The following is a 288358-nucleotide window of genomic DNA, read 5'->3' as shown; positions in this document are numbered from 1 at the left end:
TAAGATCACCTGCTAGAATATACCCTTTCCTTGTGCATATTGCCAAAATGAACCCCTTTGGCTGGACTAATTACGAAAAGGTACCCCTTCCTCTGGGTTGGGCTAAGGCAGCTCTGTGTAGACTGGATCTCAACCCCACTTGTCTTTCCTTGTGTGTGATGCCCTGTTCTTATGTATAGTCTGTACTATATTACTGATATTTGTTTTATCATTCATTTAATCAACAAATGTTTAATAAGCACCTGTTATGAACCAGGCACTGGTTATGCTCCGGAGAATACGACAATGAATAAGACATAGACCTGCCCCCAAGGAACTCCTAGTTTAGTGCATAAGAAAGATGCTTGTGGCAGTCAGTGTCACAGCAGCAAACAGATGGTGTGTCCGTAGGGTAAAGAGACTATTCACAGGTCAGGGTGTAGGGATCTCACAAGAGATAGTTCAGGATCTAGGGGCAGGTTATGTAGAGCTTCAGAGAAGTTGGCAGGAGGAAACTGTTACTGGCTGGAGCTGAAATCTAGATGGTGGGGGGGGGTATACAAGCAGGAAGTCTACTTGCTCTAATTCTGTCCTCTGATCTCCTGATTTTTCTCAACCAGAGGTTAGGTGGCAAGGGAGTTTACTGCTGAGGTCCTTAGAGGTCAGCCTTCTGGGAGCAGAGAATGGGGTGGAAGGAAGTAGAGAATAGATCTGGAAGGGGAAAAGAAGATATCCAATACAGTCCATTCCTTCTATCCCTCTATATCCACTCCTGTCCTCCCCTCCAGTAAATTTTTGTGTCCTAACACAGCACAATCCCATCAGTTACTCACTGATATTGATGTCATCAATCTGGTCATACTCCAAGCTGAAAATGAAAATATTAGTAATTACCAGTGTTCTTCATTTGAAGTCATGAGCATATGAGGGAGGAAGGGGGAAAATTTAATGCAAAATACAGCTGCTACATTTTGTACTTCTGTAGCTCATCACAAGACTTAATGGATAATCATAGTTGCCTTTGTTCAGTAGCCATTCCATGTTTCCTGTTAACATCTCACCTGGATAAAGCACTTTACTTAATGAGGTGGCTCAAACTTTCATTCCTATGGGATCTAAATCCTTAGATGTTTGTCTTGAGTTGCTGCAATTTCCTAGTGGCCAGAGCTATTGGGCAAGAGAGTACCAAGAGATGCCCTAGTGGATCTCTGCATTTCGAACATTATTCTTCATGCCTCCATTAGGTAGCAGCAGTCCAATTTCCTCGCGGTAAATGGGATCAATCATCCTAGCCAATAGAGTGACCTTCTGTTTGTTGACTCAGAGGCATGAGAATTTTAAAAAGGCCAGAGGACAGCCCCAGAATTCATCATAATGTGATTGTGCTTCTTGGGAGAAGCATGCTTCCCCTGGGCACTAAGACATCTAAGTCCAAAAAGCTCACAGTCAGGTTGACAAGACACATAATTTCCTTGAGTTGTGGGGACAAGAGGAAAAAGCTCACTAGATATTACAGGGGGAGAGAGAGTCCTTCTGGTTCCTGGACCCATGCATTTTACCTCTGGAGGAAGAAACTGCGTTTTAGGCATACGCTGTATCCTGTAGGATAGCGTCCTGACCTCACAGTGCGTTATCAGGGGTTTGGTGTTGGCCTCTCCTGTTGGCAAGTTGGGCACTCAGCAGGTGTCGTAGCCCATGCATAGTCTTCATCCCTGCTACCCGGTGACTTTTTATGTGGGCCCGTTGAGCAAACACTGAGGAAGCTAAGGAAAGAGGCTGCTTGGCAGAAACGGAAGGAATAGGTCATTTCTGTCTACCCGATTATTGCGAGCCTCCTCCAAAGTGATCCTTCTGGTGAACACTTTTCATATGACTTCATATATATTCTAAGTGTCCGTCCACGTATCTCTCCCCTCTTACCTTTGTCACCAATTTCCCAATTTTATTCTTTTCAATTTTGTTCTTCTCAAGTCATTGACCAGCTAACCAACTATGTTAGCTCCTGCCCATGAGTTAGTGTAGATCTAGACTTCAACAATTTTTCCCTTCTCCTAAAGCAGACAACCAGATGTGTCTCCCAAAGTTCTGCCCAAGGTGTGGATATACATTAACCATAATCGTTCAGGGATGGCCTGAGAGACAGACTGTGCAGATTTCTCTGTTACCAAGCTCAAGCATTTTTCTCCTCTCTTACCTGATCACAGGGAACTCCCAGTGACACCATAGGTGGACTGAGGGAGAGCTGTGCCTTCCAAACACGCCGAGGCTGCTCTGTAGTGTACCATTTCTAATGTATAACGGAACATTGCTCTGCACAGTCAGTTCTGTGATTTGGCGCATCAGATAAACACCCAGTTCATGATAGTTCAAATTGCAATGCCACTTGATGCCCCGTGGCCTGGCACTCTCTCTCCCAGGGCTTGGGAATGAGCCAGAAGCTACGTTTCAAATGGAGCATCATTGTTGGCAAAAGAGAGTATGGTCTGTTGAAGGCTCATCTGTGGCACCCACCTGGAGATAACAGCTGGAAGAGGAGATAACTGAGTCAAGTTTTGAAGGATAATACTTCATGTGTAAAGATATGCAAAAGTGAAATAATAGAAATGCTAATATGGTTTGGCATTACTGAATTGTGGGGTATAAGGAGATATGCTCAGGGACTTGGTCATGGGGGCCCCCTGAACCCAGCAAGGGAAGTTACTTAATTCTTTTAAGCAGAGGAGTTATCCCTTTATAGAAATGGACTATTTGTTTCTCTTCTGGTGCCTTGCACAGTCCCTTATAATAATTGATCATACAAATTGTTTTGGTTTGAATTTTAATTGGAAATGTGGTTCAGGTTACATATTGTGTTCTTTATTACAGTAAGTTCACAACATGTTTCTATCAGGCCTCTATCTCATTACCAGCAAACTAAAATGTTTTCTTAGACCAGGCATCCTCTTCAATAAATTTCACATACTTGTTTAGGTGTCTCCCTTCCTCCCGCTTCTCCTTCCTCCCTTTCCCCCAAGTAAATGAGACTACATGGGGGCACTTAAATGAGAATTGGTTTCTATTCTGCTATTGGATTTTCATCGTTAAAATTGCTAATCTATTTAGGTTCTTTGCCACATAACTTTCTAAGAAAAAAGTTTTCACCTCCTCATTTCTATGAGTAAGATACTAATGCAAATATATCCCATCTGTTAACCTTTTTGTATTCCCTTACTACATGTAAGAGTATCTTGCCTAAGCTACGTGAAATATTCTGTGGATAGGAGCCTTGTGTTTTGTTAGTGCATAATGTCTTTAAAACATGAATGAACCCATTGCTAAAATATTTATAGTTTAGTCAACGTACACAAACTTGAAGAATGATCAGTTGTGGTAACAGATACCCAAATCTTTGAAACATCTTGAGAAATATATTACCTCACATAGAATATCATCAGTTCTGAAACGTCGCTCCCATATTTGGCAATTAAACCTTTTGTTGTTCTATGACTGGAGCAGGGCACAGCACCAATGAAAAGTGCCATCTGGGCCAGGATCCCAGGAGACAAGGGAATAGGGAACAAATGGCAGATCAAAAGTTTGGCTCAGAAACTCATGCAGCATTTAGAGTAGGTCTGAGCATAGTGTGCCTTTGATTGATTTCAAAGACAGCTCCGTGCCTGGATAAGTAGACTGTGGAATGAGATAACTGACCCTAGGGAACACACAGAACACCAGGTTACCAGAAGAGAAGATGAAGATCAAGTTTGTAAAGGAAGTGTGAAGGAAACTTTGACCAGTGCCCCAGAATCTGAATTTCCTTCACCAAGCATTCTGAGAAAATGCAGATGATATTCAAACATTACACAGAGTTTCAATTTTTTTGGAATTGGAGTTGAGTCTCTGGAGAGCTGGGTGTTGATAATACAGTCTGTCAATAAGAAAGAGGTGGAGAATGAATTACTTTGCCCCTCAACCTTCATTTTATCCCTTCCCCCTCTAGAGAATGGTATGGCTGTAATATGCAAAGGTTCTTAGCTGCACTAAGCTTGTCCAGACTTGGGTATTGTTCTTAAAAATGTCAATGCAGGGTGCCTGGCTCAGGCAGTTAAGCATCTACCTTCGGCTCAGGTCATGATCCCGGAGTCTCAGATCGAGTCCTGCATTGGGCTCCCTGCTCAGCAGGGAGTCTGCTTTGCCCTCTGCCCTTCACCCCACATGTGCTCTCTCTTCCTCTGTCTCAAATAAATAAAATCTTTTAAAAAAAAAAAAGTCAATGCAATGACCACCATTTTATGTTTAAAGCAAGAGGCTAATTTAAAAGTTAAAAAATCCACTAGAAACATAAATCAGAATTTCTGTTTTGAAAACTAAATGAGATAGTGATAGTGACCAAATATACATTATAAATGGGATAGTGATCACACATGTGTTAGTTACTTTAAGCATCATCCAGAAATATTTAGTAAGCCTGAAATTACAAATGCCCTTAATAGGTGCTGTGCAAAGAAATCTACACAGATTCCGTCCCTCTCTTCTCATGTCTTACAAAACCGCTAGGGATGCCATGAATACTTAGTCATAAGATAGAGAGGGAAAGAAAAGAATCATCATCTTGAACTAAAAGATGGTTATCCCAGTCAAAGGGAACAACAGAATTCAACATTGTCATTCTCCCCATTGCAAAATTTTTATTTTTATTTTATTGACTAGAAAGGCAATTTTAGTTACTGTATCAACTCATTATCTAGTTATAGATTTTTAAACTTTTAAATTGTTTCAAGGATTATATTTGGAGCTCTATCGTGCTACATATAGCTATAACTAAATAAAAACTTAGTTTTACATTAAGGTGTTTACATGTCTAGTCTAAGGGTCTTTTCAGGATGAAAAGAAAACTTACTGAATGGAAATTGTGAGACTTTTGGGGAAGAATGAACAAAGGAATCTTACTGTCATTTATAGTTTCCAGATAATGAAAATAATTAAATATTTTTTAAGCTTCTTGAATGATTCCAGATGTCTATAAGGGTTTGTGGAATGAGCAGCTAAAAAGTTCTACAGAGAGTTTGTAGTAGGACTTGTTAAAGACTACTTTACTGCACTTCTCTCCAATAATTACAATGTTTACTGGAACGTACGCTGTAAAACCAAAGCCTCTAGGAAAGGAAATTTTATTTCATTACTGGAATTAAAGGAAATGTTCTTGAGTGTACTGCAGCTTTCCAACAGTTTAGATACCAAATATTTAATATCTGAGCATGTAGGTAATTAAGAAACCAAAATTTAAATCTCTGAAGGCTTCTGATTGATTTTTAACAGGTAAAGAATGACACATTTATCGTTGAGGCAAATTCACCACCAAAGAATCTAGAACTTCTAAATACTTGACATTATATTTATAGATAACAATAAAAATTATTTTGGGTCAATTACCTCCTGGCATTTATGAAATAATGCTTGTGTGTCTGAACTGGGAAAAGATCCTTCAGGCTCTTTAGTGTAAAAGGGGAATCAGGATTCTGAATAAGATATTGCTTTGTAGGTGCTAAAACTGGTAAAATATTTCTGTTCCTTAGTAGACTATTTTTTTATAGCAATAAATGCAATTTATTATTTTTTTTATTTTAGAGAGAGTGAACAGAAGCTGGGGGAGGGGCAGAGGGAGAAGCAGACTCCCTGCTGAGCAGGGAGCTGGATCTCAGAACTCTGGGATCATGACCCAGGCTGAAGGGAGACCCTTAACTGACTAAGCCACCCAGGCGCCCCAGTAAATACAATTTTTGAAGAGTTTTTAGTTGAATGATTTGTGTGCAAATTGACAGTCCATTGTCTATTGTGTACCATTAGAAGTTACCAGAAATTCAGAGAAGTAAAAAAAAAAAAAGTAAAACAATTAAAAACTTTTTATAAGACTTTGTTTTGTGTCTACACGGATCATGTATGGGGTATACCTCAAGATCTCAGAACTCAACAAAATAATGTTATTCTGTGGGATCCTGTCTCCAGAGGAATTAGAAACCTCTCTGGGTATGTCATTATAGCTTGTTTTTTTTTTCTTTTTCATCTGCAAATCTATCTTCATGCTGTAAAAAAACAGTTTCTTACCACATGAAAGATTTGCTCTCTTAAGCATGGCAAGTAAATCATTAACTGATTTTTCTTGATTTACATCACAGCATGTAGTATTGCCTTGTATATATTGCTTGATGAAATGATGCAATTCTAAAAATGTCTAAAAGCAATTATTTGGTGATTAATCCGTTAATACTGATGATTGATTAATTCCTGAAACTGCATTATTTAAATTATAGTTCACCATAACCATAAGATACAACGTAGCCATTAAAAACTATGTTCTGGAGAACTTTTAATGAAGATAATAAACTTGTTATATTACTAAATGAAAATTTTAGGTTATTACTTGGTACAAACTGTATATTAGTTTGGGGGGAAAAACTGGGTACATCTGTATCTTAAAGGATATATTCCAATTTGCTAACAGTATTTTCTCTGGTTTCCAAATTTTCTATGATGTAGTCTTACTTTTTTCTCCCCTACTTAATGCTTAAAAAAGATTTTTTATTACAGTTTTACATACTGAAGAGAAGAACCAATATAGTAAATCCTCATGCACCTCTCCTCTGGCTTCCACAATTAGCAACATTTTGCTTTTTTTTTTTTTCAGTTATTCCCTAATTTTGGGAGGGAAAATTCTGTAAATTTTGTTTTAAAACAAATTTCTGACATTATGTGTTCTTATGCAAAAATATCTTCCTTGCTTTATGTTTTCTCCCCCTCCCCCTCCTCCTTCTTCTTCTCCTTCTCCTCTTCCTCCTCCTCCTCCTTCTTCTTTTCTTTTCTTTTCTTCTTCTTCTCCTTCTCCTTCTTCTCCTTCTTCTCCTTCTTCTTTTTCTTCTTCTTCCCCAAACACTATTCTTTCTGGGTATAGAATTCTGAGTTAACAGTTTTTCTTTTAGGCTGTCACTTTATTGCCTTCTGGCTTGCATCATTTCTGATGAGAGGTCTGCTGTATTTTTTTGTCTTGGTTCCTCTATTAGTGTTGTTTCTCTTCTCTGGCTGGCTTCAAGATTTACTCTTTACCTTTTGTTGTCAGCAGTTGACTGTGACTTGTAAAGATGCAGGTGCATATTTGTTTGAGGTTTGTCTCTGACCTCCCTGCAGCTGCAGATCACCCTCTTACACCTGCAGGAGGACTCCCTCTGATCTCCTGCCCTGCCCTTAATCATTCTTGTGAGCCCCCAGTAGAGGTTCATGGAGAAAAGTTTGGGAGTAAGTTCAAATTCCCATTGTGTCTTGGGCCCCATCTATTCCAAACTGCCACACTAGCCCACATTTCACCTGTAACATTTCATTAAAAGTTTAGCCGATTTTTCTTACCTACTTGTGGGGTGGCTACCTCTTTCTCTTACGCTTTGCCAGTGGTGAGACAGTTCACGTATGCTGTCTTTCCTTGGAGGGTCTTGTCTCTCCTTAGCATTTTGTTTACTTGGTTACTTTGTGATCTTGGCTTGTGATGAACTCAAGAAAGCTATGATTTTGTAGATTTCCTGGCCATTTCTACTTCTTAGAGTAGGAGTGACATTTTTTTTTCAACTTCTACATCCTAAGCAAAGCAGGAATCTGCTTATATTTCTAATTTTTTAAAAAAGATTTTATTAATTTATTTATTTGACGGAGAGAGAGACAGCCAGCGAGAGAGGGAACACAGGCAGGGGGAGTGGGAGAGGAAGAAGCAGGCTCATAGCGGAGGAGCCTGATGTGGGGCTCGATCCCAGGACCCTGGGATCACACCCTGAGCCGAAGGCAGACGCTTAATGACTGAGCCACCCAGGCGCCCCTGCTTATATTTCTATACCTAATCAGAACTCTTGACTTTTCCCCTGCAATCTGGTCTCCTTCTTGGCTCCTCTATCACAGTAGATGGCAGCACCATCCAGGTGGTCAGGAGTTTCCTTGATTTTGCTCTTTTCTCTCATCTTCTTCCCCCTGCCCTTGTCCAATTCATTCTCAGTCTATACTAACTTCACTTAAAAATCATATCCCAAAAGAATCCACTCCCAAACTATTAGAAGTTATAGAGCAATTCAGTAATGTGGCGGGATACAAAATCAATGCTTAGAAATCAGTTGCATTTCTATACACAAATAATGAGACTGAAGAAAGAGAAATTAGGGAATCCATCCCATTTACAATAGCACCAAAACCCATACATTACCTTGGAATTAACTTAACCAGAGACGTAAAGGATCTGTATTCTAGAAACTATAAATCACTCTTGAAAGACATTGAGGAAGACACAAAAAGATGGAAAAATATTCTATGCTCATGGATCAGAAGAATTAACATAGTTAAAATGTCCATGCTACCCAGAGCAATCTACACTTTCAATGCTATCCGATCAAAATACCGATGACATTTTTCAAAGAACTGGAACAAACAGCCCTTAAATTTGTATGGAACCAGAAAAGGCCCTGAATCGCCAAGGAACTGTTGAAAAGGAAAAACAAAGCTGGGGGCATCACAATGCCGGATTTCAAGCTGTACTACAAAGCTGTGATCACAAAGACAGCATGGTACTGACACAAAAACAGACACATAGACCAATGGAATAGAATAGAGAACCCAGAAATGGACCCTCAGCTTTTTGGGCAACTAATCTTTGATAAAGCAGGAAAAAACATCTGGTGGAAAAAAGTCTCTTCAATAAATGGTGCTGGGAAAATTGGACAGCTACATGCAAAAGAATGAAACTTGACCACTCTCTCACACCATACACAAAGATAAACTCCAAATGGACGAAAGATCTCAATGTGAGACAGGAATCCATCAAAATCCTAGAGGAGAACATAGGCAGCAACCTCTATGACATTGGCCACAGCAACCTTTTCCATGACACATCCCCAAAGGCAAGAGAAACAAGAGATAAAATGAACCTGTGGGACTTCATCAAGATAAAAAGCTTCTGCACAGCCAAGGAAACAGTCAAAAAAACTAAGAGGCAGCCCACGGAATGGGAGAATATATTTGCAAATGATGCTACAGATAAAAGACTGGTATCCAAGATCTACAAAGAACTTTTCAAACTCAATACACGAGAAACAAATAAACAAATCATAAAATGGGCAGAAGATATGAACAGACACTTTTCCAATGAAGACATACAAATGGCTAACAGACACATGAAAAAATGTTCAAAATCATTAGCCATCAGGGAAATTCAAATCAAAACCACACTAAGATACCACCTTATGCCAGTTAGAATGGCAAAAATTGACAAGGCAAGAAACAACAATTGCTGGAGAGGATGTGGAGAAAGGGGATCCCTCCTACATTGTTGGTGGGAATGCAAGTTGGTACAGCCACTCTGGAAAACAGCATGGAGGTCCCTTAAAAAGTTAAAAATTGAGCTACCCTATGACCTAGCCATTGCACTACTGGGTATTTACCCCAAAGATACAGACGTAGTGAAGAGAAGGGCCATATTCACCCCAATGTTCATAGCAGCATTGTCCACAATAGCTAAATCGTGGAAGGAGCCAAGATGCCCTTCAACAGATGACTGGATTAAGAAGTTGTGGTCCATATATACAATGGAATATTACTTAGCTATCAGAAAGAACAATTTCTCAACATTTGCTGCAACATGGACGGTACTGGAGGAGATAATGCTAAGTGAAATAAGTCAAGCAGAGAAAGACAGTTATATAATTTCTCTCATCTATGGAACATAAGAACTAGGAAGATCGGTAGGGGAAGAAAGAGATAAAGAAGGGGGGGGTAATCAGAAGAGGGAATGAAGCATGAGAGACTATGGACTCTGAGAAACAAACTGAGGGCTTCGGAGGGGAGGGGGGTGGGGGAATGGGATAGGCTGGTGATGGGTAGTAAGGAGGGCACTTATTGCATGGTGTATTGGGTGTTATACGCAACTAATGAATCATCGAACTTTATATCAGAAACCAGGGATGTACTGTATGGTGACTAACATAATAAAAAAATTAAAAAAAATTAAAAAAAAACATATCCCAAATCTGTCCATTTCCTTTACTACTTCATTTACCACTACTGTTCTATCCAAGTCATAATCACCTCACACCGGGGCTACCACTGTGGCCTCTTAACTGGTCTTTCTTCATTTTTGCCTTTCCCCCATGTCACCCAGCAGCGAGAGTCACCTTTAAAATATATAAATTCAATTGTTCTCTGCTCAAAATTTTCTAATAACTTCCTTTCCCACAGAGAATAATATCCAAACACCTTATTTTTGCTTACAAAACTTTACATGATCTGGCTTGTACTGACCTTGCTGAACTCATCTGCCACTCTCCTCCTTCCCTGCTGTGCTTGGGACTCTTTTCAGTTCTTGAAACATACCAAGCTTGTTTCTGCCTTAGGGAATGTGTCTTAGCTATTAGTCTTCTGTTCGGAATGTTCTTCCCTCTGACTTAAATGTCCAGCTTTCTTTCTTTTCTTTTCTTTTTTTTTTAATTCAGATATCGGCTTACATAACTGTCCCTTCCTTAGAGAAGCCTTTCCTGACTATTTTATCAAAAAAGCCACCCAGTCACTGGTTTTTCTACCACTCTGTTTTCAATTTTTGCATAACACTTAGCACTATTGGAGATTTTGACCTTTAGTGGTTGTTCTATGTTTATTGTTAGCAGTAATGCTTTAAATCTGGGCAGGAGGTGCCCTTGTCTTGAGCTCTTTGCTATAAGGATCCCACTCTGGCCCTCCTAGAGCTGTACCCCATCCCATATACCCAGAGATCCATGAAGACAAAAATACATGTTCTCTTGGAGTCTACACCACCTTTTCCCCAGTTATAAGACCATACTAGGGGTAACTGGCACTCTAGAATTCTCCGTGTAAACTGCTTTGTGTCAGATTTTGAGACCTGCATAGATCTTATTCCTGGACACCTTTTCCTAAGAATGAACTGTATTGCCTGTGTATACATTTAAGGCCTGAGGTATGGCCAGCCAAGGTGTGTGAGCAGCAAATGTGCATAAGACTTCACATACTATCTAGGGAGTCCAAACATGTGTGCTCAAGGTCCCCCGTAACATGGTCAGAGTTGGGGATAGAAGAGACAGGGGATATGAGCTAAGGGCTGGATTCCTACAAACTGAGGAATCAAAAAATTCCAAATTTGAATATAGACAGCTAAGTTGTTATGAAGGAATATTTATCAAGGTAGGAGCATAGAAAATATTTCATCTAACAATTAGTCAATTGTTATAACTTGCTTGAATTATGATTTTTAATTATTTAGGCATACGGTATGTATGCTTGCATATGTACTCTTGCCCTGAGTACTACAAATGCTAAGGGGTAGGACTGAAAATCTGTATCTCACTAGATTCCACTAGAAATGGATCTCGTCTGTTTTGCCTCCTTGTGGTAGGTGTGCAAAAGATACTCATTGAAGAAAAAGGAGATCACCCTCCCATGTGTCTTTTCTCTTGAAAAGAGTTTTATCTCTTGAAGTTTCTTTGGTCTGAAATTAATATTGCTACTCCTGCTTTGTTTTTGTTAATATCTGCCTCATGCCTTTTCCATTCCTTTTAGTCCCAAGACATGTTATTTTAGGTTCCTTTATTATAACAGCATTTGGCTGGATTAGAAAAAAAAAAAGTAATGAGTCTCTGTCTTTTAATAAGTATTTAATCCTTTCACGTTGATTGTGATTGTGTATATGTTTGGATTTATTCTGCCATTCTTAATTTCTACTTCTCTTTAGTTTCTTTCTCTCTCCTCCCCTGGCCTTTTCCTTATATTTCATTCTTGACTTTTGGGTGAAGATTGAGTTTTCTAGGTCCCATTCCTCTATTTCCATTGGTTTGGAAGTGAACTATTATCTGTCTTCTAGTGATTAATTTAAGATTGTTATCACTTACATATAAGCATGTTTTTGTATGGACATCTGGAATTAATTAATATCTATAATCTTTTCCTAAACCAGATAAAAACCAGAGCCCACTTTTACTTCTTTTCTCCTGTCCCAGATATTCCTGCCACAGTCTCACTCTTCTCTCTTTCCCCAGCCACTAATTTCCATGCCAAGTTCATTTGGAATTGTCATTTAACAGAAAATGTCTTTAGCGTTTCACCACCATTTTGAATACGTCACTTCTTTCTCTTGGATTAGATTTTGGTCAGGGCTGATTTTCTGGTATTCTTTCAGATAATAAAACGTGGATGGAAAGCTTCCTAAATCCTTGAATGTCTGTAATATCTTATTAATGATAATGTGAGTGGATATAGAATTTCAAAATCATAATTATTTTACTACATAAAATTGAAAATACTGCTTCAGTGTATTTTCATATGCATTATTGTCTAGAAGAAAACTAATGACAATCTTGTTTTTATTTTTTTGTAGATAATCTCCACCCCAGCCTCTGAATTTCATTTTTGTCTATGAGTTTTTCTATTTTCACTCATCTTGATAGACATTTATTGAACCCATTTACTCTGAGAATTTTTATCTTTCCTGGAAATCTTTTTTTCTGTTATTTCTGTATGTCTTTATTCTTTCTTTTTAGAATTCCTATTAGGCGGATGCTGGAACTTTTTAACCTTTTTTTTCCACATTCATAATTTTTCCTTTTGAGCTGTGTTTTATATCAGTTGTATCTTCTAAGTAACCATTTTTAGTTATATCTTTCCTGTTATTCAGCATATTTACTGAGTTAAAAATTTTTAGTAATCATAGTCTTCCTTTCCAAGGTTCCTAGTTCTTGCTAAAAAGATAACCTGTTTTAGTTTAAAAAAGCCATTTCCCTCTCTTAGTCCTCTGAGAATTGTTAACTATATGTATCATATGAGCTTTTGTTAAAGTCTCATTTCTTTGTTCCATTACCTTTGTTTCTTTGGGTGTTTATCCATATGATGACTGTGGTGCCTTTCATTCAGAAGATTACTGTTCCTTAAATATTTGCTGAGTTTGCATGCTCATCTGGAATCTGAGCTCCTATGTTAGTCTGTCTCTCTAATATCTGATTACCTGGCCTGTTTCCAGAATTCCAGGCAGAGATGTAGCCTGTGACCTCTTGGGTGATGGAAGCTTCCCCTTCCTTCTTGGTGACAGTGAAGACTGTCTTAAGTCCCCAGTACAAGGAATTACATCTTCCTGGTTGTGCACTGCTCTTATATTGGGGCAGAAGCCTTTACTGAACCTGCATGGCAGAAGGAGAGTGACGAAGTATTAAAATTTCTTGGGTGCCTTTACCCTAACCAATCAACCTTTGGTTGACCCTGGATCTTCTCTTGCTTTATTCATCTATTGTCTCTCAGCATGCAGCCCAAAGACCCTCTCACTATCTTCATCAGTTCTTTAATGTCTATTTTGGCTATTACTTCTTCCTTTAATATAAATTCATCTCCCTTTAATTTTTGAGGAATTTCTATAATTTCTGGTTTATTGAGGGCATCAAGTCTTTTCTTTCTCCTTTTTTAAAAACTGAGGTACAGCTAACACACAGCATTACACTCGTTTCAGTTGTACAACATAGTGATTGGACAAGTCTGTACATTATGCTATGCTCACCACAAGCGTAGCTACCATCTGTCACCATGTGACACTATCATAATACCATTGACTATATTCCCTACGTTGTTCCTTTTATCACCATGACTTATTCATTCCATAATTGTATCTCCCACTCTCCTTCACCTATTTTGCCCATCTCCCCCCTTCCCATCTGTCAACCATCAGTTCTCTGTACTTGTGAGTCTGTTTCTGCTTTTTGTTTGATTATTCATTTTTTTTTTTTAGATTTCACATATAGGTGAAATCATATGGTATCTGTCTTTCTATGTCTGATTTGTTTTACTTCACATAATACCCTCTGTCCATCTATGTTAATGCAAATGGCAAGGTTTCATCCTTTTTCATGGCTGAGTAATACTGCACTATGTATATCTCACGTCTTCTTTATCTATTTATCAATGGACACTTGGGCTGCTTTCATTTCTTGGGTGTTGTAAATTATGTTGCTACAAACATAGGGCTGCATATATCTTTTTGAATTAGTGTTTTTGTTTTCTTTGGTTAAATAGCCAGAGGGCAATTACTAGATCATATGATACTTCTATTTTTAATTTTTTGAAGAACCCCCCCATACTGTTTTCCACAGCGCTATACCAATTTACATTCCCACAACCAGTGCACGAGAGTTGCCTTTTCTCCACATCCTTGCCAACACTTGTTATTTATTTTTTCACTTCTAGTCATTCTAATGGGTGGTCAGGTGATCTCATTCTGATTTGGATTTGCATTTCCCTGATCATCAATGATGTTGAGCACCTTCTTAATGTGTCTGTTGGACAACTGTATGTCTTTTTTTGGGAAAATGTCTATTCAGGTCTTCTGCCCATTTTTAAATCAAATTGTTTTTCTTTCATGTTGAATTGTATGTGTTCCTTGTATATTTTGATATTAACCCCTTATCAGATATATTACTTGTGAATATTTCCTCCCGTTCAGTAGGTTGCCTTTCACTTTGTTGATGGTTTCCTTCACTGTACAAAGACTTTTTTCTAGTGCTGTTTTTAATCACAAATCTTTTCATGTCATTTGTGGGGATTTGAAATGGGAGAAGGGTTTTTAGCATGTTCTTAGTTTGCGCTCTTTGGTCTCTGATTTGCTCTCTTGGTCTGTTATGAAGTATGTTAGCCTAATTTAAAGGAAGTATATGGCAAGTCATATTTATTCCTACCACTGAATTCTAGCAGAAATTCATAGTCAGTGTATGTTAAATATATTGTTTATTAAATTTCTGCTTGTTGATGCCTTTAGTTTGGCCATCTCAAAAAATCCTGAGATATATCAGCTCTGAGATAGGGAAATGAGGATTGAGAGAGGTAAAATAATTTACCAAAGTCTAACAGAAGAGACAGAGCCAGGATTCATACCTATGTCTTGCCATGACAATAGCTGTCTTTCATTAAAAGACATGAAGTAAAAATAATGAACAATGTCCTTACTGTGAGATACAAACAAAATACATTTAGTACTCACCAGAGTGGGTTCTGTTAGAAATCATGAAATTAGGAATTAATGATTATCATGGATAATTTGTCAACAAATCACTGAGCTGACAGCATTTTTCAATTCCATTTTGTTGTCAATAAGATTTATTCTTGGAGCAATTTGTGAACTGTTAGTGTTTTTTTTCCCCCCAGTGGGCAGTATTCATAAATGGTGTGTGCATATTGGTAAACATCTCCCCAGTGTTGGCAAGTTAGAGATTCTCTTTTGAATTGATTTTTTTCATAGCTTTCAGTGGAGGTTTATTTTCATATAAGCAGTAATTACAGAAAACAAGTGCCTGTAAGGGTAAATGTTACGCTAGCGAAAGAGCATTGTATGTATTATGCAGCATGCTGTAATTATTTGAGTTTTTTTACAGAAAGAAAGAAGTCTTTCTCAGCAATTGTGATATATAGGATTCAAGGTCAATAAAGGCAGAGAGTGTAGATGGTTTAGGCTTTTGTAAAGTCCATGTTGTTTTGTTCAAGAAGCATTTTTGGAAAATATTCCATAATAAACACTTGGGAAACTGAAAGAGACACAGAAATAAAAATACAAAGTATTTTAGTTGAGTTTTAAGTACACAAGTGCCCGAGGACTTAAAAATGTTGTCAGAGTGCAGTGGGGTCCATCAGAAAAGGTGGGCAGCATGCAGTTGTGATGTGAATTCCAGTTGAACAACTTTTTCTGCTATTCAGTTTTATTGATGTGGAGTGAAGTAAATACTACCTCCCTCAAAAAGTTGAGGGTGATGGATACAAGTTTCTCAGCATTCACTTTGGACCAATCATTTTAGACAAGTTTCTTAAACTAAACCTAACCCCTTTCTCACATCTCTTTCTAGTTTTCTCCCTGCCCCAGTGTCAGCCTGAGTGGCCAGTGTCCGAGAGTGGACCAGAGGAGATGAACCTGAGGAATTGGCTCAGAGGGACCTGGAGTCAGTTGTTGTTTCCTTTGAGGGCTTTGGTCCAGATGACACGGGACTCACGCAGATGACTTTGTGCCTAAAATTCTAAGTTCTGAAGTAGGGATCATGTGTCATGACTGTTCATCTTTAGGTGGCCTTTCTATATTAAGGATAATCTCTTTTACAATGAATTTTTACCTCCCCAATGTAACAGACTCAAATCCCAAATCCTTTTGCAGCAAGGATGCAAGGATGGGAACTCAGACCCTGCCAATCAGATGCATTTGCATGAGTCTGCAATTGAAGTGTGAAGAACATGAGAAAATAAGCTGGAAATGGAGCCTCCATTTTTGGTTGCCCTGATGGCAATGGCAGCACCTTCTCCAGTGCTCAGTGTGGTGGTGGTTTTCTTATTGGGTCAGTTCTGTGGTTTAAAATTGGGCTTGTTTTGCGAAGGTAAGCCTTCTCAAAAGTGACTGGTTCTCCACCCCCTCATCAATTTATGTGCTGCCCAATATCTTTTAAATAAAATCCTTTTCTAATGAATCAATCAGGGTTAATATTCTGCTGTTTGCATCTAAGAACTGCCCTTGACAGACAAATAATCTGGTGCGTTTAGAATCTCTGGTATGGCTCATCTTTAAAGAACAACTCTGTTTTCTCATATAAATTAAAGGAGACTTTGAGGTTGAATTCATTCACATATTCAATCAGCAAACAATATTAGGTGTCTTCAATGTGTAAGATGCTGCATTAGGTACTGAATGTTCATTGAAAAAGACTGTTATTAGTCTCTAAGGACTTGAAACCTTGTAGAGCAGACACATACTAGCATATAAACCAAATGTGCTGTGATGGAGGACTGAGCCAGATGAGACCTGTGAACGTGATTACACTTGATAAAATGCTGGGAATCGTTCCCAGTCATTTGGCAGAAGATGAGGACAAAACAGCTGGGGATAATTTATTAAAATGACCTAATACATAAAAGGAATTGTCTTTAAAGTAGGAAGAAGGGAAGCCATATTCATTGATCACTTTGCTTCCTTTTTCTTCACACTTGCTTTGGGGACTGGTATGGATGCCTGGACAGGTTTTATTTCAAGGTGATGGACCATTTGCTATTGAGGAGGTGGTGGTGGAGACTGCTGGCACTCGTTTAATGTTATTATGGTAATGATGATTTGACTGAAGCATAAAAGAGGCACAGGAAGCTTAAATTTAGGTTCCACCATTGCTTAGTGGGTGCCCACTCAATACCAGAGTACTAGACATCCTACTAGGGGTTTTCTATATGTTATCTCAACCAGTTTTTCTTTCTCCTTCCCTACCTGTGTGTGGGGGGGCCTCTTTAAATTAATGCCACTCAAACTAGGAAGAGCAAAAAAAGGAATATTTTGGTTCATATAGCTGAAAAATTGGGGAGTAACTTCATGGAAAACTGGATGTAGGTGCTCAAACAATGTCATTAGGAATCTTTGTATCACCCTCTCTAGGCGACGCTTCCCTCTCTGCTGACTATATTCTCTGACTGTCGCCTTCCTGTGGAGGCTGGTGAGAGTTTCAGGGTCACATTATACCTGAGAGTCACATCAATGGAAGAAAAACTTCTGTCCAAGAGTAGCAGCAAAAGTTGCATGTTTGAGCCTGAGTCAGTTTGGATGATTTTGGCTACAAGTGACAGAAAACTGGATAAAACGGGCTTACTTTTTTCACACAGCAAGAAGCCCAGAGATAGAGATCAGTTCTAGAGTTAGTAAACTCAGAGGATCAGTCATGTTAGCTTCTCTGTGGCTCTCTTGGCTTTCTCCTTATAGTCTCAGAAAGTTGGAAAAACTCCCAACGTCACATCTTCATATGACATATGTCTAAAAGCAGGAAAGTATAAGTCCCTGGTTTGTGTCTTCTTTTGAGAATGCAGAAAAACTCTCCAGAAGCCACTGGACAGACCTCTCCTTATGCCTCATGGGTCAGTTACATCACGTGCTTATGCTTTACCAGTCCTTTTCAAGGAAAATACTACCACCTTGATAGTTTTAGGCTTGTTAACCTTTATCCCTTGAGGTTAGATGGGAGCCCATGGATGTTGCTCACATCACCCAATAACCAAACAAAATCAGAGTTTTATTAGCAAGGAAGAAGGGGTGGAGTGGGCAAAGTACCCAGTGGTATCTGCCAATATCTCACTAGATTCTCAGGTTATGTATCCATTCTTCTTCTTTTCTTCCTTTTTTTTTCTTAGTTTCAAGTTTTTATTTAAATTCCATTTAGTTAACATCACAGTGTTTTTTTTTTTTTTAATATTTTATTTATTTAACAGAGAGACAGCCAGTGAGAGAGGGAACACAAGCAGGGGGAGTGGGAGAGAAAGAAGCAGGCTCCCAGTGGAGGAGCCTGATGCGGGGCTCGATCCCAGGGATCTGGGATCACATCCTGAGCTGAAGGCAGATGCTTAATGACTGAGCCACCCAGGCGCCCCAACATACAGTGTTATATTAGTTTCAGGAGTAGAATTCGGTGGTTCATCACTTACTTGTAACACCCAGTGCTCATCACAACAAGTGCCCTCCTTAATCCCTGTCACCCATTCCATCCCCCTGCCCACTTCCCCTCCAGCAACCCTCAGTTTGTTCTCTATAGTAAAGAGTCTGTTTTCTGGTTTGCCTCTCTTTCTTTTCTCCCCTTGAACCAATTACAGTGACCACCTTTAGTTACATGCCTACTTGTGGAACTGTGGAGGGGTGGCCATGGTGGTATTGTGTCAGTCTGCTTAACTCACCATGAATTGAAGGTGGAAGAGATTGGGTCCCTATTATTCAAACTATGACTCTCAACCTAATGCTCCTATCCAGAGGGAGGATGAATTCCCTTGTTAGATTTTTGCCTCAAGTTTTAGTTAAAAACCAGCAAGCTCATTAATATTTCAGAGTCATCATAGAAAGTGACCTAGGTGGTCAAAGATAAAGGAAAGCATGTGTTAAATAGGATCTTTCATTACAGAAGACACATTATAAGCTGCTCAACAAAACACTGTTATTTTGTACCATCTGCAGAACATGGAAATATTTTTCAGGCAGAGTGATTTATTATAATGATACTCGACATTGTGAAATTTCTCTGTTAGTCTGCTTCCTCAACTTGGTATATCTTTTGTAAACTTTCCTTTTTAAGAGTCCTCTCTATAAATGTAGATGATCTAAGGACTTTATTGAAGAGATAATAACTTTGTATTGGATATATAAATACCCATGGGATGAATCTTATAAATTGCTTGTGGATTGAGTGGTTTAACATTTCCATCACAAAGTTCTTCAAAAACGTGTAACAGCTTCTTCTTCTCTGTTATGATAAGACTTCATTCCTCTTCCTCTTCCTGATTTTTAGGACCCTTAGTGATCTGCTCCTCCCTTACTATTTATTCTTGATGACCATCCTTCTTAACTTAAGCTTCCACTTCTACCTTCTGACTTGGCATGTGTGTGTATTCTGATGATTGAAATTCCCTTCCTCTGCTTGTCCAAATCCTCAAGACCAAGCTTCTTTTCCCCTACTCTGCCTACTTCTTTTCCCCTACTCTGCCAGCTAGCATGGTCCTCCCTGCTCTCTGAACTCTGAACCCATGATTACTCCATACAAGGCAATTTAGCATATGAAAACATTCCATGTTTCTTTGTTCATGAATTGTTTCTGTGTGTACATATTACTTCCTTAGTTGCATCTCTTGGAGAGATAACACGTGTCTCTGACTCAGATACTTCTCTTAGCACTGCCTGGCTACTAGCAATCTGAATTTTGATGTCTCGACTTCAGCATGTCTCTAGTTGTACTTATTACCTGACCCTCCCTCTTGCTCCAACTCACTCCTGTCCCTGTAATCAGTCTCTATAAAGAAACTCCTATGCAGTTTCCCCAGCCGCTCTTGATTCTGTCCTTTCTTTTAGAAACTCATCATCCAGTGCTCAAGTTCTGTCAATTCTATTCATTAACATGTCTTATCCATCTCTGGCACCACTGGGTTAGTGCAAGCCTTTGTCATTCTTCTATTGGACTATTGCCCTGGCCTTCCAACAGATCTCCTTGGCTCCAGACTCACCTCTTTCACCTCCATCATCTTTACTGTTGCCCACAGACTATAGACTATGCCACCCATTTGCTTAAAAACCTTCAGTCATTCCCACTGCCAGAAAAAATTCAGCATAGCTTATAAAGTCATTAATAATCCAGTTCCCTGCCCAGTTTTCCAGCTTTGTGCTCTATAGTTCCTGACAATGGATCCTTTAGCCAAATTGAGCGCCTAGTGTTCACATGAATATCTGTGCTCATTCAGGTCAGCAAACGTGGACGTGGCTTCTGGAATAACCAGGTGCTGTACTAAATGCCTCATAGTATCAGTTATATGTTTATGTGTTTCTTTCCTCTTGGAACATGAGGTTTTGTCTCTTAATGCCTGGTACTCAATAGTGATAGCTGAAAATATGAATGAGGTAATGGTGATATGTAAAATCTCTGTATGAAGGGACTAAACAGCATAACTTCAGATCTCTCACAGATGAAATATAGTATTAGGGCCAACACAGGCATTCAGTATATACCCATTATTGGATGAATTATTTGCTAGTGCTCAAGTCAAGGAGTCTAGAATGTGTACTAATTAAAAAAATAAACTTAGGATCCATCCATGTCTTTACCCTTATTAAATGCATCATTATTATTTTTTAAATATTTATTTATTTATTAGAACACAAGAAGGAGGAACGGAGGGAGAAGGAGAGAGATTCCCAAGCATACTCTGCGCTGAGTGCAAAGCCCAACGTGGGGCTTAATTGCTCAATCCCATGACCCTGAGACCACGACCTGAGCTGAAACCAAGAGTTGGACGCTCAACCAACTGCACCACCCAGGCACCCCTGTTAAGTGCATTATTGACTAGGTTTTGGAACGGGTACTGGGTTTACATATATATGGTCCCTTTATGGGTAGAATTCTAAGTTTTTTAGGCAGTCATTTGCTGATGCATACTGGTTATGGAATGAAGTCTCCTTGGATTGATCCTATACTGAATCATTCAAGTAATAGGTTATCAAAGGAATAAGAGAGATACATGAATTAGAACATAATTTACAGATGAAAACCTACTCTGAACTCTCTTTTGGATTATCCATGAATATGTTTTAAGTTACATACTTTGGGTGGAGGCAGGGTTTAAACACATTAAGTGTAAATATGTAAGGCAAACTCACTAAAAGGTTTCCAGGTAAAGTCTAAATGGGGAATTCTATTTTCTAGTGATGAGTAACATCCAGGAGAGATTCCATCTATTCATAAACAAAGTTGTCACGTTGACATAAGCACAGTAGTTCCTCAAAGAGGACTCTTCTGTATGACTCAGTCTTAACTCTAAGCCCCAAAGCTCTCTTTGTTACCAGATCTCCCCTCCACTGTCACCTTTCACTGCTGGTAATTTTGGTGGTCTTGACTGCTTCTAACCTTTAAAGCTATATTTTCCATCGGTCACCTTTGCAGCTTGCCATTCTTTTCCTTTTATGTTCCGCTTTTTATTTTAATTTTGTGGTCTCTCTTTCTTGTCCCTGATATTGTTGACAGTGAGGCATATTCAGCTATTTCTAGTCAACTACACATCTCTTTCTTTATTTTTTTTACTGCTAAAGGTCCATTTGCTTCTTACCTGGAAACAGCAGTATTGCTCACGGTTTTCTGATTTATGGAGATCTGGTAAGTGGAAGAGCAAGGTACCAGAGCATAAAAAACATGAGGGTCTTCATCCATCAGACAGAGGGTTTGTACATTCTTTTCCATTCTATTAGAAATAGATTTATTTTATGTAAGGAAAAGTTACTGCCTTCATGGTCTAGTGAGGGAGAAAAAAAATGATTGTAATCACCAATTTACCTGTCTCTTCTATACTAGAGCATAAGCTCCTCAAGGGTGGGAACCATGCCATATTAATGTCTACTGTCCCCACCTCTTTTATATATAGATATATATATAAATTATATATAATTTATAATAATTATATATTATAACATATAATATAAATATTATAATATAAATATAATAATATATTATAGTATAAATATATTATAATATAAATATATATATAATCTGTACATATCTATAGAGATATCTATATATTTATATTATAAATATATATTATAGCTATATATTATAAATATCATAAATATATATTATATATACTTATAATAAATATATATTATAAATAAACATTAAAATTTATTAAATAAATATTAAAAATATAAAATATTCACTATATAGCATCTGAGGCTCATTAAGTGTTCGAGGTATGCTTCTGGAATGAAAGAAAGGATGGCTGAATGATAAGATGTGTGGCAAAGGTATTAAGGCAGTGGTTCTTATTAGAGTAACCTAAGGCTCATTTAAAACACATTGATGCCTAGGTCTTCAAACAAGGTCAACTGCTATTCCAAAATGCAATTTCCCTCATATTTTATCATCTCAGAAATCAATATTTCCTATAGATGCTTCTAATAATTGATGTGATAAGAAAGGAATTGTGCCAAAATTCAATATGAAGTGTGTTGCTTTCTTAGTTGTACATAAAATGTACTTCCAACAGCCAAAATTGTTAGACTGGATGAAAATAGTAAATCAGAGCCTCTATAAGGTGTAGCCTGGACAAAAATACTGTTTAAAGTGCCCCAAGTGAGTCTGATACATACTGAGAGTTACAGGATCTGTATTACGGGGCTTACATGAGGGAGACATTAACAAGGGATCACTTTACATCTACCTTTGAATCACATGCCATTGTACATAAGCCTCCTTTGTTGAACTGAGTGGAATTATTTGGGGCATTAGAGAAGCCATTGAAATTGTAGTATGTATACATAGTTTATACTATATATAACATATTCTCTCTCTCTACATATGCACACATACGTACATACACACATATGTTTGTACACACATATATATATATAATGCTTGTTTCAGGCTTAATTGTGTTCCTGAATTTCAGAATTACCCCTGACTTTGATAATAGTTCTCTGATTTACCATGTTCTGCTTGGCAGAATATGATGGAATTCATAGGAGGATGAAAATTAATTTGATGGACACTGTTTCCTTATATGATCAAGCATCAGCATATTTTGGAACATCTCCACTTAGAGATTACAAAATGAGATACCTAAAGCCAACCTCCAATATTGGTGGAAAGACAAACATTGACCTTTGCCCTCTTGAAATTGGGACTGTAGATCTCTGATGGACATTATGAGTTATTTTTTTATTTTATGGTAAATGGTTTAGCTTTAGGTTTGGCCTTGTTATACCAAGTACGAACTCAATGGTACTTCCATAGGTACCACATATGCAGCATTGATTTGAAGAAGGTATTAGCCCATTGTTGGGAGCTTCTTGTATCACATTAAATCCAGTCAGGTCTCTGCAGACCATGTTTTATTGGCAATTTGTTGTAAAGAGGGCTGCCTCAGATTTTGAAGTTAATATTAATTATGGAACAATGTCAGAGGGAGCACGCTGAAATGTCTTTAACCCATTTTTTAAAAGCAGGTCAAATTCAGCATCTGGAGGATAACTTGCAATTTGGTTGAAAATAATTGAACAGGTTTAACATGAAATTCAATAAAGGGGTCAGGGATATTCTAAGCTTAAAATTCTGAGATAAATTCATTTGGCCCAAGGCTCTTGTCAGCTGTCAATTATTGCCAAGTCCAAAAGGGTACCTGGATTTTCATTTTTCAAGAGTCTATCTGTCTTGTTAAAAGAAGATTTTGCTGAATCACTCTTGATATTTCTTTAGAAAACCATTTTAAAAAGTCAGTGGTCTCTGCACCATAAGAAGTGAAGGTTGCTGAACTATGGTATTAGGAATAGAGCATAGAGAAGGAGTTTGTACTCACCCCTTCTAGGAAGAAGAAAGAAGAGAGATAGAAGGAGAGTACTTAAGTCATGTTCCCCAGAAGAAGAAAGGAAGGAAGATTCTTAGGCAAGTGATGTGTTAAAGAGAGTAGTCAGGGAGACTAGGAAGGAAGCGGGGTATCAGCACATGGAAGGAGAGCCCAGAGGATAGCTTCAACCTGATCCTTCAGGGGAACTCTAGGATAGAGGTAGTGCTCTAGAATTGTCCCAACCCACAGAAGGGTTGCTGAGGCTTTCTTGTTCCTGTCCTTATCAACTATTGGTTAAGGATCATAAGGGGAGGGAGCCGGGCATGAGGGGCATACATTCTCAGACACTACCAGGTAGGTATGCAGGCAAAACTGGCTCTGGTAGCTCTTTCAGAAAAGATCTTTAGGTGCTGGCTATTAAAGGTGAAATTGAGGGAGTGCACAAAATGGTACAAAGGGACCCAGGGGAACCTGGGCAAAGCACTGACCTTGTCCACTACAGGGGAGAGAAGAAAAGGTGCTAAGACTCTTATGTTGTCTCCCTGCCTCCCCACTCCCTGAGCCAATCTTCCATGGCTGGGTGGGGACGGGGAGTTGGGCTCTAGTAACTTCCAGATATGAGGAAAACATGCAGGGTGGGGTGTACATTGCCAACCTGGGGGAGTCTGGCACAGTTAGGAATGGGGACAGAGACATTTGCTCATGGAGAGACAGGTCTTGCGGTCAGCCTTTGCCCTTCCATAGAGCAGGAAAGATGTCTGTGCATTCCCACATGTAGATGGACTGTATTGGGTTGTGGGCCAATTGGGAGTGAGTAGACCTCAGTGTACAGAGCAGAACCAGTGTCATTCAAGGTGAAAAAAACAACCTAGTCAGGGGAGAGGGATGCAAGGGGTGTAGAGATGTGGGTGAAATGGGTCTTTAGTGGAAGGCTTCAATGGAGCATAAAAGAAACAAGTTGGGGAGTCAGTCCCCTTTTCTTCCCTGTGCTATTATCTCTTTGTTTGGCTCTGTTTGGAGGGCTCCTTTCTACTCTGGACAGTGAGAAGGCTAGGGTAGGGGCTGGAGATGGGGAGGCAAGGAATCGAGTGCTTTGGCCTAGTTCTGGACTCTAAATTCAAGGGTGAGAGACAAAGGGGACTTCAGAAATCATCAGAGGAGGAAGGGAGGCAGGCAGGGGTTCTGGGCAGGTGCCCCATCTGGCCATGAAGAGTGAAAGTGCATCCCTCTGTAGGCTCCCTCCTCCTGCATGCTTTGGGAGCTGGCAGAGAGGGTAGATGACAGGAAGGTGAGGGATGGGGTTAGTGTAATGTCTCCCATGTCCATTTTTGCAAAGCCTTCCTTCTCTGGTTGACCTTGGATGCCTTAATCATAAAACTGTCCCCTCACCTAGGCCAATTTCACCTAATGCAGAACTACTCCATCCTGTCTGAGCATATCAATCATCTCATTTCCTCAGCGCTCTGATAGGAGCTGGCTGGCTTTCTAACTAATTAACAGCAAGGTATTAATACCTTCCTCTCAGGCTCATAGCTTAATGGGCTTCTTTTTCCAAGGTTATTTGTAAGGAGAAGGGTAAAATCCTTTTTTCTTTGAAAAATCATTTTAACATTTTCTTATTACAGAAATACCTCAGGCTCATCTTAGAAAATACATATGTAGAAAAAGAAAGAAAATAAATACCAATAATTATACATCCCAGAGAAAACCATTGTTTCTATTCTGGTGTGAGCCGGTTTTATCTTCTTATCAATTCATAAATATTGAAGACATATGGGATATATATAAAATATATATGCTAAGATTTTTTACATTTTAATGGAGGAGTCTTGGGTGGCAGACAAAATTCTCAGTCACAGAAATGAATGTGTAACAGTGAGATTTGTGTTCTCCTCTCTGCTTACATTGACTCTGTCCTCAATGGGGCAGGAGAGAACCTGCTTTATAGCCTGAGATTTTATCCCCTGTTGAATTGGCTTGGGGTGGAGTTTGGGAAGTTTAGGTTGTAGGTGTGGAGTCTTCAATAGCAGGCACTAAAAAAATAAAGGGAAGGCAGGTGGGAGCCAAGGTTGGAGCAACCCAAGGGTAAACTCCTAGTAGATTTTCTTGCCTGGACAGGAATCTGAATCAACTTTTGTTCACTGTCAGCTAAGTTCCTCTGAAACTTTTGTTTCCTCCTTTTGTTCATATATTAAAGTGCTCTAAATCTTAAAGGTTCAGAAACTTGTAAGGCAATGCTTGCCTCTTTTGTAAGTGTCAAAATTTAATGTGTTCAAGGAATAGGCAGGTTATGTGTCATAGGCTGGGTCCTCTAGGAAGCTGACTCTGGGATGGAGTTTAGTGAGCAAAATGTGTTTTGGGAATTGCCCTGGACAAGACCACTTGTGGACGAGAGGGAAGGAAGCAGGATTGGGCAGGAGGAGAAGTTGAGTTACAATGCACATTGACAGCCTCATCCAACCTCACTAGGGCTCTGACGTTGGAATGGCCTATTAGAGTCATTCTGTGTTAAGGCAAGATGACCCAGCCTTTATCCCCTTCTTCCCTATGATCAGCCATGGGCGTGACATGGGAGAGACAGCTCTCTAAAGCTGAGGCAAACCCTGGAGGAGCTGACAGTTGATTGGGACAAGTCCTCCCATGAAAGGTGAGCTGGACAGTTTATCTCAGTGCTATCACATCACGTAGGTAGGCACAAGATGATACGGTATGCTGGGGCTAGTGGTGAACTTGGGGAGCAGGGTGCAGGCTGTGGCCAAAGTCATTCAAATTCAATTTGTAAAGCACTGTGCTAGCCAACCAAAATGTATTTTGGGGTAGATTCTGGACTTGTCCTTCTATTTAGAACCTCTCTGCTCTAGAGAGAAGGTAGTATCTCAGCTCCAACATTTACTATAGGACCTGGGCTGATTTACATAACTTCTGTATTGTCTCAGTTGACTCATCTGGAGAATGGGGATAATAATTATATTTTTTTAAAAGAGCTGTTATGAAAATTAAATGGGGTAATCTATGTAGAGCACTAAGTGTCAGGTGCGTTGTTAGCAATAACAATAAATGTTATTTGCTTATGTAGTAATTAGGATATTGGTTTTTACCTTCAGATTATCTAGAAGCTCCTGGTGTTGATGATTCTGTGACCCTCAAGTCTTAATCTTATCACCCATCTCTCCTGGCCTCACAAATCTGGTCCCATTGGCCTGTTGGATTTTCCCACTGAATTTCAACTAACCTGAAAGTCAGAGTACCCAAATAGAGCTTAGGATCTGTAACTCCTTCCCAATCCTGGCTTTCTCTACTCACCTCCTCTCAAATCAGACTTTCCATATATTTTAGTCACCCAAACTGGGATCTTTAGAGGTATCCTTTTTTGCCTTCCTTTCTCTCCCTTTCTTCCAGATTCTAATAGTCACCAAGACCTCCCAGCCGATTCCATCTTTTCCTGCTGAGTTTCTGAAACCCTCCTCTTTTCCATGTCTTATTTTGGCTCTCATTCCTGTATCCACTCTTGACGAACTCAATTTCATTTTCCAGATGGCTTCCAAAGAGATTTTTCCAAAACTACAACTACTTTCCTCATTGCTTCCAGCAGAGGTGCTGAAGTCCTCAGGCAGCTTTTTGTGATCTAGATTTAACCTACATGCCAAGCCTCCCCTTCTACCACGTACCCATGGGAATCCTTGTTGCAGTGCCAATCTATCTGCAGTCCTGGGAATGTGCCCTGTTCTCCCACAGTTCAGTGCCTTTCTATGCATGATTGCCTTCTTCTGGAAGGCCTGCCTCTGCTCTTGCCCATCTTTCTGAACTGTTATTTATCTACAAACTCTTAATTCTTATATTGATGAATATTAATGTATTGGCTTGCGAAAGAGATACAGACCTCCTCTGTGATGTATCCCCTGGCCCAGTTCAGACTTAGGCATTCTCTTTTTCACAAATCTCTATCATCCATTTATTTGAAGTTCATTTTTTCAGCTGATAGTGAGTTCCTATCAGATGCCAAGCAATCTGATCAGTGCAGCCATTACAAGTTGTTACATGTCTAGTTAGTGAACTTGTGAGGTCTGGGGCACTGACTTTCTTAATGGTGTATTCTTAGCATCTAGCATAGTGTCTGGCATGTAGCAGGTGCTCAATTAATGCTGTTCATATAAATCAAGATATAGTTCCTAAAGAGAAAATCAGGACATATGGTCTGGCCAAGCATTTTTTCTTATTAGTAGATGTATATATGTCAAATTTTATTAAAAAGTAATTTATTCTGTTGGCTATGTTGAAAACAACAAAAAGCCATGAAATAGAACAAGTTCCCCAAAGTGGTTTACTCTGATTATAGATTCGCTTTCTTTGGGCGGAATTGGGGTTCCACTGGGAGCTTGGTATTCTATGAGTTCATAAGAATTAGGCTCCTTCCTCTTTAACACCCTATTCCTTTAAGGACTGGAGTCTGTCCTGGTCCAAAGGCAGTACAGATGCTGATTTTTCATATGGCTTTCCAAGAATCCTCATTTATGTTGCACTATTTTATGTAGGCCAATTTCATAAGAAGAAAACATTTCCCTTCCTCTTATTTCACCTTTCGTTCCCTCTGTTCTTGAACTTGTCTTTTTATGTGCGGGCTATTTCAAGATCTACTTTAATCCCAGGTTTGCTGTGGCACATATAAACTGGATAGCCATCTGAGGCAGAATGACTAGAAAAGAACAGTGATGTGCTCTCTTAACGTTCAGAATCTCTTCTGCCCCAGCCTCTGCACACAGAGCTAGAGCAAAGTGGATCCTACTGTTTATCGCTTTCAAGACAATGCCTCACTCTGCCCAGTGGTCAGAATCCCAGACTGAGGCATCGGGAGTGGTTTATTTCAACTGTGAGCCCTTGTGTTTCTGGAATGGAGGTGTGGCACGAGGCCATCATGTGGGGCAGAGGGTGGTATGCAAGTGCCCAGAAAATATCAGTGTCTTTCCTGACTTTTAGCTGGTCTTTTTTTTTTTTTCTTCTTTTCAACAGAACTATCGTTATGGAAAGATACAGAACTGAGAAGTTGCTATTAATGTGACATAACTAATTAGTGATCTAAGGAACTTTGAAAGCACAGTGAGTTCTGTAGCAAGATGACGTTTACATTAAAAATGATACTGGGCTGGGGAAATGTACTAGACATGCAGTTTATATAAGGAAAGAACATCCTTCTCTCCCTGACATAGGTTCCTGCTGCTTTCAGAAAATAGTTGGGCTTTCTTTGATGGACAGGAGACTGGTTCACACCCCAGGCATAATGCTGTAATCAAGAATTGGCGTCTCTCCCTAGTTGCTTGTTATCTAATATTTTTCATAAAATGCGCTCATCAGGGAGTTCATTTCCCACAAACTAATGCATTTATCACTCTCATTCTGGCTGAAAATGGATAGTTGTATTATGCAGTAATCTGGTCATCTTTTTTATAGACCGTGATCATTATCAATTCATTTCAGACCAAGATTTATTGACTGTCTGTGAGTTAAAAATGTCCCCTGTTTGGAAATTGTATTTATCAGCCATGATTACTAAATCTTTGTAAATTTAAATAATTAAAAAAATCTCTTCTGGACTTACACAGTCCTTCAGGAAAACTGCACATCACTTTCTTCAAGGGGAGGCAAATGGAGATAGATTCCCTTATATTGCCCTTTATGTTTTAGGGTCAAGGACGTCTGCCTTTTATTTTTGTTTGTTTTTAATACGTATTTTTAGTAGATAATACATGCATATGGTATGAAATATACAAGTTACAAAATCACATACAGTGAAAATTAAGCCTTCAAGAAAATTAAACCACCCAGTTTTTCTGTACTTACCTAGAGATATCTCCTTATTATCAATATAAACTTCCAGAAATATTCAATGCATACCAAGAATATAAAGTATATGTAATATGTTTTTAATATGAGGGATAAAGCTTCTCCTTTCACTTAATAATAATTGTTGGGGATGGTGGTAACCATTGCTGCTCATTACTATTTCCACTTCTTTTGGCTAATGCAGTAGAAGGGCACTTTTCTAACACTTTGTATTTAAATGATCATGTGACTTGCTTTATCTGATAAAACATTATCAGAAGTGACAGGTCACTTCTGGGTAGAAGGACTTAAGAGCAGGTATGTAATTCTCTTTTTCCCTCTCCCCGCTGCTGTTATGATCATGATATTCTAGATGAAGAACCCAGGTCCCTGAGTAAGGGTATTATGGAGGAGAGCAAGCCCCCTGCTCCCAGGTCATGTGTTGTATGATTTAAAAAAAAAAAAAGAGTTTTATTGCATTAAGCTACTAGAGTATTAGGTATATGTTTGTTCCTGCAATATGACCTAGGCTATCCTGGGTGATACAGAGTATAAGCTTGAGTATTTTATTAATATGTACAGAGCTACCTCAGTCTTTTAAACAGATCCACAGTAATCTACTGTTTGGAGGTATTATAATTTACCTAACTAGTTGCCTCTTGATGGACATTTAGTATGTTTCCAATCTTTTGCCATTACTATGAAAATTATGTTGTTTTAGAGCTGGGTCCTTTTTGATTCTTCTTCTTTTTTTTTCCTTTTTTTTAAAGATTTTATTTATTTATTTGACAGAGAGATAGAGACAACCAGCGAGAGAGGGAACACAGGCAGGGGGAGTGGGACAGGAAGAAGCAGGCTCCCAGCAGAGGAGCCCAATGCGGAGCTGGATCCCAGGACTCTGGGATCACGCCCTGAGCCGAAGGCAGACGGTTAACGACTGAGCCACCCAGGAGACCCTTTGATTAATCTTCTTAGAATGAGGTGAGATCTTGAACCAGTTATTTGCAGGAGGGATGTGTGTGTGTCTTGTGCACATTGGGTGGAGATTGTGGGAGTCAGGTCATATTCAGGCTAGCAAGAATTCTTCCAGTTTCACAGTAACATTCTTTTTATGAGCTGGGGTGGTTGTATATAGGCTAATGCAGACCTTTACTTCCTTTTAGCCAACAAAAATGAGCAGCTGTATCTACCCTGCCTCATAGATAGCTTCCTACAAACGTGGCATGATTATTGATTTCTCATTTAGCTTTGAACCTCCCTCCTTCTCCTTGGTGTCACTCCTGATCCACAGAGCTTGTTCTAAATCAGGAATTATTTGTTTTCTCCATCTGTACATGTCATCTACAGCATGTGGGCTCTGCTCCTTTTGCTGAGATTTGTAGTGATGGGCATTCTCTTGCAGCATCTTCCTACACCCCTGTTTGATGCTCTCTGCATTTGGCAGTTCCTCCTCATATTTTGTATTTCGGGCTATGTATATAGTCTTCTCGTTTCATTGAAGATGTGGTTTGATTTGTATTTCCTATTGTCTTTGTTTTGGTGTGAGCTGGACCCATGCCGAACCCATGATGTGGCCAGGAAAGTTCATTGTAGTGTAAGCACCTGTCAGCTAGCTTTTTTGATTGTGATGTAAGTGCCTGACGTTAAGCTTTGATTGCTGATTGCGTCTGCTTCAAAGATATCTCTCTTGAATAAACACATTGCCAGCTACTCAACTAGATAAAGAGCCAGGCCTCCCCACTCATGAAGTTCCTTTTTTGTTAGAAAGCTCTGGTCAGCTGACCACTTGCTTTTCCCTTCTACTGCTATAATTCCTGCTCTTAGGTTTTACATTCACCAATAAAGAGTGAAACTGCAAAATCCTAGGCACCCTACCTGCAAGCCCCAATAAAAGCAGAACCCCAAGTTTCTCCCTGTGCCACCCTCCCTCACTCCAACCTCGTTGTGTGGCTCTGGGGGTGTTGTGTACCCTGTAGGACTTGTGAGCAACAAACCCTGTTTTTGTAAGTTCTGTGATGATGGTTGTTGATGAAGGCATCTTGTAATCATAACAACAACCACAAGAGCTGGTCCAGCCACAGCAACGGCTCCAAAACGGTAAAGGTCTATGGGGATTTGTTTCGGGTCCATGTGAGCACCTCCAGGCATTTTTAGCTGAAAGCACCTCTAACTACAGGCTGAGACTAGGACAAAACACTCTTGTAACTCAGTTGGAGTTATTACTTTAAACAGGATGACATTTGCGATTTTTGTAATAAAAAATCATGGAAGACCAACGATTTCGTTATGGCTCAACCTATTGTTATAGGAAGAGTTTATATTCATTGCAGAAAACTTAATGCTCTCTCTCTGCTAAACACAAGAGGCAGAGTAGCTCCTTCTGGCAAGTTGTTGTCTTGCCTGGGTGCCTTTCCGTCAGGAGGATTGGCATGACAGTCTCTTATTTGAAATCCCAGTCTTTGCTCTACTTGGCATGAAGCAGAGGAAAGGACAAAAATTGTAGTTTTTCATTCCTAAGCAACTGTGTTGACACCATGGCTTATATTTTCTTTAATTTCTTTCAAGACCAACTGTAATATCTTTATAGAGAGCATGTAAATTATTTGTTTCCAAATGGCAGCATTCCCTAAGTTACACTGTGCTTCTCACTAGAAATAGTTAAATAACAAATGCTGGAATCCTGCATGGGGGTGACAAGTAAACTTTTTTCATGGTGTGACCCAAGAAATAGCAAAATAGCAAATGACTTCTTCGTGGTGGTGTTTGTTTGTTTGTTTTCGCTGGCATCCTGTCTAGCAGTTTTCTTCCACCAGCTCACATCCAGGGGAAATGCTTTTAGTGCTGTGGTAGCAGTACCGACAAGAAGACGTTTCTGAGCCACACGGCAACTAATGTTCCAGCAGACGTTGTATACTCTGTTCAGCAGCTAGAAAAGACTGCGACAACTATAAGAGAATAAATACAGTTAATTACTCTGTCCTTGAACAAGTGGCCTCTTAGTGTTCTTGACCCTGATCACTTAAGTAAAAGATCTGTTAATTGGGGACAGTGACTAAGGAAAAGTGACATCAACTTTTGTCCTACACTCCCATTTCAGAGTTTACCTCACTTCTGCCCCAACTCAAGTCCACGGTCCCTGAGTTTGTTATAGTGGGCCTGTAGCAGCTTGGGGTGTGCTCCGTCTAGAGCCCCTCAGCATCACCGTTCCTGAACTGCTTCTTACTGCAAGACCTGCAACTCCCTGTGCCGGGCTTTCTCTGGCTCCCAGGAGCATGCTTGGCCCTTACACGGGGCAGACCAGAAATGCTGGAAAATTAACACTCCTGGGAGCAGCCTACAATCAGTGACAAATGGGAGCTGGTGGCTAAATACCCCAGAGTCCTTGCCCTTGAGGTGGGCACACCCTGAGGTGAGTTCTGTGAGTTTCCCAGAGTTCCCCAGTAGGATTTAGCACTTCCTGCTCATTAACATATCTTTCTTAGCTTCCTTTCCTTCTCTTTCTCATCTCTCCAATCCCTAATGGTGCTTCCTGGGATCACTTCCCAAACTCCTTGTATTCAATCCTTGTCTCAGGCTCTCCCTCTAGGAGATTATCTTATAATTCTAGAGGCCAGAAGTCTGAAATCAGGGGTTGGTTGCTTCTTGAGGGGTCTGACGGAGAAGTTGTTCCATGCTTCTCTCCAAGCTGCTCGTTGCAATCCCTGGCATCCCTCGGTTTGTAGGTTCTTCATTCCGTTCCTAGTTTCCATCTTCAGGTGGCATTCTCCCCTCTGGATCTGTGTGTCTTCTCCTCTTCTTATACAGACACCAGTCATATTGGATCATGGCCAATCCTAGTCCAGAATGAACTCAATTTGATGACATCTGCAAAGACCTTATTTCCAAATAAGGTCACATTCACAGGCACTGAGAGTTAGAGCTCCAGCATATTTCTGAAGGGACGCAATTTGGTCTGCAACATCTGGAGACCATGTAAGAAACTAACCCAAGATGGATGTTCCCCCAGGATGATGCTTGGCCTTCTTGAGATCTGCCTCTCCTCATTGCTTCCAGAACAATCACTAGGAAGGATTACCTTTCCGCATGGCCCGAGTAGGGGCAGACTTTCTCTGTTATGAAAAGCAAAGGATTATTCATCAAAAGAGCTGTAGGGCAGGGTTCATATATAGCAGCAAGAACAAAAAGATTAAGTTTGGGAATTGATCTTGATGGTTTGGACCATAAGGCTGATATGAGACAGTGTTTGACATGGTGCAGAATTTAATAAATTGGCAAGGGTATCTTGGAGCCAGTCTTCACATGCTGATGGGATGGGCTCTTGAAGTATGGAAACTGCATCAGCATCCAGTAAATGAGTTAGACATGCTGGAACAGCCTTGTGGGTAATGAAGAAAGGGGTCAAAGGCTCAGAAAGCTGCTTCTGTTAAAATAAGAACTCTATTGTGGAAATAGAACCAGATAATTAAAGAATGAGACAATTTGGGCAAAATTGGTCAGAGACTTTTCTATTTCACTAAAGTTTCCCTCAATTCATTATTGTGGAGGATTAGAAATAGTACCAAAGACATATTGTAATTAGAGCTGTGTATTCCTCAAAACTCTATTTATAGAATCAGAAAAACCGCCCTGTATGCCCCTGCTGGTGGGGGTCTATGTCATGGCACTGAGATCTTCCAACTCTTTTAACTTTCTTAATTTTTATTTTATTAAAAAAATTTTTTTTCCTCCAACTCTTTTTAGACGATTTAGAGTCAGAGGAGTTTTGCAAAGTTCTGTCAGCCCCTGTAGCCCCTGAAATGTGAGGTGATCTCTCTTAGCTACCATCTTGGGATCAGGAGAGATGTATCTATTATCTACCTGTGCACGGCGGATCCCTAGTAGAGACCTGTGGGCAGGAGATGCCAGGTCAATCAAGTGTCCAGCTTCTTGAGCTCACAGCCACAAAATCCACTTGCCATGCACACATTTCCCTGCACACATTTCCCTGCATTTTCAGATGCTTTTCAGCTTCCTCCTAAGCCCTGAGTTGAAGGCAGCTGCTTGGCTTTCATCACACACGCAGATGCATTTATTAAAAACTTTATTCTGACCTCTATTAAGTGTTGTATTTATAATTTAGTATAGAGAATCCTATTCTCCAGGAATAAATGAATAGGAGATCATAATCTGCTTTTCAATTGTGACACGGGATCTTCAGTTACAGCACATGTGGCAGTTGTTGTGGAGGGAAAATTAGTCCCTACTGTGAGAGGAAGGAGGTTGCTGCCTGTAACAGCTGAACCACCAGGCCTGGGAAATGCAGCGACAACTTAATTGAACAATTGGTTCAGCAACTGATAGAGTTTTACATTTTCTCAACAAGACCATCAATTACCATAAAAACAGAACATACTGTTTCTCGAATCTGAAGGAATACATAGCAATTAGGGGATGGGATCTATTGTGTGCAGAGCTCAAAGGAAGATGAAACACAGATTCCGACGGACTTTATGGCAACTCAGTTCATTTTCTTGCAAGGATCCTCCTTGCAGAAATTGATCACCGCTTACTTACTGCTTTTCTGTGCCATCTAGAGAATTTGAGGTGATGCCTTTGACCCTGATACCCTCTTGCCCAGTTCCCCTCATTCAGCTTGCCACACTTATTCTTAACTAGGTGACTCCCACACGGAGGCTGCTAACCAAAGCCTCAGGCAAGATGCTGCCTGCAGAGCTCTCGTCATGAGCAAGTGGAAGCACTGAATAAGCAGCAGGCAGTGCTCTGAGACCAATGGCGCTGAAATCTCAATGGTTTCTAAGTTGTCTGGAAGGGCCAGCGCTGTCGCACCTGTCGCTGGCAGTTCAGTGAACATTTAGCACATAACTCACCTGTCAACTAAAATGTATACTAAATGTACATAATTATTTAGATTAAGATGAAGGAGGCTAAACACATAACCTTAAAAAGGACTCTGTTGAACTTGTGGATGGAGCTACAGAAGGCTGTTACGAGATAAGCAGATGTTTGGCTCTTTGTTACCATCCTCGATGACAAAACAGAATATTACCCAGGGCTTAGGCTTGTATGTATCCTCACGGCCAACTCAAATAACGATAGCCAACATTTATCAAATGCTTATTATATTCTTGGCACAGTCTGTTTTAGCAGTATCAATTTATTTAACCCTATGCCAAACCTGTAAGATAGATACGATTATTATCCACATCTCACAAATGAGAAGCTAAGTCAGGGTGGTGAAACGACATACCTGACCAAGCTATCGGTAAACAGAGAAGCTGGGATCTGAACCCAGCTCGCCAGCTCCAGGAGCTCGGGTGCATTCATTGCTACAACAATGCAGCTACCTCCTAGGTAATAGCGGTTCCTTTCGCTGTTTTTTCTGAAGTGATTTGCTCATGGTATTGTAGCACTGAGCTCAAAATACCAACGTTGTGGGGGTAATCCATCTGAGTTAGTTATTCTCTTCCAAACTTTCAACTGCACTGTTAAGGCTGGTTATCTGCTTCTTGTAAGAGCTACGGCGAGAGGGAAGGGTGGTTCAGAATGGCTCCACTTCCATTACTAGAAAAATGACTCAAATTGTATGCTCAGCGAGTGTGGGTAGGGTCAACTTTAACTTTGTATAAATCTCCTAATTCTCAAATTCAACAACTGAATGGAACCTTTCAGTTCTGTTCCTTCCATTTAATGGGAAGAGGCTGAAATCATAAAGGATCCAGTGCGAGATGAGAAAGGCATGTGAGACAAATAACAACTTCTAATTGAGAGAAGGCCTATCCCTTATTGGCTCGAGTGGAGAAAACAGCGAGACTGGATGAGGAGGGTAATAAAATTCCACGTATTAGGGTCTTAAGGGATTACAATGTAATACTCTCTTTTCCCCTACTCCAGTTCCAAATTGGGTGAAGGATCAAAGCAAGAGAAAGGCAGACGCCAGGAGCCAGTCTTGCATTAGATGAGCATTTTTACCTAGTCATTGGAACAGCAGCCCAGATGCAAGTCACCTGCACCTACAGGCTCCTTGCCGTGCTCCTAGGAGAGCAGCCCTCAAGACACCTGTCTGCAGTCCAGCAGGCTCTGAATGAGAACCCAGGAAGGGTTGAGTGGTGCATGCCCAGTTCATTTTTCCAAACGTCCCCGTCACATGGGGAGGGAGTAAGGAGCAGGATGAGTGACCAGCAGTGTTAGTGTAGCTGGTGTTCTTCTCAGTGGGCACAAAAGGAAATGAGGAGGGGACAACCACTGATGATCTTTGCTAACCCTGGTCAAGGTTTGCATATATGGTAATACGCACAGTCAAATAGTAGGGGGATGATTACACATTCAGTAAGACTATAACACAAGAATGTGTAACAGCCACAAACGTTGGAGGGCTGACAGGCCTTTTGATGTCCTCCCCAGTGGGGTCTAGCAGTGATGCTCTGAGCATTACATAAAGAGTTGTGTTAGTAGAGGGGAAGATGCAATGGTCCAAAACTATTGTTTTACAAGAGAAAAATAATATTTCACTTTTTTCCTCCTTTCCAATTTTTGGAAACTGTGGAGGCACAAGTGGAAGATTTTGAAATAAGATCATGTACCAAATGCCCAGTGGAGGACAAGCCATTTAAAAAAAAAATGTTCCCATAGGTCTTTGATGGGCTAGAGTTGATTGGCCAGTTTAGATCCTGAGGAAGATGCCCTGAGAAGGTATTTGGATTCTTCTGCCTTGTGCATGAAGTAGAGGATAGGCCCAGATTCGTTACCTGGGGAATTTGGGGTTCCTTGTGAAAATACTGTTGCAGTTTTATAATTGTTATTTCTTATTTTTTAAATACTTATTTTCCCAAAACTCTGTAGTAAGCTTGTCTGTAGATATTTTAGCTGATTCCTAGGTGTGCTACAGAAGAGTTAGTGGTGAGAATTGACATGTTCCACAAGACCAATTGTCGAGACAATACAGGGATATTGAAATTAACACGGTTCTGCACAAACTGTAGCAGATCCGTATGCTGTTTTGTTGATTACACAGAGCTGGGTTTAGAGCTACCATGGTGAGAATGGCTAAGAGAAGAGAGTACTGTCATAGCCTAACCCCTCTGTGCTTCAGGTTCCTGTTTACAAAACCAATGCCTATCTCCGCAGGTGTCTGATGTTGTTTAGAAGAAGGGAATACTATAACATGAGGCTTCCCTAAGGTAGCATAGAAAAAGACTCTATAAATTTTATTTTATTTTTAAAGATTTATTTATTTTAGAGAAAGAGAGAGAGAGAGCAGCAGCAGCACATGAGCCAGGGGAGGGGCAGAGGGAGAGAGAATTTCAAACAGACTCTGTGCTCAGTGTGGAGCCTGACTCGGGGTTCCATCTCTTGACCCTGAGATTGTGACCCGAGCTGAAATCAAGAGTCAGATGCTTAACTGACTGAGCCACCCAGGCACCCCAAGACTTTATAAAGTTTAAATGGTAATATTAAAACATTTGGCTTTGGACACTTCTTTGGGGGTGATTATCTCTTTTTGAATGTCCTATCTTACTGCTCTAGATGTGTCTTCTTCCTTAGGCCCCCCTTTTAGGCCGTATGCAAGGATACCAACCATTGTCATCCTCCACATATTTTTTTCCTCACCTCAAGAAACCATATATGACAAAGCTGTGGTTAGCAGTTCCTCAGTGAGCTAGGCAGGTTCCTATTCCTTATCGTATCACCAAGAGTATTTATTTAAAGGGATTGTCTACATTGTCATATATTGCTTCTTGTTTGGATTTGTGGGCATAGATGTACACATTACACCAGCACTCCCTTCTGCTCATCATTTTCCTTTTGGGGGAGTTGATGGAATATTGCACATTGCAAAAAGAGAACTCCCGTGTTGCAGTCTCCTGCTCACAGCATGAAACCTGCCAGAATAGGAAATGGAACGCCAGGCTGTTGTGGTCCAGGGTATGGGAGGAAGCTCACCACAGCCATCCAGCTTGGTCCCGAGACCCTGATACACAGAGCTCTCCAGCTAAGAGACTGGGCATTTTCATTACATTAGCCCTTAGGTTTATGCAGCTATGTTCTTAATCTCATTTTGACTGATAACAATTTAAAAAATGTTGGATTTACAAAAAATTTTTTTCCGTATTTTATTGGATCCCTCAATGACTCTAGGACATATTTATCATCATTTTATGGGGCTGGAGGCGGGGAGGAACAGTGTTTCAAAGAAACGAATCCAAAAACGATATAAGCCAGTGAGTGAGGAAACCAGGACTAGAATTCAAGTTTTCTGATTCCAAATTCTGCCACCTTTTTATGAAAGCCACCTCCTCCCTTAACATGATGATTTTAAGTAAACTGAAGTGTTAGGCCATGTTCAATTTCTAAGAATGGATAATGGATACTTTATTATTATTATTATTATTATTATTATTATTATTATTATTATTCCTAAGTAGGCACAACATGGGGCTGGAACTCAAGACCCTGAGATCAAGACCTGAGCTGAGATCAAAAGTCAGACACATAACTAACTGAGCCACCCAGGCACCCTGATAATGGATACTTTTTCAGCACATAGTATGTTCCAGGTGTTATGTTCAATTATTTCACTGAGTTCCCACACAAAACCTGTAAGCCATGCACCATCATCATCCCCATTTTACAGATGAAGAGATAAATAACCTAACCGAAGTCACCTGGCCTATAAATTGCAGAGCTGGGATTTAGACCCCAGTCTTGGACTCTGAAGTTCAAGCTCTTAATTACAGCATTATGTTGCCTCCCTAAGATCTGGTTTAATCTCGATGACATTGAGAGTCGCCTTTGTAGCCAGTAAGTGAGAAATTGGAGGGTGGAGTGCTCTAGGTGCCTGGAAAACACAGTAATGGATCCTTGAAGAACTGGAGAGCAGGCAAGGCTGTCTCACGCACATGTAATCTGATCTGCCGATGCAGGAAAGTATGTGATGTACTGTCCCGGGGCAAAGCCCAGGAACATTCAAAGACTTCTAGCTTTTACTGTTGGTTCTGTAAAAGGCAATTAGAAGACAGAAAAGCTGCTTAGGAAGCTATAAACTCATGAGCTGATTTTAAAATGACCAAGGACAAGTTGCCATGTCTGAAAGTAGATAGTAATTCAACACCTCTGATTAGCTATTTCTTTGTATCTTTGTAGTGCTAGAGAAAATAACAATATATATATATATATTTTAGGATTTAAAAATTTAAAGTATTGTCTTGGATTGTATTTTGTATCTGTGTGATTTTTTTTTTTTTTTAAAGTGAAGTTGCTGCTTTTACTCCCAATACAGTCTCATTATTATAGCAACAAAGAGCTTCAGCACTAAGATATTTTCTTGCTGTCTCTTAGCAATGACACTTGCTGTGGGAAAATTTCTAGGGAGCCTAAATTACAGTGAACCTGGGAAAAAACATATGATTTACAATTTTTATTTTTATTTTTTTTACCAACTTGAAAATGTTGAGAAAGTGCAAATCCCACATGTATTGGTTCAGTCTGGCCTCTGCTCTGAACTCTGCCTTGGGTTCTTGACATTAGCATGTCATGATGCACCTGTTTGATCAAAATTGGTGTTGCAATTATGTTTTCAAGTGTCCAAGAAGGTAGGAGAAGCATTTTGCTTTAGAAAATTATGAAATACACGTTTTCACTGTAGGCTGACTGTATGATTTATTGTGCAAGCTAGGATGCTTTTGCGAGCGAGAGGGCACCACGCTTAGTTCCACCAGGACAACAGCCTAGATCACAAGAGAAATGAGACACATGGTCACCCAGAGTTCCCGAGTCATGCTTTGTAAGGAAGAGGTTAGATAAGCCAAATACCATTTGTTCTCCTGGATTACCTGCCCCGCCGGCCCTGTGGTTTTTGTTTTTTCAGATGAGCCACACAGTTATCTAGGGATCATCCGGATACAGACATAACCTTGACTGTTCTGTCACCCTGACATCCTGGCCAGGTCATCCTGGCTGGGCAGTTTGCTTCATTGACACACCCTGTGGAGTAGCCGTCACCTAGAGGGTGCTGCTTAAAGAGCCAGGGCCCGTGGGCAGCACACTGTACCAGCTCAGGGAAGTCACAAGTCACAGCCTCAACCCTTGGTGCTGCTCCTTTAGAGACGTGCAGATGTAAAGAAATGACTTTCCTTCTGTGAACCTCAGTTTTCCATTCTGTGGAATGGGAATAATGATAACACTCACTCAAGCTATCTTTGGGGTTTGTTGTGAGGACCAATAAGTCGAAGTACATGGTAAGCAATAGTATTATACAGATGTTGGTTATTAATTTAGTGTTGCTTTTACTATTAACTAGCTGAGGAACATAGGGCAAGCCATTTCACCTTTCCATACCTCCTTTTTCTTTATCTGTGGAGAGAGGAGAATTATATCTATTTCTGGAAAGGATTGATTAAATATATAGAGTACTTCAAATAAACATGAATTAGCTTCTCTTTAAATTGCACTCTTTCTGGAACTTTGTACCTGAGTGATAAATGAACTCTTCTCAGTCTGGTTGTCAAGGAGATGAGCTCTTACTGTCATAAATGCCTCGCTTCGGGCAACGGAACTCCAGTCAACTGTGTGGACCACTCTGGAGGCTCCCAGGCAGGAGTGTGGATGCTGCCTGGTACAGGAGGATTCAGGGGACGGGCTCAGGAGTGGCAGACTGTGAGCCTGCCAAGAAACAGCACAGGGAGCGCCTTCCCTCACACTGCTAAAAATACTGCCGGGAAAGTAATTTCTCTGGTCCTATTTTAGAAATCAGAGACAGATCCACCATATTCATGTTTGGATCCTGGTCAGCCTTCTGGTTTGAGTTTTAAATTTCAAGAGAGGAGAGTTAAAACAATCTGTGTAGTTTCAGAATAAAAATTTGAAAATACTGTTAAAGAAGATATGTGTTGGACATTATTTATGTAATTACTAGCAATTTTTTTAAAAGATTTTATTTATGTGTTTGAGAGAGAGAAAAGTACGAGCTGGGGGATGGGGAGGGGCAGAAGGAGAGGCAGACTCCCCGCTGAGCAGGGAGCCCAAAGCAGGGCTTGATCCCAGGATCCTGAGATCATGACCTGAGCCAAAGGCAGACACTTAACCAACTGAGCCACCCAGGAGCCCCTTTATTAGCAGGTTTTTTTTTTGAAGGCTTTATTAGAGATATTCAAGATGTATTAGTGGAAAATCCTTTCAGTTGTGTACTTGTTTGTGTAAGTCATTGATTTTATAGATATCTAAATTTATTTTTTACTTTAGATTTATAGGGGTGCCTGGCTGGCTCAGTCAGTGGAGCACCTGACTCTCGATATCGGAGTTGTGAGTTCAAGCCCCATGTTGGGTGTAGCGATTACTTAGAAACAAACAAACAAACAAAATCTTTAAAAAATACATTTATAAGAGGCTGTTTTCCTCTTTGTCTTCCTTTTTTTCTTAATTATCCCTTCCCTTCTTTTTCCAACCATCCTCTTCCAAAACCTTCCTTCCATTCCCTTCTTCTCCCACCTCCTTCCTTTCTCTCAGTGACCATTTGACACTAAGATAGGAACCCTCTCTGTCCATATATGACAGTTAGTGTATCTCTGATGAGTTCGGTCTGTCTTTGCCTCAGTCTTTCCCCATGCCTTCTCTTCACTCTCATAAACATTTACTGATTAGCTACTTGTGTATAACACCATATCAGGCCCTATGAGAGGGGTGGGGAAAACACAAAGATGAACAGCACATGATTCTCCCTCTCAAAGGATCCTACAGTGTAGTGGGAAAGACATTAAGTTTGAAACCGAACCAATAAGGAAACACACTGGCAGAATGGGGGGAACATCAAGTGTGGAAGCAGGTCACTTTACCAAAAATCAACTTGCCAAAATCATTTTACCAAACGACCAATATGCTGAAAGGCCAGTGCTCTGAAAATCAATTTGCCATTGGCCTAGAGCTGCTGATTATTGCTCAGCAGAAATCATTTACCCTAAGGTTCCACAACCTTGGTGTTAGGTATTAGGAGAGGGGCCACTTTAAAGTCGAAGACTAGGGACATAGCTATGGTTGAGGGTCCCCTTGAATCTGGCCACGGGAGAGCATTTTGTATACAAAGTTGCAGTAATCAGAAGCATGGTTTGCTTAAATAACAAGGATTACTTTTCATCTCACTCTTGATGTATCAGTCGTGGTTTGAACAGGAAACAGTTGGCACCCACAAACTTGGAAATCTGAAGATAGTCCAAGAAAGAGACCTTTTTCAGGCATGGGCAGGGTTAGAGAAACCAACAAGGAATAGTGCAGTGCCCTGGGGAGTGGCAGTTAGCAAGGGAAGGGAGTCATGGCCACTGGAAGCTGGGAAGGCTGGCTATGTGGATGGGGCCACCCAACCGGAGAAGGGGTCTGTTGTGGTCACAGCTCACTTCTCATCTCTTCCAGTTGCCTTGCATGGGCCAAACCCAACTGTAAAGCGAGGAAAAGAATCTCTAGAGACAAAGATGGGGGCAGTGGGGGTGGGGTGGGGGAGTGGATTGAGAGGGCATATCCAGTTATAAGTCAATAATCTGGCACCAAATTACTATTTTGTTAAGCCAAGGAAGAACATGTTTGCCATTTCAGAGTCAACGTCACTCCCTAAGTTCCTCAGTAGTACATTTATTAATTAAGCATTGAAATGCACAACAGGGTGCTGATTGGTTTTAGCAAGAGAAATTTCAGTAACTCACTGTGTAGGTGGATATGGCAAACAGTTTTTGAGTAGATCTCTGTTCAGAAAAAAGTCATTTGAGTGAAAATCTCTAGTGTGCTTACTGCAAGGCCTTTTTGAAAGGTGTCACAGAATCTTTCATTTGGCTTAATTAACAAGATAGCTCTGTAGAGCTCTCAGAGTCCGGTGGACCAGTTTGCATCAGGTGCCCTAGACTTATCACAAAGGCCCAAAGGGGTTTGGGAGAAGGCCGGGGCGCACGGTGGCTGAGGCTGGGAGCCTGCTGGCTTGATTCCGCTTTGGAGAACAGTGCCTCAGCATGTGAGTCTGAAGCAAGAGAGCTGGTTAGAAAGCAAGGTTTTAGGGAGCTAACTCAGACCATCACTTCAGCAGTAAACTGCTGTGGGCACCGGACTGTGCAGGACTCGTGTTCAACAGTGACATCGTGTGGCAGGCCGAAGCATGGTATTCGTAGAAACTATCACTTTTCTACTTAATTCACTTCCTGTGCATTAAGTAAATCCCTGAAATTCTTAGGAATCTCAGAGAAGAGGGAAATTTTAGAGTTCTTGGGAAAAAAAGATAGATGGGGTTTGAGAGGTTAATTAGAATAACAAATGACACGATTTGATTTGTATCTCAAGTTGGTCAGGTAGATCGTGCTGGCGATAAGAGACTATCCAAAGATCGAAGTTCTGTTCACCGCTGGCTAGATGTCGCAAGTGTCTTTTTTTAGGCAGAGGCAGGAGCAGTGGTTAAAGTGGGAGGAAGAAGGAATAAGATTAATTTATACTACTTATATTTTCTCTGTGTTTATGGCCTTTATCCCAACACTGCCATGGCTTTGATTTAGAAGGTTCAGAGATGAGGACAAAGGCAAAATATCATCCTGGGGTGATTTGTGACCCAAAATAAATTTGGGACTTTTAAGGAAATTCCTTGAAATTCTGTATTTCCTCCTAATCTCTCTCATACAACTTTGAGCCTGGAAAGGAGAATTGGAGAAAGGTGCTAGATTTCAGTGTGTTTAAGAGAGAATATTGAAAGTGTAACTTGTTTATTGATCCGTATGAACTTGGTAGGATATGGTTTTTTCCCCCAGTAACTGCCTTCCAGCTGTTCAATGTTGGATCTCTGCTTCTGCCTGTACAGAGCCCATGAAAACATCTTAAGCAGAGTCAATAACTTACCAATCATTTTCAGTCATTTAAACTACGGACGGCCTAATCTAATTTAAAGATGAATCTTCTAGGGCCCCTGGGTGGCTCAGTCGGTTACACATCTGCTTTCAGCTCAGGTCATGATCCCAGGGTCCTGGGATCGAGTCCTGCTTCAGGCTCCTTGCTTGGTGGGGAGTCTGCTTCTCCCTCTCCCTCTGCTGCACCCCTTGACTAGTACTCTCTCTGTCTCTCTCTCAAATAAATAAAATCTTAAAAAAAAAAAAAAGATGACTCTTCTAGTCAATTTGAATCTCTGCCCACCCAGCCAGGCTTTGGATCGGGGACTTGGAGAAGGGGGAGGGGTGGGTCTACTTTCTCATTTCTCCTCTGAATCCCACAGTGGAGGTGTGTGCACATGTGAGCCACTGGTCTGGTTCCAGGACCTCCCCTCCCTCTACTCTTTTCTAGGCTTTAGCTTCTCCCATATATTGGGGAAGAGAAATGGAGGGATGGCTGGGTTTGCCTTCCACAGCAGGAGCCTGTCTGAGGAGGGAGGCCGCCCTGGTTTTACTCTGGCTAAGTTGGCTTTCCGTGCTGCTGGTGGCTTTACTCACTAGGGTAGTCTCTGCACAGTTAAGTCACATGCCATCCCCATCCAGTGCTGAGAGGCCAGCTATGTCTCTCTGTGGTCCATGACAGTGGTCCACACCCTTAAGCATCTTTCTGGGTGGGAAATCCCTACATCCAGGTCCTTCGGGGCACATCCATGGCTTGTGCTCCCTCTCTGTCCTTTGTACTCCTTTCTGTGGGGTCCCAGGAGCTGCTGAGGTTCTTTTCCTCACCCTTCGAAGGCTACAGGGATCTGGAATAGGGGGCAGGGCTGCCCCCATCTTCTTTCCAGGCTCATTACTGTCCCCATGATTCCATCTCATCATGTTGTTGCAGGTAACACCCCCAAAACATTCATCTTTAGAAAGCTCTGGAAGAAAAGCTGGCTTTCCTTTCTAAATTAGGTGTGTTTCCAAATGCTAAGGGACTCATGTGAAGCTCTTTCTCAAATTTATCACTGTCTCCTTTGCTCTGATGGAAACATGAGGTCATCCTGCTGATTTTCCAGCTCAGCTAATGCCTACCCACTTCTCCTTCTTACCGGCACCCACAACTTCGTAGGTAATTTCACTGGATCCCCTTCCCTTGGGGATGGAGGGCCTCAGGAGGTAGGGGAACAGTTTGAGAAGAAGGGGATCTTTCCTCAGCATTCAGAACTGTCAGGGCAAATTGGAAGGAACTGAACCTCACAGAAAATAAATTATTGAAGGGAGGAGAGCTTCAAGCAGGTGCTGAGCCGGTCTTGTAGCTATGCCTCAAGCACTGACGAACAGGGACAATTTTAAGTATAGCCAGTTTCTGTCTTTCAGTCCCCTCACCCAGCTCCCAAAGGACTTGTGTCTTAATCCCTGGGTGGGGGTGGGGAGAGCTTTTTGAATAACAAAGAAAGGAGGAGCTGTTTCTACACAAACTCTCTTTGAAACATTGAGAGTACAAAGTTGCATTGTTTTGAGAGCGCGTCACAGAATGACAAAGGGGCCGAGAGGCGTCTGCACCTGGGCGCTGGGTGTGGCGTGACTGGAGTACTGCGAGCTTTGGCACTTGGGCAGCTCCTGCCCGTCAGTGGTGCCTCTGTTCTGGCAGTGGTCCCCAGCACTACTGATTCTTGAATCGCAGCAGGAGGAGATGGCCTCTCTAGTGACAAGGAGGGGCATCCAAAGCTTTGGAAGCCACGGGAAATGGTGCCCTTACCCTCAGGTGGGGGCAGAAGCAGCATCTAGTGTGAGCTGTATTGGTTGACACAACACAATGGATTTGCTCTGTAGGGGAGGAAAGCTAATTTTCCCTCTACCCTTTGGAAGGTTCTTAGCTGAGACCCCGGTAATAAAAGATTAACAAGAGAAAAACGAACTGAAGTTTACTAACATGTAATACCTCATGTATACCCGGGAGATACCCAGGGAAAGATGAGTAACTTGTGAGGTGGCTTGGAGTTCAGGATTAAAACCCATCTATTTTTAAAATTCATTTTTACTACTTTTATTTTTTCTTCCAGGTTTTATTGAGGTATAATTTGACATAAGCTGTATAAATTTAAGGTGTATGACATAATGAATTGACATATATACATTTCAAACTGATTACCACAATATAAATACCATTTTAATAGGGAAAAGGAAGGGGGGATGTAGGCCTCTTAGGGGAGACTAAATGATTTTTAGGAAAGAAACGTGGGCCCTTGGAAGAATAGATGGGCAGTATGATAGTTTGTGACGAAGTTTATGTGTGCTATCCGCATCTAGCATCCTCTCCTGTGATAGGGGTCAATCTTTCCTAGTTGGTAAAGCTCTGGGGAAGGGCATTCATGACAATTTAGTTCCTTTGGGGGGATTGGTCTTTACGGCAAAGAAGGGGGAGTTCAGAGGAAGCCCTTCCTTGCATTTGCTGGTCTTCAAGTTCTGATAGCTCAAAATAATCCACTTTATCAAAGCCACATATTCGGAGGTGGCATGTCCTGAACTTCTGTCATACTTCAGGGTGGCAGAGTCTCTATTCCTTCAGGTACATCGCACCAGCGTTGATGCAGGCCAGCGGACACCCACACAAGGGCCATCTCATGCCTGAGTGGGACACTCACATCACAAAAGCAGAGGGCCCCAATGCTGCCTGAGCAGGGGAAGGGGGATAGGTTTGTGATGAGTTGTTCTTGATAACTGCAAGGTCTAGAAATAATTGCAGGGCAGAGGACATTTTCAGGGAACTGGAGTTTCCAAGGTGTAGAGCGCTGTTAAGTGGGTCACATGTATAGGTGAAGGTGATTGACAGTGGAGTTAGCGCCACACATGAAGAGACTAGGTAGTTTTACATACATATATATAATATATATATTAAAAAATATATATATAATATATGTTATATATAATATATATTATCTATATAATATATAGATAATATATATAATATATAGATAATATACATATATTATACACAATATACATATATGTATATAATATATATACACACACATATATATGGATATGCTTATAACTTATCAAGGGAGGAGGAGACAGAATGGGGTAGTTTCTGAAAACAGTTTCTGAAAGGAGAAGTTCTGGAGATTTGTCATAGATAAATAACCCAATGGGCAGTGGTGTAGTGGGTGACAACTGTTGGTAGAAATTCAACATCTAAAACTCCTTCTGAGGTTATTTTCTGGGAGGTGTATTTTCTTAAGGCAGGGAATCAACAACCTCTTTTTAACTGGCTTTGTGCATTTGGCTCAGTAGACTTGAACAACCAAAACAAAGCAACAAACCCAGAACTCATAGCTTTGGCACGATGTCCCTTCGATTCTGTAGAGGCACCTGCTGCGGAAGTCACAGCCTGGAGCTCACACTGGCTCACAATGGTCCAACGCAACTGAAAAGGCAGGACTGGTTTGCACAGGGAAAAAAGTATCCAAGAGATACTTGTAGATACTGTCGCACAGTATCTGAGGAATTTGGGAGAAATCACATGCTGCCAGGAAGAGGGGCTAAACATGCACGTTGAAAATAGCTTGGAAACCTAAGAGGAAGAATGGTGACACTTAGAGACAGATGTGATAAAACTTCTCCACAATTATATTTTCTTTAGAACTACTGGGAAAAAATTGTATTTTAAAAATAAAATTTAAACAGGGTTAAATGAAATAAGAAAATACTAGTTTTGAGCAGTCCTGAAAAAACTTGTCCATGGGTCTGGTCTAACAGGATGGTGAAAAAAAAGCAGATGTGAAGGTAAATTCAAATTTGAATTTCCTTTAATTTGACAATAATATCAAAATCCATGGTAAAAAACAAATCAGATGCTGACTTGGGAGATCAGATTTGGATTAAGAAAAAGTATTTACTTTTTAAAAAATACATGTTTTCTATATCCTTCCCTGGTAATGAGGGTCTTAGAAACATTTTAGAAAAAGCCCGTGTGGGTGCTATTCACTACTTCGAAGTAATTTTTCTCCTTGTCTCAACACAGAATCTGCTTCTCTCTCCTCTGTTTTGTTTTTCCCACTTGTGTTTGCTCATGAAGTAAAAAACACTACCCGTAGCCTCTCAGTACTGAGCATCAGGTCATCTGGTTCCGCTTCCCCGGATTCCACCATAGCCAGATGTGGGGCTCCAGTCCTCACTCTCTCCTCCTCCCACCACCAGGAGCATCTTAGCTTTTGTTCCGTCTCTGCTCCATGTTTTCCTCACCCTGGTCCTTTCTGTTCCTTGCTGCTGGTTCATCTCTGTGTGGGGAACAGTTCATGGCACCCCTCTGCTCATAAACCTAGAGTGGCTGCTTCTATCCACGGAAAGAAACCCAACTCTTTGATCAAGAATGTAAGGTCACGGGGCGCCGGGGTGACTCAGTCGGTTAAGCATCTGCCTTCAGCTCAGGTCACGAGCCCAGGTTGGATCAAGCCCCGCATGGAGCTCCCTGCTCAGCTGGGAACCTGCTTCTCCCTCTCCCGCTCCCCCTGCATGTGCTCTCTCTCTCTTTCTGTCAAATAAATAAAATCTTAAAAAAAAAAAAAAGAACATAAGGTTCTTCCTTTCCACACTACACAGGGAGGGGTCCATGTGGTGGTCTGCATTCCTGTCATAACTTAAAGGAAAACTTTCACAATGTCCAGAGCCCTTGATGTCCTGCAAATGAAGGAGGATGTCCTCAGATTCCTTCCAGCAGGACCCACTTAGGTGGCACCAACCTTGACTTCCAAACAGAACAGTGAATCTACAGAAGGGAATGTGATGGCATCTAGATCATAAATCTGAAGAGAACCTGGAAGAGGCTTCTGCTGGCAGCTTGTACTATTGTTGCCATTGAAAACCTGGCTCCTGTCAATGTCATATATCCGGGGAGACTGGCCAACGAGCCGTGCTGAAGTGTGCTGCTGCTCCCGGAGCCACGGCTATAGCTGGCCGCTTCGTTCCTGTAGACGTCACTGCCCAGATCCAGGCAGCCTCCGGGAGCTGAGACTTCTGGTGGTTACTGATCCCAGGGCTGACCACCGGCTTCTCGCGGAGGCATCTTATGTTAACCTGCCTACCATTGCATGGGTAACACAGGCTCTCCTCTGCGTTCTGTGGACATTTCCATCCCTTTGGGCAACAAGGGAGCTCGCTCAAGGGGTCTGACGGGGTGGATGCTGGGCCCAGGAAGTTCTCCACTTGTGTGGACACCTGTGGGAGCTCACGCCTGATCTCTACTTCTACGGAGATCCTGAAGAGATTGAACAGGAAGAGCAGGCTGCTGCTGGAAGGGCTGTGACCCGGGAGGAATTTCAGGGTGAATGGACCGCTCCAGCTCCAGAGTTCAGGGCGACTCAGCCCCAAGTCGCAGACTGGTGTGAAGGCGTGCAGGCACCCTCTGTGCCCATTCAGCAGTTCCCTGCTGAAGATGGGAGCACCCAGCTGGCCACTGAAGACTGGTCTGCAGCCCCCACTGCTCAGGCCACTGAAAGGGTAGGAGCAACCACTGAGTGGCCTTACGCTGCTCTTCCACAAAGGCAAACAAAAGGGAAATAAACAGTTTCTAAAAGTTAAAAAAAAAAAGAAAAAGAGAAAGAAAGAATATAAGGTCCCCTATCGCTCCTTTAAGAATTTAAAGACCCATAAGATCCCTTTTCAGCCTCATATCCCACTGTCTTTCTTCACACAGGTTTAGCTCTGGCCCAAGCCCATCCATTTCTATGATATGCTGGCTTGAAACTTTCCCTGATTGTCACCGGGTAGAAGAAAATTCAACTTCTGAATTCTCACAGAACTTTCTTCATGCCCCTCTTCTATGGCCTTAGCCACATTTTATGTTATCTTATAATTTATAAGGAATGTGTTTGATCTCCCCTGGACAGCATCTGAGTGTGTCTATGCACCTGTGTCTGTCATCTTTGTACCCAATTCATTCATGCTTTGGACAGAGAGGTTCTTGAACAAATGTTTTAGATCAATTCTGCTGGGTGCAGCTGGGAATATTAGACCAAAACTAGGTTCACTGGTCTAACTCTGTGATAGAATTAAATCTTGGGTTAGTTTTGAACCTAATTTCTTGTTCAGATCTTTTATAAATCAGACCAAATATGGGATAGGCCTTTAGCTCTTAGAGCACCTTTGAAAGGACTGGGCTCCCTCAGGTTTTTCTTGTCCAAGCCCCAATTCAGAAAAGAGCATCAATGTCTTGACTGTGTTGGAGATCAGTCTGGGCTCTAGTGTGGGTGCCCCTTTGGATTTCACATGCCCTTTCTGAAAGCAATGCCTGTTACATATATGATGACAATGTTTGTATACTTCCTTTTAGTTTCTTTGCTACGCTGTGAGCCCAGGAATGGAAGTGAAGAGGCATGAGGAGGGGATGAGTAGGACAATAATACAAAGCCCAAACAAGTCTCACAAAAGAAATGAGAAGGGTTGGTAGATAAGCTCCAAATGGCCAGGACCATGTCATTTTCTTCAAGTGGGAAACTAGGGTCACCCTCTCTTTGGCGTGACTGATGACTTGTAGCCAATGTATTGGCAGCTTCTGGGTGCTGGGCTCATAGCTCTGTTCATCTCTCCCATTACGTGGTCAACTCCCCATTTCCAGTTTCTGCTGGTTTAGTCAGTGATCATGTATCTTTCTATCATCTAATTGATGCAAGGTACTAGAGTAGATATTGTAGGGGAATAAAGAGAAGTTTGTTATAGGCTCCGCCCTTTAGAAGTTTGTAATGTAACTGGGAAAGGAAGCATGTTTCAGGTTGAAATAGGCATGGGAAAAGTCAATAATATAAAATGACATTGAGTACATGACATAAACATAAGAGGAATCCGGCTACAAAATATTGGTGGTTCTGAGGATTAAAGTCACATACACAAAGGAACAGTATAAACATTGATTTAAGCCACTCTTCTTTAAGACATGACCCAATTCCCAGAAGTTTTTAAGCTTCTGTGAAGAACTCAGTAAATTGCAAATCGTTGATTCTAATTCATACTCTGGTATCTCTAGCCATCCAGCTCTAGGGCCTCTTTTCTAGGACTCAGTAAAATTGTTTGTAAGGCAACCCGAAGGATAAGAAATAGTAGGTCACTGAAGATTTTAAAAGTTATCTTATTTGGGTAAAAGTCTCAAAGTGTCAAAATACTAAAAATATTTTAGTGACCAAATGAACAGGTATCCATTCTTGCATATTGCAAATTAAATTAAACCTGAAACATTTACTTGTTTCTGGCCAGAAAAAGATCCATGCATGACTATTAATAGATGTAACAGTCTGGCATGAAGGCCATCCACCAAGAGGTACTAATTCTCCAGCAAGAATGTCCAAGGCGTTCAGTTGACTACCGAAATTAGAAAGGATTTTTTGAATTTAAAATGACTGGTACTTATGAAGGAGTCATAAAATCTATAAAAAGCTATCATTCATGCATCTTAATCAACAAACCAGGAAGCAGCAGCCGCAGCCTGAGTTCTAAACTTGGAAGCCCTAAGGGTTTGTGGTATGACTCTGGCTAGGATGGCTTCTCAGTATCCCAAAATCACTCTCTGAAATAGTGATACTAATATTACCTACCTCAGGAACATGGAGAACTGAGAAGAACTGAGACAAAGGGAGTGTTGTAATTATTAGTGAGTCTAATTCTGACATATTTAAAAGGAACCACAAATTTTGTTCGAAGGGAATTTGCAGACATCTGTCCTTTAGGAGTTAGGCATCCCAGTTTTGGATTGTCTAGCCCTACAATTTCACTGTGCTGAACATTTTTCTGTCTGTTTCCCTTAGTGAAATTTAGAACATGGCCTTAAGCTGAGTGCACACTTCTTTCTCTTGGAGATGGCTGTCCTGACATCTGTCCTTCCAGCTTGCCTCCAACTACCATTCTCTTCACCTGCTACTGACTTCACTTTTTTTGCTTTCCTGCCTGGATCTTCTTCCTCCTCCCACCCCTGAGTGATCCCAAGGAAAAAAGAATCCTCTGGTTTCTTGTTGTGGTCTTCTGCTACAAGCCTCATTGATCTCTTGGTCATGTTAGCTCTGCTGGGTCTCCATGGGACAACTCAGCTTTGCCTTTTCTCTCCTGACAGTTACACTAGCTGAGACCCTTTTGCTGTAGTTGAGAAAATTCAATAATTCAGAGGAACTTTCACTTAAAAAAATAAAAAGGGGGATAAGATTTTTTTAAAAAAGATAATGAATGTATAGATTCTAAAGATTTTATCTGAGAGAGTGAGAGAGAGAGTATGTGTGAGTGGGGTAAGGGGTAGAGGAAGAGGGAGAGGATCTCCAGCAGATTCCATGCGGAGTATGGAGCCCAACATGGTGCTCATTCTCATGACCCTGAGATCATGACCTGAGCTGAAATCAAGAGTCAGATACATAACCCGCTGAGACATCCAGGTGCCCCTCTATTTATAGATTCTAGAATTCAATCTTCACTTAACCACAGATTTGCTTAGTTGGCACAATTTCTGGATTTTCTTTTTGGATCCTTTTTCTTTGTGCAGGTCAGCCTGGGGTGGATGCTAGTCTTATCTGCCTGGCTTTTTGTCTCTTATGGATTCTGTTCTTAATCTTTTCTTTGTGAAGTCCCTCAGCTTAATTCTCTGATTTGTGGTTCTCAAGAGCTCAAGAAGTTCTCTTTTTTAAACAAAATAAACAAAACAAATAACAACCCAACACTTTTCTTGATTACTTACTTTAATCCAGGGCTGTGGTACCTGGTTTGAGCTTTGCAAAGAAAAGCAAGATAATTGGTGTAGTACCTCACAGTTTAGTGAGAAAGAGAGGGAGTACCTATAGAGTTGCAGTAGAATGGGGCAAAAACTTTTGGCAGGCATTTGACTTTATTTGGATTATCCAACATCCAGACCTCCTTCTGTTTTTGAGAATCTGCAATAGATTGCACCTTCATGCCAGGCAAGACCTTCCTTCACCTCACATAAACTATAGAAATTCTTTCCTGTCCCCAGCAGGAAAGATGCAGGCATGTGGCCATGCTCAGGCAATCTAATGCTCCTGCCTAGAATTTGGAATAGTAGTGGAAAGAGATAAAGATACAGGAACTGAGAAGTGTTTTTAAGGTGGTGGCCTCAGCACGAAGTCCAGTACATGCATTTACTAGTGTTCTCTAGACTTCCAGGTGTTGACACAAAATGAGAAAACCTAGAATCTCTACAAGTAAGAGTTCTATTTGAGCCAAAGTTGGGACAGTTGCCAGGAAACACATTCTTCATAGGGAAAAAAGTGCTCTGGAGAATGAAGTTTTTAAAGGGTTATATACTTTTTTTACATCTTGTAAAAGCTCAAAAGATTATAGATTAACATATAGGCAGGAATCACAAGTTTTAATGTCAAAGAATGCAGGAAGTAGGAGCATTGATTGGTAAATTAAGGGCAAGATGGTTTCCCTTTAGGCCACTCATTTACAAAGCAGGTGCATAATATATACTTGGTGGGCCATAAATCAGGCTTTTTGTTTAAACAAAGTTTATGTGCAGTCATGCTGATTTAGAAAGGAATCTAAATTGCTTCTCTTTTATCTCAGACCCTTAAAGAGTTTTTTTTTTGTCTCATCACAGGTACTCAATATCTTCCAATATATATTTATTTTCTCCTTAAGTTATTTAGTCTTTTTAATGTTTAAAATAACTTTGATACAGACATTAATAATGAGGAGTATGTTGTAGACAACAGATCCTGAGAGAGAGAGAGAAGAAAAATTAAAATTGGGAGGAGGATGGTAAAAATTCCATCAGTATTAGTTAATCATGGGATTCTGGCAACTCAATATTTTAGGGGTCTGAGGGCAGACAACCCCAAGATGGGCCACTTGGCATGCTGAGGTGAAAATAACGAAAGCCCAAAAGAATCAGCAAGGAATTTTGACCTCTCCCCACCCCCAACTACCTGAAAGAATTTAGGAGGATCTGTTCCAGGAGGAGAACTGTCGCCACAGATAACTACATTATGCTATGAACTAGGTATGGTAGACAGGGAAGAACCCAGGAAAGCCTATTTGATCGAAGTCCTCTTTACATCCCACTGCTTCTGAACGGTCCAGCAAACATTTATTTACCAAAATTGCATTCCTTCCCTTTGAAGTCCCAAGCCCCTACCCCTTTCTCCTTAGTTCAGGATGACATATACCTCATTTTGTCTATCTTTGGAATTTTGTGTCTGTGTGGATTCCCTATATGTTCAAAATTAAGTTTTTCTCCTCTTAGTCTCATTTCAATTTAATTCTTAGTCTAGCTAGAAGAATCTTGAAAGAGGAAATTTTTTTCCTCCCCAACAATATGAAGTGGCAAATACTAATTAAATTATTGTCCATTGTTGCCTGTAATGAAGCACTCATTGAAAGCAAGATTTGGGGACTACATTACTGTGGACACAGAATATGAAGGTATGAGGACTCAAGTGTAGTGGGTGGAATGGATTTGATGTAGTTTTGGAATATAGGTGAGGTTTGGTGGGTGAGGTCCAGAGCTGAAGACTAAGAAAGAATTTTTGAGACATCTTTGGTGCAAAATAGTGGTTTATTATAGCACGGGGACAGGACCTATGGGCAGAAAGAGCTACTGCCACGGGGTTGTGAGGGGTGGCTGATTATATACTATGGGGTTGGGGGAGGTAAGGAAAATGGAGGCTTCAAAAGGATTTTCATATGTTAAGGAGATTCACAGGATACGGAGGCTTTGCCATTGTCAAGTTAAGGTTGTTTTTCCCTCTAGCAAGGCATTAACATGAAGATAGTTGGGAGCTTCCTGGAGGAACATTACACTCTGCCCACCTCAAGTGTCTGTCAAAGGGCTGCAGGTTATACGGACATTTAATTGTATTTACATTTCCTGCTGGAAGCTAGGTTATTGATAGAAATGCTTTGTTCTTGTAGATGCTTAGACATGTGTAAACTGATTGTGATCTCTATTAACTATTTGTTTTTCCTTTCCAGTTAGATTTAGGGTAGCCAGGAGTGCATGAGGAATGTCACATATGGCCCATCTGGGAGGGGGTTTGTGGGGTGTCAGCTTCTGCTTTGCCTGAAGCTTGCCTTCTGTTCCCTCATCAGATTCTTCTAGAAAACCCAAAGAAAGAGAATGATAAGCCCAAATATATAAATCCTTAGCTGAAGGCAGAGATTGCACTCCTTGACTTTCTATTACCCTACTAAAAAAAAATCTTTTTACCACCTAAAGCTGCATGGTTGACGTAGCCCAAAACCAAATTCAAAGTTTATGTAAGTTGCTGAATTACATTAGTCAGAGCTACGGCTTTGTCAAGCCTTTTATACAAGTAGCTTTCAATGTTTTTGACCTCAGCTGTTATAAAACACTTATCTTACATCATGATTCAGCATGCAGGTGCACACACACTGCTTGATACAACTGAAACAAAGGTGTCATGAAATAATACTTACCTTTATTATAAGCAAAGTGCTCTGCTATTTTTATTCTAAAAAATTCTTCTTACAACCAACCAAATTGAAAGCACTGGGTTATACGAAGGATTAGAATGAGGAAGTGTGGGTGAATGTGAAGGACTCAGAGATGTAGCTGGACCCCCAGACTCCAGTGAGCCTTGTTCAGTCAAAGCAGCCCAGTTTCCCATGTTGTGGGGGCAGGGGACATACCCTCATCTGAAGACTCTGCAACTGCCTCCCAGTGTGAAACTAGTTCTTCTCAGACCTTACCCACTCACCACCATCTACCGCTTCAACCCCACCTATCTATATTTCTAAACCTGTAACCAGTGTCAGACCTCAGCATGTCCCAGGAGCCTGATAAAACAGTTAAGTTGGGAAGGGGAGGACTATTATAGGACTCCATAACAAGTTATAGGACTATTAATTTCTGTCACCAGAATACTGGAGAATGTATGTGGAAATACATTCTGTTGGGATGCTTCCCAACCAAGGAGGAAGAAACCTAATTTTAAATCAGACCGAGTTTATTGATAAGGCTGGGCTTACCAGAGATTCTGGGATCAGTGTGCTAGCTAGGTTTAGCAGATGAAAATCATTCTAATTTTTAGCTTGATTAGTTGACCAAAAAAAAAAAAAAAAAAAATGTGGCTTCAATGAGCAGCTCCCATCAAAAGAAACGGATGTGAGTAAGCCCGTAGAGGAAGGAATTCAAAGAGCTAGGAATCCTGGAGTGACCTTGTTATGTGCTCTCTTCCAACCACCAGCTAGTTATACCCCCTCAGGAAGATGCAGAGAACCTTCCCTTTGCAATTCCTAGAGAAATACATTGATGAGGGGAGTCCTGGATCTTTGAAAAGTTCATTAGTGACTGTTATCTGAAGGCCAGAATTGCTTGAAGAGACGTTGTCATTGAAATGGGGCCTTCGATTTCATTGGCAAGCTGAGGAAATTGAAGAGGCCCCATCCAAGAGCAAACAGCAGAGTTTACCACAGGAGACAGCCGATGGGGCATGGCAGTATATTCCATTCAAAATTAAAGGACAAATTTCTGTCCCTTGCACCTGTAAAGAAGAAGAGACAACAACTGATATTTATTGAATATTTACACAACGTGCCAGTCACTGAACCCTCATAACACTATGAGGTAGGTACTCCGACGATTTCCATTTTACAGGTGAGCAAAGCAAACTACAGAGGTTAAGAACATTGCCCAACATCTTGTGGCTACTAAATTGTGGAGCTAGGATTCTATTCATGGGCTGCTTGACTCCGGAGTCCATATTATATACTATCCAGTGTTTGATTCTAAAGGCAGCCTATGCCCAAACGTGGATTTGCCATGAAGCTATTCAGGCTTCAGTCTCTGGGAGGCTCTTCTGCACGGGCTTCTGAGGCTCTGGGAAGGCCCTAGGCGTGCACATGTGTGTTTTTGTAACATTCACAAGAGTGAAATATTTTAACTGCAATTCATTATGACTGCTGTCTTTTTCACTCTGACTCCTTGATCTCACGTTCCCTTATGTCAGGTGGCTTTGGAGGTGCTGTGAGCATTTTTAGGACCTGGCTAAGGGGAAGTTAGGGATTTGTTGTGCTTAGTGGGGTATATTTCTGTGGTTTACAGCCACTCTGCTTGATGGCATCCAGGGCCCCACAATACATTTAGTTGTCATATCTCCGTAGGCTTCTTCTGGCTATAACAACTTCTCTGACTTTTCTTGTTTTTGATGAACTGATCATTCTGAGAAGTATTGGTCAGGTATTTTGTAGGATGCCCCTCTGCTGGAATTTTCTTATGGTTAGACTGGGTTTATGTATCTGTGGGAGAAAGACCACAGAGCTAAGATGTCATTGTCATTATATCAACATACTATCAATGTGATTTATCACTGTTGATGTTGACCTCAATCACTTAACTGAGGTAGTGTATGCCACGTGTCTCCACTGTAAAGTTAGTCTTTTTCGCTCCTTTAATATGATAGTCTTTGGGAAAAGTCATTGTGCGTGGCCTACACCTACGGAGTGGAGAGCTGTGGTCCTGCTCCTTGAGAGCAGACTATTGATATAAATTATTTTGAATTCTTCTGCGCAAGAGGCTTGTCTCTTCTCTCCCATTTATTAATTTATTCAATTATTTATTTATGTAAGTATAGACTCTTGAATATTTGTTTTATACTTGGGATTATAATCCACAACTTTTTAATTTATTTTGTGACTCAGACTGTCCCAGCTTTGGCCATTGGGACTGTTTCAGTTGGCTCCTGTGTCCCTCTGGCATAAGTAAGCACTTCTTTACTTTTTGGCAGGACAAGATCCTCCAAGCTCATTTTCTGCCCCAGTCCTAGAATCAGCCGTTTCTCCAGGGAGTTGTGGTTCTTTTTGCAGGAGAAACCATGATTTGGAGGTTAGGTGCTCCTCGCTGCTGGGGGTTACTGCTTCTGCGCGGCAAGTTTTTTAAGGGCTGGGTGTGGAAGTAGCTTCAAAGTGTGGTCCACACACTAGAAGCATCATTTTCACTTGAGGGCTGATTAGAAATATACAGCCATAGGGGCACCTGGGTGGCTCAGTTAAGCGTCTGCCTTCGGCTCAGGGTGGGATCCTGGCGTTCTGGGATCAAGCCTCACATCAGGCTCCTCCGTTGACAGCCTGCTTCTCCCTCTCCCACTCCCCCTGCTTGTGTTCCCACTCTCCCTGTGTCTCTCTCTGTCAAATAAACAAAGTCTTAAAAAAAAAAAAAAAAGAGAGAGAAAGAAAGGAAAGAAAGAAATATGTAGCCTTAGGCCCCAGACCCACCAAGTTAATATCTACAGGTTTATAAGATTGCAATGTAATTTGTATGAACCTTCGAGTTTGAGAAGCACTGGCCAGAACATAGTTCCACAGCCCCCACTGCAAAGCAAGCTGGCACTGTGTGCCTCGAAGTGGAAAAAGAAGTGGCAAACATATTGTACTGTCTCTACAATGATGTACTCAAGTATTTGCTCAGTATTGGTGTTCTGTTTGGATAATTTATGCTTAATCCACCTATTTTCTTTTTGTTCTTGCTCTTCCATTTTATTATTTCTTTTAACATAAAACATTCATTCATGTATTCAAATACTTATTCATCGAGCACCTGCTATGTTTCTGGCACTGTTCTGAGGACTGGGGTTGCACAGAGAACAAAAAGATAAACATTCCTGCCTTTAAACAGCTTGCAATTCATGTGGTGGAGGGTACAGAAAAAAATGGTAGATGTGATAACTGTTAATAAAGAAAAATAAGGCAAGTCAAGGGGTAGAGAATAATGGAGAGAATGGGGGAAGATTGATGACCAGGTCATCCGAGTAGAGATCTGAACGAAGTGAACGAGAGGGCCTGTGGCTATCTGGTGACATTGCAGGCAGAAGGAATACTAGGCAGTTCTTAAAAGCCAAAAAACCATTTAGATTAAAATTTTCCATTTTCCATCTCAGTTCTAAAGTCAGTTGTCAAAATATTCAGGGTTGAAAACTTTTGGATCTTGGACTGATTTTTTGTTTCCATCAAGATTTTTGAGAACATATAGATCCTGCTACGTTATCATGGCCTCTTTTGTTATCTGTGCATGTGATATGTTAATGCTCCTTTTACAGGCCAGGAAAGACTGTACTATGGTCATTCTCAAGCTTTTTCAACTTAGGACCCTTTTACACTCTTAAAATATTAGTGAGGATTCCAAAGAGGTGTTTTTTTTTTTAATAAGATTTTAGTTATTTATCTGAGAGAGAGAGAGAGAGAAGGAGTGGGGAAGAGGGGCAGGGGGAGAGGGATAAGCAGGCTTCCCGCTGACCAGGGAGCCTGACATGACAGGAGGCTCAATCCCAGGACCCTGAGATTGTGACCTGAGCCAAAGGCAGATGCTTAACTGAATGAGCCACCCAGGCGGCCTGAGCATCCTAGAGTTTTTGCTTATATGGGTTACACATATAGATATTTGTTACATTAAGAATTAAATCTATGAAATATTTATTAAATCATTTAAAAATAACCCATTAAATGGTAACATAAACATATTTTTTGTGAAAATGTTTTTCAAAGCAGAAACAAAATCGAGTGTATTTTTACAAAATTTGTTGCATTTTTGCTTATTTTTGGGATGCCTGGGATAATAGAAGCCAGCCGAATACTTCTGTCTGCTTCTGCATACAAGGTGTTGCAGTGTCATAGGTCACGTAACATCTGGAAAACTTCATTTTATATCTGTGATAGAATATGAGTAAAAAGAGCAAATAACAGGTTAGCATTATTACAAAACAGTTTTGACCTCAAGGACCCCCTCAAGGACGGCTGCAAAAGTCTTAGGTCCCCAAGGGTTCCCAAAGTGGAGTTTGACCACCTTAACCCATTCCAGCTTCACTACTCCATCTTGGGTGAGTCACTGAAGTTTTCTGTGCTTGAATTGCCTCATTTTTAAAATGCTTACCTTGAGGAGTTGATGTGACACATGTAAAGCTGTGCCTGGTACAGATAACACTCAAAATCATTAGCATTATTTTTAAATATAGAAGTTGATTATGACTATTTTTGATCTGTGGTGTTACTTACATACAGAATTTAATTTTGTGCCACTTCCTTGGTTAGAAATTCACCCCCTACTTAAAATCTTGTTATGGAAAAATTAGGCATGGGGCAAAAAGAATTAAAAACTCACACACTGCTGTTTTCTTTTTTTGAGCAACATTTTTTCCCCTCTCACTATATTTAAAGCTTCATTGAATTTTTTTTCATATTGATAATCTCCTTTTGATCAGCCTGGGAAAAGCATGTCCTCCCTCTCCCCAAGAGAAACATGTCTGTACATGACAATTCTCCAAACATAGATTGCTCGTGTGCTATTTTTTCTCACCAGTGATCTGAATCCCTGAGAAGTCCAAGAACAAAACTGCCTTCAGCCACTGTAATAATTCCTTAGGGATCATGGACTTTCAGTGCTTCTTATAACCATTTTGCATATTTGATATAATTGTTGTAAAAGTAACGTGAATTAAAAGTGCCAATCAAGACCTTGAAATGGAATGTTGACCCCCCCCCCCCCATGTTCAGATTGCAATCATTTCTCTCTTAATTCAGGATGTTTGGTATTTGCATTCCGTTGTCTGATTTCACCATGTGAGTTAAAATGAAAACGCATCGCGTCACTTAGGCAACAGATGTACTATGCATGCAAAGTTGTGGGGTCTCGTAATAAGCATCTTAAATGTAAAAGAACTTCAAACAATAATAATACTAGGTTAATCCAAGAAGCATTAGCAGTCTCCTCTTCACCCACCCTGAAAAGGGAAGCATTTACGTAACTAATTAGTTTACCATAGTAAATAATCCACTGACATTTATAAGAAGCATTCCTATTGGAGCCTGGAGTAAATATTATGTTACATGTTAAACTATAAATAGGATGAGTCGTGGTGCCAGGCCCAGTTTTAAAATGCTACGGAAAATAAGTGAGCTCCATCTGGGGAAAATGGGTGTTACACGTCCTCTCTACGCAAGTGTCCAATTGCCCAGCTCAGGTTCCCTATAGCTGCTGTGGAAACTTGACGATTCATCTCACTTTCCAGCACAACTCTACAAGGTAGCTAGAAAACTGAGTGAATGTTTCTCTTGGGAAAAAAAAATGTGGAAGAGGAAAGAAAACAAAATTTGTAACCAACTTAAAGAAGACTCTGTCCAGCTCTAAGTGGAGAAAACAGCATTTCCTACTTAAGGGACTTTTGAGTTTCTACTTGCAGCTTAGATGACTTGAAGTGTTTATACAAGGAAATCATATGATACTCCAGATTATTTTATTGCGCTTTATCTTAGCCGCAGAGATCAGTGCATTTAGTGCTTTTCTTCAAAACTTCACATCAGGTGTAGCAGGAATACAGCCCAGAGGAGAAAAGTGAATGATGGAACAGAACCTCTATGTAGAGAAAGCTTCTCACGGCCATGGATTTGTGTGAAGCATCAACCAGGTGCTCAAATTAAGAACTAATTAAGAGGGAGTGAGGAGAGGAACAGAAAGGAGAACCAGTATTTTTAGGTCACCGGGGATAGCCAAAGAAGCAGCTGCCTTTCCAGGGTATAAGAAGGGACCAGAGATTTTCTCTTGTCCCATGCCTGAAATTCCTACCAGGAGAGCCACACATTCAAACTACATCTTTCTCTGTTGAAAGATCCCATTCCTGTGTGTGACAACATATCGATTCATTCAACTCATTGATTCAACATTTCCTATGACTCATGAATTATTCTGGAAATGTAAAGATGTCAGAAAAAGAAAAAAGTTGTTTCCTATCTTAAGAAGTTCACAGTCTAGTGAAGTAGAGAAAGAGATAAGAAAACAAATGATGTCTGTCTTAGTCAGTTTGGGCTGCCATATCGAAATACCACAGACTGGGTGGCTTAAACCACAGACATTTATTTCTCACAGTTCTGGAGCCAGATCAGGGTGCTGGTAGATTCTGTTCCTGGTGAGGCCTCTCTTCGTGGCTGCGTCTTTGCGAGGCAGAAGAAGAGATAGGAAAGAGAGAGAGGAAGAGAGTTCTAGTGTCGCTTCCTCTTTCTATAAGGACACTAATCCCATCATGAGAGTCCCACCCTCATGACCTCATCTGAACCTAATCACCTCCCAAAGGCCCCACCTCCAAAGACCATCACACTGGGAGTTAGGGTTTCAATTATGAATTGGGGGGGGGACACAAACATTCAGGACATAACAATGACATTTTAGTGTGACAAGTGCTTTGCCAGACATAAGTACGAATAAGTACAGGAATGGGAACTTAACCCAGGTAGCAGTGTGGTTGGAGTAGATCTGGGTAATTTTCCTTGGGGATGGGGGTGGGGAAGGGAGGGGCAGGTAGAGGTGGGAAGAGAAGAATAAGGTCCAGAGTGTGGGTCTCTGGGCTTCTCACAAACAGGGTTAGATGGGGTCATCATGCCAATCTTCTAAGTCCATGAAAGCCAGACCTTACCCAACATTTCCACTGCTGAATCTACCTAGGACAGAGTGTGGCATATCGTTGGTGTTCATCTCGGGTGTTGCTTACATAACAATTATTCATAGAGCATCTGCTATATGCCAGGTGCTGCTCTTGGAGCTAGGGATACTGCAGTGAACACGACAGATAAAGATTCCTGCGCTCGTGGAGCTGGCACTCTGTTTAATGAATGAATGGAAATGGACATATAAGAATGAGTTTCATTTTTTTTTGAAGTTCCTTTACTAAAGCCTCATATCAAATATGAATTGGACATAACTAAAAGAAAACCATGGTTACCTTTGGAAACCTGGAGACTTTGGTATTTTAATTATGTTTGTATATTTTAATTCTGCACACACTGTGTTACCTTTGTATTTAGACAAAGATATACAAAGAAAAACATGAGCATGTGTGTGTTTGTATGATAAATGACTGTACAATGATTTCTACAAAGATATGATAAGGAATATTGTTTATATCCTCTGTGAAAGTGTCTATCTGCTCCCTGACTTTTCTGATGTTTGGGTCAGAATCCATTCCCCCATGTTTTAAGGCCAAGAGTGTTTAGGATATTTTTGTTCTTTTTTTACTTTTTTCCTGAAATGATTGGCAGACACTATTTTTGAAATAACTGCATTGTCTTTTAAAATTTCCCCCACAAAACATAGGACTTTTCTAGGTCATAAGAAGATGAAGAAAGCCACATTTGATAATATTTTGATGTCTTCAGTGTGAAGTGTCCATCTGTCCATTCGTCCACACATTCATCATCCACAAAGCACTTGTCACACTAAAATGTCATTGTTATGTCCTGAATGTTTGTGTCCCCTCAAATTCGTATATTGAAGCCCTAACTCCCAGCGTGATGGTCTTTGGAGGTGGGGCCTTTGGGAGGTGATTAGGTTCAGATGAGGTCATGAGGGTGGGACTCTCATGATGGGATTAGTGTCCTTATAGAAAGAGGAAGCGACACTAAGGACTCTCTCTCTCTCTTTCTCTCTTTTTCTGCCACACAAAGACGCAGCCAGGAAGAGAGGCCTCACCAGGAACAGAATCTACCAGCACCCTGATCTGGCTCCAGAACTGTGAGAAATGAATGAATGTGGTTTAAGCCACCCAGTCTGTGGTATTTCGATATGGCAGCCCAAACTGACTAAGACAGACATCATTTGTTTTCTTATCTCTTTCTCTTCTTCACTAGACTGTGAACTTCTTAAAACCAGAAACATGCTTTACTACATCTGAACAGAGTAAGACATACAAGTAAACAGGCCAGTGTAACGTTGTAAGTGCTATGTTAGAGGAATAGATCATGTTATGGGAACGTAGTATAAAAGCCATTTGGCCAAGACGGAATTAAGTTAAACTGAGGAGAATGAAGAAAATGGAATTTTAAGGTACTTTCATATACAACTGTTATATTTTAAAATTTCTACTTTCGACCAAAATTAGAGCGAAGATTTTTTTGATAGGAAAATGTAGTTAGCTGATTACCTACTTTATTAAATAGGTACACTACAGATAATCTCCACCTATGTGGTCCTGTGCTTTGGGGGCATTCTACAGAACTGTACACTAGATAAGGTGAAAGTGTACCCAACGTGGCAGAAAACTGAGTGGAGAAGCAGTGTCTCTATAATAGTTCCCTCTGATTTGGGTGAAGCCCTTGGATTTGGGTGGAAAAGAAAACCCATTCAGATGCTCAGTTGAAGAAATAATTAAGAAGGGAAGGAGGGACATGTCAATACGTGCCAATAACTGGGATGCTGTGGTCTGAATGTGTCCCCTCAAAGTTCATATGTGGAAATCCAAATCCCTAAAGGTGATGCTATTAGGAGATGGGGCTTTTGGAAGGTACTTAGATCATGAAGGTGGAGCCTTCATAAATAGAATTAGTGCCCTTATAAAAGACCCCTGGTCCCTTCCCATGTGAGGAAACAGCAGGAAGGCACTGGCTATGAACAGGGAAGAAAGCTCTCACCAGAATGTCACCATACTGGCACTTCGATTTTGGACTTGCAGCCTCCAGAATTATGAGAAATAAATTTGTGTCTATACGCTACAGGGTGGCGTTTTGTTCGAGCAGCTGAAACAGCCTAGGACAGAGGGCCGCACCAGTTATCAGGGCCCTTACTGCCCCTCATGCCTAGTTGCTCTTCAGTGTGAGCCAGAGCCCTTCCCAGTGAGCTGCTCCACCGAAATCCCCCGGAGGGAGGGACCTCCTTTGCAATCGGGCTTCTGTTACCCTGAAAGAGATGGAAGGGAGGCTACACCCAACGTTAATGACCTCAACTGATATTTCCATGAGACCAATAGGCTTAGAAGATACGAAGAGTGACAGTAAAGTCGCAGTAAATGGTCCTCTGCTGGAAGACTAGCTGCACAACTCTTTTCTAGAGCTGATGTGCCCCCTGGGCCAAGGCTGCCGCCAGCTGTTGTCTTTCCTCACCTGAAATCTTACGGGATGTGAAGAAAGCTGAGAGAGGGCAGCTGCAGGGCCTGCTGCAGGATGTCCTTGGTAATCCCTGTGTTGGGGAGTACGTGCCTTCTGCACGGCTGTGATTAACTCCCTGTGTTAAGAGCTGAGAGGGCAGGGCAGCGCTTGTATTCACACACCCAGGGAACCTTGGTTTCTGATTAGGGGATCAGCTTTTAGTTCTCTGAAGCCACATTGGGACATAGCATCTGTTTCAGGTTGTTCAAGGTGCTGGCTATTTAAGAGCTCCATTCCTGTTATGGTTACTTCTGTCTAGTACATCTGGGGAGGGGGTTCTATGTGGCAGGGGTGGGCTGAGGTATAGACTTCTAGTAGGAATACTCAGGGTACCCAGGGTTGATCTACACATGGCGGCTTTGATGAATGCCCTACCCAGGTGCCTTGAGGACCGAAGCAGTGGTTAGGGAGGCAATTTAGTGTCCTACTCTGGGCTTGCCCCTGTTCTACCAGCTTTCCTGCTCTTTAGTGCTATGCTATCATTCCAGCCCCGCTCCAGGCTGCTTCAGCCAGAAAGGAGGTGAGGATACGAGCACCATTTTCCAGGGAACCCTTATCCAATAACCTCCCTCTTGAGAGGGAAGATGAAGCACAGCGACTCTTGCCTCCAAAGGATTCCCATTTCATTCTAAAACCCCGATTTCTTGCCATGGCTTCCAGGGTCCTGTGTGCAGTGGCTCCTGCAGATCTCCCTTTTGCCACTCCCTTCATTACTGAGTTCATGTCAGCTTTGCTGGCTTCTTTGCTGATCCTGGAATGTGACTGGTGTAATCCTGTCTCTGAGCATTTGTGCTTGCTGTTCCTTCTGCTTGGGTTCGTGTGCAAGCCTTACTCTTTCAAGTACTTCATTCAAGTGTCTGTTCAAATGTCTCATCAGAGACCACCCTACCTAAAGGACTACCGTTCCTCCTCTCCACATCACCTCTCGCTCTACACCTGCATTTACTTGGTTTCCTGGCACTTCCTCCCATCTGACATACATTGTGTTTGACATAATATGCCAAGTGCCTCTCTCTCATCACCGAAATGCAAGGTCCTCAAGAGCAGCTACTTGGTATCCCCAGTGCCTAGAATACTGTGTGGTGCACAACAGAACAGTTAAAAATAATTTGGAATGCTTGTTGAATGGGTAAGGGTGATTTTCTAAAAAAACAACTGTACCCTCACGGTCTCTGTGTGCTTACTTCTGTTCACTCTCCAACCCACAGCGATGAACCTTCCTCCTTGCCTGAACAATGACTTCTTACATTCATCCAGCCATTTTCAGCCTTATTTGACTTGACCTTTCTGAAGCAATTTATGCTATGAAAAGAGTATTACGAACTTCGGAGCCAGATAGGTTTGGCTTTAATCCCATTTCACCACTGGTAGCTATGTAATCCTGGGCAGTTATTTCTCCTTGCTGGGATACAGTTTCCATTTTAGTTAAATTAGGAAACTAATACTCACTCATGGGATTTTTCCAGGAGCATTAAGTGGGAGAACATATGTAAAGCTCCTGGTACAAGGTTGGGTGCAGAATCGGAGCTCAATCAAGGTTCACTCCATTGCTGTCTTCCTTTTTATGTTTCTGTACTCCTGTCTCTTCCTTCTTAGCTCTAGTTACTTCTTTGTTTCCCTTGCACTTTTCTTTATGCTTCTCCCACCCCTGGAACTATTGTTCCCCAAGGCTGTCTTTAGCCTTGTTCTCCTTATCTGCTGCCGCGTGTTCCCTGGGTCATCTCATCCATAACTTTGGCACCAGCTACTATCTGTAGATCAATGATTCTGTAATCCATAGGCCCCATCCCATCCTCTTTCCCGGGCTCCAAATTCCTATCTCCCACCTCCTATCACCTCTTCACCAGGTGCCCCCTAGCGTCTCCAACTCAACATGTTTTATCCCAACTCATTAACTCCCCTCCTCCCCCAGCCTCTGCTCTTCTGTTGTAGAGAAAGGCACCTTCTTCCCAGTTGCCCATTTGAAATTTGTGTCAATTTTCACTTTCCTTATATCATTAAATATCCTTTAAGCATTTTCACCCTACTTGCTGCTCTCTTAATTCCAACTCTAACCATTTCTCACCTACCTGGCTGTCATTGTTCTTAACATCTCCCCATTCAGCGTACCCTCTTTTCTAAATAATCCTCCCTGTAAACTTTCTAAAATGGAAATGTGGAACATTACTTCCATTTAGAAACAAAGTCACTGAATATTACCTGTCACCTTTAAGATCAAGTTCAAACCCTTTAGCTCGACAGATGACTTTTCTCACAGTTCCCCAACATGCGGTGTGATCACAAGCTCCCCCTGCCTCTGCCTTCAGCTCTTCCCTTGGCCTGGAACACACTCATCTTCCCCTCATCCAGTTGGCAAACTCTGCTCAGCCTCACAGTACTCGGTTGAAACATCACCTTCTCTTTGAAGCTTGTGGACCTTGCCAAGCTGGAGAAAGTACCTGCCTGTGGAGTCCCTCCACTCCCACACACTCTCACTGTGAGACTTACCACGCTCCACGGTAACCCACTGATTCTTCTGTTTCTGTGGTCCTGCAGGCGGGAATGTTGCTGAGGCATTCACCTCTGCTGCCCGCACGTGTAGCGCAGTGCCCGGCTCTGGGTAAAGAAAGGCCCGCGGAGTGAGCGGTGGGGTTAGTGCTAATTTTAGCAGAGCAGACTGGCAGTGGCGTAGCTCGCCTTTTGGAACGTGGAACCCGTTGATAAATTCAGCTTTGCCCTACTTCTCAGCCACTGTCTCCCTATCACATATTGCATGTGCCCTGGTCCTAAACGTCTTTACGCTTCAGCTTTTGTGTTGGTTTTTTAGAATTAGCTCAGTTTTTCTCCTGAATCAAATTTGAAGGAGTACGTTGGACTAGTTCATCTGCAAATTCCTCTCAAACTCTGATCTGTCACAATCACCTCTAGTGGGAACAGAAACTAGGAGACCCAAAGTCACGTTCCACATGTACCCCTACATGGCATGCACAGGTCACCTAGCTTCTGTGAGTGTCACTTCTCTCCTCTGTCAAGTGGAAGAATATTCTTCTAAACGTTTGTGAGAATTCACTCGAAGTGCACGGAAGCACCAAGTGCAAGGCCGTATCATTAGGGGGGGTATGCCACATATTTCTACATTTTATGCCATCTTGAAATAAAGAGGGACAAATGCCACATGGCTGTCTGGTATAGCTATTTTGAATGAGGAGAAACTGTATCAAAAATCACGGGTGAAGTTGTGAAGGGATAATGTGATCCTTAAATAACCCAGGGCATTCAGAACATACCAGAAGACTCTCAGAGAAGTGGTCTAAGAATCTCTTTTTTTGAAACCTGGACAAGCTGAAATGGAATTTCCTGGGGTGGAGCTGTGAAGACTGGGATGTGTCTGCCTTTCTGGGTCTCTCTGAGCTCTGTGCTAGTTGAGTTCAGGGCGTTGTCCTGGTACATTCTGTTGAGGCCGTCTTCTGAAACCATTGGCAATCACCGATGAAGATGTTACTGCTGCAATTTAGAAATCCGAGAAGCCCCAAAGAATGTTCCCAACATAAACCCCCAGAGGTTGTCTGGCTTAATGGCGACAGAAATGAACTGGGAGGCAGGGGGCCAGAGCAGGAATGGAGCCATCTATGGACACACCAGTCTGTTTGAAAGACTTACTGAGTAACTAGTGTGTGTCAGGCCCACTGTCAAGCTCTGGAAATACGAAGATGAATAAGAAACAGCTTGGGTTTACAGTGGTAGAGGTTGGAGAAAGAGTTTGGCATCACCAGGGTCTATAGGAAAGGGCATCCCCAAGGAGATGTCGCCCTTCCCTCAATGGCTGACCACCATTAACCACTGCGGAAAGAGACCAGGCTACTCTGGGATAGGATGTGTGAGGAAGCCCAGTCTGGACCCCTCTCTCTGCAGCCCCTTCCCAATAACTGTGTGAGTGACAGGACCCTGTTCCTCCACCCCTACACCATGGTGGCCTGGCTGTGTCCCAGACATTGAGAGGCAGAACTGTTGGTATGGTCTGAGCTTTGAGCAGCCTGAGAGAATTCTTGTCCATGCACATGGTTCTATCTGATAGGCACCAAAGCCCCTCCCACTTAGACTCCCCGAACTTCCCCTGTTACAAATTCATTCCTTCAGACTCTCAATGAGCGATCATTTGAAAGGTAAATACTTCTGAAAATACTAATAATACCTAACATCTACTGATATTTCCTCAATGAAACTCTCGGTGTAAGGGTTTTATAACTATTAACTCATTTAATTCTCATAGCAACCTAATGAGGTCAGTATTTTTATTATCCCCACTTTCCACATGAGGAAATAGAAGCACAGAGCAATTAAGTAACTTGTCCAAAGCAGGTCACACAACTAGAAAGTGGTAGAGACAAGATTTGAGTCCAGGCAGACTGGCTCCAAATTCATACTATTAATCACTATTCTGTTCTAGAAAGAGCAGCATTGAGCTTTATTAACAATTAGTTCCTTAATGTAAATTCTAGTAGTCAATCTTTAATGAATATTTGTGGTGTTCCAGGCACCACACTAAGGGGCTTTTGTTTATTATTCCATTTATTGTGAATAAAGCCCAACAGGGTCAGTATCATTAGCATTAGCATTTTATAGATGAAGAAAATAAAGATAAGTTGAGGTCACAAAAGCAGGAAATATAGAGACAGGACTTGAAATCAGGCAGTTTAATTTCCAAATCCACGTGTCCAACAATACATTAGACTATGATGTATAATTGGGTGAGAGCAGACTTCTGTGAACTGGAATGCCCCGTGGGAAAGTTTTCTCAGGGAGAGAGAGGTTCCTGCAGGGAACCAGTTCAAGGGCCCTCTGGTGTTCTTGGGGAGAAAGGGATGTGGAGCAGGGTAGAAACAACCTCTTTTACCCCTCATTTGTACTTGGGGCTAACTCTGCTCTATGTCCAGCTCAGAAATTGGGGGAATAGCTTTATTTACTGAAGCCTTACTTAATCGTTGCATTTTAAAATCTGAAAGGTTAAGGATCTTCTCTGCCAACATCCCATCCAAGGCCATATGTAAGTTCTCTGATAGATACCAACTATCTCTCTATTTGTACATTCTCATTCACAGGAACTCATGGCTTCTCAAGACAACGTTGAATTGTGAGAGCTCTCTATTGCTGACAAATCATTAAGCTGAAATCTGCCTCCCTGTAACTCCCCACTTGGAACTAGACAAACTGGACCTCTCTGTTTTGCATCCATCTCCTTGTCTCATCTCACACGAGGCTCCCCCTGCTCTGAGGCTCCTAGTAGGCAGGCAATCAGAAAAGCTATGCTTTCTGCTGCCACAGGATGTTTGGTCATGCTGTTTCCTCTGCTTCTCTCTTCTCTCTTCCAGTTCACTTTGTGAATTTTGACTCTTTCTTTCACTTCAACTCAGTCATTTCCCTCAGGAAAACTTTCCTAATCCCCTCTGACTTGGTGAAATCTCCCAGTTACTTTCAGAATATCACTGTCTTAGATTAGGTCCTCTAAAACCAGGGCCTGAGGAGGGAATGTGTGTGCTTATAATTTATTGAGGGAGTGCCCTTAGGAAAACCGAAAGGGAGAGAAGGAAACAAGATAGGGAAGGATGCCGCACAAGAATGTGGTTTTGGGCAAAATCTTAATTCAGCCCAATCTGGAGGGGAGATCTGTAGGGTAAACTGAATTGCTGTCGGTCCTGCTTTGAGGCAAACATGGAGACGTCTGTACTCCCACCCAAGTCAGTGATTGGCCATGGGCTGCTGGGGTGGGTTAATTTCCAAGCACTTCCTGTAGGAGATGTCAATGGATAATTCTCTGGAGAAGGTTGCAGGTTGAGGCTTTAGGCAAAAACTGGCCACAGTGGCTGGGGAGATGGGCTCACCGACCAAACAAGTAAAAGATATTCCAGAGGTCTGGGTGGGGCACCCACAGGGGATGCTACAATCAGGACCCCCCTCTTCATAGAACTTAGCAAGTAAAACTTTTGCATTTATGTGTGTGATTCTTTGATTGAAAAGTGTCTCTTCCCTTGGAGCATAATCTCTTTGTAGGTAGCACCTGCATCTTTTTTGCTCTTACAGTTTCCAAAGTGCCAAGCACAGGGCTTGTAGATAGTTGCCATTCAGTAGGTATTAGTAGGTATCAGTAGTTGAGTAAATACATGGATCAAGAAATAAATGAATGAAGCCTTCTTCCTCTTTTAGATGATAGCTGCCTCTTTTACTTCCATACCTGTTTTTTTATTTGTCAGCTTTTGGACACTTCCATCTCCCTTCTGTTCTACAGAAAATTTCCTTTCTGACTTTCTTGAATTATATTCTCCATCCTGTCTAAGAATCCTACATCTTGGTTGTTAACAAGCCGGGGTGTACAGAGCCATTCCTTAGGTGCTTGTTCTCAAGGATGGGGTCAGCCTGCCTTAGAACAACTCCTTGTTGTCAAAACCCTCAAGGGGTGCCTGGGTGGCACAGCGGTTAAGCGTCTGCCTTCGGCTCAGGGTGTGATCCCGGCGTTATGGGATCGAGCCCCACATCAGGCTCCTCCGCTATGAGCCTGCTTCCTCCTCTCCCACTCCCCTGCTGTGTTCCCTCTCTCGCTGGCTGTCTCTATCTCTGTCAAAAAAAAAAAAAAAAAAAAAAAAAAAACAAAACCCTCAAGGAAAGAGAAAAACAGCAGATATAATTTAGATCAAGGTTCCTGTATGTTCTCTCAGTGTTCCTGTCTGGGTCTCAAGGGAAACAGGTGAATTAAAACTTTTGTGTTCTCTAGGAAAGTCCCATGGTAACTTTACATCGATCTTTTGCTGTACCTTACTACCCTGCCTTATACTTAGATTGCTGAGGATTTTTATTAATTCTTGCCAGTCTGTCCATTAGTTAATTTAATTAATCAAATCCCACTGATCACCATATAGGTTGTTTGAGGGTCAGGGCCCAGAGGCAATGGAATGAGAAAAAGCTAACTTTTGATGGTAGAGAAGCTGTTTAGAGCCTAAAAGCGTTTAGGGAGTTGAAGGTACTGGACACTGGGCAGAAGAAGTGTTAGCAGAAGATAGAAGGTTCTGAGTTACAACTCATCTGGCTTACATTCTAGGACTGACTCTGTCTATAGACTAGGCCCTAGAGTTCCCTTGAATACTCTGCCTTGCAGAAGTGTGTGTGCATGTGTGTCAGTCAGCCAACAATATTGGCTGGGATCTACTCTTTGCCAGGCAGTGTTCTAGGCACTGAAGATATAGCAGTCCATGAAACACAAAGCCCTTGGCTCAAGGAGAGTTCTAGTGTGTGTGTGCATGTGTGTGTGTGCACATGTGCCTGCGTGCATGCATCCAGCTCTAAGATCTGCAGTTCTCTAAATCTGCTCCTGAAGCATGCATACTCATTGGGATTTCCACAACTCTCCCAGTGCAAGTCAGAGCAGGATGGTATAGGGCACAGAGCCCTAGTCCAGGAGTGAAAAGAGCTGGTATCCATTCTTGGCTCTGTACTGCCCAGCTGGGTCACCTTGGGAACTCTACTTCACCTTTCTGAGCCTCAGCTCCTTCATTTATGAAACAGAAGTGTTGGAACAAATGGTCTCCTGTTGTAGAATTCTCTGGATACATTTACTGGGGGTCTACTCTGTGCTGGTCACCTTTGTGATAGCTCATTTGATTTCATTTTTTCACTTAATCCTTTGTGGGACCGGTGTTGTCTTTGATTTAGAGATGAAGAAGCTGACCAGAGTCATTGAGTTACTTGCCCAAGGCTGCTAGGCAGCTAGCGTCAGAGGAGGGTCAGACCTATTAGATCTGAGTCCAAGTCCAGTGCGTTTGCAGTCACCACAGCCCACCCAGGCCATTCTTCAGTCCTTGTCCCATCATTACATCTCCTTCTCTCCTCACTCTTGTGCTTGCCATCAGCAGGGAGTGCAAGGTGACTTTGATGGGGAGCCAGGAGACAGAAATGGAGGGAAAATCCCATGTGGTTGGATATTGCCATCCTGTTTAAAAATCTCTGACTCTACACCTTATTTCTGCTGGTACCAGTGGGTCAGCAGCATCAAGGAGAAAAGGAGAGCCCTTGGTAGGAACACTGATCATGCAGGAACGGGATGTAGTGATGTCAGGAAATCTGACATACATCTAGTGACAAGCACCATAGTTATGATATTCTGTAGTATTGAAGAATAAATACTAAATAGTTCCATAAGTATGATTAGTGTTAGATTTTAGCAGTTAGGCTAAGCACTGATGGTTTCTGAAGGAAAGAAGACTTGGCAACGATAGAAAAATCTTGACGTTCAGTGTTCCTCTGAAGCTATGTGAGTTCCAGCCCTGACCTCTCCTGATCTTGTATTCTTGGGCAGTGGTTCATCTGGCTCCCTGACCTGCAGTTTCACCATCTATGAAATGGGTATAATAATGATAACTATTTGCTGGGGTTTTGGTAAATTTTGATAAAGACTTGCCAGCTGCAAAGTGCCAGGCAAATGTTAACTATTTTCTGGTAGGCTTTATGCTATCCTGGTTGCTGGGAATACGAAAATGAAGAGGGCACAGTCCTGGCCTTAAGAATGCTGCTTTCTCGAAGCCTTTGTGGCCAGGCTCCCTTTGAGTTGAGTGTTCCAGTTGCTGCATGCCACATAGTTTCCTGTTTCCCTCCCCTACCACAGTTAATGTTATGCATAGAGTAGATTGAGTTGATTTAAGGGAATATCTCCTTTCCTCCCTTGCAAACCTTCAGTTTCCTAGTGTAGATTTTCCTAACAGCAACATTTGTTTGTCTGTGGCTGATGGCACAGGACAGAAGCACAGTGCAGAGTGGATTGCTGGCATGAATTACTGATGGGGAGGAGAAGTCCCCCCCCCACCCCCACACCCGAGTGGCCTGGCCCAGCAGAGGGCCCTTGACTTTGTCCAGATAGAAGGGGTGAGTGCACCAAGACTGTGCATTGTCCATTCATGACAACCTCCCTTCTTCTGTTAGCCAGAGAGCCCCATATTGACTGCTAACCTCCGTTATACCTAGGTGTACCTACACAACTGAGTTCTGTGATGGGCACAGAAGTGATGTGTACAACTTCTGGGTTGTGGACATAAAGAGACAAAGTCTTTACTCAATCTTCTTGCCTTTCTCTAGGCTGGAAAGTTGACATGATGGCTGGAGCCATGGCAGCCATATTAGACTACACAATGGAAGCTACATACCAAGAATGGCAGAATAAGATCAAAAGTGCCTGTGTACCCAACACCACAGAGACATCATTGTTATTTTTAAAAAGATTTTATTTTTAAGTAATTCCCAAGGGATGTCATTATTAATAATGGATTGCTTCCACATTGCCTGCTACTTAAGGGAGAAATACACCCTATTCTGCCTGGGCCTCTGTTATTTTGGCCTTTGTTATAGCAACTGTATTCTAACTAATCCAGTCAGAAAGGGTATCATGTGCCCTCCATACACTATGATAGGGTAGTTGTAATTTCATGAAATAAGCTCGGAGATTGATATTGCAAGACCATATTAGCATTGCCACATAATAACTGTTGGGCAAGTTATTAACTTCTGTGTCTCAGTTTCCTCATCTGTAAATAATAATAACAGACCTAATAGTATCAACTTCTAACATTTTTTTGAGCACCTAGGTTGGTTCAGGTGCCATGTAGTTTGGGGTAAGTGAGATAAGAGATTCTTAAGTAACCATAATTGTTAATTATTTTAAACTTTATTATACATATATAAGTGTTACTGTTTTTTCCCACACTGATTTCTTGTTAACTGCGTCTGGGCATTGACCACTTATGAGGCTTAGCATCCCTCAAAAGACCCAGTTCAAAATTGAGCATATAATAGATACCTAATGTGTGTTAAAGGCGTAGCTTATTTTTAATACTTCTATTCACAGAATGACATTTTTATCTTGATTTAAAAAAATTTAATTGTGTTATTATATAACATAAAACTTACCATTTTAACCAGTGTTAGTGTACAAGTCAGTCGCATTCCATCCGTTCACGTTATTGTGTGGCCATCACCACCATCTATTTCCAGAAAGTTTTCATCGCCCCAAACAGAAATCCCATACCCATTAAACAATATCTCCCCATCTCCCCCCTACTTCCAGCCCCTGGTGAACTCTGTTCTATTTTCCATCTCTATGAATTTGCCTTTTCTAGGTACCTATAAGTGGAATCCTACAGCCTTTGTCCTTCTGTGTCTGGCTTGTTTCACGTGGCCTATGTTTCCAAGGTTCGCCCATGTTGTAGCACATGTCAGAATTTCCTTCCTTTTTAAAGCTGAATAATATTCTGCTCTATGGATAGAGCACGTTTGTTTATCCCTTCATCTGTTGACGGACACCTGGGTTGCTCCTACCTTTTGGCTATTGTGAATAAAGCTGCTGTCAACGTGGGTGTAGAAGTTCTTGATTTGTTCTTCAGGCAGCAGTTTTGACTTCACCTCTGGAGTGGACAACTCTGTTTCTCTGGGGCAGTGCAGTCCTGGGACCTGCCTGCAGTGTTTCTGCTGGAGGCGTGCTTGGAATATTGAAAATGCCTTTTTGGTGCCTAGACACAACAACTGGTCCCTGGCACAGCCGTGAGAATGTTTGCAGTATGTTGCCATCTCCTCACTTTGCACGGAAGGACTCTAAGGGACAGAGAGAACACGGGGAGGGTGACATTGGTGTGTATGGGCACAACATACATTTGTGCAAATGAATTTCTCTCTGTCTGTTCCTGGATTGTAATATGCCCAACCTGATACGGCCGACTGCATGCAGGGGCACCTGGATTTGCTGAAGAGAGTCAGACGCGGGCGTCTTGGAGCTAGAGGTCAGGCTTCCATACCCGGGTACTGTAAGTGCTGTATGTGTTTGGCTGATAATCCTGTGGTCCCAGGGTTGGCTCCCTGTTGTAGAAACAGAAGCTCATGACTTTGATGCTGTGCTACAGAGGAAGAATGCCTAAAGAATGTGGCCATTACTCCAACTTCCGAGAAATGCAATCATAAGGATTCTCACTTAGGTCATCTAGCTCCAAAGACATGGCTCCCAAGGCCTGCAGTTTTCATACTGGCTGCCAGTGAATTTTAGAGTCCTTGTCAACATAGAAACCACTGCATGGCCTTGGAGTCTGTCACGTTGATCCTGCAGTCTGTGATATCGGATTCCAGGATGATGGGATTTTGACCGTCTCTAAGTTTCAGACAAAGTCAGGCGAGGACAGCACAGGCAGGTGTTCTCATATGTCCTTGGTTTTGGGATCTGTCCCTTTGGGTTGCAATCATTCAGTAAAAATTCAGATCCTTTTATGTATTGTGGTTTTAAACTTTCTGTTTTTACTGCTTGCCAGACTGTGTAAAAGGCCTAATAAGATGCACTAAGAAAAACAAGGAGGGTGGGTTGTGTTAGGAAAAAAAGGACTTACATTTAATTTTTTGGTTTAACGGCAGCAGTAAAAGAGTTTATGGAATAGAATAGCTCTGAATCCACTGGCCGGGGTCCAGTGCCCTCATTTGTTTTGCTCACTGGGTTTCTAAAAAAATGAACTAGGTTTCTCTCTCTCTTTTTAATTGAAAAAGAAATATATGCATATTGCCTTAGCCTAGGAAACTGAGCTTGAAGAAATGCTTCAGTGCTATTGGTTAGTTGGGAGGCATAATGGCACGGTGACCAGAGCGAGGAAAGAGGGGTGGAGGTGGGGAAAGATGGGGAGCACACAGAAGGTGCTGTGTTACTTCACATACACATGGGTGGTGGCTGCTGCTTCACCCACGCGTCTAGACAGCTTCTCAGTGTCGTTGTGGGGGTGGGGCACTGGACCTGGACGAGATGCGAAGAAGGGGCAGAATGAGGAAGAAATGTATTTGTTGGCTCTCTCCTACTCCTGTCCTTCCATAAGTTGAAGTTCATCCCAGGGGTGTGATTGCCCCTCCCCTCTCCCTGGTTGCATCACCTGATCCCTTAGCAGCTGTGGAGGTCAGACCCTTCCGTGTGGTGTTTCATCTAAAGCGGTGGGAGGAGCCAGAGACGCTGGCCACTTGGCTTCCGTGGTGGAACCGGTGTGTCAGAGCATCAGCAGGCGAGCAGAGCAAGCAGCAGGTCTAGGAGAGAGCTGAAACTACAGAATCGGGGAGCCCCTAAGATACGTCGATATAGACATAGACAGCCAGCAAGAGAGGGAACACAAGCAGGGGGAGTGGGAGAGGAAGAAGCAGGCTCCCAGCAGAGGAGCCTGATGTGGGGCTCGATCCCAGAACGCTGGGATCACACCCTGAGCCGAAGGCAGACGCCTAACGACTGCGCCACCCAGGTGCCCCACTTGTATATATGTATTTACTCATTATTCAAATACGTATCTCCAGGATAAATTTACAAATGAGGAATGGCTGGCTCAAAAGGATAACTATATTTTACCTTTTACTATATATTGTCAAATGGCTTTCCAAGGTGTCAACATTCATTGACATTACTCAACAGTATATGAGAGTGCTTATTGTCTTCCAGTGAGCACTGTGAAGAGAACACAGATAACACCATGTATCATTCAACTTTATGACTTCCTCCAACTTGTCAGGTAAAAATGGTATTCTGTCAGTTGAATTTCATTAATTGCCCCATGAACTTTTTAAGTGATCATAGAAAGCCATCAGTTCTACTTGTTTCCTGGCCCTATACCAGTTTAGATCAATGAGTATTTATAATACTCTTCAAGATTCAGAAAGAAAGATATAAATTCTCAAATTGCAATCCATTCTAGTAGATTAAGAATTAAAAATTTTTTAAAAAAATAGTTTTATTGATATATGATTCACGAACCATAAAAATCATCCTTTTAAAGTGTTCGGTGGTTTTTAGTATATTCACAGAGTTGTGCAACCATCACTACTCTCTAATTTTAGAACATTTTTTTCAGCCTCCAAAGAAACCCTGTTAGCCATTAACAGCACTCCTTGTTCCCTCCCTTCCCACAGTCCTTGGCAATCACCTAGTCTACTTTCTGTTTCTGCGGATTTGCCCATTTGTCTATTTTGGACATTTCATATAAATGGAATTATCCAATATGTGGCCTTTTGTGACTGGCTTCTTTCGCTTGGCACAATGTTTTCAAAGTTCATCCATGATGTAGTAGGTATCAATACTTCTTTATATTTGGTAAGATATACATAACAATATTTATCATTTTAATAATTTGTGAGCATATAATTCAGTAGCGTTAAATATATTCGTAGTGTTGTCAACCCATCACCATTATACCCAAAACTTTTTCATCCTCCCCAGTGCAGAGTCTATGCCCATTAAGCAATAACTCTCCCTTCCTACCTCCCCTAGCCCCGGGTAACCTCTATTCTACTTTCTGTCTTATTACTTATTCTAGGCACCCCATATAAATGGAATCATACGACATTTGTTCTTCTGTGTCTAGCTGATTTCACAAAGCATAATGTTTTCAAGGTTTACCCCTTTTGTAGCATATATGAAAATTCCATTTCTTTTCTATGGCTGAATAGTATTCCATTGCATGTATGGGTCACAGTTTGAATCAATTTTATATCTGTGAGGTTGAGGTGAAGCATTTTTAAAACTGTTTCTGTAAACCAGAAGTTTTTCATTATATTTAAGCCCCATACATTCTCCCATAGTTTTAGCTCGTTTTCCTTCAGTATTTATTGAGCGAATTCCTTGTGCCCAAATCAAATGCAAAGGGGGATAAGGAATAGTCTCAATTTCCAATGAGCCAACAGTGGAGAAGGAAAAAAGGCAAGGCAACTAACAATTACTGGTTGCTACAGCAATTGGAAGGGCACTTCATTCGGAGGAGGTCAGGGGAACGTGTCTGTGGAGAAATAATGATTGACTTGAGCATTGGATGAGTGTGGTGGGGGGATGACATTCCGTGTGGGTGAAAGGACAGGTAAAGAAAGTCAGACACAAGAGGAAGCATGGTGCATTTCAGATGTGTCTTGAGGCTGTTATCATGTGAAGTATCATATTGAGGATCTGTAGTACAGTTCTGGTAGCAAAAACCAAAGGTGAGCAGACCCTGTCCCTGGAGGCCTTTGCTATAATACAGGTGAGAAGTTATGAGGGGCCCAACTAACACAGGGGCAGTGGAGATGAAGTGGGAGGTGGGTTCAAAGAATATTTAGTGACACTGAATAGTTGGTGGGAGTTGGTAATAAATTATGTTTGGCCAACGAAAAGGACGAAGTACCTAGGATTACAGCTTGGACCTGGGGGGGCGGTGAGGACCAGTATGGGAATGAGGAGTTCAGTTAGGGACCTAAACACGGTTTGTAAACACCTACCACATTTTAAGTAAATTTGGGCCAGGTCCAGAGCTTTTAAAAGGCTCTAGGGAAGGTAGTTTAAGTGTTCTCTTCCCCCTTCAAAGTCTAATTCAGTTTTTCCATTTGATCGCTTAAATATGGAGTTTCTTATACTGTTGCTGACACATCACTGTATCAGGCTTGTATCCTTCTCCCTTCCTCTCTTCTCTCTCCTTCCTCCCTTCTCTCTTATTTCCCTCCTATATATATATGTATATATTATATTTGTGTCAAACCAGCCAATTGCAGGGCAGGAAGAGAAAGGACCCAGGACTTTCTATCCAGCACTGCTTTACCCCACTGTGTCCCTGTGCCGTGGTTCCTCTCTGTGTTGGAAAACTCACCAGAACCCAGTGGATACAAAGGAATTCACTTTCTGGCCGTTTCCCTTGGTGAGAGCACTGCGTGGAACTAGCAGATGCCTCACAAGGAGGAAAGGCTGTTGTTAGGATAGGAAATGCGGATAATTGGCATGCTTTCTTTCGTCTGCCAACGCCGCTCTGAAAACAAGCTGCCATAGACTGCAGCTTTTCCTCAGTGCAGCTGTGGTTCCCAGCACACAGGATCTGTTCTTTAGGAATTAGAAACACATTGATCTGAGCTGTAAAAGCTGATGGCTGAAGACAGTCCAATTGCATATGTCATCTGAGAAGCTCTAACGAATGTATTGTGCGGGCAGTGGGGCTATCAGGGTGGTGATTGAGCCAGCTTTTCGCTGCTGCTTTTCCTTTGCTGTGACCCAGCATTTCAACAGCACAGTGCTGGGCACGTGCCCCTCATCTTCAGGCCTGGGAAACTCGGGGGAGTCAGGGAGTCAATGCGTCTCTGTCTCCTTTGATACGGTGCAAGCTTTTTGAGGACAGTGGAGTGGAATTTACTTCTGCGTTTCCCAAAGCACCTTGCCTCATGCTCTTCCAGAGAAAAGGTAGTTAAAGATGACTTACCCAAGTGGCCTTGTTCTGGGAAGGCGGCAGCTGGGCTGCATCATTGCCTCTCCCTTTCCCCGCCCATTCTCAGGTGAGCTGATGGGGCTGGGAGCAGTGTTCACGCCGCCACTTTCCCAGGATCTCTCTCAAGAGTGCATGCTGGATTTCCTTCTCCTTGGGGCCTGGGGATGGCTGCGGGACCAGCTGAAGAGGAGAGGGCTTGCCTCTCCTTGGGGCCTGGGTTGCACGCTGACATCTCATGGTTGCCCATGAGGCTGAAGCTGAAGAACATGATTTTCACTTGGTGACCCCGATGACCCTGAAGGGAACGCCCCTCCCCAAGCTTCAGGGGAACAGTACTGATTTCTGGCTCACTCACCAAAGGCTCACCTTCAGCCTTTTATTACTTTGCTTGTATGCCCGAGCCCCCATCAGCCTGACTCCTTGGCTTGCGTGGCTGGGGTCGGGGCATGGGACACAAATTCATGAACAAGGAAAGAACCACAGCCACAGGATACAAAAGCCAAGTGGGATATCTGGTCCAGGTGACTCTCTCCAAAGCAAACCCCTTCCACACACAAGGTAAGAAAGAAATTTTACCAAATAAAACCCCACAAAAACCCAAAGAAACCCAAATCATGAAAATTCTTAAGGGCATGAAACTAGCTTTAAGAAGGTTCTATGGAACTAAAGAATTACTGTTTTTTGAAGAAATTCAATAGATGCATTTTGAGCACTCATTAATGTAAAAAACCTTTTGCTGAGTGTTTTGAGGAGTATAATGATGACTGAGATTGCCCTTTTCTCAAGGAGTTTATAATCTGCTGAAGAAGCGAGACTAAAAAGAGAGACTAAACTAGATGTGGGGAAAGGAAGGTGACAGAAGAGCTCATGGGAATTAGGAGAAAGTGGTTTTGCCATTAGTTCTAAGCGGCAGAGGACAGCAGCTTCCGGAGGGCGGGTGGGGCGGTGAATGCTGGGCTTGGGGGAGAGACCGATGAGGCTGGAGGGAGGTTGTGGGAGAAAAGGTTGGAAGGTGGTTTGGAGTCAAACAGAACAGGGTCTTGATTGCTGTGGTAAGAAATTTGAGGACTGTGGTGATACCCGAACAATGCAACATGTCAGCGCCCCAGGGGCTTCCCAGCTGTGGAAGCAGCATGAGGGACCTTGATGTTGGCCTCAGGCGTACTTAGGTTTAAGGGCCTGTTATTTCCCTCACAGCTGTGTGACCTTGGAGGCATCTTGCAGTTTACCCTTCTGTAATGGTGTTGCTGACTAAAGAGAGAAATGCTGGGAGAGCTGGGAATAACGACGTAAAGGGTGTTTGGTAGGTCATGGCTTCTTGGCGTAGGTCTGCTGCCTGAATAAACAACTTGGAGAGAGGCATGGATAGGTTTTTCTGTTTGTTTGTTTTTGTAATTTATTGATTTATCAGAGAGAGAGAGAGTGCATGCGCACAACGGGGCGAGTAGCAGACAGAGGCAGAAGCAGGCTCCCCGCTAAGCAAGCAGCCCGATGTGGGACTCGATCCCAGTACCCTGGGATCATGATCCAAGCTGAAGGCAGATGCTTAACCGACTGAGCCACCCAGGAATGCTGAGGCATGGGTATGTTATCTCCATTTTATGGTCAGAATGTTTGAGTCTGAAAGAGTTTAAATAGCTATCTAAGCTGTCCAAACAAAAGTAAGAATTCTGGTCCGGATTCCAGCCCAGAGTCTACATTCTTCCCTTTGAAATATACTGCTTCATGGAGAGAAAGCCAACATGGAAACGGGTAATGTGTCACAGCGTATGTCACTGCCCTTAAAGGAGTGGACCATCTGGGCCTTCTAACATGGGAAGTTGGACTGTGAAACAGGGTTGTGGTGCTGGAGGGGCTCAGAGCACGTGTAGGCCCTGTGAGAGGCCATGGTGATGGGGTCCCCCTGGATTTCGTTAAAGAGAGGGAACTCCAGGGCGGTGCCAGCTGTGAGAGCTGCCCAAGATGCAAGCTAGGGTGACGGGCCCGGTCCCCTCACCCAACTTGGAATGACTCAGAAGGGTGCCTCAGCCTCAAGTCCCCGTGCCCCCAGCCTCGCTCAGCTGAGGCCTTCCTTGGGGCTGTATCACAGCTCAGCCTCTCTCTCCGCCCTCTCCTGTTTCTTCCCCTCAACCTGCCACAGATGCTGACCTAAGAGCGCTTCCTGATGGACTTTGGCGAGCTAATCCCTGTCTCATTCCACTTCCTGGGGGATCCCCACTTTTTTTTTTTTTTTTAAAGATTTTATTTATTTATGTGAGAGAGAGACAGCCAGCGAGAGAGGGAACACAGCAGGGGGAGTGGGAGAGGAAGAAGCAGGCTCACAGCGGAGGAGCCTGATGTGGGGCTCGATCCCAGAACGCCGGGATCACGCCCTGAGCCAAAGGCAGACGCCTTAACGACTGCACTACCCAGGCGCCCCGGGATCCCCACTTGTGATATGCAGATTCAGATAAAAACCTGTAGCTCTGGACTGCAGTTGAGTCTGCAAGATTCAGACCCCTCCCTAGGTGCTGGTGGTGAGAGGACAGAGATCCACATGGAAGGTAGATGGATGCCCACGAGCCCTCTACGGTGCTCTCTTACAGGACCTGCAGCCTGTCTGGGTCTACCCCTCTGGGACGAACATTCTCCTTGTTGCCTGGTGGGATGGGCAGAGAGAGAGAGAGAGAATGTGTGGGAGGAGGCAGTGAGTGGCAGCAGGAGTCAGGAGCGTTTGAGTGGAGGCACTGATCTTCCAAATGGCCCTGCAGCTACTCTGTGGAATGGGGAGAGGTACAGAGCGTGGGAAAGGAAAGGTGGGAGGGCCTGGCTGGGAATGAGGTGCCACATGGAGCTGGAAGGAGAATCAGATTCCAGGAAGGGCACTTTAATGGCCTCAGTCTTTTGAGATTCTTTCATACTGAAAAGGATTGCTGATGTGCAGAGTGGAGAACAGAACATCTGCAAACCACTACCGGGAGAGTTCCACTGGGATGTACTTTCTATAGTTTCGGTGATGAAAGAAGCGAGTTATTCTTCATTTCACTTTATGCATATAAAATTGTAATTTTGAAAACCGACACCCCCCACTGGAAGCACTGCCTTAGTATTAAGCACAGCAGCCTGAGGCTGTGTCGATGTGAACCTAGAAAATCTGGCTGGCCGGGGCTGCGGGGGTCCCTTTGCTGCTGAGCAGCTCCTGGAACTCAGGGACCCCAGGAACTGTCCTTGCACCCCAGTGATAGGAGGGTGCACACCTGGCTGGTCTGTGGTTGTACAAACTTAACACTCAAATTTCCAGTGAGTTTTCTGTGTGGCTCTCTGCCCCTCTCCTGGCTGAGTTCTCTGGCCAAGTGCTGGCCAGTTGGAAAGTCAAGACTTGGCAGGGGACTGGATCTCACTAAGGGAGAGCCTCTATCATCCTTCTTCAGACCTGAGGACCTTGTCCTGGAAAGGGTCTGGCCTGGTCCCGTGAATGTGTGTGTGTGTGGGGGGGCATTCCCCTGTTTCTTCTCATTTTTAGGGCAGTGAAGAAGTGGGTGTACATTCTGTAATAAGCAGGTCACAGGTTTGGAGCTATGTTCTAGAAATATTTGGCTTTGTGTCTCTGGCAAGTCCTAGCAGGAGCAATAGAAAGGGCAGACTGGGGGCAGGGAGACCAGTTTGAACGCTCCTGTGATCCACTGTCTGGTAGTTACCAGGAGCCAAAATAGAATGGTGGCTAGGGGACTGGAAAAGAGGGGATCACTGGAGAGACACTGGAGGCAGGATGTGTGGGAGGTAACAATGCCTTCCACAAAGACGAGTCAGCCCTGATGGAACAGTGGCAGATAATGCCATTAAAACAAACTGGGAAGTCAGTTCTCACAAACCCTATGAGACAGACTTCAAAAATAGACCTGGTTTCAAATTCTAGCCCTGTTACTACTAGCTGTGAGGGTGCCATTGGATATACATTACCTCATGGAGCCTGATTTGTTGTTTTTAACTTGTAAATCTGGGATGACGATGACTGCTTCCTATGGTTATTTATTGTAAAGAATGAATTTAATGAGAAAATGTCATAAAGCATTTACAACAGACCAGTACACAATCAGCACTCAAATGGCAGAGATTGGGTAGAGACCGATTAGTACAATTTTTTAGCTTGGGGGCGTGGGTGGGTAGGATGGACCTGCAGAGGAGAGCAAACAGTTCTGGTTGAGTTGTTCAGGGAGGGGTCAAGAATTTATGCTGATGTCTCTCCAGGTCTTCAATGGTTTGTTTGTTTATTTATTTAAATTTTGTTAGTGAACATCCAGTGCAATATTGGTTTCTGGAGTAGAATTCAGTGACTCATCACTCACATACAATACCCAGCACTCATCACAACAAGTGCCCTCCTTAATACCCATCACCCATCTAGCCCATCCCCCACCCATCTCCCTCCATCACCCCTCAGTTTGTTCTCTGTCATTGAGAGTCACTTGTGGCTTGTTTCCCTCTCTCCTTTTTCTCTTAGGTTCATCTGTATTGTTTCTTAAATTCCACAAATGAGTGAGATCATATGGTTTTTATCTTTCTCTGACTTATTTTACTTAGTGTAATACACTCTAGCTCCATCCATGTTGTTGCAAATGGGAAGATTTCATTCTTCTTGATGGCTCAGTAACATTCCACTTTGTCTATATATATATATATATATATATATATATATATATATATACACACACACACACACACATTACATCTTCTTTATCCACTCATCAGTCGAGGGACATTAGGGCTCTCTCCATAGTTTGGCTATTGTTGATAAAGCTGTTATTAACATTGGGGTGCATATACCCCTTTGAATCTGTATTTTTGTATCTTTAGGGTAAATACCTAGTAGTGCAATTGCTGGATGGTAGTGTAGTTAGTTCTGTTTTTAACTTTATGAGGGACAGATCTTCAGTGTTTTAGAAGTCCAGTTCTCTCAAGCACCGAAATGGATTGATTTATAAAATGGTCTCTTCTTTTTAGGGTAGATGCAAACAACAAGTGTGAATACTGTTGATAATCTCTTTTATATTTACACAATGTAGGAATCATTTCCCTCCTTTTATTACCTTTTTAGCAACAGCTGAGAATTTTTTTTAAAGGGGGATTAAACCACAATGACATTTATAATTTAACACGAAAATTTCAAGAATGTTATTAAGGATCCAAACTTTTTCCAACTTTCTGCTTTCCCATTCTTGTTGGGTTTTTGTTCTTATGCTCATGGTTTCAAGACAGTTGCCACAGCACAAGACATCACACCTACATTCAAATCAGAAAAAAAGAGGAAGGTGGAGCAACACTGAGTTCTCTGCTACCTGTTCCTTTTATCAGGAAAGCAAAAACCTTTCCAGAAGACTCAGCCAAGTTTCATTGGCCAGAATTAGGTGACATGGTCACCACCAAGGATTAGAACAGTCTGAGAAAGCAAAAATCTGGCAAAGAGGAATGAGATTGCCTGATAATGATTCTCTACCCTAGAGGCAGATATTTAGGTAGCTGAAATCTCAGCATAAGATTCTGGCAAATGTAGAGTTCTGGTTTATCCAGTGACTTATCATTTAACTATAGATCAGTGTACATTTTCATGGATGAGTAGGTAATCTCTCTGTTTTCTAGGAGGTAGGAGAACTGAAAGACCATTTTAGTAGAAGAGATCCGTTTGCCTTTTTGGTTCCCAGGACCTATAGAAGCTTTAATTCTCTCTTTTTAAAAACTTCTTACCCCCCCCACCCTTTTTTATTTCAGTAAACAAATGGTTGATCTTTCCATCCAGATAATAACTAAAAAATACTGGTGAACTTCAAGATCAGACTTTGTTGTTTGTCCTTAAATTTATCTATGGAGTTCAGCGGTAGGCTCAATTGTATAGGAAGCCGAAACAACAGGAAGGAGGACAAAGAAGCCAGTCCCACCTCGTGCAGGAAGGGGCTTGTGCAGTAGTGATTAGCAGCTGCCCTCTTCTGCCCCCAGACCTGATGGCCGGACCCCGGCTCCTCCTCCTCCTTCTCCTCATGAAGGAAAACTTTCTTGACCCTTCGTGATTCAACTAAAGACTGCTTAAGCATTCACAGATATATACAGTAGTTTAACTACCAAATTCTTCGTTATACAATGAATTAGAAAAATTGTATATTTGGTGTGATAGTGATCTCAGACTCAGGGATAAAAGGAGTTATAATAACTTCAAACACCGCTGTAATAATTAAGCCTGAATTAGTGAAATTAATGACAAAATAGTTACTTTGTGAAGAGAAGCAATTAAAAAATATCAATTACAAGAATCTGAAGATGGATGGTGGTGATGGTTGCACAACAGTAAAAATGGTAAATTTACATTATATATATTTTACCATGATAAAAAAAAATCTACAGAATTTAGTCTTGTTGAGAGACCGGCTCTAATGAATGAGTAAAAAATTTGTAAAGAGAAGAACAAATCCTTGCACATCAGTGGGTGTTCTTCCTTCACCATATGCTTGCTCGGTACACAACCTGATCACAGAGTTCTCTGGGACTTTGGGCCCATATACCTAATAGCATTCTCTCCTCTGAGCCCTTCTCACAAATCCCTCAGGTCCACCATGTCTCAAACTTTAGTTTTTAGTTTTCTGTGTCTTTGGGCCTCCTGTGCACACTCCTCTCATCTCCCCTGTTAAGGACTCTAACAAGCACTCAGTGGCTGAAGCCTGAACTCTGGGCATCATTCTGGAATCCAGCTTTTCCCTGAGTCTCCATACTAAATGACCACTCTGGGTTAATTCTGTGTCCTCAGTGTTGCTCTAATCTGTCCATTTTTCTTCCACTCCATAGTTGCCACTCTGAGGCAAATAAAGAATCAGGAACTCTCAACTCCGAATGAGTTCCTGGCATCCATTCACCATCCATGTAATCCTAAATGCCTGAAAACATTTTAAGGTGTTAAGAAGTAATTAAAATTTTTATTGTGGTAGGAACACAACATGAGATTTACCCTCTTAAAAGATTTCTTTAAAAGATTTATTTATTTGAGAGAGCAAGAGCATGTGAGTGGGGGGAGGGGCAGAGGGAGAGAGTCTTCAAGCACACTCCCTGCTGAGCGTGGAGCTCAACATGGGACTCGATCTCATGACCCATGAGCTCTTGACCTGAGCCAAAACCAAAAGTCAGACACTAAACCGAGTAAGCCACCCAGGGACCCCTCTTAAAAGATTTTTAGGGGCCCAATATAAGTACTGTTATCTACAGGTACGACGTTGTACAGCAAATCTCTAGAACTTACTCATCTTGCTTAACTGAAACTTTTCTTGTTTATTAGAAATCATCTTCTTGAGATAGACGATCTGCTGGCCTTCTTGGATATATTATCAAATTGCTTAGCAAACTGCTTTTAGAAAGGCTCTCAGTCATAATTTTAGCCAAATAGAAATGAGTGCTATCTGAACAGGATTTCTACATATGCTTGAAACTTCTTACACTTCCATAAATATTCATCCTTCCCCCACACACATTTAGCACAGTAATATCGATATGGTAAGACAAAAGAATTGGGGGTCATATCCTCAGAGCTTGTTCCAGAAGATGGCTTTCTTTCAATAGTGAGTGAGCTGTCCAAGTGGGCAGGATTATTTCAGGTTTTGGTTTTTTTTTTTTTTGAAGATTTTATTTATTTGAAAGAGAGAGAGAGAGCACAAGCAGGGTGAGGGGCAGAGGGAGAAGCAGACTCCCCGCTGAACAGGGAGTCCCACGTGGGACTCGATCCTGGGACTCCAGGATTGTGACCTGAGCTGAAGGCAGACGCTCAACTGATTGAGCCACCCAGGCTCCCCAAGGTTATTTCAGTTTTATGAATTCACTCATCAGTCTTATTGGACATATGTATATGCCAAGCGCTGGTGAGTAGAGACATGGGACAGAATCCCCACCTGCAAGGACAGCCTAGTAGTGGAGACAGACCTGAAAAACAAACAGTTTGGGTAGTAAAAATCAAGTTAGGTGGTTTGGAGTAACTGAGGAGGGATATTCCTTGGAGGCCGGGAAAGATTCCCGGAGTGAGAAAGTAAAGACGCTCTGGAGTTGAGATCTAGTGTTAATTCCAAATCAAGCTCCTTTTCCATTTCAACTAAGAATGCAGTGAATGTGGCAGGCGCTGGATGTTGAAAATCTCATTATTTTAATCTGCATTTGCCTGGCTATCAGTCAGACGGAGCATCTTTTCACGTTTATTGACCATTGTGTATTTCTCTTCTGTGTAGTGTCTATCCTTGCCATTTCTGGAAAATCTCAATGTTGAAGACAGACTCTCTGAGGCAGATAGGGAACTTGTCTGATGCTCTCTGAAGGATTAATTTCCTAAATCCCACACGCATCTCTTGACAAAAATAAGGACGAGGATGTTTTCCTAAAAGCCCCCTCGCTTCCTGGCAATCTCTGCCTTCTCTCTTCTTGGATAATCAGGCTTCCTCTTGGAGGCTGGTGATTGCTGAGGAAGGTCAGCAGGATGAGATGGAATCTGTGTGTGCAGATACTGTTGTCATCTTTAATGGCATAGGGGTTTTTGTTTTTGTTTTCCTGTCGAAACTAGAGGAGAAAGTCTCCACAGATGGACAGTTATGTGTAGGCTTGTGAACGTGAGCATGCCTGAAAAAATGGAAGTATTTGAGTGCGCAAATCTCAAAAGAATGAGGTCCAATTTCGTGTTTGGTTTGAGAGAAATGGGCTACAGATAAATCACTACGTGGATTTGAGAATGACCCTCATTCCAGCGATGGACAATGCATTACCTTCAATCTTAGGTATCAGTGTTTTGTTCCAGGGAACCCGACTCAGCTTTCATGTTTTGCCTGACAGCAGTCAGAACAACTTGGCAATGGGCCGTGTTCTAACCTTCCGGTGGCCAGAGGACTGGTTCGAGCTGCTGAGCTGTAGGAGAAAGAGCCCCCGGGCCTTGGGGGCCAGACGAACCTGGGTGGGACTCTTGTTTCTGTTCATCAGCTGTGTTTTGTTAAACAGATCTCTCCACCCCTCTGGGCCTTGGGTTTCTCATTGCAAAATGGGAAAGTTACCTAAGTTCAAAAGTTATCTAGGTCTCTCATCTGTTATAAGGATCTAATGATGTGATAAACGGATGTTAGTCTGTGTGTGTATTCTTTGCTACTCTTCTCCTTGCCACATCCACACACAGAGCCAGGCAATGGGCTTAACTGTAGTTGGCGCCTCATACTTGTACGCTGCTTGATTATACACAGTGGTTCTCAGAGCTTGGTCCCCGGCCAGCAGCAGCAGCAGCGTCACTGAGGAAAGTTTTAGAGATGCAAATTCCTAGAACTAGTAAATCAGAGACCGACTGGGTGGGGTTCAGCAATGTTTTACCTGCAGGTGGTTCTGATGCACCGTGAAGTTTGAAAACCATTGAAATAGTCTCCTTCCTGTTGTGGTTGATACAGAATGAGATTTGGTGAGAGGGGAAAAAAAAAAAGTGTGTGTTTTAATGATATAAAAGCTATTTAAAGTCCCAGGAGGTGACTTTCTTTTAATGTCAGGTTTTCCTTAAAATAGTGAGTGAAATATGTTTCGAGCAGGAGAATTGTTTCCTGTTTCCTACTGAAGAAAAGCACTCAAGTTTAGCTTAATGCAGGATTCGAGATAAGCTATCAGGATGTCTCTATTGAACTGAGTAGAGAGCTCCTCAACCTCTTTTCTGTTCTTTCTCTATAAATATTAATGATGAGCTTATAAACTAATCGATGCTACACTGACTATTCAGCTCTGGAAGACCTGACATTATGATATTTTGCCACACTATTATTTCTGAGTAAATGTGTTTTAATTTTCTTTAAAGCCAGAGCCATTTGCCTATGTTCATAACCCTAGTGATTAAACGTAATAGCTGGGCCCATTAACACATTTCTGCATATCAGTGAACATCCTGATGCCCTCTACCTGCCTCAGGAAGTTTGTTCCTATAACTAAGAGTGTAATCATTGTGGCAAGTCTTTGTCAGGCTCATTTCTCATACACTTTAATTGTATCTTTTTATCACGCAGTTTTTGTGAGTAATAGACATTAATGAATAGTTGTAGTAGCATGAGTGTTCCGTATTACGTATTCCTAAGCTTCTAATGAGAAACGCATCAATGCTCACTAGGGTGTCTTCTGATGATCAGTAAGAGCTTTGATTTTTATTGTCTGTCTTTTGCTTTTGAGAAGGAACTCATTTAACTCTTCCAAGTACAGCCGGTTCTCTGTGCAGCGTGCACCCCTTAGTGCGGGAGGACCTGATGCTTAATGACCGAAGAATTTCATTTCAACGAATTTACAGGAAAATCAATCAAGTACTGTTAAAAATATTCAAGAAAACAATTTAGGTGTTATAAAACTAATACTTCATAAAGTGCACAGTCTCCTTTTGGAGAACTGCAAAATGGGATAGAAGGCCAGAATATTTATAGGTTGAAGAATAAAGAAATAGAAATATCTGATTGGTTGGGGCCACAACACTTGTTTGGGGTGAGCGACCCAGAGTTGGCTTGCGGTTTGGGGATTGGCTGATGGGATATATTGTGCATCTGGTCAAATGGAGCATTTATAGGGACCCAAAAGTGATCTCAGTTCTAGTTTGCTGATAAGACACCCCAGGCAAGGGCCACTCCATCTTGGGCCTAGAAAGCTATTTCAACAGTACATAACGAATGTGTGATGAAGGAATAAGTAAAAATTGCTGATGAAATTGAGGCTATTAAGTGTAATAGCACCTACTATATGTTGAGAGTCTACCATGTCTTAGGGAGTTGATTGAAGTTCTCTACTTCGATTCTTATAAAAAACACTATAGGGGCGCCTGGGTGGCTCAGCTGGTTAAGCGTCTGATTCTTGGTTTTGGCTCAGGTCAGGCTCTCAGGGTTGTGAGACCGAGTCGGGCTCTGTGGGGGGCGTGGAGCCTGCTTGAGATTCTTTCTCTCCCTCTGCCCCTCCCCCCACTCATGTGCAGGCATGCTCGCGTTCTCTCTCAAAATAAATCTTAAAAATGAACAAAAAAACAAATGCTATGAGGCAGATATCATTGTTCCCATTTTACAGACCCCCAAACTGTCCTTAGAGTGTACCAAAATGGACATGTAATGTTTGGTGTTGGCATAGCCAATGAATAGGGGGATAACTCAAAAGGAAGTGTGTGGCTGGTTCTATAAACTGGCATCTGAGAAGTGGCGTGCCTGAATCGAAGCCTTTTTATGCTGCTCTATTTGAATTAATATCCTCAAGTCAGCTGACATGTTTGTCAAACTGCACTGGTGAATTGTGTGTCTCTAAGCGTGCTGTTGCTGTGGGGAGCCTGACAGGGAGCCATGATTCAGCGCAATGGAGAGCTCAGATTTTTCAGGGCACTAAGCGTTGGGCAGCGTACTGAACACACAGGCCACATTAAAATTCCTGAAAGCTCATCTTTGAAAAAAGGGGGGGGGCAGTGCCTGGCTGGCTCAGTCAGTAGAGCATATGACTCTTGATCTTGGGGTTGTAAGTTGGACCTCCACATTGGGTATAGAGATTACTTAAAAAAATAAAATCATTTAAAAAAAATAAACTAAACCCCTGAGAGCTCAGAGCAGGGTAGCAGATAGGTTTGCAGGGCTTCCTTTATAATTTACTCAGACAGTCTTTAGAATGTCAACAGAAATACAGGTAAAATTGTTGATCGTTGGAGTGAACCAACAGAAACCCCAAAATACAGTCTAGGGTCTTTGAGATTAGTAATACTCTTTTGTGAAGGAAAAAAGGACCCGATTCTAGAAAAAATGGAGATTCCTATGCACAAATACCCTAATGGAAGAAAACTAAATTATAAAGTACGTAAATATTGGGAAATAAAGTGGACACTGAAAAATGAAAAATCATTCTGAATCCCCCACATTACTTGTATCATGCAAAAAAAAAAAAAAAGATCTAGATAGCATCAAACTTTATTTTGGGCACAGATGTAGTGCATTCTTATGTTGAGATTACTTCCCAAATTCTTGCTTGGTTTCAGTGGGCTGATGAGTAACCACAGACTGAAGTGATAGCTGTCTATCCTTTTAAATATTATGTGGATCTGAATGTTTCTAACCTCTGCTTTTATTTGGCCCAATTATCTGATGTCAAAGTGCTTTTAAAATGCGAGGTCTAGTCCTCAGGTGATAGATTCCACCACCTGTTAGCTCCACAAGAATGCTGTGTTCAAGCATCTTCTTGGCCTTTGTCAACTTCGGAAGCAGCTACCCGACTCTAGGTACTTGCCCCAGTGGTCGGAAGCTGTTGTTAGAACATGCCCAGAACATGAGAAAATGAGATGACCTTTGGCTTCTTCTCACCTTTGCTTCTGCTTTTACTGCGTGGGGGACATGATCTTGATCAGTCAGATTCTTCCAACTATGAGCCATACATGGCAGGAATGTGACGTGTGACGTAACATACCTAAAACCAAAGATCTCCGTTGCTTTCCCTTAAGCAAATATCATCACTCCATTGAACACTTGATGTTGTTCTTGGTATGTCATGAATGAGTTTGCCTGGGGCAAGGATGGGGAAAGGAAAGGCTTGTACGTTGAGTACTATAATCTTCCGCTGAGTCTGTCTCCCCCTCCAAATCTTCTCTCCAGAATTCTCTTTAAAGATTGACACACTCTTTATCTTGGTAAGTGAGCTGCTTTACCAATCACTAGCTGAACAAATCTCAGGCCCTCACTTTTGTGTTAATTCTAATAGTTTACCTAAATCAGATTTGGGATTCAACAGCATACCATAGACACTGCATGGAACCCTGAGATGCTGTCACAAAGGAACATCACAATATTTGTCTAAATCTTTTAAGTCTTCTGGGCACAATGTGCAATTTCTGGGTTAATCCTTGAGATCAAGTTCAAATACACAGTTCATGTATAACATGCTTCTCACTTCATAGCATTTAAATGCTAAACTTTTGTTAATATTTAGTATTTTATAAGGTTCAAAAATATCATAAATACCTTACTAAAAGTCATGAAACAAGACTGTAAATACATTATTCAGAACTTTTAATAAATCTTTACTGTAGTTACATCAACCATGTGGCATTAAGGAACTTATGGAAATGGGCTCATTCGACCCATACTGTTACCCTGCATTTCATCATGTTTTCTGCCTTTTTGTGGTTGATGAGTATGACTGGGTGGAATAATAATAACCAATATATAAATGAAAAAGCACATTTAGAATCCGATCTGGGACTTGGATACAAGTTTTTATAACTTTTTGGCTACACGACCTTGGGCAAGTCATTTAACAGCAGGAATTCTTTCTGAGGGATCTTGTAAGAAGCTAATGAGTCACTGAAGTGAATATTCTTTGTAAAGCAAATGTCTCACATACTACACAGAAAATTGCATCTTAGCATAGAGAAGGAACTCTGGTGAAGTATGGCCTTTGATTTTCACAGTGATCACCAGTGAAGAAAGAACATAATATGACCTGTGGCATAATTATCCTTTAAATAGAGGCCTTTATAGTGGGATCTCACTCTATTTTTAATGTGTTTGAGACACTTACAGAATTTTTTTTTCCCCCTAGTTCCTCCAACTGGCAAAAGCTAACACAACAGTTACCGTGAGCCGGGCACTGTACTAAGCACTTAGCATAAATGAGCTCATTTCACCTTACCAACCATGCTGTGAGGTCAGTGCTCTGGTTACACCCATTTTATAGATGAGGAAACCAGGGCACAGACTAGCAAAAAATCCATAATCTGTCGTGACCATAGCCGAGAATTTTATCCATATTCACTGCATTCGGGACTATTCATTTTATTCTATATATCGTTGTTTTCTCCTACTCCCAAAATGAGACTCATCTGGGGGCTAGTACAGAACACTGAAGTACTTGTCAGTACTTTCGGGGTAAGAAGGAAATGCTGGATGTAGACAGTCAACAAACCTGGGCTAAGCAAACTCAGCCTGACGAGCCGTTGGTTATGCTGTGCTGACCGAATATGCCACGTGTGCAGCCACACATAGAGATGGAAAGACGAGGCTACGCAAATTTCTGAAGCATGGGAGGAGGGCTGCAAGTAGCACTGAGTATATGCCTGGAGAGCCTGCTTACCATAGTTCCTGAAATAGTTACTGCATTAAAAAAGGCATGTAGAATATTTTCCAGATTTCCCAACCACAAAGTCTTCACCCCAGCTTTGGCTTCAGCCATCAAAACTTGTGGTTTGGACCTGAACCTGGAATCAATAATCTTTCTAGCACTCTGTGCTTCTCCTTCCTGCTCCAGAAGAGTCTGCGTTCCATTCTTTTAGGATTTACTAGGAGATGAATCACTTAAGTTGATCAGTCTTTTACTACTTATACTACTTAGAGGTGATAACTTTATGCGTGCTTTATACAGGGGTCTCCAAGACCTTGGCCTTCAACAGGAGTGACTCGTTTGGGAATGTGAAAGCAACATGGCAGCTCCCTGGGAAGCTGTTTTGGAGGGGGGCCTTTCACTATCCCTCATAGGCAGCTTGCTAGGGGTCAGAGAGGCCTGGGCCAGTACCTGCTGGCTTCAGAGGAAGCCCAGTGGCTGGAAATTCTAGTGGCGGCAAGTTTCTTAGGCACAGTGTGCCTAAGCTTCCTGAAGTGAGTCTCAACAGGGGTCATAGCAACGTATTGACTTCTTCGGGGCACAATGATCCAAAAACTTTAATTACTTGAGAAGTACCCATGAAGGAGGGGGATTTACTCCAACTTTGAGTTTTCCTTAAAAACAGGAGCGGACTTATAACTGTAGCTAAAGAACTAATCCAGTTAATGAACTAATTCCAACTAAGCAGAAAAATCTTATTTTACAAAAAGTTATTTGAAAAGCCCAGGATGAAAGAAATGTAGAAAGAAATTCCTCCCATGCGGCTGCTTTGAGCATTTTGCACCCCAATTCTGTTGTCAATTTTTTAGCAGATCTTTCTTTTAATAAAACCTACCAACTCCCCAATTCCACATAACTCAAGACAGTAATTTACTCACAAAGGAAACACACTTGCAACTTTATTAATAACCAACTTTCTTTTTTTATTAGAGCGGATACAGTTGTGAAAACTGTACATTATACATTTTGGTTTCGAGGATTATAAATAAAGGAACTCACAGGTAGGGAGTTCTTTTTCACAGCAAGAAACTTTAAATAAACAAGGTCATGTTTTATTAAGTACATTGGCAGACTTCATGTGCTGTCCAAAATGTAGAGCACAGTATAACAACCCATTAGAAAGAGCCTTTCATGTAAAATACAGCTGTGCACATTTTAGAAAAATACCAACAATTTGAGCTTTGTTTTTAAAAAAGCTTATAAATCATACATATATTTATAAATGGAACCAACATGCTCACTTTATAAACATATCCTTTAGTTATCTGTTACCCATTATTTCCAAAGCATTACACGTTTTAAATAAACACTTAATAAGATTAAATATTTTATTTAAAAAAAAATCCGCTTTCCCAGCATCAAGAGCTACGGGGTTAGGAAGGCGCAGTGAGAGTACGGAGACTGACACAGGAGCTTAAACGTTTCTTGGCTAAAAACGTACTTCCTAAATTTAAAAGTCAAAGCAAAATGTAAAAAATAAATAAATATACAAGTTGTAATTTTCATTTGCTCTCTTTCTGCTTTCTTCTTTATTCCATATTGGTCACACCCAGGATTCTCAACATATTGCACTTCTGCAAAAAACATCACTGGGTTACTACCCTGCAGGTGACAAAGCATTCAGTCCACACCTGTGCTAACATGTGAGTGGTCTCTTCTGCATTGAAAAGGTAGCAAATAAGGTAAAAAGAATCTGATTACACCATGCAGATCGTGACATATTTAGGAATAGCTAGCTCCTTCTCCACAATGTAATGTCTTAGATTTAAGATACCTTTCCTCCCCTGATTTCTTTTTAAATAATTATAAAGACCACGTAGTGTCTCTAATAAGCATGCTTTTGAGTAATAAAGGATGAATTATAAAACAGCAAAAAAAAATCAGATTATGTCAGAATAACAAAGGACTGCAAAAGACAAATATTTAAATAGAAATGTCTAAGCCTTTAAAATGTGAAATAAAATTACGAAAGGACTTTGAAAAACACGAAAGGCATAAAATTGAGAAGCAGAGGTTTAACAAAGCTTTATGCTCTACCTGAATGTATTCAACAAAAATTTAAGTTGGAGAAAAAAAAAAGATCAGAGCAGTTATTAATAGCATCTTGCTTAACTTTCATGGGAATTAACATAGTCACTGACAAGATTTTATTTGGTTGTAAAGTACGTCAGCAATGAAACTGAATCCTTTAAACACCGATTACTGCAATCCATGCAACATTTTGACTACACTTCTTAGAATTCTGTTGTCTTTCAGCTTTTAAAATTTAGCACCTCCTAAGTGCATAAATAGTTCGTCTCAGTAATGTTTAAAAATATTTAAAATTATTTCTTAGGAAGGTATAATGCCTTCACACTGCTAAATTTTAAACAGCGTGTTACAGGTTTAGGAAGACTAAACGGCATGAAAAAAAATGATGTATTGCTATCGCAACGAACACATCTTCTCTAGAATTTAGTTGTTTCTTTTCCTTGAGATGCAACAAGTGTGTTTCCTCCAGCCAGGACCACACGTTGTAGAGGACTACACATCCTACTTCAATAAACAGCAAAAATGAACATAGTCGTGCACAAGCAAACGAAACGTTCTCTCCCAGAACATTCCAGGAGATGTTAAAGCAGCAGGTCATGGCATAAGACTGGTGAGTGATGCTGCTACCTATTTCTTCTAATGAGATAGGAGTGAATGTTGGAACCATGGCCACAGCAACACAATCCTCCGACCGCATTCCTCGGGCAGTCGTTTGTTTCCCCAGCTCCCTACTAAAAACGTCAGATGGTAAAATAGTAAGGCAGCTGTTGACTTCCATCAGAAAAAAAAAAAAAAAATGCAGCTCCATACATTTCCAGTTTAGTCACACTCTGCTAGGACAGATGGAGTAGCCAATGCCAAGAACTTCGCCGGATGGGGCTGCTTCAGCATATTTTAAAAAAGAATGATTATTAAGTTTTGCTCTCCGACATGGCTCCTTGCTTCAGCTCCCAGAGGACCCCAAAGCCACAAAGCATTCCCAGGGGAACCGAACAGGTCCTCTGGCTGAATTTTCCAAGTTTCATCTCTTTCGCGATCCCATCCTAATTCCAAGCCTCCTTCCCTGAGTCTGAGTCTGACTGGGGTGTGCCATTTAAAGGGCTGATGATGCCACGGCAGAGAACTGTGGGCTAACACCGCTAGTTGTCATGACTTCACTGAAGGGTCAAAACAGTTATATCATTAAGAAACTATGTTGAATCACATTCAGGCACAGCCAAAATTAAAGTGAAGGACAATATGCAGTTGTTAACAAAAATGTAAATTCAAATATGGGAAAAGAATGTTATATACGGTGATTTTATATAGAAATGAAGGCTATTCTTACCTTTCCTAATTCCAATCAAGTTAGAAAGTGAACAAAAAGAATGGCCAACCCGATATTCAACAGCATGACAAGGACAATCATGACTGAATTAGGGCCCTGGAAATAGAACAAAACAAGCATAATGTTTCCATGTTAATATCCACATATAAGCTAGCTCATAAAATCAATTACCAAAGGAAATTAAAAAAAAACCCCATTGCAGTAAATAAAGCGGGAATGAATGACAGCAGCTCCAAAAGGTATAAACCAAAAATAGCAATGCTGTATTTAGCTGGAGCCGTCCCTGCACTTTCACTATGAGATGAAGCCAGTCTTGATTAAATCTAAAAAAATGACTAACAAATAATGTAGTTCATTCACCTCAAAACATTTGACAACAGTCTGGGTGAGAGTTCACCATAATGGGGTGGGGAGCTAATGGAAAGTGGATATGCACTTTTTGCTAAGTTGTCGTTTAGAGAACGAATTATTTCCTCATGAAGGCAGTTAGAAAGTAAGACTAAAATCTTTCGGGTACTGAGGCTTCTCAGGAAAAATTTAGGACTCTTGCTTTTCCTGGTCAGAGTTTTGGACACCACCTCATCCTTAAAGTAAAAATTGCAAGCAGGAAGTTGAATACTTGCAGAAATTATTTTATAGTTCTAATTCTTTACTTCTTTGCTCACAGCCACCACACTTCAGAAATCAAGTTCTATTGAACAAACTGCAAAATCCTGTTTGGATAAATACGGCTGTAATAAATACCAGCTGGCCAAGGAACCCAAACTTTACTTGTTTAAACAAAAACCAACCTATGACCCATCTTTTCGGAGCTGCTCATGTTTGACCATCTTTATCACAGAGACCTCATTTTGGTATTTACTATTACAATAGTGTCTAATTCTTAAGTAGTATTAACTGTGTTCTAAACTGGCCTTATGAGGTGGGAGGGGTAGGTATTTTAATTGTTATTTTACGGATGAGGAAACAGTTGTACTAGATTTGAATATCTAATGAGGCTATATTGAAACGGGATAACAGAGTCCTCCAATGTGGTACTGGTATTTGGGGCGGGCGGGGGGGTAAGGAAGACTGGAATTGCACTTGGTCCAATGTTCATGTTGCAAGGTGTGGAGCTTGGGTCACATCCTTCTAGGAGGTCTCCTCCCCAGATGGGGCCACAACCTCCCTGGCAGGGGTCAGAGTGCCCTGGTCTTCGTCTATCCTAACACTTTGCACTTTGTCACTTCTTGTTCATCTCCGTGTGCCCTAGACTGAGTTCCGTGGTGGCGGGAGCCATGCCTCTTTGTTCACCGCCGTGCACCTGCACATACGAGCCGCCCAATCCATCCAGGTTTTCATTATGAACGCCTACTAGCATCTGGCGCTTTTCCAGGTGCTGTGGATGTGGTTGTTGACCTTATTCATTCACTGCCTTAAATCAAGAACAAGGTGATTAGTAAAATCAGAGTGGGGGAGAAAGGGAAGTAAAAATGGGTATCCTTAAGATAGGGACTATTAGGAAGAAGAAAAACCCTAGTTCCTAAACCCCAAGTAAATGGGAAGAAAAAGCACATTTATTACAGGTCTTTATATGCCAGGCAGTGGGCTAGTAATAAGCATTTTTGGGTAGATGATTTCTTCTTCACAGGTGATTACGAGTTACAGCGCTCTGAGAGGGTAAGTGTCTTCCCCAAGGTTACTCATCTGGTTTAAACAAATTACAGAGCTAAAATTTAACTTTGTCTACTTCAAAGCTGCTTTTTTTTCTATATTCCTGTTATAGTCACAGGCCTTAGTTTAAAAATAATTTCTAATTAAGTTTTTGAAAATGGCATTTTCATCTATCTCCTCTGATTTTGTGGTGGCAGAAAACCAATCAAATCTTAATATGACCAATTCTTCTTTTAGAATAGTTGTGTTCTAAGTTACTAGGAGGGCCCAAATCTATGTAACTCTTCAATAATGATTAATTTAAAATGTCTAGTGTAGGAAACACTTATAACTCAGAAAATAATTAAAGTTATCTTTCAACATCATAGCACGGAGATTAAGGAAATGCTATTACTATCACAAACGTTGATTACATTTTGCTCATGAATATGTTAAGTTTGGATTCATGTAACTCTTTTGGGTCAGTGGATTTAATTCATAATTCCTGAAGACAGTGACATGAAAGATGAGGAAAAGTGTATGGGGTCAGAAGAACACAATGTAGAGTTCAGTGTCTTACACTGGACCAAGAAAAAGAAAAACATGAAGTGGCTTCAGTGAATCTAACTTCAAAAGTCTAAGGTGTGTCTGGACCTTTAACTCCCATTTCATAGATCCTTACAAGGTTCCATGAATTTATCTAACTTTTTGAATTTGTTAGCATTTTTGGATGGATATATATATACATACACATATATATATTTGTGTTACATATTTATATACAAATAAATATATATAAAACACACACATATATGTATGTATGTGTATATATATGTATATATTTATCCAACTAGTACAACTCCATTTATAAAGCTATTTTTAAAGATAACTCCGTGAAGATGAGGGTAAGGCAGCAATAAGAAGTTCAGACAGCAACCAGGTAGAAAATAAATCGTGGGATGCTATGTTTAATGGGCAGCTCTCAAGACGGGACCTCGGTGTTCTTCAGATACCTCAGCTGGGCACAGGGTGGAGAGCTTTAAGGTGAAGTCTCGTAAACATGACTGTGGTAGCCAGTTGTAGCTTAAAATAGCAAAATGAAAAAAAAAATCAGTCTTGCTTTTCAAGACTGACTGAGACAGGTGTACTAAAAGCAGCAGCAGCAAGGCAAAGTGCAAGTCTGCATTGGAAGAACTTTCGGGCAGTTAGAAAATTGTGGGAAATATGGAAGTACGGAAAGAAGTTCTAGCTCAATGTCTCTTCACTATTACTCGTTTAAGACTGTGAGGAATCTTCTGAAGAGTTACTGTAGTCTATGTTAAATCTAAAATTTCTCTAAAACCATGAAAAGAAAAATTTAGTATAAATAGCCAAGTTTATATGTATTTACTGTTTGTAGGGTTTTAGTGTGTGTGTACTTGGTTCAAAACTGACGTGACAGGGATGCTTTAAGTTTTATAACAATTCAAAAGAAAGATTAAATTTCCAAATAGACTTGGAAGAGAGTAATGGCTAAGAAAAAGTGCAGGCAGTTCTCAGAGGGAGTTAAGATTGCTAAAAGACCCCTTGCTAGTCTGTTTGAGGATAAGACTGTAATGTCGTCTCTGCTGGCTCCTACCCACGTTGCAAAATCCTGCAAAAACGTGGGTACCACACAGAATGTGTTTCCATGGAATATTAGTCTGTGTGCAACCACGCGTGGCCCACGGGAGTCACATGTATCTTGAGACGGGTTATAGAGTAATCTGTGGCATAGCCTCCCATCTCTTACCGCTCATACTCAAGTACTTAATTTGCTAAGCGTTAGCCTGTGTCTCAGAATATTTTCTGTATTTCTAGGAGATGGATATCCACGGTGATCCTGAGGATGGGTCAAAATCTATTGGAATATTTATGAACTATTTTATGCTTCAACTACTAGTGTTGGAACAATAATGGCCATTGCTTTTGAGCACTTACTATGCGCTATGCACTGTGCTAAGAGCTGTGTAAGTACTAACTCATTTAATCTTCAAAACAACCCTATGATATAGGTAGAGATGAGGAAAACAACTCACAGAGCAGTTAGGAAACTTGCCCAAGGTCACACGACTGAGAAGGAGCACAGCTGGGATTTGAACCTAGGAAGTCTGGCACCAGAGTCCACACCCTTAGCCACCAGTGTATCCTGTCTCAGTCAATAGGCTGGTGATGAAAATTCCAGATCCCAGGCAGTGTATTCAGCCACCCTAAAAATGACGATTCTGACTCATACTACATCTCTCCGTTGCCCACAATGAACACTGCTTCAGTCTGGTTTTCCCTCCAGTGTGTGTTTCATTGTGAATATTCCTATGAATTTTCAAGTTACTTATAAACCTCTAACTTGCACAGTGTCTATCTCAAAATTGTATGCAGTACTCCTTAGTTTTAAAGTGGTTCATTAACTACCTTTATGATGATTTTATCACTTCTAAACTGTCAAGAAAACAGTCATCAGGAGTGTGAAAGGCAGCTTTGTGCTATTATCAGGAAAGAAGGTTGACTGTTAGAATCTTCACAGGAAGGCGCCAAGGCAGTCTTGACTTCTGGTTCCTGTCACGCACAGAGGAGGTAAGTGCTAGGCCTCCTTTCTCATGGGATGTGGAAGCGAGCCCTAGAGACCAGCCTCCCAGGCTGGAGGCTGCATGGCTACCTCCAAGAATCGGATGGTTCTGCATGTAAGTAAAAAAGATACTTCCAAACAAGGAGGCTGTGAATTTATCAAACATCAGTAACGTTTCATAGAAAGACAGCGTGTAGGACACTGGGCCATTCGCTTCCTCTTGTGGAGTTCCAGAAGTCAACTGAACCCCACTACTGGGTACCCCAAGGTAGAAACTATGTGGCCTTGCATTATTTGAATTTCACTCTTATAAATCAGGCAAACTAATACTAATCAACTTTGTCTTAGAAACCATTTATCCCCATGGAGGATGACTCTCAGGAAGTTAACAGTTAATCTGATCAATTTATATTTAGATGATAAAAAAAGATGAGAACCACTGTTTGTAACTGTAGTAAAATAAACCTAAGAAATATCAAATTTAACAAAAGAGATGAATTTCAATTGTTTGACATTGTTACTGTTTAACTGTAAACAGGTTAACCCTGTTAAACTGGACAAAAGAAAAAAAACAATTATATTAATCTGCATCTTTATACAAATGTCTCAAATTATTAGTAAGTATTGGGTCAGCTGTGGCTTCTTTCCTAAGCTACACTTAACATGCAACACCTCTGTTCCAAAAACACGTGACTAGGTCAACAGAGCAGTTGATCAATTTTTTATTAATAATTACTTAGCTTTAAGATTTTGTGAATTCTATAGAATTTGATAAAGTATGAATTCCATAAATCATTCAACAAATCTCTACACGCTCATCAAATGAAACATCGATAACGTATAGCTTTCTGGCTGAATAATTAGAAACCTTAAATGCTCAAGACTGATAATAAAACTAGCATTTACCAGAAAACTAAAATTTTAGAAGCACTTATACTTTGAAAAGTTAGAAGACCAAAGTAATTTTAAACAGTTGAAAAGAAAGAAAATGTTCTAGTGGCAAAGCCTGACTAATTGAGTAAAATCCAAACTAAATATTTAGGAGAATAGTTCACAATAGCTAGAAAAGATGTCCTTTTGTCTAAAGATGCTGACTGGAGTATCTTTTCCTTCTTCACTGTTAGTCTGTCCCTTTAGGTCTGAGGTGAGTCTTACAGGCACACAGATATAGATAGGTATTGTTTTCCACCCATTCCTTTACTCCATGTCTTTTGTGAGGCTCAAAAGCAGGGCTAAGAACCTAGCAAACGGTGATGGAATCCTCTTCCCAGCTAGGGCTTGGAGAGGGGCCCACCCTGTCAGTGCCCATGATTCCTTTGTAGCCAGAGAGTTAGCAATGGTGATGGGCCAGGTGTTCCTCCAAAATTTGTATGTTGAAACCCTAATCCCCAATGTGATGGTATTTGGAGGGGGGCCCATTGGGAGGTGGGTTGTGAGGGTATAGCAAGAAGGTGTATGAACCAGGAATTGAGTGCTCACCAGACATCAAGTCTGTGGCACCTTGATCTTGGGACTCCCCAGCCTCCAGAATTCTAAGAAATAACAGAAATAAGAAATTTTGTTGTTTAAGCCACACAGTTTATGACATTTTTCTTATAGCAGCCCCAACTAAGCTACCACAAAACTTACCAAGAAGTGTGGGGAAAGGCTTGCTAACATGTGTTGCAGTCACAAGCTGGCTACCTGAGTGATGCTTAAGGTAGGTGGCTGAGCGAACAGGGATGAGTTTCTGCCCCGAGAGCTCTTTGCTGTCTCAAGCTACACCATGTGCTACGCTCTATCCTATGCAGTCCTACGCTTGTCGGGACCTCAAGATGCAAGTCACCCTACGCACGCTGCTACCTAAAGGAAGCAAAAACACCTCGTGTACAACTTACTGAATTGGCTTCTTTTTCCAAAGAAGGGCATGAATCGTTGCTTGCTGGATTCTTTGGTATAGCAAGTTCAGACTTCTTAGCTTTTGGCTCAGCTTTGCTTTCTTTGGCAACTGGTTTTGTCACAGATTTAGGGGGACTCCATTTGTTGGGTGATGGCTTGTGCACCAGCGCTGAGGAAGAATGGCTTGATCCATCCTCTTCCTCCATGTCTTCTGGGGGGTGCTGGGGGGCATTCAGTTTCACATAGTAGCCGTGGTACTGAGAATGCAGTTCCCCGTTACTGGGGTTGGGGATGTGGTGGCGGCCAGAGTACTTGGACGTGGGCACCATGGCTCCCACCTCCTTCGTGGGAGCCTTTGACATCAAAGGCTTATTGACGATGGCTGTCACATGCTCGTCAGCCACACTCCGTTTGTCTTGGTTGAGTCTTGCCCCTGAGCTGGGGTTCTGCTTCTTCGTGGGTTTTGGGGAGGAGGGTTGGGGAGAGTGGCTTTGTTTGGGACTTGCTTCTGGAGACCTGGGGGGTGTCGTGCCTTTGCGATAAAAATGAGGAGATTCCTTTGGTGTAGGTGGCTTTTCCGGTACTTTTTCTTCTGGATTTTCTTTAGCATCTACACCTTCCTGAAATCTCTGTTTGATATAATCTGGGCCTGGGGAAAAATTGACAACAGAAGGGAAGGTAATAAAATAAAGATAAGGCATAAAGGCTTGTTCCTTCTGGCTATCTATAGCCATTCCTCTCTTTTTTCTTTTAAAAATATTGCCAAGACTTGGATTAAGCAGGGGTACACTTCATTTCCCAGGGGAAAAGATTATTTATTGCCGAAAAAGTTAATATTTACCATTACTTATACTATTTTGATAGCCATAATGGTTAAACAGTTCTGACTTCCTAATGATTGCAACATTCCTGCCTGCTTGCACAACCCTGAAGTGGAATTCATGTTGATGGAGCACTGGTCATTTAACAGAGCATCTACTGTGTAAGTACGACTAGAACCTTCATCAAAGGATCATTATTTTTTTTTAAAGATTTATTTATTCGAGGAGAGAGCATGAGTGGGGGGGGGAGGGGCAGAGAGAGAAGTAGACTCCCTGCTGAGCAGGGAACCCCATGTGGGACTCTATCCCAGGACCTTGGGATCATGACCTGAGCTGAAGGCAGATGCTTAACCGATTGAGCCACCCAGGTGCCCCATCAAAGGATCATTTAAACTTCCTGGAGTCCTTTCACAGCATGGATCCGTATCACCATTTTCTGTAAGCATCAAAGTCATGACAAGGCAGTTGCCTTTAACAAACTCCAGTCCCAGGATATTTATTTTTCTAAAGAAAGGGACCCTGATATAAGTGTTGCTACCTGCACTTTTGTTTTCATTGGCATGGAGTTATCTTTTCCTATCCCTTCATTTTCAGTCTATCTCTTTAGGTCTGAAGTGAGTCTCTTGTAGGCATTACAGATATAGATAGGTCTTGTTTTCTATCCATTCCTTCATTCTGTGTCTTTCCGCTGGAGCATTTAGACCATTTGTTTAGTTTTTGACAGATATGTACTTATAAAAAAGGTGATGTAGCAATCCTCCTATCAGACAAAACAGACTTTAACAAGACACAAAGAAGGGCATTAGATGATGATAAAGGGATCAATCCTACAAGAGGATATAACAATTGTAAAGCTCTATGCATCCAACACTGGGAGCACCTAAATACATAAAGCAAATATTAACAGCTATTCATTTTCTGCCTGGATGATCTATCCATTGATGTGAGTGTTAAAGTCTCCTACTGTTATTACTGTAATTTTCTCCCTTTAAAAGGGAGCAGTGTCTTTGAATGATATATTAGACTAGATGGACTTAACAGATTATATACAGAACATCCCATCCCAAACCAGCAGAATATACATTCTTTTCAAGTGCACATGGTACGTTCTCTAGGCTAGATCACATGTTGGGCCAAAAAACAAGTCTCAATAAATTTAAGACGACTGAAATCCTATCATTTCTGACCACAATAGCATGAAACCAGAAATCAATTACCAAAAAAAAAAAAACCCCCGAAAGAAACCACCAACATGTGGAGACTGAACAACATGCTACTCAACAACTCAAAAAATTAGGAAATAAAAACAGTCATCCAAATCTCTGGGATGCCCCAAAAGGACATCTAAGAGGGAAATAACAGTACAGGTGTGCCTCAAGAAAAATCTCAATCTAACCTCATACCCTAAAGGAACTAGAAAAAAAGCCCAAAGTTGGTAGATGGAAGGAAATAATAACAATCAGAGCAAATGAAGGAAATGAGACAAAACTGACATTTAGCCAGACTTAGTAAGAAAAAGGAAAACAGCCAGCACTACAGAAATACGAGACTACTACAAAAATTACATGCCAACAAATTGGATAATCTAGAAGAAATGGATAAATCCTAAAAACATACATACAGTCTTCCAAAACTGAATCAGGAAAAAAAAAGAAATCTGAACATATCAATTACTAGTAATGAAACTGAATTGGTAATCAAAAACTCCCAACAAATAAAAGTCCAGGACCAGATGGATTCACAGGTGAATTCCATCAAACATTTAAAGAAGAGTTAATACCTAGTCTCCTCAAATTATTCCAAAAATAGAAGAGGAAGTAAAGCTTCCAAATTTATTCTACAAGGCCAGCATTACCCTCATACCAAAACCAGAGACATTACAAAAAAACCCCAAAAAACAAACTACAGGCCAACAGCTCTGATGCACACAGATGGATATTCTCAACAAAACATCAGCAAACCTCATTTAACAATATATGAAATGACTCATTCACCACGATCAACTGGGATTTATTCCGGGTATGCAAAGATGGTTCAGTGTTTGCAAATCAACCCATGTTATACACCACAGTAACAAAACGAAGGACAAAAGTCATATGATCATCTCAATAGATGCACAGAAAGCATTTAACAAAATTCATCATTTATTCATATAAAAATTCTCAACAAAGTGAATTTAGAGGGAACATACCTCAACATAATAAAGGCCACATGACAAGCTCAGAGCTAACATCATATTCAGTGGTGAAAAACTAACATCAGAAATAAGAATGTCCACTCTATTTAACATAGTTATGGAAGTTCTAGCTGCAGCAATCAGACAAGAAAAAGAAATAAAGACATACAAATTGGTAAGGAAGAAGTAAACTTACTATTTGCAAAAGACAAGATACTATATATAGAAAACCCTAGGGGAACCTGGGTGGCTTAGTTGGTTAAGTGTCCGGCTCTTGGTTTTGGCTCAGGTCATGATCTCATGGGTCATGAGATCAAGCCCTGTGTTGGCCTCTGTGCTCAGCAGGGAGTCTGCTTGAGGATTCTCTCCTTCTGCCCCTCCCCTTACTCGTAAGCTCTCTAAAATGAATAAAACCTTTTTTAAAAAAGGAAAACCCTAAACATTTCACCACCAAAAAACTATTAGAACTAATAAATGAATTTGGAATTTTCAGGATTCAAAATTAACATATGGAAATCTGTTGTGTTTCTATACACTAATAACAAAGTGGCAGAAAAAAAATAAGAAAACAATCCCATTTACAATTGCACCAAAAACATTGATGAAAGAAATTGAAGACACAAATGGAAAGACATTCCATGCTCATGGATTGGAAGAATATTGCTCAAACGCCCATTCTATCCAAAGCAATCTACAGATCTAATGCAATCCCTATCAAAATACCAACAGAATTTTTCATAGAACAAATAATCCTACAATTTGTATGGAACCACAAAGGACCCTGAATAGCCGAAGCAGCCTTGAGAAAGAACAAAGCTGGAGGTATCACACTTCCGGATTTCAAGATAGACACACTAATCAAAACAGTATTGTACTGGCACAAAAACAGATCAACAGAACAGGATAGAGAGCCCAGAAATAAATCCATGTTTTATATGGTCAATTATTCTATGACAAAGGAGGCAAGAATATACAATAAGAAAAGACAGTCCCTTCAATAAATGGTTGTTGGGGCAACTGGACACCTACATGCAAAAGAATGAAAGCAGACCATTTTCTTACACCATACACAAAAATAAAAATGGATTAAAGACCTAAATGTGAGACCTGAAACCATAAAGCTCCTAGAAGAAAAAATGGGCAATAATCAGTTTGATTATCAAATCAGCCCATAGTCAGCCCTAGCAACATTTTTCTAGATATATCTCCTCAGGCAAGGGACACAAAAGAAAAAATAAACTATTGAGACTACACCAAAATAACTTTGTAAAGAAGAAACCAACAAATCAAAAAGCCTACTAAATGGGAGAAGATATTTGCAAATGATATATCTAATAAAGGGTTAAATGTCCAAAACATTATGCAAGAACTAATGCAACTCAACATTAAAAAACCCCCACAATCTGATTGAAAAATGGGCAGAGGACCTGAACAGACATTTTCCCAAAGAAAGCATACAGATGGCCCACAGACACATGGAAAAATGCGAAGCATCACTAATCATCAGGGAAATGCAAATCAAATCCACACTGAGGTATCACTTTACATCTGTCAGAATGGCTGGTATTAGAAAAACAAGAAATAAATATTGGCGAGGATGTGGAGAAAAAGGAACCCTTGTGCACTGCTGATGGAAATGTAAACTGGTGCAGCCACTGTGGAAAACAGCATGGAGGTTCCTCAAATAATTAACAATAGAAATAGCATATTATCCAGTATTCCACTATTGGGTATTTACCCAAAGAAAATAACAATACTAGCCTGAACAGATCTATGCACCCCTATGTTTACTGCAGCATTACTTACAATGACCAAGATATGAAAGCAACTGAAGTGTCCCTTGATAGATGAATGGACAAAAAAGATGTATATACACACAATGGAGCGTTACTCAGCAATGAAAAAGGAGATTTTTGCCATTTGCGACAACATGGATGGACCTAGAGGGTCCATATTATTATTATACAAATGAAGTCAGAGAAAGACAAATACCACATAATTTCGTCTATACGTGGAATCTAAGAGGCAAAACGAAAAGCAGAAAGAGATTCATAAATACAGAGAATTGATGGTTGCCAGGGGGAGGAAGGTGGAGGGATGGGCAAAATGGGTGAAGGTGCGTGGAGGGTACAAGCTTCCAGTTATAGAATGAATAAGTCATGGGGATGAAAGGTACAGCACAGGGAATAGTCAATGGTACTGGAATAGCACGGTATGGTGACAAATGGTAGCTACACTTGGGGTGGGCAGAGCACAACTGTATAAACTTGTGGAATCACTACGCTGTACACCTGAAACTAACGTAACATCTGGTGAGGCACCTCGGTGGTTCAGTCAGTCAAGCATCTGGCTCTTGATTTCGGCTCAGGTCATGATCTCAGGGTCGTGAGATCAAGCCCCTTGTTGGGCTTCCTGCTCAGCAAGGAGTCTGCTTAAGCTTCTTTCTCCCTTTGGCCCTCCTGCCCCTGCTCCCACTCTCTTTCTCTAAAAAAAAATTAAAAAGCTTAATAAAGTAACATTTGGTGTGTCAACTATCCTTCAATTAAAAAAAATGGTACATTGTAGTGTTATGTGGTAATTTTTGAACGAGTGAAGAGTAATGACCCAGTCTCTGCGGCACAAGATGGTACAGGCAGCAGGAAACCCCAGGGCTGTCTGAGACAGCACTCCAAGGCAGTGCCCTCTCTGTAGGCACTACACCTCTCAGCTCCTCCCCTAGAAGCAGACCGTGCATATCCTTTGGCCACCATTCCACCTATCAGCCACTTTCATCTCATGAGGTCAAGTCAAGGTCGCACAGTGCAGGTGACCCTAGTCTCTGCAAATGGGCAGGAGCTGACAACATCATCTCTTGAGTATACAGGGAGAAACCACCCCATCAATTTGTTTTCAGAAACTGGCAACTGTTCACTTTCCTTCCTGCCCCCTACTCCCACCCCTCACCCCAAACTTAGATGATTTACAGAGGACTGAAGAACAGTTATCCATAATAGTTAAAATACATACATATTGCCTACTTATACTTTTGATTGCTCTTCCTCTGGTGGTCTGAGTAGTAACTTATTGTTCTCAGACTGCTATTTATACAAGGTATTTTCCACCATTTAAAGCTTCACCAAAATCTTAGGAAGCAGGCATTATTATCCCAATTTACTGATGTGAAAATAACTATAGTAGCTAAAAACCAAAAATCACACAGCTTTCTGTGCATCCTTAAAATATGATGCAACATATAATGTAATATTTTAAGCCAAAAAATGAGAGTCCCCAAAGACCTGCAATTATAGGTTATATTCAGGGCCTAAAACATAGCAATATTATCCCACTTTCCATCCAAATAGGGTAAGATCATGTATCAACAACTTCGATTTCCTTTCTAAACTTGGTAAGCTCCCCCAAATGCTACCACCCCTTTTAAATTTGGCAATTTTCATTGAAAGTATGAATTCTTGGCCCAAAGAAAGGTATCTTAGTCCCCTGAAGACCTGCAAATCATTCAAAAGGTGATCTTCCTGTTTCTGACTTCTCTTTCAGTGCTGGGACTGGCACATACCAGCAAGAGAAAGTAGCAGCAGCAGAAAGTGCTGTTCGTTCATCAACAGATTGCCCCTACTTAAAAAACCCATTAAGGTCATTTATACTGGTCTTTCATGGAGAAGAACCTTACGATTCTATGGCACAAAATCCCTCCCTTGCCTCCTGTGATAAGGGATAATATCTAATACAGTTCGATGCAGTGTGTTGCTTACATATTTTTTTTCTCTTAACCCTTCTACCCCAAATTTCATCTGAGTTGGTGATTTTATTTATACTTCACTGTTGCTCAATTTTATAGTATTGGAATACAGAAATTACAAAGTACTTTTAATCTCTTCAATCTAAGGTGTAGGAACAAAAGTTATTTTTGCAAATCTAAAGATAAAGTCACATTAAAAGCTAATATTTAACTTAAATACCTATACAGAAAAGAGTAGGGGGGGAACGGACTCTGGCAAACGTGCTTGGTTATAATCTTAAAGTTGTGAGGAAAAGATACAGACTCACTGAACCATGAGAAATAAAGCTGTCACTAAGCCCATGTGCTTCATTTTGAAAATGTGAGACCCTAATAGTGCAGCTTACAAATTTAGGATTTATCCAAGTTTGTAAGGAAGAAGTACACTATCAGTATTTACAGATAACATGATGCTATAGGATATATACAGAAAACCCTGAAGACTCCATCAGAAAAACTATTAGAACGAGTAAATGAATTCAGTAAAGTTGCAGAATACAAAGTTAATATACAGAAATCTGTTATGTTTCTATACATTAATAATGAAGTAGCAGAAAGAGAAATTAAGAAAACAATCCCATTGACAACTGCATCAAAAATAATAAAATTAGGAATAAACCAAAGAGGTGAAAGACCTGTACTCTGAAGACTGTAAGTCACTGATGAAGGACCTGAGGATGACACAAATGTAAAGATATTCCACACTCACGGACTGAAAGAATTAGAATCATTGAAATGTCCATATTACCCAAGGTAATCTCTAGATCCCTATCAAAACACCAATAGTATTTTTCACAGAACCAGAATAGTCCTAAAATTTGTATGGAATCACAAAAGACTTTGAATGGCTAAAGCAATCTTGAAAAAGAACAAAAAACCTGAAGGTATCACAATCCAGATTTCAAGCTATACTACAAAGCTATAGTAAGCAAAACCATATCGTACTGGCACAAAAAGACACATAGATCAGTGGAACAGAATACAGACCCCAGAAATAAACTCATGCTTATATGGTCAAGGAGGCAAGAATATACAATAAAGAAGACAGTCCCTTCAATAAATGGTGCTGAGAAACTGGACCACGATCTTACCCCATACATGAAAATAAACTCTAAATGGATTAAAGACTTAAACATCAGACCTGAAACCGTTAACCTACTAAAACAGGCAATAATCTCTTGGACATTGGCCTTAGTGGAGTTTTTCTAGATATGTCTCCTCAGGCAAGGAAAACAAAAGCAAAAATAAACAATTCGGACTACACCAAAATAAAAAGCTTTTGCACAGAGAAGAAACCACCAACAAAATGAAAAGGCAACCTACTAAATGGAAGATATTTGCAACTGATATGTCTGATAAGGAGTTAGTATCAAAATATATAAAGAACTCATACAACTCAACAACAAAACGCCCAAATAATCCAATTGAAAAACTGGCAGAGGACCCCAACAAACATTTTTCCAAAGAATATATGCAGATGGACAACAGACTCCTGAAAAGATACTTAGCATCACTAACCATCAAGGAAATACAAATTAAAACCACAATGAGATATCACCTCTCACCAGTCAGAATAGTATGAAAAAAACAAATAATAAATGTTGAAGGTGTGGAGAAAAGGGAATCCTTATGCACTGTTTTTGTGGAAATGTAAATTGCCACTGGACTTCAGTTCAGCCACTGGAAAACAGTATGGAGGTTCCTCAAAAAATTAAAAATAGAAATACCAAACATTACTGTAATTCCACTGCTGGGTATTTACCGCAAGAAAACAGAAACGCTAATTCAAAAAGATATATGCACCCCTATGTTTACTGCAGCATTTATAACAGCCAAGATTTGGAAGCAACCCAAGTCTCCATTTATATATGAACGAAAAAAGAATATGTGGTATATACGAGTGCATGCACGCGTGCACGCGCGCGCGCACACACACACACACACACACACACACAGGAATATTAGCCATAAAAAAGAATCAGTTCTTGCCATTTGTGACAATAATGGATAGACCTAGTGAATATTATGTTAAATGAAATAAGTGAGATTTGGAAAGACAAACACCATATGATTTCACTTATATGTGGAATCTAAAAAACAAAACCAATGAACAACAAAAAAACCCCAGAAACAGATTCATAAATACAGAGAACTGGTGGTTGCCAGAGGGAAAGGGGGTTGGCAAAATAGGTGAAGGTATTTAAGAGGTAAAAACTAAATAAGTGAAGGGGATGAAAAGAACAGCATAGGGAATATAGTCAATAATACCATAGCAGCTTTGTAATAACTTTGCATGGTAACGGATGGTAACGACACTTAAGGTGACCATTGCAGAACTGTCAAATCACAACATTGGATACCTGAGACAAGTATCAAGTATACCTCAATAAAAAAAGGAATTTACTAGAATGGTGGACATACATTCTAGTACTTTCATATTAAAAAAATTTCTCAGCTTTACTGTGCATTAATAAATGGCTAGATAAAATAAATGTAGTCTAAAGCAGTGGCTCCGTATTTGCCGTCTATCAGAGGCACCTGCTCTGAATAAGTATGAATCGAAGCCTTGAAGTCTTGATGTTTAACAAATGCTCCAGGTGATTCTAATGTACCCAGACCTAGCCGTTTAAAAGTATGCCAAAAAAAAAAGAAAAAGTTGGCCTAACTCCAACTGGCAATGGTTCCAACACGGGGTAGTCACGTGGGGACTGGCCAGCTAAGGGAGGATATACAGTTCGATTTTCCAGAGTACGACTGAACGCTTTTTGAACAAGACATGGAATGCAGAGGACAGAAGTTTTTCCTGGACCCTTTTCTTGAAGGCACATGTTGTGCTTGCTACTTGTTCTGTGTAGTAATGTGTGTCAGCGGGGCCATGCCAGCAACATAAAACAGATGAGACGCAGAAGTTCACTGCAAAGACCAGTCAGAATAGTGCCAGCGAGCAAAATTACGATGTATGTTGATAGGTGTTGTAGGAAGCGTTTTCATTGATCTTTATAGACTCTCTCTGTGAATCCTAAGGGACTTCTCCCTCTGGGGATTCATATTTGGAAGAAGTCAGATACAAGTCACCTGCCCACTGGCGTGCCACACAACATGAAAAGACGTTCAGCACATGTCATCCACCAACACTGAGAGGCTCCTTGCTACAGTTGGCATGAAAGCTCTGAACGGAGCTGGCAGATGGTAACAGCAGGGTATGCAACCAGCTCCTCCTAGGTGAGCCTCGGTGGGCTGGCTATGGGCAGAAGGGGCACCGTGAAGATTCCCTAAAACAAATGTCTACAAGGGCTGGGCTGATGGCAAGTGCTTTGGAGTAACACCGGAAGTCATTAAATAGAAATTAGATATTTTCTTCTGGAGACTGCCAGTCAGTAGAAGAGGACCAGACTGAAAGATTCTAAAAAGGTGATATAACCAGTAGCACAATTACTTTTACATTCTACATGGAAAGAACGCCCCTTTCCTACAGGACTTTAGAGTCCCATCTATAAACATACAGCCTCTTCTCTGAACATAGCCCTAGGGCTCTTGTCTGTAAGCTGGGGGACCTCCATTCTGGTGTCTTGTGCAGGGCGGGTACTCAACACACATTTGTGGAAATGAAAATACCAAAATGAGTGGTAGGAATAACCAGCAAACTCATGAATTATTAATTTCATGTCAACTAGTGGATTATTCCATTTCCTCTTCTCCATGAAAAAAAGTATTCTGAACTTTGGGTTTTGGAAAGTGAGTTTGTAAGTCCTCTGTTCCATGATACTTCCCTTAGCCAAAAATACTATTAATGATAAGCAGAGACCATTATATAATGAAAATATGCTTTCATTTCTAAAGACTTCTAATTCATACCAGAAATGTGAGCTTAGTTAACACTGGCCCACAATAACCTAAATGCTTCACTTTTACTTTAAATAATGTACAGAGTGCTATGTGAGTACACGTACATGCTATTATGGACTGAATGTGTCTCCCCCAAACTCATGCTGAAGCTCTAACACCCAACGTGTTCATATTGGGGGGGGGCCTTTGGGAGGTAAGTAGGTTTGATTAATTAATTCAACTAGCCAACATAGAGTACATAGTTTCAGATGTGGCGTTCAATCATTGATCGGTTGCACGTAACACCCAGTGCTCATCACACTGTAAGTAGGTTTAGATCAGGTTATGACACTGAGACGCTCATGACAGCATTCATGCCCTTATAGAAAGAGGAAGAGACAGCAGAGTTCTCACTCTCTATTCACACACACGCACCCAGGAAAGGCCACGTGAGGACGCAGGGAGAAGCCAGGAAGATGGCTCTCTGCTAGAACTCAAGCATATCGGCACTCTGACCTCAGACTTCAGCCTCAGGAACTTTGAGAAATAAATTTCTGTTGCTTGGCCACCCAGTCTGTAGCACTTTACTTTGTTATAGCAGCCGACCTGATACACATGCTTCAACACAGGGAGAAAAAGCCGCTGACGATGTTGCCTAGGGAAGTGAGCTGGCTATCTCCGAGGAGGCCTCAAAGTAAACACGTTTACCACATTCTGCGGCACTGCTTTTCAGTCTTTTTTTCACCCAGTCACTCCCACTATTGATAAATATAAAAGTTTTACACCCTCCTTAATATCACTTGAAATTAAAAACAAAATAAGTATCTTGATGGGAAGGAAACTGAAGGAGTGGGACAAAGAACCATCCAGTTTCCCAATCATCCTCCCCTCTGCTTCCTTAGTGATCATCCAAAATCTCATCTCAGCTTTCCTGGCTTAGAAACCTGATTTCATCAGCACTTTGAAGTACAGCCATCCCTTGGGGGCAGACTCACATCACCAGGGCTCACAAGACTGATGTCAAACACCAGAAGGTCAATTCATTAGTTCACCACGAGCAATGTAAACATCACATAGGCCAGGGGACCCACATGGACGGCGCCAGTGCATGCTGTTCCTGTTGGGAGGCCTCCACGAGAAGCTCTACCGAAATTAGAAGGTTACGGGGAGCATGGAACCAGGACAAGAAGCCTGAGATGAATCACATATCTAAAGGCACCAGGCTCAGCTAGCCTCATGCATCCATTTCCTCAGTGGGATGCTCCCTATCTTGCCAATGAAGCCGTACACAGGCTGGCTACGGTTCCCTGCATCCTTCCCCATAACACAAACGTCCTTGCCAGTCCAACTGCAACACTCCAAGGGTTTGGCCACGGCTTCTCTCTCCCCTGGAAAGTGTTCGGACGGGCGCTGCCAATTTTTGTCTCTGTGGCTTTTTTTTTTCCTGTACTACTTTGGGTGACCGATTGTTTAGACGGTTTTAACGCGCAATCAGGTTACACGGAAATCTTGCTGTAGTACGGCTGTGCTATCACGTACGGTCACTTTATATATCCTTGTGCAGCACCACAGGCTCACCTGAAGATTCAGCTCCCGGAGGGAAATGTCACTGCCAAGTTCCTGGGGGGTGACTTGCTGTGGCACTCATACACATGCCAATGATGCTTTCTGTGTGTATAAACGTGTAATTATCTACATGTACACTCACATCCCTGCATTTGTATGCTTTTTATTATTTGTTAGAACTTAACCCTTTGGGTGACGGAGCCATCCCATATGCTTATATTTTTTCTTTAGTTTTTAACTGAACTGTAGAATAATGCAGTTTTGAACTAAAAGCGTTTGATTGAATTAAGATGGCAAATACCTGAAAATATTGCCAGCTCTGGAAAAAGTGTTCAAAATGTAAGGTACCACAGACCTCCTTTATCCCAGGGCCAACAACTTCTATGCACGACACATGCATTTCAAACAATGGAAATATTTATATCTAAGATATGTAAATTAAATGAGCAGCCTGACTTAAAAAAAAGTACTTGAAAGCCCTTTTAGAAATGTCTATCTGATTTGATCACCCTATAAATGCAGAGTGGAAAGCTTGAGTTATGTTCCCTTGAGAAGATCAATAATACTTAGTACAGAAAAGGCTTTCTATCCAATTGCTGAAGGAAGCGTTGGCTAGGGGTCAAAGGGGATTGCAGCCTTCCCCTTAGCCCTTGTCTTAAATAGACCCGTTGTCATCTCATGCTACTGTGATGTATTCATTACTGATGGACAACTTGCTTGTATGAAGCTGGTATGTTGGCTAAGAGGGTGGAATTACATTTTCCCACAATATTTTCTTCCCTCAAACGCTTTTATGCCATAAAAGGCTTTTAAAAACCATTTAGTCTGGGAAACTGAGATGATCTTCAGTATCATTTACCCCTTGGTAACACCTAACAAATCTGTAGGGACCCCATTCCCCCGGAGAATTAACAACAGAACCTAGACATTACCATCTGCAGACAACAATACGAAATTTGTTTGCTTTCAAAGCAGCTCAAGCCTAGGGCTACTTCATGAAGCAGTACTGATTCCTGAGCGCCGAGCTGCTTCCCCATGCGGTGCCAGGCGGGAGGGAACAGGACAGTCCCTCTTGGGTGGCTGGACTCTGTCTGCAGCTCCCACACCAACAGGTAGTGACCAGTGTACTTAGGCATCAGGGAAGTGTGCGTTCATTTCACACCAGAGAATAGTTTCTTCCTAGCAGAGGTCACTGTAAAAAGTTCCCCTTTCTTAATAATACATGTATATGTTAAATGATTGAAATCTCATCCAGAGGTTTAAGAAGGAGGCACATGAAAGAAAACACCCATTATCATGGTTGTCTCCCTGGAGTTGAACTATTACAGAACTTATGCTCTTATCACTCAGCAACCAGACCGGGTTCCTTTCTAGTCTCTCTCCTATAAAAACAGAGCCTTCTTAACCCTACCTTTTACTGTCTCCATTCTTTGTAAGAAAAAAAAAAATCACCATGTCTTCCTTTCCTTCTAATTCCTCCATCCTTTATTACAGCCAAGTTTCTAGCTTTGGTATCCATCTTGCTATTCTGTTCACTTTGACCTGCCTTGTTCATTTAGTGGGTTCCAGGATTATATTACCTTTATTGGAACCAAACACGATTGAACACATATGTTGTACAGGGTGCTATTTCTCCAGCTTGAGTTAATAGAAAACAATGCGGAAAAATTCTTTACCAAGAAAATATAAATTTTGATAGTTAGAAGTTTATATAGCATTTATTTTGATCCCTTCATCCAGAAATCTGTTGATCCTTCAATCACTGGGAAGATGTTTCTAAAACAATGATGAAAATTTATAAAAAAGTGGCTAGAATATTATAGAAAGGGATGGAAACAATCTACTAAGAAACCACTAGGAAGTGAGTTAAATATTAAATGTTTGAGAGGTAGATAATCTGGATTTTTTTTTTTTGAGGTTGTTCTTTTAATTTCTTCTACCATGACTTGGATTTTCCTCTTAATATATGCAGATTAATCTTCCTTTAAGTGGTGTACTTCCTTACCGAACCACAGTCCTGAACTTTAGTTCAGATAGATTAAAAAAAAGTCATAGTAGTTATTGGTTCATCTCTTACTACTGCTGATGTTATGGTTATATGTGCCTCTGAATTTGGGATGCTTGTTACAACATCTGCAACAGTCACTAACATGCTCACACCATTTCTTAGAGTCAGATACTTCTTTTGGATTCCCACCTCCTTTACTCCTATCAGCTCAAAGTTTGTTGCTGGGAGTCAGGAGGCAGGAAGGGAGAGGCACTGGGGAATAAGCCAAATCTCCATCACTAACACTCAGACTTCAAATACTTAGGACTTTTTGTACCTACTTGTTTTGTAGTGTTGCTGGTATCCACGAAGCACAGACCTTTAAGGAAAAGAAAAAGGGGAAAAAAAAAAAAAAAAAAGGAGACCAGAGGCAATACTCCTACCTCTCCCATCACCGGACAACAGTCTCACCTGGTTGATAGAAGTCAGGCGACAGCTCCCTGGCCACAGCTCTTGCGATGTCACACTCCTGGCGGGCCGCCTGGGCAGCCTGGTCGGCGGCGTCAGCTTTCGCTCTTGCGTGTGCAGTCCTACACGGGGCACAAAGGGCGAGTCAGCAAGGGCGGCACCTTGTTAATTACCCACGGACAAGCATGCTGTCACTGCACTCATGGCCCCGCGCCTCCTCCGACTGCGAGTTTTAGGGTCATAGTGCCGTGAGCTATCCGTGAAGACAATATACAGGTGGATGGAACCACCTGTGTACTGCCTCAGTCCTCCTTTCAAGGGAAGTGGAAGGGTGAGCAAGCTCTGCGCAGCTTGATGCAAAGCCTGGTTTTCAAAACTTCCCGGATCAAAAATCTCCTGCTGACTTTGGTTGGCAGCTTCCCGCATGGTTTGCGGGGAAGAGTTAAAGCTTGTGAATATAGCGTTCATGAATTTCATTCCTGTGGCAGAATCTATACAAGAATTTGATTAAGAAGGATCTGCCCAGGAGCATGCTGAATAAAATAACTCTGGAAAAAAAGTAGTAAAACTCTGATCTGTAGCCTTGATTTCCATGGTTAAATACTCCCTCTATGCGCAATTCAAGTGGCTGGCGTGACGTCACTGAATGTGTAGTTGGGAAGAGACGCGCACAATGGCTGTCGCCAGCCTGTGGAAGCAGAACGTGGGGTCTGCACTTAGGAATGTGCTCAGGAGGTTCGAAAGAGTGCATCTAACTTTATTTTTTGTGTGAAACAAGGAGACAGAGGTGGGGAGGAGGAAACAGAGGTCTTTCAGTCTTCCACCTGCCCCTTGGCCCAACCTCATTCATGAAACCTCTTCTCCTTCCAGAAGACTGGGGTGAGGGAACAGGCAGCCGGGTAGGGAATGGGGCTTCTTATGGCAAGACAAGAGAACTGATGTCCACCTGCCCAAGAAGAGAGGATTTAGAGGGTAAGACAGGGACTCAGGTCGTCCACTTCCAAAGAAGACCTTGTGCAGTTTGTATTTAGATGATAATCATGGGCCTCTATTTCTTATGATTTGGTTAACTTTCTATTCTATTTCATCAGCACCAGGCAGGGCTATAGATAACTAGTAGTAAAAGCGTGATGAAAGTCTGAAAGAGGTGCTTACACTTATTTCAGAAACAGCAGGAGAGGAAAAGTTGGGAAATAACGTTGTGCCCTAGCAGTTCTTAGGCGAGAAAACGCAGGTGGCAGCTGGAGGAGGCCCACAGACGGAATCCCTGAGACTAGCCGCAGGAAGACGGGGGTGGGGGCTAACTGGCAGGAGGTCCCATTCCCAAATTCTCCAACTACCTCGTCTCATTCTGTGTCACTCCTCCTGGAGGCTGGATGTACTAGAATGGAAGCTTTATGAAGATTCGGATTTTACATTTCTGGTGTTCTGCTATATTCCCAACATGTATGACACTGCCCGGCACCCAGGCATGGGTGAGTACTGAGGGCTCATTTTACGAATAAAGGAACGTCCTTAGGAACAGCTGGGTAGTTACTTAAAAATGAACAGATTGACAAAACTATAGAGCCGGTAAAAAGATCTGTGGTTGCCAAGGGTTCAGGGCAAAAGTGGGGGAGGGACAAACAGGTACAGCACAGGAGAACCTCAGAGCAGCAAAACTACTCTGTACGACACTGTAATGGGGGCTCCGTGCCATTATGCGTGTGTCAAAACCCACGAGACAGTACCACACACAGAGGGAGCCCTAATGTCAACTATGCACTTTAGTTATACTAACATAGTAATATCGGCTGATCAATTGTACCAAAAGTACCCACTAGTGCAAGGTGTTCATAATAGGGGAAACACTGTGGGTGTGGGGAGAGGAGGTGTGTATGGGAACAAACTCTGTACTTTCTGCTCAATTTTTCTGTAAATTTAAAACTACTCTAAAAAATAAAGCCATTAATTAAAAATGAATGGATCGACTTTCAATCACCAAAATTGTTATTTCTGAATCACAGAGGATGTTTCAGATTATAAGGCATCATGAAATGGAAACAAAATCAAGAGGGTAGAGCATACTCCTGAACAACGGGCTGTCGTAACCCCTCGTGGGAGCCATCGCTGATGATGGGGGACACTTTAGTCCCTGTGTCTGTTGTGTTCTTTCACAGGTTCTCAGAATCCCAACTCTTTTCCCAGAATTATTTTCCATTTTATCTGCTATGCTTAGATAGAGCCTAATTATGTCTAGGCATCATAATTAATGAAGCCATGAGAGTACAGTTATGCTGCCTTATAATAAAATCTGCTAGTCCTTCAGTGATAAATTTATAAAACCAAGTACAGTTTATTCTGATAAAATCACAACATACCACCACATACTCAAATAAAATGATACCATTTATCTCCACCACTTTTTACAATATGCTAAACTGGAGAATAAACAAATATAGCTTCATCTTTCTGCAAATATATTTTGGAAGCACAGTGTCAGTAAAGCTGTAACCCCTTTACTCTTTTACTTGCTCTTTCCTGTAAGACCAAACAGTGCCCCTCCCTGTGTCAATGTCCTGCGCAGCTGGCAAGATGAGTCAAAACCACTTCCAACCCCGAAACGAGAGGTCTGCACGAGAGCTTCTGGTAGCGCTAGACCCAATGACGGGAAGTAGAAGAGAACAGGAACCCATCTGAGTTTGCTGTCACCACCAGCTTTGTGCGGCCAGGCCACTGATATATCTAGATTTTGCCCGGGGAAAAAAATCTGGGCTTAACTCTGGCTCATGTTCATGAATTTATGTGTTTAAATCCCCGGCTCAGTTCCAGAGCAACACACGACCCCTTTATTTAGCCAAGTGGTAAGACATGCCATTGTTCATGGGTTGGAGGGTGGGGGTGGGGGGTCAGGCTAGTCAGTCTGGGGAGGACAGCTGCAACAATGCAAAGTGGATACCCTGCTGCTGTGGCTAGTCACGTGGAAAACACACACACACACACACACACACACACACACACACACACACACACACTAGAACGTGCACGCCCAAGAAGTCTCTCACGTATTCAACACACTGCCAATACCCACACGTGGTCAGACCCTCACGAATCTCCAAATACCATTATCACATACACTTTCTCCCATAAAATGCAGTAAAAAGTAAGTAAACAGCAACTTCTTTCTGTTAGGGCAATGTGTGTGTGTGTGTGTGTGTGTGTGTGTGTGTGTGTATTCCCCCCCCTCTCCAATAAACCCAAGTTTTAGCTTGTAGAGAGTTACTACGTATGCATGACGAGGCAGGGAGACCTGAGTGGCTGGCTAAGCTCACACGAGCAGCTGGGCGAGCCCCCCGGACACAAGTCCTGCGAAGGTCACGCCGGAACAGTAAATGTGGCATTTTGCATGTAAGGCACTCCCTGTACACAAGAACTTAGTTTCAACCTATTTTTCTAATCAGGAATTTAATGATGAATATCTCAAATTATTCTTTAATAACTGAACTAGTTTTCATGAACTCTCAAGTCATCTTAGAACAGAATAGTCTGGCTTTCCTGATTTTTCTTAAACTTAGTAATGATTTTACCAAAAAAGTCTATCAGTGATACATTGAATATGCCTGGCATATACTCCTGCTAGGGTAACAGGCTGGCCCCTTAGCTGTCTGTCCCAACTTTTAACTTCAGTCTTCTTCTTCTTTTTTTTTTTTTTTTAAGATTTTACTTATTTATTTGAGAGCGAGTGAGTGGGGGGGGGGCGGGGAACAGAGGGAGAGGGACAAGTAGACTCCCTGATGAGCATGGATCCCAGTGCAGGGCTCACTCTCACGACCTTGAGATCATGACCTAAGCCGAAATCAAGAGTCGGATGCTTAACCAACTGAGCCACCCAGGGCGCTCCTAACTTCAATCTTTTCTCATCTATACACTAACATAGCTGATGAAGATTTTAATTTAGAATGGACAACAAATCTCCTAAAGGTAAAACTGTATGCAATATTTACAAATTTTGCTATTTCTGCCTTTTTATGTTTTCTTCCCAATAATAAACTTAAAAAAAATGTGATTTTGATGTCTTTTTAACTTCGTTATATTAAATCAAATCAATTTACCGATATAACTTAAAATTTGACAGCAGAGCTGATGATCTATTTGGCTCAGGGGCTGCATACGTGATTTGCTTTGATGTCCAAATATTTAAAGAAGATTATTAGGAAAATTTAAAAATAAGCTCAACTGTGCATAAAAATCCAAATCTCAAGTGATGGCACCCCCATCTTCCAGTTCCTCATGCCTAAACCCTAGGAGTCATCCTTGATGTCCCCCTGTCACACACCACATCCACGGTCAGCAAATCCAGTTGGCATTACCTCCAAAACATATCCTTAATCCGGCCGGTTCTTATCACTGCTGTGCCTGCCCTGGTCACACTGCCACCATCTCTCTCCACGGTTCCTGCAAAGGCAGAACCGACCTCCCTGCTCCTATCGTCACTGCTGACCATTCTGTTTCCCTTCTGGTTCTCCTGAAAATGCCTGACAACAGCTAACATTCTTTTCCTGGGTTAAGGCATCATGATAAAAAAATGCAAAAAAAAAAAAATATATATATATATACACACACATATATATATGACCTGTTAGTCTTCCTTTCGGACTGTGACCTTATTCATCTATGAGAGACCCAGATTTGTGAAAGCCAATTATCTTGTGCATGCAGTTGTGGCCCTTTTTAAGAAGAAATCAGTCTGTGAAGCAAGGTATACTCTTGACAGGAACAAGAGAGGGGTGGCTGCACAGATCTCGGCTAAAAAACAGAGGCATGATTTCCGAGTTCCTGCACCCGGAAGGAACTGTTCTTTCTATCTTGATTTGGCTCTCTGATAAGCCCAGCCCGGCAAGGCCCTGCATGTGCTCTTCCTGCTAAGGTACAGGCAGGTCCCTTAGATGTCAGTCTCAACTTCTAACTTCCAATCTTCTATCAGAGCTGATGGAATTTCAATCTGGAAAATGATTACATGTCACATGATTCTGTTAAATCTCTATTTTCAGAAAATTTGGTTGGGGAAGACTACTTGTTATGAGTCCAGTCTTTACCATTTTACTAGTTTCTTGAGTGTTAATTTTCTCCCTCAGTTGCTTTCTTGTTTTTTAAAAGACAGGACCTGGAAGAGTAACTTCAGGACAAAATTCTTAGGTCCTGGTTAAAGACAAGTTACATCATTAACAAAGAGTTGTCCTTTTCTCCACGCAGTTCATCTCTTCCTTTTCTGAAAGTGGTATCAAATTATTTAGATATAAGATCTAAACTAAGGGGCATTATATCCCCGTTGAAGTTCGGTAGTAGATCTTTCAAGGGCCCAAACTTTCACAGAGGTGTGATAATATAAGGGCTTTGAAAGCACTACTAGCCCGAGACTAGGCTGAGGCCAGTCTAGGCCACGGGTGATTCTTGTCTATGGGGTCAAACGTCAAACCACATTACGTTAGCTATCATAGAAATCCCTGCAGAATCACGTCACCCCCTTGGCTCTTTATCAAAGGGAGATGGGAGGAACCGAGATTCGTAGGAAGACTGTTTACATATCTTTTGTAAAACGCCATCCCTTATGTGTGACATTGTTATGTTTATAAAGATCTTGGTGACACATTCCTCTTAAAGTTTAATGCCAGGAAAAGAATGGTGTCCGCTGGTAAATTTGTGTGCCTCCTTGTATGAGACAAGGAAAACTACACAATCTGTTCTCTTTTTGTTAAGGCCTCTAGGAATCTGGGAGTAAAATTATCCTCAATCTATGTGCACGGTTACCTTCTGTAATTATGTGGCTTTCACATTCTCCAACGTCAGGAATGCTATTATGTGTGCGAATCATAATGCCCTGCAAATCCTTTTTGGAAACTGGCAGGATATTGAAAAAAAAAAAATCACCTGCTCAACAAGCTCTTGTTATACTAAGTTTTCTGAAGTCTAGCCCCTCACCAGGTGTTAAAGCTCAGGGACACAGGTCATAACTTAGGGACAAGCAGGACCTAGTTATTATTCAACTTCCTTCACAGCGTTTTTTCTATAGCCATTTTCAAGCTTGAAACATATGTCCTCATTCTTAGGTACTTTACAGATTTTATTCCATCACATTTGATCAGATTTAATAAGCTTAAAGACTATATTCTCTGGATAGCCAGGTCGAAGGCACATTTGTAATCCTCAGTTGGAAAAGGCCAAATAACTGGCTACCTTCTACTTTATTCCGAGTTAGATAAAATTTATCTCAAATTTACATTCCCGTGTAATTTATGCATTGAGAAAAATCTGATGTAAAAAAAAAAAATTTAAGGCATGTTTTATTCTGAAATAATTTTTAGAAAAAGTCCTTTTTAATGAGGGTCATCCTATAGTTCAAAAACATTACCACTAAATAAGACTAAAACTTCTCTTTAAAGTATAATCACCTGCAACGCACTGAATGAGAGAAAATATTTGCCGATCAGTTATCTAATAATGGGTCAGTATCCAGAATATGCAAGAACTCCTTCAACTCAATGACCAAAAAATAAAGAAATTAACCCAATTAAAAAAGGGCAAAGGAAGATCTACATCCAGCCATTAAGCACATGAGAAGATGCTCGACATCACTAATGATAACAGAAATGCACGTGAAAATCACAATGAGATGCTGCCTCACGCCCATCAGGTGGGCTACTATCAAAAAAAAAAAAAAAAAAAAAGGAAACAAGTGTTGGTGAGGATGTGAAGAAATGTGAAACCCTGCGCACGGATGGAAGGAGTGTAAAACGGCGCAGCTGCTATGGAAAACAGTATGGGTGTTCCTCAAAAAATTAAAAATAGAATTACCATATGATCCACCAATTCTACTTGTGGATATATAGCCAGAAGGAACGAAAGCAGGGTCTCAAAGACACCTGTACAGCCACGTTCACAGCAGCATTATTCACAATGGCCAAATGGTAGCAACCCAAGTGTTCATCCGTGAATGATGGATAAGCAGAAATACGGCATACACAGATAATATTACTCAACCTTCAGAAAGAAGGAAATTCTGACACATGCTATAAAACATGGATGGGCCTTGAGGGCACTGTGCTAAGTGAAGAGGGCCAGTCACAAAAGGACAAACACCCAATGATTTCACTCACATGAGGTCCGTCGAGAAGAGACAGAAAGTAGAAGGGTGGCTGCCCAGGGCCTAAAGCAAGGGGAACGAGGAGTTGTCATTTAACAGGTACAGGTTTTAGTCTTGCAAAATGAACAGGTTCTCAAAATTGGTTGCCCAACAATGTGACTGAACTAAACACTACCGAACTGCATACTTAAAAATGGTTAGCATGGTAGAGTTCATGTTATGTATATTTTACAATTAAAAATTAAAAAAAAAAAAATCTTGCACCTGGTATCACCTGGTATACAAGTATTTATGGAGCATCCTATGTGTCCTGAGGAAGTGAGGAGAAAAGACCAAAGGTTAGCTTCTCAGATGAGAAGCTGCTGGGAGTAACCCACGATGTTTTAAGGGAAGGACTATCAGAACTTTGAAACATGAGGGCAGTCTCCATATCTGTTTTGCCAGCTCTTAACAAAAACCCTGGGACAGAGGATGTCTCAGTGGATACTTGTAGAATGGATAAATGGGTAAGAAGAGAAACAAGATAACCCCAAGAACCCTAACTTGGTATCCAGATGAATGGCTTACTACAGACAGGAACTGTGCAGGTGGTGGTAAGGGGAGACAGCTGGAAGGTGATGACAAGTTCAGTTTTAGACGAGCACGATTTTACGTGACACAGGCATTTCTAGTTGGAAATACAGGGCTGCGATGCAAAGTAAAGGTCAAGGTTATGAACAGGAAAGTGGGTATCGTGATCACAGAAGATGAGTTCGTGAAAGACGGATGAACCTATCAGGTAAGTGAGAAACAAAAAGCCAAGAGCTGAGGATGGAGACAAAAGTATCCTCGGGACTTGGAGAAAGAAATAAGGATTCCGAATTCTTGTTTGTGGATAAATCCCAAGCTCCTCTTAGGAGTTAAGTGGGGCCAGATGGGAATGTGTCTCTTCTCTGCGGCAGAGGCACTGATTGGCTGATTTGTGCGGTAGTCCCTGAAACAAGCTCCTCTGAGGGGCGGGGGAGCGGTCAATCCTGCCCTGTGCTGGAGAAAGGTGAGGGCAGAGGAGAGGCTGCTGAATTTGATAAGAACCTTTGAGAGGGCAGTACTAACAAGCAGCCCACTGCACAAGCCAGACTGAGGGGGGCTGGTGAGGAAATGGGCAGAGGAAGTGGAGGAAGCAGGTGTGGGCCACATGCTGGAGACTTCTGTCCCAGAAAGGAAGAAGGAAATGTGGACAGTAACCAGAAGGATTAGGTGGGCCAAGGGAAAAGACGTTTTACTCTTATCCTAAGAAAATGAGAGCTGATCTTATCAGCAGGTGGGGAGAAAGATGCTCAGACAACAGCGGAAAATGAAGAAGCCTTGAGAAGGTGGCAACTGTTAGAGATGGGCCCCAGAGGAGGTAAAAGAAGGGAAAGAGGAAAAAACCCCATAAGAACAGTGATGGGTCGATCCAGTATTTTAAGGTTACTTGAAAGGTCCTCTGAAAGCTTAAGAGAGACCAAGAGTGCTGTGGGCTCTGGGACCAGACAGACCTGCGTTCAAACTCCAGTTCATCACATACTGAGTTCCTTTAGCCTCAATTTCCTTACCTGTAAAATGGGGAGGACATTACCTTGTAGAGTTTTCTGGATCAGAACTGACTGATGTGAAGTACTTAATACTAACTTAGGTTATATAGTCAATAAATGGCCATTATTAGACTTCTGTTAAAATTTAGGGCTGGTGGGAAGAATCTGGGGGGTGAAGATTTGGAATCAGAACTGTACAAAAGTTCTAGGGAATAGAGACAAGGAACACTGGAATTACTGCACAGGGCCAGGAGGAAGGACTTCAGGTCTCCACGATGCCTCACTTCCTCTCGCAGGGCTCTCCTTTCTGGGAGAAGCACAGGCGGTAGAAGGCAGCCTTGATGCAGGGCAGAGACGTGAACAAGGAGGACGGGGATGCAATCCTAGGTAAAGAGAAAAGGCACACAGCCCGTGGTGGACTTCGGACCAGAGGAAACAGCAAGGGTTAAGTTAGGATCAGGTGAAAAATGTACAGGTGATTTGGTAACTGTGAAGTCCTACCAACGCAGACTATCATTACAGTTGCAGGTGCTCTTTTAACTGATTGAAATAAGGCATCTGTCTTTTCCTATGGCAAACTCGTAGAAACTGCCTTGTTCTGACTAAATCTGGTGTACTGCTAAAGGGTATATTTTTAGTTCAAATTATCAGCCAGGAGGCTCTTGGTAACAAAAAGGGCAAATTAGTTTAAAATGGATGCGTGTTCCATAAAACGAAACTAGACACAATCACAACTGTATTTTCTATTTACTGCGGTAACAGACACGTCTGGATGTGCCTGGTAAGAACTTTGCAACCCTCGGAACGGCGAAGACCTGGCTAATGACAAGAACTGGCAGGTCGGCACTGTTTTTATTTCTCCTTCAGTGTTGTCATGGTTCTTGTCCTCTACCAGGGGTCCATTATGGGTACAAATTAAAGTATGACTTAGAAATTAGAGCAGCTGAAGACGATCTAATGGTCCAAACACACGACAGAAGTCGGTGGTGTTTGGCTGAGTGACAGACTGATGGAGTGACTAGCTCCCAGGTGGACCAATCTCCACTTACTGCTGCCGCTGCCCATTACACGTCCACCCCGGTGCTCAGACGATTCCATCAGATAAATTGTGTACATTAAAAAAAAATTAAGCAAACATCATTTACTCATAAAAATCATGAACTCTTTAGAACTCTTCCTTGAACTCAGTTGAAACACATTTTCCTAGGTAATAAAATATCCATTTTCTATCTCATATGACCTAAAATGGTTCCCTAAATATCCCAAACCTACCAGTTTCCATTTCACTTTGTTCTATTTAGATACGCTTAGAAAGTGAACAATACAGGATCTATTCCTCTGTTGAACATTTGATGCAGAACAGTATTGAGCAAGAATGGGCTTGGGACTGGCCATGCAAAACCATGCTTTATGTTAAATGTGCATGTTTGGAAGCTGTGGAGTTTATGAGAGGCCTGCTTTGTGAGGAATGCTGAAACAGTAGGGATAAACAGCAGACCCTTGAACAACGCAGGGGGGAGGCGTGCTGACTCCCCTCGCGGTCAAAAATCTGTGTATAACTTGACTCCCCCAAAACTTAACTACTAACCATCCACTACTGACCAGAAGCCTTACTGATAACATTAACAGTCAACACATATTATTAAAATATTACATTATTGTCTTACAATAAAGCTAAGAAAATGTTAATAAGAAAACCATAAAATATATTTATAATATTGTACTGTATTCGTAAAAAAAAAAAATCCGTGTATAAGTTCAATGGTCAACTGTGTCGTTCAAGGGTCAATTGTAGTTATACTCTCAGTAACCAGCTTTTAGTCACCTCTTGTCTTCTTGTAGGATTCTGTAATTCAGTTAGTCCATTTATTTCACGCCCGGTTCGTGACAAGAAATCACTGAAGAGTTCAACTAAGAGTCCTGGACTGTTTTTACTTTAAAATCTTCAGCCTTCTGCTGCAACAGATACTGGGGACAATGATATAAAAAGCACAAAGGATTTGCTCTGATTTATGTTAACTTGCTGGTTTTGAGGAAGTGACTCTTGAGAGTTCTGCTTTACCAGAGAGTCGAAAACACACACCTGATCCCTGGAAGGGCCTCCGAGAACTGGAAGGTATGCCGATGGTAATGGTCAGGCAGAACCCACCAAGTCTCCTAATCTTTAGGGCACAGTGGGTGACTATGTTGTAAAAAGGGTTCTGTATTACTATCGTCTTTATTTTGCTTTAGCAAACATTCTGTTATTTAATTATTTCAGCTTCTAGTTATAAACTTTTCTTTCTGCTATTTTCATTCACATCCATAGTTTTTATATTCATGTTTTCTCTTTGAGTCTGTTGCCCTCCTTACTCCTCTATTGATTCTTTAAACTTCACAGATTTATGTCTCCCATTGAAAAATGCAAATTTTGAGCTTTCTTCTTTAAATTTTTTTTTTTAAATCAGTTTTGGCTGACTTTCAAATGAAAATAACACAGCTCAGAAAACATCTCACTACAGACTATAGGAAAGACTTGATTTTCATCAAGGGTATTCTTCAGCAGGAACATTTTTAGGTGGTGTTAAAAATACTACAGATGCATCCAACTCATACTTGCCTTTCCCCAAATCACCAAATTAGTAATTAACGCCTCTCACTTTAAAAGGAGATATCAGAAGACCATCCAGTTCTTCCGGAATTCTTAAAAAGTTGTCTTCTTCATCCTCGTGAGGATCTCAAAAAATTTCTGTTGTAATTTTACCTGTACTCAGCATTTGCTGTGTTAAGCTGGGAACAGCAATTTTTCAGCCCACTATTCAATAGATAAAAAATAATGGCTTACTCAAGGACACAGAAAAAGGGAGACAGAAACAGATATAAAAACCAGGTTTTTGTGTTGGTTTTGTGTTGGAGCTTTCAATAAAAGTAATGGTACGATTTGGGGGGCAGAGGCAGTTTTGAAGATGAATATATGTATATCCAGATAAAAATGCATCCTTCATTAGAGATGATGGAAGAAACACAAGGCAGGATTCAAATAAAATAAAAGAAATCACGTTATATTCTAGCTCAAATACTAGGAATCCGTTCCTTCTGGTCCTGACAGACTACCAGTGATGTGCTTCAATTCTACATCCTTGTGCGGTGCTTATAATACTTGAAATACTCTTGACCAGCAACCTGTTGTCTGCCTATGCCTACTCTAGACACATTCTGATGAACTTTTAACCTTTTATTTTTTTCTCAGACTTAACTGACTTAGGGGCCCGGGATGCCACGCCTGTCGGCAGGATGGACGGTCCCCTGCTGCAGCCCCCGGGGAATGCACAAGCTGCCTTCCGGAACTCCGTTCCTGAGGGGACAGATGCATTAACCCGAATGGAACTACTGCTCACCAATCCAAGACTCAGATCAAGTGCAAAGAATCTCAAGAAGAATTCCAGGCATGGAAGGAATACCGCACATCCCAAGAACAGGGGAAACTTTAGGATGTGATTTGCATGACAGTAAGGATTTCCTTTGAGGCCCCCAATTCAACACGTACTAACTGCTCTCTTATACGTGGGGGGGAAGTCAGACTGAACCTGGCGGACTCCGGAGCCTGCTCTCCCCCTGGCAGAGAGCTGTCCAGGGTTAGCACAAAGGCCCAGAGTTTTACCTGCTGCTTCACTGCTTTCTGACAGCTGCTTCACAGGTCTGCCGGTTTACCTCAGAGCACTGGGCTATGCCTTCCAAGTCAGATTTCCTGACTGTGCTAAGTTTCAGCCACAGCAGGAGTACTGGAAATAGTCCTTCCTGCCTTTTCAGTACAATCACAGAATCTGCCGAAAAGCCAACAGACTGGGGGACAATAGGACGCCTTCTTGCCGAGGGCCGCTCTGCCCTATCTGAAGAAGGAATGTGAAAAATCTCCTTGCACCTAAGGCAGAGAACCCTGTATACCCTGAGAGGCTCTGTGGGATTCTGCTAGGAACTGGTAAAACATATTTATAATTTTGGACCCAAATAATGCTGCAGTGGACACAATGAAGTATAATACTTCACAGTCTTTGTTTTGTTCTGGAATGAAATGGGGACGCAGAAAGTCCTTTGACAGCTTAGTATACAGTCCCTTTGGGTCCATCAGTTACCCCGAAAACACGGAGAACATCAAAGGAAGGAGATGCCTATGAGAGTCCATCCTGATGCACAAAACATGCCCATCCTGAAGAGACCTCCATTCTCTTAGCAGTAGTGTGGATTCCACTGCCCTGTAGACAGCGCTCCTTCCAGGGAGGAACTAGAATGCCCTGGAAAACGCATTGGTTCCACAGAGTAAGAAGAAGAGTAAGAAGGTCTTTCCATCCAAGATAAGGAGGGGACAGCGCATGGACATCTGAGGCTGGTGAGTCCCTTGTGGCTAGTATCTACACCGTTAGGAGCTCTTACTAATGTTCCCGCTGTTCCTCCTCTTCCTATTGACACTACTGCAGGTTTCAGATCACTTTTGGATTTGGCTCCCTAAGATAATCACCCCTGGCTGGTCTCTCCTGACATCCTTCCACTGCAGTCCTAATCCTCATTTCATGATCATCATTTCATGATCAACTCCTAATGTATTCGACCTCAAATAAAACTTCAACCTACTTAATCATTACAAATGTCCAGAAGTGCTTAGGCGCACATAGTTCTACTGAATTCTAAACACCACGCTCACTTTTCTTTCCCTACTTACAATATTTATATTGTACACCTCACCACCCCGCTCTGACCCCTCTGCAATTCTGGCAATTCTGGTGGTGAAATTAAAGCTTCTTTTCCCTTCAATTTTTCTCTGGCAGATGATCACTGCTGGCAACAGTCAATTGTAAATATGAAATTTCTCTGCAATGTTTTTTCGAGACGTCACGGCAACAGTGGCTCTAACAAGTGGTCCTGCCTGGCACAGTGAAATGAAAAAGGTTGATCCTGGTCTGAGAAAGAGGCCTCTGTCATATCCTGAGCTCTGAGACACTATATAAAAAGTTAGCACAAGTGACATGTTTTAATACGATAAATAACCTCGTGCAATTTATGTTAAAATATCTTTTCCATGGTGCTGGCAAAGTTCCAGAAAACAGCTGATCTACCTTCGTTCTAGAAGTCCGAAATTGATTTTTGAAACAAACCTTTTTCATTGTAGACATAATGGAAAGACTAGGTTATTTTTTAAATCTGCTTTGCAATCTTAGAAGTAACTATCAATTGTAACTATCAACTATCAATTTAAATGCTGTAAGACCACGAATTTCTTGTATCAGAAGTAAAAATTGCTGAAGTAGGGCTAAAGTTTGCTTGGTAGGTTGAACTGGAGTTTTAGGAGAATACACAAATATATGTTAATATATAATATACACACATTTTAATATGTGGATGTTACATTTGACTGAAATGTATCTCTGTACCAACAAATGCTGTTATTATGAGTATCTGAAGGTTTTTTTTTGTTTGTTTGTTCTCATTTGGGGCAAATATCTAACTGTACTTACTGTCCTCTAGTAAAACGGTTCTTGGTTTTATTGATCCCAGGGAACACGACGGAGTTGGAATTAAGAAAAACTAAAAACTAACCAATAAAACAAAATAAAATTTATTTTAGGAATAAATAATTTAACCAAAACACTAGCTAAAACTCTTATACTGACAACTAACACTGCACCCTGGCAACTAGTTAAGTCAGGGCTGCTTATATTTTTAAATTATAATCTCATTATGTACAGCACCAGGCTCCTTTGTCAAAATAAGGCTTTATTACCAGGTTATGATGTAATTCAATTCATGGGTGAAAAATGTCTCCTGTGCCTGGAAAACCTAATTGCAATGGTATTGTCCTTGACTCTAGATGAGAAATCATGAAACTGGAATTCAGTAACCAGATTTTAATTTAAAGTAAAGAATACGGCACATTTTAATCAGTTTTTGAGACAGCCTTACAAGCTTCTGAGTGTTTTCACCAGTCCTCTCTTTTACGCTCTGGGAATTTACATTGACCTGAAATTTAAGTTATGAAGCAGGATCCCAGGGTGTCCTATTTGCTGTTGTTATTCGAGCCTGTACTATCCATCTCAAAAGCCCATTTTCCCCGTCCCTCAGTCATCTCTTGGCAAAGAGCCCCACTGCCTGCCATTTGCCACTTGTTCTGGGCTATTTTAATTCTGGACAAGTTGTGGTCGTGGGCTATATTTAAGTTGGCCTGCTCTGTGAAGAAACACGGCGAATGCACGTGGCACCTTTTCCCTTTTTGACATAATCCAATTGTGCTTTTGGCTTTGAGTCAAGCTCTGCGAGACTCTATCACACAGGCCGGCTTAGCGCCCACTCTCCACGTCCGTCCCAGGTGCTTCCCACCCATTAGGTAGAGTGGGGGCCGTTCACTGGGAAGGGACGAACTGTGGCAGGGACCCGTGGAACAGTCACTGAAAACTGAAAGAGCAAACTGAGAAACAGGAACGATGATGAAAGGAAAAATAAAGACACCTCCAGCTCTTGGCTGAGTGTTACTGGCATATTTGCAGAATAATTTCTCAAAGACGAACTTCCAAATGTGAATTTTGTAAAATATTATGCATCTATTGAGAGAGCCTGAAGAGAAATTACATGCACCTTTTAAAAGGCCAGCTTTCTCATTTCTGGGCTTTTAGAAGCCCACATGGGAAGAAACCCTTGGTTCTAACCTGCCCTTCCTAACACACCCCTGCCCTCCTCCACGGCCATCAGTGTGTGTATACTTTCTACCCAGCACAGAAGTGTTAAGTTTTTACTTGGAGGTATGCTGTTCCTTCAGAGAAGAAAAACAGGTTGGAGGTCGGAAATGCACACTAATCATTAGAAGTTAAATACAATGTAAAAAACACCTTTTACAAGACCTGTGCTGAGGTCTCGTAAACTTCGGAAGTTCAAAGCTAGCCTGAAGGCAGGATCTGCGATGAAGAACCAGAAGACGCTTAACTTTTAAGGAAATATAAGTCCAGGAACTTTTGCCTCGAGCCCTTAACGTACAAATGCTGGTACTGACAATATGCGTTTCACTGGCAGTGGGATTCAAATCCAGACTAGTTATATGATTCTATTCATCTAGCCAGTCTAGGGAGCTGAACTATAACAACCAAATTGCTGCCTATTTACTTGAGAGGACCAATTTACTGACTTGCTGTCAGCTAAGACTCTACTTGATTTTTTTTGCTGAGAAAACTTTACTACACAAGCAGGGAGTAAATAAGACTGGGCTTTTGTTTTCTCGACCGAGCAGGAAAACCATTTCAGAAATACTATGTTAAGAAAGCATTCACTCACACAGACTTGTCAATTAATACGAAAACACCACTTTTAAATGTCCCTAACAAAGGAAGGGCCATTAGCAGACTATTTGGTTACATGTAGTCAGGGCTACCCGCTTTCAAATTTATCTACACAGTAGCAGAACAGAGATGAAGAAAATGGATCAATACAGAGATGCCTGTTTTTTACTAGAAGGCACACAAGTGTTACTGAATATCATTATGTTCTGAGTATCATGAAAACACAACCCAAAATAAACTACTCTTCGGTTTTCTAAGCTTTTGGAGAGCTAATTCCAAATTTCAATAAATAAAAATGTCACCTTCTTTCCCAAATGCATTGCCAGGCTCCCTGGTAGTCTTTTAGGAACGAAAATTCCCTAGGTTTTCCCAGTCTATCTCTTCTTTTCCTAAAATACTGTCCAAGCTCATTTGTAAAGGCAACATGACAAAAAAATGTGAGCCACTCTTCTGCTACCACCATGCATAACTATTTAGGATAACTCATGTATTTACAAGTCTGGATCAGGAACCTGCCATGGAAATGCTGCCAATAGGAGTATAACTGGCTACAGTACAACAGATAATGGAGACATAATGTCCCTAAAGGAACTTCAAATCCCTTAATGTAACTGCGGTAACGTCACCAGGATTTTCCTCCTATAACAAGGATAGGAAGTGGGCTCTTCTGCACTCCCTGCTCTGAGAACACAGGTACAGAAAGGTCTTTATGAGAGCCATCTTCTTAGGTCAGAATCAAGGCAGGGAAGAGACCAATTCTGGCTTTAAAAAACTTAAATGATGATGAGCACTTGAAAAAAAAGACTTTTTTTAAAATAACGTCTTAATTACTAGTTCCACTTTTATTATACTGTGTGCTTCTGGTATTATCAACTAAAACACACACATACACAGATCACACATGTCCCAAGACTAAAATAAACAAAGGGCTTATGTGTCATTATTTCTAGGAAGGACAGGGTAAAGGAGAAGAGAAATTCTATCCTAATTCTTAAAGGGCCCGGGACAGAAACGAACATTAGACAAATAAAACCGTAAAGCCATAGGTGGTAGGAGCTGAAAACAAAGAGGCACACGCCACATTTCTGGGTTCGGGGGGCTGCAGAGAGGGGTGATGGATGGGACAGGACCCAGAGGTTTACAGCAGCCATGGGCCCGTGCTTCACGCGACCTGAACAACAAGGCCACACTGACCTGTGAAGTTGCGAGTGGGGCAGTGAGCTGTCGTCTGTGGTCTCTGTGGCCTGGAGGTCAGCCCTGCCTCTGGTCATTATGCACCACTGACAGCACGAGACACAAAGGAGAGGGGCAGATTCTTTCTAGTCAGTTCAATACTTGCACTCTACAAAGTACCACCACTGGAGAAATATAAATGCCTGGGATGTAGTTATTGTAGCAAATTAATCAAGCCAGTGTTGATGAGGATGATGGGGATGATGATAATTACCATTAGCATTTCCCAAGTGCTTTTTATGCCAGGTTTAACTTGCATTAACTGTTCCAAGAGCTTTACCCACCCTGGGGTATGAGCTAGTGAGTGGTGGGAGCAAATCTGAATGGAAGATAAGAACTGTGCACGCATCCCCCAACCCCCCAAACCTAGTCAAGCCACAGACTTTCCCCGTGGTAATCTTCCTTTTCTTTCTGTGAGTACTTGTCCTTCCTCAACACCCAAATTTACTAAAAGATAAATATTTTCTTCCAGATACTATCTAAATTAGCATATATATTTTTTCTTTTAGCATGAGTTGATTCTTATATAGAATAAACTTTTAGGGACAATTTTTAGTTTACATAAGAGTATAATCAATGCTATCAAGTAACAAGTGATTATTAGCTGCATCGGATTTTCAAATGATTTTACTCCAAGATAAGGGATTTTTTTTGTTTTTTAACCAGTTTCCCCCAGACCTTTGTAAGATGTTGAGGTTCTGCTGTCTTTCACTGGGGTTTCAGCGGGTGACACACAACAACCCCCCTACAGTGGGCATTTCACCCCTGTGGTAGTGGCATCAGAAACCTTCTGCCTGCTTGACCACCCTGAGGCCACCTTGCCATCCATCCTGGTCCCTGCTGTCTCCTGCCATCTGGAGGCTCTGACTGTTCCCTCCCCACCTATTGCCCTCAGCGTGTCCTTGGGTGTCTCAGCACTTGTAATATTTGGCATTGAAAACCCAATACCTCAATCCACAGCATGTTGTTACAACCACAGCATAAATGTAATCCTTGGATTAGATTAGCATAATGGAAATTTCACGGTCTCCCTGGACTTGCTCTATAGATGTGGACACAGTATTTAGGATTCACAGACTTCAAAAGTGCCAAACTAAAAATATCTCTTACATCATATTGGAACGCACTCAAAACTGAGTTTCTTGCTGTCTAATCCCTGCCTATAGTGGTTACGAACGTGAGTTCTAGAGTCAGGCTGCCTGGATGCAAATTAGCTGTCACCACTCACTAGCCTGTAACCCGGGGCAAGTTACCTACTCTTGCTACGACGCTGTTTCTTCTCTGTAAATCGAGAACAGTGGTAGAGCCTATCTTGCAGAGTTAGCCTGAGGATCACAGGTAATACACATAAGGCCCTAAGAACAGAAAATGCAGGTAAAGCTGGGCATAGAACACTCAACATCATTATAGATAGTACTCATCCGCTTAATTAATTGAATAACTTAAAAATACATTAAGTCGCTAAATAAGTAACATATTCAAAATGGTTCAATAAAATATAAAAAAAAATAATGGGAAACATCTCCCTCTTACTCTGGTATTATTTATACCCTGGTATTAACCCAGCCACAGCTAACCAGTGCTGCTGTTTTTTTAAACTTTTCCAGAGTTTACGTACGTACAAGACCAGAATATAAGTTCCTATTTCCTCCTTTTCTACATAAAGGGAAGCAATATATACACTATTTCTGTACCTTTGGGACATGTAACCAGAAAACAGTGACCAGCTAGCATTAGGCTGAGACTGTGCCAAACTAATGTAATCCTTAACCTTCATGAGAAAGGACAGAGTGTGACTACCCGAGTGAAGCAGGGGCAGCAGAGAGGTGACAAGGGCTCTAGTCAGAGGACCTGTATGCACGTCCTGGTCCCACCATCTGCAGGCTGTGCAACCACGGACAGAGTACTTAAAAGTCTTGGAGGCACGTTGGTTGTCAACATGTTTGTTGTGGGGATATCATGAGATCTGCAAATCTGAAGACACGCACAGACACATCCACAGGGTTGTTACAGGTTAGAAGCTGCCACAACCCACAGGGACACTCTTTCTACTCTGGAAACACCGGTGTGAGGACATGGAGACACAAAGTCTCTACCTGTGACCTGGTATGTGGCCGGCCTGATGCAGTTCCTCGCCTAAGGTCACAAACGTCTACTTTTCCTTGAAAAATGAAGAGCTGGTATGGGCTACACTTTGTATCTTAGATTTGCCTTGTTTAACTTTTCCAACATGGATCCAGTTTGAGAGCTGATCTAAAATTGCTTCAACAAAAATTTTTACCTGACATGAGGCTTAAGTTTTGAAAGTAAATCAGAGGGTAAATTGGGAAGGGGAGTAGAAGACAATACTGAAGGCCCTAGTGGTCTTCACTTCCTCAGACACAGCTGCATGCATTCAGTCCTCTGAAGGCATGGCTGATGGGCTTCGTCACTTTGTGTTCCTGATCTGGCTGCAGCTGGGCCTGTTTCTTCTTTAGGGGTGTAAGAGAAGCTTTGCGTGGGGTGTAAGAGATTTGGCGTCTATTGCTGATTCCTCACTATTTATGACCAGAGGCCTCTAACCTTCCTCTGATGTATTACCGTCCTCATCTATAAAATTAAGCAGTCAGAATGAGAACAATTCTAATTAGTTCCATTTTTTAAAAAAAAGATTTTTATTTGAGAGAGCACGCACGAGTGGGGGGTGGTGGGAAGGGGCAAGGGAGAAGCAGACTCCCTGCTGAGCAGGGAGCCTACTGCGGGGCTGATCCCAGGACCCCGGGATCATGACCTGAGCCCCAGGCAGACCCCTAACTGACTGAGCCCCTCTAATTCGCTCTTATAACAAAACTTAATCTACTTTCCCCTATCCCATATAAAATGGAATAAAAGTGTTGACGTTGGAGCTTACAGGTGCCTATCTCCACCTCCTCGGCTTTCCTCTGCCTCCTATCGATGCTCCCCCCGCCCATAAAACCTGAGAAACTCTGAGGCATGCAACTACCCGGGAAAAGTAAGGCATTCTAAAATTCTCTTCAACGTGAATATTCAGTAACTACGGCAGCTACACTTATTTCTAGGGAAATCTGCTTATTACATACAAGTAAAGACTAGACCTCCTTTTACTTATTTTTTTTTTAAAGTGGTAACAGTCTTTCTACTAAATCTGAGGAATTATTTTGCTTTAGTAAGTAAAGTTAAGGGCATCAGATTCAAGTAGGAGAGGCAGCCGTACCATTTAACTAAAACTTTCTTAAATTTGAATGACAAAGAACTCTAAATAATGGCCTGTATGCAGCAATCAGTTCATCTGTGGAAAGAACTCAAGTTGTATGTGTTTTGTAACAAATCGGTCAAAAAATCTAGCAGTAGGTGTTTATACATATGAGCATAAAGCCCAAGTGTCCTCAAGGATTCATGGCGGATTATAAGTGGATCTCTAATGCTGGCCACAGTCTTTAAATATCCTGTAATCTGCTAATTAAAGCTGGAGTTATTAATCATTACATCAACATATTTTACAAAATCCGGAAACAGAGAAAGACCTTAGAAATCATTTAGTTCCAACTCATTTATGTGGACCAGGAAGCTCAGGTCTAGAGGGGAAACGGTTACATGGCAGGTGCACGCGCGCACACGCACACACACGCCTGCACGCTGGGGAGGTCTGTATTATGTGACCCCAGCCTCCCCAGGCCAGCACCCATGGCGATGGGATGGTAGGAGGCTCTACAACAGACATACAGGATGCAAAGTTGTCCTATTTCTAACTAGTCGGGCAAAGGTTATCACTTCACCAGCCGTAAGGTGGTGAAAGTCAGGGGGCCTGCCATCCTCAGGGGATTGTGTAAGGACGTACCTGTGCCGTGTGACTGCCAAGAACTCAGCTACTTTTAGCAGACAGATGTTTCTCACTTATTTTCTCAATTAATTATACTACTATTGCATTCACCTTTTTCTTTTAAACATTTATTTATTTGAGAGAGAGAGAGTGCGAGCGTGAGTGGCGGGGGAGAGGCAGAGGGAGAGAGAGAATCTTAAGCAGACATCCCTCCCCTGCCCTCGCTGCTGAGCATGGAGCCTGAGTTGGGGCTCGATCCCAGGACCCTGAGGTCATGACCTGAGCCAAAACCAAGAGCTGCACATTAATTTAACTGACCGAGCCACCCAGGCGCCCCTCACCTTTCTTATTAGTGTTGAAATGTACGGGACAGAGGAGAGGCAGGGAAGGAACAGCCCACACAAAAGGAAGGAAGGTGACAGGGAAAGCAAGGTTGGGAGGAAAGATGGCAATGCCCTGACTACTAGGGTTCCACACAGCAGAGCGTAACCACGCAGTTAAGTATCTTAGAGTTAAGTCTGACATTGAAAAATGATCTTAAGTTCCTGAGACAAATATAAAAATTAGTCTTCCTATTTACATAGCTATTATAATGTGTGCACACACACTGATAATATATAAATATATACTACTCTGCAATTACCGGGCATATATATTCCAGAAACTTTGCTAAACACTTTATGAACGAAATTATTGTGTTGGCCTCTTGCAACAGTCCTTCAAGGCTATTATTCTATTATGTACAAGGAATCAAGCTCTGGTACGTAGTATTTTGTCCAAAGTACACAGTAGAATCAGGACTGATCCTAGGTATGTTTAATGAAAAAGCCCATGTTCTTTCTTCCATATTACAGTGCCCATCAGCTGAAAATAATTAAAATGTTATGGGGGGAAATCTGCCAACTTACAATAATTGCTTATTACACTGGTTTTTGTATTTAAGTCAAATATAATCCTAATAAAATGAACTTTCACTAAGTTGATCATTCAGATAAAGGTTCTTATCAATCCTGTGAGCTACGCATAAAACTAATAATCAGCTGGAAATTCACTGCTAAACCAATTCTGCCTACCATTGTCCTCCCCAGATCAGAATGTTACCAGTGGTCACTTGGGCATTTAAAGCTTGCCTTAATATAGTAGGAGCAAAAATCCTCTGATCCCTCGGAGAGCCAAACTGGTTAAGAGAGCTGAAAATACTAAGTGGACAGATGTGTTTACCCAATTATTTCAGGCAAACAGACCCAGTCTTAGTACCTAACACACTGAAATAACGCCATTCTTCTTTGGAAGCAAGTGTCTATGGACAAGTTTCTAACTGAAGCTTGGTAAGCGTACACTGTTTTCATGAGAGTTTGTAAAGGGTGCTCCAAGCTCTTCTGGTTGCCGGAATCCAAGTACCCAGCCCCGGCTCCCCACAATGTGCCAGACCCGTTCTCATCTGTCCACTGTCCTTAGTGGGAGCTACGCAACCCTGACCTCACTCAGCCCACCATTATCCCCTCACATTCATACTTTGATGATATTAGGTCATGGGATAAATCTTCTTAAACACAGTTGGATTTCCCCCTCCCACACCCTGTCCTTTTCTTATAACCACTGGTGCCGCCCACCGCCGGCCTCTCCCTTCCCAGGAGTGCCAACCGTCAGCCATCTTTGACATTACAACAGATGGAAGATGGGGACAGGCTACAGAAAAATGACCAAGCTGGCTCTCGGGCATATGTTTGAGAAGTTGTCTAATCCAATCTGAGGTGAGGAGACTTTTCTAATGTTCCACAGTTACCCCTTATGGAAGGCTCACTATGTATCAGGTGTTACACAGGAGCCATCTCATATATTAGCTTATTTAATTCTTTCGATGTTCCTACGGGGGAGGGCTCTATCATCCCAATTTTACTGATAAAGAAACAAGGGCTAAGAGAGATTAAATAACTTGCCCAAGGTAAAGTTAAGACATTCATGACCTTAAATTACAGAGTGTGAATAACATTAGTCCCCCATACTAGTCTAGAATGTTCCTCCAAGCATTGCCCATCAAAGACTCAAGCTATTATTAGGGAAGATGTGTGAATATTTCTAAAACAGGGGCTACCTGCCCAACCACAGAATGCATTCCATACTCTATCAGAAAGTTTTATTTTTTTCTGTGCCATCAGGACAGAGATGCCAAGAATACTCATTCTGTGGTGGGTACCAACATTATTTCAAACTACAGAAAAACTTTTAAATTAAAGAACTTTAGAATGTATACATTTGAATTTGAATAGGTACCCCAGGATTTTCCTACAAGCACTTTAATGAACTGCTGCTTGGCTTTTAAAAGAGAGTTGAACATCCGTTTATTATAGTGCTGTTTGTGATCGTGGGGTGTTAGAGACAAACTAAGCGTCCATCACTAGGGGAATGGTAAGTAAAATCGGATGCATGCGTACTTGAGAATACTCTGCAGCTGTCAGAGCCAATGGCCCAGGTGTACTTATGGCTGCATGGATACCAGGTGTAATCTTAAAATAGTCTTGAATGGCAAAAGAAATAAATAAACAAAATTTTAACATATAAAAAATGTAAAATGTTATTAATATGTTAAATGATTACAAATAAAAGTAAATCAGTGGTGTGACGCACCATTCATATAACCTAAAAATATCTCAACACTATACTTTTCTACTTATACAAAATGACAGCATATAATCAACATTTCTTTCTTTCTTTTTTTTTTTTTTTTTTAAAGATTTTACTTATTTATTTGACAGAGAGACAGCCAGTGAGAGAGGGAACACAGGCAGGGGGAGTGGGAGAGGAAGAAGCAGGCTCCCAGCAGAGGAGCCTGATGTGGGGCTCGATCCCAGGACTCTGGGATCACGCCCTGAGCCGAAGGCAGACGCTTAACGACTGAGCCACCCAGGCGCCCCTCAACATTTATTTCTGAGCAGTTATGGAGGGGAAGAGAATGGGCCTGCAGAAGCCGATAAAGGGGAAAGAGGGAAAAGAAGAGAGGGCCCTTCCGTTAATGGTTGCAGACAGAGAAAGCCAGGACCTGAGAAATGTGATTGCTTTAACCTTCTACACCAAAGGGTTAAGAAAACAAAAGGAGGAGAGAGGGAGAGAGGGAAGGAAGGGAGGAGGGGAGAAGCCTGGGGGAGGGAGGGAAGACAGAGAAGGAGGTGGGCAGAAGATGGACACGAGTTATGAATCCAGGTCCGAGCTTTGTCTCCACATTCACTTTTCTCTCTTAGCTCTATTTTATAGTGCCACGGTATACCATCGCCAGGTTCGGGAAGCTCTTTCACGCGTGCACGTGGACACAGTCACCCCCAAGCCCCAAGCACTGCACAACCAAGCCTGGATTAGAAGCCCAGTTCGTAGGCTGGAAAACTAGTATCAATGGAAAATCATACTTGTTGGCATTAGAATTGTACCTCTGGATTGATTCCTATAAAAAATGCCCCATTTTCTTTTTATAAATACACAGAATGGCAGAATGTATAAACAATGCAGAATGGAGACCAAAGAAACGAAAAGCAAAAAGGCAAACTAATGACTAGATGGGATTAAAAGTTCATCTCCCCCTTCTTCTCCTCCTCTTCCTCCTTTCCCTCCCCTGCAGCCTACACCCAAGGAGTCCAAGGGGTGGCCGTGGCTGCAAATCTCCTTCCTTGGGACCCCAGCCTCGGAGAGGCCGGCTGGAGAGGCCCCGCGGTGGCTGGGGAAAAAGCTGTCGGGAGCCAGGGGTGGTGAATGAACTCCTGAACAAACTCTCCACTGACACATCACTAAAAATAAGTATGCTTACATGCATAACACATTTTTGGAACAGTAAACTGAGCTCTCTCTTTCATCCTCTCTAGAGACGTGAAGTTTCACATTCAGCTTTATAGAAAATAAAATGCAGGTGGCAACAACTCCGAGCACTGCAGGTAGGAACTTTTGAGGGAGGTGATCAGCGCACACATGCCAAGACATGAAGGAATTGCAGCAGGCGGACCAGCACCGTCCATCAGCTGCTTGCCCGTGAGTGCGGTCAAACGCTGATAAGGCTCACTTGGGCATTGCCTTATTTAGTCAGGCTTCTCTGCCGAAACACCGGTGCACGGTGACAACAGCGCATGCTATTACCAGTCTTTCTCCTTTCAGTCATTGGTGCTGACACACCAATTAAAAACGGTGTCTCCGTTATTGAAACAGCCTCTTGCCTTTCCTGGTAGAAACTATTCTACAAAGAATAATGATAATGATATTACAAATAAACCTGCATAGGTTTACTTGAAAGAGTTCTCATAAGGAACACTGAAAAGCAAATTCTAGTTCCCCAGGTTTGCTCCCCCCCCCCCCCCCCCGCCAACCCAACACCGTATAAATTATAACGTTGTATATTACGGCTCTGTTGGTTTGGCTCAACAGTGCAGTTTTTTTTTTTTCCATAGACCAGTATTATTACTATTTCTATCATTTTTTTTTAAAAAAGGCATTATTGTAAAGAGCCTTAGAGAAAATAATTTGATCTAGATCTGATTCTACTCTTAACTGCACCAATACACGAGTCTTATACATCTATAATCACATCAGTGTATATGTACACAAGCACTACATTTAAATTATTTTCTACAAGAAGTCTAATATCTGAATCAATTCCAATTACTTATAGAATGAGGAAGCTCTTTATGTACTGATATGGAATGACTTTCGATATATATTACTAATTAAAAAACAACACAGAACAGTGTGTATTCTAGGCTACAATCCTTTATCTGTAATCCAACATCCAAAAAGCTTTAAAAACCAAAATTTTCAAGTTTAATGCCCAAACTTATTGGACAGTAACACCTGGGTGCAACTGACACGAGGCTATTTATGGTTCTTATTTATCCCATTTGGTGTGAATATTCAGTTTCCCTAGAGAATTGGTATGTTTGATTACTCTGTGCTGTTCAGACTCCCTGTAAATATTACGTAATTTATGCTACAAGCTCCATTTTGCTTTTCTAAAATCCAATAAATTCTGAATTCTAAAACATATCTGGACCCAAAACATCTTGAAAGCAATTATGAACTTGTGGTATGCAACCATTTGTGTTAAAGGGGATAAAATGCATATGTGTATGTATAAGTATCAGAAAAATTTTATGAAGATACTAACAACATTGGCTGTCTCTAGGAAAAGGAGCTGATTAGCTGGAGTCAGGAATGCGAGGGAGATCACTTAGTCTTCCATTTTGTAACTTTAAAATTTTGAACCATGAACACGTATCATTTATCCAAAAAACAAAGAATATTAAAATTAAAACAAAATTACCACTTATATAAGCACATGACAAAAGCATGATCCATTTAAGATACATTCTGTTAACACGTCTTCAGCAGCCAACGTTTATACCACCACTGCCAGTGCATCCCCTTGACTAGTTCTCTTTAGTCGCCGCGAACCTGGGCTGTTCTTGGCTCTGTCAGCGTGCCCAGGTCTTTACAATGCTGCCACCTGTGCCTTCAAAATGCCATTTACAATTCATTTCTTAAATGAAGCTTTTGTCTGCCTAACCCACCTGCGGTTACTTCAGGTCTATCTGTCACTCTATAAAACTCATGGTATTGGCTGGGTATAGGTTCCCTTATTTGTCCTATCTTTTCTATTACACTGGAAATTCAGGAAAGGGGTGATAAAATAATCTGGGTTTGAACATTTTGCTTGGCAGTTTCTCTTACATTGATGGTTAATTATACTGTGTGTGTATCTGGTCTTCCTAACGAGCCTTTCAAGGCCTACCCAAATAATAAATGACAAATACTAGCTAAACTGTTTTAAGCTTATAAAACAAAAAATCATTTCCCAGGAAGGATTTATAATGAAAATGAAATAAAAAAAATAATCAAGGCAGGCTTCTGAAGACTCAAATACCACCTGTAATGACAACTGGAAGTAGAGCCTGGCTTGACAGGGGGCGATTCTAAATTTCCAAGTGCTGTTATGTGCACTGACGGTGGAGAAAACCCGGTTACATTTTGGTGCTCTTGCACACATTAGAAGGGGTCTAGTAAGAATTACTGTGAATTAAAAACTGCATCTGTTCCCTGTACTGTTAAAGAAATAAGTTCTCTACTCACTGCAACGAGTCCTGAGGACCCAAACTAAGACTCAAAATCTTTAAAAATCATGGGCTACTAAATTTAGAAACAACCCAAATCCTTATATTTCTTAGAATCTTTGGAATCGCATCAAAATGATTTTTGAAAAGGTATACATATTCAATTTAACAATTAGTTCGGTTTCTCTTTTTTAAGACAGAAAGCAGATTTTTAAAGAGTCAGAGTCTGTCCAATGAAGTAAAATTTCCCTCTGACTATACATTTCCTTCAAGGCCACTGTTTTGGCATTGGTAACAAACTTTCGTGTTCAGGACTATTTAAAAAAAAAAAAACTACATTTTCTCTCCTCTTTATCCTTAGAAATTAATTCTACTAAAGAAATTCACTTTTAAATCATGTCTGCATCATCACAAAATAAAGGCAAAAACATGTATATGGTTTTCCATATAAATATGTATTTGTTTTAGCTTGATAATCGTAAGGTTTTATTGTTTTTTAAGCCAGAAAAACCTTGGCAAGAATACTAAGTCTCCGTTTTCACTTTACAGATGAAAATACCAAGCCTGGGGAAGTCACAGTTTACAGGATGTGTCCTACCCGCTATCCACTGTGAGGTATACAATTACTAATAGGAACTGGCTGGAGGAAACAAGCACAGACCTATAGCTTAAGAAGTACCGAAACCGGGGTCTGTGCAGAATGCTCAGGAGCAGACCGGCAGATGGGGGGAGCTGGAGAAGGCAGCTCCAGGAGGGGCTGTGGCTGGGGCAGGTTTCATCTTCCATCCTCCGTCCGCCTGCGGGTCGCTAAGCCTCCTGCCGCCCTCTCCAGCAGAATTTCAGCTGCACCAGCACTTCTGCCCTGTAATGGGCTGTTTACTTGTCTGTCTCACCTCATGACATTATGAGCACCCAAAGGGCAAGTGCCGCCTTTGAAAACCCATTTCTTGGACAGGCATCATGTCAGCAGGGAGGAGGCTTTCAATTAACATCCATTAAATGAGCTGGGTCTACAAATGACTTCAGGGTCAAAATGCGCCAGGCAGAGCAGGATATCCAGAAGGATAGAGGATGGTAAGTCTAGAAGGGGGAAAAGTTGGCAGGGAGAAGGGCACATGTGGGTAGAAGACAAGAACAAGCAAGAGGCAGAAGGAAAGAGAGTTAAGGAGCACATGAGCATTCAAGGAAATGCTTTAGGACAAAGACGAAATAAAAATAAAGTAAAGCCCATGGACGGTTTCTCAGAAGAAATCATGTGGTTCCCATCCTTAGTCAACACTAAATAAACAGAGACCATGAAACCATAGACTCACATAGTTGTAATGACAGGCTCAGGTTATTTGAATAGTCTTTTGTTCACATGTTTCTGTTAAAGGTTAGCAAATATTTTCACTGCGTACAGCTACTCAGCCTTAAAAGTGACTTTCAAACTACGCATTTCTTTTGTCTGGTGGGGAGGATTTTACTTAGGAGTTTGCTGCTTGGCAAACATGGCCTCGTCCGTATGTGAAGGGAGCGGCTGCACTGCTGGAAACAAGGCTGCTATGTAAACTCTGGAAGGTACGAGCCAACCAGTCCAGACACACACACGAGCACGAAACCCACCGGATCCATTAAACCAAGCAACCGTCCAACAGGGGAAAACAACATTTTCTACAGAAACCTCATCTGAAAGAAAGGAGCCAGAGTTCAGTTAGACCCGGTTTTCATTTGTTTACGGGGTTAAAAGGAAATAAATGACTATCGTGGTTAGCATACCTGCATTTAGGGCAAAGCGTTTATCTATCACAATTATACCACCAGCTATAACACGGCCCTCTTCAGAGAGAGACGGTAACACAAGTCTGCTCAGCAAGAACCGCGAGACGGCCTCACAGATTTAGAATGGTAATAAAGCTTTGCGTTTTTGAAAAAGGAGATAACCCCAAAGGTATCTGACCAAAAAATGCACAATAATCACAAAGCTTCGGGAGCACATCAGGAACTGGGTCCCTTGCAGGATGTTCCCTATTGTGCCGCTGTTGCCCCCACACCTGCATTTGTGCTCTTTTCTCGTGTTCCTTGCTTAGAACGTGCTCTCTCCCATTTCTGTTTGCAGAAATCCTCCCAAGGTCCAAGATCCAACTCTAATCCCTTCCACCTGAGGCCTTCCTGATGCTCCCATGTGCAAAAAAAAAATCCCTTTGTTCTTTTAAATTTCATGCAAGACTAAAAAGATTGAGAGAAACACAACTGACTCTATCATGGCACTTGCTCGTCATCTTACATCATGGAGATTTGTTACAATGCACTAGTAGAGGACACCCCGCTTGAGAGCCAGGAAGATCGCAGACTCACTTCTCAACTCCTAGCACTGTTTACCTCTGGAAGCATCAGCAAGTACTCAGTGTAGTAAAGAACAGTGGTCTGGGGCTTCCCTAATTTGCACGATGGCCTACGGCATATAGGTCTGTAAGTACTGACTTCTAGATCCCTACTTTTTACTCTATTCTTCTCATGTCATTTTGTAGATCGCAAATTTACCCAACTATAAATGGGGGGAAAAGGCTGGTTTCAGTTATTTCCCGAAAGCCTAAACAGACACACCCTGGAAAAGACGTAATGAAGAAGTTTTAATCATCTTACTATAGACATTTCACACTGCTTCGTTTTTATTCAAACATAAACATAGCATGAAGAGGATTTTCTATCTAACTTTCAGGTTATTTTCTCATACTTTCAAGTCTGGCTATTTCTTCTGAAAAGTTGATTGAAGCACTATGAGGTAGGAAAGCAGAAATGCAGGCATGTAGGTGGGTAACTGTGTTGAAAAGAGAAGTCCAATCAAATCCTGTTTTGCAAGGCAAGACCCAGGACAAAGACACAGGTGTTCAGCTCAAAGCTGTTTAAATTTTCATAGCACACAATGGTGAATGAATCAGGCTGGTCCGAGTCTTAAAAAGGAAACCTGCATCACAAAAATCTGTCTGTATATCCACAGTTTGCACACACCCTGGAGCGGCCTGCAGGCACTTCAAACAGAGGTGTGGCTCTGTATACCACCCCCTGGGATTTGTCTTCACGTTTATATGTGATGTATTAGGAAAAAATCATTAATGCTATCCCAGAATTTGGGGGAGAACCTCTATAGCTATCTTTCTCACTAACCTATGAATGCCAATGAACTTCCACTAACCCCGTAACTGAACATGCATATTACTTGAACCTCGTAAAAGCCTTGGACAGGGCCTCGGAGACATTACAGCCTCAGATATGACCAACGAGGCATCAGGAGAACAAGCTCACCTCAAATTTCTCTATGCGCTCCACAGCCAGAGTAAGAGCTCAAGCCTGCACAATGCTTACCAGTGCTAGGCACTGTTCCAGATACTTAACACTTACCAACTCAAGGACGACTCAATTTAACCCTATGAGGAGGCAGTATGAATTATCATGCCCATTTCACAGATGATACAATTAAGGCTTAAAGTTGTTTACTTGAGGCTACTCAGCTCAAAATGTGACAGAGCCAAGAGGAAGCTGCTGCGGCTCAGACATCTGTGCTCTTAACTACGAGTCTGTACTGCAGAAAGAATTTCCGAAACCACTCTGGGCAAAAATCCGGAGGTCAGTTAAACATTGATTTGAATCGTTTGCCTCTTTTGTCCCTTCTGAGACTCCGCACTACAGCTCACGTGCACTTCTTCCTTGGTTTTCAAAGGCAAAGATGAGGGAGTTAGAGTTGACTTACAAGCCTCTTTCCTAGGATCAGACCAAAAAGACCAAAAAGACCAAAAAGAGGGGATGGCGTGTTATCAGAGCTCAGACTATGGGGGCAGAGTCAGGCACAAACCAGCAGCCGTGAGATGGTTCTGCCAGAAACAGGACAGCTTGGACCCAACTGCTGAACAATGCTGGGGGCCAAGAGAAGCCCAGCTCCCACCTGTGAGCTGGTAGCCCCTGGGAGACAAGGGGACTCTTGCAGAGCCTGGCAGGTGCTCCTCCACTGCAGGGGAGGATGCTGCTCTCACTGCTCTGCTCTCTCAGATCAGGCTCCCCAAGCACCATGCAGGCCTCACAATGCACTGGGAGCAAAGGAGATGGCGTCCTGCAAGTCTGAGGGAGGTCCTCTGAATGTGGGGAGTCGGCGGGGCCACGGGAACCAACAACAACAGAACGGGAGCAGCACAGGAGCTGGAAGGGGAAGTCCAGGACTGGGCTGCAAAGCCTCGGGCCTGGGGACCTCCCTGTAACCTGACTTCTTCCCACTGAAGATAAGGTTCCCAGTTCCTGACCACCCTCAGCTCCCGCTCTTCCTGCTTCTCATTTAGGCTGATGATATAAACCTACCTTATTTACCCCTCCAGCTTCAGTTCTAAGGGAAGCATCTGAATGCCATCCAGGTAAATGGGAGCTGAGCCAAGACAAAGTCAGCCACAGGGAAGGAAACAGACCCAACAGTGCGCCTGGAGGGACCTGCCCTGAGTCACAGGCAACGGAGCCAAAGCAAGCCAGAATGAGCACTGGGCCAAGATCCTACACCGACCTCACTTCTCCCGAGATTTCCTCCTCTTCCTTGGAACAGCTTTCTTTTCTAGGGATGCTCCCACACATTGTTTCAACCTCCACGTAGCTCTTCTTTAACTTCCAGCTGCACTGCAAATTGTTTACCTATCCATCTCTGCCGCTAGGTTATAAATTTCCTGGAGGATAGGGCCCTAACTCATTTTGGTTTCTCCCCAAACACCTACTCTTTCTGCTTTACACAGAGCAGGTATTCGGGAACCACTGGTTGAAATAATCACAAAATTTACTCTAACATGAAGCACTTACCATCCCCTTTCCACTCTAAATCTATTACCTGCTTTAACCCTCAGAATAATCCTGCTAATATCTATTGTTGCTCTTTTCCCACGGTGCGGATGAAGGCACATGAGGCCTGAGTCCCATCCTTGACAGCACCGGGATCGGAACCCAGACTGCAGGCACAGTGTGTGTGTTCTTATCCACAGACTGCACACACCGCCTCTCCAGGTCCTGGAATTCCAGGAGTATAAGTAACAATAGCATTATAGCAGGGAAGGGACAAGTAAGAGCTCTTAAACCTCCACACTTTGGTCCTTGCAGCTCCTTCTGCTAGGAAAGCCCTTCTTCTTCCTTCTGTTCCTGGAAATGCCTACTTGTCTCCCCAAGACTGCCCAAGAGTTGCCTCTCGAAGCCTCTCTCAGTTCCTCCACGTGTTTAGGGAATCCTCTGCTGGCTTCTTATATATCCCGTGCTTTGCTTTGTCACAGCATTTAATACCTGCTGCTTTTCTCCTCCATCTCCTGTCCTAGAAATAGGAGCTCTCAGAGGGCATGGGCTGTCTTTGTACAGTACTCGGTATGGAAGTATGCGACAGCTGCTGGCTGTATCAGTTTATTTAGTACCTATTAAGTGTTACTTCCTATGTAAGGGGCACTCATGCACTAATCAAATTTAATTCTCCTAACTTCTCACCCCCTTTTGCAGACAAGCAATCTAAGGCTTTAAAAAGGTCACATAGATGGTATTTGAGTAAAATCTCCTATCTCAGCCCAGTCTGGCAAGCTCCCAGAGTCTTTCTGGCATCCTGGCCCCCAAACATAAGGCAGGGCCAGTGCCATGGGGAAGAGTGGGATGTTCTTCAGGTCATGTGTGAACGGGTCTCTCGGGGTCTTGCTCCTGGGCACTGCTCTGAGCCTGTTTGGGAAAGGGATACAGTCTCCAGGTGACGAGGGAATCGGACCTCTCAAACTCCAACTCATTCACCGGATTGTCTCCTATCACTCGGGTTTCATGTGTGTGTTATGAGCCCCAGGAAATCAGTGTCACTAACTACAAAGGTCTTTCAGGAACAAATGATCATTTTCATTAAACTTAAAAACTTTTATGCAATGACCTCGGCATAAAGACTAAAAATACATGTATTTATGTAGTATTGAGCTGATATATGAACTGTCAGAAACCCAATGAGATCTTAGCTTTGTAATGGATTCTAAATCTCCAAGGAAGAAAGCCAACTCAAAAATGATAAATGAATCAAAACCAAATATTTAGAGCACCTATCAGGTCTTGATACCTGCGCTGGATCGTGTGGAATGTCTTAGAATTATTTTTATTAGCTATACAGAATACACTAATAAACATAAAGTAGGCCACTGAAGTCTAAAAATGATCTCTTATTCATGATTATTTTCTTCCTGGGTATAAGAAACATTTTATTCTGGATTTAACTCTCGTAGTTCTTACTAAAAATGATTCCAGTTAGCTTTACATTTGTGCCTATTAGGAAAAACTCATGGTAACTCTGTATGGCTTTACGGTTCATTAGTTCAGTATTAATTCAGATTTCTAAAAATTATTTAGAATTTAGGTGAGCAGAATTTCATACTAATTACAGAGCCGCAATGGATGGGGAAAACAAAGAACAGAAAAAATTAAGAGAAAAAAAAATCTTGAAAATGTCATGAGAAAAACCAGTTATGTACAGCTTATTTTAAGCTCCTAAAAGTCACTACCCCTGCTTGGTACAGAGACTGTAAATATACTTATCTGCCTACAAGTTTTATTTATTTTCCTACAGAGAAATCCCTTCTTAATCTCCATGGCTTGAACACTTAAACTTTTACATCCCTGGGTAATTCAGAGTCCTCATCTAGACAAAAATGATAAGGCATGACTCAACGTAGTCCATGCTTTTGAAAGAGCAATAATTTTATAGTTTGACTTAGTTAGTAAGTGTTCATCGTTTAGTAAAAATATTTTTTCTTTTCATATTTTCCGGTTTTACGAGACTGAGAAACACTGCTGACAGACTACAGCAGAATACACATGTAACCAGCTTCTTCATAATGGAAAAATCAGACTGCTCAACGGAGAGCCCTGGTACCTCATCAAGCATTCCTGCACCTGCCTGATTTCCAGCAGGAAGGGGGATTTCTCGGGTGGTCAGTCAGAGCCGGCTGAGCTGGGGGCCTTTTCAAGCTGGGACTTGCCACTGCCGAGAATTTGCAGGAAGGCTGGACTATGCTCCTGGACACGCCAGCTCTGGGAGGCTAGGCAGACTCTATTACAAAACAGAGAGGGATCAAACAAAATAAACTTGCAACGAGTTAGAGCAGAGACCAGGGAGCAAAAAAAAGCATAGATGGTCCTGTGGAACAGCATCAGCACAAAACAGACCTCTGGTTCTCCCGTGACTTTGATCTTCAGCTGAACCCACGTGCTCCTTGTAAGACTAACTTACTGCCTACTCTAGGTACATTACATGCCTACTAATGTCCTTCTGGGGGTAGGTCCCAGGGGTTAAGGTCTGGAGTCTAAAACTAGCCTCTTCAGAGTTTTCATACTCTTTGCTTAACTAGTAAGTCAGGTATCTTCGTACGAGCCATGTGTTTATTCTCTTGATCTGTTTTATACGTATAATAACTAAGCAAAAATGGAAGATGCCTTTTCCAAGGCAACGAAACTCATAGACGTCAATTTCACTCTTTTATATGGACTTAGTCAAAGACAACAGGCAGCATAAAGAGTTAATGAGAGTGCTGATTATTATATGGTTGACCATCTAGATACCGCGATGGCTACTCTATTAATAGAGTAAATAAAAAATAAAAAGGATTTGCTAATTGGACTTGATTCCAGACAATGGAATTATGCAACAGAGATATTAGCTATAACCACAATCAAACCTTGGTCGGTATCTTGCCTCTTTTATCTTAGTATAAAATAATTCCCTCGTTTCCACACATGGTTTACTATCTCTGGTGATTCCTTAGAAATTTCTCAACCCCAGCCTTCTCTAACTCATTTTCCTAACAACTCTATTACAAGCAACTACGTAAATCTTTGATTTTGATGTTTTCATTTCCTTTGGACTCTTAAATGCACAAGGCTTATAGGTACCATTCTTACAGGAATCTCTTTTTGTTTTGTTCCTCCTTGAAAGTCCATGACTCAAAGATTCATCATCCTTCTCCGCAAAGTGTCACTGCTATTATTTGAGGTCCATGTGTGCTCTTAGCGGACTCTGCTCAGATCCTTAGGGTTTTAACTCTCTTTGTCACAACCACTGGTAGACAAGAGAAGCTCTCCTTTGCCACTTTCAAGAATCCAGTTCTTTATGTGTGGATTGATTTGTTCATGTCCTTGACGGTCCCGTCCCATCTTTTGCTGCGTCCAATCCACCGTGTGCATGACAGCTAAAACCATTCTCCTCAGATGTTGTTTTGCTCATGTTACTAACTTCCTCAGGACTCTGAAACGGTTTCCACTTGTGTATTGCATAACGCCCGATTAGTGCTTTTAAGATCCTTCAATAGTCAGCACCCTTATCTAATTGTCCTCTTCTCTGACCATGACTCAGCTGTACTTTACACCACCCGCCACAAAGCAAGACACTGTGCGTCTTACATTATACACACCAGTGGGGGGCGGGGATCCAGAAGGGTTCTGAGTACGTTTTTGTACACACACTGGAAGACTTCTCAAAAAAGGGTGAAGCTCCAGAGTGAAAATCTAACAGAAATGTCAGATTCAGGGTCTCTAGCCTTCCACCTTCCTATTATTTTTATTCTTTTCTACAAACCAACGGCATTAGCTTTCAAGAATTTCAGACTAGCCCCACTACTGCTATGCCCCAATTTACTGGCTTTCTGGATCGTTTTTTTTCTGGGTGGTAGGACGAGGGTGAGAGGGAAGTGTCTGCTTATGAAAGACCCTTGTTTTCAGGTTCTATTGGCCATGGGAGTCCCCAGGGAATATCAACATGGAACATCAGAAGATTAATAAGGCTTTGACGCCAAAAGTAATATCCACTCCAGTGAACCAAAAGGACACTATTGCCCATAGATAATGAACACTGGTGATCTTTACTGCCTTGAAGCATTTTTCATTCTCTTCAGGCTGTGAGTCATCAGACACGCTATTCTTCCTGCACCTGGCAAAATCTCTGTTGCCTCTGTGACAAATCAGGCCTTCCCTTCCCTTCAAAATATTGCTCAAGGCTCAAATTCCTTATGAAATCATTCCAGACCAATTCCACCTGGCACCAGACACGCCAATTATCCCAGGAACCCCTTTATTTATGATGTCTCTCTAATTTTTCTCCCCTTTCTCATTGCTCGGCATTCCTTCAGGGCCAGCATCTTGTACATATGAATTTACATAGATTCATATGCATACATGTTTACACAGACACTATTTGGGGGGGGGGGAGATGCTGGAGACTTTATTTTCTTCCCTTTGTTGGCTTACGCCTTCTATTTCCTTTGAAATTTCCCTTTTATCGGGCACTGAAGACAGCAGAGGCTCTGTAACGGTTACAAATATAGCAACTGTAATTTAAAGAAAACTTTTCAAGAGTAAAGTTTAGTAACTGAACTTTAACACCACAAAATTAACACATTACCGAAGATTCCAAAGGAAGACAAAAATGAAAACTCTTACATACGCTCTTCTTTCCCTTGTTTTCATTTATAGAATGAAACATTAGGGACTGTCTGCTCACGCTGTAATTAGGCTTTAATCATTCCAACAATGGGTTGAAAGTTATTCTGATTTAGTGAGGAGTAAGAAGAATAACACTTTTGAAAAATGCTTTTCCTGTCAAGTTTGTATGGTAACATGAAAAAGACAAAAAGACCTCCCAATATCAGTATTGGTCAAGAAAAAAGTTTTTGGAGATGCTTTATGGACAGGTCAATCTTTTTTAATTCCTGTAAGACTGACCATTTAGACATTTACATCAACTACTTCAAAACCTGTGTGGAAGGAGGTAGGCACTAATTAACAGCTGACTGAATGAACTGCTGTGTGTTATTATTTAACTACTCCCTGTGGGTGTAAGTTCTCTCTGAGCAACCTGAAGCTTGTGGAGGGGTCAGGCGCATACTTCCTTTCTCCCACTTCAGCTCTCATGTGGTACTAAGTGTGTCAACCTTTAACAATACCCCTGAGATGACCAAAAATGATTGGTATGTGAGCTGAGCTCATGGAATGCTTACGGGTACTTCAAAAATCATTTTAATTTAGGTTATATGTCCCTAGCTGTAATCCTGTTCTTAACAGTTTACACAATGGGACACTTTCCCTTTCAGCCCACCATCTTCTGATGGAGGACGAGTCTGGAGGTGAAAAAGTAAAACATCAGTGATGCTTCACTGTGTCTACCAACTGACTAATTTCTATAAGAAATATTGTTGGTATAGTTAGGTGAAGTCAAGTTCAAAACAGCAGCGGAGGCCCAGACTTGGGCTTTCTGTGACAGGGTGGTCCACAGTCTCCCACTTCCTCATCCCCATGGATGAATTTCTCCCTCATCCCTTCTATTGATGAGAGATCCAGAAAGACGAGTTTGCTTAATATGCTTGAAATAAACGACCCACATTTCAGGAATGATGAACCTTTTCACCAAACTTACTCAGGAGCATTAGAATATCACACACACGAACATCTTAGATTTGCCTCTGTTCCTCACCCACCCCTTTGATCCATCAATTCCTGCTAATTTTGTCTCCTGCTTCTCTACTATCCATGCCCTTGACTGACTGGGTCTTTACCATCTCGCCACAGACCAGGCCTCCAGTCTTGGCCCCACTTAAATCCATCTCAGAGACAGACGGTTCCCAGCTCCACTTCCTTCAAAGACTCCCCAAGACCAACAAGAGCAGGCAATCCAGCTCCCAAACCTGCATGACTTCATTTCCTAGCATATCTTAACCTACACATACCAACCTTCAGTGTGCTTCAGAATAACTGGGGATGCTTGCAGAACACACGAGACGTCAGCACTGGGTGGGAGCCAGGAATTTTCAAGTGCCCCTTGTGATCTGCTGCAGGGGGTGTGGATGGAGAAGCCCCTCTATCCAACTGCTGCTAGAACTTACTCTATGCACTTTCATCCCACTCTGTCTTCCTCAGGATGTTCCTTCTGTCCGGAGCCTCCTTGCCACCATTTGCTTTCCGCGGAGTCTCAACGGACTCCCCACAGCACAGGCTCAGCCCTTCTGCCCCACATGTGTTTCGTGTTCTTCCTTCTTCTGCATTTTCAGTTTTTCTTAGAATTCACTGTACTAAACTGATATTGTCTATGTTTGTCTCAGCCCCAAGATTTGTGGCTATTGAATGAATAATATTGGTTAAATCGAACGGGCAAAATGAAGCATATGACAAAATAATACTGCTCCCAGATGGACCTTCCTTTAGGAGCCTAAGGCAAGCGCATGGGTAAGAGGAAAAAAAAGAATCCTACCCTAATTCTCAAAATCGAGTGGACATTAAAGGCTTGGGCTCTGATGTGACGCTGCCTAGAGTCTGCCCTACATAGGTCATCTACCTGTTTTTGTGAACTTCCTATGTCTGAGTTTCCTCCTGACTAACGGGGTGGCTGTGGCGATTAGGTGAGATGACAGAAGCCAAGTTCACGGCGCGGGTTCAGGCACTAGGTAACCACTGAACCATGTCAGTTCTGTTTGTATGTGGCTGAGAGGCATCGCCCGAATTGCTATCCTCAGATCCAAAGGGGAAGGGTGCTTGCACTAGTGTGTCATATACGTGGGGGAAATGTTTTGCACTGTCTACACTGCTTCCATATTTGCAAACATGGCCAAAAAATCAACTTACTGCAGGATAGCTCACTTTGATGTTTCTATAGCCAAATGATGCTGAGATTCTGCTACCATCAAAAATCGTATCTTATAGACTCTATGCGGAAATAGTTTAAGTTCAAATGTGATTTAAATTAAAATTATTTAGCTATTGAAAAAAATCTGATAGTTTTTTTTTTTTTTTAAGAAAGTACCAGTCATCTTCTCCTTAGCACTATAAAATTCTTATCTATGTATATTCTGCTGCTAGCATTGCTACTGTCAGGGGTAAAAGTCCCTATAGGAAGACACATTCTGTTAGGTTTTCTTAATTCAGTCCTATATGGACCTTGCGCATGATCACAAAAGACTAACAGAGGTCAGGCAAAGGAAAGGGGCCTGGGTGTGAGGGCATTCCAGGCAGAGAGGGCTTGCTTGTGCAAGAGCACAGGCAAGTGACAAGCTCACCCAGGTGGGTAGGTGTTTCCCGGTGGGTCCCTCGACGTCCCAGCCCCACTTGGCGCACAGCACCAGCCTGCTGCACAGGAGTGCTGTGAACTCCCCAGGGTATTTGCTCTTAATGACAAGTTTTGTTTCTTATTCATCTTTGTATTCCTAGGGCCTAGTGCCATGTTTGGACAGAGCTGGCACCAAATAAAGGTTTGCCAAATGATGTTTCTTTAGCACAATAATTTGTGAGAGTGATATTTTGTTCCAGTACATTGCCAAGAAAGAAACAGGCCAACAGATCTTGCTCACTGGGTAGGTCCTTTGAGCATAAGTCTTAGAAAGCATAATTTCACAAATTCAGGAACAGACTTTCTGATACCTGAATTGCATTGTCCTAAAGTAATAGGTTCCTCCTGGTTACTGAATGTGAGAATTGCTTTATTTGTACTTCTTAAAAAGAGCTGCATCTAGCATCATGTACATGGAATTTCTCTTTTTGCAGTGTGCCCCATAAATGTCTTTGTTCCTCAGGGTTTGGGTCTGAGCTCTTTATGTGTGGTACAAGTCTGAATTCCAGGTCTTTATTCCCTTTTGTCTTTAGGGCCAGCATCTCAAAATTCAAGAAGTCAAAATCCAAACTCAACTTCCTCTCTAACCCTGTACTTTCTTCTCTGGTCCCTGTGTGAACAAACAGTACTAGCACCCATCCAGCTGGCCGAGCCTGAAACTTGGGGGTCAGTCTGACTCTGCCTCTTCTAGGTTTAACACATTTATTCAACCAACCATCAAGTCCTACTGAGTCTGCTGGGGAGGCTGTCACCCATACATGCGCTTCTTTCCATCCCCACTGTCACTGCTTAGCTTTGCCCATAGGTTCTTACCTAGATTACTAGTTAGCAGATTACTACTTAATCCGCCTCCAGGTTTATTGCCCTTTGCTCTTCCCAGTCCCTATACCACCTGCATCCAGAGTGATCTTTCTAAATACGATCATGTAATTCTTGTGCCTAAAGCTATCAGTAGCTCTCCCCAGTCTTTGTGATAATGTCCAAACTCCCCCTTATAGGTCAGTGAGCCCCTACTTACTTCTCCGTCTTATCTCTCAACACCCCCCCACAGCCAGTAGCCTCTTCTCAAGCCATATTTTCGAGCCATACCAAACATTTTACAGTATGCCAAATACATGTGGGCCATTATCCTTTGCACCCTTCTCTATCTTTTTCTGGAAAACACCTACACATCCTTTGGTTTTCAAGCTGGATACCACCTGCACAATCATGCCTCCAGTCCCAGGCTATGATTAAGCTCCTCCTATGTGCTCCCTAAGCTCAGAGCAAGGGGCCAACCACCTGAGAGGTAACTGCATTTTTATCTGTCCTAACATGTGACAGAAAGGACTGGATCATAATCATTATTTTACATTAACATAGTTTGTCATCGATTCATATTATAAGAGTGATTAAAATTAATATTTCATGGAGATAAAAACCAAGCCTTATGAAATGGACTGGTAACTTAGTGTCTTTTCTGCAAATCCAGACCAGGGTGTTAATCAATGTGTTAACTAATGACCCTTCCACCGCATTTGCCTCTTTGCAAGATAATCTATCAGTCACAGCTCAACTGGTTCTCAGATCACTGGGGTGAGCAAGAGGGACGGGAGTGAGTAACAAGGGCTGGTGGAGGGTGGGTATGGCTCCTCCATTCCTACTCCTGAACTCGAAACTCCAGCTTCTGTGGGATTTCTCCTCAACACATTTTGACTAATAGGCTCCCCACGTGAATATCAAATCTTTCCCTTAACGGATGGAAGTGAATGTAAGAAATCCTGAAAAGTAATTCAACAACTCCCACAGCAATGTAAAAAACTAAACAGAGAGGGATCTCTGGACCAAGCCACCTGAGATCAAAACTTGATGGACCAGACGCAGCAAAACTCGGCAGAATTTTAACCTTATTCAGAAGTTTTCAAAAACTAACAAAAATATAGCAAAGTTATTTGTTAATCTCTGGCATGATCAATTGTTTTAAAAATGCTAGAAAATGAATTAATGTATTTTACTTGGCTTGAATATGTTTCTTTTGGCACACAGGGAAATCCTAAGAGGATTTGACTTCAAAGAGTCGCACTCTTTTGGTGGCGATCTTAACCCCTTACATATTAATTAAATTCCCGATAAAGAAGCTTATTTTGCATTGAGCATATTATACGAATAAATGTGAAACACCAACTGAAATAGAAGGACAAAATTATTAAAAGCTTATTTGGTTTTATTCTCAAGAGGCCGTTGTACTAAAGCTGAATGACTTACATAAATACCTTTGGCATTTGTTGGATCCTGTTCCCAAACACAATGTTCATATTTCATCTATAATAAGAAAAGCATCTCAAAGATTTGCAAGGCACTAGTCTTGCAAGCGTCCAGTTTGGTGTCTTGAGTCAAGTGAGATTGGCAGCGTCAGCTTAATCCATAATGGAAAGTTGTGCGCGGGGCGCTTGGGCTGCCTGGCAGCTGCGGCTCAGAGGAGTCTCCCAGCTGTGTTAGCATGCACACAGAACGCTGCCTCTTGCCCGAAAACAGAGTATCTCCAGGTCAAGGCTAGAAGTTGTATGGGGTACACGGGATGGAACATGAAGAGTATCACACCTTTGGCGTTCTGGGAAACACAGTGCGGGGGGCGGGGGGGAGCTTCCGGTACAAAGGAAGCTATACTAGAAAGTAACTGCTGCTTTAATTCTTCATATTTACAGAATCAGGAAAAATGTCATGCTTTGGAGATAAATGAGCTCCAATCTGCTGCAGTTTGTACTGTCTAAGCAAACTCTGATTTCTATAGTTAAAACAAGGCCAACACGTGTCCCCAAAACCTAGCTTATTATCTCCCTGGAATGTTGCTTTTTCCCTCCAGTCTTTGCAGCCAGTTTTCACCAAGTAGGTTTCTGCAGAATTCAACATTACCTCATATCCCATTCATACCACACACAGACAGCATCTTCTCCTTATGCTCTTGGCTTAATCAAAGTGGAGATGTTTTTAATGGCCCACGAGTCTGCATAACTGTGACCCTCCCATTGTTATGGCATAAGACCCATTTTCATTAAATTTGTATTGCTTGAACCTACTTGTTCATCATTAAAACACACGTGCCCCCCTCCTCCAACTCAAGGCCTCATTTTCTGAATGGGCCTGGACGTGGGAAGGTTGGATGAAGGGTTTTTAAAGAAAGGTCTTCAGAAACAAGATACCCTAAGAAAGTTTTACAAGGTTCCCATAACACAGTATGTTCCCATGTTACGTGTAATGACCTGCTAAGCATGAGGTACCCTAACATCAGAGCTGAAGGAGAGAAGCCGGGCATGTTCCCATCATATCCCTGGAGTTCCATCCTATCCAAGCTTTACCCCTTGTTTGGGGGCAGGACCGAGCAGACGCCTCGGTATCTTTCTGGTTTCAGCTGCTCCCTCTGCACACCCACACAGAAAATCCTCAGTGACTGCTTGGCCCATGAAGAAGTCCTGGGCCCCTCAATACAGAGAAGTACAGCTTTCTTTAAACAGCCTGGACAAGAATGTGAGGAAATTAGAGCAGGCTCTTCACTCTCGCCCATGGGAAATGGGCATTCTTTGGTTAAAAAGGAGAAGCATGTGTTTAAAATTTTTATGAGCAATACAAAAAATATAATATGCCAAAGACAATGGTGACCTACGCTAGTGTACCTACACAATATGAAGATAAAAATCTTTATTACCTCACATCGTCTTCAGAACATTACCCTGGCATACCTTGATACAAATACATATGCCATTTCCTTGCTCAGTTTCTTTTCAATCTTAAAAAATAAAATCGCCTGTTGACCGTGTATTGACTTCACAGAGATCTGAGGCTAGGAAAGGGGGGAGTCTTGATCCATGCTCACATCTAAACACAGGTGGTCGCGCTTGGTGGATTTAACTCCATTCCTTTTGCTTCTCCCTATTTCTGCTTCCCAAGCCTTCCTTCCCTTTCTTTTTCCTTCCTCCCTCCCTCCATCTTTACCTCTATCCCAGTCTGGCTTCTTGGTCATCCATCAACTGCTCCTTTTGGGAATGACACTTGTACAATGGACGCATTCTCCAAAACATGAACTAGGTATGGTGGTTCACAGTTTACATACTAAGAGCCCTGTGATATCCACTCTCTCACTCTTAAGACAACCCTCCTGAAGAAAGAGGCAACTATCAATCCCCATTCACAGTAACTTTTCTGCACTTCGGCCTGAGCGTATTAACCAAGCCTCGGGAATCTGTTCGTAGAAGGGCTAGCGGCAACAGGTGGAAAAGCGTGACAGGCAGCAAAGGCTGAGAGGGAAGAGCACCGGAAGTGTAACTAATGAAAATCGTTAATGCTGTCAACACTGAATTCCCACATTTTAGGTGATTTCCCCCCAGATTTCTTTGCCTGTTTAACAGCTTCTTCATTAAAATGGCTTATAAGACATTACAAAAAATTCAACCTTCCTGCAAAAATCATTTATGCTAAAAACTGAACATTCACCAGAGCTCCAGGAAAAGAAATAAAAAAACTCATGGAAAAGATAATTTTAAAAATACGAAAGGACTACTAACACTAGAGAAAAGAAACAGAATAAACCAGAATTTTGATTTGCAAAAGAGAACTAGAATCCGTTTGTCCAAGTGAATTTAAGAATTTCAAATTCCTGGCCCTTCACAATAACTTGGCAGGGACTGAGCCTTTTCCCTAAAATTGGTAGAAGTTTAATTTGGATCCGTAATGTGCACTGACTCATGGTCGACTCTGGGTTTTAATTACTAATAAGCGAAGTGTGAATCAAGTCAAGTAATTTTGTAAGGAACCGTTCTATTGAACATGATCATTTGAGCTCAAGAAAAATGGCAAAAAAAAAAAAAAAAAAAAAGTAAGACAAGAAAAACCTTCAAAAGGAAATAAAGACAGCTAAAAATTTAGCAAACAGATTCCTAAAAAGCAGTACGCTCTTACGTTCTGACCAATCACATATTTTGGTGATGTCAAATAAGTAGGATGAGCTAATATTTTTATAATGAGTTTAAGTTGACTTCCTGGAGTTTCCAGATCTGTTTAAGGGAAGCACTCACATGTGTCACTGGACCAGCTCATCCCTATGAAGAATGGAGATAAGAGTTTGGCTTAACCTCAAGTTCTTATTCCCTCGCCATGCCTTAGTAATGACTCTTTAATGATGTTGACCTAGCTAAGGAAAAGCATACCTGTAACCCATACTTCTGCATTTTCTGTACTTCCTTGGTTACTGCCAGATTATATCATGATGACTTACGAGCGCTATGTTTCCTTCCTCTAAAGCTGGTTTATAAATGCCCAAGAAAACAGAATTAGAAGCCCTGGGAGTGTGTACAGCCTAGGAAGTGAGAATTTAATTCACTCATTCATCAAATATTTACCAGAGCCCTTACGAAAGTGCCCTGATCTAAACTAGCTGCTGGGTGCGGGAAAGCGAGCAAAGCTGCCTTCGGGGTCTGGCTTTCCGATCTAGTTGGAGAGAGAGATACCAAATACAGTGAAGTACGATGACAACTCGGACAAATGGGCATTTAGGTGGAAGGGGGTGGCAGTGGGGTGGGAGGGTGTGGCCTTAGGGAAATCTTCCCTGAAGAGACTTGATGCCTAAGGCGGAAGCCGGAGCAAGCCGGAGGGGCTAGCTGGGGCGAGGGCCACCAGACCGAGGGAGGGGATGAGCACAGACTTCCCTTAGAACCGAAGGAAAGCCACGGTGGCTGAATCATTCAGGCCGTGGAGGAAAGAGGGAGACTGTTAAGGAATTATATCTTTTTAGAAGAAAAATATGGGAAATAATATTTTTCAGGTGGGATTTTGGGGGAAAAAAGTGTCATTTTTTTATATTAAAGTCCAAAATTGGCAACATGGAATCAATCTCTCGTTCTGAAAGCAGGTACGGCAAGTTCGGCTGTGCAGCAGCTCCCCGGAGCTGCAGGCCTCCACATTCTATCTGGTGTTTCCACCCCCCTGTACAACTACATCTGTGCCGGGCCCCGCAGGGCTAGGGCTGGGCCAGACACAGTCCAGGGCTCCCTCCCAACATTACCTGTCTTGGGGCTGCTGTCACCCCCTGAAGTTTGGGAGAGACTGGGAGCAGCAGTCACTGACAGTTCACGGTAGTCTCGGAAGCCTGTCCAGCCACACACCCTCCCAGCTTCAGTGAGGCCACCACAGAGTCAGAGAACGGTGGTCCACTCTATCCTCCCACTTTATTTTCTTTCTTTTAATCTGTGTGATACGACGAAGCCAGCCTGTGGTTCTCAAGTGCTTGAGGACAGCCCTCTCCCATCCCTGTCACCAGCCATCTTCTATCCTTTAGCATGATAATCATGTCCTCTGGGGCTCGGAGTCTACAAAGCTCTTCTTCTGTCTACATCCTTTTCTAAATTATCTGCTCTTTTCCACAGAAGTATGGGTCTCTAAGGACCACTTACTGGCTACCTCAGCGAAATGCCTCCTTAAAATATTCTTCTTCAAATTCTTCCTTAAAATATTTTTCTCAAGGAATAGTATTTTGAACATCTCTTAGGCAATGACTGAGGACAAGAGTTATATGGAGTAAAAATGATCAAATGAGAACTGTAATCGAAACAAGAGGAATAGTGGGGTCATCTTGGGCAGAGCTGTGGTCTCCGCCTCTGAACATGAGGGGCTTGAAATATTCAGAGTTGCTCCCCTACCTCTTGAACATTTCTTAAAATACAAGGTTGAGACATTTTCTCAATTCCAGGAGATCACTTTTACGCACAGGACCAAGACAAGAAGAGATGAAAATGTTTTGTTACATCTTATAGTCATAGTACTTTTTAGATCAGAACAGAAACCTGAAGAAAAGTTATAGGAGTCAGCAAATTATTAGTGTCCCTTAGAGCTGTCACTCTTTAAATGCTAACCTGCTAGTAAACGATCAGTATCTACTAATTTTCTATCTGCTGCATTATTTCTACTATCTACTAACTGTTACGTGATCCTCACATTCCCTTTTCGATAAGAAGCAAGCAGGGGCCCGTAATACACCTTCTGAAATAAGCCTCCTGTGCTGTTTCCTGCGGAGACACACGACTCCCTCTTCAAGGAAGCAAAGGAAAGGTCCACAGACCTTCTTGAATCTCTGGGCTGGAGGTGGTTGGTTCCATGTCTCCTGATTCCCCTGAGGAGGATACCATTATTTTCTCTCAAAGCTAACTTGAAGCTTTGCTTCAAGATAATATAGGGTGATGGCACAAAAATGGATCCATTTTCCTGAGACTTAAAAATTCTCCGTAGCCTAAGAAATAATAGCAATAGAATAGTGATTAGCGCTATCTGGGTGGCAAACTGAGATGGTCGGTAACTATTACCATCTCCCTCTGTTGCTAATGGCGAATGAGGGATTTTGAGAGCTGCAGCTCCCAGGAGCCTTACTTTCTAGTTGTTATCCTACCACGACCAGGGCAGGACCAGGGGGAGAGTGTCACCTACGTTCTTAAATTTTTGCTACTTTTTAAAACCAAAACATTAACGGTAACTACTGGAGGATCCAGGAAGGACTGAGCAGACATTCGGGCATCATAAAAAGCCATGATTTATGACAATATAGTAAGAAGTCCGTTTCCCAGCCAGCAACCTCCAAAACCTTAATGGATGCTTTTTCTCTATTAAAAAAACCAAAAAGTTTTAATTATTTATTTCTTTTTTAAAGATTTATTTATTTCTGAAAGTGGGTGAGTGAGAGAGGGGCCCCGGGGAGGGGGAGAGGGAGAGAAAGAATCTCAAGCAGACTCCCTGCTGAGCGCAGAGCCCGCCTTGGGGCTCAATCTCATGACCCCAAGATCATGACCTGAGCCGAAATCAAGAGTCACATGCTTAACCAACTGAGCCACCCAGGTGACCCAAAAAAGTTTTTAAAAGAATGTATAACTTTAAGTTCAGAGCTACTGAAGGGGACTGTCAGTCCTTCAGCTACTTTCTACAAAAACAAGTGGCAAAACTCTGTACCTGAAGTAGTTATTAAAGCAATGAATCTGGAAAGGAGTAACAGTGAAAGTAAGACATAAAAGGTTAATTGAGTATTTTGTCTATTGCATCATTCAGACAGTAAACACTTCACATGAGATCTACCCTCTTAACAAATTTTTATGTGCACAAATCACATAACTACATGCACAATCACCTTGCTTAACTGAAACTTTAGAGCTGTTGAACAGCAGCTCCCCATCCCCCCTCCCTCCAGCCTCTGGCAACCACCATTTAACTCTGTTTCTAGGAGTCTGACCATGTTAGATACCTCATTTAAGTGGAATCATGCAATATTTGTCCTGTGACTGGCTTATTTCACTTAGTATAATGAATTGAGCATTTGCAAAATAGCTAAGTGAAATATTTATGAAGCAGTTAACTGGCTAAAAGTATATTTGTTGATTATCAACTATGTAATACAGTACTCTCAAACTACATTACCATCCCCAAGACACTTTCAACAGAGGGGATGTGGCTAGGGCTTGGGTAAGAGTTTTATGATACTAGCATAATCAGAGATCCTTGCATTACAAGCATTTCCCCTTCATTATTTAGATTCCTCCAATTTAAACTAACCATAAAAGTCAATAATTAAAGCAAGTGTAAGAAAATCATTTGCTAGAGTGTCCTGCACAGGTGTACTTTCCATCTGCCGAGATCGAACCGCCTCTACCAGATCACTGGGTTGTAAGGTGAAAACAAAGGGAAGAATCCAAGAGTGCATTTAAAATTACAGGCCAGGGCATAACCAAAGGTACATCACTAGCTCTAAAAGTTAGCTGAGAGCCAGGGGACACAGTATGATTAGATGTGCCAAGTATCCCATCTATAAGTACACTGACAAGCAAGTAACGCAACGCTCAGTGATCTGGGAAAACTATGATCTAAGATAAAGGATGCTCAGCAGAGAAGAGAGGTGAGGCCCTTCCTGAAAGTCTGTGCTGATCAACAAAAAATATTAACTTTAAAACAGGATGAGTTTGGGATAAAGATGGAAACCCTGAAGACTTTTACTGTATATCTCAATATAATGCAAAAAATAAGACCAAGTAGTGCTTCAGGTACTAAGAAGTAAACAACTGCCATAAAATATATATATTTTTAATAGAAACTTCTTAAGTCTGAAAGTATTCTGTTGAACCACACGAGACTGCCATTTTTTGAACATCAAAAGGTCCAAATATCAGTAGTTTCATATGGCTCAGCCAAAGCAAAGGAGGTTTCATTTATTCAATGCTAAGAATAAAAATCTGAAGACATGCTAATATTTTGTGGCTTTGAAAGAAGGCGTACTTCTATGAGAAAATATTACTGAAGCAGGAAAAGATATATGCCTCAGGTCATACAAAACTGTGGCCAGTCATTGGCCATGTAAATAAGCCTAAAAATAATATTTTCCATTTATAACCATCCTTTTTTGTCTACAATAAGACAATTATATTCCCAATAGATTTCTCCATCCCTCTCACTGGATCCCTGAACCCAGCTATTAATGGTAAAGCTTCAGGCACATAGTCCTTCTGTGCCCACATACACCCCACTTCTCAATCTATAATTCACCGCTTTCTCCTACTCACTCCATCCCCTCTCTACTGCTCTACTTTCTTGCAACTTTGGCACACTGACAGTCCCATCTGTCCATGTCAGGTTCCCCCCACCCCCTTCCTTTTAATATGCCAGTGATCTAATCACGCCTGCTTAGAATGTGGTGATTTGTATGAGCCTTAGTCCCTCTGCCATTCCCATATAGCTGAGCTCTGTTGGGTTTTTTTTTTCTTTTGCAGTGATATATTTTTTAAAAATTATTATTTTTTTAATTTTGGGTAGTCAACGTACAGTGCAATATCGGTTTCTGGAGTAGAATTCAGTGATTCATCACTTACATACAACACCCAGGGCTCACCATAACAAGTGCCCTCCTTAACTTGGGTAGGAGCTCTGTTGTTTTAAAGAACGCATGCAAGATTTGGTCTCGTAACTTTCCATTTCTGCCATATCTAGATTTTTATGCCTTCTTAAACAACACCACCAACCAACCAAAAAACACCCCTGAAAGTAACTTTCTGGATTCCTGGAAATGCACAGGGTCTGAGCAACCTGACGTTAAGTATCAGGGAAATAATTCGTAACAGGAAGGGGATCTCAATGTGCCTTCAACATTTCGTGATGATGGTGTTTCAGAACAGTGCAGGTACATTTCTGACTCATTCCATTGCACTTCATCATTTTCTAACTTTGGTTCTGGCAGTTGTACAGGCTCTTTGGTGAGGTTACCAACAGAATGACAAACATAATATTTGATATCCCACTGTTTTGAAGGACCAGGCACAACCACCCACCCTGCACTGACATACCTTGAATTTGCTATTTCCACTTTGGTTCTTGCCATGGCAGCTGCCCTTTGCGCGCCTTCAATTGCTCTGTCCACCTTCTCCCTAGTTTTTGTATTTCTTATTGGTATGAGCTGCTTCCTTATTCCACGGACCAGAATATTATTTTTGTATTTTCCCTCTTCTTTGGAGCCGTCAGGAAACACGGTGCAGCCATACCCGTGCCTCTTGTTATTTGCCCACTCGCCTTCATACTTCATGCCGTTGGAGCGCTCGCTAATGCCGAAACCATTGCGCTTGTCGTTCTTCCACTCGCCCATGTAGGTTTCCGTGGTGGTGGCATCGACGTGGTCTTCCACGGGGCAAAAATCACAATCTACGTCGCCGAAGCTGATCGTGGAGTTGGCATCGCTAGAACTAATTCTGCTCATGGCCGCGTCGCTGCGGACTGAGCTGCGCTTACTGGAGATGGAAGACTTGGATTCGGACTTGCGAAGTTTCATGCTTCCGAGAAGGGAGCCCCTTCGGAAGAGGCCGCCCTTCTTCTTGCCCGCAAGCTCGGCGTCGGCATGGAAGTTGAGCACGAAGCCGCCGCGGGTGCCGGCGGGACTGTCGGCAGCGGCCGCGGCGTCGTGGAGCACGCTGCCGTTGCTCTGCTCGCTGCGCAGCGAGGCCATGGAGGTGCGCAGCGGCGAGCGGATCACCGTGGCCATGCCGTAGGGCACGCTCTGGCGCACGCCGTAGCCATGCCGCATGCCGCCGGCCCACTGGCCCTGGTAGGTACCTTCGAGAGACCGTGAGAAAGCGCAGCGTGAGTCGGGGTCAGAAGGGATGCCATCTCGGCTGCAAGCACCCGGGTGCGCCCCGGGAGAGCCTGGCGCATAGAGCAGGCAGGCCCACGGTCAAATCCCACACATTTCCAAGTCAACTCTAAGCGCTACTTTTCATCCATTTATGAATTCCGCCCTGTAATTTTGTCTATGGCTTTAATGTAATTGCATAGCATTTTCCAATAGTCTGGTAACTTTTCATTTAAAATTTTATACGAGTGTTTCAGATGAAACTACTACTTTCTAATACAAAAAAAGTGATCATTAGAAAACAACTTTTCTTCTCTGACATTAACACAGCAAAATCCCCCAAAGGAAGGCAGTGTCACAGAAGATGAAATGAGTTCCATTTGTAAATTTTATTCTAATTTTACTCACTTAGCTGAAAACCTTTAAAAACCCTAGGTCTGTCACTATAACATTCCAACAGGCTCAAAGACTTAAAATTATTAGTGATCTGAATACTCGGGACATGGGTCATCAAATTATTTTACATTTTCTTTCATGTTCACCATTTTTTTAGGGTAGGGAAAACTGCTTAATGTTTAGGCTTATTATTTAGATTTGGGAGAGATTTTTGGAGCTAAGAGTGATTTGACAAATTCGATATGTATCCTGAATATAGGGAACCAATTAAAAAAAATGGGCAAGATTTTGTACTTCCAGGTGAAACGTTCAAGATTTGTCCTGTACTACTTCCAAATTTCTGCTTTTTCCTCGCCATTCTCTTCAAGGATTTCCCCAGTTTCTGACACTACATAATGAAACACACTGTGGACTAGAAGCACTCTGAGGGCAGGAATTATCTCCTAAACAAGCAAAATCTCCAGTCTCATGGCTTATGTGCCCTGTGGTCTGTAGGTATCTGATGACTTTACAGTAAATAGCTATGGCAGCTCTAAAGAATATACTATTTACCCCTAGACAAACTGAGATAAGGCCAGAGTAAAACTTCCACTAAAAGTATAGAATTCATCTCAGAGCAAAGGTGTGTTTGACCACGTCCCTTAAAACTTTGTTGATACCAGATCACTTTTTCAATGAATATTATGCCTTTTTAGGAATAGGATAATCTCTAAAGCATTTGTGTTCGGTGAGTTTTTCTATCAAATAAATTAGCGAAATAACCTGGTGCAGCTTTTTAAATCACACGAAAAACTGAATACTAAAATTAGGGAACTTAGGAATAAAATAAAAATTAGGGAACTTAGAATTTTCTTTTCAAAATCAGGGCGATTTCCTGTAACTAAAGGCACATTTTAAATTATAGTATCCCCCCAAAAGAAGCTATGTGGAAATTGTAAGATGTAATTACTTCTGTATTATTCGTAGTAACTCACAATATCATAGAAAATTAATCATGATTACAGTCTTTTTTGACCTCTTTCAGTTTCTGATTATATGAACCTACCTTGCAGTCACTTTTCATTTCATTTTAGATTTCCATTTACTTTTTAATAACTTGAGCTATGTATGCTAGTGGTTTTATATCAGTGTATTAATATGGGCTGATTATTTCACTGCATTTAAAACGAGCTATGTATGCTAGTGGTTTTATATCATTGTATTAATATGGGCTGATTATTTCACTGCATTTAAAACTGTAATGGCTCCAAAGTCAAAAGTTTTGAGAAATCTCAAAGACTACCTTCTCTTTCTGTTTAGTCTATTTATGTCATATAAACAGAGAACAGCAGGACAACAATGAAATTCTAAGTAGGTCTGGTACTATGAATGTCCTATTCCGGGTAAATGTGAAAGTCTTAACCCGACATTTATCAACTCGTGAGGAGGTAGATGGGCTACAGCTTTCTCAGAAGGATTAAACCCCAAAGGATAAGATAGTCACATAGAACATTCCAGGTTAAGAAGGTTCCTACTGAATATTAGCCATTTCCAAATACCACCACCTTAACAGGGAAGGGAATTAAATTATTAGGAAATTTCAACTTTGACTCTCCCTCTGCCTATATAGATAAAATATAAGTTCTACGATAAAAATTCTACAGCCTGACTTATAGGTACTAAAACAACCTTGTTTTAATTTAAAATATTTTGTTTCAACAAACAAATGATGCTATAATCATCTCCTACCTTTCTACATAACGACAATTTTGCAAGAACAGTTTCCAAAGGTGCTATTTGATATGTTTTATACTTTGAAAATGCAAACACACCATCTTAGTAAATGTTTAATACTGAGGGAAAATTAACAAGTAGTTTCCTTTAACTGGTATGTCCAAAAGTAAGATGAGTATTTAGAATTTCCAAATAAGTATCGCTTGAAAATCCAAGCAGTTTAAGGCAACAGCAGTAATTAGAAAGTTTAGGTTTCTGCTTAACTGTCAAACAGGGAAGGAGGGGCAACTAACTGCATTGGCCATGTTCCTATCCTATTTTGTTAAATCACAAAAGAAGACTTCTTCCACGGAATTGCTAAAAACCAATTTATAGTCAAACTGTTAGTAGTTCATCTGAAATTTAAAATAGGTTTAGTCAATGAACTTAGAAATAAAAAGGGCTGTTTTTTTAAATGAAGCCAGTGGGTTCCCTGCTGTCCAAATCGAGTTCTAATTAGTTCCTCCCCATTCCTCAAATAAAGATGCATATTTCACAAGTGTAAAAATTATTTTTACAGGTTTTGTTTTAAATTATGTTCTATGATTTTTTCGTCTGGGAGCTGGTTTTCTAGATATAGCCATTTTAAGTACATAATCTTGTAGTGGAAAGCATCCGGTTCAGAATGAGTTCCAGTCAAATGTAGACAGTGCTATGCCAAACTTATATTCATGTGCTATGAATGGGTATATGTAAGTATGCACATAGTTAATAAAGCAATGTGTCTTCCTAGATATTTTCAATAGTTTTATGACTGGCGGAAAAAAAATGAGGTATAGCAGATCAGAATTTATGCAAAAAATTCTGGGCACCTAGATTTGGATTTCATTAGTATGGTACGAATTTATTCTTAATATTCAGGCAGTTTTGGCAACACTTCATACACTTTCACTAATAAAATAAGTCAGTGATACTCTCCGTATGGAATTAATACTTCCTTCACCTTCTAGTTTAATGTTGTCACAAAATACATGGAATCAGATTTTCCCTAAGTTTGACAAAGGGTGCACAGGGATGGACAGGTGGTAGTGCAGAGACAAAAATAAACTGATTCTTAAGAATAGGGAAGGTGAGATTTCTTATTTTGGCCAAACTTTTGTATAAAGTAAGTTACACTTCTACTTAGACCCCACTTTATGATTAGGGACTTTCTAATTAAATGAAGTGACGTATGAAAGAAAGCAGAAAATCAACTAGCACAGAGTAGACATTCAAAGTGATTTTTAAGGTTTTTTTTTTCCCCTTCCTAATTGGTAGCATATTTGTGATTTTTTGTTGTTTTTGTTTTTTTTTTTTTGGTAGAAAAGGAAAACCACAGTCCTACAATGATGTCAAATTTTAAGGGTTTAAGAAATGTTTTGAAGTTAGTTTTAAATCAGAAGGCAGATTATCCAGAGTCATCCTGGTCACTTATTTGACCTTCTACAACACATACATAGAGGATCTTTATTGTGTCGTGTGTGTGTGTGTGTGTGTGTGTGTGTGTGTATTTGCGAAGTATAAGGAATCCTCTAAACCAAGAGATTTTGTTTAATGAGTAGTAACTTTAAAAGAAGACTTCTTTTATTTATTACTTACTTAAGACTAATTTATTTTTAACCTTCCCAAACTGAAGAGAACTATCCTTGGCCTTCTTGAGATTATAAAATAACGTGCACATTTTAAAAACTGAATTTTGCATTCTACTTTTGAGCATGGAATTTAGTTATATTACAGACCTAAGGCCTCCGATAAAATCCAATCACAAGCTAACATATTTATAGGGCTGTCAACCAAGGCACTATATGCCCATTCAGAACATTTAAGGGCCCTCATTAACTACTGTGAAACTCAAGACTCCCGGAGCCCATATAAAAGTGTTAGAGAAAGTTTTCCCCCCCTTTTAATCCATGAGAACCATATCTTATATTTGTACCGTAGGACGAAGAGATGTCCTTTTTATCATATTGTACCATTGAATCCTACATTTTGCATTTGAAATACAGCCCAAGTGTTCTGAGTAAGTGAACTGTACAAATTGTATAAGCTTTTATGCAGTGGGCTGGAGAAACTTTTAATTGGATCCTTTTAATTCCCTTCAACTCTGAGCTGTGTAAAGACAAAAGTTGACACTGCCTCCCCTAACCTTTTTCAATTAACTATGATTATGTTTATCATCAGAAAATGTATTTTGCCAAAGCATAAGCCATTCATCCTTCTCAGCTTATTACACCAGTAAATTCATCAGATTTTGACACCTGTTTCAGTAATGGGTATTCTTCCTAATTTAAAAAAAAAAAGAACTCAGCCCTATTATATACACATTTGACAAAACTGTTAAATATTAAAATCAGATGAATTTTGTTCATAGCTAGCATCCTGAGGTCATACAACCTTAGTGCAGTTTGGTGATTCCATATTGCCATTCTCTGGAGTAAAGTGACTACTAAACTAGCAACTGTAGGAATGGATCTTTCGGATATAGTTCTTAAAACGTAAACTTCTTTGTTCATTTCTAAGACATTTTCCTGGTAACTTGCCCAAAGATCTCCAGGTCAACAATGGCTACCATTCTTTTGATGGAAAACCACTACTTCAAGAAACCCAGTGAAAACCGGGAAGGGAAACCCACACCCTCTGAGCCCCACCTGCATCAGGTGGCCTCTCCACTTCCATAGCTAGGATGTTTCCAAATGCACTCCAAATAAGGTACAATTCCCCTACATCCTAGTTATGGGGTTTTGGCTTCTATCTTTAGGCTACTAGAGGACCAGAAGCGAAATACGACTCCACGTGAAACCAATCCGGGGAGCGGTCAGTACCGACCGCCAGCCTCACAAGCCCAGGGCGTTCGCTCTAACTCCACGGGAGTGGCGTTTTCAAACCGGACCGGGAGAGGGAGGGATCAGGAACGTAATGTGACGGGCTCAAGTGACAGCGTCCTCTCTCCTGCCCAACCCACCCGGGCGTCGCTCCCTCCTGGTGGCAGTGCAGTGCTGGCGCCCGCCAGGTATATTCACGCCTTGCTCCCCCGGGTGTGGACACACTGCCCGTTCCAAGAACCGGGTCAAATCAAACCCCCGCGCACTAGTCGCGTCTCAACGCTGGCGCGGGAGAAGGGTGGGAGGCTTCCCCAGGTGTTTTGGCGGGTTTCCGGACACGTGCGCCTCTCGTCCTCCCCGCTTCCCCGCAGCCTGGGCAAAGCCCACCGCACCAGCTCACGGAACAGCCGAGCCGCCTGCGACGCTGCTCACCTCCGTCCCCGTAGGTCTCCACGCCGTACCCGTCCTGCAGCCCGTTACTCCAGGTACCCTCGTAGCGAGCGGGGGTGCACAGGCTCTGCCGGACCCCGTAGCGCCCCTTGAAACCATGTGACCACTCCCCCCGGTACATCCACTTGCCCTTCGTCTCCACCCCCAGCCCGTGCCGCTTGCCCTGCGCCCAGTAGCCCTGGTAGGTGTTGCCGCTGGGCCAGGTGTAGCCTCCAGCCACCTCGAAGCCGTGCGACCAGGAGCCCGAGTACTCGCCCTGGCCCTTGGGCCCCGTGCAGATGCCATGCCCGTGCGCCTTGCCCTCCTCCCAGCCGCCGCAGTAGGTGCCGCCATCGTCGAAGTCGAACCTTCCGCCCGTCATTCGGGGGGCAGCCCCGGCGCGCTCCCCGCGGGGGCACGGACGCGGGCAGAGCTGGGCACGGCAGGGTGTAGCTCGGGGATGGGGGCCCGGCGGGCGAGCTCACGACAGCGCCCCGGGCAGCTCGCGCCGCCGCTCGGCTCCAGTCCGACGCCGCCCCCGTCCTCCCCTCTTCTTTCGCCGCCGCCACTGCCGCCTTCCTCCTTCTCCTCCTCCTCCGCGGCCGCCGCCTTCCCCGCCGCCGCCCGGGCCAGCGCCGCGCGCGAGAGGACAGCACAGGCTCCGGAGCGGACCTTCAGCTGCTCCCGCCCGCCCACGTGAGCCGGGCACCGCCCCGCGCCCGCCCCTCGTCCCCTCCCCGGGCGCCGAGGCCCGGCCCCGCGGCGCTCGGGCCCCACCCGGCCCTGCCCCCAGCCCCGGGAGCCAACGCTTCCCCGGCGGGCGCGGGGAGCGGTTGGCGCGCGTCTGTTCGCGCAGTGGGATGCCGGTGGGAGGGCAAGTGTACCCAGGGACGAGCGAGAATCCCTGCGGGTAGACGAAGGCGCGGCTGCATGTGTGGGGGCAGCTCGCGGGCGGCGGAGCCTCCTGTGTTTGTGTTTGGGGTTTATCAAAGTGGTAAAGCGCCTGTAAGTGCGACCACGTGTGTTGAGGGAAAACTCCTGTATACGTGTTTGTCTGCATGGGGTTTGTACTTGCATTTTTTTGGGCATTCCAACTTGTGTACTGTTGCATTTGTCATGCTCAGCTGTCATCATGAATTAACATCTCCTAGATATATGTATGCATGTGATATAAATCTCTGGCAGCCTAGATATAATTGTGCAGAATGTTCTTTTACACCTACCCATTTCTAAGCACATGTGTTTGCATTTATTTAATGAAGATACAGGGGGAGAGCAATGTAATTTGAAAAAGCACAGACTAAATTGGTTAGCTTTTTATTTGTAATAACGAAGAGTATGTTTTAATCTGTCTTTGCAGGGGTAAATGCAATTTCCTTTCACATCAGAGCCCCTAATGCCTCATTTGTTCTTCTGACAACCTTAGAAATTCTTCAGCCAGGAGCTCCGTACCCAACAGGCAGACGGCTCAGTCTGTGGATATTGTATAAATGTCTGGAATGTACACCTGGTACCTCTCCACTGGTATCCACAGTTTAACAAAGTAAATAGAAGATCTCAAGGAGGAATATGGTAAGTAAAACACTGCTCTGAACTTACAAAAAGTCTGTGACCTAAAAAACTGGGGACAGGTGTCAGCTGATCTACTTTCCAGCTACAACACTGTTTTGTTGAGTTCACTTTAGGCAACTCTTAAACTTGCAAACCTCTATTTCACCATCTGCCAAATGGGAATGACAAGATTTGTTTTTCTCTCCCTATGTGAGATATTAACTTGAGTATGTTGTGGTACAGTGCAAAGCCAAGAATTATAGATTTGGTAATAGGCAAGTTGAATCAGTATTGCCTGTGGTGAAAGCAGCCATTGGTCTCAACCTGACCACCAAAATACTTGCGGGAGACCTTTCTGTGGTTCATAGCCTGGGGTCTGAGGTTGGCTTCCCTGAGGACACTGCTTTGCAGGGTATTCACGCTATTCCTTAGGCTGAGAGGCTTTGGATGACTGGGGGAGCACCAGAGGCTGCCAGAGTTTCTCTCAGTAGGTATTTGATAATCAGATAAAAATGATCTGAAGTCAGGATAAGGAGCAGGGGAAAAACAGACTAAACTGTGCAGAAAAATGAACGGAAATTGACCTTGATTGGCTCTATCTCAGCACTGGAGCTGGCCTTTCCTGCTTATCTGGCTGAAATACTGGAAAAAAAAAAACACCTCAGTTTACACAGGACCAAATCACCAAAGAGAATTAGAAACTCTCATCCATGGCACTGCCTGCAGAGTGGCCAGGAATAGTGCTTACCCTAGTGGCCTGAAATAATTTCGCATCTTGCTCAGCATCTTGTCCTGGACTAGGGATTGATTTAGGCCACTGGGAAAATGAGGGCCCAGGTCTTTGCTGCTGAACCATAATTCCATTTCTCTATTATGAGATACACCAGGATCAGGAGCTCACATAGATGGACACATTGCCATCTATTTTGGGGTTCTATCTGATATGAAAAACAGTGTGGTTGCTCCAACCAACATATTTTTCCTCTTTATAAACTGGCTTTTTTCATGAAGTCACCTTTGTCTTTTCCCTTTTTCTTTCTTCTTTTTTTTTTAAATCTACACCCATATGTGTTAGGATCCATATATGAATATTTCAGGGCTAAGTTTTTGTTTGCAAGCACGATGGAAACTTTTTTTTTTTTTCCCTAATGAGCTCTCATGCAGATGATGGATTTTCTGAAATAAACTAGCACAGAGCAAGTTTCTGGCTTCTGTGGTGGATGTCTAGTCCATCTGTGGTGGGTGGACAAAGGATGATGATGCACATATATTTGGAGAGAAGATGGAGATTTGGGGAACCAAGAAGATAGGGCCATTTATCGCTTAATCTATTTCTTGTTATCCCTAATAGATGTCTTCCTCGGAAGGCATCTTCATTAAAAGAAGAAAGATATCTGATACACCAAATACCTGATACAAAATTTCAAATAATCGTAATCCTAACCTGAGTCTGCCATTGGCTCTCTTCATGGAAGGATATTAGTTTTGAATTTTTGGTAGCTTCTAGAACTTTTGGCAAAGTAACTATACTAACCCATGCTTCCATTTACCTGCTGCAATCACAATGGAATGTTTCCCCAATCACCCTGATGGGTTCATTTGTGTAAGTGTTCAGGTTCAATAGCAATGGTGGGAGAAGAGGGAAACAGAACTAGGAGGAGGAAGGAGGTGCTGAGGATGATGGCAGAGCAGATAGTAGGCAGTGGAATAATGTTGCAATTCACTAGTCAGGGTTAGTCATGTCCTTATTTTCCCTCTCACTCTGAACCTTTGCCCTGGATAAGGGGGAGTTGAATTTAGCTTTAAGGAGGGATTAGTAAGAAGAGAATGTGAATGTTGGTTTGACAGGTGGGGTGGGGGAGGCCATTGAAGCCCAGGGGCTGACAACCACTGAACAGTTTCTTTTTCCCCATGCTCAAAACTCAGGTCTTCTAGGCTTCCGTTCTCCAAAATTTTGTAACAAAATGTAAGCCATTTTGAGTGTGAATGTCTAGTAACAACCTTTTGGTGAGGATGTTTTGTTTAGAATTTAGTTTTTTCTAATGAAGGTGTGTTTAAAAATGTAGTGGTGACTTCATTTTATTTACATATTAGAATTATTGAAATTCTTGATAAAAATTTACAAATGACAACAGCTAATCTGTAGGTGTTTATTGTCTACCGTGTGTTTGTTGCTTCAAGGTGTGTAAAAAAAGCACATACAATTAAAATTACTGGATTAAGTAAATCAAAATGATTATTACCAGCACATTTATAATAAAGCATTCGTAATGAGTTAAGAAATCCATCCACAACAAATACAAAAGAAATATGGTTATAAGCTTTGCAGAATACTTGATGTCAAAAGAGAAAGAAAATTCTAAAATTAATGGTCTTCACAACTTAGAAGGCAATTACTGAGTGCTGGATTCAGTGCTCAGTTCTTTACATGCATTAATGCATTTAAATCTCATATAATCCATGGGATTAATACTAGTATTATAACCTTTTTACAAAGAAGAAAATCAGGTTTAAGACATTTCTGTGCCCAGATCATTCCAGGTAGAAATGGTCTGGCTGGGATTCAAACCAGGTCTGTCTGACTCTAGAGGTGGTTCTCTTTATTACTATCCTTTATTGGATGGAGCAAGGATGAGAGCTTTCAAGTGGGGGAAGGAAGCAGGCTGGGTGGAGACCAGGCAGGGCTGGTGAAGGTGACTTTGATTTCTTATTTTTTAGAGTAGCTGGCCAGAAGAATGGTGATGCTACTGTCTAGGATTAAAGAAATGGAGAAAGAAATTAGAGAGATGGGAAGATAGGTTCACTAAGGAGAAGTGCAATCTATCCCAGAGGTGGTGTTCAGAAGGCGGTTGGGTAATGCTGGTCAAAAACTAGAAATACATTAGACAATAAGTAAACAATCCTTAATTCTCTCCTCTCTCTGGCAGCTGTTCAGTAGTGCCTCTCTTGGAGACTTGCATGGTGCACTTATTCTGCCTGTGGTCCACTCTTGTCTCCGTCTTCTCTAGGTCACTCCCTGATGTGCATCCAGGACTGGCAGCTTATGCCCTCTCTGCCCCACACGCTGTCCCCTGTCATTGTTCTGAGCGGGTTCATCCTGCCTCACAGTCCATTGTCTTGCCCAGTGCCCTAACCTTTATCTTAAGTCCTCAGACGCAGCCTGGACCTTACTTGGACCAAGATGTAGGCCAACTCTGAAAACTGAAAGTATACAATCCTACTCTTTGACAACACTCTGGTCTTTCTCACTCACTGAACAAGCCATTGACTTGCCAAAGTCTCTACTCCTTTGATGTGCTGTGCGTGGTCCTAGCCCTTCCCTGCCTGAAGTCCCCATCACACGTGCTTCCCATAGTAACCTCCTGGTGCCTGCCCATTCCCCAGTCTCATCCACTGCTCCTAGGAAGCCCCTTCTGGAGGCAATCACGTCATGTACCAGTTGCCATTGCAAACCCTGGGGGCAAGCCTCAGGTCAGTCCCTCCACACACAGCACATCTCTTCCCAGGCAACTTCCAGATGCCTGATACCTGAGCCCGGCTCGGCTCCGGCTCTTTCCTACTGAGCAGAGGGCTTGTCTTCTCCCTCAGGAGGAGGAGAGCTAACTTGGGAACATCTTCCCTCTTTTTTCCTCTCTCCGAAACTTTTCATTGGTTCTCATTTTCTTCCTTTCCCCACCCATCCATCCCAGAGGAAAAGATATCCTTTTTCCTCTCCTTGTTCTGAGTCAATTCCTTCTCTCATTTGAATGTGCTGTAATTTCTTTTCTTCCATCCAACAGCCTTGCTCCTGTGTCCTCTACATAAAAACAGTCCTACTTTCCTGGTGCTGCTTTCACCTCAAGTCCTCTGTGTTTGTTCTCAAAACCGCTGACCTTCTTGAAAGTGTATCTTATTCATAGAACCTCTATATTCAAGCATCGTACATGTTCATATATCCTATACATTCACACATCCCACCTCTCATTCTCATGCCTCTCGATTTGGGTTCTGTCCTCACTAGTCTGGTGAAGCTTATCTAGCCAGGAGGGACCTCGTAGCTGACAGATATAATGGCATCTCTTCAGTTTCTTTCTTTTTTTTTTTAAGGTAGTGTTTTAAAGATTTTATTTATTTATTTGTCAGAGAGAGGGAGAGAGAGAGAACAAGCAGGGGGAGCGTGAGAGGGAAGCAGGCTCCCCCCCCTGAGCAGAGAGCCTGATGCAGGATTTGATCCCAGGACCCTGGGACACTTAATGGACTGAGCCACCCAGGCGCCCCACATCTTCAGTTTCTATCCTGCTAGTGGCACCTGTGAATTCGAAACTTGTGAGCACTTCTCTCCTTCAGCGTCTAAAAAACCTGTCTCTCTCACCTCTGCTCATTCTCTTGCTCTCCCGCCACTTCAGCTGTCTTATTCCCCGTGTGTTCTTCTTATTATCCCTTTCCAGTCTCCTTAATTTTAGGCTGGCTTTTGTGTTCTAAGCATTAGCTTCTTGGTACCAGGATTTTGTATAATTGCTGGATATTTGTTGGCTTATTTTACACAACTAGACAATCCTGCCCTAGGGGCTAAGAGTCTAATTTAGAAATAGTCTAATTCAGATATAAAAACACCAGCTGAGCCTTTTTTAAGTCTCAAGGGCAGTGCTTTGGTTTCTTCCCATGCCTTGTCCCTTGTGGCTCTCTGCCTGCTCTTCCTAATGGGCAGAGATCCACGTGGACTTAGCGTACGTGTCCAATGATGAGGCTCACAGAGGGTTTCAGGAAAGTTCTCACAATGACAAAGATAAAAACAGATTAAAGGGAGACTTAAAAGGGGCAGTAAGCTTGAAGACACAGAGTGGATTGCAGGTCTGTCCCGAAGCCCCAGTCACTGAAGCAAAACATGAAGTGTATGTGTGTGCATGTCTGTGTGCACATGTGTGCATCTATGCACAAGTCTATATGATTCCTGGATTAGGGTTGGAGACACAGAGAAGTGTAAGGCTTGGACCTTGCTCCTAAGGATATAAAGTATCTATAAAGAGACAGGAGGTGAAAAAAGAAAAATAATAAAGGGACAGGGGAGGCAGCTATAAGCAGCGAATAAATGCCAAGTGTCCTAGGAGCTCAGAGGACCGAGGGATTGTGTGGGCCACGATAGTTCGTAGGAATCACAGGTGTATTGTTTAGCTTTGTGGGTAAAGTAGAAGGGCTGTACTTCCAGACATCGACACAGGATGACCTTTTTGCATGAAGAGCCACCTTACGGAAGGAGGGAATGAAGGGACCCCATGCCTGTGATTGTGAGAAAGAAGACCTCCTGGGACCTGCAGACACAGGATGATGGGTGTGTCTCTCTTGTGCTGCGTCAGAAGTCAGAGTGCTTCATTCTGAAAATGGGAAGATACTGAGGCATCTCAGCATTGGAAATAGCACGAATTGGGGTTGGCAAAGGAGTATAAAAGCATATTTGGAAGTGTTGGTTTTTTTGTAAAGTTTTTATTTAAATTTTATTTAAATTCCTATTAATATACAGTGTTATGGCACTTTGTAGAGCTTACGGAGAAGTAGGAACACCCCATGGGGCGGCCATGCAGGGCACAGCTCCAATCCCCCTTAGAGAGACCCTGCAGTGAGGAGGGTACTCGGCAGCCAGCCTCCGGCTCCCGCAACTTCAGATCTGCTGTGGTGTTCACATCAAGGCCACATTCTGCACTAGACACCCCCTCCAAGGTAAAAGGCAAACTGCTGTATCCCATGGCCTCTAATACAGAAAAGGTAGCCCTGTTGGGTCCTGGAAGCAACACAGATCACACTTAGAAACTGCTGCAGCCTGTATGGTAAGTGCCATGGCTGGGAGCTACCAGCTTTGAGAGGACTCAGAGCAGGAAAGAGTTCTGCAGGAGGCTCAGGCTGTGCTGCAAACAGCCCTGCCTCTTGGGCCATCCGATCGGGCAGATCCCTTCGTGTGGTGTTTGGTGTCAGTGGTGCGAAAAGATGCAATAGGGAGATCACGGCAAGCCCTGGTGGAAGAATCACAATGCAGGTCTATGGGGGATCCGAAGCAAGGCTATATATCGTCTGCAAAAGAGAACTGTCTCTCTTTAAGAAACAGTTCCTGGTAAGTTGCTTGACCTTGGTAGAAAAGGAATGCTTTACCATAGGACACCAAGTGACCAGTCATCTCGAATTTCCCATTATAAGCTGGGTCTTGTTGAACCTGCCAAGACAAATTCAGAAGGACCCAAAACAGTCTGCTATAGGTTGGACACAGTATAATCAGAATCAAGCTGAGTGGGAGCAGAGGGCATGATAAGCTACCAGAACAGGTTGTCCAGCCCCCATGTCCCCTCGTGTTACACTAAGCACCCCTTCTTTGGCTCTCACCTGTGGAAGATTAAGGTTCCATACAACCAGCTGAAAGAGGAAGAGAAGCCTGCACTCGGTTTATAGAAGGAAAGGCTCACTATATGGATGCAGCTGAAAATGAATGGAGACTGCACTCAGGAGTGGTCTTGAAAGTCTCTAGAGAGGGAAAATCTTCTTAAGGGGCAGGGGTGTGAGTGGTAAACCTGGTCATCTGTTTTGTATGGAAGGAAAAGTGGCATGAGGTGGAAATGTATGTAGATTTCCAGGTAATGGCCAACAACCTGGCCATCTAGTCAGAGGCCTGGAAGGAAGAGGACTGGAAGATTGGAGATGTGGAGCTCTAGGGTAGAGACATGGGATTGGGCATAACATGTGAAGAGGGGTTGCATGGCATCGCCTTCCGTGGGGGATACACTGAAAACCCAAGCAGACAAAAGGACTCAGGCAGTTGATGTCAGCCATCCTTCCTTGCCAACCATCCTAGATCTGGACCGAGGGCCATGTGAACTTAGTGGCCTCCATGGCAGAGATGGAGCTTATGCATGAGTGCAACAGGAAGGACTCACACTTATCAAGGCCAGTTTAGCAAATGCTGCCTCTGAATGTCCAACCTGCCGGCAACAGAGACTAGTCCTTGAGCATACCCATCATCCACTTAGTGACTATATATTGGGCCCCTTCCAGCCTGGAACAACCGGTGGTTTATCCTTTCTAGGAATAGACACCTGTTCTGGGTATGGGGTTTACCTATTCTGCCCACAGAACCTCAGCCAGTATCACCACTATCCAGGGGCTTACGGGATACCTAATGCACAAGCCTGGAATTTCACATAACATCACGAAAGATCAGGAGACCTACTTCAGAATGAATGAGGTCCTAAAGTGAGCCCTGACCATAGGATGCATTGGTCTTACTACATGCTGCATTTCATATTACATACTGCATGCCTCTCTTATCTGTGAGGAGCCAGCCTCACAGAATGATGGAATGGTCTCCTAAAGACACAGCTGAAGTTCCAGTTTGCTGGTAATAATCTGCAAAGATGGAGTAGTGTCCTTCAGGATGCAGTATACTCGCTAAATCAGCCTCTATGTAGCAGTGTATGCTCAGTGGGTTGAACCCATAGGCCCGGGAACTAAGAGGTGGAAGCAAGAGTACCTCACACAACATCATATCCAAACGACCTATTCAGGGTCTTTGTTTTTCCTTCCCATGTAACTCTGGGCTCCGCAGGGTCTCCAGTGGGGAAGTACTTTTGTAAGACGACAAAATGAAAGTCCTGTTGAACTGCAAATTCTGAGCAGGAGGAAGCTTTTATACAATGGGGACAGAAGGGAGTATGTGTAGAACACAGGTGGTCCATTGGGTACTTCCCAATACTCCACTGATCCCTTGTAACCATGGGTGCACACATTCAGCAACCCTAGTCTGAGAAGGGCATGATTTACCAAGGTTCGGACCCTCCAGGAATGAAGGTTTGGGTCACAGCACCAGGGAAGCCACCAAAACCTGCTGCTGTGGTAGCTCAGGGTAAGGGGCATTCAGAATGGTGAGAGGAAGAGGGAGAAGATAACCATCCACAGCCCCAAGACCTACTACAGTGACGGGGCTCCAATTTGTCCCATTGACTTCCCTTTCCTAAGCTTTCCCTTAAGAAGAGAGCTCCCCAAATGTGTGTGGAGAAGATGACTTTTGCAATGCAAGGAGAGATGGTAGTAGCCATGGTTGTGTATTGCTCAGACCTTGCTCCAAGAGGACTTGCTGCAAGGAGGGAGATTGGTCAGCAGCCTCGAGCTGCTGCATCTTTGGGTCCCGGCGGCATTCATGCTGCGGCCATGCTCCACCTAGACTGTCGCTAGCCAATAACTGAGAACAGTAGGATTACTAGAGCCAGACCTTCCTTCTCAACACAGCCTCTGCCAGGCTGACATTTCCTGTGCTCCCTATCGACGGCTGAAACTTTGCAGGGTACACTGCAGTCTGAGGCTCCTCTATCCATGCCTCCTTCATTCCCTCTTTCCTTTCAGGGGTTTCAGACCTGCATCGTGACCAAAAGGCTTTCCCCACCGACTCCTGCTTCCTCTGGCCTCTATCCTTCATGTGTGTTTCCCCAGTAATTCTCTAGTATGTCTAGTTCTGTCCTGGCATCTGCATCACTGCCCTGCCCTGATAGGTGAACTGATCACCGCAGTGATCTTTTAAAAATAAACACACAAACATACACATGCACACACACATACCTGTAATAAGTACAGGTGGGACTTGGTCAAAGAAAGATGAAGGTCTGACTCCGAACTTAATAAAATTGAATTGAAATTCAGATGTCCTGGTCTTTGAAAAAGAATGAGGAAGTTCTCTATGAACTGATACGGAAAAATCCCCAAGATCTATCAGCTGGAAAAAAGAAAAGTACAGAATACTGTATGTAACATGCTGTGTTTTTCTTTATTTGTATGTGTGTGAAACCTGTAAAGATACAGAGAAACATAAAGGGGGGCGCCTGGGTGGCGCAGTCGTTAAGAGTCTGCCTTCGGCTCAGGGCGTGATCCCGGCGTTATGGGATCGAGCCCCACATCAGGCTCCTCTGCTGTGAGCCTGCTTCTTCCTCTCCCTCTCCCCCTGCTTGTGTTCCCTCTCTCGCTGGCTGTCTCTCTGTCACATAAATAAATAAAATCTTTAGGAAAAAAAATAAAAATAAAAAATAAAGGGAGGGGATGGCAATGCTCCCTGAAGAGCATTTTGATTTGCTTTTATTTTGAACTTGAGATCGTACTACCTATTGATTAAATCGTAATCAGTCTTCACATCTTAGCATGTTATTTTAAAAATCAGTACTTTATGTGTGATTGAATAGAATCACATATTCCAGTTGGCATATGACGCAGTAATGTGTACAGTTCTGAGTGGATCTAATGAATTTTATGACCCTCAGAAACAGTGTCTCAGATGGAAAAAGACTGTCTGGGTAATCCAGATGGCATGAGTGATTTCTGACTCACCAACCGATTGAATAATTCATAGACTGTCTGCCTGACTGTGGCAGAGTGGACATTTAGAAACCTCCAGCTGTATACTGGTGTGTCAGTCCTGCTGTGTTTGCTGCTCTGAAAAGTTTGCCACTCCTAGAAAGAGGTATGCCCCCCCATTTTCTTCTTCAGTGTTACAGCCTAGGCTAAATTATGCCTCATTTCCACACCTCAGATCCATATTAAATATTCCTTTAGGACTGATAATTCATCAGAGTGCAGGTAAGAACCCCTTGGTGAACATTTTCAAAGGATGCTTGTCCAGGTTCCAGCCTCTGCTAGCAAAATCTCGGAGAGAAGGCCCATCACATACATTCTGAGAGCTTCCCCGTGATCCTAAAGTATTTCTCTGATGAAGAATCATTTTTGTAGGGCAATTTTCAAAACTCCCCTCATAGCAGTTACCAGGGGATACTGGTGAAATATACACATGCCCAGGTCTCTCCCTTGGTGAATTCTGATTCAGTAGGTTTGAGTTGGGGCTCAGGAATCTGTATTTTTAATAAATACTGAGAGTGTTCTTCAGGGAAAACTTATTATAGGGTAATCCCCATGTCGCCTGCCTTACAGTCCATAATTGATAAAACAAATTCAATGTTGCCTGACTCTAGAGATCCTAATATTAGTTCATCTTTCTTGCATGAATTCTCCAGAATGCTTTGATAATTAAAAATAATATTCTCCTCGTCATTTTAAAAGCAAAATTCAAAAGTACTGTATAAGAGCACATCTCCTGAGGAGAAGTGTACAATAGACAGTGAGTACTTCTAAAATAAAGCAAGCCACTAATGGAGCGACCTTGAAATCTAGACCTTAACAAAATTCTGATAACTCTAGACCAAATCAGTTGGTGGACTTGTAAGGTCTCCATTCCTTCCCCAGCATCTCTGGAGCATTGACTCAGGGAATTATGCTGTCTTTAGGATCACTGGTCTTGAGAGGCCTGTCTCCTTCATTCATCTTGGAGAAGCAGCAGGGCACAGGGTCTGGGCTAAGCTGGGAAGGCCTGAGGGTTATCACATAGCAAAGTATCCAAGCCCCAGCTCCTGAGGGTTCCAGACAGTTTAGAATTATAGCCTTAATCCTGCTGGCAAGTTTCATGTGGCCCTGGACTAGCTGGGCACTGGAGGCTGGACACACTGGCCTGCCCCCTACTTACTCCTGATTTTTGGCACCTGGATTAGCTGGTTTTGCTGTCTGTCACTCCCGGGGGTTTGGAGCATTGTTGAGATAAGAGGGGCTTAGGGTTTAACCCAACTAAGGAAGAATATGCGTTCAGATGATCCTGGGACCACCTCTTTTAGATTTTTTTTTTTAAATCATTATGTTGGTTAGATGAAAAAAAAAAAGAATCTGTTATTATGAGAAAATGGTTTGGTGACTACTGAATCATACATATCTTAAGAGCCGTTGTGTCCGAGCAATAGCTGAATTTCACTAAAAAATCTGTAGCCTCTATAGTCACTTTCATACTGATTACAGTATATATTTTGTCCTTATTAGAGTCTCAGAAGGCTGGCTGTATGCAAGGGCTGTTTCAGCTTGAGATTCTCTTTCATCTCAAAGGCCAAAATGTATCATTCTCCTCAAAATTTAATCATTCTTTGGATTGTCCCATATTAATGTAATCCATTAATTAAAAGACTTTAAAATGTTTACAGTTACTTAGTGATGTGAATGTAATCTTCAGGTTTTCCTTTTGTTCATTTACTCAGTACACACACACACACACACACACACACACACACACATACACACAGAGTGAGTGCCTGCTGAATGGAATGCCCTCTAATGGGTATGAAGTCATTAGTGACCTGCTCCCATGGAATGTATAGTCCACTGAAGTGGGGAAGTGGATAGTCAATGTATCATTGAAAATTGTTGTATTATAGAAGAAAAAGTAATGCTATAGAAAGGAATATCAAGTGATACTCCTTCCGTTTAGATTGCAAGGTCAGAAAGGCCTCCCCATCCATCCATTCATCCATCCACCCGCCCACCTACCCATCCGTCATTCCAACAGATACTGCTCAGATACTTCTTTAACAAAGTGACATTTAAGCTAAGCTCTGAAGGATGAGCAGGAAATAGCCTGGAAAATATGTAGATCAGCTGGAGAAAGGGAAAAAACTGCAAGGTAGAAAAGAGCTTGGCACGTAGAAGGAACTGAAACGGGACAATATGCTGAGGCTTACTGAGGAGGGGAGAAGATCTTGGTGAGAAATGATGGTGGAGAAGGAGGCAGGGATGAGGATCCATTTGTGATCTTATTCTAAGAGGTCAGTAAGAAATGGTGACTGTTTTATAACTTACCCCATAGGTGGGGGTAGGGCAGAGAAAAAAAGAGAAGAAGAAGGGTAGTATTGGAAAGAAAATATGAAATCAGTGCCAAACGCCAACCCATCCTTGATGATTCAGATACACACCCTGGAGGAAGATGCGACCCCCTCTACTACAGACCACTGTTTTTCAGTCTTGAGAAATGCACCAATGGCTTTTGAAGGAAAACAAAAATTTATCTAGATTTCCCTCCCATAGTGGTTTAAATACTTTTATTTTTATTTGAATGTTTGATCATTATATATGCATACTTAAATATATAAACTCAAAAACAAGGTATACTCCTATATACTTCTAGTTTATTTACAACATCTAACAATATAAATTGAAAACAATTTTGAAATTAACAACCTGAATTTAATGTGACAGATGATGTTTTGATGAATTGAAATCACTGCTTGCATTTTAAAAAATTATAGCACTGCCCACAGAGGCATCACTTCTCCTGACTCAGCACATGCTGATGCCTTTGCGGACGCCTCTATGGGATCTATTCGGAAGCCTTGCACGGTGCACTGGCATACCATTTGACTATCGCTTGGTGGAGATGCACCAATTACCCTTAGGTCTGCCCCTCTTCTCATTATTCAGAAACAAAGTAGAAAGACCCTGCCAAAGTTGGCCTAAACATTAACACAAGATCAGCCGCTGCAACCAGGTAATAGTCCATGGAGATGGAAAAACCTGGAATTACCAGATCCCTTAGAATACTGGGGTGAACTCCCATGGCTGTGTGGACTTCTGTCTGGAAGACCGTTCTAAAAGAGAGTGGATTGTTCCCAGAGACTTCCTAAAGGAAACTATTGCTTCTCATAGAGCCACGGGGACAGGATGAATTGTTTCTTGTAACAGTCTTGAAAGGGATCATTGGAATCTGAGGTTTGGTGTGGAGTCCAGAGAGATCATTAAGATTTGAGTGTAAGGAGAGACCAACTGGGATGTGGTCACAAGTCCCCAGGGTTCCTGCTTGTGGCACTCAGGACAGAGAAGATCAGAAAGAGGCAACACAGAGGTCTCTGCTTCCCAGGCCTCATGGCTGAAAAAGGCTTATAGTGCTAGCCTCCCAAGTCAGGTATACAAACCCATCCACTGGAATGTGGGAAGAAAATATTAAGGGTCCTGGGAAAGAAAACTTAGCCCTGCCCTCATGCACATAAAGAACAGCTTTCAAAGAAATTTGAGTGGGGACTCTGGAAAACTGAGCACTCAACAGTTTGTACATTTTCCAAATGCAAAGAACAGCCAGTAAAATAAATGTGCATTTCCTGACGAGGCAGAAGATGATGTAGTCTACAGATGTTAAATTGATCAGGTTAATATATGTGGAATGTCAACTGAAGTTTACTGTTCAAAGTTGTCTCAAGTCTTCCCATCCATCAGCAATGGGATAGATGACACTAAGAGCAGGGCCTGGATGGAAGATGTGGTTGAATTCCAGGGGATCAGTTAGAGCCAAGATTGAGTCAGCATTGGGGAGGGGTAGATGGCCACACACTGACTGGGCCAGGCCGTGCTGGAGGGACTGGCCACGAGTGACCTCAGACATGAGCCCTTTACCACATGTAGCAAGGCCAGAGCTCAAGTCCCAAAGATCCAGCTGGACAAGACACTTCAGGGGAGGCCAGTGAGGACCAGAGCCTGTCAAACCAAATGCCCCTTTTGTTGAGGTCCGGTGAATACTAAGGCACCAGAAAATTAGACCTATTCCTTGCCTGCACTCCCATTACCAGAGAGAGGGAGAGTGGAGACTTGAATATTTACCCCAAAGAGATCTGTACTACACTGGCAAGTGCCTGAATTACCAGGAAAGGGACAAAATTAAGAGGAAATGGGTGGAAATGGGTCTCCATTTACTTACTCTGCTGTCGGTGTAAATGAATGCAGAAGTACACAAGTGAAAAGAGGGAGGAAAGACAAAAACACAAATCAGGGCAAAAAAGCTACATATGATACAGAATTCTATCACTTTTTTAACACTAAGAATCAGGCCTTGTTTTAGGTGCTTCTATTTAAAAAGTTCTATAATGTATGGACTTCTCAGGTGAAAACTCTCCAAGCTGCCCGCTGATGGTACACTTTAAACACCACTCTGGATATTGAACAGGTATTTCCCTGCCGGCAGCCAGAAACATCCGAATCTGGAGCACAACTCCTGCGTATTGACATTCTCAGAGTGAGCAGCCCAGACTGGAGGTGAACCACAACTCATTCAAGGGAGACGTGCTGGAGTGACGTTAAATTTCTCTGCTCTAAAATGAAAACGAGGCTTCCGTTTCAGCCTTTGAATCTTTTTGTGTTTCCATAGTTTTCTCTTAATTCTCCCCGCAACCCCTGAGGGGCTACGCCTATCATCCTGATTTTATAGAAGAAAGGGAAGCTTGAAGGGGCCTTGACTGAGTTGTGAGTTGCGCCCACTCCTGCTGCTGCTGCAACCCACTGCCTCCCCTACGCTTTCTGCTTCCGTGTCCGTTACAAATGTGGTTTGTGTCAGGGCGCTTGAAACCTGAAGAGTCATGCTAGCAAAGCTAGAGAAGTAACGTTTGCAAAGTGCAGATGATCAACCAGGTGAGCGCTAACGTGGAGGGATTATGAGCCATGGTGAAGACTGGAATGACTGCCTGGTAATGAGCAGGGGCTAGTGGTAGAGTCAGAGTCACTCCCCTTTGGGGCATCGTGTAATGCATGTGGTAATTAGTTATTTATGTGTCTACGTTCTTCATTTAGAAAATCTGTATATAGTTACTTTCCAGGAGCTGTCACCTGTGCCCTGTATCATTGTATCCTTAATAGGAATTTCTGCGGCTTGTCATGTAGTCCCTTTCACGTCACAGAAGGGGAGTGTCTTAGTAGGAAGAGTGAAGGGATGGAGGCAAGTGAGAATCTTCAAGTGTTCTGGTAACATTTGGACATTCCCAACACACATCAGTGGAAAACTCAACATTTGCCAAATTTCCAAGCTGTGTTTATCAGTCAGGGTTTTTTTTTCTTTTTTCCTCCCCCCTTCCCCTTTGCAAAGTTTTCTTTCCTAAGTGAAGTTACCACCAATAGCAGTTTATGATAATAGTGGGATGCGAACAGTATACATATAAAATTTAGGACTACAGAAGTTAAAGCTTTTAATGCCATAGCATTAAAGGGAATAGACTGAGACTACTTAAGAACTTCTCATTATAACTCTCCTCCTGATAGAGTCTATTTGTATCCCTGGTTTTAGCCTTGCAGACTTGGAGGGAGTGGTGAAAGATGAACGGGCAGTGCTCAGCCACAAGGGGAGAAAAACGTCATCCGGGCCCCAGAATAGCAACAGCAATAAATATGGTCATGTCGCTCTTCTGCTGAGGCCGAAACGACAGACAGGATCACATTTGCAGCACCAAACAGGCCTACTGGCGACCAGGGCTGGCTCAGGAGTTGGGAGGAAACATGGACAAAAACTGATGCTGACCAAGAGCCTTGATTTTGGAGCTGTGACTTAGCTCACGAAGACAGAGGGCACAGAACCCATTGCAGAGCTAGAGGGGGCTCTGCACCCTCCTGGCCACAGGGGAGTAAGTTCTAAAACAGCTTTTAGGACAGCTGGGTCAGGGCTCTTGAGAGCTGAGCCGTGAACTTCCTTGCACGTCTGCCTGAGAACTTGCTGTTATCTGCAGCTGCCACAGCCATCAGGGCACATGTGTAATGAGGAGGGTGAAAAAGAGGGCTCTTGTTGGTCATCGGTTATTTAAAGAGGGCCCATCGGATTTCATTGAATGGAATCAGCACCTTTGCTCCAGGGAGGTCTTGAAGGAAGGGGCATCTCCCTACTCAAGTCTCCCTTTCCAGACCAAGCTTCTGGCCTCTGGCCATTTCTGGGACCCCTGGTGCTTCATCTTCATCTGTCCCATTTCATGTATATTTCAATTTCATATGCTAGATGGCCATGTCTGTGGGTGGTGGTGATTTTACCATCTTCACATTCTTTTGCCACTTGAAATTGGCAAAATTGGGCTTTTACATTTGCAGAACTTGCACAGAGCAATAGTTTTTCAGGTTGAAAAGTTTTTAAGTTGATATATGTATTTGGTTTTTTGGAAACCAAAGCATCACCTGAATTTGACCAGTTTTCCTTTTTCTGTTGAACTGCGCTGCTCTAAAAGGATGCGATTGCTTATAAGGCCACACTCCTCTCTGTGATCTTTGTGGTTCACTGGTCTCCCCAACTAGTCCCCAGTGTCACTTAGGGAGTTGTTGGCAACAGGTTCACTGTGGTCACGTCACCCATTTCTCTCATGTAGTGGTAACAGGCATAGATTCAATTTCATGCTTTCATTTGCTTCAGTTACGTAAAGCTTAGGATTTTTTTTTAAAGATTTTATTTATTAATTTGACACAGAGAGACAGCCATCGAGAGAGGGAACAAAGCAGGGGGAGTGGGAGAGGAAGAAGCAGGCTCTCAACGGAGGAGCCTGATGTGAGGCTCGATCCCAGAACGCCAGGATCCAGCCCTGAGCCAAAGGCAGACGCTTAACGACTGCGCCACTCAGGCGCCCCTGTGCTTAGGATTTAAATTAATCTTTTCTCTATGAACCACAGTATTGCTTTTATTTGAAAAATATGGCATGTGAAAAGTTAAAGCACATGCTGCTTTAGATTTTGGTATCTCAATGTAAAATTCACTTTATTCTATTGTCACTATTATCTTATGCTTCTTTAGGATCTTATTAAGACCAACAAGATAAATGAAGTAGTTTCTGTAGCACTAGCTCTCATGTTTGTTCTCTCAACATCCCTGGTGACATTGGGTGGTTAAGAAAAAAAATCAGTCCAGTGTGTTGAAATTGGTGCCAAAGGAACATAGACGACTATTTGGTGCCCAGGATATGCTGCTGCCCAGAACCTTATCTTGTCCTATTTATACATTAACAAAGCAAAATCTTACTTAGAGCAATCCTTGCAACATTAGCATTTTCTTTCTTTAAAGCTTATGTCTCTGAGTTATTATGCCATTTTTCTCATGTGGCCAGAGACAATGTAGGCATAAATTAACTTCTCCAGTTATTATTTAGTGACTAGAAGAACACAAGAGCAAGGATATTAGAAAAATAAATTCCAATGTATTATTGAATATTCTAATTTGAATTACAAAGATAAGTGCCAAATGATCTTAAATCCCTGGAAATATTCCTTTAAACATGAAAAGAGAAGGATAAAAGGTGTCTGGGAAGACTACCTGAGTTACTTTTTGGGAAATGGGGAGAAAAAGTCACCCTCCACTGAGAGAATGGCATTCTATAGTTGTGATTAAACGATAAACTGTACACAAGCACACTGTAAATTAGTAAGAAAGCACTGAACTTTAGGAAACACAACTAATACAAAGCTGCAATTTCACACCCAAGCTTTAAGTGTCTTCTATGATATATGCTTTCTCCAAGATCGTGTCTAAATATCCTAGAGGATTTCAGAGCTACAAACATTTATAAATAAACCTTTTTAGTATTGTAACATTAAGAAAGAAACACTAGTGATATTTTTCAAATACTAGTCAAGCACACTGGGAAGTGACTCTTTTTTTCTGCTTGACTTCTCTTACCTTCATAATTGACGTTTGCCTAATATTATCAACACAATCAGCAGAGTGTTCTTTTAGTGATCTACTCCAGGGGGCAGAGCATAAAGTCTAGAAATGAACCTGGGTGGATCTATGCATAGTATCTAAATATTTCATTGTTATGTTTTTCCTTAGGAATATTTAATTTCCAAAAGAAAAGAAATATTTAATTTCTACCCAATGCTGATGTTTCATATGTATTTTTAAAGTTTAAATGGCTAAAATTTACCAAAATCATTAGAATTGCCAAAAATGAAGTTCCAAGGATCAGCCAATCTAGCAGACAAAATCCTCTGACTGGAGAACATACCACATTTATAGTTAACATCTAGCCACGGTGTTAAAAAAATACCAGTTATTTTTACCGTCCTGTCATTATCATCAAATTTTTATATATCCTTTGCTAACCACTGTGTTAAATACTTAACATTTTATAAATCACGATCAGTCCTCAATCTATCCCAGTGAAAGTGGGGGGTTATTTTTCCTGGTGAGGAAGCTATGCCCATGACCACATAGCTGGTGAGTGGTGGAGAAAGGATTTGTTTCCAGCTCTGACTTTAGAGTCTGAGCTCTTAATTGCTAGGCTATAGTCTGCAGTGGAGGGCGACACTAGATTACAGCGGACAAGTTACACAGTGAAGTGTAACCTCAGGCACTGCACTCAGACAATGAGAGGATCCCACATTACTGGATCACTGTGTCCAAATCCTTCATTGTAAAGTCAAGAAGGGGGACTAAAGTCAGACTGTGATGTAATAAATAATGGAGTGCTCTTGGGTTGGCCCATATCTAGGCTGAGGCAAGTGGTGAGCCTCATGGAAGCTGTGGGGTGGGGTAGGAGGTCCATAGGATTTGCAACTGGAAGCCCTGCGTTTTAGTTCCTGCTCTACCATTTATTAGTCAGGTGGTATATGTCATATCTCAGTGCTGATTTCTTATCTCTAAAGGGGGGGTTTGTTGGGAAAATCAAATGAATACTGTTTTCTAAGCACTTCGTAAACTTTTAGAAGGATAGTAGATATTATTAGGGGAATGTTGGTTCAAATTTATAGTTAACTGTTGGTTTAGTTTTAAGAGGATATTCTTTCTATCCTGTTATTACCTGTTTTTTCTATGAACTCGAAACGGTCTTGGGCAAAGATTTCCTGAATTAAAACAATTAGTGACTGAAGGAATAGGTAATATTTGCATATGAGACTAGTGAAATCAGAGCTGATGACCTTATGGTTGTTCCTCATATACTGAGGCTGCAGTGGTAAGAACATGATCTCTAGACCAGACTTCTGGGGCTAATACCGTGAGTTTGGGAAATTTCCTGACCTGTCTGTGCCTCAATATTCTCATCTATAAAATGGGGATATTTCACCCTGTCTTAAAGGATTTTGCGAGTGTTAAATACGATCTACACATAAGTGCTTAAAACAGTTCCTGGCACACAGTAAACACTCCAAAAGTATTAGCAACCATATAGGGCAAATACATCTTTGCTTAAATTATATATTAGTCCATATTCATGTGTTCATTCTGAAATGTACACCATTCATCACAGTAGAGATAGATGAGAGAGGGTGGACATATATGTCAATTTTTTTTCTACCAGAAATACAGCTCAAAGTGAATTCTCTAATTAAAAATAAAGAATTTAGTACGTTAACCTTAGTAGTCATTCTTTGAAAGACTAGAAAATTAATCAAATTATTATAAGCATACAGTAGCCTCACAGCTATAACCTCCTGAATTAATAAGTTGCACTTGGTATTAAATATGATTATTTGCTCTGGGATACAAGAAAGACCAGAGGTAACATTTTAGAGTTTCAAAAGTACATCTGGGCTATTCTGAGGTCATTGAGGCTTTTGCTTAGAAGCCTGCGGGGGTAATCTACATTTTTTTGAGAAGAGAGTGGAGCTGTCTTGGTCTTGAGCCTATAAACTATAACTGGTGACTTGGCACCATGGGATTTTATCAGACTGTTTTGTGGAAGTGGTTTCAGATTGTTTGACTTTTTTTACCAGATACTGTAAGTCAGCCAGATACTGTAAGTTGTGTTTTCAGGCATGATTCTGCTCTATAAATTTTACAGATGGGGCAAATTAGGGATGGAGAATTGGAATGGTTCATCATTTTTACACTGAATTGGTAGTTCTCAAACCCTAAGTGCAACAGAAGAACCTGGAGGGCTTTTTAAAACACCAATTGCTCAAGAGTTTCTGATTCAGTAGAATGTACATTTCTAAGAAGTTGCCAGGTAATACTGATCTGTTTATCAGGGGACCACACTTTGAAAACCACTACAATAAATCAAATACAGGAGTGAGGTTCCTTAGAGCTCTGGTAAACTAGCCAGAATCGTCACAATTCTTTTACCAGATCAATGTACTCCGTGAGCCAACTTTTATCTCATTCAATTAGATAATACTTAGAGTTTTGCAGATGCTTGAGAATTTCACACAACAGGAGCTATTCACCTTTGAGATAAAAATTCTCAAAATAATTTCTAAATAAGGACCTCCTCTCTGCTTTTCTTACATGCACACTAATTACAAATTCTGTGCAATGCGCTTGTGTTGGATAACTGGCATGGGTCAAAGCAGAACAGGCCGAATAGCTTCTGGGTGCTTAGTGTTAATGTTGCTGTTATCAGGAGGAATTGGAGACAATTCTGTTTTTCTCTGTATGTGTAAAGAATTCTTTTTTCTCATTTTGGAAAATTTGATTTTGAATGAGATAGCTTAATTAGTCAAATTTATTCTCTTGAGAATACTATCATTTCTGTTTTATAATTTGTAAAGTCAAAAAAAAAGGAAGAAAAAAAGTGGATTATTCTTAAAAAATAGAGACCTCTTGTGGTCATTCATAAAAGTACTTTAAAAATCAGAAACCTAGAGTATTAACAGTTTGTCACATTCAAGATCTGTGGCTTGGTTGACATACATTAAAAAATATATGTATGTATATATAAATATGAATTAACACCTGCCAAAATAGATGAGTAATAAGACTATAAGTAATAATATGTAGATCATTCCACCATGATAGTTCTTTATGATAAATTAAGATTTGACTGAAGCAGAAGACACCGAAAGGCACATATTAAACTTTCTAGATCAAGGAATTTTCCCAAACTGGTTATATCTGTGTAGCCAGAATATCTGGAGGATTTTTATCATAATTTTATAGGTAAGGTGACTCAGGATCAGAAAGGTTATGTGATCTATTATTTTTAACATCAGTCAAATCCACTTGCACTCCATTCTTCCAAATATTTAAATGAATAAAGAATGTCAATAAATATTAACATAAAAGGCAGTTCATTTTCAAAGCCATGATCCACAGTCTGGATTTGTAAATAAATACCAGATTCTGTCAAATAAACTCAAGTTTACACACAGAATTTCTAGAGCAGTAAACTAAACAGGCTCTAATTTATTATTAATTATTATTTTTGTTGTCATTATTTGTGGCTATTCATGGTGGTGATGGCTACCTACTCTTTTTCTCTATTAATTAAAAAAGCAGTTTGGAGCATCTTTTATGTACCAAGCACTATTTGGGGTTCCTGGAGATACCGAAATAAATAACATTGGGTCCTTGCCCTTAAAAGGCTCAGAATGTACCTCACAAGAAAGAAATATAAACAGTAATTTGATAGGACAGTTTGTACTTTAATAGAAGTGTATGTAACTACAGGACTAATTGTCCAGAAGGTGGCTATAATTTCCTCAAAATCTGTCTCAGGCTGTGTAAAGCTTGAAAGTGCATGACTTTCTTTCCTTGCCTTAAGCTAGCGTACTGTAGTAGGAAATAATACCTCGACAAGTGGTCCGAAAAGTCATGCTTGAGTTGTGGCTCTTTCACTTACTATAGGACTAGTCCCTCATTCCCTAAACCTAATTTCCTCAACGCTAAATTATGGGTGGTAGCTGCCTGTGAGGATCAAATGAGACTGTAAGAAAGTGGTCCATCGTCTTTAATGCAAAATTCTACATTATGCCTTTTGTTTATGAGGTATTATTAGCATCCCGTGTTTACTGTGATTCATGGCTTTGCTGCTGGGAAGATGTGCTAGAGAAAGTGCTCAGTGTTCGAAAGTGGGCTGATAGATGTGTTCCTATCTATCTTTTCCCTAACCACAGTGAAGAGAATGAAAAGGAAATAGGGTTGTGGTTGCCTGAGAAGTGGAGAAGTAAGCAGAACTGAAGCTGGTCTGGATAGGAAAAGGTACCAAGTACAAATTAATATACAAAGTTATGCATTCAAAATATACACAGGGTTCTTCTGATCATCATCACCTTCAAAACAATTTATTCAATGTTAAATAAAGTATGTGCATTCAGCAGTGTGCTGGTAAATGTTTAATAATCAACTTTCTTGAAAAAACAAACACATGATAGATGGTACCTGCCGATTTCTGTAGTGTAAATACCCCTACCGTGGCCAGTTTCAAGTTACTAACATGGTATCACTAAACAAGGAGTTAGAAAGAGATGCACTGTAGCACACCCATATAAATGACTTCCATCATACAAATATAACAGACATAAATAAACTCAAGAATATAGATAATAACAAATGTAATAAAATAGGAAGTGGTGAGTTTTGAGTATTTGCTAGCTTTGTTTTGTAAATAATTCATTTAAATGCAATTCAATTTTATTTAATTTTTAGTAATAGCTGGGTTGAACATCCAGCTTATGAAATTCCTGAAAATTTAACAATCAGCTCTCATGAGCCTATATGAGCAAGAGGTGGCACAACACTGGATATATTGATAATTGCATTAGTATGGTACTAGTTACAGTACAGATCATCACCTTCTCTGGGAAGACTGTGTTAGGTGCCTTTGTTCATATTCCTATTATAATCTAGATATCAAAGCAGTTACCACACATGTTGAAATCTCATTTCTCTTTCTCCACACTTGAATTCCTAGTGACTATGACTTTTAAGTCCATATCTTCTATATCTAGCACTGTTCTGGGACAGGTGAGGTCAACAATGTATATTGAAGAAGTAAATTGACCTGGATCTGGCTCCTGTTCTCCAGGATCCACAAGCTAATGTTATGTGCAAAGATATACAGCTACAGAATACACATGCAATTTAGTCAACTCTCTGAATAAACAAGTAAATGGATAATAATGTTTTCATATTACCTACAAGTGGCTTTTAGCGAGATGGAACATAACAGGAATTATGGATCAATGAAAGCAGATGTAACAGTTTTTCCCCTCTACCCCTATCATGACTAAAACAAAACAAAAAACCCCAAACACCACTAGGTTTCCTTATCTAATCTGCTGAATGATATTCTTTTAACCTTCAAATCTTTAAGAGGTAAAAGTAGCACATATTCGTTTATAGGAAAATTACTATACGTAGAAGAATAAACAAAAGCCATTTACATTTTACAAAATTGTTATATTAGTGAGGATAGGATAAGACAGTAGCACCTAGAAATCACAAAAAATAAGTGACTTAAACAACATGCTTTATTTCTTCTTCAAGTAAATGTATGGAGGTTTGCAGACTGAGATTAGTGTGATTGTTCTGCTCCATGTCCTTAGGGCCTCACTTTCCCTCCAGCTCATGGCTTTGGCCATCCCTGAGATGTGGTCCCATTCCTCATGGTCCAAAATAAGCATCCCAGAAGCAGGATGGGATAAAGAAGAAGAGGTACAGGACTAACAGTTTTCTTAAGGGAACTTCCCAGAACTTTCTCTGTGGCACATCCATTATCCCATTTATTAGAAGTATTCATAAGGTCACATTTAGGTGCAATGGAATCTGGGAAATGCAGTCTTTACTCTCATCAGCTATGCACATAGCTAAAATTTCTATTACCATTACCATCTATTATCCAGCCAACTGCTGGAATTTGCTAAAAGTTATTTCCTTAAACTGCAAATTGAAGAATTGCTAGGTTAGAAGTTATGCCCGTTTTCAAGGTTTTTGGTGTATATGGATAAGTTTTCCTTCAGAAGCCCTGTACACATTTGTACTCCCAAGGACATCTGTGAATGCTTAATATTAAACAACAACACAGTAATCAATCAATTCGTTGAATGATTGCCCTAAGGCTTTGTGACTGGGAAGATGTGCTAGAGAAAGTCCTCAGTGTTTTATATGCATCGGATTTATTGTGAGAACACCTTCAGCAGCAAGTGACAGACGACCTGCCAAGAGTGTTGAGTCTATTCAGATGTTGAAGTGATTGAATTAATTAAGGAAAGGTAACTGTATAGTATATGTTGGAATCTGAAGTTGAAGAATTTAAAGTTTTTCTGAGGAGGAGTGGGGATGGTGGATTTTATAGGTAGTTGTAAAAATCTTGAGGCCTTAAGAGAGAGAAGAAAGTACAATATGTTCTCTTAATGTCATGGAGGAGATTTCCACATATTCTCTCATTAACTGCTATATTCCAGGCAATGTCGTAAGTGCTTTATATACATTTCCTTACTGAATTTCCACAGCAGGCATATATTTTTACATATCCATATTTGACACATGAGGAAGTGAAGGCTCAAGAGAGTTCAAGTTAGAGTTGGAGTCAGAATTTAAACCCCACTCTGTCTGATTTCAAAGTTTTGCTTTTTCCTCTTCTACTCTGAAGAACAAACTGATAAAAAACCAAATTTGGTAAGGGTCATTTTTTTGCTGTAGCATTTGAATTAACTTATGGATATGAAAGACTTTTTAAAAATCTTTAAAAATTATAAAAGAATGATAGAGAACAACAAATGAAGTATTGTAAAGGGGAGGGAGGACCTCATGAGATTTTAGTCTCTTTTGACCTAAATTGCATACTTGCCTCTTTTCTCATAGAACCTTGTGTTCACTCTAAGATTGACAGTTCTCATCTCTATTGTGTTGTCTATTTATTTTGTTGTCTCTGCCACCAGACATCTTGAGTGTCAGGTCTTTGTATTCCCGGAGCCTAGCACAATGCTTAGAATGTAGTTAGTGCTCACCAAGTAAGTATTTACTGAATGAATTATACCAACATTCATTTTATGGTCATATTAATACATATTTACTAATGGAGAATTTTTATTAATTTACTATTATGCCAGATTTTAAGAGGTGTACAATCATTAGACTAGTATAAAACTATGATTTTGACTATGGCTATATGAGGGAATTTATAAAGCAACTGAACTTGTCAATAATATTGAGTGCCTACAACATACAAGGCTATTTTGAGTGTTTAACATTGTATTTACTTGTTTAATTCTCAGGAAAACCTTATGGGGGAAATAGAATTATTACCTCCACTTCAAAAACCAGGACATGAACCCAGGTAGTCCTGCCCTAAAAATTCTGTGTTTAGCAACTAGGCTATTTTAACTCGCCATAGTTTATAAGATCTGTTATCATTTATTATTTTACCTGACTCCATAAGAGCATCTTCTAATGAAAACTCATGGATCCTTACTTATCCTGTTTTGTCAGCTGGAACTTCCCTTCTGTGAAGGGCACAAATCCTCCAAGAGGAAGGATTGCTGCCTTTTTTTTTTTTTAAAGATTTTATTTATTTATTTGACAGAGATAGAGACAGCCAGCGAGAGAGGGAACACAAGCAGGGGGAGTGGGAGAGGAAGAAGCAGGCTCCTAGCGGAGGAGCCTGATGTGGGGCTCGAGCCCATAACACCGGGATCACGGCCTGAGCCGAAGGCAGATGCTTAACCGCTGTGCCACCCAGGCGCCCCAGGATTGCTGCTTTTATACCTGAGCAACTTCTACTCCACCCCCCAAACCAATGAGTAATTTGCAGCCAACATTATTCATAACTAACTTAGTATTCAGGGACTCTTATTTTATATGGTTTCCTCTAAAAAAAAGTCCATTTGCACCTCCTATGTGACTTCCGTATGCCAGTGGCTTTCTGACGCGAAGACACCCCACTCCGCATCTTTGCACACACAGCCCTACCGCTTTCTGGTGGTGGAAACTACATTTCCCAGTGGTCTATTCGTCCACGCGAAATCCTCTCTCCCGGCTCCCGGAGGCGTCGCGGAAAACCTAACGACGCTTCGCGGGGCAGTGTGGGTGGGAGAAATAAAGGGCTGACAGGCGAGGCCCTGCAGCGCACTCGCACCCCAAAATGGCTCGGAGGCAGGAGGAGCAGAGAGGGGGCGCGCCCTTGATGGCGGAAGGCAAGTCGGACGCGGAGGTTAGGCTCATTCTGTACCACTGGACACATTCTTTCAGCTCTCAAAAGGTAAAGGCCTCTCTGCTGGGGCGGGCGGTGAGGATCGGGTTTCAGCACCGGGACAGCTCCCTGAGGGTTCTCTCCGGTACTCCCGCGCGTCTAGAATCAGGCCTCCAAAACCCTAACCCGGGTGGGGCGCACTCTGGAGGGCAGGGATGCGCCTATGGGGGAGCACAGATAATTAGTCTGAGATGGAAAGGCTATGACTCAGGCTTTGCTACTCATGAAATGCGACAAAAAAGCATCACTTTAGGTATTTGGGCCAGAGGCCTTGTCCCCTGGGCCTTGGAGGGTGAGGCAGAGGGAAGCGCTTTCATGCAACCGCATAATCAACCGCGTAATCTACAGTTCCTTCTTTTTCTTGTACGCATTCGCTCTCTTCAGCAAGGCCTAGCACATCTATATATCAGATTCTTGTCAGGGGAGGGCACATAATTAGGCTTAGGACAGAAAGAAAGTAGTGGTGATGGAGAGTCACTGTGGAATAATTTTAGTCAGAATTATTTTCATTCCGTATTTTATTGTCCTTTCTGATTTATATGATTAAGACGCTAGAATATATCACTTGTTAATTCCTAGAATAGGAATAGTTAAAAAGAATGTTGATAATAATAACTTAGGGAAGCACAGAAAGGCTGCTTAATGGTATCAGGGATGTCATTTAATTGAAAGCCTACATGTGTTGTAGTAACCAGTGTGAACTCTTTCAGGTGCGCTTGGTAATTGCTGAAAAGGCATTGAAGTGCGAGGAACATGATGTAAGTCTGCCCCTGAGTGAGCACAATGAGCCTTGGTTTATGCGTTTGAACTCAACTGGAGAAGTGCCTGTCCTTATCCACGGGGAAAACATTATTTGTGAGGCCACTCAGATCATTGATTATCTTGAACAGACTTTCCTGGATGGTAATGTTAAGGCTATTTGTGATTTTTTGGATTTACTTGCAACACAAATATGTCTCCTTTCCTCCCTCCCTCCCTTCCCTTCCTTCCTTCCTTGCCCCATCCCCCCTCCCCCCTTCCTCCCTCCCTTCCTTCCTTCCTTCCTTCCTTCCTTCCTTCCTTCCTTCCTTCCTTCCTTCCTTCTGGTTTCATGATGGTGGTTTCATGCTAAAAACCTTTTCCATTTCCATAAGCATACAAATATAAAATAGGTTGATACCATAAATTTTGTGTAAGTCAGCGTAACTCTATTTAAAAGATTTTATGTAAACTACAAATTTTAATGTTGGAACTTGCCTTTTAAATTCACTTGCAAAAGCCTCTGCAGGTGTGTGGTCTGTGGTGGTGAATTTTTAGCCTCAAAAATTCATACTGATTTGAAATGTACACTATGAAAATCAGTTTTCTCTAGCCTACCAAATAGTTCCATCTTAAAAACAATAGGTGGGATAAAGAGGAATAAAACTTAGGCAAGAGAGGATGGGATGTCGATATATTTGGAGATCTTTGCCCTGTGACTTCCCTATGGTTTGGCTTTTATACCTTTTGTAAGGAATTATTACACTTAAATTTGTATAGTACTTTTAAGTAATAATCATTTATTGACAGCCTGTTTTATGTTAGGCATTTTATAATTTCTGTTCTATTCAGTCTTCAAAAGAACACATCTGAGACCAGCATGATAGACTAGTTATTCCCATTGTACTTGATGAAAGAGAAACAGGAGTTGCCTAAGGTAATATAGCTATTTTATGGCAGAGTAGGGCTGGAATGGAAGTCTTTCAAATTCATATCTTCATATTATAATAGCTGTCTTCCACAGTCCTTGCTACTTACATAGTGTCTTGCTTGCTCCTAATGACAATCTTCCGAGGTGAACTATAGCTTCAAAATTTGCCCAAGATTATACAGCTGATTACTGGCATAATTGAAAGAACAGAAGACTCCTTTCAGCTGAGTACTCTTCTGAAATAGAAGCTGCATGAGATCCAGTTACTTTTCATCTGCCACTAGATTTATTGATGTTAATTGGGCAGGTTAAAACCAGAATATAACCCCAAGTTACTGGAAGCTGAGAAAGGAAATTACTAGGCTAAAAAAATGTCTGAGGTACTTAGAAAAATAGGTATGGGACCTAAATGTGTGTGGAGGGAACCCCAGGGAATTAGACTGGTAATAAGGCTGCCACTATTCTTATTCCAGTGTTTGGTTCCCTAGGATTCTGATTGCAGATTTTAGAGGTGGCCATTGATCTAAACCAGAGAGTTTAATGAACTGTTTTCTCTTTTATGATCACTTGCTATCTTTTATGTCTATATGCTGAGGACTGTACTGAAAATGGTGGCTAATTGATTTAAGACAATTTTTCTCAACCTTGAGCTTTTTGGAAATGGACAAGTCTGTTAAATAATTTGTATTTCTTGGGAAAAGTGGTTATAATAATATGAATAAAACAAAATCACTGTATATGAATTCCATTTTAAATAATCAAAAAATCTTAAAAAGATACAGTAAATGGGAAATCATATTTAAGTATTTTGTTGGCATCCTTTGAACTACTACTACTAATACTACCATTTTCCTCCTCTCCTTGAATTGTTTTCTCCTTTAAGATATCCAGTAATATAAAATATATTACTTTACAACATAGTGATGTTAATGATTCTTAGGCTTTCTTTAACTTTTCCTTAGGCTTTTTCTTTTGCTTTGATCATATAAGAACAAAACTAAAATACGTTCTGAGTCCCACTCAAAGAAGGGAAATATTAAGTTCTTCTTACTACTTATGGAATCAGAGGAGAAGACATTGGGGCTAAATGTTAAATGAAAATATGGAGACTAAGGACTTTAATTCTGGCTATACTAATGGAATCAACAAACAATCAAGAATTCCAGCTCTTGATCTGAAGCCGTTGAAAACTTGTTGCATATCCTTGGTGACTTGACTTCTCTGTCCTCTTGAATTAGGTCATATAGTTTTATCAATTGCAGAGGTAAAGCAAGTCCAATCAATTCTTAGTTCACTCTTCTCTCTTTCCCAGGAGAGAGTCACTCCACTGGAAAGAATTAAAAGAAGATTAAGGGACCAAAAACCCATGATAGATATGTAGATAGCAAGAAAATAGTTATCTAAAGGCTAGTCTACAGATGAAGTTTATTCCAAAGTATTAAAATAAAAAATAAACATGCATGTGTTATCACAATTACCATTAAGATAATTTGTATTTGTCATTGAGATGACAAATCTCCATGGAGATTAGGAAAAGAGCCAGGCAAGACAGATGTTATCCCAGTTGTCAAGGACAGGGAAAGGTGAATTCAACCAATCCTTGCTACTTAAAGCGTATTCCATTGACCAGCAGTACTGGCATCACCTCAGAGCTTGATAGAAATGCAGACTCCTAGACAATACTGCAAATCTCTTGAATCAGAATCTGCATTTTAACAAGATCCCCAAGTGATTCATGTATACATTAAAATTTGAGAAGTACTTACTGTATGTTAAGTAACTCCTTAAACTTTAAGCAGCGCTATAAATTACACACACACACATAACTTTAGAGTATCTCAGTTAAAAGGAAACCAACTTAAGTTTTACATTACTGAAGAATGGCTTTAACACTTAAAAAATAAATCTATTGTATACTGGGGATGGTTCTAGATATAATGTATCTTAAGTAGAGCATTTGAGATTACTTCATAAGATACCCTTGTGGAACAAAGGAGCAAATATGGCTGGATAAAAGTAATGCACATTTTCAGATGAACAAATCACCATATTGAAGAATATTCATTTATAAATGTCTTACACAAGATTGCCCATTTAGCTAAAGACTTATCCTATATAATTTTATTACATTTATTTCAATTACTTGTAGACCACTGTAAACACCACAAGGACAGAGAGACAGTGTCTGTCTTATTAACAGCTGTATCCCCAGTGCCTCATATGGTGAATGTTCTTTAACAGGAGCTTAGTAAACACTTTTGAATGATTAAAATGAATGAACTTTTGAAAATAGACATAAGCCTGGACAGGGATCTCTACTGGTGTTCTTACAGGCTTCTATTCTCTGACTTGAGCCTAACAATTCTATAAATGACTTGAATAAAGACATTGGGGAAATACTGTTGCATTTGTGGATGACAAAAGCTGGGATAGTTAAAATGATGACCAGTTTGTGAAGTGCTTGTCATGGGACAATAAAATGGAAAAATAATGAAGATAAAGTTTAACAAGGCTAAATGTAGTATGTGAATTTTTTAAAAAAATCAGCTGCATTAATGAAGGACGGGAGACCTGGCTTGCTAAAAAGTTATTGATTAAAGCGAATAAAAGACTGGTACGATCTCAAGTTGTTTTAAAAGTATAGGTTCTATCTAGAGCATGGCAAGTTGTAAACTGGTCAGAACATGCAACATTTTGTCCAATTATGTGTGGAACTTTGAGGAACATTTACAACTTAGAATAATAAGTGAATGGATTTCATGAGATGTATAGTTGCCCATCGTTATAATAGGAGACTTTAAGTGTATTCATTCATGTACAGAATAGAATACAGTCAACAGGTATCTCCTTTGCTGTTATTTGCCACTCCTTATTAGTTTACTAGCTGAGGATTATATTAAAAATGATGTTTTGCTGATCTGTAGACGTTTCTCAACCTTTCTGTGTAATCAGTATTTACATCCTTATGCTTTTGGGATAAGTCCTTAAATAATTGGTAGTTTGGGGTTAGAAATTTGGTAGCCAAGGCAATCCTTTTCAAGTCTTAGTCTAAAAAAGTTAATATCTAAATTGGATGATGGCATGCTTGATTTTTTTGGTTTTCTTTAAGTAGTTGCTACACCCAATGTGGGGCTCGAACTCACAACCCCAAGATCAAGAGTCACGTGCTCCTGAATAAGCCAGCCAGCATTGAGTTTTTTTTTTGAAGGCAGTACTGATGTAGACATCAGTGATATTCTCGAGGTCAGAATTTGGGTCAAAGGAAGAATTTAGAAGTACTCAATTATGGGTGCTCAACCAAGGACTGGCAAAGAACACTCTCTTCATTCATTCTTTCAATAGCTATTATTTGGGTCTTAATTGGTGCAAGGACCTGAGATATTTCAGAGATCCGTAATCATTAAGAAGCTTACTAATCTTCAAAGATAGCTTCATTCTGTAAACTTGATAATAATACCAAATCTGTCTCTAATACAGGCCTGTGCTATTATTACTACTCAGTTTTACAGATTCCTTTCCATGTATGTGACACCTTTTTATCAATTGATTAAACTAGATGAGGTGTGATACTAAGCAAACTAGGGAAACCCAGAACAGTGGATGTAACAAAGGAATATATGCACTATTATAGATTTTAAAATCTAGATATTTCTTATACTATTCATAACCTCTTTTGGTGAATTTAATTTGGCCTCTAGATAATAAAAAAAGTGGGTCTGAAATAACTACAAAATACTAGAACATTCACTATTTATTACTGCCAAATGACTCAGTGGTAATCTGTAATCAAGGATGTCAAAAGGCAAATACAGAATTTTGGTAATTTAATATATAAGTGTTCTCTGAAGATCATGTCTCATGTCTTTGGTTTATATATACCTCATTTATTCTTAGGAAATAGAATTTGGTTTGGAAATAAAGTATTCTGGTATGATATTAAAGTATTTTATTTAAGTCTCATTAGGAAATATATTTTGTGGATAAGATTTTGTCAATATCTATTGAAAATCAACTCATTTTAAAAGCATTAATTCTGAAGTCACTCTTACATTAAAAATGCAGTTATTTAGGTAAGAATTTCCAATTATTCCAATTTTGTCTATTAATAAAAGACTCTCATATATAGTTGAATAACTTTATATGTCTTTTAGCACATCTCTTTATTGCTAATCTACACTAAAAGTGTAGATTAGCACAAAGGTTCTAACCAAGTGTGGAGAAAATATGATATGTGGTAAGGAAAAAGAAAATGAGCCTTTAAAACTCATGATTGTGCCAATGAAGTGGCTTTAAAAAATTATTATTATTATTGTTGTTGTTGTTTTTGTTTTTACTCTTCGGTTTGCCCAATTTTATTGGCCAGGTCAGGGTGTTAAAATGCAAAGTTTTTAATTCCATATTATGTGTTAATAATTGGAACGAACTGATAAAGAAGTTTTACCCTCCAATTACAAATGTTTCTGTTCAAAGTCTTAAATATAATACTATTTAAGGTATAAAATTTATTGAAAATAATGCTATAAATTTGTCTTTCTCATGGCTGCATATAATGAACTTCTATAATTTGACACTGTGTGGTTTTTTTTTTTTCTCATCTGTGTTTAGATTTGATCTTTCCAGTTCACAGTTGTGACAGCTTTGAATTGTAGTCAGTTTGTAACCATAACTTTTGCTTCAGGTCATAACTTATTTACCATTTTTATTATATTTTTTTAATAGCATGGTGTTTGACTAGTTGAAGGGTACAGTTTTATTCAACTACCTGATGCATATTCTTATGTACCAATGTTACCACTAAGTGATCTAAGCAAAATAAAAAATCCTCAAGGGGATAAAGCTAGGAATGAAGTCTGTTTTCATTGAATTAATAAAAATAAGGAAGAGCTGAAAGTTATTCAAATAGACCTGTGGGGGGAGGGAGTCTTTCCTGAAAACGGAATAATTATGCCGTCTTTATATACCATCATTGGGGAACATGGGAAATCAGAGCAGTCAATGTAGGAAAATAATGAAAGCTTATGCCTATAAGCTCCTAAATTCTTTTAATTTTTTGCTCTTGGGGAAACTGTGATTTTTTTTTTAATGACTCAAGGCCATTGTTATTCTACTGAGCAATACAGAGACTTGAGACTGTGTGGAACTGTTGGTCCCTGTTAAATAGCTGCAGAATGCTTTTGTTATATCTTTTCTTTCTGGTTTTAAAAAACTTGTTTTCTCTCATTATCACACCTTTCTGCTTTATGTCTATCTGCACCTGCCTAAATTTAGGTGCAGTACAAGACCTGCCTTGTCTCCTATTCAGTTCTTCTAGGAAGTCCTGACTTCTGCCAATTTATTTATTTATTCTTCCAGCTAAGTTACTTATCCTGGTTTCCAGTACAGCAACTTATTCCCTAATGCTGGAAACTCTTTTCAATGCCTGCTTCTTAAAAGTCCTCTCATTCCGTGCCCTCCCCCTGTAAGCCTTCTATTGCTTTTTCACTCCTGACTGAGGTAGAATACCAAGAATAGCTTTTTTTTTTTTAAGTGATCTCTATATCAAATATGGGGCTCGAACCCATGACCCCGAGATCAAGAGTTGCACACTCTACCGACTGAGCCAAACAGGCGCCCCCTTTTCTCTCTCCCTCCCTCCCTTCCTTTCTTCTTTTTCTTTGTTTTATAACAAAAATGCTTTATAGAAGGATTGGGAAATAAAACAGAATGAGAGTGAGATGGAAGGTCTGTATAAAATTCAAAGGAAATTCCCAATTGCCTTTTGAAAAACTCTTGTTTCCAGAGGCAGTGGACACTATTGTACTCTGGTGTCGAGGAGGACAATGACAGCACATTGCAGGTGTGCCATGGAGGTGCTGGAAGAGAGACAGTGAGGCTGGATGAGAATTTTGGTTCAGTGGGTATCTTATGCTCTGTCTGACAAAGTGTTGTAGGAGATAGTTACATAGTAATAGTGTCCTGAGTAGAAGAAAATTATTTTCGTGGATTTAAACATTTATCTTCCTTTGAAGAATTTGGGCTTAGCCAGATGGAACTTCCCCAGAAAGCAATTACCAGACAGTGTTTTTCCTGCTCTTATTCACTTTCCCAGAAGGAAGTGGTATCCTCTTCTGAAGACGAGCCCTAGGCCTGGCACCAGAAAGTAGCCTGAGCCAGCGGCCATAAATTTAACGACTTGGAAACAGTTTAAAATGCTGTACCATTTTTGGTTATTAACTTGATGCTTTTGGACCCCCCGAGCAGTGGTTCTTAAACTTTTTGGTTTCTGGGTCCCTTTATCATAAACATTATTGAGAATATTAGAGAGCTTTTGTGGGGTATATCTATCAATATTTGCCAAATTAGAAATTAAAACAGAAAAATTTAAAACACAGGAATACACAAGGTCACATATCATTAACTGTCAGAGTGATAGAACCATCACATGTCCTGTAGCCTCTGAAAAACTCTGCTGTATTCTTGAGGGAGAACAAGTGAAAAAGCAATTAACATTGTAGTATTACTATGAAAGTAGCTTTGACTCTGTGGACTCCCTGAGAGTATCTAGGGAAAGGCCAGGGATTCTTAGACCACACTTTGACAACTGTTGCCCTTAGTGGTCTATGAATAGAATTCAGGAGATTTGAAATGTTACCAATAGAAATCACAGATACATGTTCATAGCATATCAGGTTATTGCAGTTATCTTAAAAACAATTTATGCTTATAGCTACTTTGAAATTATGGTAGTTATTAGACCTGCTGCTAGATCTTGTTAATGTATTAATAAAAGGCACCATATTAATATTTTATAATTTAAAATTAATTTGATAAATATATTTCAACATAATCAATTTCCTTTGCAATCCTACGTCTTGCGTGTTTAGGAACATTATTTTGAGAAGAGGTCGGTGTCACACAAAAGGTTAAGACCTCTTCAGTAGTTCAAGGACCTTAGAAGGACTCCAGTCTGTTGTCCTCATGGAAATGCCTACCAGGCATTGGTTGGGATCCTACTGATCTACTGAGATCCTGAAATGTCAGCAAGGAAGTGTGCTGTAGTTGGGTAAATCCACTGTTGACAAGCAGTATGTGGCTAACACTTCATTCTTGGCTGTTCCAATGCAGACTTCAGAATTGGACTCCCCAGCAGGGAATTAGATATTTGCCCACTGGTTTGAGGAGTAATTCATCTTATTTTTTCTTAGAGAGTCAGAAATAGTCTGTTGGCTTTAGAAAGCTTGTTCCACTTGGATTATGGCGTTATGAGATCTTGTCTGAAGTGCTTTGCAACCAATTCTGAATTGTCAACACTTACGAATGAGTGTGGGATGCTCAAAAAGATTCTAAATTAAATAACCCAAACTAAGAAATAAAGGAATAAAATTGAGGCTGTTCTTTTCACTTGTTGGAATCAGGTCATTGGCATTTTTGGGGGGCAGTTTGAGAGTCAGAAGTAGGAAGTGTTTCTGAAGGGACATAGCCCTGATCTTTGGATCACGTGGTTCATCTTTATTCTTCGTGGATAGTCTCTGTAATGTAAACCCTTTGAAGATGTTACAATGATGTTATAAAGCAGGGCACTGCATTAGGAATCAATGACTTTAGTTCTCGTTCTGCCTTTAATTAGCTGTGGGATCTTGGGGAATACCTCAGCCTCTATACCTCAGTGTTCTTGTTAACTGCTACAGAGCTTCTCCAACTCAAGTATTCTATGACAACTAGAAATTTGGGAATATATTCATTAATTGAAATTTACCGAACACCTATGAGCCAAATATTATATTAGGCACTGGGAACTCAACAGAGAACAGTGCATGATCCCTGCCCTCAAGTAGTCTAGAGTCTAGGGTTTAATCAGCAAATTGAGGATTTATGTAGAACCCACTTTCTAGACATAAAATATTAGAAATTCATGGTGAATTCTGTGAAGACTATCAGTGCACATTCACATGGCATCAAAAGTGTCACTCTTGGTATTAATTGGAGCCTAGGAAAGAGTGGCCTCTGATTATCTTTTCATAATGAGCTTTCATTCACCTAACCAACCTTTATCAATGGCCTAAAATGTGTGAAACATTATGAGAGACAGTGAATCACAGGCTCCCTGCCCTGAAGAAGCTTATTGGGCAAAAAGATAACAAACAACCAATTAAGGTGATAAGGCTATGATGGTATATGTACAAAGGTATTTTGCACGTACAGAGGAAGGCACACCTGACCCAATCAGATATTGGTAGTTGTAGGAGGTTAGGGAATGTTCCAAAGAGCAGTTGGCATAAATAACTGGGACTTGTGGGTTGAGTAGCAATTTATAAGGTAGAGAAGTGAGAGAGTTTCAGTGTGATCATTGTTTGGGATCTAGTCTGGTACATCAGTCCATTTCAAATTTTGAATATTTGGGCTGGGGAGATATCATCTTTTAAATGCCTTGATGTAATATTGAAAATGCTGATAAGGGAGTTTGAATTTTTGATTTTGCTTTTGGATGTAACCTCTCATTTGTAACTGTTTCTTTAATGTTTGTGTATATGTTTTTAGAAAAAACACCCAGGTTAATGCCTGATAAAGGAAGCATGTATTACCCACGGGTACAACATTATCGAGAACTGCTGGACTCGTTGCCAATGGATGCCTATACCCATGGCTGCATTTTACATCCTGAGCTAACTGTGGACTCCATGATCCCAGCTTATGCAACCACACGGATTCGCAGTATGTAACAGTCTTAAAGACTTGGAATTTTGTCTTAAAGTTCTTTTAATTCATTTTTGAAGACTTGGGACAAGGTTGTTGAGTTTGCTTCATGGGTGTTCATGTTACAGATCGATCCATGCACCAGTCAGATTAATCTGTGCTTCAGCTGTTCAGCGGACATTTATTGTCTATAGGAGCTGATTTTCCAGCTCTTGGCCTTCAGGGTCAAGCTTGGGTAAAACTCAGAAGAGTAGCCTATGGAAAAGTAAAGAACATAACATGTTCTCATAGAAGATAGACTAAGACTCATGAAATCTGGAATCTGCTAGAGATTATGGGCAACTGAGTTAACATTTCTGGTCCTTAATTTTTGTTTCATTATGTGAGGGAGCTGGATGACAGGCTGTCTAACCATTACTGTAGATGGTTACTACTGTCTTAATAAATTAAGATTGAGTTGTGATATCCAGCTCTCTCCTTTTCTGAGGACAGAGTACGGTCAGAGCATGGGGATGTGGTGGAGAAAGTGTCTTCTATGGCACAGGTGATTGGGATAGGAAAGTAAGGGAAGGTGGCCGTGGTCAGACTCTGGGGGTGTTTGACTAGGAACACTCAAACCTAGATCTTCTAGTTCTAGAAACTATACTCTTTCCATTATATCATATCTCACCTTTATAATTCTCTTATGTTATTTTTCTTTCCCTTTGATACTTCTTCTCTCCTCCTCCATCCCCCCTCTCCTTCTCATCTTCCCGCTTTACCTTCTTGTTCCTCCTCCTTCTCTGCATAAGTACTAATATGATTTGAAACAGGTGGTCTGAATATAATTCTATCACCTGAAGTTAATATTCTTTTAAAATAAAGCTTTTTTCCTTCTCTTCATATAGAAGTCCATTAACAAAAACTTGAAAGGTATCGGAAGGTAGAACCACCACTGTGCACTGAACACTTCTGACGTGCTGGGCCTTGCTCTAAGTGCTTTCCTCCGTGCCTTACATTTAATCCTTAGCCTATGCGGCAGATACTGTGATAGTTCCATTTTGAATTTGAGGGAACTGAGGCACAGAGAGGGTAAGTGTAAGGCAGAGTCAGGGCATGAACCCCAGAGCTCATACTCTTACCATGGAGTTTCCTAGCTTCTCCTTTTTTCTTGTATAGAAGGGAGGAAATAATTTCCTATTTCAAAAATGATTCTATTATCAGGCCAAATTGGTAACACAGAATCTGAACTGAAAAAACTTGCTGAAGAAAACCCAGATTTACAAGAGGCGTACATCGCAAAACAGAAGCGACTTAAAGTAAGTAAACCAGGCTGTCCTCAATTGACATCCACTGTTTGTATTAAATTTTAATGTTCTACTTTTTGTAAAGTCTATTTCTAGAACATCTTCTCAACTATTTGCAAATCACCAGTGCACGTTACCCTTGGCTTACTCTCTGCTTTTAGAAAGAAATTTTCATTATTAGATTTGATATTCAAACCTAATGACAGTTGCTTAAAAGGCAGATATTGCTCAGGGTGACTGTCAAGGAAAGTTATAAAATGAAAAAGCAAATTCATAATATATACTAGGAATCTGTCATTTTGGGTATTCTGCCACTTTATTTATTTATTTATTTATTTTTTAAAGATTTTATTTATTTATTCGACAGAGATAGAGACAGCCAGCGAGAGAGGGAACACAAGCAGGGGGAGTGGGAGAGGAAGAAGCAGGCTCCTAGCGGAGGAGCCTGATGTGGGGCTCGATCCCAGAACGCTGGGATCACGCCCTGAGCCGAAGGCAGACGCTTAACGCTGTGCCATCCAGGCGCCCCTCTGCCACTTTAAGGCCTAGCTAGACTGTTAGGACTTTAATACCAATAGGGCAATTGGCAAGTTTGTTCTTCTATTACACTCCCCTCCCTTCTCTCATTTTTTTCTTCTTATCTTTCACCCATTTCTTCTACCTCCAACCCCCACCTCTGGCAACCACCAATCTGTTCTCTATGAGCTTGGTTTTTGTTTTGTTGTTGTTGTTGTTTTTAGATTCCACATATAAGAGAGATCCTACACTATATGTCTTTGTCTGACCTATTTCACTTAGCATAATTCCCTCAAGATCTATTTTTGTTGGTGCAAGTGGTAAAATTTCATAATTGTTTATGGTTGAATAATATTCCATTGTGTATATATACCACATCTATTCATCCATCCATCGATGGACACTTAGGTTGTTTCCTGGATATTGTAAATGAAGCTGCAATGAACATGGGAGTGCATATACCTTTTCGAGTTAGTGTTTTCATTTTCTTTGGATAAATACCCAGAAGTGGAATTGCTGGATCACATGGTGGTTCTATTTGTAATTTTTTGAGGAACCTCTATATTGTTTTCCATAGTGGCTGCACCAGTTTACATTACCATCAGGAGTGCATGATTGTTCCCTTTTCTCCACATCTTTGCCAACACATATTTCTTGACTTTTGGATAACAGCCATTCTAACAGCTGTGAGGAGATGTCTCACTGTGGTTTTGATTTGCATTTCCCTGATGATGAGTGATGTTGAGCATCCTTTTAGGTACCTGTTGGCCATCTGTTTGTCTTCTTTGGAAGAACGTCAATTCAGATCCTCTGCACATTTTAAAATCAGATTTTTTTTTTGCTATTGTGTTGTAAGAGTCCTTTATATATTTTGGATGTTAGCCTCTTTATCAGATACATAATTTGCAAGTATTTTCTCCTATTTAATAGGTTGCCTTTTCATTTTGTTTTTGGTTTTCTCTGTTGTGCAGAAACTTTTTAGTTCGATGTAGTTCCACTTGTTTACTTTTGCTTTTGTTGCTTTTGTTTTTGGTGTCAGATTCTAAAAATTACTGCCAAGACCTACATCATGAAGCTTACCACTTCTGTTTTCTTCCAGGAGCTTTATGGTTTTAGGTCTTCTGTTTATGTCTTTAATCCATTTTGAGTTAATCCATTTTGACTTGCCTGCCTCCTAAGAGCAGGACTTTGCTTATCTGTGAACAGTCAACCTTTCTCTTTCTGGTGATTCTTTCCTCAGGGCTCAAGAACAAATGCAAGCTTCCCCCAGATTAAAAATGTAGCAAACATCAACAGTCCCCACCCTCCTCAACTTCCCATTTTCCTTTATCTTATCTTAGCTAAATGAGCTGCTCAAAAGAAATGCCTGCACACGCAGCACTCCTTCCTTTCTACTTGGTCTTTAACTCACTGCGTTCAGATTTCTCCGTCAGGCCTGACCCTTCAGTTATTCATTCCTCGAAAGTTGCTGAAGTTCCATTCATTCATTGAGGGTTGAGAGGAGCCTCTTTGTGCCCCCCGTATTCTTGGGCATCTCTGGTCATCTGGTCCCACAGGAGTTGCTGGCAGACCAGTGGGTCTGACGCATGGAGTATTCTCACAGCCAGAGCATTTTCCCTCAGGTTTGCTTTGGCTTTAACATTATTCTGTATCTCCTCATTGCCCTGGGTAAACAGGCTCCAACTCTGGAATAGTTTATATCTACTTTGCTCTGTATTGATTGTTTTTTGCAGGCATAAATAACCTATTTAGTTATTTTTGCTAATTAGTCAAAGCTGCTTGACCATGACAATGTCAAATATTTGAAGAAAATTCTTGATGAATTGGAGAAAGTCTTGGATCAGGTTGAAACTGAGTTGCAAAGAAGAAATGAAGAAACCCCAGGTAGGTTCTCATTTGTGTGTTTTTTTTTTTCTCTTTTGCTGGATATTTATGGGAATATTCTTAGATTTTTATCAAAAATATCCTGTAGTCTGTTTTTTATTTTTATTCACAGGCAGTTTAAATTATCATGGTAATAATAATACTGAACTTAGCAAAATGCAGGTGTCTAATGGTAACCCAGTCTGTATCTATGTGAAATGTGACTGGTGGAGGATTGAGAGATTCCTACTTAGCCCATTTGACACATTTGTAATTACAGTAGTTCATTTGGTTGAATAACCTGAGTAATTGCTTGAAAGCTCCCTCTAGTTTTTTCCCTAGGCAGGGAGAATACTTCCAATCCGAAGTATAAAATGGGGGCTGGCCTGTGTGTATCTGCAGGCTGGCTGGTGAGCATCCCTGTATTGTACCTGTGAACCTAACTGCATGATCCAGCCATTGCCCAAGTGCATGCACGTGGACCATTTGTGCTATTCTAATTAGCAACAAAGTTGAAGACCATGTTACATGAAACTAGCTTCACAATAGGAACTTTCTTCTGCTTTACATAAGTAACTAGTAGCAGCAATCACTGAGTGACATTTCAGGCCCAATTTTACAGATTTTCCTAAAGCTCACCTGCTGTTTTCCTAAGCCAGGAGGAAAAATCTGTTGACTCCTCTGGCTTGTTGTTTGAATTCTCCTCAGAATCCTTTTTAATATCAAAGACCGGCTTTGAGCTCAGGTGGCTCCAGTTTCACCCAGGGATGTAGGTGGCTGACAGATACCAATCAAATCTCCCTTAGCTTGGGATACATTGGCATGGACTTTGCCTTAGGATAAAATTACTCACTGAGTGTGATTGTCAAGAAAATGTACCATGGCCTTCATCCTTTGCTGTACTCACACTTGCCCTCAAGACCAAGACAAAAGATGCCAGCTAGAGTCTATCTGTATAGCTCTTGCCCCTAATTCTCTGTGTCCCTCTCTCTGATTAGAAGAGGGCCGCCAGCCTTGGCTCTGCGGAGAATCCTTCACCCTGGCAGACGTCTCTCTTGCTGTCACATTGCATCGACTGAAGTTCCTGGGGTTTGCACGGAGAAACTGGGGGAATGGAAAGCGACCAAACTTGGAAACCTATTACGAACGTGTCTTGAAGAGAAAAACATTTAACAAGGTTTTAGGACACGTCAACAATATATTAATCTCTGCAGTGCTGCCAACAGCATTCCGGGTGGCCAAGAAAAGGGCCCCAAAAGTTCTTGGCACTACCCTTGTGGTTGGTTTGCTTGCAGGAATGGGATATTTTGCTTTTATGCTTTTCAGAAAGAGACTTGGCAGCATGATTTTAGCACTTAGACCCAGACCAAATTATTTCTAGGCTTGTAGGGATCTGGTGGTGGCAACTCATCCAGCCATTCAGCTAGACCCTTTGTATACTCTTCCAGGCCCAGTGAAGAATGACCCTGGGCAATTAGTAAAAAGTATAATTTACTTTACTCTTTGGGTAGTTTTGTGGGGAGAGGAGGTAATGAAAATGTTTTTGTGGGCTGGTAACTTTGAGATTACTTATTTGCAAACCTGAACTAATCCATCCTTAAAACATGTGCAAGGTCAAGATATGTAAATGCTGACAGAGAATTAGACCTTTAACTCAGAATGCCAGTTCAAGTTCTGAATTATTTTTTTGGGAGGAGGCTCTTACTATGAGCAGACAGTAATAATCTGTGATTGCCATAGCTCTGCATCTGAGACAATTTGGATGTGCTGAGTGTTGAGCAGTTAGCAACATTTTCCACTGGAATTCAGAAATCGTCCTTGTTTCACAACCTGGGTTCAGACAGCAGCAGGGCACAACAGTGCTTCACATGATCATTGTTAGACTCAGGCAGAAATAAGAGAGACAAAGGGAACAGGGAGGCGGAAAAGAGGGAAAATGAAGTCTATGTAGTGAAGAGCAGTAGAAGGCAACCTCCAGGTGCCTCCAATGCCACTCATGGCCTCCTGTCCCCTTAGTAAACATTAGACTACTTGTGGCCACTTCCTGCATATCTTCCTATACTCAAGACCTTGGGAAGGGGACTAGGGAGTTACTGGTGGGAGTCGGCTGGAGAAAACTCTGGACTTTACACTTACAGCACCTCATCTGACCTTAGTATTAATTTTAAATGCGTATGAATCACACTCATTGTTTTAATAAGATTAGCCACTAATATATGTGGGTGTGAAATGCCCACTGGAACATGTCTGCCTAGCATTTTTACGTGAAAATCTTAAATGCTATAAAATGGTTCCTTTCTTTTCCTCACAGTTCCCCAATTGGATGGTGCCTGTGAGATATCACTCCTTTGGACTGTTGTGTCCAGTCACTGGGGCTCTTGACTTCTATAGCTCTTTTTAGCACACAAATGGAAGTCAGGTGAATGTCCCAGCTAATCACTAACATGGCATGTGACTGGGTAGTGGGCATTTTAATGATCTGGAAGTATTAAATATGCCCATTCTGTATTTGAAGAGGCTGGTGTGTTTAAAAAAAAACCTGTTGCCTAGACCTTCCATCTGTTTATTGTCATGAGCAAGGCCTTAAAATGTTAAAGAGAGAAAGAAAGGTCCAGTCTTAGCCCATGGAAATTAATTTAGGGTAAATGAAATAAGTTGATAGTGATGTCCACTTGTATTCATTTATGTATGTCTAGGCATTTCAGGGGGTACCTCAGTCCATCTGGAAGGGACAATCCCAGTGTGTCTCATGAACAACCACGGAACTGCATCATGTACTCAGGAAAAAATTTTCATGGTGACAGGAAGATACAGTTTCCCTGGAGCTGGCCTGAAGGGATTTGGGGGATAGTTTAAGTCTCTGGCTGGAAGTATATATAGAGAATGATGAGCTAAGGTTCCAGCAAACAACAAAAGCTTGTTTGAATTGCCTCAGATTGGCTATGCAAAACAGCCAAAGAATGTACTGACTTTTTCATTAACAGGAAACAGTCATACTTAGGAAATGACTTTTTGATGGTAAAATGAGTCTATAATTCCATTTCATAAATCAGTTGTTTTAGAAAATCTTGAAATGGATGTTCCTTGTTTACAAAAATTAATAACATCTCAGTGTATACTCAATACAACAATAATTAACAGACTGGCAGCTTTTCTAATGTCTTAATATTGCCCCTCAGTGCGTTGTCCTAGAGACTGCCTGGATTTGTTTGTTGCTGGGACATTCCAATTCATGTTCCTAAAGGAGCCACAAAACTGATTGTTTAGTAGTTCATTGTGGTTCAGAGATCTTTATAGCACCCTGTTAGAAGCAAGAATTCCACATGAAGAGAACAAAATGGGATTTTTATAAAAATCTACAAAGGGTATTTACCTATGTAAAGGTTGTTGATTAAGAATAAAGATTAGAAGCCCAGTGCTGGCTTTGCTTAAATTTATTTTATTACCGAGTCAGAGAAAGTCTACTGGGAAGTATAATTTTATGATACAGTTTCATTGGAAATATGGTTGTGTCAATATTAAAGATGCATCGTAGTAATTTCACTTGTTTCATGGATAGATACCCTTGCATTTATTTTTTATTTATTTTTAATATTTTTTAAATTATATTAGTCATCATACAGTACATCCCTGGTTTTTGATGTAAAGTTCGAGGATTCATTAGCTGTGTATAACACCCAGTGCACCATGCAATACATGCCCTCCTTACTACCGGTCACCAGCCTATCTCATTCCCCCACCCCCTCCCCTCTGTGGCATTTAGACTTATAAGATGTTTAGGGTCATAATGCCCACTAGATGTCGCTGTTCACACAGTAGTCTGAGATTGGGCATTAGGTTCGGCAAGCCTTCTAAAATGGCTCAAGTGAAGATAAACATTAATGACGAAATGAGGGCATCTTGATCAGATCCTTCATCTGTAAAAATGCTTGAGGCACATGTAGTATTGATTTCTAATGCTTTGGAAGGGATAACAGTATCACACAATGTCAGGCTAAAGAGCTAAACATATACTGTTAGCAAAATAAGCATTTTTGTCTATTTTTTTTCATGATCATTGGTGACAGGCCAGTGTGTTCCTCAGTTCCAAAATTTGTATAAATATCAAAATTATAAAAATGCCTGAGGTACTAAATTTAGGTTGGCTATGTATGTCTTAATACATAAATACTATTTTATTGTTGTTGCAATTACATGCCTTTTGAATCGATTTCCCTTAATTGCAGATAGTTGTAAATGTTTGCTTGATTTTAAGTAATTATTGATATTGATGCCAGAGTTGTAGATATTTTGGTGTTGTTGAATGTAATAGATCAAGATACTATTCTGCCTGTAAGATCAATAAAAGTAACTGGATAATCAATATGAAGTCTACAAGTATTAATTTTATAATCTTTCTAAAGAAAACAGATTTCATTTCATATTGTTTATGCGAAATATTTGGCTCATTTATATTGTTATTCTTTATGTATTCATATCAGAATGTCTTGATTTTCTAATATACCACAACACTTACGTTTTCCTAGGCAGAAGATTCCAAACCAAGTAAGGAAGTATAATTTCTAGAGTGAGGATAAGAGTTTTAATTATGTACTACATTGTGAAAATGGAAAGAGGGAGAGAGAAAGAGAACTCACTTCATGGATTGAGCAGGCTCAGAGGTATAAAACAACAAGACTAAGTGGAGCTTGAGACAAAACATACTTATAATGGGTCCTGATATATTCTGATTCCAGCAGATGGTGTAATCTCATTATAAAGCTCCTTTGGGAAAGTTAGATGTTTTTGTCTTCAGCCTTTCACTAAATTCATTATTTATACATTGGCTCTCGGATTATAAGATGCTGTCTTTAAATTCCCTTATTAAGAGAAACCAATAGTATGGATGAAAATATAAAGATGTTAATGAAATGTAAAGCAAAGGGTCAGGTTTCCATGCTAACAGAATTATTCACATCCATATACATAAGTTAATTCCTGATCAGGTAATTTTTCAGGCATATGGCTGGTATGTATATACCTTTTTGTATCATCAGATTGAGCTGTCTTTTGAATTTAAGAATCTGATATTGAACAAAGTCACTTACAAATATCAAATACACATCATAATGAAAATACGATGTACTTTTAGCAATTCCACACTTAAGCTCAATGAATAAAAAAGTAAAGATTTACACTGAAAAACTGATATGAACTAAAAATTTTTAGCATTAAAAGCAGAGGTGGCTGTGTTGTAAAAATGGCCACAAATTCTCATTTCCTTGCAATGTGATGTTACAAATCCTCTTGTCAGAAATAGTATCCTCAGAGCATGATTATGTTACGCTCACCCAGAAAGGAACTTAGCAGAGATATTAGACATCAAATAGTGATGAAAGTGACTTTCATTAAAATTAAATTAAATGCCAGTAGCTCCCCATTTATTCTCTGTTTTGACAACCCAGAACATCTTCAGATATTACCAAATGTCACCTGGAGAGAAAATCATCTCCAGCTGAACACCTCTGCTCTATATTCACCCTAACAAAGCCTAAAACCAAACTCTGACAAAATCTGCTGGGGAGATGGACATTGAAGGTTGGATTCTGCCAAGGTGGAGTGCTTGGGAAATGTCTTGGGTTTCCACATATCCTCCATATCAAAGCATAAAATCAAACCTACACAATTTAAAGGTCTTAGCCAGTAATTGAACTGCCTTTCAGAACAAGAACCAATAGCCTTCATAGAGAAGATAACAGAATCCAGAATCATTATATCAATGTCCAGTACACAATTAAAAAATTACCAGACACTGAAAGATAACAGGAAAATAGGATCCGTAGTCAATAAAAAGGTAATAGTAAACAGAAGCAGAATGTAATGTGACTCAAATGTTGTATTTAGCAAAGACTTTAAAATAGTTAAACGACATATATTTATAGAATTAAAATGTAGTCTGATTGAGCCAACAGATTAGGCATTTGAGAAATGAAAACCATAAAAAAGAATCAAATAGGAAAGTACTGTAACTGAAGTGAAAAATTCATTGGATAGGTTTCACAGCAGATGGGAGATGGTAAAGGAAAGATGGAGGAGCAGAACCTCAGGGACACATGAATAATATCAACTTGTTTAAAATATGTGTTATAGGTGTGCTAGAAAGAAAGAAAGACTGGGGCAGAACCATACAATTAATAATGCCAAATTTCTCCAAATTTGATAAAAAATGTTGATTTGCAAATCCAAGAAAATCACTGAATTCAATGAAAGATAAATACCAAGAATGCTGTACTTAAGCATTTTTGAAAATAGCCAGAAGACAAAAAGGTCACATAACTCTAAAGTGAAAAATAAGAATGTTTGCTGAGTCCTCATCAGAAACAGTGGATGTCAGAAGACAATAGAAATGTCTCTAAAATGCTGGGGAAAAAAATCCTCAGAATTCTATATCTGGAGAAAATATCCCTTACAAATTGAGTGAAATAAAGACATTGTCCTGATAATGCAAACACGATAACAAATTGGATCCAGTAGACCTGCAAAACCAAAAATATTAAAGGCATTTTTCAGACTGGGATGGAGGGATAAGATGGAGGGATGAGATCTGATGGAAAACCAAATCTACAGAAAGTAAAAACTAAAGAGTGCTAGGAATGGCAAATAAGTGGGTGGTATAAAAGATTACTTTTATTACCTCATAATTTCCTTAAAAGGATCTGATTGTTTAAAACAAAACTAGTAGCACTGTATGGTGGACTTTATATGTAGAAATAAATATATCACAAAAAGAAGCACAAAAGTAGGGGGTGATGGATAAATGAAATGGTATTATTGAAAGGCTGTTAGATTCGTGGTTTATGAAGTGTGAAGAGGGATGTGCCAAGGGCAAAGTAACCAATGTCTAGTGTGAAGTAGTACAATTTTGACCCCAGATAGATTCTGATAAGAATGCATTGTTGTCACTGGATGAATACTAAAAATTAATTTTATAAAAAGCTAAGAAACCGACAGAATGGATAGAAGTAAAATACCAATGAAGAGAGCAATAGAATGAAAAAATAGACGAGGAAAACAACTGGTGGTAGATATAAATACACTATTGCAATAATTATATTAAATGTAAATAATGTAAATTACATTAAATGTAAAATGCTCCAATTGAAGGTCAGATCTTAGATAAGAATGCAGGACACAAATATATGCATCTATTAAAGATGCATTTTAAATTTAAAAATACATGTAAATTGGACGTAAAAGGATGGAAAGTGCACAACAATGAAACCATCAACAAAACAAAAAGTCAACCTACTGAATGGGAGAAGATATTTGCAAATAGTATGTCTGATAAGGGGTTAATATCCAAAATATATAAAGAACTTATATAACTCAAAACCAAAAAACCAATCTTATTAAAAAAGGGGCAGAGGACCTGAACAGACACCTTTTTCCCAAAAAAGACATACAGATGGCCAGCAGGCACATAAAAAGATGCTCAACATCACTAATCAGAGAAATGCAAATCAAAATCACTATAAGATAATACCTCACCCAAGTCAGAATGGCTAACATCAAAATGATAAGAAATAACAAGTACTGGTAAAGATGTTGAGAAAAGGGAATTCTTGTGTACTGTTGGTGGAAATGTAAATTGGTGCAGCCACTATGAAAAACAGTATGGAGTGTCCTCAAAAAATTAAAAATAGAAATACCGTATGATTTAGTAATTCCATTGCTGAGTAGTTATTCAAAGAAAATGAAAACACTAATTTGAAAAGATACATGTACCCCTATGTTTACTACAGCGTTATCTACAATAGCCAAGATACAGAAGCAATCCAAGTGTCCACTGATAGAGGAAAGGATAAAGAAGATACAGTGAGTATATATAGAATGGAATATTACTTAGCCATAAATAAGATAAAATCTTGCCACTTGAGGCAATATGGATGGACCGAGAGGGTATTATGCTAAGTGAAATAAGTCAGAGAAAGACAAATACCATATAATTTCACTCATGTGGAATTTAAGAAACAAAACAACCAAAAACCCATGTAGACACATAAATACAGAGAACAAACTGGTGGTTGCTGGAGAGCAGGAGGGTTGGGGGATGGACAAAATAGGTGAAGGTGATTAAGAGGTACAAACCTCCAGTTATAAAATTAATAAGTGATGGAGATGAAAAGTACAGCATAGGAAATAAAGTCAATAATATTGTAATAATGTTGTATGGTGACTACACTTACTGTGGTAAGCATTCAGTAATGTATAGACTTTGTCAAGTCACTATGTTGTACACCTGAAAGTAATATGATATTGTATGTTAACTTCAGTAACATACATTAAAAAAGGACTGAAAGTGATATGCCAGGTAAATGGCATGTAATAGCTGATGTGTTTATATTAATCTCAGAAAAAGTAGATTTTAAGACAAAGCATTTTCAAGAGACAAAACATCTCCCGAGAGATAGGGAGGTACACTTATAAATCACAAAAGGGCCAATTCATTAGGAAGACATAATCATAAATATATATGTATCTAATAACAAAGCTTCAAAATTCACGAAGCAAAAACTATAGAACAAATGGAAAAAATTATTGGAGAGTTTAACACCACTTTCTCAGGATTCATAGAAGGAGACAAAAATTAGTTTGAGTACAGGTCTGAGCACACTATCAATCAACTTGAGCCAATTGACATTTATAAAACATTGTGCCCAATAACTGGAATGAACATCGTTTTCAAGTGCATATGGAATGTACCAAAGTAGACATAGACTAGGTCATAAAAGAAATCTCAATGCATTTTCAAAGACTGGTATATTACAGAGTATATTCTATGACCATAACAGAGCTAAATCAGAAATCAATAACTAAAATATTTAGAAATTGTCCAAACATTTGGAAATTAAGTAACACATGTATAAATATCCCATGGCTCAAAGATGAAATTATAAGAGGCTAAGAAAATATCTTGACTTGAATGATAATAAAAGTATAACATATCAAAATTTGTGGGATACAGAAAAGGCAGTACTTAGAGGGAAATCTGTAGCTTTAAATGGCTGTAATAAAAGAGAAGGGAGGCTTAAATTTTTGATGTAAGTTTCTAAGAGCTACAGAAAGAGTAAATTAAACTCAAAAGAAGGAAAAAATAATGGAGTCAATACATAAATCCATGATTTAAAAACGGGAAATTTAACAAAGCTCAAAATTCGTTCTTTGAAAGATAAATAAAATTGACAAGCTCCAACAGAACAAATCAAGAAATTGAGACCTAAATATAAATTACTAATATTCCTAATAGTTTTTTTTGCTTTTGTTTCCCTTGCCTCAGGAGACATATCTAGAAAGAAGTTGCTATGGCTGATGTCAAAGAAGTTACTGCCTGTGTTCTCTTCTAGGATTTTTATAGTTTCAAGTCTCACAGGTCTTTCTACCATTCCGAATTTTTTCTTGTGTATGGTGTAAAATGTGGTCCAATTTCATTCTTTGGATGTTGCTGTTCAGCCAGCACCATTTGTTGAAGAGACTTTTTCCCACGGGATATTGTTTCCTGCTTTGTGGAAGATTGACCACGTAAGCTGTGGGGTCATTTCAGGGCTTTCTGTTGTTTTCTATTGATCTATGTGTCCATTTTTGTGCCAATACCATACTGTTTTGATTACTACAGCTTTGTAATATAACTTGAAGCCTGGAATTGTGATGTCTCCAGCTTTGCTCTCTCCCACCCCAGGTCGCTTTGGCTATTCAGGGTCTTTTGTGGTGCCATACAAAGTTTAGATTGTTTGTTCTAGCTCTGTAAAAAATGCTGGTGGTATTTTGATAGGGATTGTGTTAAATGTGTGGATTGCTTTGGGTAATATGGACATTTTTAACAGTATTTGTTCTTCCAATCCATGTGCATGGAATGTCTTTCCATTTCTTTGTGTTCTTTTCAATTTCTTTCATCAGTGTTTTATAGTTTTCAGAGTATAGGTCTTTCACCTCTTTGGTTAGGTTTATTCCTAGGTATCTTATTGTTTTTGGTTCAATTGTAAATGGGATTGTTTTCTTATTTTCTCCTTCTACTTCTTCATTATTAGTAAATAGAAATATAAAAAGCTTCTTCACAACCAAGGAAACTATCAACAAAACTAAAAGGCAACCTATGGAATGGGAGAAGGTATTTGCAAATGACATATCTGATAAAGGGTTAGTATCTAAAATCAATAAAGAACTTATAAAACTCAACACCCCAAAACAAATAATCCAATTAGAAAACGGGCCATGAACAGACATTTCTCCAAAGACGACATACAGATGGCCAACAGACACTTGAAAAGATGCTCAACATCACTTATCATAAGGGAAATGAAAAATAAAACTACAACGAGATATCACCCTCACACCTGTCAGAATGTTAAAATCAACAGCACAAGAAACAAGGTGCTTGGTGAGGATGTAGAGAAAGGGGAACACTCTTGCACTGTTGGTGGGAATGCAAACTGGTGCAGCCAATGGTAAGCAGTATGGAGTTTCCTCAAAAAGCTAAAAATAGAACTACCCTATGATCCAGCAATTGCACTACTATGTATTTATATAAAAATACAAAATACAAAAATACTAATCCAAAGGGATACATGCACCCTGATGTTTATAGCAGCATTATCTAAAATACCCAAAATATGGAAGCAGCCCAAGTGTCCAGTGACTGATGAATGGATAAAGAAAAGGTGATATACACACACACAATGGACTATTACTCAGCCACAGAAAAGAATAAAATCTTGCCATTTGTAATAATATGGATGGAGCTAGAGAGTATTAGGCTAAGCAAAATAAGTCAGAGAAAGATAAATGCCATATGATTTACTCATACATGGAATTTTAGAACCAAAACAAATAAGCAAAGGGAACAAGAAAGGGAGAGGCAAACCAAGCAACAGAGTCTTCACTATAGAGAACAAATTGATGGTTACAGGAGGGGAGGTGGTGGGGGGAGTGGGTTAAACAGGTAATAGGGATTACGGAGTACACTTTTTGTTATGAGCAGTGGGTAAGGTATGGAATTATTGAATCACTATATTATACTCCTGAAACTAATATTACTAATTATTACTAATAAACTAATTAACTAACTGGAATTTAAATAAAAGTTTAAAAAACAAAAAAAATTACCAGTATTGGAAATAAAAGAAGGAATACCATTACATTTCTTACCAATTTTAATAGGAAAATAGAGGAATGTTAGGAAAAAATTGTGTTAATAATTGATAACTAGATGAAGTGGATAATTTTCTTGGAAATCACAACTTACCAAAAGTGACTCAAGAAAAAAATGGAAAATCATAATAGCTATATAACTTCTGAAACACTTGAGTTTGTAATAATGTTAAAAAGACCCTTCCACAAAGAAAACTCAAGACCAAGATGGTTTTATTGGTAAAGTCTATCATGCACAAAGTAAGAAATAATACCAATCATACATAAACTCTTTTTTTCAGAAAATAGAGAATAGAATGTTATTTTATGTGATCAGTGTATCAGTGATACAAAAATCTGACAAAGATTTATAACGTAAGGAAGTTGAGACAGTTATGGACTGAATGCTGTGTCCCTCCAAAGTTCATATAATACCTTATCTGAGACCTCCCACTTCCAGAACTTTGAGAAATAAATTTCTGTTGTTTACAAGCACTTATCCCATGGTATTTTGTTATAGCAGCCTGAATTGACTAAGACAGTAAGACAGTGACTAGAATCCCTCACGCATAGATTAAGAAATCCTCAATAGAGTTGGCAGATTGAATCCATTAATGTTTAAAAAAGGATACATCCTACAAGTACAATTTATCTAAGAAGTGCAAGCCTGTTTTAATCTTTGAAAAATCACACAATTAACCCCATTAACTGAACAAAGATGAAACATCACACAATCATCTCAACAAATGCAGAAACATATTTTGGTAAAATTCAACACACATTCAAGATAAAAAACATTTAGCACAGTAGGAATAGAAGGAAAATTCTTCAATCTGATAAAGGCAAAATCCAAAGCTAAAATAATTTAATGGTAAAAAACTGATCGCAGTCTCTCTCTCATAGATCAGGAATAAGGCAAAAATGTCCAATGCTGTCACTTCTACTATCCTATTGGAATAATTGTACAATAAAGCAACTAAAAGAAATAAAAGGCATAAAATTGGAAAGGAAGAAGAAAAACTATCTTTATTTGTAATTCATTTGATTCTATATGAAAAATCCTAAGGCATTTTCTAAAAAATTTCTACACTTAGAAATAGTAAATGAAGATATCAAAGTTAGAGAATACAGGATCAATATGTAAAACAAATTATTTTTATATGTACTAACAATTTACATTTGAAAAATTTTCTTTTACAATACATCAAAAAAGATAAAATACTTAAGCTTAATAGAAGGTGTGCAAGACAGCTACACTGAAAACTTCAAATAGTTGATAAGAGAACTTTGAAAAGACCTAAATAGATTTACCATGTTCATTAATTGGAAGACTCAATACTGTTAAGAAGTCCATTCTCCCTAGATTTATTTGTAGATTCAATGACATGTCAATCAACATCTCAGCAGCCCTCCTACCCTTTTAAAAACTTTATTCTAAAATTTATATCAAGATGCAAAGAACCTAGAGTAGCCAAAACAATTTTGAGGCAGAACAAAGTTGGAAGATTTGCATTATCTTATTTTAGGACTTAAAAGAAAGCTGTAGTATTCAACTTAGAATGGTCTTGGCATAAAGGTAAACATAGATCAGTGGCACAGTATAGAGAATCCAGAATAGGCTTCCCATGTCAACTTTTTTTTCTTTTTAGCATAGGAACCAATACTTTTTCAATGGAGGAGAGACAGCCTTTTCAAAAAATGATGCTGGAACAACTAGATATCCTTATAAAAATATATACCTTGACACTCGTCTCCAATAGTACAAAAATATGACTTTGAAATCTATCATAGACTTAAATATACAAGCTAACATCATGAAATTTCTATGAGAAAATATAAGAGCAAATGTTTGCTACTTTGTGATAGGCAAAGATTTATCAGAGAGGTCACAGAAGAGTACTCACCATAAAAAATGATGTTAGGCTTAATCAAAGTTTTAACTGCCTACGTTCCAGAAGACACCATTAAGGAAGCGAAAAAACAAGCCACAGAATGGGAGAAAATATTCTCAATATACGTACCTAATAAAGGGCGTATAGCCAGAATATATAAATTATTCTTGCAATGCAATAAGAACAGAAAGCTGAATAAAAAAATGAAAAAAAAAAGACTTGGATACTTCACAAAAGAAGATATATGAATGGTCAATAGGCATATGAAAAGATGCTCAACATCTTTATTCATCAAATCCAATAAAACAATTGGATTCAATTGGAAGTCAAATATACCAATTATTATACAAACATACAGGTTATTAATGTTATGTATTTCAAGCCAAACTTAAACCACGATGAGGTACTACTTCACATACACTAAAAGTGCTAAAATTGAAAAGAGTGATAATAGAAATTCTTGTCAAGGATATGGAGCACTGGAACTCTTAGAAATTATCGGTAGGGATGTAAAATTTACATCTACTTTGATAAACAGTTTTGCAGTTTTATTAAACATGCACTTAATATACAATCTAACAATTCCACTCTTAGGGATTTTTCCCAGTGCAATGACAACCAATATCTACATTTATGTGCAGGGCCTATACATGTTTATAGCAGCTTTAGTAATAGTAGCCAATAATTGGAAACCATTGAAAAGTATGTCATAGATGAATAATAAACAAGCTGTGCTAAATTCACACAATGGAATATTATTCATCCATAAAAAAGAATAAACTATTGATTCATATGCAAATATAGCTGAATCTCAAAAACATGTTATTTGAAAGAAGCAATAGGCTCACACATGTGACTCAAACTGAAGGATGAAGATCACTGTCCCAGAACACTGAACTTCTCCTGAGTAGAGTCACTCCAAGTCAGTATATCAACACCATCTTGGTGAACCAACTTTGTGTGATCTCATGAAAGAAAAACTGCTTGTCAGTGGGAGTGATTTGCCTACTAGGTCACCCTCCTGGAATTGGGACCTGACCATGGGATTCCAGGCAAGTCTCACAGGTGTGCATCATAGAGCTCCTCAGGGGATCTGGTAACTTTACATGTAGGCTAGCTAGATGGAGAATGTCCAAAATAGGAGAAACAGAGATGAAGCCCATGTAAGTTATGATCTGAGCTCAAGGTGCTCTACCCAGATGGAATTGCTGTACTTGGCCAGTCTCAGGCACCTGAGGCAGACTTAGAAAATTTTGAAGAATGCCCTCTAAAATGCAGTGACCTCTAGGTTGTACTAAGGGGTTACAGACTGCTTGATTTTAAGGGCAATAGTGGTGAGGGGAATGTTTGAGAAGTTCAGTGGTGGTTATCCTTAACTGACCAGGGTTGACAGTAGAAGATACTACCATCAAACCAGTACCAATGTCATCAAATTAGTATTAATTCCAAAGGATTGTGAACTAACAGAGGCTAGGTAGAAGCACTTAACAGAGGAATGGTGTCCATAATTACCAAAATGAGGAATACAGCTGGAGTCACAGTCCTTGACCCACAGGGATCTATTGTGACAGCTAAGAGACCATTTCTTATCAGAGGAGCAAACCACAAGGGTGTTGATTTGACTTGTATAACCAGAAAAATTGAGCTGGTGACGAGAAGTCTAATAACAGCTGTTATAATGGGAAATTATGATCCTTCATTCAGTTACCAGATCCAACTGAATTCTCAGACCCAGGATCAGTTGTCTAAAGAAGAGACTATGTCCCTTTGAGAAAGAAACTTGCAGTTTTACCACAAGAGTATGTGACAAATACTTTTTCAATGTTTTACCAAAGTACTTGTGGTCGGGTCCACCTCTTTCATAATAGACCTAGGGCAAGTATGTAAATGGAAGGCATTGCCCCACAGCCTATCCCTCTTAAGATAGTATGGAAGTACTAAAATTTACTTCCTGTTTTTAATAGTCCAAGATTATGTCTAAAGTTATTGGAAATTATTCAAAAGATAAAATAAGAATTTCTCTTTGAACATCTTCAAATTGAATTCTGTGGGATTGAAAATGTTTATAAGCCGCCCAGTCTGTGGTATTTTGTTATAGGGGGCTGAACAGACTAAGACAGAAGTTGGTCCTGAGAAGTGGGGATGTTGCTGTCACAAATACTTAAAAATGTGTAAGCAGCTTTGGAACAGCATAATGGATAGAGGCTAGAAGAGTTTCAGGGTACATGCTAGAAAAAGTCTACATTGCTGTGAACAAACTTTTAAGGGCGATTCTGCTAAAGGCCCAGAAAGAAGAGAGGAGCAATGTGGATAAAGTCTCAATCTTCTTAGGGCATACCCAAGTAATACTAAACAGAATTTTGGTAGAAATATGGATGGTAAAGCCCATTCTGATGAGGTCTCAGATGCAAATGAGGAGCATGTTATTGGAAACTGGAAGAAAGGCCCTCCTTGTTATAAAGGGGTGAAAAACTTGGCTGAATTGTTTTCATGTTCTAGTTTTTTTTTTTTTGTGGAAGGTAGAACTTATGAGCAATGAAATTGGATATTTGGCTGAGGGAATTTCTAAGCAAAGTACTGAAGGTGTGGTTTGGCTTCTTTCAGCATCTTATAGTAAAATGTGAGAGGAGAAAAATGACTTAAAGATGGAATTGTTAGAAAGAAAACAGACCTTAAAGATTTGGAAAAATCTCAGCCTATCTACATTAAAAGGAATGAGAAAGCCTATTCAAGAGAGAACCCAAGGGGTATGGCCAAATGATCATTTGACTAAGACAATGGGTTTGTATCAATTACATTTGATGTAATTACTTTAAATAATTGCTAATTAGCAACCCCTTATTTTCCATTGCTTTCCTCAGCAAATGCATCATAGAATGTAATACTACATTTTCTCACCAACTGACATATGTGGTCAATTGATTTTTGACAAAGATGCAAGTCATTCGGTGGCAAAATATAGTCTTACAACAAATGATGCTAGAAAAATTAGGTATCTATATGCAAAAAATGAACTTTGATTCAAACCTCACATATATACAAAACCAACTAAAAATAGATCATAGATGTAAATGTAAACTTAAAACTATAACACTTTCAATAGAGAGCATAGAGGAAACCTTTGTGACATTGTATTTGGCAAAGATTTCTTAGTAACAATACCAAAAGCACAATCCATAAAAGTAAAAAATTGATAAATTGAACTTCAAATTAAAAACTTCCACTTTTTAAAAGATACCATTATCCGAATGAAAAGACAGGCCACAAATTGGAAAAATATTTGTATTGGATAAAGGATTTCTATACTAAATATACCAAAATTTTAAATGAGAAAACAAATAACCCAATAAAAATATAGGTAAAAGATTTGAACTGACATTTTATCAAAGAAGATATATGGATGAAAAATAAGCACATGATAAGATGCTTATCAGGGCACCTGGGTAGCTCATTCGGTTAAGCCTCTGCCTTCCAGCTCAGGTCATGATCCTGGGGGGCCTGGGCATAAGTCCCTCATGGGACTCCCTGCTCAGCGGGGAGTTTGCTTCTCCCTCTCCTTCTACTCCTCCCCCGCTTGTGCTCTCTCTCTCTCTCACACTCTCTAAAATAAATAGGGTCTTTAAAAAAATTAAAAAATTAAAAAGATGCTTATCATTAATCTTTTGGGAAACATGAATTGAAGCCACAGTGAAATACTCCTATATACCTATTGTAATATCTAAAATTAAAAACACTGATTATAACAAGTGGTAATGAGGATTTGAAACAATTGGAAATCCTGGTGGGATGGTAGAACAAAAACAGTTTGGCAGTTTCTTAAAATATGGTAAATATATATTAATCATTCAATTCTTAGGTATTTAACAAGAACAAGTGAAAGTATATTTCATGTAAAGACTTGCACACAAATGTGCATAGCAGCTTTATTTTTATTTTTTTGTATTAGCTTTATATGTATTTTTTCATATCCGCAAACTGGAAATGACCCAAATGTTCATCAATAGGTAAATGGAGAAACAAATGCGTTGTGTGACTACAACAATACTCAGCAATAAAAAGGTATAAACAATCGATACATGCAGCAGCATGGATGCACATAAACGTATTTAAGCTGAGTGAAAGAAGCCTGCTGAGAAGGCTACTGCCTTTATGATTACCTTTACATGAAATTCTAGAAAAAGCAAAGTAATTTAGAGTGTGCCCAAGACTCCTTAATGTCCCCTCAGCTTGAGTAAACTTTTTTTTTTAAATTTTGTTAAATACAGTGCAATATTGGTTTCTGGAGTAGAATTCAGTAATTCATCATTTACATACAACATCCAGTGCTTGTCACAACAAATACCCTCGTCCTTAATACCCATCACCCATCTAGTCCATTCCCTACCCACCTTCCTCCATCAATCCTCAGTTTGTTTTCTGTCGTCAAGAGTCACTTATGGCTTGTTTCCCTCTCTCCTTTTCTTTTCCCCCTTCCCATGTTCGTCTGTTTTCTTAAATTCCACATATGAATGAGATCATATGGTATTTGTCTTTCTCTAACTTATTTTGCTTGGCATAATATACTCTATCTCCATCCATGTTTGGGAACAGCAAGATTTCATTCTTTTTGATGACTGATTAATGTTCCATTTTATAAATATATACACCACATCTTCTTTAACCATTCATCAGTGACTAAATCTTTTTTTTTTTTTTTTTTTTTTAAGATTTGAGAGAGAGAGCGCATTTGCCTGCACACAAGTGGGGGGAGCGACAGAGGGAGAGAATCCCCAAAGAGACTCCGGCTGAGCACAGAGCCTGATCCAAGGACCCACAAGATCACAACCTGAGCCAAAACCAACTTAACACTTAACCAACTGAGCCACCCAGACACCCCTAATCAGTGACTAAACTTTATATGGGTCTCTTCCTGACGTAGTCCCTGCCCTCCTGTTTCCTGGAGCACTTACTCTAGCAAACTCAAAATTGTGAATTCTTTCTTTGCCTCTTTGAGATGTAATTCTCCCCCCAGTCTATTGAAACTGTCTTTACTTCTGTTTAATAACCTTGAACAAAGTTTTTCTAGTTTGTTTAATTAAATGCAATGCAATTTTCTTCGATGAGGGATAGACCAGTGACTGTCTGGGGACTGGGGAAGCTGAGAGAGAGAAGGATTATAAAGGTACATAACGAAACATGGGCATTGTGGACATAGTATTTTTTGTGTGGGGGGGATAGTTATGATTTTATGAGTGTATTTGTATCAAATTTTTAAATTATCAATTATATCTCCATAAAGATGTTAGAAATTATATATCATCCGGCCCAATAATTTTACTCTTAGAACTCCATTAAAATAATTGCATATGTGTACAGAGTCATATGTTAAGGATGTCCATGGTAGAGTTTGAAACAAAAAAGCTGGAAACAAGCCTTTTTATAAATATGAGAATTAATGAATTATGGTACATTCATAGTACTGTACAGCTATTAAAAGAACAAGTAGAAAGATCAAGAGCAAACTGAAGATTAATGTATATTATTATATTAATGTATTATTATTATTACACAAGAAAAAATTAACACTAAAAGTCTTTTTTTTTTTTAAAGATTTTATTTATTTGACAGAGAGCGAGCGAGAGAGGGAACACAAGCAGGGGGAGTGGGAGAGGAAGAAGCAGGCTCCCAGCAGAGGAGCCTGATGTAGGGCTCGATCCTGGAACGCCAGGATCACGCCCTGAGCCGAAGGCAGACGCTTAACGACTGCGCCACCCAGGCGCCCCAACACTAAACGTCTTAATTATGGTTGACTCTGGAGAGGTAATTGGAATTGTGAAGGGATATGTGAAGGAGAAGACTTGAACTTTTTACTGTATCTCTCATATTTTATATCAATAGCTTGCTTATCTTTGAGAGCTTGATTCTCTGCTTTCTCCTTCACGTCCTCTAAAATTGGCCACTATGGGGGGATGTACATTAACAACTAAAAGCTTGGTCTTTTCTATTATTTTCCAGTTTTTAAAATAGTGATTGGTTTCCTAGTATCCTCCGAAGATGACCAATGAGGGTTTTTTTGGGGGGGGGGCGGATAACATGAACTCAGGGATTTAAACATATTTCATGTGTTTCAATCCATTGCCTTTATTATCTTATTGATACACAAGTTTTCCTATCTTTGGTCTCTATATGCTTATTTGAGTTGGCTCCCGACTTCTGCTCATGATATAATTTGACAGCTTGATTCCTGGTATGATAAAGTGCTTCAAGTGCATGTTTTACATTTCCTGCCCCAAACTTGGAATCAGTTATTTTTCCAAAGATCCCTGATTTCTGTTAATGGGAAATTGATATGAGAGTTGGTTATTGCTATGGGGTTGATAATTTTTTTCTAGATCTTTTCAGTGGATAGAACTTTATATGTTCTAAAATCATCTTTAAAAGCATGAAGTTGTAGTAAGACTTGACCTTCCAGCTAACACACTGTTAGATACTGTCATTGATATTCAGTAAGTTCATACTTCAATTAGAGTTTACTGATTTTGCCTAAGAATAAAAAAAATATTGAGTAACATGATTTGAATCAATCCCTTGAGTCTATCATCCTTTTTTCCATAGGTGAATACTGCTTATGAGTTCTTTTTTCAGTGCTGGGTTCAGCTGTTGTTTAGAAAAATTATTAATGAGGAGAAATGGAAGGCTGGTGTTTGTCTTTTATGATCTAGATGAAATTGAAACAAATGTTCTCTGCTTAGAATTCTACTTTTTTTTCCCCCTGAGTATATATCTGCTTAGGAGTTTCAATTATTTAAGTGGAGAATTTTTGGATTATTAATTCTGTCTACCTTTTATTTCAATTGCTCCCTATTCGGAATCTCTTCTTTCCAGCATTTTTAAGCTTTTTGCTTCCAGTTGTTGCATTGAAATCTTAGAATTAATGGAATCTGAATTACATTTAAACGAAAAATACAAAAACAAAAAACAAGAACTTCTTCCTCAATTTGCTTACAAATCAGTCAGCTTATAAAATGTGAAACCTTCCAATGCTTTTTATAAACCTGGGTTAAGTCTGGGTCTTTTCAGGATTTAGCTTTCAAATTAAGCAAAGTTTCATGAAACATGACATTTTGTTTCCCTGGGTGTTACATATAAACATATTTAAACAAATCCAAATCTGGAAGAGCCATTCAGCACTTTAGTTGGACTCTCCAAAGTTAGGTTGAAGGAAATCTTAAAAATCAATTCAAATTAGCTTGCTTTGTTAAATTTCACCTGTTTGCAGGTTTCTAATGGCTTTCATTCCAACTTTTAACCCCGTCCAAGTTTATTTGAAAACCAGTCTGCGTTGGCTTTAGAATTGACCTATGTTTGTCCCGAATTCATCCCACTCATATTGCAGCCCAGGTTAGTCCAAAACTCATCTCTAGAAATCTCATTTTTTTTCTCTTGGGAGAGAAGAATCTGGTTGTATTCTGGGGAGTAGGACTGACTTCAAAAATTTTAGATTTAATAATCTGTTTGAATTTTTACAAATATTTCCATCCTTAATTTAAAAATGTGTTTTTCTAGCAAAAGAGAATCCAATGCTATATTTAAGTCATGACAGACATTTTCTCATTTCCAAATTTCTCCATCTTCCCCAGGTCTGGGGCTTAATCACCTCTGTAACTACATCTTCTGACATTCATGATCCATACCTCTTCTCCACACTCTCTTCATATAATTGTAAGAGGTTATTTTTTTTCTTTTAGTTTGCCAGTTTACCAGTTATTTAGCTATATCTCTTGCAGGTTCAGTTCTTCCATGAAGCCTTCCAATAAAAATTTATGAAATGCCAAAAAGGAAAAGTATACGCTCACAAATGTAACAGTTTTCTTCTACCTTGTGAATCAGCCCAGGTCTTGGTTATAGTTGGTGTCTTAGCAGTAAGGTTACAAGTCTTACATTATCACCAGTGCACATGAATTCAACTCTTAACACCAAGTTACAGATTTCCTGCCTCTGAAATGATGAGAATAATGGTTTCATTTATTTATCTCCCATGAATTTATTATTTGGAATATAATCAGGTGAATTCAGACAATGCACTGATAACTGTTTGCTTTTAAAAACATTGTTATATTTTGTCCATTAAATATGATTTACGTTAACATTTTCTTGCCCAAGAAGATTGTGTGTGTTGATACCTCTTATAGCTTTTGGGAGTTCACTTCAATAGGGAGAATAACAACCAGCAGCAACATTTTGTGTTACACAATTTCTTTAAATTCCTCTCAGGCAACCTCTTTTCAACCACTATGTTTTGTTCCAGAACTCTTCCATGAAAAATTTTTGTATTTTTCCAAAGTAAAAGTTGTTTTCTTCAGGTCTTTTTTTTCCACTAGTAAGTCATGTTTTCCCTGTGAATGGAACTTAAACCTCAATTGTTCAATTCTAAATTCAAAACCCACAGAATTTTGTCTAAAGAAAGCAAAACACATTTATTCTTTCATTCCTAATTGCTTGAAATTCTATCCAGGTTTTCTAAAAGTTGATTGAGTCCTACCAACATTTTCTATGAACCACACATGGATTTGGAGTTTATAGACAAACCCCAAACCTCTAGAAATAAACCCCGCATCAAGAAAATTTCATTTGGTTTCAGGTTTCACTACAAAAATTCAATATAACTTTATGAAAAAAGCACTAAAGCAACATAGGATGGAGATGATCTTTGCCACCAGTGAAATGCCATGCTTATATATTATTGCACACCAATACTAATTTATGTCTTTAAGTCTTGAGTGAAGTCCACTCCATGTTTTGCAGCCAATACAACTATGCACATTTTATTTGCAGCTAACTTTACATCTTGAAGTTACACAAAGAAGTATACTAAAGAACAACATTACGTGAAGGTGGATCTGATCTAAATCATAGCTGAATGATTTTAAGGCTAGTAAAACAAATGATCTGGACGCTCATAAGTTAAATATTAATTTAATTTCTAAAAGACCTAAAAGCACAGAAGTAAATGAGACTTCAGGGATGTTCTTGATCTTCTTCTTCTTTTTGATCTTCTTGGTTATCTTCTCCTTGATCATCATCATCTTCTTCTTCTTTTTTTTTTACTATGGTACTTCTCCAGGAATTAGATATTACCAAATCCAAGTGATAGATGCCATAAAAGAGACCTGGTGCATACAAATTTTCCCTATCCTTCCCATATACTTTCTTTTACCATTGGAACACAGATGTCAAGGCTCAGAGAGTGACAAAGCCAAAAGACAGAAGTAGCTGCATAGCACGAAGGAAATTTGCTACTGATTATGAATATCCATATGCAACTTACATTAGCAAGGAAGAGCTATAGGATTCAGATTCGGACATTTGGGAGTTTGTTATAGATGTTAGCATTATTCTTACATAAATACAGAATGTATTTTATACTCATTTTCTATGTGGTTATTCTTATTAATACAAAAATATTAAGGTATTAAAAAAACTTTAAATTTATAAGGAGAAAGTTTAATATAATCAGCAGCATCTTAGAATTGCATCGTATGGGGTAATATTCTTAATGACCATGAGATTTATAGTGCATAAACCATCTTCAGATTTATTCGTTATGGCTATATAATTTAAGTGATTGAAATAATTGTTCCTTTCTAGTAAAGAGATTGACAAAAACATAAAAGAGAACCTGAACACATCTGGCATGACAAAAAAATGGGAAAAATATTTTTCAGTGTTCTCTCTCCACTTTCCCAATAACTGGCTTTGAAATCTTGGCACATAATTTTTCTATTTTTTGCTGAGTGAGCTCAATAAGTTTGGGATAAGGGGTAATGGGCATAAGGTGTGAATAAAAGTCCTCAGGGAATTTTAGATGGAAAAAACTTGGCCCCAAATTTTTGTTTAATGAGTACAAACCATGTAAGGTATCTCGGATCAAAATGTCCTGAATAGCCTAGAAAGCTGATAATGGCTATTTTACATCTGTTTTTTGGTAATATGGAAAGAAAAAATATGGGGAAGAGATTTAAAAAAACATTTCCATGGGCTTTGACTACTATCTCGGTGTCTTCTGTTGATCTGAGACATAATATATATATATATGTTGTATGTTTGACTAGAAAACTAAACTCCTACCAACAAGCAGATGGTTAAATATTACCATAACTAAGTTTACAAAATTATGATAAACCTCAGTTAACACTTAAGTTCAATTAAATTGGGGCAAATGTCTTTCAAAAGATTTATGTTTTTGTGAGTACTTTCATGTGCTAAGTAACTCTTGAGCTTCTGAGAAATATATCCGAAGAAAATAGAACCACCAAGGTGGTAGTAACACTGGATACTTTGTGAAACCTATTTTTCTTCTTATATACTTGCCCCCAACCCCTACCCTATTCTTATATAACTCTATTCTTTCCATAACAATGTTTAGTGCACATGTGCATGTTTGCCTGGAGCGAGGAGAGGCAATAAACCATTTGGATAGAACCTTCTAGTAGCTGTCCCTCCGTTATGTCTTCTCACAGGTCCTCTTATTCTCTGCTTCAATGTTCAGGTTAAACACACTTGTTGACTTCTGTAGGAAGAGTTAATCATTCCTTCCTCTGTTTCTAAAACATTCAATTCATCCCTCTATTGTACACACACTTGCACATATGCACTAATATTGACCAGAGGGTTGAGTACAAAAGTGTGATGAGGTGATCACCCAGAGAGGACACTGAAAGGTAGGTGGAGTGAAACTGAGCTGGGACCAAGAAGTGATACTGCGGTGATGGGCCAAAAGGTGGGGATCTGGAAATTGGAATCCAAGGAATGTTCAAATCAGGAAGGAACTATCATGATAACAAGGTCGGGTCAGGAAGCAAAATTGCGACACCCCAAGTTGAGAGATACCTGAAGTTGCATCAACAGCAAAGAAAACGTGTGCCTGGGGTCCACATTCCTGCTTTAGCTGGCTTTTCATCTTTCGTTACTCCTGTGGGTGGCCCTTGGGCACACCTGTCTTCTTGGCTAGCCTGTAACTCTCTCACAGGCATCCTCTGTATTCACCTGAATTTGCAGTGTCTTGTCCAGTTTCTGGTGTCCAAACAATGAATATTAAATGACTTGGAAAAATTCTGCAAGATACCGTTTACCTTATTTTGCAGATGATAAACCTAGGGGCTCATCAAAGCTTTTATGCATGTTAGTGAGTATGGACACAGCCACAATAATACTTCAGTTAGAATGTGGTGCAATTTAGTACCTAACAATCTTCTTTTCAGCCTGGAGAATAGATTGTGCCTTAAAACTACTGTATTTGATTTATGTGTAAAGGCTCTACTGTGTGTCAGTGAAGAATCCAAAGTCAGAGGTGGATTAAACACACAGAAAACAGGAATAATTTCATGCCTTCTCTTTTTGTGCAGAACAGTGAGAAAACTGGATGAGAAGAAAGAATTATTCTCTTTTGTACCAAAGACCATTTCACTGCATAGCAGTCCTAAGGCCACGATACTGAGTATGGATGGAGTTCTTTGAGGTGAAACTTAGTGTCACATAATCTTGCTTTCAAACAGATGCCACTGGCACATTGCCTTTTAGTAATTCCCTGCTGTCCTATTGCATGTGGGTGTAAGACTGTGACACTCTAGTGCTGGCAATGGGTTTAACTTCATCTTCAGTCAAACCTAAATAAAAAAAATTGTCATCATACCTGCACTGGTATCTCTAGTCATTTGGTCTTAGGCTTAAGGAAAGTTTGTTTACAAAACCATACAAGCATAATATTTAGCATCTAGTATATGCACCACACTGTTTTCGGTATCAGTGATAGAGAAACAGGTTAAAAGAACTGAAAGACACAGTTAAGGTGTAAGCAGGGTTGTCAAAATAGTGGTAACAACCCGTTAATGGATGGTGAAATTGATTCAGTGGATCATGGTTGGGACTGAAAAAGAAAGGACAGTATAGAATGGAACAGAAGAATAAATAGAGTGCCTCACGTATAGTAAGGAGTATTGTTTTGCAATTTTTTTCTATGTGTATGCATGTGCATACTGGGTAATGATATAAAAGGTATTCCTTACTGTGTATCATAATCAGAAGAGTTTGAAAACCACTGCCATAAGGAGTTCTGCTATAGAAACAGTGGAATTTACATAATCATTTTTTCTTTTAAAGATTTTGTTGATTTATTTATTTGACAGAGAGAGAGACCACAAGTAGGCAAAGCAGCAGAGGGAAAGAAGAAGCAGTCTTCCCACTGATCAAGGAGCCTGACATGGGGCTTGATTCCAGGACTCTGGAATCATGACATGAGCCAAAGGCAGACGCTTAACCAACTGAGCCACCCAGGCGCCCCATTATAATCTTTTGGGAACCCGAAGTCCTTCTCTCCAAGTAGCTTTATATTTTTGAGATTCCTAAGAAAGAGATATTTTTAAATATCGGAAAAATGGAAACAAAAGCTGTGCAATTATCGGTTTTCACAATTCCAATGTAATATTATCTCATAAAAATAAAAAAATTAATTTTTGTGCTGAAAGTAAAAATAGTTTTTCCTCAAATATAAACAAATGACTTTATGAATATGTGAAAATTCTTAATCTTTAAAACTCTAATTTAATAGAAGTTGATGTTCCATAAAATTGCTATCAAAATATATCTGAACAGATATGCTACTGATCCTCCTCATTCTTTTTTGTTGTTGTTTCTGTTGGGCTTGGTTTAGGTAAAGAAAATCTCAGTCTCAATGTATAATATTCTTCAAAAGTTAATGAAAAAAATTAATGGGTATGTAGACATTTACATAAATAGAATACCTCTATAATACAGCAGTGGACATTTTCTTTACAAGTATATACATGACCATAATGACCAAAGGCTGTGTTAAAATGTAATTTTATACCTTGAAATTACGGGAGTAAGGGTCATTACTGGCTATGTTTAGCTTAGAATATTTTAAGTTTGGTTACATTCAGGTATTTTTTAATGATATAGCTTAATTGTTTCAGGTTTGTTAGTATTGGATTTTCCATCCTACCAGTTTTGTTACAGTATTGACTGCATGTTATTGTTTCACTTGAATAGAATTTTAAAAGAAAGAAATATAAGAAGGGGGATTACAAACAGATTTAAAAGTCTAATTCTTAATTTTTTCCCATCTAGCCAGAGAAAAGCACAGGGCATGTTTACAAGTTTTATTTGGGGGACTATCTGCATCTACCCATTCTACATGGGAGAGGAGTAGGATTGCAAATGAAGCCAGATGGTGGAATTTTCCTTTCTAAACAAGCCCACCAAATATTTATAAGTTTTACATGCTTACATTTCAGCTTTTGCTGATGAAGCTTATCCACTGAATTACACCAGCAGTTCCAGTAAAAGTATATGGATTATGGTCAGTTGTATTTGGGTAAGACACTTAGGCAGATTTCTCAAGTTGAATTATCTCCATTGTGTATCTTTGAGATACTACTTGATAGAACAGCAAGGATGAGGTTTAATCATCTGAAAGATACTTCCTATATTTAAATATGAACCTTGAGGGAGTTACTTTTTTTGTTTAGATTCAATTAAGATTTAAAAACTTAATACTCTAACTTGGTACCATGTATAAGGTTTTGAGGCTTATAGTATCTGGAAAGTTTTGTTTTGTTAGTCTCTTTATTAAAAATTTACAATGATCAATCTTTAAATAGGAACCATTTTAAAAAAGAAAGAAAATAGGATAGTGTTTTGAGTTTATATAGTTCACAATAACTCAGAAAATCTGATTACAAAGATTGTGAGATATTAATTCGTAATTAATAAACAATGATAATGGTCATTTTTTGAGTGCTTACAATGCACTAGAAAATACATTAAGTGATGTGTACATACTCTCATTTGATTGCTAAGTGAAACTATTTACTTTGTGCATTAACTAAAAACAAAAATCTTATCTTGGGCTTATTGATAACATTACTCTAATAATAAGGACAGTGGCTATTATTTTCTAGATAATTACTATGTGCCAGGCAGTTTATATGATTAACATATTCAATCGTGACAAACACTGTCTAAGGTATATATTACTGTCATTCTCATTTTTATAAGTGAACATACAGAGATGTGGAGAGCTTGAGTCCTTCACCTAAGTTCACACAGGTAGTTAGTGATGGAGTTAAGACTCCGATGGCAAGTCTGTCCGACTTCGGAAATTACATTCTTTTTTTTTTTTTTAAAGATTTTATTTATTTATTTGACAGAGATAGAGACAGCCAGCAAGAGAGGGAACACAAGCAGGGGGAGTGGAAGAGGAAGAAACAGGCTCCCAGCAGAGGAGCCTGATGAGAGGCTCGATCCCAGAATGCCGGGATCACGCCGTGAGCCGAAGGCAGACGCTTCAAGGACTGAGCCACCCAGGTGCCCCTGGGAAATTACATTCTTAAACACTATACTGCCATACTTCTAAAATTTATGTTTATTGGTATTGTCAATTGATCTCTCAGGAAACTTTTTCTTTCCTCAGTGACATTTGAACCTGTTCGAGTTATCTCTCCTCCCCATCCTCTTCCCTCACCCTTTGAGAATATCCTTGGGACACTGAGGTACACAGTGTTTGTTGAACCAAACCAAATTAAAGTTTGTGCTGGTCTAGGGGCTCTCCTTTATGCTTTGCTAGTATCTTCTTCAAGTCTTTATACTTACACTTACATTTTTCTTGGATTTGCAAATAATAGTTTTAAGTGAATATCATGTTGTTTTCAAGATTGCTTAGCCAGTGTTGATATACCAGAGTTGAAGGATATTAGTAAATCCTGACATTGAGCAAGGGAAGAGATTGAGGGGCTAAAACACGAGTGAGCATCTTGAGGGCAAAATCTATTCAAAGGAGTAGAATTTTGGTGTTCCAGCACCGGAGGCCAATCATGAATATGACACTGAGAACACTAAGGGGGAGCTGTTGGGGTTCGAAATGGTGTGTTCTGGCGAAGAATAGTGGTCTCCTCAACATCCCAAATTGTGAAAGTTTCCATATGGGACATTTTCCAAGGAGCCAAAAATATATTGGAATCAATAAATGTCAGTAGCTTGCATAGGCTTTTAAACCATTTTAATGTAGGAATAAAAAGCCCTTGGCGTAAACAAAAGCTCACCACTCAGCCAAATGACATGCCTTGGATCATCCAAGATACTCACCTGACCTCGTCTTAGTTTAAATCCTGTTTTTAATCACTACTGAGCTGTAATTCTTAGATGCTGAAAGGCAGATGTCTTTTCAGCAACATGGCAATACATTGAGAATATTTGTGGCTCAAATTAAAGTTTAAGACAGTCAGCACCATTTAATGAATTCTAGGTTAGCAATGATAAATAAACAGTGACTCAACAACTCTGTTTATTTTTTATGCTTGAGACTTTACTTTGGAGTGGGCCCTATAAACACACATGCACTTCTAATAGGACTGGCATTAATAGAATACTCTCTGATACCAAGAAAATCTGGTCTGAAACATCAGCTCTGCCTTAAATGAACAGCTCCCTTCACTTATTACAAGAAACTATAGAAAATTATACTTAACAGCAGCAGACTCATTTAAAGAGCTACTGTACTTGGTACACCCGTAAAGTCACTTAATAAATTCTGCAACTATTACTATTACTTTGAAACCAACAGATAGGAGATACAATGTGTTATCTGTCTCCTAATTATTTTTTACCTAGTGAAGCTTCTAAATGGTGGAGAATTTTACATAATAATTAAACACCACATTGTCCTTTACTTCTGTCATGGATTCCACCCGGGGAATTGTGGCTTTTGACTAATAATTGTTCACACTGTTACCAGTGAAGTCTGAGAGGTTAACTCACCATGAGATGATTCGTGTTTCAAAGCTAGAGTGAGGCTTCCATAAAGAACATATTGGTAGCTGTGAGCAATTAACTCAAGAGGGAAGGTTTACTTAGAATAACAGCTAGTGAGCTGGCCCACCAGGTGTATCTTAGCTACTTATTCTCAGAGTCATAATAATTTTGTCTGTTGATATAATGCTTAATTGCAGTTGACATAATTCAAAAAAAATTCTGTATCAATTCCACGGGTGACATGAAATTTTTAGGCTTTAATAATAGAAAGTACTAGAGAAAAGTGTGTATGTTCCAATAATCAGAAAGAAATTGTAGCTCTTAGAAATATTTTCTGGAACAATTTCCCGGTGACACCTTAACAAATACAGGCTTTATTCCTGGGAAAAACATCTATCTTCATTTTCTGATTTTTTATTCTGCTGGAAAACTGGCCTTGACAACCAGAAAAGTACTTATCTCTTTACCTCTCTTTTAAAAAGAGATTGCAAGCCTGTGATACTATCTTTCTCCTCTAGACTTAAGCTTTATCCCTTTCTCAACTTCTCAGAATCAAATGGAATTTCCCAAACTAAAATACCTAGAGGCCAAATTATACCACCATCCAGACACAGCCTGCTTAAGTATCCTCATATTTTACAATCTTGTTACACTTATGAGCAACCAAAATCTCTCATACAACAGGACTGTAATGCTTCGAAATAAGAGAGGAGGGGAAAAGGGGGGAGGTGGATGTATCTGCTTCTTTCTCTTCTCAGAGGATAGACTTAAAACAATTTTCTTATATCTGGGTAATGTTGTTTTGCATTTCTATAGTGGTTTGGAATACACTCTCCAGCAGAGATTATTGAATTCTTCCAGGGTATGTCCAGTGGATGGGGGTGAAAGGGTAGAATGTAGCATCATTCTTCCAGTTCTCTGCCCTGTGCTGATTTTAGGACTCGCTTGCTAATGGTATCTCTTACAAGAGGGCCAACCTGGACTCCCAATCTTGGAGTCCTTCCAATGTAGCCATGAGTATCCACACTAAGATTATGGGGTTATAGAGCATAGGCACTAGGCAAATGTACCGTTTACTGTTGGTTGGAAATTTGGTTACTAATCCCATTTGATTCCCTTCCCAGGTGAACTGAGATGGATCCTTTGTAGAGCACTAAGGGCAATGTTTGGTCTCAGACCACCACATCAGAACCACTTGAAGTGCTTGCAAATTTGAAGATTTCTGGACTTTATCTTAGACTTCCTTAATTTCTGGCATTGGACCCTGGGAAATGTAAGTTAAAAAAATGTTCCATAGGCAATTCTGATATACAATAAGAATTTTGAATCTTGTAGAGGAGTCAAAGTTACAAGCAGATATGATTAGTTTTGTTTAATACTCTACTTCCCTTTGGTCTTTTGCTTCTTGGTCTTCTAAAATTAGGTACACTTACTAAATTGAAAATATCCCTAGCTTTGTGTAATAGCAGCCACATTACCATAGAGAATATAATAAAGAGAAACAGTTGACAATAAAAGAATATGACATAAGATCTACCTGTCTCTTGGTTATATGCAGTCACCAGTGGAACACTCTGATGTCAATTCTGATGCCAACTTATCCACTAAGACCTCAGTGTATAGCCAGAAAACTGATGTTGGATGAAAATAAAAGCTCCCACGGAGAGGAGAGATGGAGGAGTAAGAGGAAATCTTGATTGATTGCATTTGCCCAAATTTACAACCAGAAATTATTGGAATACCTTGAAATGGCAATATAGATTTTTTACCATCAGCAGAAATGGAGACTTCAGTACTAAGTTAGACTCAATTAGAGGCAAAGCTCCGAGTCCATGACCACAAAATATTAGGCTAGATATAATTTCAAATAGATATCTATAGTTCTATATTAGTGTTTCCTTTTGGAAATTCTTGCCAGAATTGCTTGGGGGGTATTTAAATGTTTTTTTTTTTTAATCCTGAGAAAACTCAGTAGAGAAATGAGAAAAATGGGAGAAAATGCATCATAATTCACTGCAAGAATTAAAGCTTAACAGTCAACGTAAGAGCATTACTGGTTCAAAAGAATCCACTGATGTCGGATCAAAAACAAGGGTAGGAAATACAGACATACAGAGCTAAAAGTTAAGGTGGACAATTGTGGGAACCTGGCCAAGGGCAAATACCTACAGAAGAAGCAGTTCAGTGGTCAGGACTGAGTCAGTGTTGCTTCTAGCTGTTGCATTTATAAGCATCTGCTACTGGTCCTACTGGTAATGGTGATCTGCCCTTGTAAATAAAGTAAATATCAATGTTTTAACACATAGTATGTTTTATAAAGTTCCTTTGAGTGGTATTCTAAGAAATTACAAGTTTGGGAAGCAGAGTAACTCCTCAAAGTGCCAATTCTGACTCTGTATATTGGTGTTAAATTTGCTAGGAGATCCAAATGTTATGTTATGAGAATACTATCTAGTAGTGTTTGCTATAGTCAACATTTCCTTGTAAATACTATTAAATTAGCATTTATTTATTAAACAAAATCATATGTATTCATAACAGTATATAAAGAGTATGAGAATGTTGAAGAATTTAAGAACATTTAGAATTTTGGGAATTCCTGAGAACTCTAATTTCTTATTTCCAAATCTCAACATTAATATCTGTCAGGAATTTGGAAACACTGAGATAGTTTTTTTTTTAATCATTTAAGAAAATTGAGATAAAATTCAGGGTTTTCTTTATCATTCAAGATTACTACAGAAAAAGCCCATGGGAACATGAGTTCACAATCTACAATAATACAATAAATCAATATACTATGTGTTAGAGTTATACTCATTGGATAGATTAAAAAGCAGATTATAATTAGCCAAAGGGAAAAGTATTAATGGAAAATATTTCCAAAGAATTTTGCAAAAGTCACAAAAAGATACACAGAGATAAGAAATATTAAAGAGATATGAAGGGTGGAACGAAGAAGTCAAACACATTAAAGTCAAACTGGAGTTCCAGAAGGACTAGAGAGGGGAGAGACAGTATTTGAAATATAATGCCTTTGAATTTTCAGAAATAACTAAAGACACACATTCTCAGATTCAGGAACCATAGCAAGTCCCAAGCAAAGAGAATAAGATTTTAAAAGAAACAAAAAAGAAAAGCATGTTACTCATAAGGTAAATAAAATTAAACTGATGACATATGTTAACAAAAAGAAACAGAAGAAAAAATACAGTAGAATAATAGCTTCAGAGTACTAAGAGAACATTACTGCCAATCATAAGTTTAATACTGAAGGAACAAATTTTCATGCTAACAAAAACTGAGAGCAAAGAAATAACAAGGTAGAATAACAGAATGGCATAAACACTGGTAAACATGTATAAGATAGGAAGAGAGTGATGAGATACAAAGATTTCAGAAGCCCTTATAAATGTTTTTTTCAATTTAGGTGGGTATGTTAAAAATAGTAAAGAGGTTTCCATTTCTGGATAAGATGAAGTAAGGCCACTTCTTTCTGTTTCTTTCATTGAATGCAACTATAAAACGTGGACAGAATACACTGAGCAGCTACTTGAGAACTTTGAAAGGTCAAGAGTAGCAGGCAGATTATAGAAAAATGCAAGAATTTGAAGTACCACTGAACTGATTGTGAATTTACCAATGTCTCTTGGTTCCTGTATTCTGCCACCATGGATTCAATGTAGCCCAAATCCCAAAGTGGGCATTGTTGGTAAGTGAGAGAAAGTAGGGAGAGATAGAGACAAGAGAGAAGTCCTAGTTATGTGTTAGTTCTGGCTGGAAGAGTAGTAGAGAGATCTCCTAATGTTTAGAGACAGTAAGGAAATTACTCATTTTTTTCCTGTTCTCTCTTACCTCACCCCCCCACCCCGCCCCGAATTCCTGTAATAGTGTGGCAGCAGCAGTAGTAAGTGGTCATTCGAAATCTAAAACTTGAAGGAGGGGGATCTTTCTCTCCAACTGGGGATTAGAGAAGTGGTGGTTCCCAGAGGGCAAGATGACCCCCCTGTTGCTTTTTTTTTTTCTCTTTCTGTTCTACCACTATTTGGCTACGAAGAAGGCACAATCATGGGAAGTGCACAGCAGAGGGGTAAATAAAGCCCTGGCTTTCTGGCCAGAGGACTAGAAAAGTAGACCAGTAAGGAATAGGAAAATACTGAAGAGATTGCAGAGAAGGAGGCTGTTGAGAAGGTGACCCTTTATGTTGTTTATGAATCCTGGGTTCACCCTTAAGCTGTGCAAGCCTGGCTCTAAAACACAGATTTTGAGAACTGGACCATGGGATAGATCACTACCAAAATCTCAGACTGGTCAATGGCAAATTGCACATACAAGATGAGTAGATTTCTGCACCCATTTGCCAAATCTTACACGTTTATACAGAAGCCTTAATTGGGTTCAGTCATATATACCATCCAGATGGTCTCAATACCACATAACTATCTCAATGCTAAAACCTTGGGGCAGCTTCTGGGAGTAGGAAATGCAAGTGGAATGCACATTCCAAGGACAGGGGATGGGGTGAGGAGCCTCTGATTCCCTGGATCCAACTCATGTCCTCTTGATGACCTCCCGCAACACAAGGCTTATTCAGTATTTGAAAATCAATCAGTGTAAACCACTATACCAACAGTGTGAAGAAGAAAAAACATAATCAAATAAAACAAAGCATAAAAACATTCGACAAAATTCAATATCCATTCATGACGAAAACTAGCAGCATACTTAGAAGGGAATTTGTTTCAACCTGATGGAGGGCATCTATAAGTAGATCCTAGAGTTAATGTCATACTTCATGGTGAAAAACTGAATGCTTTACCTAAGGAACAAGGCAATAACTTCCATTCAACATCATGCTAGAAGTCTAAACTAGCGTAATAAGGAAAGAAAAAAAATTAAAAGGCATACAGATTGGATAGAAACAATCAAAACTGCCCTACTTAGAGATGACATGATTGACTACATTATGCTGACATGATTTGACAAATCCCAAAAGGAGTAAAAAGATCTCCTAAAATTAACAAATGAGTTTATTAAGGTCACAGAATATAAGATAAACACAAAAATATTGGTCCTATTTTTACATACTAGCAATAAACAATTGCAAACCAAAAATTTAAAAGCTACCATTTATAATAGGTATAAATCTACTAAACAAGGACTAGATCTAAAAGCTATCATTCATAATTGGTATAAATCTACTAAAACAAGTACTGGATCTGTATACTGAAAATGACAAATTGCTAATGAGATATAAGAAGACCTAAATAAATGGAGAGACAACTGTTTTTATGTATTGAAAAACTCAACATAGTAAAGATGTCAATTCTCCTAAACTGACCTATGGATTTAATGCAATTCCAATCAAAATCCTGGAAGTTTTCATAAATAAGTTCATTCTAAAATTTATATGGAAAAGCAAAGGAATTAGAAGATCCAAAAATTATGAAAACAAAATAAAGTTGGAGAGATCATATTTAAGACTTACTACAAAGCTAAAATGTTCAAAATGGTGAGGCATTGGCAAAGGAATAAGCAAATGGCTCAATGGAACAGAAGAGTCCAATAACTGAACCACATAAATATAGCTAATTGATTTTTGATAAAGTTGCAAAGGCAAATCAGTAAATATATGATATATGATAGTGTTTTCAACAAATAGTATAGGAACAATTAGAAATTCATATTTAGAAGAACCCAAACTAAATCGCATGCCCTTTGAAATATAAACTCAAAATGGTTTACACATATAAATGAAAAATATAAAATTATAATTTTTTAAGAAAACAGGAGAAAATCTCTATGTCCTGAAATTAGACAAAGAAATATTAAACATGACACAAAAAGCATGATGTATAAAAGAAAATCTTGATAAATTGGACTTCAGCTAAAGTAAAAGCTTTTGCTCTATGAGTGATGCCAAGAGAAGGAAAAGACAAACTGCACATTGGTAGATAAGATTTGCAAGCACATATCCAACAATGGACTTAAATCCAGAATATATAAAGAACTCTGAAAATTCAACAGTAAGAAAACAAACCAATCAATTAAAAAATGGGAAACAGACTTGGACATTGCATCATAGAGGATATAGAAATAGCAAATTAGAACATTACAGTTGTTTAATATCATTAATTATTAGAGAAACTGAAATAAAACAATGATGAAATATTACTACACACTTATATTAATGGCTAAAATTAAACATACCAAGTATGACAATATCAAGGGTAGAAAAATGCAAAGCAACTGGGTCTCATAAATTGCTTGTGGAAATGCAAAATGGTACAGTTACTCTGAAAAATTCTTTAACAATTTCTAATAAAGAAACATACACTTACCATGGGACTCAAAAATTCTACTTCTAGGTATTTACTTTAGAGAAATAAAAACTGTATTCACATAAAAGCCTATATACATAAATGTTCATAATAGATTTCTTTATTATTGCTCCCAAATAGAAATTATCCAAATGTCCTTCAACAACTGAATTGATAAATTGTCGTGTATTCATATAATGGAATAATAAAATATATTCACATAATGCAATAATAAAAAGAAATTAACAATTGATACATGCAACAATTGGGTTGGATTTCAAAGGCATTCAGAGTGAGAAAAGCCAGTCTCAAAAAGCTATTTACGATTTATATTACATTCTTACAAAGACAAAAATCATAGAGATGGAGAACAGATCGGGAGTTAGAGAGATGCCCATTTTTATTATTTATTTATTTTTTAATTTAAATTCAATTAGCCAAGGTATAGTATGTCATTAGTTTTTGATATAATGTTCAATAATTCATTAGTTGAGTATATCACCCAGTGGTCATCCCCATTTTTAAACTGGTTTGTTTGTCTTTTGGTTGTTGAGTTATAAGTGTTCCTTACCTATTCTAGATAAAAGACTCATCAGATATATAACTTGCAATTATTCTCTCTCATTCTGTAGGTTCTTTCTTTCTTTCTTTCTTTCTTTCTTTCTTTCTTTCTTTCTTTCTTTCACTTTCTTGAGGTGTCCTTTGATACATAGAAATTTTTAAATTTGATGAAGTTCAATTTATTTATTCTTTTGTTGCTTGGACTTTTGGTATCATATGTAAGAATCCATTGCTAAATCCAAGATTATGAAAGTGTTTTATTCTAAGGGTTTTTTGTTTGTTTTAGTTCTTGTAGTTTGGTCATTGTTCCATTTGAAGTCAATTTTTTGTGAGGTAGGGAGTCCAACTTTATTCTCTATATTGATACCCAATTGTTCTAGCACCATTTGTTAAAGAGAATATATTTTCTCCACTGACGGTTCCTGACATCCTTGATGAAAATCAATTGGCCATAGATGTATGGGTTTACTTCTGGACTCTCAATTCTATTTCATTGGTCTATATGACTATCCATATATCAGCACCATACTTTTTTGATTACAATAGCTTTGTGGTAAGTTTTGAAATTAGGAAGTATGAGTCCTCCAACTTTGTTCTTCAAGATTGTTTTGGCCATTTGAGATTCCCTTAAGATTCCATAAGTATATGAAGATTAGCTTTCCATCTCTGCATAAAAAGGCCAGTGGGATTTTGATAGGGACTTGATTTTTTCCCCCAATACAGTGGGGGTATCATAAAAATAGAGATGGCCCAGCCTTCTATGCTCAGGTCCTGGCTGAGTAGCAACATAATATAGTAGGAAAAGTTTAGCATTTGTAATCTATAGACACACATTCATAATCCTGGATCAATTGCTTAATTTTCAGGCCTTACTTTCTCCATTTATAAAATGAAAGTGTCAAAGAGGAACTCTAAGCTACCTTTGAACTCTGATATATTATCATTGTAGATTAGCACTGAATAGAAGCAAGCAAAATGTTGGAGGAAAGTTTCAAATAAAGACTTCTAACTGTTCAGTGTCCTGTAACAACAAGAATAGTAACAATAAATACATTAACACCATTTAGTGAATGTGTCAGATGCCATGCTAATTTGTGTTATCTGGCTTATTTCATTTTTAATGTAACTCTCAGACGTATTTTTGCCACCATTTAACAGATGAAGGAATTGAACCTCAGTGTGTGTAATATGATCTAGGTTATGGAGGTAGCAGGCAGTAGAGATGGGACCAAAGTCTGTTCATTATATTGTAGAATACTGATTCCTGGGTCCTTTCTATCATGATTGTGATGAATTATTTTTCTTCTTAAAACTCTTCCCTCTCTTTAACGTCATTGCTTTCCCTTTATCAAAACTTTGGAATGATTAGAAGATATATAGATGTAGCAATCTCATCCATCCATCCATCCATCCATCCATCCATCCATCCACCCATTTTTTAAGGGATTGTGACAGTATGGATTTATCAGGAGAAGAAAGTGATCATTCTTCCTCATGGGAATAGACACACTATGACTAAGCTTCTGATTTATTCTACTGTCTGGGCAGAGTCAAGGAAACAGCCACAAACCTGGCCTAAAATGAAATATCGTTTCCCAATTTAAATGGTTAAAAATATTTGAAAGACCTAAATCTCCAGGTTAGTCACCAGTCTTCATAATAAAACCTTTACCCTCTTCCAAGATTCATTTTCTTTCTTAAGGAGTTTACCACATGCATTCTTCCCTGAACTGAAATTGAAGTAGAGGGACAGGAGCGCCTGGGTGGCTCAGTCAGTTAAGCGTCTGCCTTTGGCTCAAGTCATGATCTCAGGGTCCTGGGATGGAGCCCCACACTGGGCTCCCTGCTCAGTGAGAAGCCTGCTTCTCCCTCTCCCCCTGCCACTCCCCCTGATTGTGTTCTCTTACTCTCTCTCTCAGATAAACAAACAAACAAACAAACAAACAAATAAATAAATAAAATCTTAAGAAAAGATAGAGGGACAAAGAGTGAACTCTTGTCACTGTCGTATTGTATATCAAGAATGTCATATTTTCCCATTTCAATAAGCAAAAGCCTACAACCTGAAGCACTACGATTCCTGACTTGGAGTAACTGAGGGAAAGTAACTGAGGGAAACTGAACAAACTTAGAGTCAGCTGCATAGTTTATCCCTAGCCTTCAGAGACCTCGTTGTAAAAAGTTGCTGTGTTAAATCCAGTGAGTAGTATCATTCCTCGAGGGTAAATGATGCCCTCTCTTATCTCTCTGCTGGGACCTTACAACAGGTACACTGGTTCTACCTTTGCTAGCCAGGCTGGCTGTGAGACAGACAACTGTTGTAACAACTACAGGCTGTTTGGCAACTGGTAAAAGCTGTTTGCTTTTTATCAGACCTTCTGTTGTTTTTATTAAATATGGTGCTTTTGTATACCGAATGACTCATATATTAGACCACAGATTTCTTTGTTTTTATTAATAACTTGCTTTAAAACTACTATTGTTAAGCCTAAGCTGTATATTTGTTAAATTCCACCTCTTGCCACAGCTTAGTATATATTTTGAGACAGAAAGGAGAGAGGTTTGAGAAAGGTTGGAAAACTTAGACTGCAATTAGGGAGGGGGATTAAATGGATATATTTAAGCATATAAGCAACATTAGCACGTGATGACAAAAAAGTAATTACCTCCCCCTTTCTTTAAACAAACACACTGGAACTACTTTCAAATATGTGTAAAATCTTTTCTCTGTTAGGTTCTTTGCACATTTTGTCCATCCTGTGGAAGTACCTTCTCCTGAGTCTTTGCATGATTAATTCCTTTGCCTCCATTAAATTGAGGGAAGAGGTCTTCCCTGACTACTGATCTGAGAAGGTTTTTGCTCTGACCCCATTATTCTCTATTTTATGAAAAAAAATTGGTACCATTTATTTTGGGTATCTACTATGTTTTAAAAACTATTTGTTTCCTTCTCATTTCCTTCTCACTTCTCACTTTCTGGGCTCAATCAACTGGTAAAGCTTGTAAAAATTAGAAGGAAAAAAGTTTTATTCAGGAATATATACGTAGTGCCTAAGACAGTGTTTTACACATATTAGATATTCAATAAATATTTGGTAAATGAATTGATGATGTTATCACTGATGACAACTCAGAGCTCACTGCATTTTTCTAACCACTCTGGTCTTCATAAACCCAATACAAGTTTGACAAGTTTTGATGATCTATATTTAATTTTTTTTATTATCTATATTTAATTTTCTTATCCTGGATGCAAACATTACTTTTCTGCATCAAGGCAGACGTACCATTATTACTTACAGCAATTACCACATTAATTTCCCATGCTCTGGTTCTTTGGGGAAGTAAAGTGATAAAAGCCAGATGGACCCTCTGTGTGCACAAAAAGGATTTTTTACACCACAGGAGAGGAATCTCAAATTATGAGTCCGGAAGCTTATATGCATATTACCCACTCCTCTCTAAGGAGAGGAAGAGAAACCCAATTTCTCTAATGGAGACAAAGTCTCCACGAGAAGAGAAGGGGAAGGTCTCTTGCTTCTTACCCTTTAGAATACCAATCTGTATCTCCAGGAGGAAAATAAAATAAACCTCTATGGGCTACAATCCCTCAAATGTTTTCATGGCTCCAGGTATATCTGGTCATGTAGGAGTAGTTGGAATATTAGGCCTGAATTAGACAAGAAGGTTGAGCATTTTGGATTTTATTTGATTATAAGTGGAGATCTATTTGAACCTTTGAATGAGAAATTTCTGTTCTGGGATCCAATCTAGGATATTGCATTGCATTTAGACCAACTATATTTTCAATGCTTGCTATGGTCTGTTTGTGCCCTACCTCCCTCTAATTCATATGTTGGAATCTTAACCCCCAAAGATGATAGTATTAGGAGGTGGGGCCTGTGGGAGATGCTTGTCATGAGGATACAAGCCTCATGAAGGGGATTAATGCCTTTTTGAAAGAGCCTCCAGAAAGATAACTTACCTCTCTACTATGAGGACCCAACTCATCAGTTATGAGCCAGTAAGAGGGCTTTTAGCAAAAGGCAACCATGTTGGCACCCTTATATTGGCCATCTCAGCCTCCAGAACTGCAAGCAATACATTTCTGTTGTTTATAAGCCAACCAATCTGTGATATTGTGTTATAGCAATTTGAATGGACCATGCTCTTGCTAGCAATATTTATAATTTTTTTTTTAAGATTTATTTATTTGACAGTGAGAGAGGGAACACAAGCAGGGGGAGTGGGAGAGGAAGAAGCAGGCTCATAGTGGAGGAGCCTGATGTGGGGCTCGATCCCATAACGCTGGGATCACGCCCTGAGCCGAAGGCAGACACTTAACTGCTGTGCCACCCAGGCGCCCCACAATATTTATAATTCTGTGCATCAGAGTTATAGCTGGAAAAGTAACACACTTGTAGAACTGTTCTACATTGCTCTTGAATACAGACTACTGTTTTCCTGGAAGAGGTTTTAGATTCAGGAATGGGAATGCAGTTGTAAAAATAAATTGTCTTCTTGAGGCGCCTGTGTGGCTCAGTTGGTTGGGCATCTGCCTTTGGCTCAGGTCATGATCTTAGGGTTGTGGGATCAAGCCCTGATTTGGGCTCCTTGCTCTGTGAAGAGCCTGCTTCTCCCTCTCCCTCTGCTGCTCCCCCCTTCTTGTACTCTCTGACAAACAAATGAGTAAAATCTTGAAAAAAGTAAATAATCTTCTAGCCTGGATTCTGGCTAGAAGGGCCTTCTCTAATACTTAGCTATCTTTCTTTCTATCACTTCTTTGAGAATTTTTTATTTTTTATTTCTTTTTTCTTTGAACAGATATCTCCTTGATTGCTTGCCATAAATACTGCCATGTTATCAGAGTTTTTAAAAACTTTTTAAAAAATGAAATACAGGAAATCAATGAAAAATATCTACCTCATTACTTTCAGTGCTTTTTCTCAAACCCTTACTTATCCCACCCAGAAACTAGAGGAATCTATTTTGATGGCACTTTGCTTAATTTGAACTTAGTACCTACGTGGTAGACTGTTACAGAAATGGCTTCATATTTCCCCGTCTTCATACTTGTATGTGGTCCCTTTCTACCTTGACCCTGGACTTGGTCATGTGACACGATTTGCCCAGTGGAACTCAGCAAATGTGATGCAGAGGCTACAAAAGTGCTTGCAGTTCAGGGGTTTCCCTCTTGAAATCCTACCACATTGTGAAGAAACCTGGGTTAGCCTGTTGAAGACATGTGATCTAGTTGACAGCCAGAACTACCTGCCAGACATGTGAGACCATTTTCTACCAGCCAGCTCTAGTTGAGCCACAAATCACTGTAGCCACATGAATGATTTCAGGTGAAACCAGCATAGAAACTGCTCAATTGAGCCCAGCCAAGGCCAAATTATTGACTACACAAATGTGATAAAATAAGATGGTTATTTTTTAGCTGCAAATCCTAAAGTGATTTGTTACACAACAATTGATAACTGATAAAACCTGTAAAAGCTCATGACCTATGGCCCAATGGTGGATGTTTGAGTCTCAGAAATATTAATTTTCTTTAGATAATAATTTCTCTTGCTTATAAAAATGTTATACTTTGAAGTCCTATTCTAGAGCATATAATATTTTGATTCTCTTTTCCAACTCAATTTATCAATACTTTATCCTTTTTTACCCTAAGAGGACTTTTTTCAACCATAGGTTATTACTGAAAAATCCAATAAACACACACATTCACTAAGAAGAAAAAATATAGACTATTGCTCCACGCAGTGTGCATTCAACTTTCCTTTTCAATGTTCATTAAGAAGAAAATTGCTGAAACTGGGTAGAACATGGGTAAACACTTCTCTCTGCATAATCCTTTTGTAAGGTAAATTTTGAAAATTGTGCCTTCTGCATACATAACCTTTTTTGTTTAAAATAATCTTTAAAAATAAGTTCACATTAAAAGTTTGAAATAGTTAAGAAACCCTTTATCGCTGACATCACTAAATGGGAAGGATGTTTTTAAGAAGTCCTGTGATTACTGAAGTCCATTCCAAGATGGTAATATAGGAAGACCCTGAACTTATCTCCTCCATAGACATACCTAATTATACCTATTTATAAAGCAACTCCTTCTGAAGAAGAACGGTGGACTGAACAGCTTCAGCACAACAAAGATAGAAAGAATGGCAAGAAAGATGGAGACATACATGGTAATGAAGAGAACTCTCACCCTATGTTGTGAACTACAGTGGGGAGGAATAGTACTGAGGGACTGGGAACAGATTGGTCTGTCTTTGGGCACAGAAAAAAAGCCACAGTTTAAAAAAGCAACTAGCATATAAAAGAGCTAGCCCTAGAACTTCAGATGGTAGAGGAGCAGCAGGAACTCTGAGTCAGTGGAATTGGAAAGTGACATGGTTTATGTTCCCTCTCCACCTCGAAAGTACAGAACAGAGCAGGGTCTAGATGCCATAGCTGGCTTGCTGCTTCATCAAACCCTAGGTCCCTTAGCCTACTCCAGCCCCAGACACACTGGGGCACAGAAAAAATAAATCCATGGTTTGAAAAAGCAACTAGTGTATGAAAGAGCCAGTCTTAGAACTCCACCAAAGGTGAGGGAGCTGCTAGAAATCTCTGCAGTGGGAGGGGTGACAGACCCCTTCCATCTTGAACTGGTATACAGTCTGGGTGCCCTAACTGTCCTGCTACTTCAGTGATCCATGGGCCCCTAGACCACAGCAGTCCCTGCCACCCCACCAAGGCAGCCACAGGGCAGTGCACACCAGGACACCCCTGGTTAATGCTTACTACAGCTCCAGCCTTTGTGTTAAGGTGACACAGGTACAAAGCACCCTGGGACATTCCAGGTTCGTGTCAGTTTAGCTTCAGATGGCTTGATAGTCAACACCTGAGCTGAGATCAGCTTTGGATCCAATTGCCTGTGTGGAGTAGCTCAGAACACGCCTGTCCATGCCAGCCTTGGCTCCAGTCACCTGGATAGGGCACCACCTACACTTAGCACCCAAGGACACCCTGGCTTTCCCCACTTTAGTTTAAGCTGTCCTGCTAGGGTGCATTCAGTGTGGGAAGTCCCAGAACAACCCAGATTGCACCCATTTCAGCTTTAGCTCTCTTGCCAGGCTGCCTACTTAATGGAGAGTCCCAGGATCCCCTAGCTTACACCCACTTCAGCTCCAGCCACCCTGTCAGGGTGCCCTCTGTGAGGAACACCATGGGATCCCCAGACCTGCACCCTGTTTCAGCTCCAGGCACTCTCTAGGGCACCCCCCAGTGTGGATCACCCTGAGATTCCTTGGCTTGCACCCACTTCAGCACTAGCTGTCCTGCCATGGCATCCATTGCATGGAAAGCCCCAGGACCTCCAGGCCCACACCCCACTGTAGCTCCAGCTGCCTTGCCAGGTCATCTTTTATATGGAGGGCCCCCAGACACCCTGGATAACATCTACTCTAGGTTAAGCTATTCTGCCAAAGTGTCTTCTGTGTGTAGAGCCTTGGCACACCCCAGCTTGCACCCACTTCAGATTAAGCTATTCTGCCAGAGCACTCACTGTGTGGAGAGCCCAGAGATCACACTGCACCTACTTCAGCTTTAGTTGTCCTTCCAGGGCACCACTGTGCAGAGCTTCCTGCAACCCCCAGCCCACACCAGCCACAACTCCTGTCAGTTAGCAAAAGTCACTAAGCCCACATGGTCTACACAGGGGACAACCATATACAAGAGCATTCCTTCAAATTTAGGATACATAGCTGTTCTGCCTAATCTATAGAAACAAATACAGAAAGTCAAGCCAAACGGGGTGGTAGAGTATATGCTCCAAAAGAAAGGATAAGACAAAACCTCAGAAAAAGACTAAATGAGAGAGAAGCATATGCCTGATAAAGAAATTAGAGTAATGATCATAAAAATGTTCACCAGGTTGGAGAAAAGAGTGGAAGAACTCAATGAGACCTTCAATCAATAGATAGAAAATATAAAAAGGAACCAATCAGAGTTGAAGAATGTAACAACTGAAATAAAAAATACACTAGAGAGACTCAACAGTAGATTAGTGGATGGAGGAAAACATATAAATGATATGAAAGAAAGGATAATAGAAATTATCCAAGCTGAAAAATAAAAAGAGAAAATAACTTTTAAAAATGAGAGTAGGTTAAGAGATATCTTGGACAACATCAAGAGAATAAACATTCATACTATAGGGGTCCCAGAAGAAGAAGAGAGAAAGGAAGGGACAGAAAACTTATTTGAAGGAATAATAGCTAAAAAACTTCTCTAACCTAAAGAAAGAAACAAGACATCCAGGTTCAAGAAGCAGAGACAGTTCCAAACCAGGTGAACCCAAAAAGGTCCACGCCAAGACACACAATAATTGAAATGTCAAATGTTAAAGAGAAACTTTTAAAAGTAGCAAGAGAGAAGTAAAGTTATGCACAAAGGAAACCTTATAAGTCTATCAGCTGATTTTTCAGTGGAAACCGAAAGCCAGAAGAGAGTGGCATAATATATGCAAAGTGCTGAAAAGGAGGAAAAAAAAACCACCCAAAACCTACAACCAAGAATACTCTACCTAGTAAGATTATTATGCAAAATTGAATGAGAAAGAATTTCCAAGATAAACAAAAAATAAAGGAATTTATCACCACTAAACCAGCCTCACAAGAAATGTTAAAGGCACTTCTTTAAGCAGAAAGGAAGCGGCCATAAGTAGACATAAGAATACTGTAAAATAAGACAGCATATACATAAAATGTAGAGAGAGAAAAAGTTTTTTTTTAGAATGTGTTTGAACTTAAATGAGCATCAACTTAAAATAGACTCGCATATACTTAGAATGTTATACATGAACCTTGTGGTAACCACAAACCCAAACCCTATAACAGACACACAAAAAATAAAGAGAAAGTCAAACATGACAGAAACTCATCAATTGCAAAGAAAGAGAGCAAGAGAAAAAGAAAGGAATAGAGAAGAACTGCAAAAGTAACCAGAAATAATTAACAAAATGGCAATAAGTACATACTTATCAATAATTACATTAGATGTTAATGGCCTAAATCCTCCAATTAAAACACACAGGATGGCAGAATGGATTAAAGAAAAAAAAAAAAGACCTATCTGCTGTCTACAAGAGACTCACCTCAGACCTAAAGACATACAGAATGAAAATGAAGGGATGGAAGAGTATTTACCATGCTAGTGGGGAAAAAAATGTGGGATAGCAATAATTATAGCAGACAAAATATATTTTTAAAACAAAGATTGTAACAAGAGACAAAGAAAGGTATTACATAATAATAAAGGGATCAAGCTAACAAGAGGATACAATTATAAACATCTATGCACCCAACATGGAGCATCTAAATACATAAATCAAGTATTAACAAGTGTAAAGAGAGGAAATGATGATAATACATAATAATGGGGGACTTTAACATCCCATTTACATCAATAGATAGATTAACAAGACAGAAAATCAATAAGGAAACAGTGTCTTTGAATGACACTTTGAGACCAGATGAAAAAATACAGATAACATTAAATCTAGAAACAGAATATTCTTTTTAAATGCACATGTAACATTCTCTAAAATAAATCACATGTCAGGCCACAAAACAGGTCTCAATAAATTTTAGAAGATTGAAATCATACATCTTTTCCAACCACAATGCTATGAAACTAGAAATAAATCACAAGGGAAAAAAAACCGGAAAAACGTAACATGTGGAGGCTAAACAATGTGATACTAAACCACTAATGGGTCAACAAAATAATCAAAGAAGAAATTTAAAAAATACATGAAGACAAAGGAAAATCAAAACACAATAGTCCCAAATCGTTGTGACACAGCAAAAGCAGTTCTAAGAGAAAAATATATAGTGATACAGGCCTATCTCATGAAACAAGAAAAAGCTCAAATAAATAATCTAATCTTACACCTAAAGAAACAAGAAAAAAAGATCAAACAAAGCCCCAAAAGGAAGGAAATAAAAAGGATGAGAGCAGAAATAAATGACACAGAAACTAAATATAAAAAACAAAACAAAACAGAAAAAAACCATAGCTGCGTTTTTTGGAAAGATAAAATTGATAAAACCTTAGCAAAACTCATCAAGTAAAAAAGAGAATCTAAATAAATCATTAGTGAGAGAGAATAACTGATACCACAGAAATACAAAGGATAAGAGAATACTATGAAAAATTATATGCCAATAAATTGGACAATCTAGAAGAAATGGATAAATTCATAGAAACACACAATCTTCCAAAACTGAATCATGAAGAAATAGGAAATCTGAACAGACCAATTACTAGTGACCAAATTGAATCAGTAGTCAAAAAGCTCCCAACAAACAAGTCTAGGACTAGATGGATTCACAAGTGAATTCTGCCAAACATTTAAAAAAGAGTTAATACCTATTACCATCAAACTGTTCCAAAAAGTAGAAGAGAAAGGAAGCTTCCAAAAACATTCTCTGAGGCCAGCATTACTCTGATACCAAAACCAAAGACACCACACCAAAAAAAGAAAACTATGGGCCAATATCTCTATGAACATAGATGTAAAAATCCTCAATAACACATTAGCAAACCACATTCAATGATACATTAAAAGGATTATTCACCATGATCAAGTGGAATCTATTCTGGGGATAAAAGGATGGTTCAGTATTTGCATATCAATCAACACAATACACTACATCAACAAAATGATGGATAAAAACCACATGATCATCTCAATAGATGCAGAAAAAGCACTTGATATAATTCAACATCTGTTCATGATTAAAAACTCTCAACAAAGGGCAAATATTATACATGAATTTTTTGGTTTCCTTGCATATTATCTTCAATTTGTTAGGCTAAAATGTAAAAAGTTTGCTATAATTATCTTTAGCATTTTTTTATGTTCAGTTAGCCAGCATATAGATCATAAGTTTTTGTTGTAGTGCTCAGTGATTCATTAGTTGGATATAACATCCAGTGCTCATCCCAACATGTGCCTTCTTTAATACCCATTACCTGGTTACCCCATCCCCCTACCTCCCTCCCTTCTGCAACCCTCAGTTTGTTTCCCAGAGTCCAGAGCATCTCATGGTTTGTCTCCCTCTCTGATTTCTGTTGTAATCTTTTAATCAACAAATGTTTCTAGACTTTAGAAAGACCAAGTGTGTTATGAGACCAAGGGAGAGAAGACTCCAATCTGTGGCTCAATATTAACACATTAATATTGGGTTCAAATCATCCCCAGGATTTCAAGGATAGCAGAAATATTTGGAAATATTTTCAAAATTAATTCCATCCCATGTTGATTCCAAGGTGAAACTCTTTAAGCTGTTAATAATCTGGCAAACACCCTGTCCTCATCTGACCCATATCATGACAAAGACTAGTCATAAGAGATTAATTTTGGGGTTGCTTACTTGGTCCTAATTACTGCTTTCTGGAAACTGGTATTAACAGAAGTAGGCCCCCAATGAATTTGTCTGTAATATATGGCTCTGTCCACATGACCAATTGAACTAAAAGTATATATTTGACCTACACTAGACCAATTAGAGTCTGTATCCTAGGAATTAAAAAATTGGAAAGGAGAACAGGGAGACTGAGGGTATTTGGTGCTGAGTTTTATAAATGGTAGAAGTCTGGGGAAAGGCCAATAAATTTGATGCAGAGATTTTTTTTTTAAGATTTCATTTATTTATTTGACAGAGAGAGATAGCCAGTGAGAGAGGGAACACAAGCAGGGGGAGTGGGAAAGGAAGAAGCAGGCTCCCAGCGGAGGAGCCTGATGCGGGGCTTGGTCCCAGAGTGCCGGGATCATGCCCTGAGCTGAAGGCAGACGCTTAATGACTAAGCCACCCAGGTGCCCCTGATGCAGAGATTCTTGAAACTTTCCCTTGCTTAATTATCTCTTCCTTCGATTCCAAGAGATACTCAAGAGTTTTTCCAATAATTGTCTTTCTCCTGGTCCTTACTCCCTTAAATCCAGCCAGAATCAGTTTCTGTTTCTTTTACTAAAAGAACCTAAATGTTCAAGCATGATTAAATTAAGACTCAAAAAGTTCACAAAAGAGATTATTCAAATATTCCTCATAAAACAGCATAAGATGGATCTTCCCAGGCTGGGAATAATTGGTGTGACAGCAGAATGAGAGTTGATTTTCTGTTAACAATCAGTCTAGAATACAAGGTGGATATGGTTGGAAAGAAGGAATTATAGGACACTGACACAATAATGGTCACAAATGCAGGGATGAGCAATTGAGCAATCAAATAATAGAAGTAGCCATGGAACATCCAAGTATAAATTTGTCTTCATTTTCAAATTCTACTTTAAAATCCAAATTACTATTCATGCTTTGGTTGTTGCAAATCCTATAAAGTGCTTTGTGACAAATTTTATAGCTGTAAAGGAATCTTAGAGATGATCTGGTTCAACTCTCTCTTTATAAAGATGAGGAAAGTAAGGTCCAAAGAATTTAAACGACTTGCTTGTTAAAGACCTAAAGCTCTCAGAGTGGAGCAAGGAGTCCAGTACTTACATTGACTTAGTTGTGAATTATATGCTTTTCATGCTAATTTGATTGGTTTTAATTAGGATTCACTTTATGATTTGTTTTAAATTCATAATAATTTAGGGGGTGCCTGGGTGGCTCAGTCAGTTAAGAGTCCTACTCTTGGTTTCAGCTCAGGTTATGATCAAGCCCCATGTTGGGCTCCAGGCTCAGCAGAGAATCTTCTTGAGATTTTTCTACCTCTGACCCTCCCCTACTGTGCACACACATCCTAAAATAAATAAATAGATCTTAAAAATTCGTATTATTTTTGTACTTTAAAAAATTTAAAGAGAAATAAATAATTGCTGATATACTTGGGTTCCTTGTATGTGCATTTTCAATTTTATTGGTAAACAGAAATGCAACAGATTTCTGTTATGTCGATTTTGTATCCTACAACTTTACTGAATTTGTGTACCAGTTCTCCAACTTTTTGGTGGAGTCTTCAAGTTTTCTACACAGAGTATCATGCCATTTGCAAATAGTGCAAGTTTGACTTCTTCCTTGATAAATTGGATGCCTTTTATTTCTTTTTGTTGTCTGATTGCTAAGGCTAAGACTTTCAATACTATGTTAAATAACAATGGTGAGCGTGTTTGGGTGCCTGAGTGGCTCAGTTAGTTAAGTGTCTGCTTTTGGCTCAGATCATGATCCCAGGGGCCTGGAATCGAGCCCTGTGTTGGGTTCCCTGCTCAGTGGGGAGCCTGCTTTTCCCTCTGCCTGCACCGTCTTCTCTCTCTCAAATAAATAAAATCTTTAAAAAACAAAACAAAAAACCCACCCCCCCCAAAAAATAAAAACAATGATGAGAGTGGACATTCCTGTCTTGTTCCTGACCATAGAGGAAATGCACTCAGTTTTTCCCTATTGAGGATGATATTAGCTGTAGGTTTTTTGTCTATGGCCTTTATGATATTGAAGTATGTTTCCTCTATCCTTACTTTGTTAAGGGTTTTGATCAAGAACAGATGCTGTATTTTGTCAAATGCTTTTTCTGTATCTTTGCTATATACTTCCCTCCTATGACTGCTTTTGCTTCATCCCAAAGGTTTTGGACTGTTGTGTTTTTGTTTTCATTGTTTCCATGTATTTTTTAATTTCTTAATTTCTTGGTTGATGCATTTATTCTTTAGTAGGATGTTCTTTAGCCCCCATGTATTTGTGGTCTTTCCAAATTTTTTCTTGTGGTTAACTTTAAGTTTCACAGTGTTTTGGTTGGAAAATATGCATGGTATGATGTCAATTTTTTGTACTTACTGCATCCTGATTTGTGATGTAGGCTGTGGTCTATTCTGGAGAATGTCACAGGTGCACTTGAAAAGAATGTGTATTTTGCTACTTTAGGATGAACTGTTCTGAAGATATCTGTTAAATCTATCTGGTTCAGTGTGTCATTCAAAGCTATTGTTCCCTTGTTAATTTTCTGCTTAGAAAATCTGTCCATTGATCTAAGTGGGGTGTTAAAATCACCTACTATTATCATATTATTATCAATAAGTTCCTTTATGTTATTGTTTTATATATTTGGGTGCTCCCAAGTTGAGGGAATATTTACAATTGTTAGAATTTCTTGTTGAATATACCCTCTTTATTATGACATAGTGCCTTCTTCATCTCTTGTTACAGTCTTTGGTTTAAAATTTAGTTTGTCTGATGTAAGTATTGCAACCTCAGCTTTCTTTTGATGTCCATTTGCATGGGAAATATTTCTCCATCCACTCACTTTCAATCTGCAGGTGTCTTTAGGTCTAAAATGAGTCTCTTGTAGGCAGCATATAGATGGGTCTTCTTTTTTTTAATCCATTCTGACACCTATGTTTTTTGATTTGAGATTTTAATCCATTTATATTCAGAGTAATTATTGACAGAAATGAATTTAGTGCCATTTTATTGCTTGTTTTGTCATTGTTTCTGGAGATTTTCTCTTTTCCTTTCTAGTCTTTGTTGCTTTCTTCTTCCCTCAAACACTTCCCTTTAATATTTCTTTCAAGGCTGCTTTAGTGCTCATGAACTCTTTTAGTTTTTGTCTGGGAAACTCTTTATCTCTTCTACTCTGAATGACAGCATTGCTGGATAGAATATTCTGGCAGCATAAGTTTCCCATTCAGCACATTGAAAATATCATGCCACTCTCTTCTGGCCTGTAAGTTTCTGTGGAGGGCTCTGCTGCTAACCTTGTTTTCCCTTGTAAGTTAGGGACTTCTTTTGTCTTGCTGCTTTTAGGATTTTTTAATCTCAATATTTTGCAAATTTAACTACAGTATGTCTTGGTGTTAGCCAGCTTTTGTTGATTTTGATGGGAGTCCTCTGTACCGCCTGGACTTGGAAGTCTGTTTCCTTCCCCAGATTAGGGAAGTTTTCAGCTATAATTTTCTCAAATAAACCTTCTGCTCCCTTTTCTCTTTTTCTTCTGAGAATCCTATGATATGAGTGTTATTGCTTCATAGAATCACCAAGTTCCCTACGTCTACTTTAGTGATCCAAGATTTTTCTTTCCCTCTTTTGTTCAGCTCCATTTTCTCCCATAATTCTGTCTTCTATATCATTTATTCATTCCTCTGCTTTTTCATCCTTGTGGTCATTCCATCTAGTCAGTTTTGAAAATTGGTATTGCATTTTTCATTTTGATTGGATTGATTTTAAGCTCTTTTATCTCTCCTGTAAGGGTTTCCTTGATGTCTTCTATGTTTTTCTCAAGCCCAGTGAATATCTTTATGATTGTTGCTTTAAATTCTGTATCAGGCATATTACTTATATCTGTTTTGATTAGATCCCTGATTACTATAGAAGCCTGGTGCTTCAGGAAGGGTCTCTGGTGTATGCTGCATACACTCTGCTGCTATGTTATGGTTGCTCTCTCCCTCAGGTCAGTCCTCTGTAGTTTCTCCTTGCCTGCAGCGGGGAGTGTTTGGACCTTAGCCAGAGTGTGATAAGTTTTAACCAGGTGTGCTATGGTCTGCTTGTTAAAAGACACATGATAGTATTTCCACTAGAGCTGAAGCTTTGCAGAACTCTATGGTCAGCAGTCATGGTGTGTGCAGAGCTTTGTGCTCATCTTCTTGGGGGAGGGGCCACTGCACTGGTTCTCAGGCACACTTGTCTGAGGAAAGCAGTTCCAGAAGAGTTCGGGGAGGTGGGGCTTGGTATAAGCAGATTAAGCAGCCAGTGTTGGTACTGTTTACTGAAGTTAGTTTATGCTGAGAGATGGGGGACAAAAATGGCACCAGCCAGCTCCTTTGTCACCACAGAAGGGAACCTGTGGCTACTGTCAGGGAAGCCCTCCCAGAAGAGTGAATAATTTTTCTTCATGTGTTCTAGGTGTTCTTCAGAGCTCTGCTTTCACACTGTGTCCAGGGTACTCTCCCACATGGAGCACCACACTTTGGGCTCTATCCCAGCCAGGCTGGCTGAGTTTTAAAATTACAAACTTTAGGGACCTGGTGTGTCAGGGACCCATGCTGGTCTTCTGGGGGAGGGTCTTGCCACACTGGGATATGATTCAGAAGGGCAGTCACACCAGGGCACAGGAGCATGGGGTTTGGCGCAAAGTATACCAAAGGGCCTGTGTCCAGGTCAGCCGACCTCAGCAGGTATCTCTGTGCTTATGCTGAAGGTTGTGGGAGGGAAATGGTGCCTGTAGGCTCTTTTGCTCCTGGGGAGGCAATGCCACCTCTCACAGATGGGCCCCGGGTTGCCTGCCTTCTCTCCAGGATCACTGCAGGACCCTAAGAGTACCAGCCACACCAGGACCTCTAAAACTCCAGTCCTTGAGCCTACTCCCCCACCCCCCAGTGGCAAAAACACAAAAATCAGCTCTTCTTATTTTCCCAGTCAGTGGCTTTGGGGAAGTGTCTTCCTTGTAGAATTCCTTGTGTGATTCCCCTATGTGCTCCTCTCTCTCTCTCTCTCTCTCTCTCCCCCTTGCTCTCTTTTCTCTCTCTACACCTCCATGGTCAGGACTCCCTCTCCCCTCTGCAGCACCTGCAATCCATTTCTCTCCCAAACCACATCTCTGCACCTCCTACCTTCCATGATGTGGCCTTCCCTTTCCCTCTAGTTGTGCAGTTTTTTCAGTCCTCAGAATGATTTCCTGGGTATTCAGAATGATTTGATATTTATCTAGCTGTGTTGGAAGGAATAAGGAAGGCTAGGGTCCTCCTACTATTCTGCCATCTTAGCTCCTCCCCCTATAGCTCTTATTCATTTATTTTCATTGTATTAAAATACTATAGTGTATTTCCCTGTTGATGGACATTTAGGTTGTTACAAATTTTTCACTATTAACACAGTGCTGCAATGAACATTCTTGTATATGCCCACTTGTCTACACTTATGAGAGTTTCTCTAGGGTATATAGGAATAGAAGTGTTGAGTAATGATTAAGAACACTTCCTCTGACTTATTTCACTTAGTATTATACCCTCTAGCTCCATCTATGTTGTTGCAAATGGCAAGATTTCATTCTTTTTTTGGATGAGTAATATTCCATTATGTGTGTGTGTGTGTGTGTATCTTCTTTGTCCAGCCATTTATATTGTACACCTGAAATTAATATAACATTCTATGTTAACTATACTGGAATTAATCATATATTCATCAGCTCAAGCTTATTAATGTTTTATACTAATATTAATCTCTACTAGTTTTTAAAAATCTGAGCTCTGTTGTGCTAATGGATTATTTTTTCTCCCAGAAAATTCTGTAAATATTTGCTTATAAGTTAACAGGTCATGTAAGGAGCATATGTATTCACAATGTCTTCCTCATGGATTATTCTATCATTATATACCAAACATTTTTCTTCCTAATATTTTTTATTTAAAGTATATTTTATCTGACATTAATACAGCTTCATATTTATTTTGTTTAGTATTCATATAAATATTATTTCTATCTTTTATTTTCATTGTTTCCATGCTTTCATGTTTTAGGTTGTCTCAAATATCATATTGCTGTCTCTCTCTCAATTTACCAATAGTCACAATAAAAAGTGGACCCAACTCATAGGTTAAAAGATAGAGGTTGTCAAGTTACATATACTTTGATTTCTTTGAATCTTTTCATATTATCTATTCTATACTTTCTCTTCATCCCACTCTGTTTCTTTGTCCTCTGATGACTTTATTTGGATTGATTAATTTCTCTTTATTTCATTCCTCCCTTCTGTTTTGGAAGTCATATATTGTGTTCATTTTCAGTTTGCCCTTAAAATTTTAAAAGACATAGTTGAATTAAAGTATACAGTTAATCAAGGTCTCTTCCCCCTGCCCGAATAAAACAGACTTGTGACATTCTAACATAGGTCATGTTCCCTGTTTTACACTTCTATTCTTCTTGCACTACATTTGTCTCATTTCATTTTTAAATACCTTCTGTTAGTATTTTACTAATTTTATATACTTTCATCAATATTAATATTGCAATTCTGCCATATTATATTTTTTTGGATTACTCACTTGTTTACCAATTTCTTTTATTTTTTTTTTCTTTTTTTCTTTTTTTTCTTTCTTTCTTTCTTTTTTTTTTTTACCAATTTCTTTGCTCATCTTTTCACTTTGCATTATCATCTTTTTGCAGGTTCACTTTTCTTCACCCCTAATTAGATCATTTAATAAATAGCTGGTACTTCTATATTTTGTTTGTTGGAAAAGGTTTATATTGCCCTACTTTTTAATGATTTTCCAACTGGTTATAAAATTCTAGAATGCCAATGATTTTCTTCTGTTAATTTGAATCAAGTATTCCTTTGTATTCTGGCTTCTATTGTTATGAAGAAATCTTCTCCCAACTTAACTGTTATTTCTTGACTCTGCTTCCTTAAAGTTGTTGCTGGTTTTTTTTTTTTTTTTTTTGTCTTTGGTATTTGACACTTTTGATAGAATGCATCTACTGTTAGATTCTTCTGAAAATTTGTTTTGTTTGTGACTTACTGTGCTTACTGAATCTGAGAATTTATCTTTAACTATGAAGAGTTCTTACCCATTAAGTTTCAAATCATGCCTTTATTATTATTGTTCTCTTTAAACCATAAATTTTGAATTATAATAATATTTCAAAAATGTATGAAATCCAATTTTGTTATTTAAAAAGCTCTCTGATTTTTTATAGAGTTTTGTCTTCTCTTAGGTTTCCAATTCCTTTTTTTTTTTTTTTGCTTGGCATGAGATTATTTTTAATATATTTATTTTTTAGCTCTTTTCAGTTGTTTTAGCATTTGGCATTATTGAGGAATATATTGTTATTTACTCTACCTGGTGACTCTTCATCATGGATTTTTTTCCTCATCTGTTTTTATTTTTAAATTTTTAAAATATTTGATTTATGCTTTCCAGAAAACTTTTTCAAACAAATCATAAAGGCCAATACTTCTCTTTCTGCTCTCAATGCTAAGCCATTTTTTTCCCACCAAAAATAATGAAGATCATCAAAATCAGGAGTCTGGTACCTAAACCTTGTGTTCACATTTCAACCTTTCAGACTGTTCAGCATGCTTGGGGTTCTTTGTAACAAAGCTTGTGAACTGGCCTACAAGGCAGAGGGGGTGGATTCTGTAAAAGTGTTCAGGCATTTAGCTGCTTCTTAATGTTCTATAAAATTTGATTTGTTTTCTTTTTAGACTTAAAAAAGTCTCTCAGTTGTTTTTCCTCCAAACTGTTTGCATTTATTTTTCTCTTGCAGTAAATTTAAATGGCCCTTATGAAGCCAAAAGAACTTCTTTATTTTTCTCCTTCAGAGACCGTCTCTGTTCTTCATTTTGCTTGACTCTTTCATAATAAAGGGGGGATAGAGATGAATGCAGGAACTGGATTAACTTGGAATTTCTTTTTACACTCTGAATCTTTTTTTAAAAAAATGTGTACATATATTATTTTTTACTGCAATATAATTGATATAACATTATATTAGTTGCAGGTGTCCAACATGACTTGTCTTTTAGCAGTTTGTGTACCATTTCAATATCTGATTTATATTTCACATTCCCTTCCTTTTTCTCCTGTTCTCTAACAGATTATCTTTTGAAAAGGCACAGGTACTGTAATCTTTGGCAACCATTCTTTTGGTTTCTTTTTTGTTTTTGTTTTTGTTTTTCAGCAGCTGGAAAAGTCAGCATTTTCACATTGAATATAATTTTCAGCAAACAAGTTTGTTTACATGTTGATAAGCTCCTTAGCACAGGTCATCATTCTGTTTTCCTCAGGATACTCTTTTTGTAAGTTGGGCAGCTCTTCTTCAGAGAAAGATAAACACAGGGAGGAAGACTGGCTTAAATGCAAGCCTGAAAGTGATGAACTAAGGGAGATTAAGTAATAGGGATTCTATCCAATACCATTCTGGAAGAGACACCAGGAGCATCTTCCTTGATGTTCATTGGCTGAACTTCCTTTAAATTTAATTTATTCTGGTACACTTTCTCTAACTTTGCCATAGTTCCCATGTGGTCAGTCTTTAGTTCTTATTGTTCTTTATAGGGGTAAATATCAGAAAAGTCCACAAAGTCCTCATTGATTGTATGTGTATGTTCATCACCCCAGGGAAGTTGGTGTTAAAATTAGCCAATGTCTGCTCTGGCTGGGCCTCACCACTTTCTCCTCCTCTTTTTCCTCCTCCAAGGCCACCAGTGGCATCCCAGGGCCTCTAAGGGCAGTCTTGTGTTCCTCGTGGGTGACCCACACTCCAGTATTGAGATTTACTGTAGTTTGGGATTGGAGGCTGACAGCATCAGGGCTTGGTGCCATCCCCATGCCAGCCCAGGCTGGAGAATCTGGTGCCTGCCTCATCTGTTTTAAAATCTAGATTGTAAATCCCCTTTCCATGAAGTTTTCCTATGAGGATTCTTCACAGCCTGAACTGAAAACATCTTCCAGTAGAGAAATTTTATATTTACTTTTACCAGGTACTGCATAGTAAGAATGACTTTGGGGCTAATTTACGTTAATGACTAAGACTTGAGGATTCCTTAGCCACACATGAATAGTGCAAATATAAACCTAAATTCATAATGGGACAGGTCTGTGATTATAAATTTTAATAAAAATCTTATTTACCCCTGGCCTAGACCTACACTGAGACAGACAAGTTATCTTTTTACCTCCTGTGCCAGTGTATATTTTTCTCTTGTTCACATTTTCTCTGAAGGTATATCTTTTCCAGAGTTCCTGATTTACACGAAGGATATAAATCCCAATTCCTCATTTTCCAAGCTCTTGTTTTTTGTGTTTGTATACATAAAACCCCAGTCGCTCCTATTATTGAGATCAATACACCCACAGCTATTCTAGAAGTTTGCACAGTTATTGATCTTATTTCCCCATTTCTGTTCCATCTTTATCCCTTCAGAAGTGTCTTTTTAAAAAATTTCTAATGATTTGGGGTTTGCATATGAAAGTATGTTTATGTTTCTAGACATTTTATAGTAGGAGTTAATCATGTCTATCACATGATGGCTAAAATAAAAGTTCATATTAAACTGTAGCATATGAATTAGAGTTCAATAAGATTATAACATAAAACAACATAATTTTCTATAGGAAATAATCTATTTCTTAAAATATTTAAAGTGCTGACTTGTTTTTGCCAACTGGCACAGAGTGTAGCTCTATCTAGAAATATATATAGCAAACTGATGTCAGTAACAATTGTTGGTGGATTGTATCATTCAAAGCATAAATATTTCCTTTTTCATAAAATATTAGCTTTTGATATATTTTTAAAGAGGATGCTTCAAAACATCTGCAAATTTGTGTCATTAATACCTGCCCTTTAGGAACTCTAATTAGCCCATCTTTAAAGTAGTAATCAGAAAGTATCCTGATAGTACTTCCCTAACTTCAAATTCACATTTTAGAAGAGTTCAAGTCAACCAGTTTGAATATTCTGAAAAGTTTAAGATTTGAATTCAGTAGGTAGGGTACTTGATATAAAAAAAAAAGTCTTAGATTGTAATGAATTACAAATAGTGAAATAATGAAAGACTTAGGTCATTTGCCTTCAGGACGTGTGCCTTTTGTTTACTTCTACTCTGCACTTTGAATGGCAGATTTATGAATATACAACTTTATGACTTCATAGGTCCATCACGAGTCTCACTTAAAAAGGATGTACCAAAGATATACAACTGTTGATAAAGAGCATACGGATTTGGCAGCTTATAAATAGACTGAATCAGTTTTGGTTTTCTTTTGTCCTAAATTTTGAATTGCTAGAGCATAAAATAAAAAGACTGAGTAGAGAGTGCTATTTGAACTCTTATGGCCATGTGCTTATGTACTGAGTAACTTGAAAAGATTAGCAAGATGGAGCTCGTTATGTACAAAATTGTCATAAACTTTGTAGTGGCTCTTACTCTGTTTCCGTTGAACCAGTAATCATCACAATTTCTACATTTTGTTATTCTAATTCCAAGTGGGAATGATCCTTAACTTTACAGTTTTTAGGTATTTATAACTTAAATTTTAATATATGAATTGAAGTTAAAGTTATAACCTAAAAGAATATTTCTATTGATTGATAATTTCCTATCTTCTTCTTAAGCTACTTCAGACTGGTTATGAGAATTTTACTCACCATAGAAAGTAGCTCTATTTAACAATCTTTTGTGCAACCTTCATTTACAGACATAACTGCTATTCACACCCCCAACACACACTATATCTTGATTTATCAGACCAAAATATGAAATGGTAGAAGTATATACTTTCCTATTTAAAATTTCTGAGTTCTTTCTCTTTGTTCAATTTGCTTCAAATCATATTTTGGATTTTCATGCCACCATTAAAAACTTTTGTCACAGATTTTAAAGACTGAACTAACTAAGTTAAACACATGTTTTTATTTATTTTTATTTTTTTAATGATTTTTTATTATATTATGTTAGTCTAAACACATGTTTTTATAATAATGTGTTACTTCTGGCTAGGATAGTTGCATTTCAAAAGCGAAGACCTGATAATGCCAATAGTAATCCCAAGAGCTTAGTCTATGAATGGGGAAAGTCAGATACTTTTGAAGGGATGTGGGGCATACTTTGGCCTTTCAAAGCCTTGTTTTTTGTTATTGTAGCCCATGTTTATCTCTAGGATTCCCTGTGAGTCTTATCCTATGGTGCCTTCTCCTCTCTTTATATGTTTCCTGAGGAGCTTACTGACATGCAGAGCTTCATCTTTAGAGTTTTGTCTCAGTTCAATGGTAGTGTATAGTCTGATAATGAACACTTTATTATTATTTTTTTATGTTTGAGTTTGACTCCATTCCTGAGGCCACAATTTGATCCAGGTCCCACCCCCCCCAAAAAGATGAGATTTTACTAAGTAATTTCTGAAATTAGGCAAAATTTGATTTTTAAGTCTCCAATATATCTTCATACAATCTCCATATGTGGAAATTCAGATTAAAAAAAAAAACCGTTCAGAATGATTGTTCATTTTGAGAAAAAAGTGCAAGAGACTCCCTTGAAACAGTACGTTTTTCTAGTAATTTAACTGAAATTTCCAAAGTTGAGAGAAGAGCAGGCATCACCACAGGAGAGCAAAGGTGAGTGAATATAGAAAGAGTCCAAAGCTACTGGAGGGGCAGTAGCAAAGGAAGGTTGTATATAAACATGTAGAGTCCAAGTTTCAAAGTACATGCATATTCTAGAATGTCAAAGCACAAATGAGGCAAGCATTGCATGGGGTTCCAATTAGTAGGCAGCCATCAAAATTCTGAGATTTTATTCATTCATCCATTTATTCTTTGTCCATTCAGTTATTGAAACATTTGAGCTGCACACCCTGATACATTAAACTGAATGTCAATGCTTGCTCTCAAAGGGCCCAGAGGCTATTTAAAAAATATGAAAGCAGAAACCAATCCATTTATAGAGAAACTGGGTGATTCCTTATGTGAACTGTGGGACCAGGGAGAGGCTTACTAGTATGGTAAGAAGGGAATTGCTCCCTGGAATATTAGTCTATCAAGTAAAGAACAAGTCCAACACAACAAGCAGACTGTTGAGGGCTGCTTGATCAAGAACTTGGTTTCCAAATGCTGTCCTTTGGCTGAAGGCAGACTGTAAAGAACTTTGTTAGTGTAGTATAAATAAATAAATAAATAAATAAATAAATAAATAAGGACAATGCAGTTAGAATATCGTAAAGTGAATTTTGTCAAATTTAAGGAACTGTCATCCCCCCCAAGATTAGTTTCTTTCTACTTTTTTTTTAACTATTTATTTTAAAGAGAGAGCACAAGTGGGGGGAAGGGCAGAGGGAGAGAATATTCAAGCAGACTCCCTGCTGAGCACAGAGCCTGACACAGGGCTCTAACCCATGACCTGTGAATTCATGACCTGAGCCAAAACCAAGAGCTGGATGCTTAACCAACTGAGCCACCCAGGCACTCTCTTTCTACTTTTTGAAAAGATGATGATATTAGGTAGTTTTAAAAAGAAATCTTTGAAGAGAATGGCATCACCAAAACTGTGGTGTAGAAGACTCCATCCTCTCTCCAACAAAGATAAAAAATTAGACAGCTATCCATGCATAAAAACAGCTCTGGGAGAGCTCTAGAGTTCACTAATTAGGTGATGGGCATTAAGGAGGGCACATGATCTGATGAGTACTGGGTGTTATATGCAACTAATGTGTCACTGAGCACTACATCAAAAACTAATGATGTACTATATATTAGCTAATTGAATTTAACTTAAAAAACTTTACCATTAGAGTGGAACAAAAAACCTGAAAATAACTGAAAGAAGAAAGGAAGGCAGCTTCAGTTTGTCAGCATTCCCCCATCCTCCAAGCCAGCATTGCTCAGTACTAAGAGGGAACTTCCTAGCTAGAAAGAATTCTACTCACCAGGAAAGGAAGTATGGGGTAAGCACTTTTAGGGTACTGCACAAAGGTCCCACTTTGATTTCATTTCACCCAGACTGACAAAGCTGAGACTTATAGAGATAGTTAGGAACAAGGAAGTGAAGCAGGGGTTACCTATAGCAGCTACACAGCAGGAGAAATTATGGTTCACAGTGACCTGCTCTGTAGAAAAACCCAGCAGACTTTGCCACTGAAGAAATCAGCATAGCCACAGTAGACTCCCTTGAAAATTTCACCAGCTTTGGCCCCACAGGTTCACTGATGCCAGCCACCTGAGGCCCTCCCCACTTGCTCCCAGTGCCCCCTCCACCACTGATGGAGCCAGCTTAGACCTCTGTGACTGTATGAATACAAGATGCCAGCTTAGACTCCTGTGGTTGATACTCACTGCTTGTGCATGTGTGGGGCTAGCTCCTCCAGCTCTGTACTGCATGCTGCTGGCCTGATGCCTGTCACTGGTCTCCACTGCATTAAACATGCCTGGAGGGAGACTGCATATCTGTAGGAGAGCATGCCAACAGCCAGGGCCCCCACAGCTGCTTGTGGGCTGGATTAGGCCCTGTCTTATGTGACTGGATTACACCACTGTGCTCACCTGCAGCTAGCCAATTTTAGCTGTGCACCTGCATGTTTCTAGCCTAACCACTGTCATCAGCCTCCACTACAGTGCACACGTTCTGGGGGAGATTGTGAGGCCACAGGAGTGCATGCCAATAGCCAGGGCCCATGTAGCTGCCAGTGAGCTCAGAGTTGGTTCTATTCCTTGCTATTTGTCTTGGCCTCTACCACTACATGTGTGTCTGAAACTGGCCCCTGTCAGTACACAGTCCCTGCACTTGGCTTCAGTTATTACTATTGCTTGCCTTGGTCCCTAGCTGTTGGACCTGGAGGCATAACTGAGGACCCCAACAGCCCTTAAGTTTCTGTGGGCTTTCAGTGCTTTTCAAGAACCATGTGTTTGTTGATATTGTGGACCCCATGGCCTGAGCTAAAAAGACCTCATGTCCCCCAGAGCCAGTGTCACCACACACTTCCATGCTTGGCACCCAGCACTACTATACCTGGGGTTACAGCATGCTTGTGTGTCTCCCACCTTCAGGTGAAAGTCTTCCCTCTTAAAGTCAGTCTATAAAGTCTAGAAGATAGGTCATTACTTCTTCAAATGCACAGATACCTATGCAAGGCTACAGGAATCACAAAGAATTAGGGAAACATGACCCTGCCAAAGGAATATAGTAAACCTTCAGTGACAAGCCCCAAAGGAATGCAGATGCCAGAATTGCTCAACAAAGAATTTGAAAGAACTGCTCTAAAGATGCTCAGAGAGCTACAAGAGAACACAGATAAACACTGTAACGATATCAGGAAAGCAATATAAGAACAAATCAAGCAGTTCAACAAAAAGATAGGAAAAAAAAAAAAAAGCCCTGAAGAGAAATTTTGGAGCTGAAGAATACAATCAATGACTGAAGGGTTCAATAGGGAGCTTCAACATCAGACTTGAAGTAGAAGAAAGAATCAGTGAGGTAGAAAACATGTCAATTGAAACTATCCAACCAGGTGAGCAAAAAGGAAAAAGAATGAAAAGGAATAAACTCTGCAAGACTTATGGGACACCATCAAGAGAAACAATGTATGTATCATTAGAGCCCCAAAAGGAGGAGAGAGGGAGAAAACTTATTTAAAGAAGTAATGGCTAAGAACTTTCCAAAATTGGGAGAGACTTCAAGTTCATGAAGCTAGTAGGTCATCCCAAAATTTCAGTGAAAATTATATTTTCCAAGACACATTATAGTAAAACTATCTAAAATCAAAGACAAAGAGAGAATTTTGAAAGCAGCCACAGACAAAAAAATTCTCTAATATAAGAGAACCCCCATAAAACTATCAGGAGATTTCTCAGCAGAGACTTTGCAGGCCAGGAGAGAATGGGATGATGTATTCGAAGTGCTGAAAGAAAGAAACTGCCAACCAAGAATACTTTATCCAGTAATTAAAAAAAAAATTCTTTGACAGTTTAAAAAAGTTGGCAACTCTATCTGGATCATCTTTCTTTTTTTGAATTTGGCTGGCTTTTAAAATCAAAAGACCTAGGACTTATCATCCTAATCAATGGGCCAACCACCCAGCACCCCAGCTATAGGACAGGTTACTGTGATTGCACCCACAGACTGAGACACATTCTCTTTTTTTTTTTTTATTTAAGAGAGAGGAGGAGAGAGTGAGTGAGCAGGATGGAGGGGGTAAGAGCAGGGACAGAGGGAGCAGGAGAGAATTTTAAGCAGGCTCCACACCTAGCTTAGAGCTCAATTTGGGACTTGATCTTATGACCATGAGATCATGATCTGAGCCAAAATCAAGAGTCAGATGCTTAATGGACTGAACCACCCGGGCATCTGTCAGTCATTCTCCTAATATTCTGGACTCCCCTTCCTCACAATTCTGTCACCCACACTTTCTCTCACAATCTCCCTTCTCTATCTGTTCCAATCCACATTTAATTATGGCAAATTTTAGCCACTCATAGTTTTTCTCTAGTTGTTGATCTTTCTTAGCCTTGTTACATTCTTCCCATTTTCAGTTATAAATTTCCCAAACCCATTTCAACCTTGTGCTGGCCTTCCACTATTAAAACTGCTGTCATCAAAGTCACCATTAGGTATTGTCTGTTTTCATCTTATTTGACCTTGGAGACCATTTGCCTCAGGTAACTACTCTCCTGTATTTGAACTGCTTTCCTCCTTTGATTTCTACAATTCTGTTTTTTTGGATTTTCTCTCGCATCTTTCCTGCTTCTTTTCAGGTTTCTGAATACATGTGAAATAAAGTCAAACACTGCTGTTTCTTCTTTCTCCCTCTGCATATATCATGCCCTTCTTCAACTTAAAAATCAAATGCCTTTTTCAAAGAAAAATCTGGTCAGTCTAAGCAAAATAATAAGTACACCTTCCTTTTATACTTGCCATTAAGTTCTTACATTTAAAACCTATTTACATTCAATGTGAAAAGCTGTCAATTTCAATGAAGGTTAAAAGTGACTCTAGATAATTTAAATCTCTACGTAGTCATAGTGGCAATGTTCATGGAAGATGCCCTGTCCTCAGCACCAGAGAGTGCTCTGAAGGTTATCTTGTTAGAATGCCTTGATCTAGAAGAACACTTTGAGAGAGTCAAATCCCCTTATGTTTCAAATGAACTAAAGTTCACATAATTTAGGAGTTTGTTAAGGAATTGGACCATGAATTGATCAAGATTAAATTTCCTCTACAGGGGGAGAGGGTTTGTAAAAAAAGAAATTAAATTTAATTACGGAAAATTTTTAAAAATTACATTTCTTGCTTTCTTGAACTTATAGGCAGAGATTTTTATCTACCACACATACACGCTTAGAAATACCCTACCCTTCCACACCCTGCTGACACGAGGTTATTTTCACCTTTAAGTGAAAATATATTAAGCATAGAGAGAACGCATGGCATTTAGCATGGTTCATAAAACTGCCAGAAAATTTCTTGAGATTAGGGATGAGGTCCATGTGAACACTCTGGGTCATCAGTACTCAGTGAACTCCTCCTTCAAGTTCTTGGGTATTACAAGTTCAGAAGGAGTTATTAAGAAGCCAATACCAACAGCTGTGGTCAGTTAATGGGGTAAGAATTTAACAGAAGAATTAGAAAATGATGATTATGTAACTAAATAACTTCAGACTTGAATTTTGGTCACATTTATTTCAGTTAAAAATTTGTAAATTCTCCATTTCTACATAATGTGAGAAAAAGTAAGCCAAAATTGGCGGGAAAAAAGAACAAGAAACAAAACATATGTTGGGCTGTGGATGTGTACAAGATATTTGGCAATTAAAAGTATGAAACATTCTACTTTAGATGACTGGCATTTCTTCTTTAAGACCAAAAGTAGGAAAATACTTAAATCAGATTGCAAATTAGATTAGTGCTAAGGATTGGAGATCTTTGAAAACATCCTTAAGAGACAAATATATATTCCATTTCTTCTGTTTTTTTTTTAAAGGCTTTTATTGCTCATTCTTATCAGAAAGCATAATTCACTATTTCTAGTAAAGGAATAATAAATTTATTAGTTTGATTCTAGTGTTCCAGGATTTCCAGAGAACTGAGACACTTTGGTAAATTTCTCTTTCGTGTCAAATTTTCCTTTTGTGTGTTTTTTTGGGGTGTCAAGTTTAATGTCTTAGTCAATAAGCAAGTCTTTTGGGGCTCTACATTAAGCTTCAATGAATCATGGAATCAGAGTTGGAAGGGCATCCAAAAGTAATATAATCCTATCCCCTGCTTTCAGGCAAGATATCAGAATCGTGCTTCACGCTGGTTCTAAAATCTGAAAAAAAGGAAATAGAATAATCTAGAATATATGGATTAAATACCATAAAGTGAATTGTTGAAATGGTTGCATCTCTTATAACCTTCTTGACTGAATCCAGATCAGTAAGTAAAAATAGGCAAGGTTGTTTGCTTTGTTTCTTTTGCAAATTGTAGAAATCTATTCAAAACTAACAGCTTGGGCATTTTTTAGCAGTTCATTTCACAACATCCTATTGCTATGATAGCTAAAGGCAGTGGAAACATCCTAAGGAATTTTGCTATCACTGCTGTGGTTGAATAGTCCACATTCTTATTTATGTACAACTAGATTTCATTTAGGTCATTTCTAGTTTCTTTCAGGTCTTGATCCTATACACATATGTTAATTTATACACCACTTAATCAGACTAACAAAATTTTCTTATCATTCAGGCCAATAAAGAATTTGCCTTTTTATTTTTGCTTTCTTTAAATTGATCGGAAAAAAAGTGTAGCTAGGAAAACATACCATTTGATACAACCCCTGGAAATTGAACATTAGATAACTAAATCAAAATACTTTATTGTCACTACAGATTATAGTTTGAGAAGACATCAAATCAGATACTATTCTGAATCACTTGCACAGTGATTCTTCTCAATGTGGCATCTCAGTATGTGTGCCATATTCACTCATGTGAAGTGAAGCAGAGGTATCAGGAAAGATTTTTTAAAGGGATTTTCAACAATTTACCCTTTAAAGGAAAGATACTGGTCTTGAGATTCAAGAAAATTTCACATTTCAAATAAATCTGTCCAGCAAAATGGCAAACATCCCCCTGACTCAGATGATTGAAATAAGCCTCCTGTTCACCCTGGGCAGCTCAATTACTATTGCAAGACAGTGATTCAAGCTGTGGATTAAGAAAGATTGCAACACCAACGTCCTGGAGACTTTCAAGAGAGTAATTTCTTTTTCCTTTATACTTTAACATGTAAATAGCATGGAAAAAACCCTCATCAGAATTTCCTTGGGTAACATGATCAGCAAAAAAATAATAAAGCAATGGAAAAAATCAATTTTTCTCTATTGTGATGCACTCTTTGGCTTCTCATAGTGTCCAGGGATCTGGAATTTGTAATGTAGAAATGCTGAACTGTCTGTGATGGGCACTGGAGACCAGGCCAGAGAGCAAGAAATATCTATTTGTTCAAACCACAAAGCATCCTTTGAGAGAAACTAATAAGAGATATCTCCTCTTAGAAACAATTTAGCAATTTAGTAATATAAAACCTCCTGAAATTGACATTAAAGCACCTGCTTTAAAGATCAAAGTGAAATCCTGCAGTTTTCAAGTCACAATTTTGAAAAAGCTTTAAATTTTCTCTTTTGGTTAAAAAATGAAGATAAAAGCTAGTGTTTATTGAGCAATTCCAATGTGCCAGACTAACGTAAATAAAATGTGGGATATTCATATGATGGAACATTATTCAGTCATAAAGTGGAAGGAAGTACTGATACGTACTACAATGTGAATGATCCTTGAAAGCATTATGCTAAATGACAGAAGTCAAACATAAAAGACCATATGATTCCATTAATATGAAATGTCAAGAATAGGTAAATCCATAGAGACAGAAAGTAGATTAGTGACAGTAAGGGACTAGGGGGAGAGGGAAATAGGGAATGACTATTAATGAGTACTGGGATTTTTTTTTTTTGGAATGATAGAAATATTGCAGAATTAGTGGTAATAATAGCACAAACTTGTGACCATACTGAAAACTACTAAATTGTACACTTAATTAATGCAAGCTTTCTACATGGACCTTCTTTCACCTTCCTAAATAAGAGATTAGCTGGGATGGGAAAAGAATGGAGCAGAGAGGAATTGTTCCTTCAAGAATTTAATTATCCTTTTTGGTGATTGAGGTATAAATTAATAACTTGATTACAAGAATGAGGTAATAATTACGGAGGTGAACATAACAAAATTTTACAAAGCTCTTTTTGCCTGTCTCTTCCAAATTCAATCTGTAATTCAGTTAACAATTTTGTTCCAGGTGTCAGCATGTCTTTCTCATTAACAAAGAAAGCTAAGAGAGATTTCTTAAGATTGGCATAAAGTTCACAACTTTTGAAGCTGAGAAATGGATACATGGCGTTCATTGTTTTATTGTTTCCACTTTTATGTTTTGGTGAAAACTTCTGTAGTAATAAGTGAAAGAAATTACCTGTTTGGGGAGAAAGCATTGTTTTCCACAAAAGTTGGAGGATATTTTTCTTTCTTGCAGTTTTGTAATGAAAATAGAATACCAATGAAATGCACAGATCTTAAATATATATAGTTTGATGAGTTTTGATAAATGTAAAAACTACCCTGAGATATTAAGCCATTCCCTCACTCTAGAAAGTTTCCAGTCATTACCTCTCACAAGCAACCACTGTTTTGATTTCTGTCACTATGATTTGTTTTGCCAATAAGTACAGGCAAATAATATATGTACTCATTGGCCATTTGAGCATTACATTTAATAGGCTTGACATTTGAATCATTGAACACTATATAAAAAACTAATGATGTACTATACAGTGGCTAACTGAACATAATAATAATAAAAAAGAGATGGTATCTTTGTTACTCTTATTTCCAGTTCAACTGTAACAAAAAAAAATCAAGTGCATATGTATGTAGGCCTATTTCTGGACTCTATTCTATTCCATTTATCTATTTGCCTATATTTATGAACCTAATACCTTGCCTTGATTACTATAGCATTTCAGTAACTCTTGAACTCAAACTTGAATCAACTTTGTTCTTTTCATAATTACTTTGCTATTCTATGTGTTGGTTCTTTAAATTCATAAACATGGTTTATATCAGAGAATATACTCCATAAGATTTCAATCTTTTAACAGTAATACTTATTTCATGGCCCAAGATATAGTCTATCTTTGTGAACATCCAATAAGTACTTAAAAAGAATCTATGATATTTTGCAGGTGTAGTTTCAATGTTCTATAAATGTTAATTAGATCAAGGTCATTTATAGTATAATTTAAATATTTTATATTTCTTATTTTTCTAGTATTTTATAATTGCCAGTATATTTTTTCCATCCTTTTACTTTCAACCTGTGTTTTTTGTTTTTGTTTTTGTTTTTTAATCCAGAAAGCATATCTCTTGCAGGCATTGCAGTTATATTTTGCCTTTATTTTTTTGTGATCTGGTCTGTCAATTTTTTTTTTTTAAAGATTTTATTTATTTATTTGACAGAGATAGAGACAGCCAGCGAGAGAGGGAACACAAGCAGGGGGAGTAGGAGAGGAAGAAGCAGGCTCATAGAGGAGGAGCCTGATGTGGGGCTCGATCCCAGAACGCCGGGATCACGCCCTGAGCCGAAGGCAGACGCTTAACCGCTGTGCCACCCAGGTGCCCCTGTCAATTTGTCTTTTAATTGGAGGCTTTTTATCCATTTATGTTTAATGTAATTATGGATATGTTTGGATTTAGGTCTACTATTTCCTATGTGTTTGACTCATCTGTTTTTGTTTCCCTTTTCCTCCTTTTCTCCTTTTGTGTAATATTTTTTAACATTCTATTTTAATTACTCTATTTCTTTTAACTGTATCTATTTGTATTACTATTTATCACTTTCTTTAGAGATTACCAATGCCTGGCTAACTTGTCAAGGATTAGAGTTAATATCTACCATTCTATATAAAATGTAAGATTTTTAATAGTATAAATCTATCTAGACTTATCTAGTCATATGTGTTATATATACATGTTACACAACAAACCAATGTTATATGTTGACATAAACCAATCAGTTTTCTTTTAAAGAAATTAAGATAATAAAAAGAGGTTTTCTAAAATTCAGATACACATTTACCATTTTGGTTCTCTTCATTTCTTCCTGTAGATTTGACTTTCCATCTGTTTTAATTTCCCTTTAACTTGAAAAACTTTCTTTTGCCTTTAATACAGGCTAGTTGGTGACAGATTTTTTGCTTGTCTTAACATATCCATAATTGACTTTATTTTTTTGAAGAATATTTTCACAAGATATAGAGCTCTAGATTGACAGTTCTCTTCTTGTAGGACTTTAAAAATGTTGCTCCATTTTTTCTCTGGCCTCCTTTGTTTCTGATGAGAAGATAGTCATTCTTACTACTGTGATCCCATATGTGTCATTTTTTCCTCTGGCCCCTCTTAAGACTTTTTGTTTTTAGCATCTGACTCTAATGGGCCTTGGTATTCCATTTCCTATATTTATCCTGCTTCAGGTTCACTCCATGTTTTGGTTGTATAAGTTAATATTTTACACTAAATTTGTGTGTATTTACCCTCAAACATTGTTTTCTTTCAAACTTTTCTCTCTTCAACTTACAGAGTTTAAATTACACTATATGTCGAACAACTTGATATTTTCCTATAGGTCACTGAATATTCATTTCACTTCATTGTATTTACTCTTTATTTCTAAGATTAGATATTTCTTATTGATGGTCTACAAGTTCACAAATCCATTTTTCAATCTTTTAAGCCCATGCAGTAAATATTGTACTTTACATATTTTCTTTTTCAGCTCTTGGAATTCAACTTGGCTCTTCAGGTTTTAATGTATCTCTTCATATTTCTTATCTTCTACTTTTAATGTTTTTTTTAGTTTTTGTATATATGTGATTGCACATAATAGTTATGTCTGTTAATTCTACCATCTGGATCATCTTGGGGTTTCTTTCTATTAATTGTTTTTTCTTTTGACTGTCCTATATTCTTATATCTTCATATATTTTATAATTTTTCATAACACACTGGGCATTACAGATGATATGTGGGTCTAGGTTTTATTTTCCTTGGAAGAGTGTTGTGTGTGTGTGTGTGTGTGTGTGTGTGTGTGTGTGTGTGTGTGTGTTTGTAGCAGGAAGTTGAATTATTAGCAGATCATGTTGAATTGTGGAGGATTGGGTTAATACTTTATTGGGGAATATCTGCTTTTGTTTTTAGTCTTATGGTAAAATCACTTAGTTTGGGATACAGACTTTATTCACAAGATGTGACCTATCGGAGGTTTTAGTGGAAATCTTGAGGTGTTTCTCTCCCTTCTAACTTGGTGGGATTCATTCAACTTTGTCTTCTTTGTTGTGAGCAGCAGCTGAAATATTTATTCAATTTTACATCTTCTAGCTGCTGCTTTCTATCTCCTTTGTACATGTGTGGGTTAGGAATCAGGCAAAGGTTTGAGAGGGAGTTTATTTGTGGATCCTGAGGCTATTCCCCCCCCCCCACATTTTTTTTTTTTAGGTTTTCCCTAATCTCCAGCTGCTCTAGAACCCCTTCAAGAGCAATTCTTCAAGCCAATAAGACCTACAACCTTCTAAAGTCCAGCTGTCCCATTTTTTAAGTCAGGGGCTATCACTGAGGAAAAAAATGGGATGAAACTGTACCTCACACAATGCAGCTCCCTTTTCCTGAAGGTCAAATCCTCTCCAGTTCCTGCTTGCTTTTGGTTATTCTACAGTGTCTTCAAATAATTGCTTTTTAAAAATATTTTGTCCATAGTTTATAATTGCCACATATAGTAGGATTAATCTCATACAACCTCCTCTGCCAGTATTGGAACCAGTACTCTTGGTGGAGTTTTTGAGGTTAACAGAGACCAATTTATAACTTGTGAAATGGTTCAGACTTAATTTTTTCAATGATCTCTACCATTTTAGTATTTTGATAAGTCAAATAGAACAAAGACTGAGAAAAACACTCAAAAATTAATTAGACCAAATGGAAAGTTTCTGGGAAATTAGATCATGTAGACAGCTGCTGTTGAAATGCCAACCCAATAAAGATTCTCTTCCACTTTATTCTTTTGAATACTCCTTTATTTGTACTAACCTAGCAATCCAGGATAAGAAGGTTCACTGCCCACAGGAGAGTTTTTTTCTAAAATGTTGAGTGGTTGTGAAATTAAGAGTGTAAATTGTTATTTCTGAAGGGAGAATTGACAATGGAGTTAGTGTAAAATAGTGTTGATCTTGGAGAAAAAGCCCGAAGATTTGAAAAACTTGATGGTATAAATGTGGGAATAAAGACAGCTCAACTGGATATTATATTGGGTAATCTCAAAAAACAATAGCTGTTGTTTTATAGAAATTATCAATAAAAAGGGGATATTAATTGTATCCTCTCAGACTGTGAAATTGAAAGATAATACACAAAATACACTTATCATAGAATCTAGCATTCTGGAGGAACTCAATAAATATTAACTATTCATTCAAGTGCCAAAAATTTTTTAATTATTGATTATGTGCCAAGTGTTGTACTACTCATTACAGATGCAAAGACCCAACTTATTAAAGGCAATAGCGTGTGTGTTGAAAATTTTGTACATTTGTGTTGATTTTTATGTATGACTTAGGAAGATTTGGTATTTGCTTTCCCCTTGTAAGCCAAATTGGAGTCAAGAGATGTTTTAGCTACAGGTTTGCTACTTTCCTCTTCATCTATTTTGGGAGAAGCCATTCCCTTTCTTTAGTTCTCAGTTCCCCATCTGAGTATTATAATAGGTGTAGATCAGAGTATTATAATCAAAGTATTATAATAGGTGAATAGAGTCTGATTTTCTCCTCAAAGTTAAAGTCCATGTCTAGCAACAATTTTACCCTCAAAACCCTATTAAGATGTTGAGAAGTTCTATCAAAAGTATAGTGGTCATCCTTTTGTAGGCAGTTTTTACCTTTAATACCTGCTCATCTGAAGGAAATGGATGCATAAGAAAGTATTCTAAAGACCTAATGGAAAATTCCTTCTACAGCAAAACATGGGAATCAAGATATTTATTAAACACAGTATGTGAGTGAGAATTACTGGTGCTAATCAACTAATTCTGTTTTGTCCTATTATTTACTTGGTATTTAGGTTTGTGGTTCAACTTTTTTTAAATAAGAGCTTGACCAAAGAAAAGATTTACCAAAATATAAACTGCATAAATTAATCCAAATGCTGTCCAAATGCGTTCACCTGAGAGGAGTTTAGAATAGTGGAAAAGGAAGTCAGATTGGGGGCAAGTGGCTCAGCAATGAAAATGTACTTTGTGGATCAGAAGTGTGCATAACTGGGGTTTGGCTTCTACTGGCTGTGGTAGAGAGAGGCCAGGTTGAGAAGAAAGAGCCAAAATGTGGGGATTTAAAGCCAGAAGCAAGCTAATTTTAGATTGCAGATATTAGATATAGAAAAAGATCCACAGGATAATATTACCAGACCCATTCCTCTGCCAGCTCAGGATACATTTGAACAGAGAGATCAGATATGAAACTCACCTTAAGGCCAGTGCTTAGCCATCACTCTGGGCCCTAAAATAGAGATATGAATGAAGTGTAGTTCAAGTGGATACTATTCAGATTAAATTCAATACTTCTGCCTCTTTAAAAGAAGCTGAGATAGAATTTTTTTTGAAATCAAAAGAAAAACATTCTGAAAATGTTACCACATTTTATACATAGTATGTTTGCCATGCATTGTTCTACATGTCCTTTGTTTGCAGAATAGGGGACATGAATGAGTGTTAGAGTATTTGTGCCACAGTATCTCAGAAGAGTGATTCCAAAGTGCCAGTCTATAGGTCTATAGGTTGATACAAGCACACATAGTGAAAGAGAAAAATAAGAAAAATATGAATTTTTCATAAAGCTAATAACTAAAGGATTTACCTTAATTCTGACATTAAGGTCTTCCACATTTTGGCTTTCACAATATCCTTTTTGAAAAAGAAAGGTATTGGTATATGTATTTTTAATTACTTTTTGTGGCAAAATGAAAATTGATAACCTTATATAAATCCCTCCATTAAAAAAATGAGTCTGTGGCTTCCAAATTCAAGGCACATATTCTTCAGAACAGCCTGAGAGCATTTAAAAATGAAACAAGAATGTACATCATTAAAATTAAGCCTCTATCAATTGTGAGACAATCCATTCTTTCAGGTAGAACTACTTTCAGATAGAAAACATACCACCACCAAATAATTAATTATCCATACCATCAACAGTATGATGCATCCTGATATCAGGCTTGTTAAAATGTGAAAAGATACATAAAGACAATTGTCTTACATAAAGACAATTCATTCATTTAACATATAAGTATTCTTTCTGAGTATTATTCATTGACACAATGTACCTGAGTCTAGGCGTTGAAGAGTTTGAATGATACGTGAAATTATGAACAAACCATATTCTTCATTCT

General features: G+C 40.0%; 2 protein-coding genes and 2 pseudogenes across 10 annotated transcripts; 2 read left to right on the top strand and 2 right to left on the bottom strand.

The window, feature by feature from the left end:
- Positions 1 to 49178: 49178 nt before the first annotated feature.
- On the top strand, positions 49179 to 50081 carry LOC123800489 (small ribosomal subunit protein uS2 pseudogene; annotated as a pseudogene).
- A 45606-nt stretch (positions 50082 to 95687) lies between these two features.
- On the bottom strand, positions 95688 to 175216 carry JPH1 (junctophilin 1). Of its 5 annotated transcripts, none has more exons than XM_045810170.2 (6): positions 174561 to 175216; positions 168404 to 169163; positions 118857 to 118975; positions 104235 to 104884; positions 98142 to 98237; positions 95688 to 96357 (listed from the first exon to the last, which is right to left on the bottom strand). In XM_045810170.2, exons 1-5 carry the CDS (start codon positions 174937 to 174939, stop codon positions 98157 to 98159), a joined length of 1989 nt encoding a protein of 662 aa, XP_045666126.2. In that variant the 5' UTR covers positions 174940 to 175216; the 3' UTR covers positions 95688 to 96357; positions 98142 to 98156. The 5 variants fall into 5 exon arrangements, with proteins under 5 accessions (XP_045666126.2, XP_045666125.2, XP_045666128.2 ...); XM_045810169.2 differs by lacking the exon at positions 95688 to 96357 and adding an exon at positions 97597 to 97971; XM_045810172.2 differs by lacking the exon at positions 95688 to 96357 and adding an exon at positions 97597 to 97696.
- A 105-nt stretch (positions 175217 to 175321) lies between these two features.
- GDAP1 (ganglioside induced differentiation associated protein 1) lies at positions 175322 to 219982 on the top strand. 5 transcript variants are annotated; one of them, XM_045810183.2, is made up of 7 exons: positions 175322 to 175562; positions 175984 to 176129; positions 202321 to 202368; positions 211797 to 211970; positions 213156 to 213250; positions 215524 to 215638; positions 216616 to 219982. In XM_045810183.2, the coding sequence occupies exons 4-7, from the start codon at positions 211814 to 211816 to the stop codon at positions 216996 to 216998; spliced, it is 750 nt and encodes a 249-aa protein (XP_045666139.1). In that variant the 5' UTR covers positions 175322 to 175562; positions 175984 to 176129; positions 202321 to 202368; positions 211797 to 211813; the 3' UTR covers positions 216999 to 219982. The 5 variants fall into 5 exon arrangements, with proteins under 5 accessions (XP_045666139.1, XP_087720923.1, XP_045666140.1 ...); XM_087864797.1 differs by having other exon boundaries at positions 175918 to 176129; XM_045810184.2 differs by lacking the exon at positions 202321 to 202368.
- A 50247-nt stretch (positions 219983 to 270229) lies between these two features.
- Positions 270230 to 271674, bottom strand: LOC148109471 (protein FAM161A pseudogene; annotated as a pseudogene).
- Between the last annotated feature and the right edge of the window lie 16684 nt (positions 271675 to 288358).

The sequence above is a fragment of the Ursus americanus genome, chromosome 9 (assembly GCF_024610735.1).
Source record: "Ursus americanus isolate L20-20 chromosome 9, mUrsAme1.1.p, whole genome shotgun sequence".
NCBI classification, from domain to species: domain Eukaryota; kingdom Metazoa; phylum Chordata; class Mammalia; order Carnivora; family Ursidae; genus Ursus; species Ursus americanus.
This window is presented reverse-complemented; position numbering and strand designations above follow the sequence as displayed.

Excerpts from the sequence above, each read along its gene's own strand:
- JPH1 (XM_045810170.2), bottom strand. The coding sequence starts at position 174,939 with ATGACGGGCGGAAGGTTCGACTTCGACGATGGCGGCACCTACTGCGGC. Across the intron at positions 118,976-168,403 it reads GTGGAAATAGCAAATTCAAG|GACTGCACACGCAAGAGCGA; the intron begins GTATGTCAGTGC and ends TGCCCCGTGTAG. Across the intron at positions 104,885-118,856 it reads GCCTGACTTCTATCAACCAG|GCCCAGATTATATCAAACAG; the intron begins GTGAGACTGTTG and ends ATTTTTCCCCAG.
- GDAP1 (XM_045810181.2), top strand. The coding sequence starts at position 201,503 with ATGGCTCGGAGGCAGGAGGAGCAGAGAGGGGGCGCGCCCTTGATGGCG. Across the intron at positions 201,620-202,320 it reads ATTCTTTCAGCTCTCAAAAG|GTGCGCTTGGTAATTGCTGA; the intron begins GTAAAGGCCTCT and ends GAACTCTTTCAG. Across the intron at positions 202,514-211,796 it reads TGAACAGACTTTCCTGGATG|AAAAAACACCCAGGTTAATG; the intron begins GTAATGTTAAGG and ends ATATGTTTTTAG.